The 228,896-nt window shown below is 44.6% G+C and overlaps 2 protein-coding genes and 1 non-coding gene across 5 annotated transcripts; 1 reads left to right on the top strand and 2 right to left on the bottom strand.

Moving 5' to 3' along the window:
- Nucleotides 1–36,519: 36,519 nt before the first annotated feature.
- On the bottom strand, nt 36,520–44,433 carry PNMA2 (PNMA family member 2). Its single transcript, XM_019966385.2, has 3 exons — nt 44,297–44,433; nt 40,946–41,072; nt 36,520–40,653 (listed from the first exon to the last, which is right to left on the bottom strand). The coding sequence occupies exon 3, from the start codon at nt 40,238–40,240 to the stop codon at nt 39,146–39,148; it is 1,095 nt and encodes a 364-aa protein (XP_019821944.2). The 5' UTR covers nt 40,241–40,653; nt 40,946–41,072; nt 44,297–44,433; the 3' UTR covers nt 36,520–39,145.
- A 215-nt stretch (nt 44,434–44,648) lies between these two features.
- DPYSL2 (dihydropyrimidinase like 2) lies at nt 44,649–163,235 on the top strand. 3 transcript variants are annotated; one of them, XM_019966387.2, is made up of 15 exons: nt 83,934–84,247; nt 84,399–84,440; nt 87,550–87,638; nt 89,400–89,584; nt 127,297–127,461; nt 129,639–129,700; nt 130,667–130,747; nt 131,693–131,761; nt 137,767–137,887; nt 148,083–148,239; nt 148,704–148,845; nt 151,247–151,417; nt 156,668–156,847; nt 157,972–158,137; nt 160,493–163,235. In XM_019966387.2, the coding sequence occupies exons 3-15, from the start codon at nt 87,619–87,621 to the stop codon at nt 160,582–160,584; spliced, it is 1,611 nt and encodes a 536-aa protein (XP_019821946.1). In that variant the 5' UTR covers nt 83,934–84,247; nt 84,399–84,440; nt 87,550–87,618; the 3' UTR covers nt 160,585–163,235. The 3 variants fall into 3 exon arrangements, with proteins under 3 accessions (XP_070651051.1, XP_019821945.1, XP_019821946.1); XM_070794950.1 differs by lacking the exons at nt 83,934–84,247; nt 84,399–84,440 and adding an exon at nt 44,649–45,126; XM_019966386.2 differs by lacking the exon at nt 84,399–84,440 and having other exon boundaries at nt 83,933–84,247.
- On the bottom strand, nt 103,271–103,389 carry LOC139184682 (5S ribosomal RNA). Its single transcript, XR_011568255.1, has one exon. It is a non-coding gene; the product is annotated as a 5S ribosomal RNA (ribosomal RNA).
- Nucleotides 163,236–228,896: the final 65,661 nt, after the last annotated feature.

Consider the following 228,896-nt stretch of genomic DNA (forward strand, 5'->3'; position numbering starts at 1 on the left):
TGGGGCATGAGGAGGAGAAGATGTTCTAGAATGGAGGGAAGAACAAGTGGGAATTAACTACAGCATCGCTGAAGCTGGAATAACTGTGCAGAATGCCTGAGTGGTGGTGTGAGATGCAGAGAGAGGCACATTGATAGATTTTTAGCTCTGTGTATAGCAACTTAGAGAATGGAGCGGGTGGGAGGGAGACCAATAGGGTGGGCCCTGTTGATTTGATGGTGAGAGCCTGCTCACCAGGCATCTGCTTCTTCTGGTTACCATGGAAACATTAGACCGCAGACCCAGAAGCCTCTAGTCAGCCTGCTTATTAAAGATGATGAGACTGAGTTCAAGGTGGGGAAGAGGTTTGTTTGCTAGCTTTCCTACTGGCAGTGTGGAAACTTTTTTAAAAAAATGTATGTTTTGTGATAAAATATACATAACATAAATGTATCATTTTAGTCATTTTAAGTATATGGTTCAGTGGTAGTACATACATCCACAATATGTTGCAACCATCACCATTTATCTTCAGAAATTTTTCATCATCCCCAACTGAAGCTCTGTACCCATTCTTTTCTTTTTTAATTAAAAAAAAAATTTATTTATTTGGCCACACTGGGTCTTAGTTGCCGCATGCAGGATCTGGTTTCCTGACCAGGGATCAGACTTGCGACCCTTGCGTTGGGAGAGTGGAGTCTTAGCCTCTGGACCACCAGTTAAGTTCCTGTATCCATTCTTATAACTCTCATTTTCCCTTCCCACAGCTCCTGGTAACTAGTATTCTACTTTCTGTCTTTCTGAATTCTAGGTACCTCATGTAAGTGGAATCGTGCAATATTTGTCTTTTTGTGACTGGCTTATTTTACTTAGCGTAATGTCTTTAAAGTTTATCCTTATTGTAGCGTGTATCAGCTTTTCCTTCCTTTGTAAGGGTGAAGAGTATTTCATCCTGTGTCTACATCACACTTTGTTTATCCATCCATTTGTTGATGGATATTTGCATTGCTCCATCTTTTGACTATTATAATTAAGACTGCTATGAATGCAGGTATGCTGGAAACCTCCTTTGTAGACATAGATTATTGGTATTGAGTGAAGAAGACAGACTTTTGCTGATGAGTTCTGAGTAAAAGAAGAGGAGAATAGGGGCTTCCCTGATGGTTCAGTGGCTAAGATGCCATGCTGTCAATGCAGGCGGCCTGGGTTCTATCCCTGGTCTGGGAACTAGATCCCACAAGCCGCAACTAAGAGTTCACATGCCACAGCTGAAGATCCCACGTGCCACACTAAACAAAGTGGTGTATAAACACAATGGAATAATATTCAGCCTTAAGAGGAAATCTTGTCATGTGTTATAACATGGATGAAACTTGAGGATACAGTTAAGTGAAATAAGCCTTTTGCTATATGATTCCACTTAAATGAGGTACCTAGAGTGGTCAGATATAGATAGACAATAGAATGGGAGTTAACTGGAGTGGGGAGAGGGGAGCAAAGGGGAGTTGTTTAATGGCTACAGAGTTTCAGATTCACAGGCTGAAAAAATTCTGGAGACCCTTGTATCACAACAATGTGAATGTACTTCCCACTACCAAACCTTGTCCTTAAAGGTGGTTAAGATGATACATTTTATGTGCTTTTCACCACAATTAAAAAAAAATACCTGCTGGGTCAGTTGACTAGATCTGTCCTCTCCACCCTGGCTTTCAAGGCCCTCTCACCCGCTCTCTCTGTTGACCTCACCTGGGCATTCCCTGAGAATTCTTGTCTCCCGGCCTCTGCTCCCTCTGGCCAGAAGACAGATGCTCTCTTCTGCTTGCTCTGTTGATATCCTTCCTATGCTTTAAAACCCACGTCAAGTAATCCATTATGCTCTTTCTGTGCACAGCACATGCTGCTGGTACTCTCCCTACAGCCCCAGTAGGGAGGTGTTTGCATGCATTCCTGCCTTAGCTCCCCTTGTGGTTGGTGTTCAGTCACTCAGTGTCCGACTCTTTGCAACCCCATGGACTGAAGCACGCCAGCCTCCCCTGTCCTTCACCATCTCTTAGAATTTGCTCAAACTCATGTTCACTGAGTCGGTGATGCCAACCAAACATCTCATCCTCTGACTAGGCTCAGTTCCTGAGGGTGGAGAGGGTGTTTATTCCTGCTCCCAGCACAGTGTGGTTCCACCAGCAGTAGATGGCTGCTGGTTTGGGGTGGGGGTCTCCTTGTTTCCCCATGAGGCTGTTTGTTTGTTTCTTTTTTTTTTTTAACATTTCTTTTCTTTTAAAAAAAAATTATTTTATTTTTGGCTGTGGTGGGTCTTCACTGGTGCTTGGGCTTTTCTGCAGGTGCCGCGGGCAGGGGCTGCTCTCCAGTGGTGTGCGGTGGCTTCTCTTGTGGAGCACAGACTCTAGGGCATGCGGGCTTCAGAAGTTGCGGCTCCCAGGCTCTAGAGTACAGGCTCAATAGTTGTGGCTCACACGGTTTGGTTGCTCTGCAGCATGTGGCATCTTCCACCAGGAACTGAATCTGTGTCTCCTGCCTTGACAGGTGGATTCTTTACCACTGAGCCACCAGGGAAGCCCTGTGAGGCCATTTCTGACTCTATTTCTCTGTCTGTTCCAGCCTTGGGTGCTAATCTAATCCCTTTTCTGGTCCATGAGTTTTCGAAGAACAGAGCTTGGAGTTTATTCTTTGCAAGGCCCACAGTGCCTTGCCCAGTGCCTGGCTTGGAGGGGCTGTGTGAATGTTTGATGGTTACAAACATAGGCGAGGATGCCTAGCTGCTGGCTTTGTTGCCTCTGTCCCTGATGGGAAGCAGAGAAGGACCTCACTGAGCTCTTCTTTCTCCTGCCCTGTATGAATTACGAACTCTGGGTCTTCGCTGTCCTGCTGCTCCAGCATTTCTTTGTTCTGGAACAAGTACAGCTGCCAAGACTGCAGAGAGAAGGGATGAGGGACTTTCTCAGCCATTGCAGATGATTGTCCTTGTTTCCCCTAGCACCACCAGCCAAAGTGCTTTTCATTAGACCAGACAGGTTGGCTCTAGGCTGGCTGGGCTTCCTGTCACCCATGGTCTCTGTGTAAAGTCTCAGCTGGATTTGGCAGAGTTGGCAATCCCAGGGGATGTGGCCAGCCCACTCTAGTTGATTTGTATGTTGGCATCCTGTCTGTGTGCCTGTCTGGAAGCCTGGCAGCTTCCCGTCCTGTCTGCCTTGTCCTTGGTTCATTGGCAGTGGAGGTGGTTCCGTCTACGACCTCACAGAAACCAGACTGCTTTGTACACCAAGCAGCAGTCTGAGTTAGGTCTGGGTTTATCTGGAGTAGTTAAGATGATCATTGTTTTGTTCATTGGAATGGAGATGAAGTGCTAAATGTAACAGTAAAAGGTCACATAAAGGTTGTATCCTTGTAAAAATCTTTCCTGTAAATTCACTAATTTACAAAATCCTGTGGACAGTCACTTGCTCTTATTTTTGTGTTGTGTGAGCCAAGGGGAAAGTGAGACGTAAGATGTTCCAGCTGGGACATAATTTTCTGTCTCTAGGTGACGTCAGGAATTTCCTTTGAAAGGTTAGAGGTTGGACAGAATGCTGTGCATGCGTGCTCGGTTGCTTCAGTGTATCTGACTCTTTGCATCCCCAGGGATTGTAGCCCACCAGCCTCCTGTTTCTATGGGATTGTCCAGGCAAGGATACTGGAATGGGTTTCCATGCCCTCCTCCAGGAGATCTTCCCAATCCAGAAATAGAACCCGAGTCTCCTGCATTTCGGGTGGGTTCTTTAACCACTGAGCCACCAAGGAAGCCCCCATACAGGCTAGAGTTACCCTATTAATAAGCAGCCTTTTGAAAGCATCCCTAAGGTCCTCCTCTTTATTATTTTTTCTGTTTCCTCTGGTTCATTTACCATCATTTTTTTTTAACTTTTTCTTTTATACTGGAGTATGGCCAATTAACAATGTTGTGATAGTTTCAGATGGACAGCAAAGGGACTCAGCCACACATACAACATGTATCCATTCTCCCCCAAACTCCCTCCCATCCAGGCTGCCACATAACATTGAGCAGAGTTCCCTGTGCTGTACAGTAAGACCTAAGGTCCTCTTTAGAGAGGACACGCAACCGTTTCTTATTGTCCAATTTGTCAGCACCTTGATCTTGGTACTGAATCCTGATTCTCAGTTCCCACTTTGAGCTGAGACTTTTGTATTCATCACGTCTTTTTATTTCCTGTGTTTTCTGATGCTTTGACATCAATGCCTTTGCTGATCTTGGAGATACTGTCCCTTCCAAGTCTAGGCAATTCCTGCTGCTGCTGCTAAGTTGCTTCAATCATGTCCAGCTCTGTTCAACCCCATGGACTGTAGCCTGCTAGGCTCCTCTGTCCATGGGATTTTCCAGGCAAGAATACAGGAGTGGGTTGCCATTTCCTACTCCAGGGGATCTTCTCCACCCAGGGATGAAACCTGCATCTCGTAAAGTCTTGCCTGCAAATGCTCCTTTCATAAGCAATCCAACCAACCCAGAGTCCATACCCCAACCACCTCCTTTATCTGTTTACACATTGTGGGCCACTGTCTGCCTGCCCTAATCACCCCAGGACCAGGTACTTGATAATGATAATTAATTGTAGTAGGAGATTTAAAAATTCACCTCTTTCAGATATTGAAAGTATCTGAAATAAACAAAAATCAAGTGGTGAGGACACAGAGGATTTGAATAAATGAAGACATTTCACAAATAACTATATGTAGAATTTTATACTCAATAAAGAAAAATTATTCTTTTTAAACATTATTTTTACACACTTAAAGTGAAAGTCACCCAATCGTGTCTCTTTGCGACCCCATGGACTATACACTCCATGGAATTCTCCAGGCCAGAATACTGGAGTGGGTAGCTGTTCCCTTCTTCAGGTCATCTTCCCAACCCAAGGATAGAACTCTGGTCTCCCTCATTGCAGTCAGATTCTTTACCAGCTGAGCCACCAGGGAACCCAAGGATACTGGAGTAGGTAGCCTATCTTTTCTCCAGGGGATCTTCCTGACCTAGGAATCAAATTGGGATCTACTGCATTGCAGGCGGATTCTGCCAGCTGAGCTACTAGGGAAGTGCTTACGTACATGAATAAAAATTAGCTACCAAGTCTCACACACACACAAAATCTCTATTTCAAAAATGTGGGGTGGCCACTATAATAAAAATGACTGCAAAAGAAACTATAAAATGAAATTCATAAGGTAATTTAGGAAAGAATCAAAAGCTTCTGTTGGTGATTACCTCTGGGGAAGAGTTAGAACTAGGTCTGGGAATTTTTACATATAGCCTCATGTAGGAAATATTTGCTTGAATTTTTTACTATTCTGTGTAATTTTGAAGTGTCTAAAGTAACAATATGGAAAATAACAAATGAATAAGATATACAAGGAGTAAGATCTTCCTTCTTTCAATTTAAAAAACACTGAAAAAAATAAGTTATTTAGAAATGCAGTCACCAAGATCATCATATACTAAAATCCATGGATGAATGCAAAGCTGTAGCCAGAGTACATGTATAGACTCAAATGCACATATTAGAAAATAGTAAACAGAACATAAGTGAACTAAATATTTAACTGAAAAGGACTTTTGAAAAGTCCCCCAAAACCAAAAGAAAGGCTAATCTAAATAAAAGTTTCAAATGTTAAAGAGAAAATTCTCTGCAGTTACTAAAAATATCTCCTATAAACATCTTAGAGAATCCGTTGAAACCTCATAATCCAATAGATAAAAATATACAAGCAACTCCTGCAGCTCAATTCCAGAAAAATAAACGACCCAATCAAAAAATGGGCCAAAGAACTAAATAGACTTTTCTCCAAAGAAGACATACAGATGGCTAACAAACACATGAAAAGATGCTTAACATCATTCATTATCAGAGAAATGCAAATCAAAACCACAATGAGGTACCATTTCACGCCAGTCAGAATGGCTGCTATCCAAAACTCTACAAGCAATAAATGCTGCAGAGGGTGTGGAGAAAAGGGAACCCTCTTACACTGTTGGTGGGAATGCAAACTAGTACAGCCACTATGGAGAACAGTGTGAGATTCCTTAAAAAAACTGTAAATAGAACTGCCTTATGACCCAGCAATCCCACTGCTGGGCATACACACCGAGGAAACCAGAATTAAAAGAGACACGTGTACCCCAGTGTTCATCGCAGCACTGTTTATAACAGCCAGGACATGGAAGCAACCTAGATGTCCATCAGCAGATGAATGGATAAGAAAGCTGTGGCACATATACACAATGGAGTGTTACTCAGCCGTTAAAAAGAATACATTTGAATCGGTTCTAATGAGGTGGATGAAACTGGAGCCTATTATATGGAGTGAAGTAAGCCAGAAAGAAAAACACCAATACAGTATACTAACGCATATATATGGAATTTAGAAAGATGGTAACGAATGTATGCGAGACAGCAAAAGAGACACAGATGTATAGAACAGTCTTTTGGACTCTGTGGGAGAGGGAGAGGGTGGGATGATTTGGGAGAATGGCATTGAAACATGTATAATATCATATATGAAATGAATCGCCAGTCCAAGTTCGATGCATGATACAGGATGCTCGGGGCTGGTGCACTGGGATGACCCAGAGGGATGGTACGAGGAGGGAGGAGGGAGGGGGGTTCGGGATGGGGAACATGGGTATACCTGTGGCAGATTCATGTTGATATATGGCAAAACCAATACAATATTGTAAAGTAACTAACCTCCAATTAAAATAAATAAATTTATATTAAAAAAAAAAACTGATATTTTTGTTCCTTATTTGGATAATATTTAGAATTTCCAGTGTTTGTAGGGATGTGGGAAATAGACACTCATATCCAGGGCTGGTAGGGATATAAGTTGTCCCATTTTGAGGACAATTCAGCAGAATCTGTCAGTTTCAAAAGGACTTACTTTTGGACTTCCTTGGTGGCTCAGTGGTAAAGAATCCACCTGCCAATGCATAAGACCTGGGTTTGATCCCTGATCCAGGAAAAGCCCAGATGCTGCCGAGCAGCTAAGCTCATGTGCCACAACTATTCAGCCTGTGCTCTAGACGCTGGGGCCCACAACTTCTGAGCCCATGTGCCACAACCACTGAAGCCCAAGTGCTTAAAGCCTGAGCTCCACAACAAAAGAAACCACTGCAATGAGAAGCCCGTGCACCTCAGCTAGATAATGGCCCCCATTTGCTGCAACTAGAGGAATAAAACCCTCATAGAAACCAAGACCCAGCACAGACAAAAATAAATAAATAAATAAAATTAAAAGACGCTTGTTCCTTGGAAGTAAAACTGTGACAAACCTAGACAGTGTTTTAAAAAGCAGAGAAATCATTTTGCCTACAAAGGTCCATCTAGTCAAAGCTACGGTTTTTCCAGTAGTCATGTATGCATGTAAGAGTTGGGACATAAAGAAGGCTGAGTGCTGAAGAACTGATGCTTTCAAATTGTGGTATTAAAGAAGGCTCTTGAGAGCTCTTAAGAGTCCCTTGGACTACTAGGAGATCAAATCAATCAATTCTAAAGGAAATCAATCCTGAATATTCATTGGAAGGACTGATGCTGAAGCTCCAATACTTTGGCCACCTGATGCGAAGAACTGACTCATCAGAAAAGACCCTGATGCTGGGAAAGATGGAAGACTGGAGGAGAAGGGGATGACAGAGGATGAGATGGTTGGATGGCATCACTGACTTGATGGGTATGAGTTTGAGCAAGCTCAGGGAGATGAAGGACAGGGAGGCCTGGTGTGCTACAGTTCATGGGGTCACAAAGAGTCGGACACAACAGAGCGACTGAACTAAACTGAAAATTATTTTTTAAAAGCACTTATCCTTTGACAAACAATTGCACTTGTTACTATCCTAGAACAATATTTTTGCATGTGCTCAAAGAAACTTGTACAAGGAGTTTGCTGCAGCATTATTTTGAAATCAGGGGAAATTTAAGAACAATCTAAATGTTCACCAGTGTGAAACCATAAAATATCATCTATTTATACTATGAGATATCACACACAATTTTTAAATATGATATGAAATGATTGACAGACAGTCTCTAAGACATACAATATTGTTCACTGAAAACATATACAGGGACTTCCCTGGTGGTCCAAGGCTGCCTTTCCAGTGTAAGGGCCACAGGTTCAATCCCTGGTCAGGGAACTACATCCCATATGCTGCGTGAAGCGGCCAAAGGAAAAAAAAAAATCCACAAATGAGTTAAAAACACAAAACATACACAAACTTAAAAATTAGGTATTTTTTCAGAAATGCTGTTGATAAACCCCAAAGCAACTAACTGTCCAACTACCTCCTTGGTGCCATCTCCTTGCGTGGTTGGAACAGTTAAATATTTGCCTTTCTGTCTTCCGTTGCATCTACAGGTGGCATGGGACCCATTTGACAAGTGAAACATACATGGAAGTCTGTTGGTAGATTTCTGGAAATCTTTGCTTTCCTGATAAAAAGGTCGGATACAGCACTCCTCTCCTCTTCTTCCCATCTTGAACACGGCGGTGTGGCAGGTGGACTACTAGAAGGGTACAGGCACGTTGCAGCCATGAGGTCAAAAGCATGAATGAAAGCTCCAGAGAATCACCGACAGTAGTGCTGCCTAATGTCACCGGGCTTCTGGGAAGCTGACTATGGCTGACTGTGTCCAGAATTCTTGGTGGTTTAGTCGCTAAGTCGTGTCCAACTCTTGCGACCCTGAAGGCTGCAGCCCGCCAGGCTTCTCTGTCCATGGGGTTTCCCAGGCAAGAATACTGGAGTGGGTTGCCATTTCCTACTCCAGGGGATCTTCCCAACTAAGGGATTGAATTCGAGTCTCCTGCATTGTAGGCAGATTCTTTACCGACTGGGCCACCAGGGACTGTGAGTCAGATCAAACCCTTATTTGTTTAAGTCACTTTTAGCAAAGGTTTCTAGATGGATACATTTCCAGCTACCACAACTGCGTGTTGACGCATATACATCCAGAGAAGGTGCAGAAACTACCCAGGAGGAGTCTCACCAAATTGTCTATGGTTACCACTCCAGTATTCTTGCCTGGAGAATCCCATGGATGGAGAAGCCTGGCTGGCTACAGTCCATAGGGTCACAAAGAGTCAAACACAACCGAAGCAACTTAGGTCACACGCACGCACCACTTTAGATAGAATGGGATTCACAATGAATATTTTTGTAGTGTTTCAAATATTTTCGGTAAGGAAGTATTTATGTATCAGTTGTGTAATTAACAATTTAAAAATATATAATAAAGCCTTATATTGAAATTATGGGATTGTAGTCAGATAGAAAAGATGTCACTTATAGTTTCATCACAGAAATAAACATTGTCTACATATATTTGCTCTCTTTTTTTTCAACTAACATGTTTTATGTTTTAGCAATTTTAGAGTCACAGAAAAATTGAGCAGCTAGTACAGAAAGTTCTCATTTAATACTCCTCTCTCCTACAGTTTCTTCTGTTACTAATGTCTTTGTTGGTATTGTATATTTATAACAATTAATTAAACAATGCTGATAGACTACGATTAACTAAAGTTCCTTGTTTATATCAAGTTCCACTGTTAGTGTTGTGCAAGAAATTCTGTGGGTTTGGACAAAAATATAATGGTCTGTATCCACCACCGCAGTATTAAACAGACTAGTTTCAGTGCCTGAAAAATTGCCTGTGCTCCACATGTTCATCACTGTTTTCTCTCCTCCCATTTCCCCCACCCCCTACCACTGATGGCTCAATCCCTAGCAACTAGACATTTTACTGTCTTAATTATGCCTTTTCTAGAATGTCATATAGTTGGAATCATATGATATGAAATCTTTCAGGTTGGCTTCTGTCACTTAGTAATATGCACTTGAGTTTCCTCCAGGTCTTTTCATGGCTGAATAACTCATCTCTTTTTAGCACCAAATAACTTTCCATTGCCTGGATGTACTACAGTTTATTTATCCATTCACCCACTGCACAACATCTTGGTAGTTTCCAAGATCTGGCAATTGTGAATAAAGCTGCTATATATATATATATATATATATATATATATATATATCCGTGTGCAGGTTTTTGTGTGTACATAAGTTTTAAATTCACTTGGGTATAAATACCAAGGAGCACCATTGCTGGACAGTACGGTAAGAGAATGTTTAATTTTGTAAGAAACTGCCAAACTGTCTCTCAAGTTGGCTGTACCATTCTGTATTCCCACCAGCAGTGAAAGAGAGTTCCTGCTGCTCTGTCAACATTTGCTATTGTCAGGTGTTTGGATGTTTGCCGTTCTAATAGGTGTGTCCTGGTATGTCATTGTGGATTTAATTGACTAATGACATACGATGTTTTGCATCTGCTCACATGCTTATTTGCCATCTGTTGCTCTCTTTTCATAAAATATGTAACCCAGCTGACAGCTAGGTACTGCTGATCCCTCAAAGTCAAATAAGATTGATTAACCCCTTTATTCAATGCTCTGTGCAAATGCTAATCCCTCTTTGAGATAAATCTAGCCTAGATTAGACAAAGAAAGACTTATAGAAGTGGAGGAATTTATATGCTTAACACCAAATCCTGGTCCTCTTCCAGCAGTCCCCATCTCGGTCTCATCCTTCTGGGCAAGCCAGAGCTCTCATGGTTAGCTTTCATCACTCCTCTGCCTTATCCTCTTAGCCAAAATATTTTTCAAGTCCATCCAGTTCTCTCCACTGCCACCATCACCACCACCAAATACAATAAGAGCTTAGTTCAGGCTACCTTTAAAATTTTTATTTATTTATTTATATATTTACTTACTTATTTTTGGCTGTGATATGTCTTTGTTGCTGCTTGGGCTTTTCCTAGTTGCAGCAAGCGGGGGCCACTCTCTGGTTGCGGTGGTGGCTTCTCATTGTGGTGGCTTCTTCTCATTGTGGTGGCTTCTCTTGTGGGACACAGGCTCTTGGCCCAGGAGCTTCAGTAGTTGTGGCTCCCAGGCTTTAGAGCACAGGCTTAATAGTTGTGGTACACAGGCTAGTTGCTCTGCCACGTGTGGGATCCTCCCAGACCAGGGATCAAACCATGTCTCTTGCATTGGCAGGTGGATTCTTTACCACTACGCTACCAGGGAAGCCCCAGGCTACCTTTTTCCTCACCTAAATGACTGCAAATGGGACAAGAGCTAGAGGGACCTCTTCAACATATAGATCTCCTCACATTACCTTCCTGCTTCCAGAACAGATAAAACTCTAACTGGTTCCCTGCCACCACAGCCTTCCCTCCCCACTCCACTCACTGGCCATGCACTTTCCTCCACTTAGAATCCTTCTTCCTCACCTCGATTTCTGGGAACATCTACTCGGGATTCATCACTCTGCTCAAGCATCACTTGGCACAGAAACTGACTCCCTGAGCGGGACAGACCTCCCTCTTCTAACACAGGTTTTCTGTTGCATGGAACACCCGTCACAGGTGCAATGAGACAAAACGTGTGTGGTTTTCACACTGCCTGTTTCACCACCAGATGTAGACTCTGTGAGACTGGAGATTTTGCCTGCTGTTGCGCATCATTTTATCCAGTGCTTGATACACCGTCACCCTCCTAACAGGCACTTGATAAATATTTGTCAAGTGAATGAATGACTACATGAATGACTCCCCTATAGGATTCTGAATATAAGACTGACTGATCCTCCTGACTGCCTTTAAAAAAATTTTATTTATTTCTTTTAAATGAAACAAAGATGAATATTTTTAATGATAAAAGGGACAATTCACAAAGAAGATAGACATCATAAACCATTACACACCTAACAACAAAGAAACAAAGATACATAAAGCAAAAAAAAAAAATCAGAGGAAATATAAGGGAAAAGAAAAACAACATTTCTCTGAGAATATTTTATCAAGTACAGAAAAAAATAAGAATAGGAGCATTTGAGTGATGTCATTAATAATTTAAATATAATAGATTTATATCTGACTGCCTTCTGAGGCTGGCATAATAACACAGACAGAAAATCGCCCGAAGGGCTTCCCTGGTGGCTCAGTGGTAGAGTCTGCGTGTCAATGCAGAAGACATAGGTTCAATCCCTGATCCAGGAAGATCCCACATGCCGAGGAGCAACTAAGCCCATGTGCCACAATATTGAGCCTGTGCTCCAGGGTGCGGGAATTGCAACTACTGAGTCTATGTGCCGCAACTACAGAAGCCCACGTGCCCTGGAGCCCGTGCTCTGCAACGAAGACCTAGCACAGCCATAAATGAATAAATAAAATTATTTTAAAACAATTGCCTGAAAATGCAAGTGACTCTAAAAAAAATGAATCTTATTAAGCTCAGCAATGGAGAATGGTTTTTAACTTTCTGGGAAAAGATCCAGTATAATAAAATAATGTTTCTTTCTCCCAGCATATGACTCTGTCTGAAATACTTGATGTCAGATTGTATTTTACATCATCACCGTTTCCTTAGAGTGTCAGGGAAGTTCTCAGTATTCCAGATGCTAAAATCTGGACGCATTTGTAAGATCTGGATTTCTGTACCCAACGTTAGACTAGCAGGAAGGAAGTTCCCGAGTTCGGCTTTGTCTGCCTCTTTTTGCATATGGATGATGTGGCCACGTGATAGGCGCAGATGGGGCCCCTCTGTTTCTCCCAGGATCTTGCAGCCTGTCTTATCAAGGCCAGGGTATTTATTAGGAGAAAGTCTGGACCGCAACCTCCTGTTGAGTCATCTGCCCAAAGATTTTGGGAGAATTCCACTGAGGGAGCCTTGAAAAATACTTCAGGTACCTTCAGTGCTTCCTTGTCTGAGATTCCACCCGCCCCCTGTCCTGCTGCCAAAAGGAGAGGGGTGACCCTAGGCCTTTGACTGTAGGGGAGACCTCTGATGAGTGTGGGTGAATGAGACCATCTTCCTGGAACAGGGGACTGGTGCAGAGACTCTTCTAGTTCCTTTTGAGCTTACCAGTTGGAAGCCTACGTGGAGTTGATGCTGGCATGACTATTTCTTTCCTGCACACAGAGAGGTAGGGCAAGCTGATGAGCAGAGAGAGGATCAAATGCAAGAGACAAGAGGCCATTTGGTCCCAGTTCTGGATCCAGGCCCTTAAGGGACCTGGGTGTGTTTCCCTCCTGATGTCCTATGAGACAGCCCTGCATCCTGCCAATAGATTCTAATTTATGCTTGAGCATGTGCTGTATAAACAGACAGAGGTATGGTGAGGACCACCCATATATCAGGCTTCCCAGGAGGCACTGGTGGTAAAGAATCTGCCTGCCATGCAGGAGATGTAAGAGATGAGGGTTCGATCCCTGGGTCAGGAAGATCTGGAGGAGGGCATGGCAACCTACTCCAGTATTCTTGCCTAGAGAATCCCATGGACAGAGGAGCCTGGCAGGCTACAGTCCATAGGGCCACAAAGAGTCAGACACGACTGAAGAGACTTAGCACACGTACACATGTGCCCACATATCACCACATTTCTAAATTTCAAGTACCTTATGCAGCAGATGTTATAGAAGGAAACAGAGACTTAGATCGGGCAGTATCCCTAGGTCTCACACCTAGTAGGTGGCATGGAAGCGGATAAGGAGATAGCATTAAAAGCAAAGGTGTCGCTGCTACATTTAAAATGGATAACCAACAAGGTCTACTGTGTAGCACAGGGAACTCTGCTCAATGTTATGCAGCAGCCTGGATTGGGGGGTGGGGTTGGGAGAGAATGGACACATGTATATGTGTGTCTGAGTCCATTTACTGTCCACCCGAAACTATCACAACATTGTTAATTGACTATACTCCAGTATAAAAGAAAAAGTTAAAAAAAATAAACAAAAAGGGGTCAACTCCAGTGGCTCCTGCCTTAACGACCCAACCAGAAGTGTCGGGGATGGCTGGGGTGGACATCGTCTCCCTGTCCAGAGAAGCAGCAGCATTTCTTTCTTGTCCTGGTTACACCCGATCACCATCCATCCACATGGCACAGTGCATCAAAGTCATTGCTCTGTGCAAAATACCTTCTCAGCCCCTCCACCTTGTCTCATTTCCTCTGCTGACATGACAGGGTGCAATTAACATTACAGCCTTTCAAGGCAAATGCCTGTTAAATCCATCACTCAGGCCAGGGGAGGTCTGTGCTTCATGTCGTTAAATGGCTGGCACGTTTCCCACAGGGATGCCTGGGGAAGCAGGGGCAAGAGGAGGAAAGAGGAAGATGTATGCTCTAGTTGTAGGGAAGCAGTCTTTCTGCTTCTTCTTTCTGATGACTTGTCTGCAGGTTCCTACCTCTGGCACTACATTCTTTCAGGAGCCAAGGCTGATTGTGCTAGAAGTTGCCCTTCTGTAAGCATAGCCCAAGCATGGTTTCCATGGCAACATCTCCAAAGGAGGATGCTAGGATTCCAGGCTTTGTGGCCTTGGGTAAACAATGGGCTGGTTGCTTCTGAGAAGCCCAGAACCTTCTCTCCACCTTCTCTAAAGCCGTGTACAGCCCCGCCCACCAGATATACAGAAAGCAAGTGAAATGAAAAACTGAGTCAATTCAGCCTTCTGTTTGTAGGAAAAAATAAACCATGTGTGTGAGTTTAAAAAAATTGAGTGGTCAAACTCAGAAGTATAAGAAGTCCTAGGAGAGAATTCTAACAAGGAGATGCTGAAGTTCCTGCAGGGGGTTGGGGGGACTCTAGCTTCCCCTTGATACCTCGTCTATTCAGTCACTGTGTGAATAAGTAGTCTCTGCAATGCTGCCCTTTAATTAAGGACTCATCCATTCATTCATACATCCCACCATTTGTGATGCGCCTACCCCTGGTGGAGCCAGGTACTGCACCACCAGCTGGGGACACAAAGAATGCTAAAGGAACTTACAGCTTGTATGTTGTTGTTTAGTCGCTAAGTCGTGTCCAACTCTTTTGCGACCCCTTGGACCGTAGCCTGTCAGGCCTTTCTGTCCATAGGATTTCCCAGGCAGGAATAATGGAGTGAGTTGCTGTTGCCTTCTCCAGGGCATCTTCCCAACCCAGGGATTGAACCCGAGTCTCCTGCATTGCAGGTGGATTCTTTACCATCTGAGCAACCTGGGAAGACCATATTCATATTCTTTCCCATTATGGTTTATCAGAGGATACCGAATTTAGTTCTCTGTGCTATGGAGCAGGACCTTGTTTATCCATCCTGTATGTAATAGCTTGCATCTGCTAACCCTAAACCAGTGATCCATCCCTCTCCCTCCTGCTCTCCCCCTTGGCAACTATGCGTCTTCTCTATGTCTGTGAGTCTGTTTCTATTTTGTAGATAAGTTCATTTGTATCATATTTTAGATTCAACCTAAAAGTTGTATCATACGGCATTTGTCTTTCTCATTCTGACTTACTTCACTTAGTATGATAATCTCTAGGTCCATTCATGTTGCTGCAAATGACATTATTTCATTCTTTTTTATGGCTAAGCAATGTTCCATTATATATGTGCCATTCACATCTGGTAGAGATTGCCATAAGGTTAAATGAAATAATATTGCAAAGTTCTTGGCATAGTGTTTGTTATATGGAAAGAGTTAAATAAATATCAGTCTCTTCCTTTCTACTTTTTAGAATTCCACCCTCAACCCCCACCCTGCACCACTTACTGCCAACTGTTTGCCTGGCCTGCCACTGGAAACAGGTGCTATCTAAGAGCTAACATGGCTTGCCAAACTGTACTTTCTTTTTGACATTGACATTTTGACATTGAAGTCGCTCAGTCGTGTCCAACTCTGTGACCCCATGGACTGTAGCCTACCAGGCTCCTTCGTCCATGGAATTTTCCAGGCAAGAGTACTGGAATGGGTTGCCATGGACCCTAAGGCAGAGTGGTTCCCCCCCGCCTCTGGCTGGTCCCATGGGTAGACTGCTTTCTGCAGCTTAGAACTCACCACTTCCCACCCCCATTCCTCTCTGCTCCGTTTTGTTGTAAGAGGATAAGAAAGGCATGGAGTCCCTGTGAGGAAACTTGAAGAAATTAAGTAAGTGGGGAAAAGTTATGTTAAGAAGACAGGTCCAGGGTTTCTCTGGTGGCTCAGTGGTAAAAAAAATAGACCTGCAATGCAGGATATGCAGGTTTGATCTCTGATCTGGCAAGATCCCACATACTGTGGGGCAGCTGAGTCCATGCACCACAACTACTGAGCCTCTGAGCTACAACCCAGGAGCTGCAACTACTGAACCCATGTGATTCAACTACCGAAGCCTGTGAGCCCTAGCATCCATGCTTCACAACAAGAGCAGCCACTGCGATGAGATGCCCAGGCACTGCAACTAGAGAGCAGCCCCCACTTGCCACAACTAGAGAAAAGCCTGCCCAGTAACAAAACCTCAGCACAGCCACAAAATAAATCAATAACATTTAAAAAAAGAAGAGAGGTCCACCCAGCAGAAGTCAGTTGAAGTTCTCCTCTCTCTCTTTTTAAAATTAATTTTATTTATTTCTTTATTTTTGGCTGCGCTGGGTCTTCCTTGCTGTGGGTGGGCTTTCTCTAGTTGCGGTGCGTGGGCTTCCCGTTGCCGTGGCTTTTTTTGTTGAAAAGCATGGGCTCCAGGGCACTTGGGCTCAGTTGTTGCAGTGCACAGACTTAGTTGCCCCGAGGTGTGTGGAATCTTCCTGGACCAGGGAGCAAATCCATGTCCCCTGCACTGGCAGGCAACTGCTTAATACCTGGACCACCAGGGAAGTCCAGCGTTCTCTTCTCTTGCAAGTTAATTGCAGTGATCATTTATGTTCACTTCGCTTTGTATTGTATCTCCATGTATTATAAGGCCTTCAAGTCAACATTTATAAAGTCATTACTTTATGTGAAAGCACAGGCTATGTTGAGCATCGCTCCTGGTGTCTAAAAGGACACGGTGTTTGGATGGAGCTGGCTGTCTGAGGAGGCAGTGCAAGCAGCCTCCTGGGATGTGTGATCTGAGCTACTTCTTCTGACCCCAAATATCTCCCCTCACCAGCTGTCGGAGCGCCTGAAGTTCCAAAATTAGATGATTGCTTTTTTTGCTCCCCTTATTAAAATCTCCCAGTTCCTGGTAAATTCAAGTAGATGAAGTTGTCAGTGGGACCTGCAATGAGCATGGGGCCCCTGGAGACATACAGGAGCTGGGACTGGTTTGTAGACTTGTCCTTTTCTCTGATACCACATTACTGGCCTGAAATAGCCAGCTGAGGGCGTGTGCCTGAGGAGACAGCTGACTTGATGGGAAGGCAGGAGGATGCTGAAACAGAGCAAGACTGCTTCCGATGTGGAAACCATTTAAAGGGACTGGCTTCCCAAGGAGGGGAAGTAGGAGGGGGAGGAATCAGGAGACTGGGATTGACATATATACACTATTGATACTCAGCATAAAATAGATAACTAATGAGAACCGACTGTATAGCACAGAGAACTCTACTCAATGCTCTGTGGTAACCTAAATGGGAAGGAAATCCAAAAAAAAAGCGGGGATATATGTATACGTAATGAACTTCTCTGGTGGCTCAGCGGTAAATAATCCACCTGCAATGCAGGGGACTCAGATTCGACCCCTGGGTCAGGAAGGTCCCCTGGAGGAGGAAATGGCAACCCACTCCAGTATTCTTGCCTGGAGAATCCCATGGACAGAGCAGCCTGGCAGGTTACAGTCCGTGGTGTCACAAAAGAGTTGTATACAATTTAGCGACTAAACAACAGCAACAAATACGTGTACGAATAGCCGATTCACTTTGCTGTAAATAGAAGCCAACACACGTTGTAAAGCAACTGTACTCTAAGAAAAAGTAATTAAAAACAAAAGCAAACAAAAGAACAAGCACGAAGAGACTAGCTTCATATTTGACCATTCAAGGGCAGAGGCCAGGGGAGGGAGTCTGAACTTCACAGAGGTGGCTTATGAGTGTTCCAAGACCAGAAAGTCACAAAGTCAGTGTGAGAGCCCTGAGCCACAACAGAGGGGACAAATTCACATTTTGCACTGAGGGTCTCCGTGCCTAGGGGAGGCAGCAGGTCGGAAGGCTGAGCAGAGCAGGAGATTGGATGGGGATCAGCTGAGACCAGATTAGGTTTGAGGGGTTTCAGAGAAGCACCATCTTGGGATGTGGGTTGTTGTGACAACAGCTGGATGGGGTGGGCCCTAGTTCGGCTCCCACTGGGCCCTGGGAACACAGCTCAGGGACTGCATGATGGGTCCCTGGGTTTACTTGCCTTCACAGGTCCCTATGGGATACTAAAACAACAACAAGAACAAAAACCAGTAAAAAAGCCATGGTCTTTGTCTTCAGTTCCTGGCACAGAGCTTCAAAACCCTTTGGACTTCCCAGAAAATTTTCTGGCAGTCCAGTGGTTAGGACTCTATGCTTTCACTGCTGAGGGTGAGGGTCCAAGTTCAGTCCCTGGTTGGGAAACTAAGATCCCACAAGCTTCGTGGTATGACCAAAAAAAAGAAAAAAAAACAAAAAACAAAAAACAAAACCTTGAACTTTCCAGATGATGGGAACATCTATTGTTGTTGATAATGAGTCCCCTCTTATTTCTTTTTCGGGCAGGCGGCATGTGGGATCTTAAATTTCCCAACCAGGGATTGAACCTGTACTCCACGTAGTGAAGTTGGGAGTCTTAATCGCTGGACCACCAAGAAGTCCCTATAATGAATCCCTTCTAACCATACCTTAGTTTATGCTAACAAGGTGACTCATGGCAGGGCCCCTAAATAGCTTCAGGATGGAAACTGGTGGTTTTGTGTGTGTGTGTGTGTATGTGTGTGTGTGTGTGCGCACTCAGTTGTGGCTGACTCTTTGCAACCCCATGGACTGTAGTCCACCAGTCTTCTCTCTCCATGGGATTTCCCAGGCAAGAATACTGGAGTGGGTTGTCATTCCCTTCTCCAGGGGCTCTTCCCGATCCAGAGATCAAACCCACTTCTACATTGCAGGAGGATTCTTTACCACTAAGCCCTGGGGGAAGCCCAAACAAAGGGAAACAGCCCTTCAGCGGTATGGGTCACGTGTAGCCCTGCAGTTCTCAAAGTCTATAACACCCGCTCTGGGCAGCACTGCATATGGAGATGGAGCACCTTCACAGAGGCAGCATTGGTCAGTATCATGCATTGGCTTCTGTCATTTCTCTTTCTCTGTCTGGGTTCCACTTTCCCAGGGCAGCTGCAATGCTTGAAAGCTCCAGACTAATCTGACTTCCTCAGGAACCCCCAACAGAGCCCAGCTTGAGGCTGAACACAGAGTAAAAGCCTTGGGCGCATGTTCTGATCCATCTAAGGTGGCTTCCCACTGCTTCCTCATCACGTCTGCAGCATGGCCCCCAGCCCATCCCTAAGCACTGTGATTCGAAGGCTCCGTCAGAACAGGCCATACCTTAAGCCCCTGGCTCACTGTCAGTGAATTTCTGACAGACAAGTGCTTTCCTGCCCATCCCCCCTCTCCCATCATTCATTGTTCTTGTCACAAATTAAAACGAAAAGCAGGCAGTGCTGAGGGAAAGCTGTGGCCCCACTCTTGACACCTCCCGCGCAGAAAAGCATGTGACAACCGGTTCCCATGGCAACGGGCTTTCTTTGAAATAATTTCTCCTTCGGTGTACCAGTCCCCCGCCTGTCTCTTCTTGGGAGTAATGGCCAGCATCGAAAATAAGATCAGACAAGGAGAGAAGATCGCGCAGGCCAGAGCCCAGGAGGGCAGAATTCAATGCCTCTGTCCTTCGGGTGCTCACCAAAGGGTTAAGAGATGCCAAGGAGGAGGCCTGAGAAAAGCTGACAGCAGCATCGACAGGCACTATTTTGAGCCACACGATCGGGCAGAGCTCTCTAATTTTGGAAGAGGACCGTGTTCGCACATTCTGTGCAACAGTGCCTGCCCCGGAAGCTACTGGCTTCCTTTTTTTTTTTTAACTGTCTTTTTTTTGTTTGTTTTTTGGTGCCTTGTGCATGGGCAGTGCTTTCCTCTCAGAGGAAAAGTGTCCTCATCCTTGACCTTGACCTCAGTGTGCTAAGTGGTGAGACCCAGACCTGCTTCTGTTATAGGCTGACTTGTGATTCTCCCACCATGCATCAGATTTGTCTGCTGGACAGGCAGCATAGTAGCTCCTTGCAGCAGTTTTCTTACAACAGGAGGTCCTGGTAAGGAATGTGGAGCTAACAAGCTACCACCCATGGGAAAAATTCAGGAAAGGTCAAAAAGAGAGCGGAGTTTCATCTATATATCCTACCAACCTCCCAGAATCTTCCTCGCTGGAATCCACCTTGGCTGAGCGGTGCGCTTGGCACCAGGAAGGACCCTGAGTCAAAATGATTGGCCAGAGACAACCCAGAAACTAACCCCATCACCATAAAGCCCAGGACTGGGAGCCACGTGGCAGAACAGTCCTCCTGGTTCCCCTTAGTCTCCTGCTCTCTGCCCAGGCGCTCCTTCCAATGAAGTCTCATACTTTGTTAGCATGTGTGTCTCCTCAGGCAATTCATTTCCGAGTGTCAGACAAAAGCCCTCTCTTGGGCCCTGGAAGGGGTCCTCCTTCCTGCACCAACTGGAAGAATCACATAAAGAGGTGATTAAGTTAAAAGGACAACCCTTATGGATGAAAGCGAAGAAGAGCTAAAGAGCCTCTTGATGAAAGTGAAGGAGGAGAGTGAAAAAGTTGGCTTAAAACTCAACATTCAGAAAACTAAGATCATGGCATCCGGTCCCATCACTTCATGGCAAATAGATGGGGAAACAATGGAAACAGTAACAGACTTTATTTTTCTGGGCTCCAAAATCACTGCAGATGGTGACTGCAGCCATGAAATTAAAAGAGGCTTGCTCCTTGGAAGAAAAGCTATAACCAACCTAGACAACATATTAAAAAGCAGAGACATTGCTTTGCTGACAAAGGTCCATGTAGTCAAATCTATGGCTTTTCCAGTAGTCAGGTATGGATGTGAGAGTTGGACTATTAAAAAAACAGCACTGAAGAATTGATGCTTTTGAACTGTGGTGTTGGAGAAGACTCTTGAGAGTCCCTTGGACTGCAAGGAGATCAAACCGGTCAATCCTAAAGGAAATCAATCCTGAATATTCATTGGAAGGACTGATGCTGAAGCTGAAACTCCAGTCTTTTGGCCCCCTGATGAGAAGAGCCGACTCACTGGAAAAGACCCTGATGCTGGGAAAGATGGAAGGTGGGAGGAGAAGGGGACAACAGAGGATGATATGGTTGGGTGGCATCACCGACTTGATGGACATGAGTCTGAGCAAACTCTGGGAGTTGGTGATGGACAGGGAGGCCTGGCGTGCTGCAGTCCATGGGGTTGCAAAGAGTTGGACACAACTGAGTAACTGAATTGAGTGACTGACTGAAGTTAAAAGGAGCCCACTGGGGTGGGCCCTAATCCAAGCTGCCCGCTGCCTTTATAAGAAGAGGCCATTGAACACAGAAGAGACACCAGAGATGCACGGGCTCTGAGGAAAGGCGATGTGAGGACTCAGTGAGAGGGTGGCTGTCTGCAAGCCAAGGAGGGAGGCCTTGGGAGAAATCAACCCTGCCAACACTGTGATCTTGGACTTCAGCCTGCAGATGGTGTGTTTTGTTGTGGCAGCCTGAGCACACTTATACCACTTCCCTCTAGGCTACAGAAGCTCTGCTTGTCAGCCTGGGGCTCAGGAATGTCAGTCTAAAATCCTTTGCTTTACATTCCCTACAGAGGGAGGTGGGCTCCCCCAGGAGCTCCAGCAGGCTCCCTGCCCTCACCACGTGCCATGTGATACCCTTGTGCCTTCACGTGTCTGCAGGTCTCTTCTCTCACCAGATATGGCACTCTGTGAAGTGACTGATGGAGGCCCCGAGTCCACCTATTATGGAAAAAGGGGCTGTATAGGTCTGAGTGATTCAGGGTGGGGAGGCTGGGTGACCTAAGCAGATGTGTCCTTGCTTCTCCATCCACCCATGTTCACTGTATTTTAATGTTTAAGAGATCCCAGCGTGGGATGCTTTGAGGTTGGGCTGCTATCTTCACCGTATTTTAATGCATATGAGATCCTGGAATGGGATGCTTTGAAGCTGGGCTGTTATCTTCTTCCAATTGTATCCTGGCCACTGGGACTGTGCTTTGCATGAAGTCACTTAATAAGGGTCTCTGAATAAATTAAACGAATCTTATTCTGTTCAAGAGAAGCAAGCTTTAGGATTTAAATCAAAAGAGAAATTGGTGGTCTCTTTTCCCCTTCTTCCTTCCTTCCTTTTTTTTTTTTTCTCTCTCTCTCCCCCTCCTTCACTCTTCTTAATTTTTTGGCTGTGCTGTGCAGCATGAAATATCTTAGTTCCCCAACCAGAGATCAAACCTGTGCATGCCCTGCATTGGAAGCACAGAACTTTAACCACTGGACACTAGGGAAATTCACTCTTTGTTTTGCAGAGGAGGAGACAAAGGCTTAGGAAGTAAAGTGAAGCAGAACCAGGACCAAAACCAAGCTCTTCTGAATCCAAATCCAGGGGTCTTTCTGCTCTGCCATGCACTGAATTTAATACACAGCTGGCCATGTATATACCCATGTCAGGAGAACAAAGACAATACCTATATTTTCAGGTAAGTATAGTCCCTCAGGGAGACTTCCCTAGTGGCTCAGCGGTGAAGAATCCACCAGTAATGCAGGAAATACAAGAGACACAGGTTGGATCCCTGGGTCAGGAAGAGCCCCTGGAGGAGGGCATGGAAAACCACTCCAGTTTTCTTGCCTGGAGAATCCCACGGACAGAGAAGCCTGGAGGGCTACGGTCCACAGGGCCGCAAAGAGTTGGACACGACTGAAGCAACTGAGCACAGATGTATGCACAGTCCTTTAGGATCAGTATTCAAATGTGGATTTACCTACTGTGTTTCAAAGGACCTGATACTATTCTGTGTACTTCCTGGTATTTGCCTTTTTCAATTTTTGGCTCCCAATCGAGTCTCAAGACAAAAGACAGCATAGGGTGAGCATTCGAAACACTTAAAAAAATAAATTGATGAATAAATGAAACAGAGATAATCCCTAAATTCCTTTCTATGGCATTCACAGCTCTCTATAATCTGGCAGCCTAATTTTCAACCTTCGTGGACAAAATCCTTTGCTCTAGCTGATTCAGTTTCTCTGCTTCCAGAAGAATGGATCATTTGTGACTCTCCTCTGGTCCTTCCCCCAGACTCAGATTACCCTTCTCTCTTATTTGTCCATCCTCAAGTAGCTTACATATTCAAGCCTAAGTGGAGCCACCCCTTCCTTTTGGCTTAATGCACAAATAAGAGCAATAAATGTTTGGAGTATGGAAGACATGCGTGGAGAGGGAATCTACAAAGCATCCTGAAATAGGGCTGCAAGTGAGGAAAGAAACTGGGCGAGATGGAAACTGAGGGGCTGCATTTGATTCTGCCACTCACAGAAACTATGGCCTTGAGCAAGTCACAGACCCTGACGCTGACGTTTCTTCATTTATAGAATGGAACTTTAGACTAGGCAGTCCTTGAGCTAATTCCAGCTTTCACACTCTGCACATCAACCAAACAGCTGCTGTCTCTCTTTGTACGGCCCCCAACTCTTTTCTCTCCTCCTCCCCCATGACATGTGTGCATAAAGCTCTGCTCTCCAGAGACCTTGACTGTCAGCCTCCCTGTCTTCCTCCTTTTTTTTTTTTTTTTGTTTCAACGTATTCTTCTCTAATGATTCTTTCCTACGCATGTGTGGTTGCATGCATGCTCAGTTGTGACTGACTCTTAGCGACTCCATGTCCTCTCTGCATGGGATTTTCCAGGTAAGAATACTGGAGTGGGTTGCCATTTCCTTCTTTAGGGGTTCTTCCCCACCCAGGGATTGAACCCGTGTCTCTTGTGTCTGCTACATGGGCAGATGGATTTTTTTTAGCAGTGTGCCACGCTAGTACCAGACTTGCCTTTCTGCCAGAAGTTCAATGAACACGAAGAGGCACAAATAAATACCACATCAAAGCACATCATAATCTAACTGATAAAAACCAGTGCAAAAGAGGAAAATTTTAGAGAGAGGGAAAAAAAAGACACATCATATTCAAGAGAACAAAAAGGAGATTTACTCCAGAATTTTTGTCAGAAGCAGTACAAGCCAGAAGATAAAGGAATAACATTTAATGTGCTAAAATTAAAAAAAAAATTCTATCCTAGAATTCTGTACATAGTGAAAAAAAAGGTTCTTTAAAAGTAGAGTGAAATTTAAAAAAAAAAGAGTGAAATAAAGAGATTTTTCATAAAAATAAGCTGAGATCATTCATTGCCAGTATACTAGCACCACAAAAAATTGTAAAAGGAGTTTCCTCAGGCTGAAGGAAAATGATGTGAGACTCAAATGTATATAAAAAAAATGAAGAGTACTAGGAATATTAAATGAGTGAGCAAATATAAAAGACATTTGTTCTCATTTCTAAGTCATTTTTTTGGCTGAACCCGGAAGCTTGTGGGATATAGGAAGTCAGTTCCCCTACCAGTATTGAACCCGAGCCCCCAGCACCCGAAGCACAGAGTCTTGACCACTGGACTGTCAGGGAAAGTCCCTCCTTTTAAAATCTTTTAAAAGAATGCTGAACACAGAAATCAGTATGGGCTGGACTTCTCCCTCTGCTTAGGATCTCACTTTTTTAAAAAATAAATTTTGCTCCTTTTAACAAACAATTTTATTTATTGATGTGTTATTTTTGGCTGTGTTGGGTCTTCACTGCTGTGTGTGGGCTTTCTTTCATTGTGGTGCTCAGGCTTCTCATTGTGGTGACTTCTCTTGTCGTGGAGCATGGGCTTTAGGGCTCATGGGCTTCAGTGGTTGTAGTTCCTGGGCTCTAGAGCACAGGCTCAATACTTGCAGTGCACAGGCTTAGTTGCTCTGTGGCATGTGGGATCTTCCTGGATCAGGGATCAAACCCATGTCTCCTGCATTGTTAGGTGGACTCTTCATCACCAAGCGACCAGGGAAGCCCAGGATCTCACATTTTGATGTTGGCTGGGCTCTGGAAGCATGCCAAAGACTCTATTTGTGAGCTCATTCATGTTGTTGGCAGAACCTGGTTCTAGGTTGTAGGCTGAAGGTCTAAGGTCTGCATTTCCTTGCTGACTGGTACCCAGGCTCTGCCATCAGTTTCCTGAGACCCACATTTCTTCTCACATGGTCCCCTCCATATTCAGAGCAACAATGATGTGTCTTGTTCTCACATTTTGACTCTGCATGACTGCCTTTTTTTATTAATTAGAGAAAAGCCTCTTATTTTTTTCTCTTAGATTTTTTTTTAAAGCAGTTTTGGTTTCACAGCAAAATTGAGAGGAAAGTACAGAGACTTCCCATGTACCTCCTATCCCACCATGCATAGAAACTTCCCCCACCCATCAACTTCCCTTACCAGAGTATTCCCTCTCAACAATCCCTACCATTATCAACAATTTGTTACAATTGATAAATCTACTCTGACATCATCAGCACCTTAAGTTCATTGTTTACCCCTATATTCATTCTTGGTATTTTATTACATTCTATGGGTTTGGACAAATGTCTAATAATATGAATCTGTTATTATAGTATCATACAGAGTATTTTCTGGAGAAGGAAATGGCAACCCACTCCAGTATTCTTGCCTGGAGAATCCCCTGGACAGAGGAGCTTGGTGGGCTACAGTCCACGGGTCGAAAAGAGTCAGACACGACTGAGCGACTTCACTTTCACAGAGTATTTTCATGCCCTAAAAATCCTCTGTGCTCTGCCTGTTCATCCCACCCCTCACCTTAACCCTTGGCAACCACTGATCTTTTTCCTGTCTCCATAGTTTTGTCTTCCCAAGAATGTCATATAGTTGGAATCATGCAGCAAGTAGTCTTTTCAGACTGACTCCTTTCACTTAGTGATACCCATTTGAGCTTTCTCTATGTCTTTCCATGGTTTGATAGCTCATTTCTCTTTAGTGCTGAAGAATATTCCACTGTCTGGATGAACCACAGTTGATTTACTGGAGGACTGCTTAGTAGGTTCCAAATGTTGTCAATTATGAATAAAGCTACTATAAACATCCATGTTGGCTTCCCAGGTAGCGCTAGCGGTAAAGAATCCATCTGCCAGTGTAGGAGAGAGAGGCAGGTTTAATCTCTTGGTCAGGAAGATTCCCTGGAGTAGGAAATAGCACCCCACTCCAGTATTCTTGCCTGGAAAATTCCAAAGGCAGAGGAACTTGGTGGACTACAGTCCATGGGGCCTCAAAGAGTTGGACACAACTGAATACCATGACTGCAAATATCCACGTGCAGAGGTTTTGGCATGAGCACGTTTTCAGCTCCTTTGGATAAATACCAAGACTCATGACTGCTGAATGCTAGGGCAAAAGTGTGTTTAGTTTTGTAAGAAACTGCCAAACTGTCTTCCAAAGTGGCTGCACCATTTTTATTCCCACCAGCAATGAATGAGAATTCCTTTTACTTCATATCCTTATGAGCATTTGGTATGGTTCTGAATTCTGACCGTTCTGATAATTCTGTAGTGGTATATTATTGCTGTTTTAATTTGCATTTCCCTGATTGACATATGATGTGGAGCATCTTTTCATAAACTTATTTGTTGCCTGTATATCTTCCTGGGTGAAGTGTCTATTACCGTCCTTGGACCATAAGTTCTCTCATTTTAAGGGCTTACATGATTACATAAGGCGCATCCAGATAATTTCCCTCTTGCAGTCAACTGCACCATATGCGCACATGCTCAGTTGCTTTTAGTCGTGTCCAACTCTTTGCAACCCCGTGGACTGTAGCCCTCCAGGTTCCTCTATCCATGTTTTCTCCAGGCAAGAATGCTGGAGTGGGTAGCCATTTCCTTCTCCAGGGGATCTTTCCAACCTAAGGATTGTACCTGCGTCTCCTGCTTGGCAGGAGGATTCTTTCTTTATCACTGAGCCACAGGGGAAACCCCAGCTGTGGCATATAACATAATCACAGGAGCAAGATCTCAGACTCAAAGTCAGGAAAGGAGTGGGAAAAGGAAAGGCTTAACATATGCTCTTATTGAAGGTTTTTGACATGCAGACGCTAGAGGTGGGCTAATTGTAAGCAGAATATCCTATGTGATTGCTCCATGCCGTATATTTGACTTTCTCTTTTTGTTCCTAAGTTGGAAGTGGGAGCAAAAATTAGGGAACCTAGCAGTTACTGATCAAGTGTTGACTCTTGTGAGCTGGATGCTGTGGAGATTGTGAATCAGAGAGCTATTTTTTCATATATGATCTGGCCATTTGTCAGTCTTTCAAGGGAGTAGTTGGAATATTTTGGGGGAGCCATTTTAGAAATTCTGCCTATTGCAGGTATCTACAAAAAAACCTACCTACAGCTAACATCCAATATAATGGTAAAAGATTGAATGTTTTCCCTTTAAGCTCAGGAGCAAGACGATGTGTGTGCTCACCACTTCTATTCAATATGGAGCTGAGGGTTTCAGCCAGTGCCATAAATAAAGAAAAAGAAATAAATGATGTCTAGATTGGAAAGAAAGAAGTAAAACTATCTTTAATAATTCCATATAACACAATCATTTATTTTAAAAAATTCATAACATCAAAAAAAGTTACTAGAACTATAAGTGAGTTTAGCAAGGTTGCAAGATACATATCAATATATAAAAATTAATTTTATTTCTATATACTAGCACAAACAAAAGATGAAATGACTCACAACATCACTGAAAATTAAATACTTAGGACTATATTTGACAAAATGTGTGTAGGACCTTGATATTCAAACCTACAAAATTTTGCTATAAAAATTAAACATGATCTAATAAATGGAGAGAGATACCATGTTCATGGATCATATAATTGACTATTATAAAAATTTTAGTTATCCCCAAGTTGATCCATACATTAAAAGCAATTCCAACAAAATTCCAGAAGGCTTTTCTTTTTTTGGTAGAGATTGAGTAGTCTGTTGTAAAATTCACATTGAAATGCAAAGGACCACAGTTAGAACAACTCTAAGAAAGAACAAAATTGGAGGACTTACGCTACCTGATGTTAAGACTTATTATAGTGTTATAGTAAATAAGAGAGTTAGCATTGGTGCCAAGGTAGACAAATAGATCAACGGGACAGAATGGAGTCCAGAAACAGACATGCACATATGTGGTCAATAGATCTCTGACAAAGATTAAAGAAACCATTCAGTAGAGAAATGATAACAGTGTTTTCAACAAATGGTGCTAGAGCAGTTGGATATCCATATGCACAAAAGAAAAAAAAGAAGCAAAACCTGGAAGAACCAAAAGAGAGAAACAGACAAATCCACAATTATAATTGCATATTGTAACACCCTTGTCTCAGTAATTCAGAAAACAAGTAGGCAGAAAATGAGCAAGGAAAATTTAAAAAGTGTACAGCTTTTCAGCCAACTTGACTTAAACTTACAACCTACAACAGTAGAGTCCACATTATCTTCATGTGCGCATGGAACATTCACTGAGACAGACCATATGTTAGGTCACAAGACTTTGAAAGCATACAGGGTGTATTCTTTTCCCACAAAAGAATTAAGTTAGAAGTTAGTAATGAAAAGATGGTTGGAGACCCACATATGGGAAACTGGACAACATATTACCAAATAATTTATGCATCAGAAAAGAGATCATAAAAGAAATTAGGAAATATTTTGAAATGATTAACATTAAAAAATATAGAAATTTGTGGAATGCAGGTGAAGCAGTTCATAAAGGGGATTTCCAAAAGCCACCTCATTAACATAAACCCAATTCTGGTGAAAATGGGCTTGTGAATAACAAGACTCCTATTTCACCTTTATGGCTCTGAAGCCATTTCAGGAACTGAGAACAAATATTATAACAAAAGATGCTCCAATTGCTTTTATATCTCAGGAAATTACAAGAGTTTTGGGAGCTGTGAGCTATGAACTGTGGCCGGAAGAATGAAATATGTATTTATTGTCAATCACAATATCTTTAACTACTTTGCACTGTCCTCAAAATGAATTCATGGTTTATGTGAAAAATCATAATGAAAATATTTCATTCATAAGTATTATATAACAAAATTATGGGATGTAGTTAAGGTGGTGTTAGACATAAATTTCTATGCTTAAATATATTTGTGTAAAACAATCATGAAACGGAAAAGAAGGAACAATCCTCGAGAAGTTGGAAATGAAATGGTATATTAATTCTAAACATGTAAAGAAAGAAATAATAAAAAGTAAGGATAAAAATTGCTAAAATAATGATGGAGAGCTTGAACAAATCCAAAAGCTGATTCTTTGAAGAAAATCGATGGAGTAGCTAAACTTATGAGAATATTAACCCAGAAAGAAAGAGCAAAAGACAAATAATAGAATAAGGAGCCATAACTACAGAAACAAGAATAATTAAAGTCATCTGAATAGAATGCTGACAAATTTATGCCTATGCATTTAAAAAACTTAGATAAAATGGAAAAAAATTACAAATCTGAGCTACTAAAATTGACTTCAGAAGAAGACAGAAAACTCGAGTAGTTCAACAGCCATTAAATAAATCTGATCAGTAGTTCCCTCTACCTTTCTAACCACTTTCAAATATTTTTAGGTTCAGATGATTTTAAAGACAAATATGTACTAAATCTTGGCTGAACGTTTATTTATCCAGTTGATGGTCTATGAAAAAAATGATAATGAAAATATTTGGAGTATTGTATAATAAAATTATGGGAAGTAAATGTTATTTATATATTTAAAGTATTATAAACAAAATTATGGGTTTAAATGTTATTGCCCTTCTGGCTTTTGTATTTTCTTATGAAAAGTCAGGAGTACAGTTAGCTCTCCATATCCGCGAGTTCTGCATCTGTGAATTCAACCGAAGGCAAATTGGAAATATTCAGAAAGAATATCCAGACAGTTCTAAAAACAAAAACTATTATAACATTTACATTATAGTAGGTATTATAGGTAATTCAGAAATTATTTAAAGTATATGAGAGGGAGTGGGTAAGTTACATGCAATTACTCTGCATAGAAAGGGGCTTCCCTGGTGGCTCAGACAGTAAATTCACCTGCAGTGTAGGAGACCTGAGTTTGATCTCTGGGTCAGGAAGATCCCCTGGCAAAGGGGATCCCCTGGAGTGGCAACCCACTCCAGTATTCTTGCCTGAAGAATTCCATGGACAGAGGAGACTGGTGGGCTACAGTCCATGGTGTAACAAAGAGTCAGAGAAGACTGAGCAATTGAGCCCGAGCATCAGGGCCCATTCTTGTGTCCTGAGAACTTTGTCCACTTCATAAGCAGATTGCTCAGTTCAGGTTAAACTGCCCGTTCCTGGCAGCCTACCTGGTAGAGAAGGTATAAGGGCCTGGCCTTTACCCCCTGTAGCACAACTTTGATGGATTTCTAAGCCAAAACCATTCCCATTACAGGTGGAATACACTTCAGATCCATGCCACCAAGCACTCTGAAACATCAAAGAGCAGTCGACCAGGCTCTGGTCAAGGACTAGTTTCCATATACTTCTGCTGCTGATAAAATCTACCAGTCCTGGGGAGGAATAGACTAGGAATTCCATGGTTCTGCCAAATTGCCATCTTAGTCATCAATGAAAAGCCCATCTAAGGCTCTGATATGGCCTGGGTAACCTCTGACGCTGGGTCCTCATCCCACATTGCCTATTGTAGGCCATAAATCCAGACTTGTGATGGGGCTTGGGAGTCCAAAGGATCATCATCTTAGTTGTGTTTGCTTATTTATTTATTTTTGGCCATGCTTTGCTGCATGGGGGATCTTAGTTCCCTGACCAGGGATTGAACCTGCGCCCCCTGCACTGGAGTGCAGAGTCTTACCGCCGGACCTCCAGGGAAGTCCTATCTTAGTTTTAGACCCATAGATCACCTTCAAATTGGAAACAACCCTGGTAATTCTGGATTGGTTGCTACTTGTTTTTCCCAAGATGGCAACACATCCAGACCTAGACATTTACAGTTGCCTCAGGCCTGTATAACAGCTTTCTATTTAGAAACTTTAGAATGTTCACTAGCCACCATTTGGTTAATTTTTAAAAACTGGAGTATATCTGATGATGGGAAAGATTGAAGGCAGGAGGAGAAAGTGGTGGCAGAGGTTGAGATGGTTGGATAGCATCACTGACTCAGTGGACATGAGTTTGAGCAAACTCTGGGAGACAGCGAAGGACAAGCCTGCTTGCTGCAGTCCATGGTGTGGCAGAGTTGGACTGAACAACAGTAACAACAAGTTCAGGAAGCGTCATCAGAAGCTCAGATCCTTGTATGGGATATTACTAGGGAATGCATTATGATGGCCTGTCAGCAGAACTCAGCGTCTTTTCTTCACCAACCTGGTTTCCACTGTCTTACACATGTTCATTTGAAATACAAAGTTTGCTCTTGTGGAAGAGAATCCTGCCATTTGTGGCAACATGGATGCACCTTGAGGACATAATCCTAAATGAAATAAGCCAGACACAGAAAGACAAATACTGTATGGTGTCACTTATATGTAGAATCCAAAGCAGACAGTAGAATGGTGGTGATCAGGAGTTGGGGAGTGGGAATGGGAGCATACTGGTCAAAAGGTACAAACTTTCACTTACTCAGGATGAATAAACACAATAAACTGTGGAAAATTCTGAAAGAGATGGGAATACCAGACCACCTGACCTGCCTCTTGAGAAATTTGTATGCAGGTCAGGAAGCAACAGTTAGAACTGGACATGGAACAACAGACTGGTTCCAAATAGGAAAAGGAGTATGTCAAGGCTGTATATTGTCACCCTGCTTATTTAACTTATATGCAGAGTACATCATGAGAAATGCTGGGCTGGAAGAAGCACAAGCTGGAATCAAGACTGCTGGGAGAAATGTCAATAACCTCAGATATGCAGATGACCCCACCCTTATGGCAGAAAGTGAAGAGGAACTAAAAAGCCTCTTGATGAAGGTGAAAGAGGAGAGTGAAAAAGTTGGCTTAAAACTCAACATTCAGAAAACTAAGATCATGGCATCTGGTCCCATCACTTCATGGGAAATAGATGGGGAAACAGTGGAAACAGTGTCAGACTTTATTTTTTAGGGCTCCAAAATCACTGCAGATGGTGACTGCAGTCATGAAATTAAAAGACGCTTACTCCTTGGAAGAAAAGTTATGACCAACCTAGATAGCATATTGAAAAGCAGAGACATTACTTTTCCAACAAAGGTCCGTCTAGTCAAGGCTATGGTTTTTCCAGTGGTCATATATGGATGTGAGAGTTGGACTGTGAAGAAAGCTGAGGGCCGAAGAATTGATGCTTTTGAACTGTGGTGTTGGAGAAGACTCTTGAGAGTCCCTTGGACTGCAAGGAGATCCAACCAGTCCATTCTGAAGGAGATCAGCCCTGGGATTTCTTTGGAAGGAATGATGCTAAAGCTGAAAGTCCAGTACTTTGGCCACCTCATGCGAAGAGTTGACTCATTGGAAAAGACTCTGATGCTGGGAGGGATTGGGGGCAGGAGGAGAAGGGGACGACAGAGGATGAGATGGTTGGATGGCATCACTGACTCGATGGACATGAGTCTGAGTGAACTCCGGGAGTTGGTGATGGACAGGGAGGCCTGGCATGCTGCGATTCATGGGGTCGCAAAGAGTCGGAAACGACTGAGCGACTGAACTGAACTGAAGATATAACATGGGACTATAGTTAATAATACTGCAGTGTGCACTTGAAATTTAATGATGAGTAGACAGCTTAAGTGTTCTTACCACAGACACAATGGTACCTGTGTGAGATGATGGATGTGTTAATTATCTTGACTGTGGAGATCATTTCACCATGTATTGTCTGTCCTAAGTGGCTTCTGTCTCGTCTAACTCTTTACAACGCTTATGGGCCATAACCCACCAGGATCCATTGGGAATTCCCAGGCAAGAATACTGGAGTGGGTTGCCATTTCCTCCCCAGGGGATCTTCCTGACCTAGGGATGGAACCCGAGTTTCTTACATTTCCTGCACATGGCAGGTGGGTTCTTTACCACTAGTGCCACCTGAGAAGCCCAACCTGGGTTTGATCTCTGGTTCTGGAAGATTCCACACACCTTGGGGCAACTGAGCCGTGAGCAGCAACTACTGAGCCCGGGTGCCCTAGAGCCCGCGCTCTGCAACAAGAGAAGCCACCGAAATGAGAGGCTCACACACTGCAACTAAAGAGCAGCCCCTTCTCGACACAACCAGAGAAAGTCCGTGTGAAGCAACGAAGACCCGGTGCAACCAGAAATAAAGAAATAACAAATTTTTAAATTACACTGTACTTTAAAAATATATACAATTTGTTTTTGTTAATTATACCTCAGAAAAGCTGGAAAAACATAAAGTTTCCTTTTCTGACCATTATTATTTCAAGAATAGTAATATTCTTTAATAGTAATAATAGTAATTGAGTTTGTTGGCAAAACTGTTGTGCCAAGAAGCCAGGAAAGGCCCTCAGTGGGGTTCTGCCTTTAGTCCGTGCAGAGCAGGGGCAGGTCTGGGATGGGATGGGAGGTGGAGGTGAGCATCCCCGACCTTCCCTGGGGACTTCTTGCAATGGCTCCCAGCAGTGGCACCCCCTCAAAGTCTGGGTAACTCCCTCTGGGAACATTTCCCTTCATGGGTGGGTGGGGGTGGGGAAGATGGGGAAAGGTCTCAGCTGTCTCTTAGACTAATGGACAGCTCCAGTTGGTGGCCTGAAAGAGAGACTGAAACCCTACACGGTGCTTTTCTCCTGTGATAGAATTGATTCTGGCATGCACTTCTGGAGTTACTCTGGTTTTTAAGAAAATGTCCATTTGGGATGTCAAGGGCCACTTGGGCAGGGAGAGCTGTATAATGTAGATCCTGAATGGGGACAACTCCAGGGCCTGTTCAGTGGGAAGGCTAGCTTTTGAGATAGCCACCTATGGACACTGTCTTCCATTCTGAGAGACTGTCTGAATGAGTGTTAAGTCTTCCCTGGGCAAACTCAGAAGTTCCTGGTCCCCTCAAACAGGTGGGGGATGGGAGAGATGTCTGCTTTAATCCTGGGCCTTTAGACCATCCAAAGATTATGCTGATGGTCAAACAACAGCAACAACAACAACAGCAGCAAAACAAATCCTGAATGAGTTTGACAATACTTGTCTCAGATCCTCTTATACTTCACTTGTATATTTCATCTCAGGCTCCACTCCCTCAAAACTCCACCTTCAGCCATCTAGCTTCAAAACTCTGCTTTGGAATTGAGAGAGTAGCATTGACATATAAATACTGCTGCTACTGCTAAGTCGCTTCAGTTGTGTCCAACTCTGTGCGACCCCATAGACAGCAGCCCACCAGGCTCCCCCATCCCTGGGATTCTCCAGGCAAGAACACAAGTGGGTTGCCATTTACTTCTCCAATGCATGAAAGTGAAAAGTGAAAGTGAAGTCGCTCAGTCGTGTCTGACCCTTAGCGACCCCATGGACTGCAGCCTTCCAGGCTCCTCCATCCATGGGATTTTCCAGGCAAGAGTACTGGAATGGGGTGCCATTGCCTTCTCCGATATATACACTACCATGTGTAAAATAGACAGCTAGTGGGAAGCTGCCATATTGCACAGGGAGCTCGGAAGCTGCCATATCGCACAGGGAGCTCAGCTTCGCGGTCTGTGATGACCTAGAGGGGTGGCATGGGGGTGGAGGTTCAAGAGGGAGGGGATATGTGTATACATATAGCTGGCTCTCTTCATAGTAGAGCAGAAACCAAGACAACATTGTAAAGCAATTATCCTCCAATTAAAGGTAAAGTGAAAGAAAGTGAAAGTCACTCAGTCATGTCCAACTCTTTGCAACCCCATGGACTATAGAGTTCATGGAATTTTCTAGGCCAGAATACCAGAGTGGGTAGCCTTTCCTTTCTCCAGGGGTTCCTCCCAACTCAGGGATCGAACCCAGGTGTCCTGCATTGTAGGCAGATTCTTCACCAGCTGAGCCACAAGGGAAGCCCAAATTAAAAGTAAAACAAACAACTCCCCCCACCCCCCCTGCTTTCTCAGTCTTGCTTGTAGGTCTCCCTTGGATATGGCTTGTGCTCATTAATTTTTTCTTCCTATTTCTTTAGATAACACCAAGCCAGATTTGGTCCTAAACTCCACCCACCCACACCAACTTTAGTTTCTTTGCCAATGCTCTGTCTAGGCTTGTCACAACAGATCCACAGTGGCTGGTGGGGCAGAGTGAGTTATCATATGCCAGGAGGGAGCAAGGGGAGATGTGATGATGGTGAGAGAAAGAGATGTTATTACCCTTCTCCAATCTCTCTGGATGTGGGAGAGAACGAGCAGCTTCTCCTCAAGGGGCTTGAGGGCAATAGAGTCTCAGGAGGACCAGAGTTCAATCAAGGAATACGGTCATAGAGTATCCAGCAAGGACTCTGGTCATATAGGCTAGTCGTTCAGGACGCTGTGGAAATACAGTAGGCATGTGGGAGGGTCTTAAAGATCAGCACTGGGGAGGAGGCACAGTGTAGTGTAGACATGAAAGTCAAGTTGGGAACTGATGACCAGAGATCTTGTGTTTAGCATGGACAAAAAGAGAAGCTTGGCAGGACTGGCTGGTACAGGGGGAGATGTCAGGTGACACCTACAGTCTGACAGGCCCCTAATGAAAAGTTAACTTCAGCAGTGGACTATGTCATCTTGGAAGCCTTGGACTCCAAGGCAGATTAAGTAAGAGGTGAGACCAATCTCCAGGAAGGTTTGGCTCAAGTGATTGGGAGAGAGTGTTGAGCATCCCTCCTGACACTTATCGTGGGTCGATCTGCACTATGTACAGCCCTTGAGGAATGCTCCCCCACTGTGCTGTAGAAAAGAGGAAGTGCTCTTCCTCTTTTCAAAAGGGCTGAAGACAAGAGAAATTTTAACCCCTCTATACATCTATATAGGGCTTCTCAGGTGGCTCAGCGGTAAAACATCTGCTTGCCGACATAGGGGACTCAGGTTCAATTCTTGGGTCGAGAAGATCCCCTGGAGAAGGAAAAGCAATCCACTCCAGTATTCTTACCTGGAAAATCCCATGGACAGAGAAGCCCGGTGGGCTAGCCCATGAGGTTGCAAAAAGTCAGACATGACTGGAGCACCAGGACAATATATCTATATAGCAAAAAATGACTTCATCCAAGAAATGCAGTATTTCACCTTTGGGTCACTTCCTCTTTGGCAGAATAGAGGCTGGTGAATGTCAAGGTACAGTTACTTGTCTAAGCAAATGGGCTGGAGGTCTCCAAGGGACCCGGCCTCCATCTGTCATTTCTTGTAGGTTAAAAGGGAAATCAGTGATGGGTGAACTAAGCTCCCTCTCATCTTTGGAGACCAAGTCCAAGTATTTCCATCCCAGCATTTTGCTCTCGGTTTTTTTTTTTTCCTAGAAGAATTCAAGATCTTTTGTGGTTTTAGCTTGATTTTCTAATCTCTATCTCTCAAAAAAAATTTTTTTTTAGTAATTAAATCCCTTTGTTAAGCAAAAGTTTATACAGAACCATAATACACAAAGCACAAAAAATTCAGAATCTTACCAGAATGGATTTATTTTATAACTTCACATTTATAACACTTTACTACTGAGAATACATGAGAACAATGAGGCCATTTTTACAAATACAAAAAAACACATGAAATCCGGGTGTATCACTTTGTTTGACAGTATTGAAAAATTGAACTATTATTTGTAAAGGTAAGTACTCACAAGTGGTACATTTTTTTTTTTAAATAAAAGCCTTTTCTTACAATCTCAAGATATTCCTTCAGTTAAAATTATTTACCATCAGAAAGAATAATTTATTTCTTATAATCACTAACAATAGTCAACAATAGCTGGAAAACTGATCACAAAGATAATGCAATAAGCGCGCCAACTTACCACAAGTACTTAATGGTTTCTAATGCAATGTTGTCGCAACCGGACAGATTACCTATTTACTCATTATTGCAGGACTTAGAAAAAGAAGAGAACATGCACTGATCAGACAATAAGCATGGGAAAGATAAGAGAAAGAGCCTCCACGTATTGAGGGCTTTCTGTGTTCCGGACACCACGTTAAGTGCTTAAAAGGCATTATGTCATTTGATCCTAACAACAACCCTATTCTATAGGCCTCCCATTTTTCTGATGAGGAAAACTGATACTTAGAGAAGCTAGCCCAATTGTTTGTTGTATATACAAAGCTGCCAGGATGTGAGACATCGATTGTGTTGGAGCCTTGGGTAGTGCTTAACTGAATGATGCTCATTTATGCTTGAAGCACACTTGGCATCACAGAACATGCATAAGCCTGAATGAAACACCTCTGAAGTGCTATGACTTCCTTAATCTACGAAGAATGAGTAGAAGTTTAGCTGTGTGCTTGGATCTCACCAGGGAATCTTTTTCCAAGGTCTGCACAAAATGAGTCAATCTGGAAACAACAGTGAGCCTGCTGGCAAATGCCAGTATGTTAAAATCTGGATATCAGCACACTTGTGTCTGTCTACCTGTTATCTAATAGAGATTTAAAGAGTGTAAAATACAATTTCAACATGGAATTGCTGAAATGTCCCTGCAGAACTACAAAGCACGATTTGAAAACTGCGATCACGGTGGAGAGCGGATTAGGGAGAGTCACAGAGGTCCCGACTTCCGTTGTGCTCTGCCACCTGTTAGCGTTTTGATGTTGAGCAGACCATGTAACCCATGAGGACTTTTTTTTCTTTCTCACTTATCTAGTTATTTTTATTTGGGAGATATTTTTAAAAATTATAATTTGTTTAGTTTTGGCTGTGCCATTTGGCAATGTGGGATCTTAGCTCTCCAACCAGGGATCAAATCTTCAACCCCTGCTTTTTTATTTTTGGAACTGTGGAGTCCTAACCACTGGAACATCAGGGAAGTCCCCCCTCTCTTTTAAAATGAGCATAATTATCCCACACTGGGGATGCTGTACACATGAAAGGAAATACATGTAAGATGCCTGGCGCAGAGCATTTTCTCAGTAACTATCAGCTCACTTCCTCTCTTCTTTGTCTTTTGTCGTCACTAAAAATCTTCTTCTCTAACCACTGGCCTGAATCAAAACATGGTCAGTGCGTCCCTGCTCCTCCAGGCCCTCCTGTGATGTCTACCCTTTCTTGAGAATGTCCCTCACACCATGGACTTCTGTGGCCTTGGGGGTAACACGCTGCCTGGAACCATCTATCTGACACCCAGCAGAGACGTGGAGAGTACTTCCCAAGAAAGGAAAGAGAGGAATCCAGGATGGAGGAGTCATACTCATTCAGCAACGACACTTCTCTTGGCTTCTACTGGCTTCCAGTGTGTGCTTCCTTCTTTACACACAAGGTTATTTATTTAGCTTTTCATATTCAGAGGCCATGAGCAGGGCCAGGCTGGTAGGTTTATGATGGTTAGCTCTCTGAACACTGTCTTATATGGTACTCAGAGACACAGCTTGCTGATTTGAGAAAGGAAAACAAATTAATTCAAACAGCTGGGATTTTTTAAATAGATGACAAAAGAGATTTTTTTTTTCTCACATCATTTCTTTCTTTTGGTCTATTGGGAGGGATTTAAAGGACACCTGGTTCAGATTCCTTTAGGCTTCTGACCTCCTATTTGGAATTTAAGTTTTTGTTTATTAATAATCATCTGTGAATCGCAGGGTTGGTCCCTGGATCGGGAAGATCCCATGAAGGAGGGCATGGCAACCCACTCCAGTATTCTTACCTGGAGAATCCCATGGACAGAGGAGCCCGGTAGGCTATAGTCCATTAGGTCAGGGTTGCACAGAATCAAACACGACTGAAGAGACTTAGCAATTATCTATGTAGAGTCCAAGAAGCTCTCATATTTTTTTTTTTTTCCTTATGAAGAAGAATCAAGATCTTCCTTGCTTGAGGGACTTCCCTGGCCACTCAGAGGTTAAGGCTCCACTTTCAATGCAGGGCACATGAATTCAATCCCTGGTTGGGGGACTAAGATCCCACATACCCCACGATGCAGCCAAAAAGATGAAAGAAAAACAAAATAAAACCTGGCTTGAATGCTTTGATTTCAACTGTGCAAATTATAGAGAAAAAAAGACTGAAAAGGTCTTAGCCTAATAACGTGGCTGTCCCTCCAACCACCATCTGTGGGTCGCCCTCGGAGTTGGGTTTTAGTCATTGGCCTCGTTACCCCAGTGGCCATAGCCATCCCCTCCCTCCGGCTCTTCAGTATTCTCATTTTCGAAAGTGGCCTCTTCCTCCTCTTCTTCCCGGATGACCTTCATTAACTGCAGGAAGCTGGGAGGTCGGCCCTGGTCTTTCAGCTCCCTAAGTCGACACCAGAGTACCTCACTGAGGCTTGCCCCGGCCATGACCTGCTCCAGGCGGATTTGATCAGCGATGTTCCTGGGGATCGCCCGCTTCTCCACCGCTCTCCGCAGCAGGGTTTCTAACCGTAACACGTAGGCTGAGACTTTCTCTCCTTCCTCCTGATAGGTTTTCAGGTACTTCACCTGGGAGGTCCGGCGGCTCTCCAGGTTCCCAAACACTTGCTTAAATGCTTCCAAACACTCCTCCACGCTGATGGATGGATTGTCTGCCTGGACTATGTGCATGAGGTCCAGGGCTGGCCCGCGAAGGCTTTCCATCAACCATCTCTTCTTTTCTGCCTCTGCTACCCGCCACTCTTTGACTATCTCAGTGGCCTGTTCCAACCAGACTTCAAAGGGCTCTTCCTCCGGGGCAGGCACTGCGCTCCCTGAGAACACTCTCAGCTTCCGGTACCTCATGGGGAGCAGAGGCTGAGGGGGATGTGCTATCACCTGTCCCAACACGTGGGCCAGTAACTCTGGTGAGATGCAGGGCATGGCTGCTGGAGACAACCCCTGGTGCCCAAGTGCCCGGAACATTCCCGAGACCGTCTGTCCCTCTTTTTCTAGAAAGAGGTTCAGTCTTTCCAGAAATTCTGTGTCCTGGTTAGGGGTCTTGAAGATGACTTTCCAGATGCCCCCCTTGCCCTGAACCTTGCTGGGGATCACAGAGACCTCAGGGTCCTCCAGCAACTCTAACAGCACCGCGTTGGCATTCTCCTGCTTCCGGAATATTTTGCCAAGGAGTTTATACCTGCCCAAAGGCTTTAAAGTCTCCTGCAGGACCTCCTGAATCTCATCCTCACTGCAGTCCACTGGGATCCCCATAACCATCAGTGATTTCTGATCATCCACACTCAGAATCCTACACCAGTCCTCCAACAGGGCCAGCGCCATTGCTGGATACTGACTGGCTGGAACTCTATGGCTACTGATTAGCTTATGGGACAGACTGGCGCTGAGTTCAAATTGAGAATATCCCAGATGAGCTTCTAGACTTCTAACTCACCAGTTAACAGGTCCTGGACCAATCACCCTTGCTGCTCAGTGGCAAGAACTTGGCCCTTTCCGTGAGGTCTCCAGACCTGCCCCAGGTTAGTATCTCAGTTATGACAGGACCATGGCCAGAGGCTCTGCAGTCTCGTTGAGGAGGCCGGGTGGGGACCTGCCCCACCGGAAACACGTGGTAGTTCCTTTCACCCCTCTCTGGGTCTCTTCCTCCTCACCTCTCTCTAGCCAGTGGGGAGATGCCTCCACTCTGGCAGCCAGAACTCTTGGAGGGAAGTTTCCCAGCAGAGTGGCTTGGGCTCCTAGGGAAACAAGGCTCAGTTTTACCACACAGCTCTCTCATTTCTGGGAAGCATGGGTACCTGGTGAGGGATGGAAGCGGAAGGGGGGAACAGGGAGACTGCCTTATATTATAGTTGAATCATCGCTCTTCTTTGCTTACAGTGACTTTTTATTCTCTTGGGGACCCTCCTGCAATTGGGCTTCCCCACCATATACTCATCAGGCATGCCAGTTAATGGAGCTCCAGTGATGGACAGGACTCAAGATCTTTCTCACATGAAAAGTGAAATCGGGAGGCTGTTTGTTAGGTACCTGTTTGTTCCAGAATGTTCTGTGACAGCCAAGGCGCTTATGTATTCAGCTTCTAGTACAAGAAGATGTCACCCACTCAGCACAATGGTGTGTCTGGGTGTCTCTGCTCCAGCCAAGCCAAGCTGCCCTGTATAAATATAGTAAATAGTGTATTTTTATGACGATAATATCCAATGTCCCTGGAGGAGGAAATGGCAACTCACTCCAGTATTCTTGCCTGGGAAATCCTGTGGACAAAGGACCCTGGCAGGTTACAGTCCATGGGGAAGCAGACATGACTTATAGACTCAACAATGACAATACCCAGGGTGAACACTGTTAATACACTTATTGAAAAATACAGGAATTCTTGGAAATTTTCTTGCGGTCCAGTGGTTGAGACTTGGTGCTTTCACTGCCAGGCCCACAAGCATTGCCATGAAGCCAAAAAAAAAAAAATCCCCCCAAATCCTTCATAATCTAATTAATGCTACTAGACAATATTGAGTTAGTTCATTCCTTTGATTAAAAATCCAATTAGAATCATTCAAACATTTAAAATCAACTTAATATGGGTTTAGCAATATAACTTGCATAATATGCTTTAATATACTAACATAAATACAACTTAATATAGGCTTTACTATCTACTAAAAACTCAGAGCCAAATAAATTAAACTTGAAGTTATGAATTAATTCTCTTTGGTTATGCCTGGTTATGCTTTGCAAATGTACAACTAGGGGTTTTCTTTTGCTATAAATGTTAAGATAGTAACACAATGCTTTCTTCCTAGCATCTGAACTTGAATGGGTCATTTGAAAAGCAAAGAAAAAGACAGGAGGCACATCTGTGAAGAAGCGGTGGAGACCGGCTGATTTAAAAAGGGAAGAGCTTCTATCTTGAGTTATTGTCATGGAGTATTAAGTGGATACGATCATTCTTGCCCTAAAATTTTCCATCAGTCCAAATGGGGTCCATATGCCACAGACACCAACTTGCAGCTAAAGCGGGGGAGCTGCTCCTGCTGTAGGCACATATCCTGAGTTCTAGAAGGTGCTGAAAGGAGGTGCGTGTGCCAGAGGGCAGGGAGGGCAAAATGCTGGATTGAGTCCTTGCCCAGCAGCCCCAGGGATCTGAGTACATTGACTCCTCCCTCATGCCTCATGACCCTCTTCTAAGATATAGGGGTGACCTTCCCGGTTATAATATTTAGAGGAAACAAGAGACGTTGAAGACATTGCATACCCAGGAAGAAACACCTCTTAAAGTCTTACATAACTGTCCTGCTCAGGTTAGGCTACCTTTGAGTGGCTTCTTCCTCCAAAGGCTATCTCAATCTGTAATGCAACCTTCCAAATAGAAATATGGCAAATGAAACATCCCTGGTACACCGTAAGGCCAGTGAAAGTGTTAGTCACTGGTCATGTCCCACTCTTTGTGACCTCATGGACTACAGCCCTCCAGGCTCCTCTGTCCATGGGATTTCTGAGGCAAGAATACTGGAATGGGTTGCAATTTCCTTCTCCAGGGTATCTTCCCCACCCAGGGATGGAACCTGGGTCTCTTGCATTGCAGGCTGATTCTTTATGGTCTGAGCCACCTGGGTGCTTCAGGATAAGACCAAGACTGGAAATATTTGGATAGGGGAAAAAATGTGAAAATCTCACATAAAGATAGGATAAAGTGGAAAAAGAACTAGACTTTCAGGTGGAAGACCCCACTGGATTTGTTGGATCATTTAACCATATAGTCACCTTGGGCAAAGCATCTAACTCTGTTTCCTACCCTGGAAAGTGGTGATAAGGAAGCACTCATCCCAGGGGTCTGCTAGGAGTAGGAAATGGAATTCGTGTGGAGGCACTTTATTCAAATGCAAAGCACATCTGGTGCTGGGTCCAAACGTCCGTCTCTGCTCTCTCATCTGCACAGGTACGTTCCTCTGTCCTTCCTCCTCATCCTATCATGGTGGGCTTATCTTCCAACTGGGATTGGTTGTCCTCTAAGTTTAACTCCATTCACCTTTCCCTGGCATTTGTGGAGGAGGGCTGGGTATCCGCATTTAGTCCTTCCAAGGGCAAGGGCTGACAATGGGACCGAATCTTTGGTTGCTCAGCCTGGCACGACGCTCCTGTGGTTAACAGTTTCCCAGTCTAAACCCACCCTGATCACTGAGCATGCCCAGAGCTCCTTCTCGAGCTGCCAAAGGATGGGCATCGTTTCTGCAGGGTTTTGCCACTGTGGAGAGAGGGGCGGGGCTGTAATCAACCCTGGGCAGGGACTGAGACGTGGAAAAGACACGGGGAATAGAAGTAAGCAATGAAGGGTCCTTGGAGGCCGTGTTACTGGCCTGATGTACTGGCGTTACATCAAAATGCCCCCTGGATGTCCACTAATTCCATGGCTGAGGCTGATCTACTCGTGCATACACACCACGTCCCCATACACCTTTCCGCTGCTTGGCCTCACACAATTCAAGGCAACCATCACAGCCGCGCCCCACATGCTGATCCTGTACTGGACTCGCGCGCACTAGCGCCCAGGCACGCGGCTTCTGGCAGCCTAGGAAACCCCGCGGATCTGGCGCAGTGCGCTACATGGGCTGTAGAATGAGGCGGGGCGCCAGTGGCCCCGGGTAGGGCTGGGGATTTGGCCGGGTGGGCTTCCATGTGTATCTTTCCCCCTTTGGCAGGAGGGAGGGGCGGAAGATATCAGATGAAGACCTTCTGCCGGACCCTTCTTGGCGCAGTGGCACAGCGACGGTACACGGCGCCCTCGGCCAATACCGCGCACCGGTGTCCCCTCTCACTATATCCTTAAGTTGCCGCGCTGGGCTGTACCTGCCAACTCCTCGCCTTGCTACACTTGCACAGACTGTAGATCTATTTTCTGTCTCTACACCCACCCACTTCGTATTTGCTACGCCCCTCTGTGTCTCTCCCGGCCATAATGCGCCCCACCATCACTACTGTGGGAGCAGTAAGTGAGAATCTCGTTCAATCTCTGCTCCCAGTATTCCACCACGGCCGGTGGTTAGACCGAAGCTCTAGTGTCCCCGCGCCTCTTATGGTCCCCCCTTTTCCGCGCGGCCTGCGCCATCTCTTCCCCATCCCCAGTGCCGCCCCTCCTTCTCTCCCCCGCCCCTCCACCATGGGTATCCTGGAGCCCGCCAGAGTGTGCCACTTTCCCCACCCATCAGCTCACACCCGGGGCAGGGGGAGGGAGCCCTCCCCACGGTGGGCACTCGTCGTGGGCCCACCTCCGCAATGCGGTGAGGAAGAGGCGCCTGGGACGGGCAGGTCCGGGAGAGGGGCGCGGGGACCAGGGACTGCGCCCTACGATCTTCGCCCCCGCGTGCCCTGCCGGGTACTCACCGTGGCGCCTAGAGCGGTCAGCGGGCCCTCCGCTGCGCTCCATTAGCCGGTGGTCTGGCAGCTTCACTTCCGGAGCGAGGCCCTCCCTAGCCTCCCCGGCTCCTCGCTCCCCTCCCCGGCGTGCCGCGCCCCGCCTCCGCCCCGCCCGCGCCTCGCTCCTCCCGCAGCTGCCGGGAACTGGCAGCCTCTCCGCTCTCGCTGCCGCAGCGGCCACCCGCCCAGACCCAACTTTGCTGCTCGCGGGAGCTGGCGGGGGGCGTGGGCAGGGAGGGGAGAAAGCGGGGTCAGGGGGAGGGACCGAGAGGGGTGGGTCGCTCGTTCGCCAGCCCTCCTTCCTTTCTGTACACCTTGCGGTAGGCAGAGAGCGGCAGCCGCGGCTGCAGCCGGGGCAGGGGGTTTGTGCCTAGAGACAGGCAGACGTAGGGACCAGCAGACGGACGGACGAACGGCAAGGACCCTCCCCGAGCCCCCACGCCATGGCTGAGAGGAAGCAATCCGGGAAGGCGGCAGAGGACGAAGAGGTCCCTGCCTTTTTTAAAAACCTGGGCTCAGGCAGCCCCAAGCCTCGGCAGAAATTCTGTGGCATGTTCTGCCCGGTGGAGGGGTCCTCGGAGAACAAGACCATCGACTTCGACTCGCTGACGGTGGGCCGGGGCTCGGGGCAGGTGGTGGCCCAGCAGCGGGACGTCGCGCACTTGGGCCCCGACCCGCAGACGCCCTACTCCCGGCAGGGCCGGCGCGCCGGCGGGGAGCCATCTGTTGAATCGAGCAGGAAGGTGGAGATCCGGCGGGCCTCGGGCAAGGAAGCTCTGCAGAACATCAACGACCAGGTTGGTATGGGGGTGGGGGGCGCGGTGTTGGAGACCGAGAATAGGGCGTGGGGATCGCCCCTCCCTCGCCCCCTTCCAGCTCGGCAGAGAACCGAGGATCCCAGCGTACCCACGCCTCAAATATCGCTTCTCGCAGGTGCACACACACCCCACCCTGCCCGACCCCTCTCTTTGCTCGGGCTCGGTGGTGGGCGGCCGTGCGTCCACAAAGGCTGCCCGCGCCTCCCTGGGCCTGGGAGGTGGAGGGTGGGGGGTAAAGGATCGGCCTATCCCCGACTGGGGAGGGGGTCGTATGGTTGGAGGGGGAGGGGACGGGACGGGTTTCCATTCTTCTTCAGTCCTCCCGGGTGGCTTCCGATTGCAGCTGTGGCTGGATGCCCCACCCTTTTTGATGCAGCTCCGAGCATGCAGTGGAGGGTTCGCGCGGAGGCCGGCGGGCTCCCCCGGGGTCGGGAAGGGCGGGGGCCTCGACGGCCGCTCCCCGCCGCGCCCTGCGCGCTCTCCCAGCGCGGCTCCTGGGCGCCCTCGGCGCTCGAGTCCTGAGCTCGAGGTCAGGACCATGGCCAGCGCCTCCCCGGACCACAAGGGAGACTGTCTCATCACCCTGACTCCTGTTCGCAGCGAGAGAAGAACCCAGGAAGCAATGGAGTCACGCGAGGAGACCGCGACTCTCCTAAATAGCCCATGTGGAGAACAGAGTTCCGCTAAGTATCTGAGCAAGGGCGTCTCAGAGCGCTCCCCCACACCTCGCCACTATTTGGGAGGGCTTTGGGGATGGGGACTAAGTGGATTATAGTCAAAGGGTAAAAGAAAAGGGAAAAGCCCTCACATTTTGAATAGATTGTCATAGATGAATTATACGCTCCCCACCCCATACTGTGTTAAATGAGGGAACAAAGAAGACCAATTTGGTAAACCGAATTTCAGAAAATGTCATCTCCGGGAAATAAGTACAGTGTGCATTTTGTCTTCGCATACCACATGTGCTTTCCTTTATCAGGGTGACCTTCATACTTGTACAATTTTTTTCTCTCAGCCTTAATGTCTCAAGTGATAAATTATAGTGTGAAAGGTTTCAACTCTTGTTTGCTATTTGTCTCCCATGCCAATTGGTGAAGATGAGAAGTCGGTCAATAATCGATTATTTATTAACAACCTATTGTATGTGGGTAGGGTGGAGATTAGCTATAAAAAGTTCAAGGTGAGTTCTTCTTAAAAATCTTCGAGAGTCATTGGGAGTGCTCCAGACAAACCCACTGAGTGATAAGCATTTATCTGGCACTTAGGTTGTAGGCTGACAGTGAACTCATCAGAGAACAACTAAAGGTTGATGGCAATAATCTGAACATGTTCCGGCTTCCTGATGTGGCATAAAGTTTTGCAGCTTTTGACTTATACGGGACAAGTTCTAGGAGAGAGAAACCTTTTGCTGTCACTTTTTAAATGATAATTAGTTACTTAACTGATTCCTCCTTGCCCAGCTCGGTTCTCTGATTTATGATTTTATGGCAGGGGATACCTGCCACCCCTATATCACTATGGGTCAGTCGGAAGAACTTAATCCAAGAACTCGTGTTATTCCACTGGATCAGACAATTGAAGTACATGTTTCTAATAATGTGACTTACACTGAAAGCTGAGGAATGTGAAATGCACTGGGTGAGGACTAGACCCTGATTATATGGCATAATGGTTGTGTAATCACCTCATCTTCAACTAGTTGTGATGGAGATTCTTGTATCCTAAAGGGAGCAGAAAAAATGCTTTGAGATAAGGAAGAGATCATTTAAAAAATGGCAGATCAGAGGGCAAAGGTTGAAAGTGGCCATCTTCATAAATATGGCAGTGAATTAAAACTCAAATTTGAAAGGCAAAGTTTCGCTGGGTTGAATAACACATCTCTTTTCCTGCCCATTTAGAAGCTTGGATATTTGATCATCACAGCTACTTATTTGAACACTCTCTGAATTTCATAGAAATTCTAAATTGTAAACCTAGGGCACATGGAGGGGGAGATTCGAAGAGGAAATTCTTAACCAATACCCCAGGCAGTTTTAGCTTCTGCAAACCACATTTGCTGTAGGTATTCAGTTACTAGTAACAGGGTGATTCTGGCTTGATCTTTCAGCAGCCTTCCCTGAATTTTCATTTTCGATGTTGCCGTATCACATAACAGCCGTTCCTGTGGGAATTTTTTCATTCATGACTAAGAGCATTTACCAGGATCAATGTTTGATGATTTCTTATCTATACAAGAGAGAAAAAGGGATTGAGACACATACACACACACATATAGCAGTAATGCTTATTTCCAAAAGTATGGTTGGACCCACCACTTTGATGGAATTGAGTAGCCATTACTCAGTTTTCTGCTAATGAGCAGGGTAACTGCCAGCATCCCAGGGCATTCTTATCTCATGCCCTGGAAGAGGGGTAGCAGAGAACTAGAATGAGTGGATCCTGGGGCTCCTCTGAACCTGTATCCTCCTCTGAACCTGTATTTTTACGTATGCTTATTGTATGATCCAAAGTGACTTTGTCCACATTTTGCTCTAGCGGGTTCTGCTGTTTTTCTAGTAAGGCTTTGGGAAAGGAGGGTACAGGCTTCCTTAGCCCAGATGCCATGTGGTTTGTGGGAGATGAGGGGAGGTTGAGTGTTTGCAATTGCATTTGCAGGCGTGAGCAGGTTGGCAGCAGAAAGCAATGGGTGTGGCTCAGTTTGGCTTGGTAGATTGTGGAAAAAGAAAATGCTGGTGTAATGAATGTGAATGAGGAAGGCTATCTCATTACCCTCTTTTTCCTTGGTGTCCTTGGGGACATTCACCTTGGGCTGCAGTGGGTTAAATAGATCACCACCCATGAAGGACTCCGAGCCTCTTGGAACAGAGCATAATTCTCCCTGCCGGTACCCAGCCTCTTCCTTTCCTCTTAGGAATCCCTTTCTTTCCACTCAGACACAATTTAGCCAGAACCAACTGTTCAGCCAGGGCTTTCAGGGTCTTTTCCCAGCAGCAAACAACCTACATAAACTAGAGTACTAGAGTGTTAGGGAGTGATTCTCCACTTCCGTGGGCAGGTGCCAGTGAGTGGACTAAACAGTAGCGTCCTGAACTTGACAAAATCCCCAAGTCTGTATAATGATTTCTGATATTACCTTCCATTCTGTGTCCCCATCCCTTCTCCCCGTGTTAATTATCTTGCCAGCCCTGAGTGCCCAGTAATTCTGCTGCCCTCTACCTGTTCAACACCATCCCTTGATGGTGCTTTTTCTAGATCTTTCTCCAAAAGCAACGAGTTCTGAAATCACTCTCTCCTCCTTTGCCCCCCTCCTTCTCCCATTCAAAATCTCTTCCTTAAAAAAAAAAAAAAAAAACACACAAAATCTCTTCCTTGTATTAATCTTAACTAGAAAGAAATCCCAAAGATTGAAGGCATCCATCTCTTATGTAACCGATACACAAGTTGTCCCCAGAGATACTTGTTTGATAATAGACTAGCCTGTTCAACAGAATAGATGTCTAGTTAGCGGGTTGTGTGGTAGAGATTTGTCTGGGAGCCTAGAAAAAGGGCATTAACTTGATATTTTAGAAGCCACATCATTTCAAAAGGAGAGACTCAAAAATGGACATTCGTGTGTTCAGGGTGCCCAAAACCCTAAGATCCATCTGGGTTTGAAGGAGGTAGGGTACTTGGGGAGATGAAGGAAATCATTATGATCTATAATTATTGGTTACTCTTGATTTCCCAAATGATCATATAATTAGTTAAATTTTAAAAAGTCATTGTGGTGTAATACACATAACATACCGTTTACTTTCTCATTTTAAAGGGTACAGTTAAGTCATGTTAGATATATTCATACTGTCATGCAGTCATCCAGAATTTTTTCATTTTGCAAAGCTGAAACTCTCTGCCCATTAAACTTTGAATTCCCCATTCCCCTGACAACCACCCTCCTACTGTCTGTCTCCAGGAATTTGACTCCTCTAGGTACTTCACGTAAGGGGATTCATATAGTTTTGTCCTTTTGTGACTGGCTGATTTCACTTAGCATCCTGCCCTCAAGTTTCATCCATGTGGTAACCTGCGATGAGATTTCTTTCTTTTTTAAGGCTGAATGATATTCCTAGAGTTAGTTCAATTTTCACAAGTTATTGATGATTGAAAAATTTGTTACTCAATGAATGGGTCTATACTGAATTCGTTGTGAGAGGAAGTAGGAATAATAGTTGGGATAAAGTAGACTCACCCAGCCTGGGGCCCAAGGCCTGAGCGGATGGAAATTCCTACCAACTAAACAGCCTCTTCCATCTTCCTTGCCCTGTAGCTTGAAGGTGGAGAGGACAATTGCTGTTCTTGAACTTCCAGTGACAATGTCTGGGCCATGACCTCTTGAATGTTACATGGTTCACCAACTTGGGGGCCATGGAAATCAGGCAGGGAAGAGGCATTTCCTACCCTTGGTAAAGACAAAGTCTTATGGGTTCTTTGGTGACACTCTCTGCTTCTTTAGGAATGAAAGGAGAGTCAGGTGATGGATTCACATGTGTACTACCACTGAATGTCCAAGCTTGAAAGAGACCTAATGATTGTCTGATCATCTCATTTTAGAGGTGGAGAATTGGATGCCCAGAAAGACAACTCTTCACCCTGTGGAACTCATGTGACAGTCCCACAGTGGGGGTGAAGACCTCTTACTGCCCAGTCCCGCTGCAGTCCTACACCAGTAAAACCTTGTTATTTAGGGCTTCCCTGATGGCTCAGATGGTAAAGAATATGCCTGCAATGCAGGATCAAACTTGGGTTTGATCCCTGGGTTGGGAAGATCCCCTGGAGAAGGGAATGGCAAAAACCTTGTTACTTACATAGCACTAAGTAACTTTAGAATGTATTTGTGGGAAGAGGTGAACTTCATGTCCTATGAATCTGTCAACTTGATTGCTCCCTAGAATGTACATTTACAGTCTAGATCCTGTATTTTTAAAAATTTTTAATTAAATTAATTAAAAGATTTTTAAATTAATTTTTTATTTTTATTTTTTGGCTATGCTGCATGGCTTGTAGGATCTTATTCCCTGACCAGGGATTGAACCTGTGCTCCCTGACTTTCACTATGTGATTAAAGAACATCTTAATCATTATGGTATATTGAGTTGTTTTCTATATTAATTATTATTTTCTCATTTTATCTCCAAAGAATTAACTATTGAACTCCTGCAAAAATAGTTCTGAGTAGTTCTGTTTTTTTGGTTTCTGTTTTGCCATGTACTCTGGAGCCATTTATGAAAAAGACCATTGATCTGTTTTTATGAATGTGTCCTACACTTATGATATTCTTAAACAAGAGACATGGCTTCAGATATCACTGGACAGAGGCCAATTCTGACCCTATGAATGACATGCTTTTCTAAGATTGGAGTAATGTGATGACAATGTGATTTTCCCACTTGATGTAAATCATGAACTACAAACAAATAATGAGGAAGTCAATAGAAGCCTTGGCAGGTGTGTTGATGGGCACTTGGGTTGGTTGCATCCTGTGGTCAAGGCTGGTAGCAGAGGCCAAGAGCTGCACACAGATAGTGCCTTGAAGGGGAAGCACCTGGTCTTGAAGATGGCTTGAGGTTTGCATTTGAGACATACAAACAGCTTGCCTGGGCTCTGATTTTGATGACAGACCCAGATAAATGCTCTTGCAAGTAGAAAGCCTGTGAAGACAAAGAGAAGACTATAAGCTTGGCTTCCTAACCCCTAGCCCAGAACTCTTTCCATTGGAGAACTGCCTCAAAATCAGAGCCCGGATAGCATTTCCTATACTATTTTTCTGTCTTTATACTCCTATCAAAAGTGAAAGAGAAACATTGTTTATCAGCATCCCTGACATCACTGGGCATTATAGCTCCTATAGATATTTCCAAAATTTATAGATGACAAGCGGTATACTGCTTTTTGCAGATTTTCCTACTAATATATTCATATTTTAAACACTGATTTGTAAAAAATTATATATTAAAATTGATACATTTTAGAATCGCTTATTACACATTATTTCCTAGTTTGCATCTAGTTTTTTTTTACTGCCTTTATTTTTTGACATCCAAATTTAACCTTTACATGGTTAAGTCAGTTCATCTGTTTTAACATGCGTTTTGCCTTTCATTATTGCTTTTAACTTGGATGTCTTTTAAAATCATTTTGGGTTTCATGTTTATTTATATTTAAATCTGGCAGTTAATTTTTGTCTCTAACTTGAAGTAAGGTATAACTTAATTTTCCAAATAGTTAGTCAGTTGTCCAAAAGGCATTTTTGCGAATAACTGATATTTCTCCACTTATTTTTTATATACTCAACTTTTCATATATCTCTGCATGTGTTTTTGACTTCCTGCTCTGTTTCACTGATTTGTGTTTCTAATTTCATAAGATTCAAAACCACTTTAGTTACTATAACTTTTTAAAAATTGAGGTATAGTTGATTTACAATGTTATATTAGTTTCAGGTATACAACATAGCGATTCAAAATTTTTATAGTTATTATAAAATACTGGCTTCATTCCCTGTGTTATACTGGAACTTTTTAATATCCTTGCTTTTCTTCATTTTTTCCATGAAAGATAGTTTCAGTATAGAAACCCGATATGATTTTACCAGAAGTATATTAAATTTAAATATCGAATTATAATTTATAATGAATATAAATAAATCATATTTATTTTTAAGATAGTAAGACTTTCTACCTCAGTTTACAGTATGTATTGCCGTTTTTCAGGCAATTTTTCAGGTATTTCGTTCTATTCCTCTGAAATTTTTTCTTACATTTATTCCCAGTTGTTTTGTTGCTATTGTGAGTGGGAAATTTCCCCACTATATATTGTGGTTTACTTTCTGGGGACTCTTGAGTTCATAACACATAAAACATGTATTCATTTGGCTGCATCGGGCCTTAGTTGTGGCACACAGGGTCTTCAGGCAGCACGTGGGCTTCTCTAGTTGAGGCACATGGGCTCTAGAGGGAGCGCTTAGTACGCTGGGACTTAGTCGCCCTGTGGCATGTGGGATCTTCCTGGACCATGGATCAAACCCACATCCCCTGCATTGGAAGGCAGATTCTTAACCACTGGACTACCAGGGAAGTCCTGAGTTTTATGTTAATTCATAATAGATTGCTTTATTGAGCTCACTCTGGTTTCTGATAGTTTTCAATTGATTCTCTTGGGACTGTTTAATTATTTAATATTGCTTTTATGTCTTTTTTCCCCAATGCCTTTATTTATTATTTCTCTTCCTGGTCTGATTACGTTGCTTGAACAAGAGGTATGTTGAGTAGAGGTGGTTTTATTAGGGTTTCCTGTTTGATTTCTGACTTTAATGAGAGGTTGAGTGAGTTGGGTTTATTACTTGTTGCAGTTAGAAAAACCACATACCATAGGGAGCTATAGGGTGTCTGTAGGAGGTGAGAGATTTGGGCTGTGGTGGGATGATTTTGGGGAGAGCCCAAGGAAGTAAGCATCCCTTTGGACTGGGTGCTGTCATAAAGTGATGACAGTTCTTTGACTAGATATCTCAATACCCCTTATCTGTATAAGGGCAGATTAGACTGAGGACTGTGAAGAAAGCTGAGCGCCGAAGAATGGATGCTTTTGAACTGTGGTATTGGAGAAGTCTCTTGAGAGTCCCTTGGACTACAAGGAGATCCAACCAGTCCATTCTAAAGGAAATCAGTCCTGGGTGTTCATTGGAAGGACTGATGCTAAGGCTGAAACTCCAATACTTTGGCCACCTCATGTGAAGAGTTGACTCATTGGAAAAGACTCTGATGCTGAGAGGGATTGGGGCCAGGAGGAGAAGGGGACGACAGAGGATGAGATGGCTGGATGGCATCACCGACTCGATGGACATGAGTTTGGGTGAACTCTGGGAGTTGGTGATGGACAGGGAGGCCTGGCGTGCTGCGATTCATGGGGTCGCAAAGAGTCGGACATGACTGAGAGACTGAGCTGAACTGACTGAAAGCTGTGGTTGGTAAGGAAGCAGCAGGCACTCATATTAATTAGAATGGGGTGATTTTGTTTGGTATTTTGTGACTTTGGACAATGTTCTTATTTATTTATTTAAAAATTTTGTTGGAATACAGTTGGTTTACCATGTTGTGTTAGTTTCAGGTGTAGAGCAAAATGAATTGGTTATACATATGCACACATCCAGTCCTTTTTAGATTCTTTTCCTGTATAGACCATTACAGAGTATTGAGAAGTGTTCCCTGTGCTGTATAGTAGGTCCTTATTAGTAATCTACTTTACGTATAGTAGTGTGTATGCATCAATCCTAATCTCCCAATTTATCCCTCCCCTCCCCTTTCCTCCCTGGTAGCCATAAGTTTGTTTTCCACATCTGTGACTGTATTTCTGTTGTGTAAGTTCATTTGTATCATTTTTTTTTAGATTCCACATGTACCTGACATCATGATATTTATCTCTCTCTGTCGGACTTACTTCACTAACTATGATAGTCTCTAGGTCCATCTATGTTGTTGCAAATGACATTTCATTCTTTTTATTTCTTTATTTTTTAACTGAAGGATAATTGCTTTACAGAACTTTGTGGTTTTCCATCATACATCAACAAGAATTAGCCATAGGTATTTCATTCTTTTTTTATGGCTAATATTCCATTGTATGTAACTACCACGTCTTCTTTACCTGTCGATGGACATTTAAGTTGCCTCCATGTCTAGGCTATTGTAAATAGTGCTGCAGTGAACATCATGATGAATGTATCTTTTCAAATTATGTTTTTCTCCAGATATATGCCCAGGAGTCAGATTGCTGGGTCATGTGGTAACTCTATTTTTAGTTTTCTAAGGAACCTTCCTATTGCTCTCTGGGCTTCGCTGATAAAGAAGTAAATAATCCACCTGCAATGCAGGAGACCCCGGTTCGATGCCTGGGTCAGGAAGATCCGCTGGAGAAGGGATAGGCTACCCACTCCAGTATTCTGGCCTGGAGAAGTCCATGGACTGTATAGTTCATGGGGTCACAAAGAGTCGGACACTACTGAGCAGGTTGTATTTCACTTCACTTCATACTGCTCTCCACGGTGGCTGTACCAATTTACATTCTCACCAACAGTGTAGGAGGGTTCTCTTTTCTCCACACTCTCTCCAGCATTTATTACTTATTAGTAGACTTTTTGATAATGGCTATCCTGACCATTGTGAGGTGATACTTCATTGTGGTATTGATTTGCATTTCTCTGATAATGATGAAGAAAACAATAGCAAAGATCAATGAAACTAAAAGCTGGTTCTTTGAGATGAACAAAATAAATAAACCTTTAGCCAGACTCATCAAGAAAAAAAGGGAGAGTGCTCAAATCAATAAAATTAGAAATGAAAAGGGAGAAGTTACAATGGACACCATAGAAATACAAAGGATCATAAGAGACTACTACAAACAACTATATGCCAATAAAACAGACAGCATAGAAGACATATTCATATTTTGTTACCTGTGATTTTCTGGAGGAGTCTTGTCTTTGTTTTTGATCCGCCATGGTCACTGAGTGGCTTTCTCTGATACTGATGCTCTGTGAAATTTACATTCGACAAGAGAATGCTCAGGCCTTTCTGTGAGTGCCAGGCCAGCTCTTGGCAACTATTTTCTGTTTCTCAACATACTGTTAAAATCAGGACTTGGTGTGATAGAGTCTATTTCTTAGTGTTTTATGTCTGTTTCTATTTTAGAGATATCTTTCTGTCCTCCACTGAAGAAGCCAAATCATTTCTTGAACTCTTCCTTCCTCTCTCCCAGGAAGTGGGATCTCTTATTCCTTGTCCCGTAGTAATTTTTCATAAGCTTGACATTTTTCCTTTGTATTTACCTTCAGTTCAGGTGAAGTCCCTTCAGAATCCATGTTTTCACTGGAGGAGGGTGTGAACAGTCTTTGGCCTCATTCCCTGACTACATGTACTAGTGGAATCTTCTTTATTAGGCTTAGAGTTTGTGGATTGATTCAAACACCAAATCCTTGTCCAACTCCCATTTCTGGTGCCAAAGTTGCAGATTTTGGCTTTCACTGTGCAGTTAAATTTCAAAAACAAATTTGGGGAACAACTTAAGGGTTGCCAAATTTTTATGTTGCTAAAATAAGGATGCTAAAATAAACAAATAAGCAAACAAAAGTAATCCTCCAAATAACCCCAACATGACTCTGTAGTATCATCTAACAAAATGAAGATTGTTTTAGCACCAAAACTATTAAAAGGAAAAAATAACTCTAGACTTTAAACATGTGCATAATTTGAGCTTTATTAAAAATTAAATGTATTGTTCTTGTTTTTCTCATTTTAACCTAGATTTGTGAACACTTTGTCTCCCAGGCACCGTGGCCGCCAGGCTGGTATTGGTTGAGGTGGCATATCTCTTAAAATTTTTGTATTTTATATAATTATATTTTATATATTATTTTTATATTTATATTAGTATTTATATACTAACAATGGTTGTATTAGTTTTCAGTGTACAGTGAGGTGATTCAGTTATACATATACATGTATCCATTGTTTTTCAAACACTTTTCCCAGGTAGGTTATTACAGTTTATCGAGCAGAGTTCCCTGTGCTATACAGTAGGTCCTTGTTGGTTATCTATCTTAAATACAGCAATGTTTACATGTCCATCCCAAACTCCCTAACTATCCTCCCTGGCACCCTTCCCCCTGGAGAGGTGGCATATCTCTTACCTCTCCTCGTCTGGCCTTTCCCATACAGCATCTTTCCAGAAGTGTTTCTCTCCATTGGATAAAGAGACATGACCTCTCCCAGGCCAGCATGGGCAATTGTTTTAAAATGCACCTGGAAAATAAAATAAAATAAAATGCACCTGGGATTTGTTTCAATCAAGTATGGAAAGACACACAGGTGTGGAAGTTACTGTCATGAAGCAAAGACGTGAGGTTTTATACTCTTAGATTCCTAGAAGGTGGAGACAGAACGTGAATGCAAGGCTACATGGGAGGCACGGGAGCAAGTCAGGAGGCAGTGAGAGTGAGGGGAGGACGTGGATATGAGCCGTTATTCTGGTTTCTGGGAAGGAACAGGCAAGGCATCGTTAACAGGATTGGCTGGTTTGGATAATTATAGTCAGCCCTGACTGGAAAAGGCGATGGCACCCCACTCCAGTACTCTTGCCTGGAAAATCCCATGGACCGAGGAGCCTGGTAGGCTGCAGTCCATGGGGTCGCGAAGAGTCGGACACGACTGAACGACTTCACTTTCACTTTTCACTGTCCTGCATTGAAGAAGGAAATGGCAACCCACTCCAGTGTTCTTGCCTGGAGAATCCCAGGGACGGGGGAGCCTGGTGGGCTGCCGTCTATGGGGTCGCACAGAGTCGGACACGACTGAAGCGATTTAGCAGCAGCAGCAGCAGTAGTCAGCCCTGATACATAGGAGCCGTCTCTAGTTGTCCGATATTTGCTTAAGGGATGGTGGGGTGGCCCTGAGTTTAAGAGCTTCAAAAAGGAGGCATATGGGAGACTTCCCTGAAGTCTAGTGGTTAAGACAGCATGCTTCCAATGCAGGGGATGTAGGTTTGATCCCTGGTCAGGGAACTAAGATCCTGCCTGACATAAAGCTATAGCAAAAAATGTTTAAAAAGAAGGCAGATAGGATTATGACTTCTGGATTAACTGGCTTGCATATTAAAGTTACACTCCCAGGAGAGTCTAGAAATCTAGAAACTGGCTCGCCCTGGGAGGGACAGTCTCTCCAGGGTCCACCAGGCCCCAGATGTCCAAGAACTAGCAATACAGAGCCTAAAAAAGCATGATTGATATAACAATACTAGCTGGTAATAGTAGACCTAAGATTATTACAAGATTCTGGCCCTATGTGTCAGTTCAGTTCAGTTCAGCTGCTCAGTCGTGTCTGGCTCTTTGTGACCCCGTGGACTGCAGTACTCCAGGCTTCCCTGTCCATCACCAACTCCTGGAGCTTGCTCAAACTCACATCCATCGAGTCAGTGATGCAATCCAACCATCTTATCCTCTGTTGTCCCCTTTTCCTCCTTATGTGTCTGTTGGTCTTAAATGTACAGAACTATTGGGTGCTTTTGAAGGCAATGGCATCCCACTCCAGTACTCTTGCCTAGAAAATCCCATGGATGGAGGAGCCTGGTAGGCTGCAGTCCATGGGGTTGCAAAGAGTCGGACACGACTGAGCGACTTCACTTTCACTTTCACTTTGTAAGGGCGTCTCTGATAGCTCAGATGTTAAAGAATCTGCCTACATTGCAGGAGACCCAGGTTCGATCCTTAGGTTGGGAAGATCCCCTGGAGAAGGGATGGCTACCCATGCCAGTGTTCTTGCCCAGAAAATTCTATGGACAGAGGAGCTTGGTGGGCTACAGTCAATAGGGTCACAAAGAGTTGGACACAATTGAGTCGACTTAGCTCGCTCACTTGGAATCATCTTAGCTTAACAATAGTACACCAAAAGCAATATATCTTTATAATGTTATTCTTGAAATAATCCCTAACTGCTCTGTGGCATGTCTGGTCATATCCTAATTAGGTGTGGCCTCTGAAATGATCATGCAGGATTCAGGAATTAAGTCCTCCAAGGTGTTATCCCAGTTTGGAGCCAGATAAAGCAATGCAGAGATGTGCTACAAACTATTTGATATTATCACCAGCTGTTTTTTTTTTTCCTTCCTTTTGGCCATTTAGTTATGTAAGAAGATGTACTGACGTTAGGTGTGTTTTGCATTCAATTATTGAGGTTTTCTTCAGTATCAGTGGAGAATGTATTGTATGCAAAAGGTTGAGAGAATTTTCCCTGTTACGGAAAGCTTTTTGGTTATATCAGATGGTGGCTTTGAACAAACCACCTATTCCTTTAGACCTGAACATTGAAATAGTGACCTCCTGGAGTTATTGGGATGACTGAATGGAGTATTGTATGTAAAATGCTTGGCCTGTGTAGGGGCTCAGCAATCTTAGCTGTTATTGTAAAATGAGTAGGAGATGGACGTGCATATAAATTTTGTTGTTCAGTCGTGTCCAACTCTTTGCAACCCCATGGACCACAGCACACCAGGGTTCCCTGTCACTTCACCATCTCCCAGAGTTTACTCAAACTCATGTCCACTGAGTCGGTGATGCCATCCAATCATCCCATCCTCTGTCATCCCCTTCTCCTCCTGCCTTCAATCTTTCCCAGCATCAGAGTCTTTTCCAGTGAGTCAGCTCTTTGCATCAAGTGGCCAAAGTATTGGAGCTTCAGCTTCAGCATCAGTCCTTCCAATGAATATTCAGAGTTGGTTTCCTTTAGGATTTATTGGTTTGATCTCCTTGCTGTCCAAGAGACTCTCAAGAGTCTTCTCTAGCACCACAGTTTGAAAGCATCAATTCTTCAGCATTTAGCCTTCTTTATTGTCACATCCATAAATGACTACTGGAAAAACCATAGCTTTGACTATATGGACCTTTGTAGGCAAAGTAATGTCTCTGCTTTTTAATACGCTGTCTAGGTTTGTCATTGCTTTTCTTCCAAGGAGCAAGCATCTTTTAATTTTGTGGCTGAATCACCATCCACAGTGGTTTTGGAGCCCAAGAAAATAAAAAGTCTGTCACACTGTCCATTGTCTTCCCATCTAACGGTGTGTAAAAATAAAGCACCATTTGATGAGGTCCACAGCAAAGGTGTGAAATTACTTGGAGTGTCAAAGTGGGAAGAGTTTATTTTCATTTAATTGATGGCCACAAATTGCAAATGGACATTCACCCCTTTCAAAGACAAATGCTCTACATCTTTTCTCCACTCAAACCATATATACTCTTTACTTCTGCCTTCTCTCAGTGGATGACTCCACTTTCTTCCCTGGGAAGTAGCTCGGGGAGCAGATCTTCAGGGAGGAACCCTCTTATTTTGTTGCCTGTCGTCACTGGAACAGTCCTCCCTTCCCTTAAGCTCACAGCAGAAGGAAAGTCCCTAGTCTGCCACGACCATCTGCTCACGTTCGCCCTGAATACCATCACCTCTGGAAACTGTCCATCTCCATGGTCATCTACTGGATCATTTCCATCAGCATAAACAGCCTTTAACACCTCCATTATAAAACAACAGAGGTAAACCTCACAAAGTCCTCTCTTGACCCCACAGTCCTCTCTGGATCCTGAAACTTTTCTACTCCTTCGTTAGGATACTTTTCTAAAGTCTAATCTATATTTGCTATTTCCACTTGTCCCATTCACTGTTTAAAAAAAAATAAACTTTCTGTACGTCACAGAGGAATGTATTTGTAAACACAGAAGTACGGCTAAAGCCCACTTTAATGATCCTCCCCATCCTTGTCCCCTCCCCTGACCAGAGATAACCAAGGTTTATCGATTCCTTTGTATCCTTCCAGCCCCTTCCCTGCATATTTACCTGCTCATATATCCTTGGAGAAAATGCATAGGATTATTTGTGTGCACGCATGCGTGTGTTTGTTTTACCTAAGTGATATCACTATATTGGCAACCTGTTCCTTTTCTCTCTGTGTGTTTCAGAGGTCTATGTTAGTGTGTGTGAATTATGTTAATTCTTTTATTTTAAACATTTAAAATTTTAAAATATTATTTATTTGGCTGTACTGTCTTTAGTTTTTTTAGTTGCAGCATTCGAGATCTTTAGTTGTGGTACGTGGAGTCTAGTTTCCTGACCAGAAATTGAACCTGGGGCCTTTGCATTGGAAGCACAGAGTCTTAGCCACTGGCTCACCAGGGAAGACCCTTGTTAGTTCCTTTAAACTCACATTCTTTTAACTGCTGATACTACCAATATTTATTGTGTGCTGCCATGACCTGTTCTCTATTTCCAGTTGTTTTACTGAGGATACCTATTTAGGACTTTTAATGGCCCCTGAGGAGTAGATATTATTGTCTTCATTTTAACAAGGAAACTGAAGCAGAAAAAGAGGACTTTGCTTAAGGTTAGATGCTCAGGAAGTGATGACATCAGGATATAAAATCAGGCATTTGGCTCCAGTCTGTGCTCCTAATTATGACATTGTTCTTCAGTATGAATAGTGTTGTTTTTTTGTTGTTTAGTCACTAAGTTATGTCCGAAGCTTTGTGACTCTGTGGATTGTAACCTGCCATGCTCATCTGTCTGTGGGATTTCCCAGGCAAGAATACTGGAGTGGGTTGCCATGTCCTCCTCCAGGGGATCTTCCCGATCCAGGGATCAGACGGGAGTCTCCTGCTTGGCAGATGGGTTCTTTACCACTGAGCCGCCTGGGAAGCATAGTGTGAATGTACCATGTCGTATTTTAGCCATGTTTCTTGTTGTTTCCGGTTTTTCTTGACAATAAACTACGCTTGGGTGGCATCCTGTACATGCTTGCTTGTTTGTGGGGGCCTGTGCGTTTCGGTGTGGTACACACTGAATAGTGAAACTTCTGAGGCCCAAGGTAAGCACATCTGACATTATTATAGATACTGTCAAGTCACCCTTGAAAAGGACTGTCCTTTTCACACTCCCATCGGCCCTATGGGAGCAATCTTATTTCCCCATGATCTCACCAGCACTTATGAAGTCATAAAACATTGTACGACTTCCCTGGTGGTCCAGTGGTTAAGACTCCATGCTTCCAATGCGAGGGACACGGGTTTGATCCCTGGTCAGGGAACTAAGATCCCACATGCCCTGCAATGTGGCCAAGAAAAAAAAAAAAACTTCAGCCACATAGGTTAAAAATCGTAGCTCATAATTTCCACTTGGCTTTGTCTGAGTGCTAGCAGATGGAGCGTATTTTCAAAAAGTTTCTAGTCGTCTATAGTATTTCTTTTGCAAACTGCCTGTTTATAATCTTACTTTTCCCTGGGAATGTGTGTCTTATTCTTTTTGGTTTCTAAGAGTTGTTTATGTATTTGAGATACCACAACTCACTCTTCAACCGACTTTAATATGACTTCTATATCTACTGAAACTCGTAAGATGATAGTATTTTCCACTGAATTGGAGTGAATTCAATGGGACCTTTTACTGTCATTTTACTCTGTAGCCCAGTGATTTATGACAGCGCCTATTGTAGTGGGTTTGAAGACAGTTCAGGGCTTCCCTCATAACTCAGTCGGTAGAAAATCTGCCTGCAGTGCAGGAGACCCGGGTTCAATCCCTGGGTCGGGAAGATCCCCTGGAGAAGGAAATGGCAACCCACTCCGTTATCCTTGCCTGGAAAATCCCATGGATAGAGGAGCCTGGTGGGCTACAGTCCATGGGGTTGCAGAGTCAGGGACGACTGAGCGACTAACACGCAAGTTGGTAAAGCACAAACGTGACCACTAGATGGCAGTAGCACACAATCAGCTTTTTGGGGCGGAGCTTATACAGGTTGGGCTTCCCTGCCATCTCATGGACTGTAGCCCGCCAGGCTGCTCTGTGCATGGGATTTTCCAGGCAAAGAATTCTGGAGTGGGTTGCCATTTCCCCTTCCAGGGGGCCTTCCCCAACCAGGAATCGAACCCACTTCTCTTGCATCTTCTGAATTGGCAGGGGGGTTCTTTACCGCTGAGTCACCTGGGAGACCTTAAAGAATCTGCCTGCAGTGAAGACTCACTTCACTTCACTTTGACAAGTTGCTAGAGATTGGAAGTCTCTCCCAGCAGGAACCCTACCCAGGACAGAGGTGTGGGCTGCCACCAAAAAGGGAAAGAGGGCAAGGGGCCTCGATGGGGAGAAGGGCGTCCTACAGGGTGGATGATGTTATTCAGTAGTACAGTTGTGTGTTTGGGTCAAAGGCAGCTATCCTTTAATGCCTTTTATAGAGGATGAGATGGTTAGGTAGCATCATTAACTCAATGGATATGAGTTTGAGCAAACTCTGGGAGATAGGGGAGGACAGGGGAGCCTGGTGTGATCCAGTCCATGGGGTCGAAAAGAATGGGACGTGACTTAGCGAATACACAACAACAATAGACACAAGAATTTTAAAATCTATGGCTAGCAGATGTTGGGTGCAGTTTTTCAGGATGTGCAAAGCAGGCAGGCTTTATTTATTTATTTATGAAATCTCTCCTTAATGTTGAGAGCATTCATTTATAGCTTTGTACATTGTTTTAAATTAGGCTTAAATTTATAATTCTATGTTTTAACTGGCAGCAGACAGGGAAAAAAAAAACCAACTTAATGTAAACCAAGTGCTATCTTGTCAAAATGAGATGGCCCTTGTTTTTGTCTTGTAGTGACTTTTAAAAATATTAGATATTATCTGGAAAAATTTTAAAGTTATTTGTAAAATATTTATCTTTTTTTTTTGTCTGCACAATTACTTTAAATTAGAGTTAGTAAAAACAACTACTGATTGTTGTTTGTTAACTACTGATTGTTAAGAGATGTAAAAGCCATCTCTTCTTTCTCAGGCCCCTGATCTTTCTCACTCTTCCTTCAAAATGCAACAAACTGTTGTTGGTCAGTCAAATAATGATAAGAAATTACTCAGGCAATCCATTTAAGTCACCAGCAGGCAAATGACAGCTGAATTTTTTTTCTCTGTCTCCCCAAAAATTTGCTAGCACTTTCATGTTTTGATTGAAGGGAAACCTCCAACCCCGACCTACTCTATGGAAACATCCAAACTGAGTATTTATTTCTCTCAGATAATAGTGTAAACATCCTTGTATAAATAATGGCTATTATTTGATACTGAAAAGCTATCATTTTATTTGTCCCCATTCTAAACCAGGAGGATAATTTTTAACTTTATTGCTTTTGTTTTGAGACCGCTTGTGAGTCTGGCTGTTTTCAGTTTTCTTGATTTAAGTGTTGTCCTTCATTTCAATGACATAAACATACACAGCCCTAAGAAAAACAAGCGGTTTTCCCCTCCCCCATTCATATTAAAGATATGTCAACCTAAGTAAGAAACAAAAAGAGTACTGTTTAAAGTGCATTATCGTATACAAATGGAAAAAATACAGTATATATTTAACATGCAGTGATGTGACATCTAGATTTTTAGAACAAACTCCAAACCAAATCTAGTAAATCCTAAGTAAAACCATCCCTAGTGCTTATGCGTTTAAGTACCAGGTCTCTACACGCTGGGCCCCTCATTCAGTCTGAAATTTTTCAATCAAATCCTCCTGAGCGATTCATATTTTAAGTAGACTTTATATTTTATAGCAGTTGTAGATTCATAGCAAAGTTGAAAAGAAAGTACAGAGTAGCCACATACCTCTTTCAGCTACACAGGCAAAACCTCTCCACACTACTGAGAGCTCACCACAATGGAACATGTGTTAAAACCCGTGAACCTTCATTGACGTGTCATTATCACTTAAAGTCCATAGTTTGCACTGAAGTTCACTCTTGCTGAAATTTTATGGGGTTTGACAAATGTATAAACAGTGTATCCACCACTGTTTGATACATAATCATTTCACTACCCCCAAATTCTTCTATACTCTGCCTATTCATTCTTCCCCTCAACCCCTGTGACCTCTGATCTTTTTACTGTATCCATAGTTTTCCCTTTTCCAGAATGACATATAGCAGGAGTCATCCAGTATGTAGTCTTTCAGATTCACTTCTTTCATAGTAACACGCATCTAAGTTCCCTGCGTGTCTTTTCATGACTCCATAGCATTTCTTTTCAGTGCTGAATAATGACACTCCAGTGTGTGGGTGTTCTCCAGCTGAATAATATTGCTCCATTGTCTAGATGTTCTACGTCCATTCAACTACTAAAGGACATATTAGACGCTTCCAACTTTTGGCCATTATGAATAAAAACAGCAGAGAAAGATTACTTTTTAAGAACCTCCAAAATATGTCAGACCTTAGCATGGATATTGCTGCACATGAGTAGTAAGTAAGTAAGTCCGTGTAAGTTTTAGTCTCTCAGTCGTGTCCGACTCTGTGATCCCATGGACTGTAGCCCACCAGGCTCCTCTGTCCATGGACTTCTCCAGGCAAGAATACTCGAGTGGGTTGCCATTTCCTTCTCTGGCAGGCGGGCTTTAAATGGCTAAAAATATGTTTATTGGGGGCTATATTTAAAGCAATCGGATGTGTGAAAATTTGAGTTTGGTGTGGGCGGGCTTTGAGCCAAAAGTCCCAGTGTAGTGTGAAGACGTGAATAACATAAGGGCCAAGACACAGGAGCCACCTTGAGCCCATTTATTTAATACTGTCTTCTTTGAAGCACTCTTCTGATTTCTGTGATGCTGTATGCCTCTAGTTTTCCTCCTAATCACCAGCCTCCTTCTCAGTCCTCTTTGCTGACTCATACTCTAGTGTTAAGTGTTGGTTGCTTAACGTGTCTGACTCTTTGCGACACTATGGACTGTAGCCCTCCAGGCTCCTCTGTCCATGGAATTCTCCAGGCTAGAATACTGGAGTGGGTAGTCATTCCCTTTTCCAGGGTTTCTTCCCAACCCAGAGATCAAACTTGGGTCTCCTGCATTGCAGGCAGATTCTTTACCATCTGAACCACCAGAGAAGCCCAGACCCACACTATATTTGTCGTCTAAATCAGTGCTCCTCAAACTTTTGGAACTCAGGATGCCCTTACATTCTTAAAAATGTATTGATGACCCCAAGGAGCCTTTCTTTTTGTAGGTTATAGCTTTCTATATTTACCATATTAGACATTAAAGCTTGGAATTTTAAAATATTGATTAATTCATTTAAAAATAGCAATAATAGACTCATTACCAGTTAGCATAAATAACATGCTTTGCATGAAACAGGTGACTCAAAGAACCTTCTGATATTTCAATTTCATTTTCTTCATGATCTTTAATTGTGGACAATATGGCTATGTGGTTAGAAATTGTCTTATCTTTTTTTAAAGCTAACAATCCATCTGTAATTATAATAAAAGTATTATAAATAAATTTTATTTTATTTTAGAATAAAATGTTTTTCAAAATTATAACCGTCTGAGATAAAATTTAGAAAATAGTTTGGAAATTTTTAAACATGATTGAAAAATAAGCAACAAAGTATATTTAGTTTTAGTTATGTTGCTACATAGCCTCAAGAAAACTTTGAGATTTCCGAATAGCTGTTTGTACTATGACCATGAGACTACAGAGATTACAGCAGGTCTAAGTGATGGTGGCTTCAGAGTAGAAGTCCTGAGAAAAGAATTAATCTCTGAAAACACACATATTTATAATTTAAGCCTAGTATTTTAGAAAATTCTGCATGTGATTATCCAGTTTTTCCCAGCACTGTTTGTTGAAGAAATTATTCTAAACTTATTGAGTATTCTTGTTCCCTTGCAAGTATTAGGTGATCACATATGAGAAGATTTATTTTCCGGTGTTAAGTTCCTTTCCACTGGTCTATTTTTAATGCCAGTACCTACTGCTTAGAGGACTAAACTTTGTGATATAGTTTGAACTCAGGACATGTGATGCCTCCAGCTTTGTTCTTTCTCAGGGTTGTCTTACCTCTTGGGGAGGTTTGTCATTCCATATGAATTTTAGGATTTTTTTTCTATTTATGTGAGTAATTCCATTGGAACTTTCATAGGTATTGTATTGATTCTGTAGATGACTTTGGGTTGTACGGACATTTAATTTTTTTTGATTAAAAACTTTTTTTTTATTGTGGACATTTTAGCAATATTAATGCTTCCAATCTGTGAATATGGATATCATTCCATTTGTGTCTTCTCCAATTCCTTTAATCAAAGTCATATAGTTATTAGTGTACAGTTTTTTAACCTCCTTGGTTAAATTTATTCCTAAGTATTTTATTATTTTTTGACACTGTTATGAATGTGACTGTTTTATTTCTCTTTCAGATAGTTTTTTGTTAGTGTATAGAAATACAAATAATTTTTGTATGTTGATTTTGTATCCTGCAACTTTACTGAATTCCTTCATAAGTTATCATAATTTTTTGGTGGAGTCTTTAGGATTTCCTATATATAAAGTTGTATCATCTACAAACTGAGACAAATTTCCTTTTTCTTTTCCAGTTTAGATGCTTTTTTTCTTGCCTAATTGCTGTGTATAGGTCTTTCAGTGCTGGGAGGTATTGCATATGATGTCAGTTGTGACTTTGTCATAAAAGGCTTTTATTATGTTCTGTATGTGTCCGTTAGGTCTATTTGGTCCAGGGTGTAGTTCCAGTGCAACACTTTATTGTTGATTTTGAGTGGGTAATCTATCCATTGTTGAAAGTGGAGGTATTGAAGTTTCCTACTATTATTGTATTGTTGTCTATTTTTCCCTTCAGATTTGTTATATTTGCTTAATATATTTAGGTGCTCCAATGTTGGCTGGATATATTAACAATTATACCACTTTGATGAATTGATCCATTATTCATTCTATAGTGACTTAGCAGGAGGATGAAGAATTTATTAGGGGTGTGATAATTCTGGTTGCAAAGAGTCTAAAAGAGTTTAAGGATCAACAGCCATAGGAATAGGATAAATTGTAGACAAAAATGGCAGCATGGTAGATAAAGCATTGATTTGGAGCTCGAGATGAGTCAGTTATTTAATTCTAGGCCTCAGTGTAGCAAATCTACTGGCTCTGGAGCTAATAAGAAAAACAGAGACAAATTCCTATTACATAGCACAGCTGATTAACCGTAAGGGTTGTAGAGATACAGTGACTGGTATTAGCAGGTGCTTAAGCAATGGCCATATTACGTTAATTAATATTTAAAAACTTAAGATAGGGAAGGAAGGGAAGGAAATTTCAGAAGATTGCAGGATAGTCAATAGTGTCAAAGGCAGAATAAACCGAAGTGATGGTGGTTTAGTCACTAAGTCCTGTTTGACTCTGCAACCTCATGGACTGTAGCCCGCCCTGCTCCTCTCTCCATGGGATTTTTCAGGTAAGAATACTGGAGTGGATTGCCATTTCCTTCTCCAGGGTGTCTTCCCGACCCAAGGATTGAACCCGGGTCTCCTGCATTGTAGACAGACACTTTAAGTACAATGAAGCCTGAAAGGGAGGGACCACTAGTGTCTATTAGGTTCTGGGATCTTTGTGGGAGCAGTCTTGGTGGAGGGCAGGTAGCACCGGCTGTGTGCTATAAGGTTGGGGATATTGGGAATGAAGTGGTGGGGGTAGGTGGGGGAATCACAATTTGGTGCCCATGGGAAAGACAGAAGTTTGCTAGGGGGACAGGCACAAGGAGGGCTTCTTGAGTGTTTGTAAGTTCATTTGCTTTTTTGTAAGATGGGCAACCCTGATCTTAGTGAGATGAAGGCACCAGGAGGTAGACAGGACTGATAGAGACTGGGAGTGTTTCCCTCATGAGGAGGGGGTTGGCTTCCAGCGCAAAGATGAATATGGTTGCCTGGGGGATGATCAGGGCTTTTCCTTGACTGGTTTGAACCCAGGGATGGAGTTGAAGGGGAAGAGAGGCACTTAATGGAGTTTGTCTCTGGTGGGTTCAATTTTTAGGTAAAAGAAGAGGGGAGGATATCTTCCAAGGACAAGAGGTCAGAGTGGACTTCAGGAGAGGAGCGAGCTTTGGTAAAAAGCAGTTTTTGAATTGAGATATAATTCACATACCATAAAAATTTACCCCTGTAAAGTATACAATTCAGTGGCTTAAGTTTATTCACAAATTGTGCAACTATCACAAAGTCTACTTTCAAAACATTTTTAGGGCTTTCCTGGTGGCTCAGTGGTAAAGAATCCACTTGCCAATGCAGGAGACATGGGTTTGATCCCTGGTGTGGGAAGTTCCCATATGTTGTGGAGCAACTAAGCCCATGTGCCACAACTACTGAGCCTGTGCTCTAGAGCCTGGGAACTCCAACTACTGAAGCCTGTGTGGGCCCAGAGCCTGTGCTCCACAAGAGAATCCACCGCAATGAGAAGCCCGTGCATTGCAACTGGAGAGTAGCTACCCCTCATTGCCACTAGGGGAAAAGCCTGCACAGCAGTGAAGACCTAGCACTGCCAAAAATTGCAAAAATAAACAAAAACATTAAAAAAAAAAAACACATTTTCTATCATTTCCCCCAGAGAAGCCCATTAAGTAGTTATTCTCTATTTCTTCCACCTCCAGACCCTGGAAACCATAAATCTGCTTTTTATTTTTATGGATTTGCCTACTCTGGACCTTCTATATAAAGGAAATCATACAATGTATGGCCCTTGGTGATTGGCTTCCTTCCCTTAGATTTATGGACTGTGTGCATGTTTGTGTCCCCTCAAAATTCATGTGTTGAATTCCTAACCCCTATTGGGATGGTATTAGGAGGTGGAGAGTTTGAGAAGTGATGAGGTCATGAGAGTGGGGGTTCCTTGGTGGCTCAGATCGTAAAGAATCCGCCTGCAATGCAGGAGACCCTGGTTGGATTCCTGGGTAGGGAAGATCCCCCGGAGAAGGAAATGGCAATCCCCTCCACTATTCTTGCCTGGGAAATCCCATGGACAATGGAGTCTGGCGGGCTACAGTCTGTGGAGTTGCAAAGAGTTGGACACGACTGAGCGACTAACACTAATACACTAGGTCATGAGGATGGGACTTCCATGATGGAATTAGTGCTCTTCTAAAAAGACAAAGAGGTCTCCTCCTCTCTCTCTCTTTCTCTCTCTGTCATGTGAGGATACAATGAGTAGAGGGCTCTCTATAAACCAGGAGGGGAACTCTCACCAAAATCCAACCATGTTGACATCCTGATCTTGGACTTCTGGCCTCCCGAACTATGAGAAATGAATATTGCTTAAGCCACTCAGTCGGTGGCATTTTGGTACCGCAGCCTGAACTTGCATAATGTTTCCAAAGTTCATCCAAGTGTAATATGTATTAGTTACTTCATTCCTTTTATTTTTTCTTTGGCTGAATGATAGTTCGTTGTATGGTTGTACTACTTTTTCATCAGTTGACAGGCATTTGGATTGTTTTAATTTTTTGGCTATTATGAAAAATGCTGCTATGAATATTCATGTGCAAGTTTTTATATGGACATATGTTTTCAGTTCTCTTAAATATATGTCTAGGAGTTGAATTGCTGGTTCATATGGTAGCTCTATGTTTAACTTTTTAAGGCCCTGCCAAATTGTTTTCCACAGCGGCTGTCCCACTTTACAATCCCATCAGCAGTATATGAGGGGTTCCAATTTTTACCCGTCCTCAATAGCACACTTTTTTTAGTGGTTTCTTTTTTTTTGGCTGTGCATGAGCTTGTCTAGTTGCCTCAGGGCATGTGAGATCTTAGTTCCCCTACCAGGGATCAAAGGCACATCCCCTGCATTGAAAGATGGATTCTTAAAGGAACACCAAGGAAGTCCCCCTTCCCCCCTACCTTTTTTTAAATAGTATTTTAGATTATAGCTAGCCTACTGGATGTGGTTTTGATTTGCATTTCCCTAACAACTAATGATGGGAGATAGTGATGGACAGAGAAGCCTGGCATGCTGCAGTTCACGGGGTCTCAAAGAGTCGGAGATGACTTAGCAACTGAAAAACAGCAGCAACAATGACTAATGATGTTGAGCATTTTTCTGTATGCTTGTTGGTCATTTGTATATCTTCTTGGAGAAGATCTATTGGAGAAAGATCATTTAAGTCCTTTGTCCATTTTTAAACCAGATTGTCTTTTTGTTGTTGAGTTTAGGAGTTCTTTATATATTCTGGATTCTAAACACTTATCACTTATAGGATTTGCAAATATTTTTTCTCATCCTGTGAAGTGTGTTTCCACTTTCCGGATAGTGTCCTTTGATGCGCAAACATTTCAAATTTTGATGAAGTCTGATTTATCTATCTTTCTTTTGTTGCTTGAGTTTTTGGTATCGTATTCAAGAAACCAGTGTCCTAATCTGAGGGCATAAAGGTCTACCCCTATGTTTTCTTCTTAGAGTTTTATAGTTTTATCTTTTATATTTAGGTTTTTGATTCATTTCGAGTTAATTTTTGTATATATAAAGTACATGTGGACCTTAGAGTGATCCATCTAAGTATAATTGACAGAAGTTTAGGAGTTCAGAACAATTTGCTGGTCCCACTTACTTCTCACCAGAAAGGGAAAAAAAAAAACACCATTAATTATACGATGAGTGTTCATGGGGCCTCCAGGTCTAAAGAGGAATTTGAATTTGAACTAGAACCTTTCAGAAGAGGGGACAGAGCACTTGTCCATGGTTATTTAATTTAATGGTACCTGATATAATCCCGATTCCTGGCTCAGCCACTTACTAGTTTTGTGTCCTGGAGAAAGTTTCCTAATCTCTTTCTGTTTCCACCTACCTCACAGGGGTTTTGTGAGTATCAAATACAAGTAATATGAGGATTAACTGGAGCTAATACATGTAAAGTACTTAGAACAATGCCTGGCTCAGTGTGTGTGTGTGTTAGTCACTCAGTCATGTCCGACTCTTTTGTGACCTCATGGACTGTAGCCTGCCAAGCTCCTCTGTCCATGGAATTCTGCAGGCAAGAATACTGGAGTGGGTTGCCATTTCCTTTTCCACCAATGTAGAGACTTTCCTGTCAGTCCAGTGGTTAAGAATCCCCTTCCAAGGCAGGAGGTGGGGAACATGCCTCAGGGCCAAAGAAACAAACATAAAATAGAAGCAATATTGTAACAAATTCAATAAAGGCTTCAAAAATGGTCCACATCAAAAAAATCTTAAAAAAAAAAAAATTACCTCCAATGTAAATGGTACATCTGTCTATTTGTCTCAGTACTACCTGCCCCGACCCCAGTCTTAGCCATGATCAACTCTCCCCTTCAATTCTTTCATTCTGCAGCCAGAATGATAAAGTATGAATCAGATTTTGTTGGTTTCTTGATTAAAACCTTTATATGGTTTCTTTGTAAACATGGAGTAAAATCCAAATGTATTTCCATGGCCTAGAAAGTTCTCCATACGTGGCCTTTACCTATTGCTTTAACTTCAGCTGTACAAGGTGGATATTTCTATGTAACAAATGACCCCAAAATTTAGTGGCAAAAATGAGGGATGGTATTATTATGCTCATGGATTCTGTGGATCAAGAATTTGAATACAATGGAGCAAGACTATATTGTCTTTGCTCCACAATGTCTGGGGATTCATTTGGGGAAACTTGAAGGGCTTTGGTGACTTCCCTGGTGGCTCAGATGGTAAAGAGTCTGTCTGCAATGTGGGAGACCCGGGTTCAATCCTGGGTCAGGAAGATCCCCTCGAAAATGGAATGGCTACCCACTCCAATATTCTTGCCTGGGAAATCCCATGGACAGGCGAGCCTGGTGGGCTACAGTCCATGGAGTCACAAAGAGTCGGGCACAACTTAGCGACTGAACAGTGACAACAACATCAGGATAGAAGTGGCATGAAAGGCGATGTCATGTCAGAAGTGGTTCCCTTTCTTAGACATAGACACACAGCTGTTGATTTATTAGCTATTGTCATACAGCCAAGGTGGAGGTCAGAAGGACAATTCATGCAGAGTTCCATATTGTCTCAGGCTTCTCAGGGCTGTAACTTTGTGAGTCATGGGGACTTGACAGTGGATGGAGAATCTCACCTCTCTGCCCTGTTTCCATCCACTCTACCCCTCTGTGTGAGGAGTAGGGAGGCTTCCCTGGTGACTCAGACGGTGAATAGTCTATTTGTGATGCTGGAGACCCAGGTTCGATCCCTGGGAGGAGTAGGAGTTTTATGCTAACACCTTGAGGCAGAACTCTTGGTTCCTGCAGTGGGAAGGGGCTGTGGTCTGTCCTAGGTCCTCCTGCAACAGGATGGATATGGAAGGGGATTGACTCATGTGGAGATTGACTCTGGTGCTTAGTTGGGCAGGTACCATCCATCAAAGAGTTCAGCTCTTTTTTGGGTCACTTTTCAGGCAAAATGGTGGCAATGGGTGGCATTTGTGGGGGCATCTCTAGGGTGCAAAATGGGCTTTCTTAGTGGCTCAGATGGTAAAGAATCTGGCTGCAATGCAGGAGACTTAAGAGATGCGGGTTCAACTCCTGGGTGGGGAAGATCCCCAGGAGAAGGAAATGACTACCCACTCCATTATTCTTGCTTGGAGAATCCCATGGACAGAGGAGCCTGGTGGGCTACAGTCCATGGGGTTGCCAAGAGTCAGGCATAACCAAGTGACTAACACATTGTAGGGTGCAAAGGCCAATGTTTCATCAGTTAAGCCTAACCCTGGGATAGGATCTGAGAGTAGGATTCTGAGGAGCACCGGTTGGTAGACCAACCGGTGCTCCTCAGAATCCTACTCTCAGAGTAGGTTGGCAGCTATTCCAGGGGAGGGCTGCCATTTTTCAAGAGGTCCTCCTACCAGTAATCCACCCACCTGGAGTGCAGCCTGAAATCATCTGGGGCCACTGTCTTCTTTATGCTTTGATGAAAGCCATAGCCTGTCATATTCCAAATGGCACTGTCTCTCTCAGCCATGTATTAGCTGATTGGGCTCAGACTGCTATGAGCAGGCATGGTTGTCATAGGAGAGCAACTCAAGGTTGTAATTTAGACAGACCTGGAGGAAGGTATCAGAAGGACCTGCCATGGTTGGGGAAGGGAGAATCAAGCATTTGGTCACGTGTCCCTGTCTGAGTTGTAAAAGCTCTGAAAGCACAGAGATGCTGAGTCACTTCTCTATTGTTCATGGCGATGCAGAAGACAGGTTGGATCATGGCCAGCTGTCCTGCTTCTCGCTGTCATCTTGAGAACCAAATCAACCTTCACAAGCAAGTAGGGGACACTTCCTGAGTTGTTGCAGTAGGAATTGCTGCTGAGTATTAGCCTGCATGTGTCGCTTCAGTTGTGTCCAACTCTTTGCGACACTATGGACTATAGCCCTTCAGGGTCCCCTGTCAATGGGATTCTCCAGTCAAGAATACTGGAGTGGGTTACCATGCCAGTGCAGGAGTATTAGCCTTGGTAGGCTGAAATAGAGATGTAAGCCAGCTGCATTTTGGCCAATGAGATATAGATATGCATAGCTGGAGAGAGTGGCTTAAGCTGGCAATGGCTGTGGGTCCCAATGCTGCATGCTGTGTTTTCTTTTAAAAATATTATTTATTTATTTTATTTATTTGGCTGTGTTGCATCCTAGTTGTGGAATGTGAGATCTTTCCTTGTGGTACACGGACTCTCTAATTGTGGTGCTTGGGCTCAGAAGTTTTGGCCTGCGGGGCTTTGTTGCTGTGAGGCGTGTGGGATCTTAGTTCCTAGACCAGGGATCAAACCTGTGTCTCCTGTATTGCAAGATAGATTTTTAAGCACTGGACCACCAGGGGGAGTCCTCTGCATGCTATGATTTTTATTATGACTTTGCAGCCTGACAGCATTTTGCTGCATCTTTGTAGGAGAAATGACAGTGGCTTGGATGAACTCTTTCTCACTGCTCTTCTCCATCACTCTGATATGGAGGTCATTGTATGAATGCCCAGATTTGGTCTCCCCAGCAAATGATGACTCAGGAGATGATCTGCGTGAGGCTTGCACTATGTCTCTCAGCTCTGGCCTTGACCCCAAAGGAGGCTGAAAGGAAGGGGCTCAAACCAGTGGCTTTCCAGGGGTCATGAGTTTAGAATTCACACTACTTCTGTTCTGATCATAACCTTGATCACCTACCAAATCGTGAACACTTCTGGTATTCTGTAGGCAAAATGGCCAAATGACTTGATAGGGCATAACGAGAGGAAAGATAGCGAATGGGAGTGGGCAGGATAAGGAATTTACGTCCCAGTGCTGGATTGAAAGGACATTTCACTAGGTGACCTTGATTGTCCTGCCTTTGCCTACCTAAACTTCCCACATACCAACCTAGAAGGGTTTTTGTCACACTGGAGGATGCCAGTGCTATCAAAGTGTTCTTTGTTCAAGCTCTCCTATCCCATTCCCATGAAGGAGAAGTGTCTGGAGATACATCCACTGATTCTAGAGGTTTCTGCAAGGTGGAGAGTGTCTCTCCCAGAGAGGACATAATCCATCTATGAATACAGGGTGGTACTGGTAGCAGGTTAAGTTGCCCAAGCCTTAGTGACAGTTCCACAGCCTCCTTTACTGGGAGAAAATGCTTGTCTTGAGTGCCCATTCGTCCTCCTGGCAGTTTTCACTAAATAGATTGGACCTAAGACAGAGCCTGGTTGTAAACTGTGTGCAGTAGAAGGTCATTTTAGACTCAAGTTCCAGTGTAACTGTATGTGATTACTGGGACATTTGCTCAAGGAGCTTATTTAGTCATTCATGTATCCATCATTTCCCCTCCTGTCAATCCATCCGTCCACTCACCAATCCATCTCTCCATCCATCCATCCTTTCATCCATTCATGTGTCCACTCACCCATCCATAATCCACCTATCTACCCACCCATCTGTTCTTTCAAAACTTGCTGTGTGTTTATTGTCTACAAGATACTATGATGGGTGCTGAAAAAACAGTGTCATCTCTGTCCTCCAGAAGCTTATTGTCTAGGAGAAGAAGACAATGTGTAAAGAAATAGGCAGAGGAAACTGTTTCAGGTGCTTTGTGAGACGTCTGTGCTGTATAACAGAAGGAGTGGTCAGTTCTACTCAGGAATGGGGTCAGCAAGGGATGGGTGTATTTGGAGAGACACAGATGTGAGTACAGACACTGAGGCTATATGCAAGGGAAGTGAAGGGTTTTAGTGTGGAGCATGGGGTGAGCACTAGGGCCGCAGAGCGGGCTGAGGAAGGCAAGGGCAGAAGCAGAGGCTGGGCTAGTCACAGGCCGGGGATGTGATGCTAAGGGTTAGGGGTCTTAGCCCACAGGGACTGTGAGCAATTCCAACGTGATAAGCAGAAGCGTAAATGATACGGCCAGCTTTGCACTTTTGTAAAAGTACTCTGACTGCAGGACCGAATAGACTCAGGAGCAGGGTCCCAGTGAATTAGGCCTGTGAGAGATGGTGACAACTCAGATGAGCGCCGTGGCCTGAGATGGAGAGGAGACAGGAGGCGAGAGAAAAGACACCACCTTCTCTCAGCCCTCCAGGATTACCTTCTTCCTCTCTCAGCTCACTTACTTTGAAGTGGCCGTTTTACCAATTTCACTCCATTTTTCAATTCTGGAGGAACAGAGGGGAACTGCTGAGCTGGATAGACAACAGTGCAAGCTCTCCAGTTCCTCCCCCAGTGGGACTGCAGCACCCACACGAAGTCAGCCTTGCCCGTGATTATAGCATCTGGTCTAAAGGCCCATGTCCTCCATGGGGCGTCTGCTAGCAGCACGGCGCCTGTTGGCTGTTCCTCCTTTGCTGACTTTCTTCTCCGCTTCTGTCTCGTGAGGGCCTACTCTGTTTCTGGAGGGAGGCCAGCCGTGCTCACAAGGATTTGGATGGGTCTCTGGGGACCCATAAGTCTCTGGGAACACAGAGCCCCCAGCCCAGGCCTGGGGCACACTTTTCTGGAGCTGGTCAAGCACACATGCCTCACCCGATGGCCTAGCCAAGCACAGCACCTTGTAGCATAAGGAGGGGCTGTGTGTGTGGAGTTTGTGATCTTCTTGGGCTGCCCACGGTGGATAATAAACTCTGGCCCATATGTGCGTGCTCAGCTGCTCAGTCGTGTCCGACTCTTCGTGACCCCATGGACTGTAACCTGCCAGGCTCCTCTGTCCATGGAATTCTCCAGGCAAGAGTACTGGAGTGGGTTGCTATTTCCTCCTCTATGGGATATTCCCATCCCAGGGATCAAACTCACATCTCCTGCACTGGCAGGTGGATTCTTTATCACTGTGTCGCCTGGGAAGCCCAACCTCTGGCCCACTTGAAAACAAACAGTGGGTGGGTCGAGGAGAGGAGGGAGGAAGAGGGGAAGGCAGAGCAATCTGATTAAGGGGAAATTCTGCATTTCTTGAAATCTTTACAATATCCAACTGGACTACTTCCAAGAATTCACAGACTAAAGCCAACAAATCACCCCAAAGAGGTCTCTTGGGAACCCATTTGAGCAAATAGGCAAGAGGCATGGAGTGTTTTTGAATCAGCGAGTAGATCTCAGTCTGTGAACATGGCTGGGTTCTTTTAAGGGACTTAAACTCCTGAAACTGACACTCTCTGGGCACAGAGTTCTCCGTTTTTCTTGGTCCTTTTTTGAAACTGACACAGCTTCTGATTCAAGGAGGGCCCAGGTTGATGAGGATCTGCTGTTATTTTCTGGATGTGGGGGAGCATGAGTGGGCTTGGGAAGGGAAGCAGACTGCAGTGCCCACAACTGGCCTGCAGGTAGACCTGAGCGGCAGAATGCCTTTGGAGGGAAGATGCCCGTGGGAAAGGGCTCTGCCTGCTCTGCAGTGGATAACTGGAGCCCAGACACACGACCAACCCAGTGAGATGAATTCTCACCACCTGGCATTTTGTTTTATGTATGTATATATGTGTGTATATATATATATAATTTATTTTTTTTTAGAAAAGATAGTACCTATATCTTAATGAACAGTCATTCTAAAATGCTGCTGACATAACTGAATTTCTTATAAGTTTTGCAAGGATTTGGAGAAGGGAATGGCAACCCCCTCCAGTATTCTTGCCTGGAGAATTCCACAGACAGAGGAGCCTGGCGGGCTTACAGTCCATGGAATTGCAAAGAGTCTGACACAACTGAGTGACTAACACACACTTTGCAAGGATTATATCATTTTTTTAATTAATAAAATATTTGCCTTTATTTTTTACCCTCTTTTTTGTTAGCTAATCTTTTTTAAAAATTTATTTTTAATTGGAGGATAATTGCTTTACAATATCGTGTTGGTTTCTGCCATACATCAACATGAATCAGCCATAGGTGTACATATGTCCCCTCCCTCTTGAGCCTCCTTCCTATTTCTTACCCCATCCCACCCCTCTAGGTTGTCACAGAGCACTGGGTTTGAGTTCCCTGCATCATACGGTATATTATTATAATTATTATTATTATTTTCTGTGACAAACCCAAAGCATGTGGGTGAGATCTTAGTTCCCAGACCAGGGATCAAACTTGTGCCCCCTGCATTGGAAGCATACAGTCTTAATCACTGGGCTACCAGGGGAGTCCCTCCCCATCTGGCATTTTAAAAACCTGGGGTTCACATCAGGGTAGGAGAGGTTGTCACTCAGGCTGCAGGCTGGCTCAGCGGGACAGCGTGGCCCGGGGACACCTGCACAAGGCCGTTGCTGGGAAGGGCGTGCCATTGGTTTGCTCATTCAATGTATGTGTTACTGAGTATTATGAGGTCTGTGCTGGTTGGGGTGGAGAATAAGGCCCCTTAGACAGTTTGCAGGTGAGAGGGAAGTACACGAATACACAAAATACTTCCAACTTTGTGGTCACTGGTGCTGAGGAGACGATACTAAGACAGGGAAGAGTGGTGACTGTGGGCTGACTTCAGACAGGGTGGGCAGGAAGGAGCTTCCTGCAGAGGGAGTTAAAAAAATTTTTTTTTTAATTGGAGGATAGTTGCTTTACAATGTTGTGTTAGTCTCTGCAGTATAACGAAGTGAACCAGCTATATGTACATACATATATCCTCTCCTTCTTGAGCTTCCCTCCTGCCCCCACCCCCATCCCACCCCTCTAGGTCCTCACAGAGCCCCGAGCTGAGCTCCCTGGGCTCTACAGCAGCTTCCCACCAGCCATCCATCTTACACATAGTAGTGTATATATGTCAACGCTACTCTCTCTATTCGTCCCACGCTCTCCTTCTCCCGGTGTGCCCACAAGTCTGTTCTCTGCCTCCTGCAGAGAGTATTGGAGGGTCAGGAGGAGCCAGCCCCGCTGTAAATGGAAGAAGAGGAGGAAACAGGCAGAAACCATGGGCTGCCCGTGGGGGTGGGGCGGCGGAACCCAGGAAGAGTCTGTAGAGAAGAGACAGTTTGCATTTTATTTATGGAAGCAGCCAATCAGGCTCTTCCCCTTTCAGCCCAGGGGCAGTGCATTGTGGATTCTTTGTTCACTTAAACTCTGGTGTTGATCTATCATGTTTCCAATGAGAGGAAAGCTGGGTCGCTGAGAGAAACTGAATCTCACTGGGGGATGAAGAAAGAAAGAGATGGAGAATTAATTTGGGGATAAGGGCAAGTGTCTAACACATACAGGTCCTGACTGACTGATGGACGTTCTTGGTGCCTCAAGTGGCAGCCAGAGACTGAAAGGGGTGAAGAAAGAGACTGCAGACCACCTATGCTCATTTCTTTCATGGTGGGCCCTGGTTGCTGCTAAGCAAATACTTTAATCATTCAGATAACTAGCACCTTGGGCTTGGGGTCTCCACACAGGCCTAGATTGTGTGCAACAATCCAGTTACACACAATCCAACAACAATTGCAACAATCCTCCTGTTGCTCTCGTGTGAACCCGGGCCTTGAACAAGAGGTTTCTTTGAGCTTTACACTCCTGTCCAGAAAATAAGGATATGGAGACTTACCAAGTAAGATTTGGGGGAGGATTGAATAAGATGTATTTAAAGCACCCAGTCCTTGTATCTAGACTCTGGTAGGTGCTCGGTGAATGTCGTTTCCCTCCACGCTGACTGCACTGCTAAGTTGCTCCAGTCGTGTCCGACTCTTGCGAGACTATAAACTGTAGCCCACCAGGCTCCTCTGTCCATGGAATTCTACAGGCAAGAATACTGGAGTGGATTGCCATTCCCTTCTCCAGGGGATCTTCCGAACCTAGGGATCAAACCGGCATGGCTTACGTCTAACCTGCATTGGCAGGTGGGTTCTTTACCACTAGTTCCACCTGGTAAACCCATAACAGTGTTTTACTAGAAAACAAACAGAAAGATCGTGATGATGACATTAATGACTCTTTCATAAGATGTTCCTGCTGGAGAAAGAGCAGGACCATCAATGTACTTTGGGGAGGGGAAAGTCCTGGGGAGGGATTGCATTTCGGTTCATATTCTCCAAGCTTCCTTTCCTGTAAAAGGAGGGTAGGAGTGGTCTAGACCAGCTGTCTCCAACCTTTTTTGGCAACAGGGATTGGTTTTGTGGAAGACAACTTTTCTGTGGACAGTGGAGGTGGGCGTGGACGGTGGAGGTGGGGGTGGTTTGGGGATGATTCAAGTGCATTATATTTACAGTGCGTTTTCTTTTTATTATTATGACATCAGCTCCACCTCAGATCATCAGGCATTAGATCCCAGAGATTGGGGATCCCTGGGTCTAGAGGCCAGAGGTAGACTAGTTTAAAAACATTCCTGGGTTTTACCTCTGGAGTTTCTAATCAGATGATCTGAGCTGGAGCCCCGGATGGTTCAAATGCAGAGGCAAAATCACTTTAGGTGATTAAGACCCAGATATGCTGGAATAAGCATCTCCAAGGCCCTTTTCAAGTCCTGAGTCATCATCATCCATCACGCTAGACAAGGACCAAGGGGACCAGATCACTCTCCTCATTCACCACCAGATGGCGAGCTTGAGGCACAATGGTCAGAGAGAGACGTGTCTGTCTTGGCTCTGACTGAGGGACCCCAGGGAAAATCTGTAGTCCCACAGAGGGTGCTGTGCCAGGCAGATAAAGGTGCGGGGCGGGGGGGAGGGGGGTCATTTGGGAGGATTGTGAGCCAACTGGAGATAAGAAGAGAAGGCCAACGTAGACAAGCTACTAGATTCTGTGAAGTGCATAATTTCCTCTGTGCCCTGATGTCGGCAGGATTTGGACGATGAAACTTGCTTCTTCTGCATACAGTAAGGACTTCCTCAGGACCCTTCGCAGCCCCAACTTCCAGTTCCAGCAAAGTCAGCATCTGGCTCAGAGGACCAGTCCCTCTGATCCTCGTCAGCCCCCACCCTGTCCCCCGTGGTAAAGCATGTCCCCACTGGGAAAGGCAGTAGGCAGGCTGGGACCCATTGGAGACTGCCCCTGCAGACTGCCCCTGTGGGGTTACACCCATCATGGCTCAATTCCAGCTGCAGAGAAGCAGGCAACACTTCCCTCTCAGTGTCCTAGCCGATGCCCTTAGTTTTTGGCAAGGCAGAATTCCAGTCCTTCCTCTTACCACCGCATTCATTTAACCTTAGCAGCAGGCTGCATCCGAGGCCACTGCCCTTGGCGTCTGTACTGCAGCAAAGTGAGCACTTGAAATCTTCTCTTCTTTGCCAACTATTTATATTTGGACTCTCCCTGCTCAGTGACATCCTGAAGGTTTCACTTCTGCAGAGGCGCAGGGGTGGGGGTCACAGAAGCAGAAATGGTTACCCTTGCTCCCCAGAGGGGGAAGAAGAAACCGAGAGCAGAGGTGGGGCTGGTCCAGGAGGGGACACTGCTGCCGAGGAAGTGAAAGCAGCCGTCACGCTGGAGTGCTTGAGTGACTGGGACTCACCTCCCACCCCCGGTTCCCGGCAGGTTGTAGGACCGGAACATCTCAAACACACTGGATGTCATCACTCCATGTACCCCATCCTTCTTGTACCCTTTCTCCTTCAGGCTCTTTATTAGGATAAAAGATGAGTAAGACTTGAAAGAGCTCCTAGACTGTGTGACCTCAAACTTCATTTGGTGCTCACTTGGATATGGTTCAATGGTAAAGAATTTGCCTGTAATGCGAGAGATGAAGGAGATGTGGGTTCGATCCCTGGATCAGGGAGATCCCCTGGAGGAGGAAACAGCAACCCACTCCAGTATTCTTGCCTGGGAAATCCCATGGATAGAGGAGCCTGGCGGGCTACAGTCCATGGGGTCACAAAGAGCTGGACACGACTGAAGTGACTGAGCACACACGTACCACCTGGATATAGGTTATCACTGGATTTAGGATACCGCTCCTGCTGCTCTTGGATCATGAGGCAGGGTCTCCCTTCCTCCAGATCACCAGGATGTCTGCAGCAGAACCATTTCATTAACCCATTGTCCATCACTTCTCGGGCTTCCTTGGTGGCAAGGCAGTATAGAATCTGCCTGCTGATGCAGGAGACAGAGTTTTGATCCCTGGGTTGGGGAGATCCCCTGGAGTAGGAAATGGCAACCCACTCCAGTATTCTTGCCTAGGACATCCCATGGACAGAGGAGCCTGGTGGATTACAGTCCATGGGGTCACAAAGAGTCGGACACAACAACTAAACAACGACATCACTTCTGGCTCTTTCTAGATGCTGGGGGAGGCCTATGGGAATTGGGAAGGCAAGGACTGTGAAGGGATCGTGAATGTGGACTAGGCCAGCTTATAATGCTTTAAGTTTTAACAAAATTCAGAAAAATCATGCCTGAGAATTGGTTCAACTATTTGGTTCAGGGACAATGATTTGTAACTTTACAGGCAATTTTCACTCGGTGTTCATCCAAAGACAGTGTAAAAATACTGTATATTAACAAGTCAATCAATGCAGAGTGGGTGGAAAATTCTCCCCCACATCGATTCCTTCTCTGCATTGTATTGAGCGGTAAGTATGGTAAGAAATGCAGATTGCTGACAGTTCTTGTCCTTGGTCAATTAAATCTATTTGGCACCTTCTATGTGCCAAATACTCTTAGGCTCCACTCAGAGCAGACAAATGAATTTAAACATCACATCTCTGGATATTTATGAGCTGTAATGTCAGTTACCGCTGACATTAGGTTTAGGAACCTTGTATCAGTGGATATAGAAATAAGACTGATATAAATAAGATGGATATAAAAGCTCTTGGGAGCAAAATATTTAAGGGCAAACTCATAAATAACAAGGTATAGTTAAAGCCTTTACGATCAAGCAATTCGGGAGCAGGAACATAGAACAAGAATATAAATAAACAATGTCATTAGTGGTTATTTTGCTTTAATTTGACCCACATTTACTTGTTTGTCAAGTAGTATTTTCCTTATGATTTAATAGGATACTCATTCCCCTGCTGCCCCTCACCCACTCCTGGTTGGAAATGACAGTGGGTTTTCTGGGTAGGAAGGTACATTCTATGTGTGACTTTGACCCTTTCAGGCTGACACCAATACTTGCTGACTTCAACTCACTTGGCTCTTAGCACATCGCAGAGTTGGAAGGGGAAGTGCTCCTTTTTTCAATTTTTAAGATGCAGAGCTAATTGGAACTGCAATGAATTAACCAGCTGGGAAGCTTGCTGGGTGCCCCAGAGCCTCTTTCTGCGACTTTAGAATTTACAGAAAGAGGAGTGAAAGGGTGCATCTTACACCTTCTGGAGAGACAAATAACCATCCAAAGTGGCCAGATGCAGAGAGACTTTGAAACGTGAGCCCATTCTAGCCTCAGGATTATTTTGCGTTTATCTGGCTAATCTTTGCTGAGCAGGTGTGAGCCAATTAAATAGATTTTTTTCCTCCTCTCCATGGTTGCCGGAAGGCATAGATTACGTGGGGATTCTATCTATTGTTTCATCTCTAGTAGAGAAGTTCAAGGCCAACCCAGATGTTTTAGTCATTGTACTTGACTGGGCAACCTTTGATAGACCGCTCGCGATCAAGTGGTTCAGCTTCTTCTTTCTACAGGGATTCTGAAGTAAGAGCATCAGAGAAGGACTTGGACAGAGCCAAGGGGTCCCAACCTGTTCAATTTCTAGCCCTAGGAGAGAGGCCTGTGTGGTAGCATCTCTGGCTGGGGAGTTAGGACTACCTCTGTTTTAAACGGATTCTGGGTGGTTCTCTCCATGACTCAGGATATGTTTCTTTTTGAGATCGCCTTTACTTCATTCCTCCAGCTTCTCCAGTTCATCTCCTGGCTTTTGACTTCATTATGTGAACTGGGGGGCCAGTCTATAGCAATGCACATCCTTTGAGCTCCTTGAGCGCTGTTAATCCTAAATTTCTCAACAGAATTGCAGGCAGCATAGAAATGTATTCCCCTGCCCTCCCCACACCCCTTGCCTCCTGCTTCATTCCCCTAAATCGTGTAGGTGAGAGTGACTATTAAAGAGACCCGGGCCCTAGACCGAGGCTTTTTTGGCCCCAACAGGCGCTTGATGCTCCTCCCTTGCTCCCAAGTTCCTGGCGACCCCAAGGCACAAAAGGATGTTTCAGGGCGGGGTTTCCATCCCCAGCAGCGAACTACGTCTTCCCTGGCTGCTTTCCTTCCCTGCTTAGAGCAGTGAGGGCTTCAGACTTTCTTTTCCAGCTGCCAGGCCAAGGATGCCCGAAGCCTGGCTTCCGGCTCCACTTCTCCGCAGCCTCACCACCGGCCCGCGCCTCTTCGCCCCCGGGGAGCCCAGCCGGGCGCCGGCCGCCCACAGGCCCGCGTCCAGCCGCCCCTCTCCAGGGCCGGGCGTGGCCGGCGCGGCGCCTCGCGGAGCCTTCCCGCCCCGCTCCCCTTCCCTCCGCTCGCTGCCATCTGAATTCCCCCGTCGACTCCTGGGCGGAGGCCGAGCGAGCCTTCGCGAAAGGCGAGGGCGGCGGGAGGAGGGTTCGGGCGCCCCTCCCGGGCGGCGCGGCGCCGGCCGGCCGTGCAGTCGCGCGCTCGCCGCCAGCAAAGCCATTGGCTCGGCGCAGTCACCCCACGCGGGGCTGCAGCGGCGGCCTCCGCGGATTGGCGCGCGGGCGGGCATCCACCGGGGCGCGCGCGAGCGGGTGCGTGCCGCCGGGGCCCCATCTAAGCCCACCGTCTAGGGGCTGGACTCCCCCGTCCATAACGATCACCCCTCCGCTATCCCTGCATAGCTGATGCTGCATTTGGGGCCTCTGCCAGCCCCGGTGGCCGATGCCCTGGTCCAAAGAAAGGGCGCGAAAGGCGCGCTCCCAGATCGGGCGCACGCACCGACCGCCGCCCTCGGCTGCACTGCAGCAATTCGCGCACTCGCGCCGCTCCCCTCCCCGCCCGCACTTATTTGCATATCCCACGATTGTGACCAATCAGGACTCGTCTCTCTCGAAGCGGATGGCTTTGGCCCGAGAGGAAAGGGAGTGGCTGGCGGCGCATGCGCCGCGGTGGCAGACTTGAACCGAGGCTTTTATTGCTGTAGTTTATTTCCACCCCCTTCCCTCCTGTTCTCTCTCTCTCTCTCTCTTTCTTTTTTTCCGCCCTAGCTGGGGCAGTGCTGGAGGAGAGGAAGAAAAAGAGACAGAGGATTGCATTTATCTCTTACGTTCCTGATATTTGCTATCAGAAAGACCAGCTATTCGACTGCACATTTTTCAATCCTGCAAAAAAATAACCAAGTGTCTTTCCTGGCAATTTTTGTTTTAAAGCTGCTTTTTTGAAATTAATTTTTTCCCAGGAGAGAGATGTCTTATCAGGGGAAGAAAAATATTCCACGCATCACGGTGAGTTGGGTACTTGGGCGATATGAGATCGGCCAGCAACATTTTTTTTTGTAGCACAAATGGTCTAAAGAATATTTATTTTTTTTTTAAAGCAGGGGGAGGAAGAGGAACCCAACTTTTTTTTTTCTCTCTCTCTTTTCCCTCTTGTTAGTGAAGAAGGCGATCGTGATGGGAGACGCAATCCTATGGAATTGTAAGCCGCATAGTTTCTAAGGCATTAAAATAGGAGCGTGAGTGCATTAAGGTCGTTTTAGGTAGCGCGCCAGATCCGCTGTATCCTTTTATTGTCAGAGCGAGATGCTGCGGTGCCGGCCTGCGGGGTGTGAGCAAATGGATCCCAGATTGAATATGCATGGTTGAAGCTCGGATATTGTTCTCCCAGCTGCGTGCTGCGGGGCTGGACTCCTGGAGCCTGATGGGGGAGACGGGGAAATGGATTCTTCCTCATTTCCCGCCCCCACCATAAGGGGCTTTCTGGAGCCTTCCTCCGGTTCTTCGGAAAAAGGAGCGATTTCAGCCCGGAGGCGTAATGACAGCGGAGGGATGCTGAAAAGGGCTGGGTGTACCGGGATCCTGGGGAAACGGGAAGGAAAAACAGGGACGTGGTGATGAGCAGAGGAGGAGGTGCGGGGGGTGGGGGGTGGTAAGGACGGACAGGCGTGGGCTTTTTGTTGACCAGGACCGGTTTTTGATGGCCCTATTGGCTTTCTCGCCCCAGGGTTTGGGGCTGGGATCCTGGCGGGGCTCTGGGCTCGCTTTCTTGTGTCTGCAGCCGGGGAGGCGTCTGTGTTGGCTTATACAAAGCGGGCTAGGAGGGTGGGCGTTGGGGACAGCACGGAGCCGGGCTTGGGGAGGGTAATGGCGCTGCGCGACGCGCCGAGCAGATGGCCCGGCCCGGCCTCGGCCAGACAATGATTGCAGCAGCCGGAGATGAGGGCGCAGTCCTGGGCCCTGGGGTCCTTAGTCTGTAAATCAGGAGCTCCAAGCGATGACTCTGCGATGCTTGGGAGATGAACACAGGTTCCTGTTCCCGCTGCTCCCCCGCCCCCATCTCTTCTCGCCAGTCTTAGCTCTCTGCATCCCCGAATGATATCCCGCGGAGGGAGGAACGCGAGGGAAATTCATTGTTATATAATGATAACGCGATTGCAACTGGTAGAACCCAGGGCTGAGGCGGTGACGGAAAGAAAGAATCTTTGAAAAGTCACGATGTGTTTAGGGCTGGGTCTGAGGGCGCGCTTTCACTGTGGTTTCCTCCTTAGCCACCGGCACCCCGGCTTCCACTGGATGCACAAGGGCACACCCATCCGCAGGAGAGGGATGTGGGAGCGGACGCATGGGGGAGGGGGCGTGTGCCCCGGAGGGTTTTAGCGGATGAGCTGCTAGAGCAGAGGCGGTGGCTGCTAGCTTTTTCTTGAGGGCGAGAGACCCAAAATCCCAAAGGGCCGAGCGCGGGGGCACACCACATTATGTGTTCATTGCGCCCGAGAAAGGAATCTGGGGCGTGGGGTGGGGGGCGGGTGGAGAGCAGATTTGCTGCAAGCCTGAAGTAATCCGCTGTCTTCGTAAATGAAAAAGGCAGTTCCGGTTTGACAGTGTGGGGAGAAAAAAATTTAAAAAGCAAACAATCAACAAGACTGATTTTTTTCCCCCCTCAAAAGAGCGCCCCCTTTATCCTTTAACAAAATCTGGTTGCAGGATAGTGGGACCTATAGCATGGTTTCCCTCCCTCCATCAACACGGCCAACCTCTTATGTAAGAAGCCACACGAGTGAGCTGGGCTGTGATGTTTCTCTCTCTCTCTTTTTCTTAACATGATGTTGGCTCCGGGATTCGCATGATGGCTGAGACAGGTACCGCAGTGACAAAGCGAGCAGGTGGTGAAGGGCAGGGCTTCTCCTTGCCTCCCCAAGGATATTTATCCTGTCAAAGCTGGGTACTGGGGAAGTGGGGGAGGTCATTGTAGACAGTTCATGCACTGGATCAGGTGACTTTGGGCCAGTGGTTTAACCTCTCTGAGTCTTAGTTTCTATCTGTGTCCTGGGAACAATAATCTGGCTCCATCCACCTCACAGGTTTGATTGGCAGCTGGGGTGACATGGTTTGCAGGGCAGGATTTTGTAAAGGTTTTTACATTTATTTTATGTAAATGCAGGAATTGTTGCTGCCTCTTTATTCTGTCTCTCCAAAGTCTACAGCAGAACGAAGGCCCCCACAGTGTACACAATTAAAATAATCTTAATGTTTTTCATTATGTTAGAGAAACAATAAATACTTTTTAAACCCAAGTGTGTGTGCATTTATGTGTAAAAGTCTTTTCCCCTATGTCTCAAGCAGCATGTATTTTTTTCTAAAGAGTTGCTTTAATTTTCTCTTTTTGTTAAGTGCTAAACATAAATTGCACTTGATGAAAATATTTTTAATTGAATTTTGGGTTAATTATTGTTAAAATGGATTATATTAAAACCATATTAAAAGGTCATTTAACCCTTGTGTGGAATAATACAGGTGTGTATCCGTTGAACACAGGATTTTAGCATGAGATTCCGTCAACAGCATTTGCTATAGAGATGAATCATTACATTCTTGTGACTTATGGGCTGCTTGTCATATATTTTTTTTGCACCAATTAAAATATAAGTACATGTACAGTCAATAATGTTGTGAGAGTTTTAGAACTTGTCTTCTTATCTACTTTATCTGAAAACTTTACCTTTTGCTTAACAGCTGAACAGTTAAAATGATGCATCTTTGAAGTATTTTCTCCCCACCTACAGTTGCTGTGATTTACCACAAAGATAAAGAACATACTGAATTGAAACCTTGCTATGGTTGAACCAAATGTGTTTGTGTAGAGTATCCCATGACAACAGACTTTGGTTAATTTTTCCCCCACACAAACCTCGCCAAGAATTGACTTCCCCTACTTGTAGGTGTATTTTGTTTTAAAATGAAGTTTAGCCTAAAGCTATTTAAAGTAATTGTCTTCTTTATCTGAAATGTTTTTAAATAGCTCTTTAAAGAGAGATTGTTGGGCTTTTTTTTTTTTTTTTTAATTCTTTTTTGCTTTTGGGTCTAATGGAAAGAGATTTTTTCCTCTAGGATAAGCTTTGAATTCTGCCAGAATGTTCTGACTCATCAAGTGATGAACAGGTTGCCACATACAGGTTCACCTTTGTCAGTGAGTCTTTCCCAAATTGGCTCATTTTGAGCATCCCTTTGGAACAGTGAAAGTGTTTTTAGCTCATTTGTCTTATCTTGGGTCAGGAATGCATTATGACCTTACTACTTCTTTGTTTCAGAGTGATCGTCTTCTGATCAAAGGAGGTAAAATTGTTAATGATGACCAGTCTTTCTATGCAGACATATACATGGAAGATGGGTTGATCAAGTAAGTGTAACTCATCATCTTGACAAATTTGGGTACCTTGCAGTGTTCCTAAGCATTATCTCCAATTCAGATGCTTAGTATCAGCTCTAGTGACTTCAAAGAGAGACTAACTTAATATCTGTTTAAACACAGCTTGATTGCTGGTAATTAGTGAATTTGAAAGCTCAGATTTAGGGAATTCAAAGCTACAATCAGATGCACACCCATTTCCTTAGGTGTTATGTAATTGACTATTTTTAACCAATGTGACACAACGTCTTTTTGTTGCCAAATACTTGGGTTATGATCCATTGACTATATTAAAGGTGTTCCTAGAACATAGTTGTTGTGTGGGGAGGGTAGGACAGTCAAAGGACACAGATACAAAATACAGCCTCATCTGTTACGATGGCACATCTGCTTTCTTAATCAAGAATCCAAGTTGTTGGGGCCAAAGGGTACCCAATTAATTACTAGGCCACAGAGACAAATTACTGCCTCATTCAAGGCAATTTTAGGTTTCGTTCTTTAAGTGTCAATGAACACAAATAGGACTGCCCTTGTGTTTACTGTGTATTGTGTTTCAAAGGAGAAAACAACAGAACAGTGATTGATTTAGGGTATTTTTGGACCCTAGAGGGTTAAGTGCATTGAGAACATCCCAGTATCCTCATGCCCTTCCAACTGGGACAGCTCACAGGGCTCTGGAGAAATAGCACATCTGTTTAAAGACAAACACTGTAGCAAATGACATCTTTTAAATAAGCAACATTTATCAAGGGCCAGCAGCAAGCCAGTCCAGAGGAGTGGAAAAGTGTAGTGAACGGGTCTGTTGCCTGGAAACTCACACCCTGATTTATGATCCTAAAAGAGGTTTTAACATTTCAACATTTAATGTTTTCTCCATGTGTGTTTGCTTGTGACAGTCTCAGCTCCAGGCTCTCAAATACCATGACTTTCATGTTCCATTTTCCCCCAACTGGAAAGCAGCATGATCTGGTCTGTAAGACTCTGGCGGAAGAGTGAATAAGCCCATGTGCTATTTTTAGTCATCACTAATTTGTTTTAGAACTTGACCAACTCCTTGGTGATTAGTTTTGCCTTTTCAAAAAACTGACAGAAAGATGTAGCAGAGGTATTTTTTTTAAAAAATGGGAAATGAATTCATGTCACGCATGAATGAATATTAATTAATGCATATTAATGAATTTGATTTATATTCATTATTCACAAATGAATAATTTTCTACCTCTGTTATCTAGAGTTGCTAATCATATTTTTAAGTAGTTTCTTTCATAGTGTTTACTTTTTATAATAATAATGTTATTATTTTTGCTTTGTTTTGTTTTACTCCATACCCTTTTAATACTCATTTCTCTTTGTTGAAAAGGATATGGTGAAAATAAATGTAAAGTGAAGTCAGGTCTGGAGAAAACTGTTATAGGATAAGCAACTCAACTGGGTGTGTTATGAAGTATGGTAGTATTTTATGTAAATACCTTGGTGCTTTGTTATCATTTGTTCATATGGGTTTTCTGGTAACTAAACCTTGAATTGGCCTCTGATGCCTTATTTAAATTTTGTCTTGTAGTATGCTCTACATTGCTTCTTGTGGGTAGGGAGTAGGGTACAGACATTATGAATAATAACAATACCAATAATCTGAAAAGTCTTTAGAATATAGAGAAGGAATGTTTATGGGCTTGGTGAAAGTGTCTGTCAGATGCTGTTTGATTTAGGACATTTCATTTATGATCATTATTGCCCACCCTGTTCATTTAGGCAAATAGGAGAAAACCTGATTGTGCCGGGAGGGGTGAAGACCATTGAAGCCCATTCCAGAATGGTGATCCCTGGAGGGATTGACGTCCATACCCGCTTCCAGATGCCTGATCAGGGGATGACCTCTGCTGATGACTTCTTTCAAGGCACCAAGGCAGCCCTGGCTGGAGGAACCACCATGATCAGTAAGACAGCTTACAAAGAATATTCTTAGTGCCTGAGAATCATTATCATGTGAACATGAGTCTGTGTTGTTGAGTCTTTCCTTCTTAAGGTTGCCAAACTGAACAGTGGATGGGTCTTCCAAGTAAGGGGAGTGATGGGGACAGGCCAGCCTTAGGCTCATTTTCTGTCCAGCTCTAAGGTTCTTCAGTTGAACTTGAGAATTTCAGTAGGATTAAAAAAAAAAAAGAGTGGCTTCTTGCTTTCTCTACTCTAGAGCTTTTGTCTTTCTTAGATTGAAAATGTGATTTGATCGTGATCACTTTGAAAACAACAGTCCTTGGAGTAATCTTCAGGGCTATCAATTTTGAGCCTTTGCTCCTAAGTATTTGATTTTGACTTTTAAAGAATTCCCAAAGGGTGTATCTTTTTGGAATGAGGCCAGGGTACAGCAGATGAATTGTTGAACCAGGAACTTAATTCTACTGATAAGAACATCAAATGGAAGGATTACTTCCTGCTTGGGGTTTGACATAAATGGATTTGGGCAGTCCTGCTCAGAGAAGCACCTGAAGATATCAGTTGTTGTTAAGATATGAAGATTGTTCTGCCATGGACACATTGATGCCTCATGAATATTGCTCCGTAAGATGTATGCTTTTCAGTCAGCCAAATCTAAAGTATGTTTCCTAACAAATGTGAAGTGTTTGTTTGTGAATGGTCAGTTTCCAGCATGCCTGTTTATCGTCCTTTTGACAAATATCATTTTGGTTTTGAGAAGGTAGGCAAGTTGTACAGTGACCCACTAGACACATAATTTTTAAATTTTTATTTGTTTATTGAAGTGTAGTTGATTTACAAAGTTGTGTTAGTTTCAGATGTACAGCAAAATGATTCAGTTATATATCAGTGCATGTCTATTCTTTTTCAGATTCTTTTCTATTATAGTTGTTACACGATAGTAAATATAGTTTCTTATGTTATACAGTCAGTCCTTGTTTATCTGTTTATTAATATATATATAGTAGTGTGTATCTCTGGAGAAGGAAATGGCAACCCACTCCAGTGTTCTTACCTGGAGAATCCCAGGGACGGGGGAGCCTGGTGGGCTGCCGTCTATGGGGTCGCACAGAGTCGGACACGACTGAAGCGACTTAGCAGCAGCAGCAGTGTGTATCTCTGAATGTCAAACTAGTAATTGTTCCCTCCCCCTGCTCCTTTCCTCTTTGGTAACCATAAGTTTGTTTTCTATGTCTGTAAGTCTGTTGTATTTTACAAATAAGTTCATTTGTATCAGTTGTTAGATTCCACATATAAGCAGTATCATATGATATTTATCTTCTTCCATCTGACTTTCTTCACTTAGTATGGTCATCTCTAGGGCCATCCATGTTGCTGTAGTTGGCATTCTTTTATTTCTTTTTTTTTTTTTTTTAAGATTTTATCCAAGGATGAAAGCCAATATACAGTCTGTCTTAAAACCTTATAGTTCAGTTTAAAAGAGGGTCAACGTGGAAAGAACTTAGTGCTTTATGTTCTAGAAAAACCTATCTTACTGGTTACTTTCTGAATTGATGCTCTTTTTAATGTGTAATTGCAGGGTCTGTTTCTGAGCTTCCTCTTGTCCTCCCTACCACCTGTCAGAACACTGCCAGCCCCTTCTAGTCTGAGCTCTTTGACTTTTTAAATCAAACATTCACCTTCTTGTGTCCTTTCTGGTTTTCTGGGTGTCATCACTGAGCAGAAAAAGCTTTTTTTTTTTTAAGCCTTACTTCTTTCTTACTGCACATGTTACCTCTTAACCTAGAGGGTACCATTCCTGTGGTTGCGGGTGCTGTCCACACACACTTTGGGACACTGGCCTAGTGTGGATGCCTGCTGCCTTGTCAGTGGTGTCTGTTAGGACTTACCGGCACCAGTGGGAATTTCCACACCTCCTCCAGGGCAGGCCGCAGAGCCACACTGGACCTTAGAGAAACAGACTCCTCGGGTGTCAGCCTGGAAGACCAAGTCAAGGTTTTAATCTGCCTCAGTTTGGAGTCCCTGTCGGGGCCCTGTAGGCCCCTGCCTTGGTCACAGATTGTTAGTAAGTCACAAATAATGCTTCCCCAGTGGCTCAGACGGTAAAGAATCTGCTTGCAATGCAGAAGACCCAGGTTCAGTCCCTAGGTTGCAAAGATCCCTTGGAGGAGGGCATGACAACCCACTCCAGTATTCTGGAGAATCCCATGGACAGAGGAGCCTGGTGGGCCACAGTCCATGGGATCACAAAGAGTCAGACACGACTGAGTGACTTTCATTTCACTTCAAGGGAGTAATAGGTGATATCTATCATTGGGCCAAAGGACAACCCTAAGAGGTATAAATATATCCAACGAGGATTTTGGAGATCTGGTCTACCTGCCACACCAACCTGCTGTGTGACCTTTGGGTGAATCACCTCAGTTCTTGTGGCTGCTTGTCTGCACAGTAAAGATTTGCACTAGAGGATCCTGGATGTCCTTTCCAGCTCCCACATTTGGCAACTCACTGAGCTCAGAGACGGAGTTTGCCTCTAATCACTTGTACTTTGCTCCACAGGTCCGTAAATACTCTGCTTTTTCTCCAACTTACTTGAAAGACTCCATCCTGCTTTCTTGATTCTGCCTCTTCACTCCTCACACTTGATCCATTCTTTGGTTACTTTCCTGCTTCTTGTCCTTTTCTTTCTTTGGCCATGCTATGTGGCCATGCTATGTGGTCAGGGATCTTAGTTGCCTGACCAGGGCTGAACCCGTGCCCCCTGCAGTAGAAGCGCAGAGTCTTAATCACTGGACCACCAGGGAAGTCCTCTTGTCTCTTTCTGCCTTCCCTACCCCACCCACCTTCACTCATGAGCACATCTCTTCCTGCTGACACCCTGACCTTCCCTTTGGCCTTCTTTCTCAGCAGCTATGAGCATCTTTCCCTGACTTTCAGGTGGGTTCCTTCTGTAGAGGGGTGTGGGATGTCTCCAGAGGCTTGCTTCCTGGACCACAGGCCCAGAATAAGCAGCAGATGACCTTATTGTGTGTGGGAGCAAAGAAGGGGGAAAAAATCTGACTGCCTGCCCCACTCAGTTGGGCAGAATGCAAGCATCTTTTAAGGCAGAATTGCTGGCGCAGTTAAAAAGTGGGGAGATTTAATGAGCAAATCTCAAAGAATGAAAGTAAGCAGAGGTGGTGGGAATGTGGTCCCAAGTTGTCACACTCTGACCTCCACTGCTTGTATATCCTTGGAGAAATATTAACTGCTCCTGCAAGTGCCCACCCATGGTGACCTGTATAGAATTACCACTGCCTGCCCTTCCCTTAGGAGACACGTGGTAATAATACAGATGAGGAAATCAGAATTTTTTTTTTGCTTGCCGATTATGCATTCTGTATTGCTTCAGGTGAGTGAGTGGCTGGAGTGTGCTTTAGAGAGGAGCCTTGCAAAGAGGAATAATAGCTAGCTTAGTGAGACTTCGTTGGTACCCATGACCTGCTCTTTCAATGAGATTGTAGCTTCTTTAATGAATATTGAGGCCAGCACTAAATACTTCGGACACTTTGAAGAGTTTCAAGTGAAAACATAGAAATAAGCCATTGAAGGAAGTTGGTACCATGCTCCCCGTAACCGCTCTCTCCCATCTTTCTGCGTTGCTCCAAGTCCTGTTACTTGATGTGTCTTCACCTGCTACCTGCTGTGCATTTCTCAGGTCATGGGGCCTGGAGGCTCCATTTCTGTCTGTAAGGCACAGCCTGCAGTGCACAATGCAGCCAAATAGTGCCAGTTTGGAAAGGGAGGTGACACGTCAGTGGCAGACAATAATATTATTGCCATGAAACAGAGGCTGTCATTGAGAAATGTACAATGAGATCTTTGTAAGGGGCCCTCCATGCGGGGCAGAGGGAACGTCCTTTGCCCTTTTGGTCTGGTGATTGGTGGGCAAAGGCTCTAGACACACACCCTGTAGGCGGCATCCAGACCAGCTGAGGGGTCATGGAGGTGGCAAGGGTGCTGCTTGTTGAAAGTGCTGCTGGCGTCCTGGGGGCTCTGTGACCATCAGAGTTGTTCAGAACCCAGAGTCTTTAGGAAGCAGGCGAGAACAGTTATTTCCATTTTATAGAGGGGAAGACCGAGGCCAGAGGGCAGGGCACTCACCCAATTCACCAGTGCAGGTTACAGGTATGGGAGTGCATACCTGCAACTGTGGCTCCACCACCCACCACCTGTGCGACCTCTGCTTTAAGCCTCATCTGCAAAATGGGGATAGTTGTCACAGAGATCGACAGTGAGGCATCAGAATAGGACCCGGCCCTCAGTTAGCACTCAGCTGTGGTGGTTATTATTGTTCCATCTCACATCAGGTACCAGAAACCTCACATCTCCACAGAGACGCCCTCTGGATCTCTACTCTCTTCAGAGCCAGAGGAAAGAGGCTCCAACTGCAGGAGGACCGACCTGACCATTTGGTGGGAGCGGGGGTTCTCTAAGTGTGGTCAGCAGACTGGGTTCCCTGATGTGACTTGGGGTGCCTCTTAAAACATTCAGCTTCCTGAGCCCTACCCAGCCTCTTGACCTGGAGGGTCTGAGGGGACCCTTGAACCTGTATTTGAATCTGGTGATTGTCACGTGAACTTGGGGAGCTGTTGGAAAGTTGGGCTCTTGGAGGTCCATGCCAGACCTGCAGACTCTAGATGGCTAAGGATCTTGCCTTAGTCCTCGGGACATTTGTCCTGTGTTATGGTTTGATCATGGCTCCTCTGCCTCTTTTGTCTTTATAAAAATTAATAAATTAATTTATTTTTGGCTGCTCTGGGTCTTTGTTGCTGCACACAGGCTTCTCATTGTGGTTGCTTCTCTTGTTGCATGTCTCGGGCTCTAGAGCACAGGCTCAGTAGTTGTGGCACATCGGCTTAGCTGTTCTGCGACACGTAGGATCTTCCTGGACCAGAGATGGAATCTGTTACCCCTGTATTGGCAAGTGGAGTCCTAACCACTGGACCACCAGGGAAGCCCTGTCTCTTTCTTCTTCATCCCCCTCCCCCCGCCACCCGCCGCCCCCAGCAGTGTCTTACTCCTGAGACACTTGCTTCACTGATGCGTGGCTGAATGAATGAATGAATGATGGGATGAGCTTATTTGCTCATGGGACTTGGTTTCCTGCTTCATCTGAGTGTCATGCCAGTGGACCAAGAATCCTGGGGGTGGGGAGCAGGGTTTACACGTCTGATGTTAACAGCGTTCACTGGTTGTGTTCATTTCCACCGAAGCAGCTGTCTCTTTAGCACTGCCCTCTTTTCTGTCGCCTGCCCCTGGCCACTGCGGTCCAATCAACTGTTGGAATGGTTGGGGGAGGGAAGCTGGAGGGGAAAACCCAGAGCCTGAGCATCACTCTGAGGTTGTGAATGGGGACTGCTCCTTCCATCTTTTGGAAGGAAGTGGGGATGCTGGTCGTCTCATGAGGGAGCTTGCTCTCTGAGTGCACAGGGTGGTCCCTGAGCACCACGGAGGACTCAGCAGTCATCTCTGAAGCCCCTTGGCTTATCTAGCTCTTCCTAGAGAGCTGTGCTGGTGGAGGCAGAAGGCCTACATCAAGGTGAAGGGCCTTCCTGGACAGGTGTGGCTCGGAGCGTCTCTGGGGCACATCCGCTGCTTGTCATTTCTTCATCCACGTGGCGCTTGGGTTTACTCCCTGCCTCTGACGGGTCCATGTGTGAACACACACATGCACTGGAATATGAATGCGTCTGTAATCCATACTTTGATTATTCCCTTTGCATCATTTCATTTGACTTGGGTTAGAAAGTGCTTACAGGAAAACCCAACCACATCAGACGAAAGTCTCTGAGTCCAGGACCTGAGTTGTCCCCACAACATCTGCCTGTGGGCTGGCAGTTAGAAAGCCACATTATCTGATGGGCTGTGGGCGTGGGTTCTTTTTGTCCACTCCGCCTCTCATCCCCCCTCAAGCGTCACGTGGGTGAAAGTGTACATTTCATCTATGGACATGAGTGCCTTCTGCAAGCCGACACCACGGAATGGGGCCAGCTCAGGTGTCACTGTGCAAATCTTGGCCATGAATGGCTGGAACTGGAAGAACCCATGCACTCCCTGGGATATTTTTGCTTGACCACCTAATACCTGGTGCCAAGCAGAGCAGAGGAAGAGAGTGAAAAAGATGAAGCCTTCTGGAATGTAGCCCCCACTTCCTGAAGGGCTAGCACACACATCCATAGATGCTGTTCTCGTGAAGGAGGCCATTCATGAGTTGAGCTCATAGCCCAGTGCGATTTAGAGTCTGTTAGCCCCTTCTGGGAGTTTCCCAGAAGGCTCAGTGGTAAAGAATCTGCCTACCAGTGCAGGAGATACAGGAGATGCGAGTTTGACCCCTGGGTTGGGAAGATCCCCTGGAGGAGGAAATGGCAACCCACTCTAGTATTCTTGCCTGGGAAATCCCATGGACAGAGGAGCCTGGTGGGCTACAGTCTTCAAGGTTGCAAAGAGTTGGACACGACTGTTCGACTGAACAACAATTGTGTATCCAAAATAATTGCACTTTAACATACAAGCATTCCCTGGTGGCTCAGACGGTAAAGAATCTGCCTATAATGCAGGAGGCCTGGGTTCGATCCCTGGGTCAGGAAGATCCCCTAGAGAAGGAAATGGCAACACACTCCAGTGTTTTTGCCTGGAAAATCCCATGGACAGACGAGCCTGGTGCGCTGCAGTCCATGGGGTCACAAAGAGCTGGATACAACTGAGCACACACACATGGAGGCCCTTGTGGAAGCAGAGACGGTTCTGTTTGGGTCCCTAGACCCTATTTCATGGACACTGTGGCATTTACCCTAATCTATGCAGGGTGTGTTGTGTGGCCTCTGGCCCTGAGAGCTGGCAGTTACAGCTTTAGGAGTCACCCCAGGCCATGGAAGGGTGATATTCATCTCTTAAGAAGGCATCTCCATCCTATGTGATCAAGTCTAACTCCTGTACACAGAGGGTGGAGAGTCCCATTACTGGTTGCTCCTAGAGCCTATTCTCTGACTTTTCATGAAGCAGGATATCCTGATGGTTGGGAATGTCCTGTTAGTCTTGTTGCCCAGAGTGACAGCTAGAACTAGGGGGTGTGGTTGGGAATATGCCCATGATCGACTTCAGCAAGGTCTTCCTGATCGTTGATGAAAGGGACAGGCTTCCGACAGTCAGCATTGCATGGGCTCAGGCTAGATAAGAGCCTGCCTGATACATATGTGTCCAAGGAGACCCTTGTTCCCTGTGCTGGCTGAGTGAGCTTGACAGAGATTTCCAGAGTGCATGGATCTGGCGCTATCCATTACTATATGACCCACAGCATCCATGGGAGCTGCCCATGCTGGCTGCCTGATAAACAGCAGCATGAGTCTGGACCAAAGCCTTGACCCCATGGCTCCTTTTCTCTTGGGGTCTTTAGCATTGTTCTCCTCTTCTCATGTGAAATCTGACTTGGGAGCCCCTATGTGGCAAATGAGACTGATGAAAGAGGGCAGCTGTTGCTCACTGGTGGGCCATGGGAGAGCCCAGATCCTCTTCCACTCCTTCTTTCCCCTCCGTCTTGGCAGCTCCTCTGCCTCTGGGAAATCCTAGGGCTTGGGGAAGCACAGTTGGAAACCACCCCCCTGCATTCCATCACTCCCCCCACCCTGCCTGCTTACCTTCTCTCCAAAGCCTGGCAATGTGACTGGTCCCTGGAAAGGCTCAGTGCTGAGTTGTAGGGGAGAAGTCAGAAGTGATTAGTAAGACGGGACATACCCACTTAGTCACTTAGGAAAACTACCATGAGGTATGTTTCCAGTGGTTTTCTTGAAGGCACCTCCTGTTCAAGACAGGAACTAGGACGGAGCAGCTGTTTCATCTCCCTGCCCAGATTGGCCCCGGACTGCTGTGCTTTTCATCAGAGTGCCTTTTCATAATAGGTGAACATTCTGTCCTTCTTTAAACGATTAATGGTACACGGTGTCTTAAAGGGATAAATGACTGTCATAGGCAGAAGGGTCTGCCTTTTTCTACCTGCTGTCCATTGCTCTGGTCCCTGATCACTCCACTGGGGGCCCTTTTCCCAGCTTTCCCCTTTCTCCTGTTTGAAAGGACTTGCCTGTTTTTTCTTGGGAAATGATTATTTTCCCGGGGCTTTGAGGACTCTGCCTCCAACTGGCTGCTGTTGTTGGGTGAAGCCATTTACCCAAATTCCTTGCTTTTAGTCTGTCTGAACTGCCATGGTAATGACCCAGGGGAATGACAGTGAGTAGAAATTAGAGTTCTTTCTGGTTAACCCCTATGGGAGCCAGCGCTCTTTGAATGTGACTAAATGTTCCCCTAATGATAGGGAGGATGCTGCGGGGGTGGGGTCCCTGTGGCTGAGGCTATTCTCTGAAGGGAAATTCTGCGATGAGCCAGTTGCAAACCTCGGCTGCACACTGGAATCCCCTGGGGAGTTTTCCCCAAGCCCCAGGACCAGAACTTCTGATTTGACTGTGCTAGGTAGGTGGTGGTGGTGGTTTAGTTGCTGAGTCATGTCCAACTCTTTGCGACCCTGTGGACTGCAGCCCACCAGGCTCCTCTTCCCATGGATTTTTCCAGGCAAGAATACTGTTGTGGGTTGCCATTTCCTTCTCCAGGGGATCTTCCTGACCCAGGGATCGAACATGAGTCTCCTGCATTGCAGGTGGATTCTTTACCACTGAGCCATCAGGAAAGCCCTCTAAGTAGGTAGGTTGGTAGTTTTAAAGCTTCCAGTGGTGGCCAGGCTTACGAGTCAAATCTAGGTGCCTAGTCCAGCAGTTGGATTTCTGTTGAAACTTAATGAAGATCTGCCAAGGTTTCCTAAAAGCTAGAGGTGCCTTCTGCCCTCAGTTCTCTGCTGTATCCTGGCCTCTTTGCCAAAGGAGGGGGATTCCAGTGGTGTGACCTGGAGTGGGTGGATCCTGTAGCTGGATGCCCTTCAGAAACTTCGGAAATGGGATGGGGCTAAGCTCAGGTCACTGAAAAGGGTCTCCTCCTTCGGGAAGGTTTTGTTTAGCTGGTGCCTAGTAGGGCGCTGGTAGGACTTTGCAGAATCCCATGGACAGAGAATCCTGGCAATCTGCAATTCCTAGGATTGCACAGAGTCGGACACGACTGAAGTGACTTAACACTCATGCACATGACTTGGAGTCAGGGTGGGTGAGAGATGATAGATGGTACAGCGTGGGATGAGAGGGGATGCTGAAGGCAGAGTGTAGCTGGGATATGGACCGCCAGGCCCAGCCCTGTGGACCACCTGCTGTGCTGGTTTTCCCGAGGAAACCCTACTGTCTTTAGGTTGAGTCAATAGTGTTTATGACCTAATCTCCCTCTAATGATAGGTCAGACCTGGAATCCTTCCCTGTGGAGAGCCTGTGAGAGAAAAATCAAAGGGGCCTGGTAATAACATAGAATCAGAGATTTTTAAGGCAAGCATTCATATGGTCTGTCTCAGCTCCTCTCTCTCTTTCTCTCAGCTGGGAGAAACTAGAGCATGTTCCAGAGGGTGAAACTGCAAAGAACAAGGCAGGCAGGGCAGGGAGAGGTCCAGCAATCAGAAGCCCAAAGTTTAATTTTCCCTTTCTAGTACTTTCTGGTTGAGTGTGAGTGCCTATATTTCTATGGCTTCCCTGGTGGCTCAGAAGGTAAAGAATCTGCGTGCAGTGCAGGAGACCCGAGTTCCATCTCTGAGTCAGGAAGATCTCCTGGAGAAAGGAATAGCTATCCATTCCGGTATTCTTGCCTGGAGAATTCCATGGACAGAGGAGCCTGGTGGGCTACAGTCCATAGTGTTGGGAAGAGTCAGACGCAGACGCAACTGAGTGACTTTCACTCACTCAGTATATTTCTAGATGGCAGTTTCCATGTCTATAAGATGGAGCTAATAAATTCCTATTTCTTAGGGTTATATGCAAGGTAAGTGAGACTGTGCGTAAATGATAATTGTGACACTTTTGGTACTCGTGTGAATCCGTGGATCAATGGTCAATGGATCTGTCTACCTATCTAATCTATGATTTAGCCAGCATCTCTATTCTCTATCTAAATATCAATACCAATTGGGGCTTCCCAGGTGGTTCAGTGGTAATAAATCTGCCTGCCAATGCAGGAGACATGGGTTTGGTCCCTGGGTCGGAAAGATCCTCTGGAGAAGGAAATGGCAACCCATGCTAGTATTCTTGCCTGGAGAATCCCTTGGACAGAGGAGCCTGGTGGCCTACAGTCCATTGGGTTGCAAAGAGCCAGACGTGACCGAGAGACAGATGGCATGGCATCTAAGCTATCATCATCTGTCGTTTTTCGTATATATCTAGTTCATATTTCTAGCTGTTTCTTCTCTATATAAACCAATATCATCTGTTTAATCCATCTATCTAATCTGATATCTCAACATTCAAAAAGCAAGATCATGACATCCAGTCCCATCACATGTCAAATAGATGGGGAAAAAGTGGAAACAGTGGCAGATTTTTGTCTTCTTGGGCTCCAAAATCACTGCAGAGGGTGACTGCAACCATGAAATTCAAAGACATTTGCTCTTTAGAAGAAAAGCTATGACAAAACTAGACAGAGTTTTAAAAAGCAGAGGCGTTACTTTGCCAACAAAGCTCCAGAAGGTGAAAGCTGTGGTTTTTCTAGTAGTCATGTATGGATGTGAGAGTTGGACCATAAAGAAAGCTGAGCACCAAAGAAGTGATGCTTCAAACTGTGGTGCTGGAGAAGACTCTTGAGAGTCCCTTGGACAAGGATATCAAATCAGTCAATCCTAAAGGAAGTCAATCCTGAATATTCATTGGAAGGACTGATGCTGAAGCTGAAGCTCCAATACTTTGGCCACCTGATGTGAAGAGCCAACTCAATGGAAAAGACCCTGATGCTGGGAAAGATTGAGGGCAGGAGGAGAAGGGGACGATGTGGGGCAGGAGAAGATGGTTGGATGGCATCACTGATTGAAAAGACATGAGTTTGAGCAAACTCTGGGAGATAGTGAAGGGCAGGGAAGCCTGGTGTGCTGCAGTCCATGGGGTTGCAAAGAGTCAGACACGACAACTATTGAACAACAGTCTCTCTACTATGTTCATCTCTCTTGATCCAAGGATTCAGTCATGTACCAGCTGATTCCAGATGGGTTATTTCCCTTTCCTGCCACTCGAGGGGATCAGAAAGAAATTCAAGATTAATCTTCACCCCATGTTAATGGAATTCATATTTCCAACACAGCAGGAGAAACCGTCATCTATAAAAAGCCCTTTAAAATGACTTCTTATACAAAAAAATTTTTTTTCACTTTCTTCTTTTTTTTTTTGCCCTCTGAATAATCGCTGAAAGAATTTGGGGCTTAATTTTCTTGACAATTCATTTGACCCCACAGATGCAAAGCAGTGTCATCAACAAGTGGCTCATCCAGTGAATAACTCTTGCTAGATTTGACTTTTTAGCCAAAAAAGGAATCCAAATGGGGCCAGTTTTATAATGGGTTGTTATCGTGCTGTTGAGCGCCTGGACCCCTTGTTTTTTGTGGTGGATTCATGCAAGGAGGTCTGCATTCCCTTGCACAAGCATCACCCTTCCCACAGCCTCGAGGCTTGCCGTGCTTCCAGTGCATGGCCTCGGGTCAGTCCTCTGGCAGTGCTGGTGACAAATTCTTCTCTAGGGGCTGTTTTGGCAAAGGAGCTTTTAGCCTTAGAGGGCCTCACACTCAGAGACGCGTGGCATAAGAGTCCTGTGGGACTCAGAGCTTGCTCCTCTCTGGCAGACTGGCCAGGGACCCGTTCCTCTCGTGTGGGATCAAATAAAGGGACTGTGTCAGACCTCTCAGAGGCGACAGCATTGGGCCCTGATGGATGGTGCCTGGTATTTTTTTTTTTAATGTATTAAAATGTATTTAAGAAACACAAAATGTGTTTTTTTTTTTTTTTAATGTATTTTATTGAAATATACTTGATTCACAAACCTGTTAGTTTCAGGTGTACAGCACAGTGACTCAGCTATAAACACACACACACATTCTTTTCCAGATTTCTTTCCCTTATAGGCCACTATAAAATATTGAGTATCATTCTTTGTGCCATAGAATAAGTCCTTGGTTTATCTATTTGATATTTGTGCTTTCATGCTCAGTCGCTTGAGTTGTTCCTAACTGTTGCCTGCCAGGCTGCTCTATCCATGGGATTTCCCAGGCAGGAATACTGGAGTGGGTTGCCATTTCCTTCTCTAGGGGATCTTCCCAACCCAGGGATCGAACGCTTGTCTCCTGCGTCTAATGCATTGGCAGGCAAATTCTTTACCCACTGAGCCACTGGGAAAGCCCCATTTTATATATCTCAGTGTGTATATATTAACCGAACCTCCTAATTTATCTCTACCCACGCTTTCCCCTTTGGTAACCACGAATTGGTTTTCCATGTCTGTGGCTCTATTTCTGTTTTAGAAATTAGTTAATTTGTATCTTTTTTTAAAAAAAGATTCCACATATAAGTGAAATCATATGATATTTGTCTTTCTCTATCTGGCTTACTTCACTTCGTATGATAATCTCTAGGTCCATCCATGTTGTCCGTCCAGGCAGACAACGCTTTTTCTTTGACATTCACTTCTGCTTCTTTCATTTAGCTGGGAATCTTTATTATTGTCATTTATTAATTTTTTTGCTTTGGCTCATTAGCTCCACAAATCATGGAGGTAGGAAAAAATGGCAGAACAGATCCCTAGTTAAAGCAAAAAAACGGGTTTAGTTAGAAAACTATGTCCTGAGGGATTGGCAGATAATTTGGGGGTCTCTCTGAGCCCGGTTCCCTCGTGGCTTCCCTGGTGGCTTCCGTGGTGGCTCAGTCAGTAAGAATATGCCTACAGGAGACCCAGATTCGATTCCTTGGTCAGGAAGATCCCCTGGAGAAGGGAATGGCAACCCACTCCATTCTTGCCTGGAAAATCCCATGGACTGAGGAGCCTGGCGGGTTATGGTTCACGGGGTTGCAAAGAGTCAGACATAACTGAGCGACTTTCACTTCACTTCACTTCACTGAGCCCTGTGGACGGGGGTGGACTTTGAGTTTTGGAGACAGTGTAATTTTTGCTTCAGAGTTAAATACAAGCTCCACAGAGTGTCCCAACAACAGGCTCAGAATTGGTGGTGTGTTTTAGCGTCTTTTAACATAATTAGATGGGGGCTTCAAGCCCTGTGTGTAGAATGGGCATCTAAGTTATTGTCCAAATTGGATGCGCATTTGAGAGTGAAAAGGCTGCTACTAATTGTTATGCCTGGTGAGCTACAGTCCATGAGGTCACATAGTCCACACGTCCATGAGGACATGACTAAACGACAGAACAGCAATTGTTATGCCAGGACAACAGCGTAAAGCAGACTGCCCAGGTACACCCCAGTATGTGTCACTCTTTGTCCAAGGGGCTTGCATGGAGTTCTCTTGTCCTCTGAATGCCTCTGAAGGGGAATGACCCACTGACTGCTCTCTGGACCCAGGCACCAACCTGCAAGGAATCGTAGCAGGGAGCTGCATGGTTCCATCCTTAGCACAAGATACAGTAGAAGAAGGTGAAATGATTTGGAAGGAACAGAAAAGGGATACTGTTTATTGGAGTCTGTGCCCCAGTGCGAACCCTGTACATAGCATTTCTTTCTTTCTTTTTTTTTTTTTTTTTAATTAAGCCTACAGCACCTGGTATTCCCAGGTGGTCTCCCATCCAAGTCCTAACCAAGCCCAACCCTGCTTAGCTTCCAAGATCAGACGAGATTGGGTGCGTTCAGGGTGGTATGGCCGTAGACTATACACAGCATTTCTAGTCCTTACATCGACCCTGAAGGTAGCTGGGCTTGTCTTCATGCTGTGGGGCTTCCCAGGTGGCTCAGTGGTAAGGATTTCGAATGCCAGTGCAGGACATGCAGGATATGCAGGTTCAATCCCTGGGTTGGGAAGATCCTCTGGAAGATGAAAGGGCAACCCACTCCAGTATTCCTGCCTGGGAAATCCCGTGGACAAAGGAGCCTGGTGGGCTACAGCCCATGGGGTCACAAAGAGTTGGATGCGACTGAGCATGCACATACACATCCTCATGCTGTAAATGAGGAATGGGAAGTCCAGAGAAGCCAGGTGACTTGCCTAAAGCCACGGAGCTTGCACGTGTTAGGGCTGGGCTCTTGGCACTCTCGGACCACAGAATAAAGAGCATTGCTTGCTTTTGAACAGTCAAAGAGCGTGCTGACGGGAATTCTCTGGAGGTCCAGTGGTTAGTGCATGTCACTTCAGTTGTGTCTGACTCTTTTTTGACCCCATGGACTGTAGCCTGCCAGTCAGGCTCCTCTGTCCACGGGATTCTCAAGGCAAGAATACTGGAGTGGGTTGCCATACCTTCCTCCAGGGGATCTTCCCAACTCAGGGATTGAACTGCATCTGTTATGTCTCCTGCGTTGGCACGTGGGTTCTTTACCACTAGCACCGCCTGGGAAGCTCCCAGTGGTTAGTACACTGCGCTTTCATTGTGGAGGGTGTGGGTTCAATCCCTAGTCAGTAAACTAAGATCCTGCAAGCTACACTGCATGGCTAAACCAGCAAATGAAAACAAACCAAAAATCTAGCCCCTCCCCCAAAGAGTGTGCTCACCAGTGCTGCTCTGTGCCCAGGATGCTTCACAAACATCCCGGATGCAGTGCCCACCTGCAGTTTGTGATGGGACCTTGGGCTGTCCAGTCCCTAAGAAACAGATCCTTCGACCCAGCTTTTATGTAGAAGTCATTTTTCTGTGATATGAAGGGGGAACTAGTGATCATCTAGGGACCGTCTGTCACTGAGCTGGAGGCTGCGTCCAGCAGGGGAAGATGCTCACCAAGATGGTGGTGTGCCGAGCATCTCTGGTCTCCCAACAGAAGCACAGGATGGATGCCTTAGATGTCCCCCTGCATCCCAGGAGGGATTTGGAGAGCAACCAGGAGGAGTGAGTCATGCTGTGCATTCATCAACTGAACTTAATCCCTCTTCTGGAGCCCAGGAACCCTTCTCTGTGCATAGCCAGATGGCGGCACGCAAGCCGCTTCAAAGGTCTCCTCACCCTTGCCTGGGCCCCATCTCTCCCCATTTCTCTGAATCATGTTGGCTCGGCCCCCACTTGCAAGGGTCATAAGGCTCAGCCCTTCACAAGTCTGGCTGGGGAACACCTCGGGCACATGGCATTTTTTGAGGAGGAGCAGGAACAGGGAAGATCAAACAGTTTCTCAGACTTGGGGTTGCTGCTCTCTGTATTATTTTTCCCTTATGGAGATCCTCTAAAGAGAAGCATGAGGTCTAATGGAAAGAATTTGAGGCCTCAACTTCTTGATGACACGTCTTCACAGAGCCAGGAATCAAGAGACCTTAATTCGGGTCTTGACCCTCTGCTTATTAGCTCAGGCAAGTTGCCCCATGTTTCTGTCTTGGTTTTGTCAGTTGTCAAAAGGGCCAGGATCAGCCTGTCTTGCCTAATAGGGTTGCTGTAAGGATTTTGTGAGATGGCGGGTGTGACACGGCTTAGGCAGGTTCTGTAGGAGGGGAGTAGGCCCTGCAGTCTAATTTTTAAGAATTTAATTTTATTTTGGCTACGCCAGATCTTCCTTGATGCATGTGGGATCTTTAATTGCAGTGTGCGTGATCTCGTTTCCTGACCAGGGATCGAACCTGTGCCCTCTGCGTTGAGAACTCAGAGTCTTAACCATTGGACCACCAAGGAAGTCCCTGCAGCCCAGTTTTGCTCCTGAGAGTCAAAACTTTTTTTAAGAACATTTATTTGGCTGCACTGGGTCTTTGCTGTAACATGCAGCATCTTTGTTGATCCATGTAAGATCTAGTATCCTGACCAGGGATTGAACCTAGGCCCCCTGTAATGGAAGCCCAGAGTCTTAGTCACTGGGCCACCAGGAAAGTCCAGTCAAAACCCTTTATCATGACACCTGGATCCTGAGATGTTTGAAGGGCTAACTTTGCTTTCTGGTGGCAATTGGCTTTAGCAGTTATTTCTCATTTCATTATACACCTCTCCTCTTACTCTTCTTTCACTGAGACTCAATTAAAATGGGCAGTGTAGCTCTGACATGACACTTCCTTGGGCATTACAGAGGTACCTCTTTACTGTCACCCAAATTTCTTTCCTGCCTGAAAGCATTCAGTTCTGTTTATTGGCAAGTTCTGCCACCCACTGCCATCTTCGTCAGGAGATGGAAGGCTCTCTCATCTGTATTTTCTGGGTCCTTCGTCTTGTGCAGACGGGCTTTTGTTCTGATAGAGTCAGGGGATCCAGAAGTCACATGCTATGAGACATTTCTGCCTTTCTGACATAAATCCTCTCTTTCCGCTGTCTCCTTGCCAGTTGAAGATGTCCTCTAGCGACTGATAGCTTTTCCATCCATGATTCTGCCAGAAAATGTTATTTTCCTGATTACCTTCCCTCTTCGTGGATTGGCTTGGCCCTGTCTTTTCCTCATTCTCTTTGTCTTTAAGGCAATTTGCAAAAAGACAGTCTATTTTTCTTGTTTCTTCTTAGGAATTGCATCAAGAGGAGATGTTCAGTAACTGGAGTCTCATCAGTTTAGGCTTCATTCACTTATTCTGTCCTTATTTATGTATAAATAAATGTATTGGCTTACACACACTATATTGGCTCTTTAAAAATATATAGAATTTATCATAAAATTCACTCTTTTAAAGTGTACAATTTTTTTTTTAGGGTATTCACAGAATTGTGCAAACATCACTCCTGTCTAATTTCAAAACATTCTTTATTGGTTGTTCTTTAGTTGCTCAGTCATGTCTGACTCTTTGTGACCCCACAGACTGTAACCCACCAGGCTCCTCTGTCAGTGGGATTTCCCAGGCAAGAATACTGGAGCGGGTTGCTATTTCCTTCTCCAGAGGATCTCCCTGACCCAGGGATTGAACCTGAGTCTCCTGAGTTGCAAGCAGATTCTTTACTACTGAGCCACCAGGGAAGCCCTTAGAACATTCTTACTATTCCCCAAAGAAGCTCCATATCAATTAGCAGTTACTTGTAATTTCCCAGACCATGGCAAAAACTAAAACAGAAAGTTCTCTGCTGATTTGCCTACTCTGGACATTTCATAGAAATGGAATCACACAATGTGTGGTCTTTTGTGTCTGGCTTCTTTCCCTTAGCATGATGTCTTCAAGACTGATGCGTGTTGTCGAATGCATTAGTACTTTATTCCTTCTTATGGACAAATAATATGTCGTAGAATATACTACATTTTGCTTATCCATTGATTAGTTGAAGGATTTAAGGCTGTTTCCACTTTTTGGCTTTTCTGTGAATACTATCGCTTGTAAGCAAGTTTTTATGTGGACATACATTTTCCTTTCCCTTGAGTATATATTCAGGAGCAGAATTGCTGGGTCACATGGTAATTCTGTCTTTAACTTTTTGAGGAACTGTCAAACTGTTTTCCCAAAGTGACATTTTGCATTTTGACCAACAGCGTCCCAGGGCCCCAATTTCTCCGTATCTTCACCAACACCTATTGCTTTCTTTTTAGGATTACAGCCATTCCTAGGGATGTGAGGTGGTATTTCATCATGGTTTTGACTCTAGGCTTTATTATAAAACCAGTCCACTTGTTCATGGACCTTTAGTCACACTTTTCTTGACCCATGATGTGAGAACTTGGTTTTGAGTATGTTTTCCTAATTCCGCATGGGGACATCAGATGTGAAAAGTATAAGGATGTTCCTAGAGATGAGAATGGAGAAGGCAATGACACCCCACTCCAGTACTCTTGCCTGGAAAATTCCATGGACGGAGGAGCCTGGTAGGCTGCAGTCCATGGGGTCGATAGAGTCGGACATGACTGAGTGACTTCACTTTCACTTTTCACTTTCATGCATTGGAGAAGAAAATGGCAACCCACTCCAGTGTTCTTGCCTGGAGAATCCCAGGGATGGGGGAGCCTGGTGGTCTGCCATCTATGGGGTCACCCAGAGTCGGACACAACTGAAGCGACTTAGCTGCAGCAGCAGCAGAAGAGATGAGAAAGAATAATTGAAATTAGGGATGTCCCAGATAAACAGGCTTCCCTGATGGCTCAGCAGGAGACGTGGATTGGATCCCTCGGTTGGGCAGATCTCCTGGAGGAGGCCATGGCAACCCACTCCAGTATTCTTGCCTGGTGAATCTCATGTACTGAAGAGCCTGGTGGGCTACAGTTCATGAGGTCGCAGAGTCGAACATGACTGAGCAGCTAAGCATGCATGCATGCAGAAAAACAGGGCTGTCTGTCCTCACCCCTGACAGTCCCAGAAATCCTCACTCTGGGGTTCACTGTCTCTGGCTGGCTGGACACTTTCTTTCCTTTCAGACCCCTCTCTGCCCCTCCAGATGCACTGCTGTGTCACCATGGGTCCCAGAGTGGGTCCTGTTTTGTTGTCTTTTATGAGTACCCTTTATTCTGCTTGGGCTTCCCTGATAGCTCAGTCAGTGAAGAATCTCACTGCAGTACATGAGATCCGGATTTGATCACTGGTTCGGGAAGATTCTCTGGAGAAGAAAATGGCAAACCACTCCAGTGTCCTTGCCTGGAAAATCCCTTGGACAGAGGATCCTGGTGGGTTGCAGTCCCTGGGTTGCAAAGAGTCGGACACGACTGAATGATTTCACAGTGTTTATTCTGCTTTATGGTGGGGTGGGCAGGTAAGAGGTCTTGTGCCAGGGAGGTAACTTGGCTGAGGCCTTGTGGCCTCTTTGTTCCAGTGTCCTTTTCTCTGATACCTTCTGTAGACTGCCAGGCCAGGGCAGTCTCTGCTGAGGACCGGAGATCTCCCAGGCTAGTCTGTGCCTGCCTCAGATGGACATCTCCCCTTTCCATAGGCCAGGATAATAAAACTAATCACATCCTGTATCTGTTGCTTACAGTCTTTACTCAGGGTTGCTTTCTGCCTCTGTAAGATCAATTGTTGTTATTCAGTCACTTGGTCATGTCTGACTCTTTGCAACCCCACGGACCGCAGCGTGCAAGACTTCCCTGTCCTTCACTATCTCCTGGAGTTTGCTCAAACTTATGTCCATTGAGTCGGTAATGACATCCAACTATCTCATCCTCTGTTGTCCCCTTCTACTGCCTTCTATCCTTCCCAGCATCAGGATTTTTTCTAATGAGTCAGCTCTTCACATCAGGTGGCCAAATTATTGGAGCTTCAGCTTCAGCATCAGTCCTTCCAATGAATGTTCAGGACTGATTTCCTTTAGGATTGACTGGTTTGATCAAGAGGGTGGGAAATAACCCCCACTTCTTCTGAGGAAATTGCAGAATAGAGAGGTTAAGTGACTTGCCCAAATTCACCCAACTAATATGAGGCTAAATGACAATTCAGACCCTGGTCATCTGGATCTCTGGTCAGTGCCTGTCCTGCTTGGCATGTTGCTGTGGTCATCAGGTGTGATGCATGGTTTCAGTGCATGCACTGGATCTCAGATGACTCCATCATCGCTTTCTGGATGCTTCTGATGTCATAGTGATAAACATCTCATAAAACTGTGAACTGAGGACGGTGCTGGGTGGCTGGGGCTGCATTGATGTGGGTGGAGGGAGAGATAACAGCCCGGAAGGATGTGGTCCTTCCCAGTGCCATTTCAGTATTACTCTGTATAATCTCTGTGGTTTCCTCCACTATGAAACCCTGTTCATTCATCCATCAAGTCATTCACACAGTCATGGTCTTTATTAGGCCACTTGGTAGGTTCTGGTCTCGCCATTAAGACTGCAGATATGGGCTCTATTCTGTTCTCTTGCTGCTTACTGGGGAGACCCACAAAGAAAGGATTACAATAAAATGTGATCATTTTAATTTTTAAAATAAAAAAAATTTTTTTTTGGCTGTACTACATGGCTTATGGGATCTTAACTCCCTAACCAGGGATCAAACCTGTGACCTCAGCAATGAAAGTGTGGAGTCTTAACCACTGGACTTCCGGGGAATTCCCAAAATGTGATCATTTTTAGACGAAGGTTCAGGGGCAACAGAGAAGAAGAAATCTTTAAAATGGGCCAGAGATGGTTATGAAAAGACTTCCCCAGATAGGTCCAAGACTTGGATGAAGGCTCTGAAGGCTGGCCAGGATTCTGTCCTGGAGTCTGATTGTAGGGTGGGCATTAGGAGGAGGTGTCCAATTAAAAGAGAGACATGGGTGAGTGGATTGAGGCATGTGGAGTTTGGTAAATAATAGTGTGGAATGCTTTAGAATTTACAAGTGTATCAGTTTTGTTGGGTATATATATATTACCCTGTTGAGTAAGTACCCCCTTACTCAACAGGGTAATATATATCACTGTTATTTAACATTGTCCTGGAAGTCTTAGTCAATATAATGTGACAGGAAAAATAAGAAGTAACACTGTTGGAAAGCAAAAACCAAATGATTGGTATTTGTTAGGTGGTTTGCCTTAAATACTCAAAGGAATTAACTGAAGAAGATAATTGTCTCTAAGAAAAAGGTTTATTAATAAATGACTGAGGATAGAAATATACTATTAAAAATGAATAGCTTTGCCATATGCCAGAAAGAACCAATTGGAAAATATAATTTAAAAATCCCATTCATAATAGCAACACAAAATATAAAGTAACCAAGAATTACGAGAATACATTTGTATGTTTTGGACCCAAGAAAAGACTTTAATCAATTAAAAAAGTGCTACGTTAATGAATAGAAAGACCTAATAATCTGAAGAAGCAGATTATTTAGAGATTAATTATAAATTCAATGTGATTCCAACCAAAACTTTAAAAAGTGTTGTTTTTTTTCTGTTTTTGGACACCTGACAGAATCTGAAGTTCTGGTGGAAGAATCAATAGGTAATAAGAACTAAGAGAAATTTGTAAAAAGCATAATGAAGAAAAGGATGAGACTGCTAGATATTTTAAAAATATAATAATTTAGGTGGCATGGTACTAGCTCCAGAAGAGGCACATACATCAATAGGAAAAAATAGAAAATCCGTACGTGCCAACTGTATTTAAGTATTTGGTGTATGAAAAAAACAACACTTGTAACTCATAGTGGAATCATAACATAGATACAGTATTATGCTGAGATAGTTAACTATTTGAAAAACAAAGAAAAGTAAACTCCTTACCTCAAATCATATGCCAAAATATCTTCCAAATGGGTTAAGGTTAAATTTCAACAACAAAGTCAAAAGAGAACCAGAAAAAAAATATAATCAAAGGGTCATAGAAGGTAGTTCATCAAAGGTGGAAATCAGAAAAGATGGTGACAGTGGACTGCATAGAAATTAAAACCCCCGTCACAGTAAAATAATTGAAAGAAAAACAAGGAGTAGGAAATTTTATTTGCAATATACGACATAGAGTTGATAATATTTAAAATATGAAGTCATAACACTGTAATGAAAGATGCTTTAATAGTGAAGGTAAAGGGTACGAACAAGGTATTCACAAAACAAAAATAAGTCTACTATTAAACTTAAGCAGAAATATTCATCTGTATGAGTAATGAAAGAAATACAAGTTACCTTAGCAACGAGCTAAGTTTTTGTCTACTGAATTTTCAGATGTGTCACCCAGTGTTTCTGTGAAATGGGCCTCATAGACGGCTGATAGGTGTTTCCATTGGGATGACCTTTGTGGGGGGCAGTAAGACACTAGTTAGCAGGAACTTTAAAACTATAGTAGCATCGACACATACACTCTACCATGCATAAAGTAAACAGCTAATGAGAAGCTGCTGTATAGCACAGGGAACTCAGCTTGGTGATCTGTGATGACCTAGATGGGAGGCATCAGAGAAGGCAATGGCACCCCACTCCAGTACTCTTGCCTGGAAAATCCCATGGACGGAGGGGCCTGGTGGGCTGCAGTCCATGGGGTCGCAAGGAGTCGGACACAACTGAGCGACTTTACTTTCACTTTTCACTTTCATGCATTGGAGAAGGTAATGGCAACCCACTCCAGTGTTCTTGCCTGGAGAATCCCAGGGACGGGGGAGCCTGGTGGTCTGCCGTCTATGGGGTTGCACAGAGTCAGACACGACTGAAGCGACTTAGCATGCAGCAGCAGATGGGAGGCATGGGGGTGGGTGGGGAAGAGGCTCAAGAGGGAGGGAATATTTGTATATATATAGCTGATTCACATGGTTATAAAACAGTTATGCTCAATTAAAAAATAAGTTTAAAAAAGAAAAAGTTTATGAAGAAAAAATATTCTTACCTCTTGATCCAGGATAATCTATGTGCAAATATTTAGTTGTAAGGATGTTCACTGCAATTGTGAGAAAAAGTTAGAAACAACCTAAGTGGCCAAAATAAGTGATTGATTAAGTAAATTATGGCCACTTCTAGAAGAAAATGGTATGGAGTCATAAAAAAGCATTGTAGAAAATATTTATTAATATGAATATGTTCACAGTGTATTGATGGAAAAAAGCAGGGCTTGATCACGTGTCCAATTTGATTTTACATTTTTTTAGAGAAAAGCTTTATTGAAGTGTAATTTAAACTATAACACTATACTATTTTCATAAAGAATATATATGTATGTATAGTGGGTAGGAAAAAAGATTGCACAGGCATACATCAGCATATTAATAGTGATTTTCTTTGAATGATGGAATAATAAAATTTTTCCTTCAATTTTTTGGCGTGTAAGTGCTTTCACACTTAAAGGAATTTTATAACAAGCAAATTCCTTTGAAGTTATCATTTTCATCTGGGTTGCTGTCTCTTACCCTTGTCATTCCTGGGAAGGAAGAAAATATAATGTGAGGAAGGGCTTAAATTTATGTATAGTCATGTAGGGGTGTTTGTGTAGTGCGTAAACTCTCCGCCATCCACACAGTTATAAAGTGTCCTGGAAGCTCCCTGAACAGCTGGGTCCCTTATCCAGCTTAGATCTTGTTGTCCAGATAAACTGGCTGCTAGTCAGAGTCTTCTTAATCAACAAGAGGAAAAAAGACCCATTGAACTGCCAGCCCTCAGCCTGAGATGGGCAGCACATCATGGTACAAGGGCCGTGGTTCAGGCTGCAGAGATGTTATGCTATGTTTTTGAATCCAGTCCAGATTCCTAGGAGGAAAACACCCGTCAATTATGCTGGCTCTAGATAGATCCCAGTCAACACATGACATCACCAACTCTTCCTTCTCTGGCCGCCTTTATTTGGAGGGGATGCAAAGGGAATTGTGCAACTTTGGAATAAACAGAATAGAGCACGGATCCCCTGTGCTTTTGTTTCTGGGTTGAACTCCAGCCTGGTTGCCACTGTTTTCTTTATTATACACAGCGAGTCTGTCACAGCAGCTTTGTACAAGTGTGTTAGTTGCTTAGTCGTGTCTGACTCTCTGCGACCCCATGGACTGTAGCTCACCACGCTCCTCTGTCCATGGGATTCTCCGGGGAAGAATACTGGAGTGGGTTGCCATGCCCTTCTTTGTACAAGCTTTGTACAAGGGAGGAATTGTTCGGTTGCTAATTACAGCCCTGTGTTTACAACAGTTCTTGTTTGAACTAGGTGCTCTTGTCCTTATTATGGTATTTGGTGGGTGTCCACATGTGATGTCCTGAATTACAGTAAGTGTGACCCTCACTCTACTGTGGCCTGTATTTTCAGAGAAAGATGACTGTCACTAGATCCTAGGGTGTGTTTAATTATCTCCTTTGATACTGTAAATGTGACCCTGTTTGATGAAGGGGCTTGCTATCCTTTCCTGTTATTGACAGTGACCTTGGGCCAGAGCGTTTCAATATAGCTCTTCACATTACGTATGTCAGTCTGTGTGTTTCATTAGGAAGCTGTAAATCCTTGAGTTTCTGGTCAGGTTCCCTTCCCCACAAGGATCCAGCAGGAAGGAAAACAGACAGATGCAATCTTTGCACGTGAAAGCCTTGTGGTGTGACTTTTATTTTTTCGTGATGTTCCGCACAGCCCTGTAATCTCTTATTTTTGGCAGGCCGGTCCCGAATCTGTGGTCGCGTAGTCCCAGGCAACCAAAGGCTGAGACAAACAGAGGAAGTGTCATTACTCACATGTTTCCCCCGCCACCTCATCTTGTCCCGACACGGCCAGTGGCTGCCCCCTCTTTGAGGTGGAGCTCCTCAGAGCTGAGTCTGACCCAGCCCCACACGGGGTCCCTTTCAGTTGTCTCCCCGCAAGCCCCTAGGGTCCCCGTCCCTCATTAGTTTCCTGCATGCTTTTCATCATTTGTTTGTAGTCTGGAATTTATTTATGGCAGACTTTGTGGTGAAAACTGGGAAGTCTCTTCGCAGGGCAAGAATAGAGAACACAGATGTAGAGAACAGACTTTTGGACACAGCAGGGGATGGAGAGGGTGGGACGAATTGAGAGAGAAGCGTTGAAATATAGACACTGCTCTATGTAAAATAGCTAGCTAGTGGGAAGCTGCTGTATAACACAGGGAGCTCAGCCCGGTGCTCTGTGATGACCTAGACGGGTGGAGGATGGTGATGGGAGGTAGGATCAAGAGGAAGTGGACGTACGTATACTTAATGGCTGATTCACTTTGATGTATGGCAGAAACCAAACAACATTGTAAAGCAATTATCCTCCAATTAAAAGTAAAAAAAAAGCAACTGGGAAGTCTCTTCCATTTTCTTAAAGCAGCCTGGAGGCCACAGGAAGTAGAATAGGGAGCTCACCTCCTACCCTTCTCCCTCCATCACAGGCCTGTAGGCACACACACACATATGTGCACACACACACACAAGCAGGCACACATGCATAGGTGCACACATGCACATACACAAGCAGGCATACACACATGTGTGCACACACACGCACATGCATACGCGAATATACACACACTCATGCACACACATACCTTCTGGTCGTCATCCTGGTACCCGGGGCCTTGTGTCTGGTAAAGGATGCTGATGGAAGGGGAGGGTCTGCTCAGGAAATCTGCAGATCCTGGGGCTGCCAGTGCTTCCAGCATTTAGGAAACTCACCTCCTTCTCCTCCCTGCCTGGAGAGCGAAAGGGGAAAACCAGGTCATCCATTGCAGCCTGGAGTTACCGTATCCCTGGGTGGGCGGGTGAGAGCTTGAAAATGTAAACAGTCTCAATATTCTGAAAGCCTGCTGGAGATTCACACTGCAGTGATGTTTCCACGGTAAGGTCAGGTTTCCTTGCTTGTGATTGGAATTACGTGGACTTTTTTCATGATGATTAGTTTGTGTTCTCTGCTCTGCTTGGCCAATTCTTCATAATCCAAATAGATGCATTTCCTCAGGCTTAAGACATTCCATTGGACAGGAAGATTGTTTCCATCATGGTATCCTGAGGTCAGAAAGAGGGTGGGGAGGGTGGTTCCCTGGTTGGGGGTGGGGTTGGTGAAAAGTCTATATTTATGCCTGTTGACAGAGGGTCTCTATGAGCCTTCCTGCTTTAGCATTCACTGTCTTTTATTTTATGACCCGTGCCTACTTGCTGTGTAAACAGGACAGATTTGTTTTGCTTGTTTTTGTCTTACTCAGTTTTATGCTGGAGACTGTTTGGCTGGATGAATACCTCAAAGTCCTAGGTCTCTCTCCTGGCACTGGGAGCCTCTGGCCTTCTCCTCTCAATAATGTCTTTATCTGCTCCCTTCCTACATTGTTACCCCTCATGGGTCCTCCACCTGAGCCTGTAACCACCCCCTGCACCCCCGCCCTGAGCCCTGTCCCTGCCACCCAGCCCGCAGCAGCGCTGGAGGGTTCTGTGCCTCCAGTGCCCAAGCCCCGACCCCTTCATATTCTGTGTCAAAGCCCAATTGAACACGTGGGGAAGACTGACTTCATGTTAGGTCAAGCAGTCTTAGAGGCTCAAGACATTCCTATTTTACTTTCAATTTATTTTGCAAATGGTTGTGTAAGACCTACTCTGCCAGACATTGGGATAAGCCCTTTATAAACACCAGTTCCTAACAACCCTGCAAGGGGATGCTGTTACCCCCATTTAACAGATAGGAAAACTGAGGCCTAGAGAAGGTGAAGGATTCAGAGTTGTATAGCTAGTGGATGGCAGAGCTGGGTGCAAGCTCAGGCTGCCAACTGGTGCTCTAACTTAAAAAATATATTATTTTAGATTAATTTTTAATCTAAAATTAATTTTTGGCTGTAAAATTAATTTTTACTGGAATTTCTCTAGTTGCAGTGCGTGGGCTTCTCATCACGGTGGCTTTTTTTGTTGCGGAGCATGGGCTTTAGAGCACAGGCTCAGTAGTTGTGGTGTGAGCGCTTAGTTGCCCTGCAGCATGTGGGATCTTCCCGGACCAGGGATCGAACCCATGTCCCTTGCATTGACAGGCAGACTCCCAACCACTGGAGTTCCGGCGAGTCCCTACTCTAACATTCACAAACACTAGCATATTTGATGGGTGGAGTTGAAGCCCCGTTGTCTGATCAGGGCATTTGAGAGTCAGCCAGCTCGCAGGCCTGTGCAGTCCCTGTACGTGAGGATCCTCAGGACTTCAGATGGCTTAGAGGAATTCCAGGATCCAAACATGAGCCTGAGGCACACTCTGTGTTTCTCCCACCACCGATGCATGGATGTGAGGGGCCGTAAAGTTGGCTTTTCTCCAGACGGAGACTCAGCATGCCTGTCTAATTACAGGAAACAGGGCCCTCTCCACAGTTAGTCAATGATTTCAACATCTCTTGGAGAAATTCTGCATGAACCTGGAGTTGGAGGCTTTGCTTTCTAACGAGTTTGGCTGGAATGCTCACCTCTGGCTTCCCTTGCCTGCTCCCCCCGGGCCATGGTTTCATCATGCTGCTTTGCAGCGGGCACTTCCTATTCAGCGTCTTATCTATCTTTAAGCGTTCATGGAGCTGAGAGAAAGCACAGCTGTGCTCTGTGCACTTGGGGCCCAAGTGCCTGGGCTGCTGCCTTGGCTTGTTGGCCTCACAAGGCGGCCTTGAGGGGATCAGCTTATGACTCAGATGGACAAAGCTAAGAGAAGGTATGAGGGGACTGGAGAACTAAGATGGCGGCTGTCACCATTTCATCATATTCTGGCTAAATTGTCAGTAACCTCTTTGTCCAGCTGGTTGATTTGCTCTCTTATGTATTGCTTCGTCCCCTACTTGGGTCTTGGAAGGTGGCCATTGATCTAAAACAGAGACGGCTTAGAATAGTGAAAAGAGCTTTGTTTTTATTCCCTTAAATAGCAGGCAAATAAAGTGAAAATAGCAGCGCTGGCTGGGGTGACATCCTGATGCGTAGCTAGAGGCGGTATGGAGTGATGATGCTCTGGAATGCAGCGTATTCATCTGCATTAAGAACTGTAACTCACCCAGTAAGCTCACTCGATGCTAGATCCCTCTCCAGAGAAAACCATTTAAAGTAAGGGGAAAATGGGAATTCCCTGGCTGTCCAGGGGTTGAACTTAGGGCTTTCACTGCTGGTGTCTGAGTTTGATTCCTTGTAGGGGAACCAAGATCCCACAAGCTATGTGGAGTGGCTGAAAAAAAAAAAGGAAGGGGGAGTTATTTGCATGAACATGTCCATAGGAACCTTGTGTATAATAGAGGAAAAGTGGAAACAGTCTCTAGGTTCAACACAGGGGAATGGTGAAGAAAGTCACAATAGATTCTTCAAAGAATAATTCTCATAAAAAATGGAATTGTGAAGACTCTAAGACAACGTGGTATTAAGAAAAAAGCCACAGTTAAGTGAATGCGCCCTGTGATTATACCTACGTAAAACAGATACACATGAAAATTGTATAAATATTAAATTACGTTGAATTTGTTCATAGTGCTTTTTAGGTCTACTGTATCCTTCTACTTTTCTGTATATTCATTCTATTAATTTTTGAGAGTTTGATATTGAAACTCCAATTAAAAAATCTTAATTTATCTACTTAAAAAATAATTGTAATATAGAGTGGAACTATATGTAGTTTTGTTCTGTATTTTCCAAGTGTCCTGTAAAAGTGTTGCATAATTTAAAAAATAAAAAAGAAAGAGAAAAAAACAAAAAAGAAACCATATATACGTGCCAGATCTGGAAGATGATCTAGAAACTGGAAGATGATCTAGAAAAAAGATGAATAGTTATGATTAGGATGGTGGGATTATAGGTAATATTTTCTCCTGTTAATAAGAAAAGTAAAGGAAACAGTACAGATTTTGGATTCAGACCTGGGATTAGTTCTGGTTTTGCTATATTTCGTTATGTGTCTCTAGTGACTCTTGAAACTTCCTGGGACTCAGATTCCTTATCAGTAAAAAGCTAGAACCATTTCCAAGGGTCTCTGGATCTGAGCCTGATTGTAGCCACTAATGGTCTCTTCAAGTGGAGTCTGCAGGACTGCTTATGTCAATAAACAATTTGTGAAAAAAAGCAAACAACAACTTGTGGGCAGTTAGTGCCATCATTGTGCACAAACTATGAAGTCCCTTAAGCACTCTTGGTGGCTCCGGATCTGCTGTCACCATTCACGGCTTGATGACGCTTTTCCTGAAGGTGCGACTATGCACATCTACCTCAAGTGAGCAGAGAGCAAACTCTTAAATCCATGGAGGCTGGTTTTGAAGCTCTTTCTGGTGAAGCAGGTGATTTCCTTCCCTCCCCATGCCGACCAGTTGCCTCTGGTGGGCCCCTTCCTGGAAGGTTGACCCCATGTTGCCTGCAGATGGGCTCTCAGACTCTCCATGTCTGCTTTTGATGAGTTAAGGAGAGGATTTCTGTGCATCATTTGGTTTGTAAATCCTCTTCAAGGATTTACACATTATAAATGGCCCTTCATTGCCACACAAAGATTGCGTTAGCTCTGCCTTTGATCATGCATGCAAGGAGGCCGTGTGCAAAGTATACCCAGGCCTCAAAGAGAAAGGTTTTATGAGGTGCTGACATATTGACAAGCTCTTACCTGGTGCCCCAAATTGAATTTCAGTGACTCAGGTTGGCAGTATCCCCTCTGTCCGCTAGGTTAAGCTCATAGCTGCCTGCTTAAGTGAACCTGCATATGTTTTCGATGATGGAAGGGGGTTTAGGTTTGAAAAGTTGAGGTGTGTGTTATTGATAGATATGCCAAAAAGGTGGTGGTTTGTTGTGGCTGTTGAACAAGGCAGGTTGGGAGTTGAACTCTGAGACAGTGTCTGCAGAATTGCAGACTGTAGCCTCCAGTTGCCTTGTCTGTGATGTGAGCATGGTGAAACTGCCCTGTCCGCCTGATTTGAGCATCACCTGATAAGGCACACCATAGCACTTTGTGGACTACTTGCTATAGAGCTGTACCAAGGTGAGGTTGATATTGTTGCTGTGAAACAAACATTGGCATGACATTATAAAATGATTTAATGGTCCTATTCCTATTTTTAAAAATTTCTGTAGGTAAGAGTAGATATGTTTTCATCAAGTGGGGAGCTTTGGTTATGCCTTGTGCTAAATTGTGAAAATGGATTGAAAAGCCAAGAGGCCTTTCCAGGATCATCGTTAAAATAAGAACTAATGCTGGGTTTGGAATCTGGGTCTTCTCTCTGCCCTGCTCCCCACCTCTCCTTTCCCACCCTCTGTCTCTAACTCTGATTCCTGGGCTCTCCAGGTTGCCTTCCAGCAGCCTGGAAGGAATGGGCAACCTCCTTCCAGCAGGCCCAGGCCACAGGAAGGGAAGTCTGGGGGGCAGAGGGCATGGGCTGCAGGTGTGGGGAGCTCCAGGTGCCCACCTGCAGCTTCTGGATGCACAGATGCCTGTGGGCAGCAGGATCTACCCTTGATAGGTCCTGTAGCCTTGGGGTCCCACCTGCTTCCAGCTGCTTGGCATAGGGATTTGCCTGAGACTGAAGAGGGCACATGTCCCCAGATCCATCCCCCAGTGAGTACTGAGTCTGAGGTCAAGGATGAGTCAAGACACAGGAGACTACTCTGTCTGGGAGATGGGGTATTGGTGCTTTGGGGAGTCACACCAAGATGGTATGGGCAGCGCTGGGATGAACCTGGGGTGAGTTCAAGCAGGGGGGAGGCAATGATGCAGTGGGCCGAGAGTGAAGGGGGCCGGAAACATGGGGTGTTGACAGCGCTCACCCCTTTCCAGCTTGGCAGGAAAGGCAGGGCAGGAAGTGAGCAGCAGCCTGAGGATGGAGCAGTGTCATTCTTATGCGTGCCTTTTAGTATATTGGGTTGGCCCAAAAGTTCATTTGAGTTTTTCCATACATCTGTGGAAAAACTTGAACAAAGCTTTTGGCCAACCCAGTATTTTTTTCCCCAAATAATACTAAAATAGTATTTTAGGAGCAGAGTTTGTTTGCTCCATAGCTGGCACTCATCAGATCAATGAAGAGGCTGTTTGTTTGTTTTATAAACGTGTTTTGCTGACTCCTGCCATGGCCTTTATTCCCACCAGGTCTCTAGCTTAATGATTGTAGCAGTGATCACTGGACACTGAATGGTTTCTTATGGTTCCACATGGCTGATATGAACATGTGTGCTCAGTTGCTCAGTTGTGTCTGACTCTGTGACCCCATGGACCCTCCCGGCTCCTCTGTCCATGGAATTTCCGAGGCAAGAATGCTGGATCGAGTTGCCATTTCCTCCTCCAGGGGATCCTTCCGACCCAGGGATCAAACCCTCATCTTCTGTGGCTCTTGCATTGCAGCAGATTCTTTACCCACTGAGCCACTGGGGAACACTCGCTTAGTTTTAAAAACAAGATAATGTTAAAGGAAGCTCGGGAAAGAGAGAAATAAGAGGATGACCCTGGTGCCTCAAGGTTTGAGCAGTTGGTATGCCTGCGATTGTTCTAGATAGTTCTAGCTTTTAGGAAAATGCTTCCTTGCATGGCAGGAGAAGCAGTATATTTGCACAAGGTGAGTAGTTAGCCCTGGAAGCATGTGGTTTAGAGGCATTTTAATATTTCACAAAGGGATTTACGAGGGAGTTTTCCTTATGAAGTATTGTATTAATAACTCTGTCTTCCCTGCTGGTCTTTTTGAGCATGCTTGTGTAGCGGGCACTCTTCAGAGCAGTTTCGGTATTGACTCATTTTCACCTCACTAGAAGCCTGTGGGTTAGGTACTAGTATCAATCCCATTTTACAGATGAGGAATGTCAAGTCCCCAGAGGTTGACCGTCTCACCCATAGTCACGTGATGAAGAGATGGCAGAACAGGCCAGGAACTCAGTCATCTGATCTCACCTCTCCTCTCCAGCATCTCCTAATTCCCCGGCCCAGGTGCTTTCTCTTCCCTTTCTGCCTCTTTTGAAGACAAAAACCATGTTATCCTAACTGGCAGCCTGGACTCCCCAAAGGCTCTTATCTCTCCAGCAACAAAAGCCACACTCTGCTGAATAGGTCACCCAGCCTTTGGCTGGGGAGATGCCGGCCCGGCAACTCCAGAGATAAGCCAGTGGTGGTTGTGCTGTCATCTCCCTGGTGGTTTGCTTTTAATTCAGGTCCATTAATGTATCTCAGATGGAAACGGGAGAGGCCAACACGCACACAGCTAAGCTCAGGGCCTGGAGAAGGAGGCCCAGTGCTGATTCTGGAATGGGGGGCTGGAGAGGGGCAATTCTGATAGGGTAAAGGCCCCAGGGAGCATGGGCGGTGTGTGTACTGACTACAGGAGATTCTAGACCTGCCGCTACAGGGGTCTGTGTTTGAGGCTCCAGAGAGGCAGGGGGAGAGCCTTTGGTGGGACCTGGCAGGACTGAATCCCCACACCCATCTTCCTCCTGTTCCATCTGCTTATCTTCCCAGCAGGCTTGGAATATGGTTCCTATTCAGCCCCCTCAATTCCAGGACAAGGACTGCGGGGGTGACTTTTTTTGGCATCTCTCTATGTTCTAAATATGAAGAACTGATTAGAAACACAAACCGCTGGCCTTTTAAAAATCTGGGGTCTTAGATTATGTCAGGGCTGACTTCCCAAGTGTGATGTTGTATGCACTTTAGCAAGATATTACCCTTGTGGAGGGGATATCAGACTGGGTGGAGGGTCTGAGGCTCTCTCTGTATCATTTCTTACAACTACATGTGAATCTTTAATTACCACGATGGTGTGCTTAGTCACTCAGTTGTGTCTGACTCTTTGTGACCCCATGGACTGTAGCCCGCCAGGCTCCTCTGTCAATGGGATTCTCCAGACAAGAATACTGGAGTGGGTTGCCATTTCCTCCAGGGGATCTTCCTGACCCAGGGATTGAACCTGTATCTCCTGTGTCTCCTGCACTGCAGGTGGATTCTTTACCTGCTGGGCCATCTAGTCTGCCACAAATATCATTGTTGTTTAGTTGCTAAGTCCTGTCCAACTCTTTGCAGCCCCATGGACTTTAGATAGGGTCTTTTAAATACTGCAAACTCCAAAAAGGCCCTAGATTTGAATTTTCCAGGAGCAGCAATATATTTATATGGCGTTAACACTTTGCTGATATCCAGAACATATAACAATAGGATACCAAAACCACTCAAGGCAGTAAAAAGCAATGAAGTGCTGATACACGCTATAATGGATGAACCATGAAAAAAACACCATGCTAATTGCAAGAAACCAGACACAAAAGACCATATGCTGTATGATTCTTTTTTTATATGAAATATCCAGAATAGGCAAATCCATAGAGACAGAAAGCAAATTAATGGTCTCTTAGGGCTGGGAGTTGCAGAGATGGGGGTGCTGGGGAGGGGCTGCTGAAGAGTATGGGGTTTCTTTTTTTGGATGATGTTCTACAATTAGATTGTGGTGATGGTTGTAGAATTCTGTGACGAGACTAAAAACCATTGAACTGAACAGTTTAAATGTGCAAATTGGCTGGTATGTGGATTATATTGCAATAAAGCTGTTAAAAAAATGTAACGTCCTTTGACAGTTTTAAGAGAAATAATAAAAGTCCTTGGGAAATTGCTGGTGTCCTCTAGATGCAAGCACTTCCAGACACTGGTTGGAACACCTCAATTCAGGCCACGGTCTTGGGGCATGTTTTGGCTCCCTCATAAACCAGATTCACAGGCCTCGCACTGAAACCACAGTGGTGTTTCTGATGCTCCTCCTGAGGGTATGAAAACCCAGTGCATGCCAGACATTTTGCCAGGTGCTTTCACGTGCTTTCTTTTTGTAAAAATTAATTTTATTTACTTATTTTTAGCTGTGCTGGGTCTTCGTTGCTGCATGGGCTTTTCTCTAGTTGCAGCGAGCAGGGGATACTCTCTAGTAACCGTGTGTGGGCTTCTGATTGTGGTGGCTTTTCTTGTTGTGGAGCACACACTCTGGGGCACATGGGCTTCAGTGTTGCAGCTCTGGGGTTCTGGAGCCCAGGCTCAATAGTTGTGGTGAACTGGGCGTAGTTGCTCCGCAGTACGGGGATCTTCCGAGACCAGAGATCGAACCTGGGTCTCTTACGTTGGCAGGCGGATTCTTTGCCACTGAGCCACTAGGGAAGCTTTCACATGCTTTCTTGAACTCGAAGCCCTGCATGCATGGATGCTTGATGGCCATGTTTCATATGTGAAGAGATGGTGATTCCAAGGAATATACAGAGCAGAAGGGTGATGCTGTGGGAGTCAGCATCAGAACTTGGGGCTCACCGACCCCAAAGGCCATCTTCTTTTCCCTGCCTGCTGCCAGACTGGGTTGATGAGATGTCCCTCTAAGACAGAAGCCAGGCCCTCACAGGGACAGATGGCTTAGGATAGTCACCAGGGAAAAGGCCTGTAGGTTCCGTGCAAGTCGTTTCCAGGCTCTGTCCTCCTCGGAGGGGCATCTCTGCTCCCTCCGGAAATGACTGTGACACTCTGCCCTGTTCTCTGGAGCAGCTCTTCCCAGGAGAGCTTCTGTGGAAAGAGAACTGTGGGAAAACATGTGGAGTCATTTCGTGGACACGATTCTGAGTGTCGTTCATTCTGGCAGGAAATGTGTTTATTCCCCAAAGTCCTCAGCTTTGCCTGTGTCCTGAGTTTTCAAGGGTTCATAACTCTAAGAGCTGTTTTTGGATAGGGAGGGAACCGGATATTTTTGGTACGTGATAAAGCTGTTGTGTAGAAAATAGGACCCTGATGGTAAAAGGCACAAGTGAATGACCTTGGCGAGGGGAGTCAGTGGGAAAAGGTTTGCACTCAGCTTCCCTGGTGGCTCTGTGGTAGAGAATCCTCCTGCCAGTGAAGGAGACAGGGTTCGACCCCTGGATCAGAAAGACCCCCTGGAGAAGGAAATGGCAACCCATTCCAGTATTCTTGCCTGGGAAATCCCATGAACAGAGGAGCCTGGTGGGCTACCTTCCATGGGGTCACAAAGAGTCGGACACGACTGAGCGACTAAACAACAATTACAGCAAGTGATACTCAGGGTGGTCCCAGGAAGACTCCTCAGCTCCCAGGGAGCTTATTAAAAGTGCAGATTCTCAGGTCCCCACTCAGGCCTACAGACTCTGAAAGTCTGGGAGTGATGTCCAGGAAACTGGGTTTTAATTATCTCTCAAGATAATTTTCTCTGAAGTTTGAGGAGCCTAGCAGCTGATGATCTGACATATGCTTGGGGTTGAACAGGAAAATCTGGTTGTGTTCCCAGGAGGGCATGCCCTTCTGAGCTTGACCTATCTTGCAGGGTGATGTATGAGCTGGAAGGGAGCATTCATTCATTTGTTGAAAATACATACTTCCTGTATCAGTGCCTCCACACCCTGCTCTGGGAGACTTTACATCCCATGGAGGAGGGTGGGGTGGGGTGGAGTGGGGGCTAGAGTCAGAGAGTAAAGTGTGCTCAGTCGTGTCTGACTCTTTGTGACCCCATGGACTGTAGCCCTCCAGTCCTCTATGCATGCCATAAAGAAGGGAAACCAGATGCAGAAACTGCTGCAAATGGGAATGTGATCCTGGGGTGCTGACATTTAACACGATCAGAAGGGAAAAAAAAGCCAAGAAGCCCAAGGAAAGAGCAAGGTGAACGGATTTCCAAAGAGAGGGCACTGCCCCTGCAAAGATCTGGGGGTGGGGGAGTTTGCAGGTCAAAGAATGAAACCTGGCCGGCCAGGGTGGCCTGAAGGTGGTGAGCAGTGGGTAGGTAGCAGAGATTACGTTGGAGAGATAAGTTGGGGCTGATTTCAGAACCAAAAAGAGGAGTTAAGAGTTTTGCTCTACAGATGATGAGCAGCTACTGGAGGCTTTGGAGGAGGGCAAGTGATGAAGCAAAGGGTGTGACTAGGGAAGATTCTGCCAAAACTATGCTACTAAGTCAAATTTTAGTCCTTTTTCTTTTTTTTTTTTGCTGAGGGCATGGGGAACCAATTTAGAAAGAAAACTTGGAATCACTTTGTCAGAGTTTCTATGTTAGCAGATGGAACAGACTTGTATTAGAAGTGTACCTCCTGCAGAAAAAAATAACACAGCATTGTAAGGCAGTTATATGCCTAAAAAAAGTATATATCCTCATTGCTTTCATTAGGTAACATTATATGTTTGTTATATGTATTACAATACCAGCTATGTATTTACCTATTAATTACATATGCTGCTACTTATAAAAAGTAAATTTTGTCAGAAGAAAATTCAGCTTTGATGTTCATATTTTCCAGGCATATAAAGCCAAGCTCAATTGATTGCACTTGAGCAGTGTCTGTGAGATTTGATCCATTTCAGAAACTCAACCTCATTAGTGTTGCCTGCACTGGCATTTTCTTAGCTGAGAACTGCTTACCTGGCTGTAGAAAATCTAATATATAGAAGAATGATTCATTGCTTTAGACATCAAGAGTCCTGGGTTTTGTCCTCTTGGTTGCATAAGTTTGAATTAACCTTGGACATGTCACTTTGGTTTGTATTTGAGTGTCTCTGGGCAGAGGATGAGTAATAATAATCATGGCAATTGGGCGAGAACTCTTCAAGACCTAAGAGAGACCACAGCCCATGCAAAGGCCCTGTGGCAGAGGGGAGCAGGCTGATAATATTATAGCAACTCAGTGGCAGCCTCTGAGCAGCTGGTGAGCAGAGTGCAAGGGGTAAATGGTCCAGGGTGATTTCTAGAGGTAGGCGAGGATCTTGTTGGGAACTTTAATTTTTATCTGGGACTTCCCTGGAGTGTGCTCAGTTGTGTCAGAATCTCTGCAACCCCATGGACTGTAGCCCACCAGGCCACTCTGTCCATGGGATTTTCCAGGGAAGAATACTTGGAGGGGGTTGCCATTTCTTCCTCTAGTGGATCTTCCCCACCCAGGGATCAAACCCACACTCCTCATTGCAGGTGGATTCTTTACCACTGAGCCATCGGGGAGGTCCAGTGGATAAGACTCTGCACTCCCGGGGCAGGGGACCTGGGTTTGATTTCTGATTAGGGAACTAGATCCCCCATGCTGCTACTAAGAGTTCGCATGCTGCAACTAAACATCCTGCCTGCTTCACTGAAGATCCTGCTGCTGTACTGAAACCTGGTACAGCCAAATAAATAGACAAATAAATATAAAAAAAATTTTTTTATCTGAAGAGTAAAGGGAAACCATTGGAGGATTTAAATTGGGGAGGAACTTAAGGTTGGACTTCCCTAGTGGCTCAGTTGGTAAAGAATCTGCCTGTGATGCAGGAGACCCAGGTTCAATCCCTGAGTGGAGAAGATCTCCTGGAGAAGGAAATGGCAACACAATCCAATATTCTTGCCTGGGAAATCCCATGGACAGAGAGCCTGGCGGGTTACAGTTCATGGGGTTGCAAAGAATTGGACATGATTTAGTGACTAAATCACATAATGTTGATAGATATGCTGTCTCATTGAATCCTCATGACCAATGTGTGTGGTACGTAATATCCCTGTTTTTTTTTTTAAATACTTTTCTTGATGTGGACCACTTTTTAAAGTCTTTATTGAATTTGTTAAAATATTGTTTCTGTTTTATATTTCATTTTTTTGGCCCCGAGGCATATGAGATCTTAGCTCCCCAACCAGGGATCAAACCCGTGCCCCCTTCATTGGAAGGCAAAGTCTTAACTACTGGACCACCAGGGAAGTGCCCGTATCTCTATTTTAAACCAATCCAGAAACTTAGTGTAGTGGAGATGAAGTAGCTCACCTTGCTGGTGGGGAGTGGAGCCAGGAAACGAAGCCACGTAAGCCTGACTAGTCCTCTGTACTCCCTATCAGACTACTTCAATAATAATATAACAATAACTGCAGTTTTAAAATGCTTTGAACTCTTAGGATGAACGATCGCCCTTGAATTACAAAGTGGTATTATGCCGCAGAAATCCGAGTGGTGATGAGATAGTGGATATGCTGGGGAACCTTTACATTTGATCTTAGCCGAAAGATGGAGAAGCAGTTGCCGGGGACCTTTTAAAAGGCCCCGTCTGCATGGCTCTGGTCCAGCATCTTCAAGTTCCCTGTCGTCCAGTGGAGGGTGTCACCGAAATAGCTATCAACATGTAAAAGGACTCGGTGGCTCCGGCTTGCCATTTGACACTGCCATTGTCCAAAAGGACTCATTGTCCGTGAAAAGTGCCCAAGGTCTTTACTTTCAGGGGTTTTGTGCCGGGAAATCAGATCTGGGCAGGTCATGCATGGTTTCACTGGAGCAGTCATGCCATGCCAAGTTTCTGCTTTCTCCTTTTTGGGTAGTCTGCTGGTTAAGTGGATGCTTAAAACCTGGTGGTAGAGTTCCATCTTAATTTTGAGCCCTTGTTCAGGGTTGAAATGGGGAAACAGCTTCTGGCTTGCACACCTGGAAGCTCCTATTGGTGACGACGACACTTCTGTTCCTTTCTAGTTGACCACGTGGTTCCTGAGCCTGGGACAAGCCTGCTGGCCGCCTTTGACCAGTGGCGGGAATGGGCTGACAGCAAGTCCTGCTGTGACTACTCTCTGCACGTGGACATCACTGAATGGCACAAGGGCGTCCAGGAGGAGATGGAGGCCCTGGTGAAGGACCATGGTAGGTTGTGCCCACCCAACACTTCCTGGAGGTGTTTCCTTCTCAGACCCTGAGCTGCCCCAGCTCTGAAGAAAAGCTGTGTGAATAGTGCTCCTAGGGGCCTTCTGCACCTGCCTTGTGTGCCAGGAGGGAGGGCGTGGCCTGCAGCTTGTGCTGGGCATGGCCATGGTCAGACAACTGGTCACAGCTTACTGGTGTAAGCACACTGTGTGCGTGCCAGCCAGGCTGGGGAGTTGAGGATGAGAGAGGGATTTGCTCTTAAAGGAGAAGAATGCACCCCCCAGGGAGGATTCTGGGTAATCTTAGAGGAGAGCCCGGGACCCTGAGTACAGGACTTCGGCAGCCTCTGTTTGCAAACCCAGGAGAACCAGGGTAGATTTGAGGGTGATGAGGCTCTGGAACCACATGAGGTGTCTTTTTTTTGTTCCATAGTGGGAGCCAGATTCTAAGGACTGGGTTCTGAAAGAATCCCAGGGATATTGGGATATTCCAGGGATATTGCGGGAATCTTAACCACCTCCGGGTGCCTCTGGGTCCCTCTTATCCACAGGAACCTTAGGGATTTGGGTGATGTTATCAGACAACATCATCTTTGGGGGTCTTCTTGACCTTGGCTATAGACAGGAGATCACATGGGGTCACATGTTGACCTCTTTGGATCCAAACCATCAAGGAAATGTCTATGCTCTATGGTTCTGAACTTCTAGGCTAAGAAATACCATGAGCTGAGAGTAAAATCTAGGCATAGATACGGTAGATACCTACAGATACAGTGGAAAAAGCTTAGAATGATAATCTGTAGTCTGGGGCTTATTTCTCTGCTCTTCCATAAACTGGCTGTGTGACCTTGGCCAAATCACTTAAATTTTATGAGTCTCAATTTAACAAAAAGTCTCACATGAGGATATTGGATTAGATACCCTAAGATTCATTCCCACATGAAAGAAACTAGGTAATCCTTGACCTTTCTCACTTTGGCAAATACTGAGACTCAAATGGATTAAATGCTAATAATGAATTTACTCCACATCAGCCTGGAGGGTTCCCATAGCAACTGTTGCCTAGCAGGAGAGAAGGGCCGAAGTGTCCCAAGGCATTGAACACAGGCAGCTTCCAGCACCTCCCGTGGCTTGAATTAAGCTCCAGGGCTAGCAGGTTGTCAGTACAGTTGTTTACCCTTGTGATGGATGTTGATCAGGGATGTTTGGTCTGGTGCTTTTGGAAGCAAGAAATCTAAAATGCCAGGGTGAGAGCTGTGACATCTGCTGTTGCACCCACAGACCTTGTCTGTCTTAAAACATTTCTGAAAAATCAGCATAGAAGGCAGTCAGTTTACCGGAGAAAAGACATTTATTATAGATCTTTGAATTCACTTTCTTGTTAAGGCACAACAGTTAGGAGCAAATTTCTTTCTAATGTTTAACTTTTAATTATGGTAGAATACAGCATAATGTGAAATTTGTCGTCTTAGTCATTTTAAATGTACAGCTCAGTGACACTAAGGACATTCCCACTGTTGTGCAGGGATCACCACCATCCATCTCCAGACCTTTCTTTCATCTTTCCAAACTAGAACTCTGTCTCCGTTAAACCATACCTTTCCCTTCCCCCAACCCCCATTCTACTTGTCCTTGTGAACTTGGCATATAGGTGGAATCCCACAGCGTTTGTCCTTTTGTGACTGGCTTATTTCACTTAGCAGAATGTCCTCAAGGCTCATCCACGTTGTAGCCTGTGTTAGAATTCCCTTCATTTTAAGGCTGAATAATATTCCATTGTATGGATGGACATTTTGTTTAGCCCTTCATCCATGGACACTTATTTTGCTTTTACCTTTTGGCTCTTTTGAACAATGCTGCTTTGAAAATGGGTGTACAAATACTGGCAATTTAAAATTTTGATATAGTTTTAAATTAAGAGAAACCATAAAAATATTAAAAAGAACCCTTATGCAGCCTAGTACCAGATTTGCCAGTTGCTGGTATTTTATCACCTTTATTTGCTTTATCTTTTGGTCTCTGCCTTTATCTCTGCCTCTCTTTATCTCTTCCTTTCTTCCTCTTTCTGAGTTTTTCTCTCCACACACATATACATATTATAACTTCCTTATTCCCATCCAGATTATTTGGTTTATCTGTGAGTCATATCTCCACCTCTCTATTTTGTCTGTCCTCTAGGGGTGAATTCCTTCCTTGTGTACATGGCTTTCAAAGATCGCTTCCAGCTCACGGATTCCCAGGTAAGAAAAGCCGGCTTTTCTTACTGGCATTTGGTACATTTGGGCCAATGCTGTTGTCTTTTTTTTTTTTTTTTTGGCATATAGTTGCTTTATAATGTTGCATTAGTTTCTGCTATATAACCAAATGAATCAGCTATATGAACACATATATCCCCTCTCTCTTGGACCTCTCCATCCCACCCCTCTAGGTCATCATAGAGCACTGAACTGAACTTCCTGTGCTATAATGCAGCTTCCCACTAGCTATCTGTTTAACACCTGGCAGTATGGTACTGGTACAAAAACAGAAATATAGATCAATGGAGCAAGATAGAAAGCCCAGAAATAAACCCATGCACTTATGATCAGCTAATCTATGGCAAAGGAGGCAAGAATATACAGTGGAGAAAAGACAGTCTATTCAATAAGTGGTGCTGGGAAAACTGGACAGCTACATGTAAAAGAATGCAATGGGAGCACTCCCTGACACCACACACAAAAATAAACTCAGCGTGGACTGCTGCTGTCTTCACAGCCGCCTCCAGTGTATGCTCACGGGAAATGGTTGGTGAATGAAGTCCCTGATGTCACTCCCTTCAGGGGATGGTATGAAGCCCGTGCCCTGGCCCCCCAGGACTGGTGTTCCCAGGCTCTGGAATCAGCCACCTGCCTGGGGCAGTATAACTGAGAGGGGTTCTCAGACCCCTCTCAGCAAACCTGGTGCAGAGCTGGTGTCACCCACCAGCTTCTCCTCATCTAAGCCCTGTAGGTTACCCTGCCTCTGTTGATTATCTGTTAATTACTGAGAGGTCCTTCTCTGCTACATGTGACCAGAAACACTGCCCTCAGGCATGTCAGAAAAGCTGGCCTTCATAGAAGCATCGAGGCGTCCTGGTGCTAGTCCTGGTGGTTGTCAGGGAGGTGGTGGTACTTATGACCAGGAACACTGAGTTCCCTGTCTCTGATCCCACGCCCTCCCTTTCTCAGATCTATGAAGTCCTGAGCGTGATCCGGGATATTGGAGCGATTGCCCAGGTCCACGCGGAAAACGGCGACATCATCGCAGAGGTGCGTGCTTCCGCGTTGTCACTGCCACATGACCCCCTGGGTGAGAGGCAGGCTCGAAGGAGTGGAGTGGCTGCCGTAGCTCACCTCTAGGGGGGACAAGCAGAGTGACCTGGGGGGACTGTGGGAACAGTCTTACGACAGCATGAAGGTCGGAGATGCACGTGCCCCTTGATGTGTTCTTAGGACGAACAGCCTTTCCATAGAGAAGTCCTTTCTCTCAGCGCTGTGATGTGGCTGCCTGCGGGGAGGCGGGTGTGGACACCCACATATAGATATGTCACCCTGTAGCCCAGGACTGGGGATACGTTGGCTTTTAGTATCCTAGGGGATAGCTGTACTGTTGGCGAGGCTGTAACTGACCTGTCATAACTCGGGCAGGACCGGGGATGGGATACCAAGCCCTCTCTTCGTGGGGTCTTGGGATGAGGGTCAAAAGTGCCACTTTAGTTTAATTTTGGTCATGCTGCATGGCATGGGGGATCTTAGTTCCCTGATCAGGGATCAAACCTGTACCCCTTGAATTGGAAGTGTGGAGTTGTAACCACTGAACCGGCAGGAAAGTCCCAGCAGTTCCATTTTGATGTCTCATCGGAGTGATTTTTACCCAGATCTTGGCAATCAGGCTCATGTGGGATCCAGTTCCCCCTGATAGCCTTGTTGTTGTCCAGTTTGTGTCCAACTGTTTGTGACCCCACGGGCTGCAGCATGCCAGGCTTCCCTGTCCTTCACCATCTCTCAGAGTTTGCTGTCCATTGAGTTGGTGATGACATCCAACCATCTCATCATCTGTCATCCTCTTCTCCTCCTGCCTTCTATCTTTCCCAGCATCAGCGTCTTTTTTAATGAAGTTGACTCTTCATATCAGGTCCTTCCAATGAATATTCAGAGTTGATTTCCTTTCAGATTGACTGGGTTGACAGCCTGGTTTTCTTTTAAACATTGCAGGAGCAGCAGAGGATCCTGGATCTGGGCATCACGGGCCCTGAGGGACATGTGCTGAGCCGGCCTGAGGAGGTGAGTGCCTGCTGAATGGAGGGGATGAATCTGTGTTCTGGGGTGGGCGCCGCCGGAGCCACAAAGCGCCCACTTCCTGCCTGTTGAGAATGTTGGTTTTTTCCCTTGAATGCTGATTTTGGTCCCTGGGGACGTCCCAGTCCGCCACTGAGAAGTGTCTACACAGGCAAAGTGAAGTATTAGAATGTGCTGTGGGGTAAAGCAGTGTGGCTTGTTTAACCTAACGACTCCTCTTTCTGTCTCTAATTCTCCAAGCCCTTCCTTAGGTAGACAAACACAAACAGCTTTTATTAGCATCCAGCAATAGGGGTTTTGTGGTTCATAACCCAGGGCCTCCAACATCTTGCCATAAAAGCTCTTGTAAGTATCTAGAAGGCAGAAGGGAGATTGTAAGTGTTTCCATGGTAAGTCTATATGCGGTATAGCACAATCAGCAGAGCGTGGTAGACCAAATCTTTCACAGTTGAGGGAGAAGAATTCAGAGCAGGGTTCTTGCTGGCCCAGTGGTTGAGAGTCACTGCTTTGGATGGCGAAGCTTGTGAGTGAGAAGGAGGGCTTACGTCTTACGTGACAGAAGAGTCTGTTTTTCTAAATGAGAATCTGTGGCCTCAATACTTTTCAGGAGCTAGCTCTTTAAGGAAAGGCTCAAGGTCAGGTTTTGGAGTTCCTGGTGGCTCTGAGCAAAGATGATGCTGGGAGTCTGATGGAAGTGAAGAGACTCTGTCCTGGGAAAAGGGATGGGCAGAGGAGGCAGATAAAATTGCCATGTGGATGATGACTTAAAATTATGATTTTTCCTCCCAGAAACAGGTGGTGGAAGATGCTGGGTCCGAGGGGTACGGATGGGACCAGGGCCCCCAGATCACAGCATTTCAGGCCTAGGACATCTGCACTGAGTCTGGGGAGGGGTCACTTGGGTTAGGACCCGTGGGTGCAGGGGCTCTGCTCCCCCTAGAAGAAAATGGGTTCTGAGCATGTGGCATTGAAGGTGCCATCAACAGGCTGCCTGGGGTGAGGAGAAGTGCCTCGTCTCATCAGGCTTTTCCCCAGGCTTTGTGGGGAGACATGAGGCTGAAAAAGGAGAAAGATTGTAGGAAAGAGGCAGAAAAAAGCAAAAGCGGAAATCACTTGGAGTGTTTTGCACGCACTGAGGGCTTAATTTCCTTGTTCTGCCATTCTTACCACATATGTGCACTCATACAGAGATACACACACACACACACGCATACATACACAGAGCATCACAGACACAGACATATACACAGAGACTCATAGAGTCACAGACACTCACAGTTACATCCATATACATACACAGACATATACACATACAGAGTCACAGAAACAAGAGTCGCAGACACAGAGACACACATATTACAGATACACACACATATACACAGATACACACAGAGTCACAGACACACATAATTACACACATTTACATACATAGACACGTGCACACCAGGGCACCTTCGTTACCATCTGAGACTCAGGACATTTCCTTCAGTTGAAAGGACAGCTGTGTCCAGGGGACCCGTTCCATTCTGCTTGCCTGTGTGTGGTGCTGCCTGGAGGCATTGCCTTTGTCACCTGGGTCTTTTGTGAAAAAAATCACAGGGGTGTGAAGTTCAGCATCAGAGAGCTAGCAAGTGCAGTTCCTGCCTGCCCCCCGCCCACTACTCTCAGTGTACACACACACACACACACACACACACACACACACACACACACACAGCCGGGAGCTCAAGCTCCGTGGGAAGCCAGTGGCCTGTGTAACCAGGTGGTGACGCCTGGGGCTGGGCTTCATTAGAATGTTTACTCTTAACCTTCATCCTGGAGCCTGGCTGGGAGCCCCTCCCCTCCAGTTCCAACCGTCCAGCAGAGAAGGGGAAAAGGATATTGTCTTCTGAGAGTAAACGTCTCTCCTCCTGCGGCCCAGGGCTCCTAGTGAGAGCTGCCTGCTGGTTTCCATCTCAGAGCCTTCCTGGGGGCTTGCTTCTCGTCTTATCTTTCCCACCATCTGCACTGCCTCCCCAGGTCCCGGCACACCCCGATCAGAAAGCGAGTTCCCCCTGGGTTTACTGAACAGGCCAAAGCTATCAGAGAAGAGGGGGCCTGGTTGCCATTATGACCACAAACGTCACCTGTTTTTCCACCTTGAGGCATGGGACATTTCTTTTGCAGCCGCTGCTGTGTTGGGACCCCTAGAATCCTCCTTTGGGAGCTGGCAGCCCCGGCAGCACTCCAATACGGGGAGGTCCTGGCTCCTTGAGGGGGTGGTCCTGTGGTCCCACGAGAGGCTGCTTTGGGACTGTCTGCTTTCCAGGGGCACGTGCTGCTGAGCTGGTTCAGAGGCACTGACTCGAGGCCAGGCACGGTGTGCGGTGCTTCTCCTGAGCAGATGCATCCTTAGGACAGCCGTGTGAGCCGCCAGGTGCCAGCTGGCACCTTCTCCTCGGCTCCCGGGGATGGTTTTTCAATTCATTGGTAGGGATCTGTTAACAACAGCGTGTTATATTCTGGGTAGGGCCTCCCAGGTGACTCAGATGGTAAAGGAGACCCAGGTTCCATTGTTGGGCCTGCAGTTCAGGAGACAAAGTTTCGATCTCTGGGTCGGGAAGATCCCCTGGAGAAGGGAATGGCTACTCTCTCCAGTATTCTTGCCTGGAGAATTCTATGGACAGAAGAGCCTGGCAGGCTATATAGTCCATGGGGTCATAAAGAGTTGGACACAACTGAGCGACTAACACTAAGTATTTTTCACATACTGTACATAAGCAATAAAGAGAATAAAACACGGCTGTATATTGAGGGAACTGAGCTTTAGTATGAAGTTAGGGAGATGCTGCCAGTGCAAAAAACACAGTTAATAACAGAATTCCTTCCTGGTTTCATGATCCATTGACAGCGTCCTGATGGTTAACTTGACTTGAACCACAGAAAACATACTCTTCTTTCTGCTGCTCTTTCCAACTCACCGAGTGAGATGGCTGGTAGGATTTCCCCCAGTTTTCAGCAGAGAAGATTGAAAGGGAGACAAACAGGGATGCAGAAATCTATTAATAGAAACCTCCTGTCCATCAGTGGTACCCAAGAGCATATTATGATGGAGGCAGTGCTCAGCCTGTAGGGGATGTCGAGGTGGATGAGAAAGTGGTCCTTTGTGAAGGGAATTTTGGGTGAGCTGGGGGGTGGGGGATGGAGAAAGAGGGAGATGCAGAGTAAGTAGATGGGGCGACATGTGATGGGGTTCTGAGCCAGTAAGAGAAGTAAGACTGGTGTCGGGGGAGTTCCCTGTTGGCCTAGTGGTTAGAATTCTGGGCTTTCACTGCTGTGGCCCAGGTTCAGTCACTGGTTGGGGAACTGAGATCCTACAAGCCACGCTGTATGGCCAAAAGTAAAAACAAAGCGTGCGCGTGCACACACACACACACACACACACACACACACACAGCCTGTTGTCTGGGTGGAGAGTGGGGTCCCGGAGGTGAAGGTGACAGAATTTTTGATGGAGTAGGAAAACTCCTAACTGGCATGGGATGACCGGGGTACAGTCATTACTTGGGGTGGCTCATCTTTAAAAGCAGAAAACGTGGCTCAGGTGACCACTTAAATCCCTGACAGCTCTATAAAGAGACAAAGACAAAGTTTTATTTTTAAACATAACACTGTTGTCATAATACTGAAGCCAGATTTCAGTGTGCATGAGACAATTTATGTTTTCTAGCGGAGGCATACACATGTACCAGGCTTCCCTCGTAGCTCAGTTGGTAAAAAATCTGCCTGCAATGCAGGAGAGCCAGGTTTTATCCCTGGGTCTGGAAGATCCCCTGGAGAAGGAAATGGCAACCCACTCCAGTATTCTTGCCTGAAGAATCCCATGGACAGAGGAGCCTGGTGGGTACAGTCCACGGGGTCACAGTATGTACATGCAGAAGGGTATGCATGAATCCTTCCATGGTTCTGGGTAAAACTTGGAGAGGTGGGGTTTATATGACCTTTTCTCTCCACATGACCATACTGCCCAGCTGGAGAAGGGGAGGGGTCAGAACTCACCTGACAGTAGATAAGCCAATCCAGACAGGGCTTTGGGACCCAGATTCTCCCACCAAACCAGTCTTAACAGAAACCACTCCTCTTGGGTAGGGGCCCCCTGGAACTGGCACTTCTGCTCCATTTATTCCCTAATGAGCCTGACTGTGAGTTCTGGTTCACCCCAGGCAGTCCTGGTCCACACCCGTTGCCCCGGGCAGTTATGAATAGCGCCTCTGTTCGCTTTCAGAAGAGTCTTGGGTAGAGACCGTGAATTCAGGCAGTCACCTGCACCCCTGGAAAGCACGCAGATTCTAGTGGAGTCCTGTTTGCACATCCCCTGTGTACTTTTTGAGGTGACTGCAGAGACGCAAGACGTCCCTCCTTTATGCTGCCGGGGCCAGAGGCCCTTCTGTTGTAACTGGAGCCACAGAGAGGGGAGGGTGATCATTCAGCTATGCCAGGAATTAAAAACACTTGGATGTTTAATGAGCTTTTTCAAGGGCTGTTTGGTTTGCCTGTGGGTCTCTAGACATCTCTCTTCACATAGTTGAGGCCCAAGAGACCAAGTATGAAGGATAGTGTCCTCTTATATTAAATTAGATCACCCGTTAGCGCAGTTTACAGAACTTCAGTTCTTGGCTGAACTCCCATAGAGACTGGTTAGCTAAGATGATTCAGTCTGGAGCTGGTCATGTCTTATGAAAAGTGGCAGCTCTTTATGGAACCAGCCTAGCTTTAACCATTAACCTGAAATGAAGTCACTTACTTGCTCAGTGAACATTTTTGAGCACCTGCTGGGTACCAGGAGCTACCCTGGGAACTGCCTGGAGGAAGCAAAAAATTCAAGAAAGACCCAGCCCCTCGCCTAGAAGAGTTAGTGGAAGTCAGCCTTTTGCCAGAATTTGGGAGGGAGCAAGAAGCTTCCTGAGGTCCTCTGTCTCATCATTGCATTTGTTCCTTCAGCTGCCCATGCTCAGCACACACTGCTGATTCCTCTGTATGATACAGTGACCTAAGAACTCGTCTTTCCTGATCAGGTGTTTAGCAGTAATCTCTTGGGGTCTTTGGAATATCATTCACTGAAAGTGAACAAGTGAAAGTGAAAGTCATGTCTGACTCTTTGTGATCCCATGGACTGTATAGCCTGCAAGGCTCTTCTGTCCATGGAATTCTCCAGGCCAGAATATTGGAGTGGGTAGCCTATCCCTTGTCCAGGGGATCAAACCCAGGTCTCCCACATTGCAGGCGGATTCTTTATCATCGGAGCCACCAGGGAAGCCCCATCCCTTGGGGTCTTTGGAATATCGTTCACTGAAGCATCAGGTTTAAAGAATCAGGTTATTGGTTAGAGCAGCCCTCCCATCTCATGTGGAAGGGCGTACCAGTCTATGGCTGGTGATGATGGGTTTGCCCATACAGAGGGGCCTTTGGTTTACACAGATCTGCCTGCCCCTGTTCCCAGAGCACTGTGAGATCGCATTGTTCCTTGGGTGAGGTTGGCTTCATTTGTGAGCATGGGACTGAAGCCCAGCACAAAAATTCCACATTGGATGTCTTGACTGGAGAGACCACACGCTTGGGGTGAATGCGCCAAGCTAGGAGCCATCAGTTTCTAGGCATGGTGGCTCTCAAACATTAGCAAGCATAAAAATCACCTAGAGTTGGTAAGACCCACCCTTCTGGGTCCCACCCCCAGAGCTACTGACCCTTTGGGTATGGGGGAAGGGCCTGAGACTCATGAGAAACTGCATTCCTTTACAGACTCCAGGTGGCTGCTTATCACACCTAGATCCATCCACAAGGGTCAGCTGGGCAAGTCACTGCCCTTGCCCTCCGTGCCACTGGGGGTAGAACCCTGAGCACGCATTAGTTTCTGATTCACTGTAGCCCCTCCCCTTGGGTGGAGGGTAGAGATGAGCTCGGAACTGACAGAACAGTGGACACAGTTCTCACACTGGGATGCTCTTCTGCAGGTCGAGGCTGAAGCCGTGAACCGTTCCATCACCATCGCCAACCAGACCAACTGCCCTCTGTACATCACCAAGGTGATGAGCAAGAGCGCAGCGGAAGTTATCGCCCAGGCCCGGAAAAAGGGTAAGTGTTGCTCGCGGTCTCACTGTGTAAGCGCAGGTTCTGGAGGGGTTGTAGGTCGGGGAAAGGACTGCTTTTCCAGCTCCTCCTGCCAAGTGGGTTGCTGTGCTCTCATCACTTTGCAGCGGTAACCTAATTACATCTTGGTGCGGCGGGCCGCTCCTGTTTCTCGCTCTGTTCCGGGGCTGCAGCCGTGTTGGTATCTAGTTAAAGCTGTGCACAGTGCAGGGTGGGTGGGCCACACGCTTTGCCTCCTGCCCTCACTTCTGTAGAAGAGTTGGATTTAATCTGATGCAGTCTAAATAAACCAGGCACATACACAGATGACGTCAGTTTCTCTCTGCCGCAGAATCCTGGGGAAGCTTCCATTGCAAAATGTGGTTCCCCTCTGTGGCAGGGAGTGATTTCCGCTGGCGTGTGTAAGAGAGGCTTGTGGGGGCATGGTTCTGCCCCGACCCCTGGCTTCCCTTCCTCCACCCCATCATCATATCCTGTTCTGGTGCCCCAGTGGCGCCCTGTAGATGGTGGCGATATATTCTGGGCTGAGGCTGGCTCTTATTTCCAGCGGCAAGGTTCTTGGAAACTAATCTACTAAGTACCGGTCCAGGGGATGTGCCCCGATCACCTTATCCATTATGAATGCAACACGGCCCTACTGTAGCTACCTTGACTATGAGTTCGGGTAATCACACCACCGTGGTCTCTGCTTGGGAGTGTAGCTCAGTACACAGAAAGGGAGACTGATTCTGTTTAGTGGACTTGAGGTGGATCTTGGCTGGATCTGGACAAGAGTATCATAGAAGGATCTTCCCTTTCTTCCTTCTCTCCCTCCATTATATTTCCCAACCCTATTGTCTGCATTTCTCCATCTCTGTCTCCATTTCTCTCTCTCTCTTGACTTTCTTCTGGCTTTCTCCTGGTCTCTGTATTACTTTCTTGGTCTTTCTCTCTCATTCTTTTTTGATTTCTTTATCTCTCTCCATGTATCTTTTTTTTCTCCATTAACAAGGGAGCCGTTTGACCTCTCTGGTTCATTCTCTGGTTCTCAGTGGGATGTGATCCATATGGATCAGGAGGATTTTTTTTTCACTGGTGGGTGAGTTGGTGCAAGACTTAGAACAGATTGCTCAATGACCACTGAGTCAGCTTGTCCCAAGAGCTGATGGCTTCTAGATGGCCCCAGCAATGAATTCCTGGTCCCTGTCCTCTGGAGCTCCCTTGGGGTCTCTGTCCTCAGGCGCTGCATGAAATGGTTGCTGCATTTACTAGTGTTTCAGAAACCTGCCCTCTCCTGGCAGCTAGAAGGAACTGCCTTTTTGCAATGGAACATTCTCTGGTGGCTGAGTTGGTAAAGTATCTGCCTGCAATGCAGGAGACCACCTGCAATACAGGAGACCCAGTTTTGATCCCTGGGTGGGGAAGATTCCCTGGAGAAGGAAATGGCAACCCACTCCAGTATTCTTGCCTGAGAAATCCCATGGACAGAGGAACCTGGTGGGCTACAGTCCCTGGGGTTAGAAAGAATCAGACACGACTTAGTGATTAAACCATCATCACCACTATTCACTTACTTAGAATCGGCTTTGAATTGTGTTTCTAGAAGACGTGGATGATTACTGCTGGTGACCCTCCCTCATCTGGGCCCTTTGTCACCCAGGCACACATCTGCAATGTGGGATTCAGCCTCAGCACCTAGCGCTAATCGTAGTATTGCTGCTTCCATGTAGAGGGGAGACAGCTGGCACTGTGTCTGAAAAGGGGAAGCTGGGCACAGCTTGTTAGTAACCATACCATACCCAAATGAAAAGAAGAAACAGAAAGTTAAGCAAAAATTTTAATATAGTTTCAATATAATTAAGCATTCAATTTAGCAGAATTAAACACTACAGCCGTGTTTTCCAATTCCAACTTTCACTTATCAGAATTGTAAGATGGAAGAGTCTCAGTCTGGGGCAGGTGGCCCTGGTCCTGCTGTGGGGCTGCAGAGCTCTGGGCTCGGGGCCCGCCCTACCAGCAGTGCTGCGGCTCCTCCTTTCTGTGTCTCAGCTCTTCTATTTGAAGCTGGAGTGTGTTATTAGAGTCCAGGCCCCCTCTGATACTCTGCGACTCAGCGCCCCAGGATATCCCCGTGTTTTCCTTATGATCTAGAACCTGCTTGGGTGTTGGGGTCTGAGCACCAAGAAGGGACTTCAGTCTCTTCATTCAGAACCTTCAGGGTGAGTCCAACTGTGCTTGCTTGTGGTTCCCAGAGTGGCTCTTGCATTCAACAGCTCTTGCCCTGTAGACCTTGAAAGCCTTTGCTTTAGATGAACTTGAGCTGCCAGAAAGGAATTTCTGGTGCATCCTGGTGTTAATTAGCAAGAAGGAGAAATCCTAGCCTGCTTGTAGGCTCTTTCCATCTTGTGGGAACTTCATAATTACTTTGGGAGGCGCTGGGGCAAGAATTTTTATACTTGCTTTACTCTGCAGCTGAGTAAACTGGAGCTCAGAGCTGCTGAAATGTGGAATTGGGCTTTGATCATCTGCATCTGACCTCAGGCCATGAAGGTCCCCACTAATGTCTGACTCACCTTCATGTTTTGAGATTATTTTAATATGGGATATGCTGTGGCTATCTCCTCGGTATCTGTTGGTGTTTGGTTCCTTAACAGACTGGGTAGAAACTGGAGTCTGACACTCGGCAAAGTCATGGAGAATGTGGAAGCCAGGATTCCCCAGTGACCAAGAAGAAAATCAATATAAAGCTGTATTGAATGCTAGTGCTCTGGGATCAGCATCCTGTCCTGAAACAACTCCCAGCCCCACTAGGCATTAGCTTGTGATGCTGGGCAGATAACTTACCATCTTTTGGTCCCATTTTCCGATCTAAATGGGGAGGATGATGCTTAAATGAGATGGTGCACACAAGGATTATATAATAACTGTACCTAATACTATGATGATTGAAGAGTGAGCATGTGTTAGTTGCTCAGTCGTGTCTGACTCTTTGCAACCCCATGGAGTGTAGCTCGCCAGGCTCCTCTGTCCTTGGGATTCTCCAGGCAAGAATATTGGAGTGGGTTGCCATGCCCTCCTTCAGGGGGTCTTCCCAACCCAGGGATTGATCCTGGGTCTCCTGCATTGCAAGTGGGTTCTTTACCGTCTGAGCCACCAGGGAAGCCCAAGATGGAGCCCAACTGAGGACTGTTTTCAGGGGCTGCTTGACTGGCCACAGAGCCAGTGTCACCCATGTTGCCTCCTTCATCCTGTGTCATTCAGCAGGACAGCATCTCACCGACCTCAGTCTGCAAACAAGGAAATGAAGGAAGACACAGCCAGCACCAGAATACCTGGGGCAGTTTTCACCCTTCCAAAGAACTTAGACCCTGGTCAGTTTCAAAGGCTGACGTCACAGAAGGGACACTGAAATGTGAAAATGGACTGTTTTGCCCCAGATCATCCAGCCTCTAGGAAATAGAACCCTTAGATCTAGACTCTGGACCTGTTCTCTTTTCATGAAGAATCCATTGTAGGGATTTCTCTTGAATAGGCTCCCTCCGACTGCATTTTATCCACGTGTGGACTTGAGCATGGTGCCGATGCCTTCTGTGTGTGAGTGGTGGCACATGGGCAGTGCCCACTGACCTCATCTGAGCCACATCCCTCCCCTACCCCCAAACCCAGATGTAGAAATGTTCACAACCCAAACTTGAGACAAGACTTCCTGTGCCCTGAGGTTCAGTAGGAATGGAGGGGGTGTAATGAGAAGCACATGGTCAAGGGCTCTGCGAGTTCCACCCCAACTTGGGGATGAATCCTTTGTGTTAAGTTAATGTACAGCCTAGTAATCTTGAGCCCAGAGAGTGCCCCATTGGTTGGGCTGTGAATGAATCTCACCAAAATTGGTGTTAGGCAGGGCTCTGGAGAAACAGAACCAATCTTTCCCTCTCTCTGTCTCTCCCTCTCCCTGTCTCTCTCTCTCTCACACACACACATACACAGATTTTAAAGAATTGGTTCATGCATTGTGGGCACTGGCAAGCAAGTGTGCAGGTAGGCTGGTTGGTTGGAGATTCAGGAAAGCATTGATGTTGCAATGGGAAGTCATCTGGAGGCAGAATTCCTCCCCCATCAATCCCCTCATCTCAGTAGCAGATGCTTACAAATTGGGAATTCAGTTCAGCCACTTGCAGGGTGAGACCCTGGGTTCAGTTTTCAGTCGGTTTGGCTTTGAGGCTGCTGAACATGAGGATCTCTTTTGGGGTAGATGTAGAAACTTTTGGTTCATTTATGGGACCCTTGAGCTGGGAATTTGAATCCCTTAGTCATCCTTGTCTTTCCTCACTTTGTCCAGTATAATTAGGAACAACCAGCTAATACTGTTATACTCAGGTTGACAAAAACATTCTAAGGTATCAAATACAGTCACCCAGAACTTTGCCTCTTTTAAGCACTTGATGTGGTATTTTGTGCATTTCTTTTGCCTCCTCATCCCGTGCACTGCCAGCGCTCTCTTATAACTGCTGAGTCATTAGTACCTTAAATCAGATCAGAGAACCAATTCCAGAAACCCCAGGACCCATCCAGAAAACTTCTAAGATTCTGTTCCTTTAGAATTATTCTCGGTACCAAAATCTGACAGGGTTATCCATGGACAGGGGCTGGGGTGTTGAGTTCTGGCCTGGGGTCTCTGAGAAGAGAGAGAGGGTGTGTGTGTATATGTTTCACTTCAGTTCAGCCGCACAGTCGTGTCCAACTCTTTGCGACCCCATGGAGTGGAGCATGCCAGGCTTCCCTGTCCATCACCAATTCCCGGAGCTTGTATATGTTTGGGTAGGGTTTTTTTTTTTTGTATTTTGGGTTTTTTTGTTTGGTTTTGGCCGTGCTGCGTGGCTTGAGGGGTCTTAGTTATCTGACCAGTGATGGAACCTGTGTCTCCTGCAGTGGAACAGCGGAGCCCTCATCACTGGACCGCTAGGGAATTCCCAGTGTTTATACAGTTTTTCACTGTGCTTTTAAGGCTGTGTTTTGAAATACACACACATATACGTTTTCCCATTGTTTCTTTCTGGATTTGTCCTCCTGCTTCTTGTTCATGGGAAATGACTAACTCTCCGGGCGGGAGCTGTCAAACATCTCTGACCCCCAGCCTGCCTTTATTCTCCATGAATGCGCTCAGGCGGTTGTGAATAAACAGCACCCCAGCCCTCCTGTTCCCGGCTATCCTAGGGAGCCTGCCAAAGGCTGGCCCGGGGTCATCTCTTTCAGTTTAGATTTTCCCCGGAGAAGGAAAGCATGAAGGTCTAACTTGCCGCCAAGAAAACATCAGCAGTGTGTTTGGAGGCATGTAGAAAGGCCAGTGAAGCCTAGTTTGTGGTTTATTATTATTAGTGGTAATTATTTCCAGCATGCATTGCAGTGGTGTCTGTGGCCTGGCTGGGGTCCGGAAGTCCATCTGTGGTTGTCTCAGGTACAGTGTTCATAAAATGGGCAGAGGTAGAGGCCTCCTCTGGGGTGATGTAACTCCTGCCCTGTCTTTGGGGGCTAAAGAGGAGAAAACCCAAAAGCAACAAGGACTTCTGAATCCCTCAACAGGGCAAAGCAGGAATGAGCTGCAAAGATGCCTTCCTCTTTCTCTAAGTCCCCCATCTTCATTTGGCCCTGGCCCAAGAGTCCTGGCTCAGCCTCGGGCTAAGGAGGCAGATCTGGTCAGCCATGGCCTTGAAACTCTGACCCAGTTCTGGGTTTTGTAGAAGCTGAAGGCCGAGTTCCTTCCCTTGTGTCGAGCTGTGTGGCCTGTGCATAGACAGGACGGGCCTCAGCTCCTTCCCCAGCTCCCCCATCCACACCTGAGTTGTGTTTTGTGGAGTGAGATGAAGGCTGAGATCAAGGGCGCTCACACTTGCAAGGATGCATCCCGGGAACCGGCCCCTCCTGGTCCTCAGGTTTCCAAAGACAGGACTGAAGTGCAGATCAAGGAGAGGACGAACAATAGTGAGTTACGGGAAGATCAGGAAACCGCTGACGCTCGGCCAAGGATTTCCAAAGACCGGCAGCTCTCTTTTTCTCCAGGCATTTCTGTCTCTTGATTAGTTTCAGATTGACGAAGCCAGGAAACCTTTTTTTCTTTTTAAAATTAATTAAAAAATTTAATTTTAATTTAATTTTAAATTAGTCAAACATTTAAATTTTAAAATTAATTAAAAATTTTTAATCTTAACTGAATTTTTAAAATTAATTAAAATTGTGGCATGTGGGATTTTTTTAGTTGGGGCATGCAAGCTCTTAGTTGCAGCATGAGGGATCTAATTCCCTGACCAGGGATTGAACCCAGGCCCCCTGCATGGGAAGCACAGAGTCTTAGCCACTGGACTGCCAGGGAAGTCCTCAGAAACCTGTAAGGTTACAGATCTTCTGTTTTCCTAGGGTCTCACCCAGACCTCACCTTTATGCTCAGATAAGAGAAGTGGGTAACAGAGGAAGAGATGGTTAGATAGCATCACCAACTCAATGGACATGAATTTGAGCAAACTCTGGGAGATAGTGAAGGACAGAGGAGCCTGGTGTGCTTCAGTTCATGGGATCACAAGGGATCAGACAGGACTGACCAACTGAACAGCAACAAGAGCCAGTGGAATCTCTAGACCTGTGTGGGTCGGAAGGGCCACCCTCAGCTCAGCCACTTCTGCTAATCCTTGAGCCACAAACCGTGGCCTGTGGGGCCGTGGGGGCCTGCCTGGCACTTGCATTTCACACATGTGCCTTAGGGCAGCCAGGGCCTTCTCGAGATGCAGGTTTTTCTGCTCTGGGATGAGCTGAAACAGGCTGTGCACCTGCCCAGCAGCTCCTTGGACTTCATCCTGCCTGCCTGCGAAGCTCTGAGTAGGTCAGGAATGCTGGGGACCTTCCAGGTGATTTTGAGCATTGGCCCCCCTCTTCCTGGGGGCTTCCTTTAGGGTGAGGCTGTCCCCACGTTCTGGGGCCCTCCTTCCTGCTTGGGGATTGTCACTGACTTCCTCAAGTGAGCTGCCTGCCAGGCCTCTAACACTCCCCAGAGGAACAGAGTGTTCTTTGTGAGATTCCTGAATCTGGGGTAGGGGGTGGGAGGGATGGGGGCAGCTCCCAGAGCCAGCTCGCAAGGCAGCCACTGTCCCGGAGTGGGTGTTGTGCTGCGTTATCAAGAGATAAGGCCTTGGAAAAGGCTGAGCAGAGGAAAGGAGACACATTCCAGACTGAGAAGTGTTTGGCCTTGAGGGCCCTGGGTTTGGAGAAAAGGGCCGAGTTGGCAGGACCGCTGTGGGGGTGCAGGAGCCCTACGGTGGGAGGAGATGGAAGAGGTGAATTCCTGGTGGTGGTGGGGCTGGTCTGAGATCAAATTCCAGCTTGGATCCCTTGACTTAATAAAATATCACACCCTTCAATCAGTTCAGCACACAGTTATTGAGTGCAGAGTCATTTTCTTCAGGGTATCTCCTTCAAGTAGAAAAGTAAAAAAATCTATTATTTAAAAAAATGTATTGGTGTACTGTGTTGGGTTAGTTTCAGGTGTACAGCAGAGTGATTCAGATAAACATACACATTCATTCATTTTCAGATTCTTTTCCCATTTAGGTTATTATAGAATATTGAGTAGAGTTCCCTATGATATATAGTAGGTTCTTGGTGGTTATCTATTTTATATGTAGTAGAGTGTGCATGTTAGTCCCAATCTCCCAATTTATCCCTCTCCCCTCTACATGTTTCCGCTTTGGTAACCATAGGCTTGTTTTTGAGATCTGTGAGTCTGTTTTGTAAACAGCTTCATTTGTGTCATTTTTAAAACATTAGATTCCACATATGAGTGATATTGTATGATATTTGTGTGAAAAATAAAAAAAAAATTTTAACTGAGTGCTTATTGGATTATTGAAGTGGAGGATGGGATTGGGTTTTCGGAGTGTTAAAATAGTGTTAAAAGAGAGACCAGCTTTGGTGTAAGGCTGGGTAAGGAAGGCATGAGATGCTTCAGTGAGAAGTTCATTTCTATCCTTGAAGGCAGAAGGATCCCTTCAGAGGTCTTTATGTAAGAGAATGGCCCATGAAGATTGGAAGTGCCATGGAGAATGGATGTAGAGGCAGGGAAAGAGGTGGGGAAAGCAGAAATCAATCTGAACTCTGACTGGGAGGTTCTATTGGAAGGTCCGTGCTGCATGCTAAATCGCTTCAGTCATGTCTGACTCTGTGACCCCATGGACTGTAGCCCACCAGGCTCTTCTGTCCATGGGATTCTCCAGGCAGATACTGGAGTGGGTTGCCATGTCCTCCTCCAGGGGATCTTCCCGACCCAAGGATCGAACCTGCATCTTTTTTGTCTCCTGCATTGACAGCAGTTTCTTTACTGCTAGTGCCACCTGGGAAGCCCTCTACTGGAGTGAGCCAGGGAGAAATGATGAAGGCCTGATTTAAGGGAAGGTATGCAGAGTAGCTTCCCTTGTAGCTTAGTCGGTAAATAATCTGCCTGCAATGCAGGAGACACGGGTTTGATCACTGGGTCAAGAAGATCCCCTGGAGAAGGAAATGGCAACCCACTCCAGTATTCTTGCCTGGAGAAGCCCATGGACAGAGGAGCCTGGCGGGCTACAGTCCATGGGGTCGTAAGAGTTGACACGACTTAGCAACTAAACCACCACCGTGCAGAGTGGAAAGGAAAGGATGCATGTAAGGCATTACAGTATTGGCTTTCGATGGCCATAAATGAGTCCAGCTTCCTGGCTTGGCCATGAGTGGATAGGGAAGAGGACATGAGTTGAGTGCCAGGAAATCAGCATTCTTTCCTGACAGTATGTTGAGTTGGGCTAGACTTCTGCAAACCTTGAAATCTCAGTAATATAACTGTGCAAAGTCCTTTACTTCTCCTTCTGACAAAGTCTGCTATGAATCTGGGGGCCCTCAGAATGGTGACTCAGCGATCTGGGCAGATGTGGAGGGCTGTATACTTGCTCTCAAATACTTCATCCAACTGATGTCACATCTATTTCCTGTCTCAGCCTATTAATCATAGCTGGACACTGAGAAAAAGACTGGGAGGTGTTGGGAGAGCAGGCCAGGGGGTGTGTTTGGTGAGCAGTGAGGTCAAATGTGAGGTACCCTGGATCACCCCAAAATAAGAGTGTAGGTGGTGCTTGGGATTGGGAGCTTGAATGCAGTCTGAGCTGGAGATTGTTAACAGATTTGGGAATCAACAGAATAGGAGGTAGAATGTTTGGGTCCTCCGAGGGAGAGTGGGTTGAATTAGTAGAGCAGTGGTCTGGGGAAGCAATCACTTAGGAGGCTGGGATTAACATATAAAGTGAAATGAAAGTGTTATTCACTCAGTCATGTCCTACTACTCTGCGACCTCATGGACTGTGGCCCACCAGTCTCCTCTGTCCATGGAATTCTCTAGGCAAGAATACTGGAGTGGGTTGCGATTTCCTTCTCCAGTGGATTTTCTCAAGCTAAGGATCGAACCTGAGTCTCTTGCATTGCAAGCAGATTCTTTACTATCTGAGCCACAAGGGAAGCCAGGGATTAACACATGCACATTACTATATATAAAATAGATAATCAGCAAGGACCTACTGTGCAGCACAGGGAGCTGTATCTGTAGTGACCTATATGGGAACAGGACTTGAAAAAGAATGTGTGTGTGTGTGCGCGCCCAGTCTCTTTAGTCGTGTCCGACCCTTTGTGACCTTTTGGACTGTAGCCCGCAGGGATCCTCTGTCCATGGGATTTTCCAGGCAAGAATACTGGAGTGGGTTGCTGTGTCCTCCTCCAGGAGATCTTCCCGACCCAGGGATCGAACCTGTGTCTCTTATGTCTCCTTCATTGGCAGGCGGGTTTTTTACCGCTAGTGCCATCAAAAAAATAGATACGTGTATACGTATAACTGAATCAGTTTGCTGTACACCTGAAAGTAACACATTGTAAATCAATTATATTCCAATATAAAATAAAAATTTTTTAAAAAGAAAAGAGCAGGGGTCAAAGGTGAAATCTTAAGGAGCACTTATTGGTGACTGGATGGCTGGGGTATTTGACTTGCACAGACACCAGTTTCCTCAGCTCGGAGACAGGCTGGCTCCTCCTAAGGGGTGCTGAACCTGTGGTGTGCTGCCATGGATGCGGTGACTCCCGGCAGTGGTGGCTCCCTCCCTCCCTCTCTGTGTCGGGCTCAGCTCTGCCTTCTCTTTGTCAGGAACCGTGGTGTACGGCGAGCCCATCACCGCCAGCTTGGGGACCGACGGCTCTCACTACTGGAGCAAGAACTGGGCCAAGGCTGCTGCTTTCGTCACCTCCCCGCCCCTGAGCCCCGACCCAACCACTCCAGACTTTCTGAACTCCTTGCTGTCGTGGTGAGTGTCAGCGACTTGTTCCCATCTCCTGTTCTTGGTCTTTCCTTGGACCAGGCTGACCCGGTGGGTTCCAATATGGCTGGCAGAAGCCAGCTTGCCAACAGAAACCTTGTCCTCCAAACTCGGATTGCTGGGTGGGAGCAGGAGGTTAGCATCTTGATACTTTGAGGGGGGTTCTGGGTTAAAAACCAGGGCCGTTTTGAAAGTGAACCAAAGGGGATAAGTGAGGTAGCAAAGGGTTTCACGGTGTGTAGTGTCACTCATAAGACACCTCATGAAAGAGACTTAGAGACACAGCATTTAATGAAGCTTTAGTGTCAGGCCATATCTTCCTGAATTTCCTGTCTCCTGGCGGGAGGATGACTGTTTTAAAAACCTTCAGTGGCCAGACACATAAAAAAAGTACATTCAAGGATGATCTGAGGTAAAGATCAGTAAAAGCCAGTGCTGTGTGTTCCTTGTAGTGGAGATCTCCAGGTGACCGGCAGTGCTCACTGTACCTTCAACACGGCCCAGAAGGCCGTTGGAAAAGACAACTTCACCCTGATCCCTGAGGGCACCAACGGCACGGAGGAGCGGATGTCTGTCATCTGGGATAAGGCTGTGGTAAGGGGCGGTGGTCTCGTGGTGGTGGTCTCTGAGCGGTAGGATAAGGCTGTGGTAAGGGGCGGTGGTCTCGTGGTGGTGGTCTCTGAGCGGTAGGATAAGGCTGTGGTAAGGGGCGGTGGTCTCGTGGTGGTGGTCTCTGAGCGGTAGGATAAGGCTGTGGTAAGGGGCGGTGGTCTCGTGGTGGTGGTCTCTGAGCGGTAGGATAACGCTGTGGTAAGGAGTGGTGGTCTCACTGCGTGGTCTCTGAGCAGTGGGCAGGGCTCGGCTTTCTCCTGCCTCCCCATCCGAGGGCCCTGGGTCTCATGCGAGCCTTGAAATGGCAGTTGAGAAAATTCTAGAAACCAGTATTTCTGTGATAACATTAGGTTTGGAAGTCTAAGACCACTCCCCATAGGTTACTTCTTTTTAAATACCCATATGTATTTGTCACTGTTATTATCTGTGGACCAGGAGAGACTGGGGGGGAAAAAAAAACACGACAGTCTTTAAAATATGACTCTTGTCATCAATCAAGAGAAAGCTTTCTTCACACCCTGGTGATGTAATCTCCTGCTCTTGGAAATAGACTCAGTTTCCTTAAAATGGTCTTTTGGACTCTCTGGATTTAACATTTGTCCTCACTACAGGATTTGACAGGTCTGCTTTGAACATACGCTGACTTTGAGGAATCTTTGGGGCTTTTTATTTTTAATGTCTTAAAATGTAACAACTTTAGGTTTTCTGTTTCTTATGGAATTTTTTCAGTTATATAAACTATATATACCCTTATTGCAAAAAGAATAAAGAAGTAAGTAAAACTCACTCATGACATCATGTTTCAGATCCAACTACACTGAACATTTTGATGAATGCCTTTGATTTTTTGCTAGTGAGAGAGTGCACATGTGCGTAAATGATGTGTGTATGACTGAATGTGTTAACACAGGCATCATATAAACTATTTTGTAGCCTATCTTTTACAATTAACATAGTATAAAAATTTTGAAAACTTGGTTTTCAATAGCTAACTCTTCCATCTTGATGCTGAATTATAATTCATTTATAATTCTTTGGTTGACCATTTAGGTTATTTCTGATTTTACTTCTGGGTTGAACACCCTTGTAGATACATCCTTGGACACATCTTTAGTGATGCTTATAGGAGAAGCTTCTACAAGTGGTATTTTTGAGTCAAAGGGTGTGCATATTTTTAAGGCTTTTGATATCTCTTGTCAGAGTTCCTTCCAGAAAGATCACACCAAATTTGTGTGCTGCCAGCAGTAGATGGCGTCACCTAGTTCCTCCTACCAGGTCCAGATCAGGGTTATCATCAAAAAACCCAAAGCATCACCAATTTTATTGTGAATTTCATCTCATTGTTTTACATTGAATCTCTTCAGTTACTGATTAAAATGTATATTTCTTTCATATGCTTTCAGCCATTTTTATTTTTTTCTCCCTTACAACCTGCTCATTTCCTTTGCCCATGTTGCTATTGATTTAGAGTGGATTTTCTAACAGAGAGTGCATTCATCTCTTCAAATCCCACATTTAAAGGGACACGAAGTACACATGTATAGATGAGAAAGTGGGGGGAAGGACGTGTGGGGAGTGTGATGGACATCCAGAGTTTGCTGCAAGGATGGGGCGCTGAGACTTCTAGGTTGGCTGGACTAGGAGCTGAGGTCTGGGCCTGTATCTTTGGAAAAGAACAACCATTCACATCAAATCGTGTTTCCTAAAGAGGCCTTGAGGCCCCTTCAGCTTTTAAAAAAAAAATACTTCTTACTTTGAAATAATTATACTTTCAGAGGGTTATGCAAAGACAGGATGGACAGAAAGGTCCTGTGTAGCCTTCACCTGCTAATAGTTACGTCTCATGTATATTTGGAGTGTGGTTTCCAGACCTGGGGAACGACAGTGGTGTGGTGCATGCGTCTAGTTCTGGGTCATGTTGTCATATGTAGATTCATGTAACCATCAGTGCAATCAAATAGAGGTGTCCTCCGTCATCACAGAGACCCCCATGCTACTGCCCCTTTATAGTTGCACCCACCCCTAACCTGCGAGGAATCTCCGTCTCACCCCTGGTGTGTCCATCTCTTAACCTGGTTATTTTGAGAATACTCTGTAAATGAAGTCATACAGTATGTGACCTTTGGAGACTGTTTTTTTTTTGGCCATGTCAGGGCATGTAGGATCTTAGTTCTCTGACCAGGGATCGAACCCATGCCCTCTACAGTGAAAGTGCAACGTTCCAACCACTAGACGACCATGGAAGTCCCTGGAGATTGTTTTTTTCCCACTCAGCGTAATGCCCTTAATATCCAAAGTGTCTCTTTTTATTGCTAAGTAGTGTACCACCCTTAAACTCTTTAACTTGTTTTTCTTACACGCGTGTGTGTGTTGTCCTCCTCAGGTCACTGGGAAGATGGACGAGAACCAGTTTGTGGCCGTGACCAGCACCAATGCTGCCAAAGTCTTCAACCTGTACCCCCGGAAGGGCCGCATTGCTGTGGGGTCTGATGCTGACTTGGTCATCTGGGACCCCGACAGCGTGAAGACCATCTCTGCCAAGACCCACAACAGCGTAAGCCCGGTTCACGGCGTGGACCCCATCCAGACCAGTAACAGTCTCAGAGAAGGACAGAGGCAGGGACAGTCCCCGGGATTTATGAAAAGAACTCGCTGTGATCGGAAGGAACTTTTCCCCAGGATATGTTATAACTTGCAATTTGCTGAGAAAAAAATAGCTCTTCCCTTCTCTTTAGTGAGGTCAACATGACCGTTAATCTTATCATCACTTTGGAGTACAGTGGCCTGTCTATGGCTAGAAAGTCTATATCTCTGGACCTTCAGAGCCTCTAGCATCATGCCTGGACCTCAGAAACTGCTAGAAGTCAGGGAGCATTCCATTTTAATAGTTCAGTGCAGCATCTCTCCTGACATCCCCTGGTGCAAGGGATTCGAATAAAACATTCAAATGTCCACTCCTGAGATGCCCACTGGGCACTTTCAATTTTTGAGGCCACTGCTTTCTCATTGTCAGTGTGGCCATACAGAAGCCTAAAAGGCAGATGCTCTTATGTCCTAAAGGCATGAATTGATTTGGAAGAAATAGAAGAAATACCCTGGAAGGTGCTCTGATCAGGATTTTAGGATCTGTAGTTTTGGGGTATCTCTTGTCTCTTGGTCTAGATGGCAGAGCTTGGGGGTGCCCTGCCTTGGTAATAGGATCCTGGGGAGGTGACTTCATGTCATGTCTTGGGCTTGTTGGCTTAGAAGAGGGGTTTTGATGAGGCCCCTGAGTGTCCTGGATACTGTGAAGTCAGCAGGCATTAGATGGAGATGTAGATACCATTGGTTCTTCATAAAAAAAATTGTGTGTGTGTCTGTATAATATAGAAATGGCAAAAGGGAAAACTTCGGAAAAGAAACAGGTATAGGACAGAGTTTTTCATGTCAGAAACCTCCATGATTTTCTTTGGCCGAGCATCACAGCTTATAGGATCTTCATTCCCTGATTAAATGCCAGATCCTCAGCAGTGAGTCCTAACCAGCAGTGAGTCCTGGACCACCAGGGAATTCCCCTGTTTGACTCTTGAAGTGAATTCTTGGTGAATGAAGAGGCTTTTTGAGATAAACTTCTAAACTGAAAGCTGGCTCAGTGAGGAATCTGACTCTAGGTTGCTCACTCCAGGTGTCCTGGTCCAGCAAGTATGGGCGCCTCCTCCAAGGGCCAGCTTGGTGGGCTTCTGTCATTTCTCCAGGACACCACTGGACTCTTAGCTAAATCCTAATCCTCTTTCCTATGTGTGCAGAGGGGCTTGGGCTGCACAGGCACCCGTGGATGCTGGGTGGATGGGTGCCTTTAAGGAAGTCTGCTCAGCTCTCAGTATTAATGGTGGATTTTCCCTTCTTCCGCACTGGCTGGCTTAGCTCCACAGCAGAGCCTGACAGCGCCCCCTACTGGTGACTTAGGCCACGACCTCCCGGGGGCCCATCATTGGCTTTTTTATGGGCAGGGGTCCTAGGGTCCAAAAGGAGAAGCGGGCAGCAGAGGATGAGACAGATAGCATCACTGACTCACTGGACATGATTTTGAGCAAACTCTGGGAGATAGTGAAGGACAGGAAAGCCTGGCGTGCTGCAGCCCATGAGGTCGCAAAGAGTCGGACACGACTGAGCCACTGAACAACAGCGACAGCCACCACCTAGGGTCCTGCCTTGTGAACCTACCTCCTCTTATGCCTTCAGCATCACAGCTCCGTTTACCCTTTCATTTGGCCTTCTCAATAAAGGGATGGTATTATTATCTCAATCGGGAAGATAAATAAAACGGAGGCTTAGAGAGCTTAAGTGACCAGTCTAACGTTACATAGCTATTTTGCGGTGGAGCTAGAATTAGAACCCAAAATTGTCCAGGGCTTCTCCCTGCCAGACTGTGTGCGCAGCCTCTTGGTCAGGGTCAGAGGGAGAAAAATGTTTCTCCCTTACAGAGTCCCCTTCCCAGAGGTAATGGAAAGAGCAGACTGGACTCACCGTGTAAGCTGCAGATGACCTAACTAGAGCGCCTGCATGGGAAGCTCTTAACCCGGCAGAAGAGAGGATGTAGAAGAGTGATGATTCAAGAAGACAGATTCTGCCCTCCAGACATTCAACAGCAGTGCCCTCCCTGCCTTTACCTCCAGGCAGTCCTGGAGATCATGACTTCTAACAGTGCCTCTCGCCCATCCAAACCTCTTTGAAAGAGCATGTTTGTGCAACACTAATTATCTAGGAGAACACTAGCAGGAGGCTTTCCCCGTGTAATACAGTATTTCCTACCACGGGGCTAATTAGCTTTAATTGAAGTATTTAGCTAACTCTTGTTGACAGCCCTGTTGCTACTAAGCCTCTGCTTGGATCTGCCCAGCATCCAGCCAGATGAGTCATTTTAGGAAGCACATGTGGGTGGAAGTTATAAGGGTCTATACCTGGTAAGTGATGAGGTCTCAGTGCCTCACTGTTTGACAGAGTATGTGTGTGTGTTAGTCGCTCAAGTCGTGGCCTACTCTTTGCAACGCATGGACTGTAGCCCACAAGGTTCCTCTGTCCATCGGATTCTCCAGTCAAGAATACTGGAGTGGGCAGCCATTCCCTTCTCCAGGGGACCTTTCTGACCCACGGATTGAACCTGGGTCTCCAGCATTGCAGGCAAATTTTTACCAACTGAGCCACCAGGGAAGCCCTTGACAGAGTATAGGCTCTGAACACCCCAAGTTGTGACTGACCATTGAACTTGTTAATTTTAAGTCACGTAGAGCCATAGGACTTCTTCTTCCACATTTTTTAAAAATGGGAGGTGACCCATAGATCTCCTTGGTGGTGAGATCCATCTCAACCATTTTTAAAGTCTTTATTGAATGTTACAATATCATTTCTGTTTCATGTTTTGTTTTTTGGCCACGAGGCATATGGGATCTTAGCTTTCCAATCCAGGGATTGAACCCTCACCCCCGCTGCATTGGAAGGCGAAGTCCCAACCGCTGGACCACCAGTGAAGTCCCCTGATACCAGTCATTGTTAGGCAACTAAACTCAACATATGCATCTCAGGATGTCTTTGCCGCTTGCAGTCTTGTTGGGAAAGTGCAATAAAGAACCAGACGGTGAATGAGGGGTTTTCTAAATGCCCACATAATGCTGAGCAGTGGGATAGATGCTTTTGTTTTATTTCTTGTGATCCTAGCATCATTCCTGTAAAGTGGGCTGTGTCCCCTTAGAGATGAGGCAGCTGAGTCTCAGAGAGGTGTGAGGGATTTGTCCAAAGTCCTACAGCTGGCAAATGGCAGACCTGGGATGTGGACCCCGGGGCTGATGGCACCATGGCCAGGGTTGTCTCTGTGACTACAGGAGGGCATGAGAGGAGCTTGTCAGAGTGTAGACAGTTAACGGGGTGGGGGCGGGACATGAAAGAGCTGGGACTTGATTCAGCCCTTCAAGGATAACCCTCTGGAAGGTCCTTTCAGAGCAGACAGAATTCTTTCCCATATGATGCTTCTCTACATGAACCTTGCGAAGGAGGCAGGTGAAGAAACTGAAGGTCTAAGGCAAGATTAAAGCTTGGAGTTGTATAACTCCTAGATTTCAAACAGATTTAAGGTGCCACCAATTTTAAGATACTCTGTTTAGGTACTGCTATGAAAGAAAACATGTCCAGAAGGAGGAGTCTAATAGGATACTGCTCTAAAATTAAATGCTATGTTGCCAAGGGCCAGCTTGTACTGAGCACGGGATACATGAGAGCTGGATCTGCCAGGTACAGAAGGGATGGCAAAGAATCTTTCCTTTCTTGATACTGGCTTTTGGTTCAGAGAGGGCAAAACTGGCTTCTTGGAGAATCTGAACTGAAAGCTGGAGCTTATGCAAGCTGTGTCGAGCAGTGGTCCAGAAAAAAGCTGAGGGTGAGATTTTCCTGTTACATTTTACAGGTTTGGGAACCCCCCAGGCCAGTGGGAAAAGCTGACTCCAGTCCCCTGGAAGGGCTCAGCTTCGCCTAGGCTGACATTGACTGGGCAGCTCCATGTGCTGTGAGAGACAGGCTCATTTCAGGGACCAGTGTCTTAGAACCGATGAAGGGCTGGGGGGCACACACTGTGGTCCTGGGAATCCATGTGCAGAGTCGCCTTCCTTCCCCCAGGTGCCTCTTCCTCTTATTCCTCCAGGAGCTTTCACGTTACTCCTTTGAGTCTCAGAGCAGGGCTGTTTTGTTGCTGTTTTCAGTCAACCCCACGGGTCCAGTGTGAGCTGATGAGCCAACCTGGGGCTTCTCCATGCTCACCAGCCCCTGCACTAAGCAGGCGATGTTGCCCTGAATGGCAGTGCATCAGCTCTATTCACAGACTAACTCTTCAGTGCTGTTAACCTGGTCCGAATCTCCCCAGAAGCCCAGCTGCTTGTTACAGATGGAAACTGTTGTTAGTTGCTCAGTCGTGTCCTACTCTTTGCAACCCCATAGATTGTAGCCTGCCAGGCTCCTCTGTCCATCGGATTTCCCAGGCAAGAGTACTCGAGTGGGTTGCCCTGGAGCTGCCTGTTAATTCTCCAGGTCCAGGCAGCTGTACCTGTGAGCAGGACAGGCGTCTGGAATCTGGAGAAGGAGCAGTGGGTGAGCTGAGGCTGTGGGGTAGGGCTGTGACACGTGAAACTTTTACTGTTATCGCAGCAACGAACTCACTCAGACAGAGACCCCAGATATTTTTCAAGAGGGCACACACATACATCTCCCTTTCACCATGAAAGGCTTGGAACCAAAAGGATGGCTGCATTGTTGGGAAATTAAACCTCAAGCATTTTATCGATGGCATGTCTCTGGAGTTACCACAGTCCTTTCATTTAGCAACTTCAGTTTAACCACATCGCTAACTGATTGGAAAACCAAGTGAACCAGTGGGAAAACCGACTCGTGGATGGCTCATTTCAAGATTAAATTTAGAACTTGGTCAGAGAAGGCTTCTTGGGGTTTTAACCTGATTGGAGCCTGAGTTAGTGAGAGCAAAGTCACCGCTTATATGAGGAATCATTTTCTTATATTCGTGTGGCATTTACAAACCCCTCTGCTTTTCTATATAAATTTTCTCTTCCGTGACTTTTGCCCCTCAAAAATGTGTGTGCTGAAACTCAGACAGAATTTAGATCTAGTGATGAAGTCCTGGTGAGTGGTCAGTCAGGAGAGGGACCCCATCTCTGGGCTTTTCTTTCTTCCGAGTGATGGCTGAGCAGTGGGTACTGCCAGATTGATGAGATTTTGCCAGGATGGAGGGCGAATTCTGACGTTTACTATGTTCCCTCCCTTTTAGTCTCTTGAGTACAACATCTTCGAAGGCATGGAGTGCCGTGGCTCCCCACTGGTGGTCATCAGCCAGGGGAAGATTGTCCTGGAGGATGGTACCCTTCATGTCACGGAAGGCTCTGGGCGCTACATCCCCCGGAAGCCCTTCCCTGACTTTGTTTACAAGCGTATCAAGGCAAGGAGCAGGGTGAGTACCTCTGATCTTAAGAGGGGTTTCTCTCGTGGATAAAGTTCAATTCCATTAACACGGAGCACTCTGAGTCAAACTAATGAGGTGAGTATGGAAGATTTAGGGAGAAGGGAAACATGGTCTTTTTATTCCTGGAATTCAGAATGCCAGTGGAGGAGTCAGGCATGTCTGCAGCCAGCCAGAGTGATGTGAGACTGCAGCGTGTGCTGTGATGAGGCTCAGAGGAGGGAACTGCTGCTGCAGTTATAAGAGAAAGTGACATGGGGAGAGGGCATTTTGTGTTGGGTCTTGAAGGTTAAGTAGAAGTTGAATAAGTCAAAGAAGGGAAACAAGGGAATTAGGTAGAGACAAAGTTATGAGCATAGAAAATGTAGAGTGTATTTAGGACGTGGTGAATACTCTCTAGCACTGGTGCTTGAGGACCGTGAGGCAGGGAATGGAATTAAATTAATTAAATGGAATTAATTCCAACAGGGAACTGTTGGAATTAAAGTAAGATTGGAAGCTCTGGGGCCAGATGTTGAACATGTGACCAGACCCTCTTCACAACATGTTTGGGAATTCCTATGAAGTTTAGGCTCAAGTGCCTTGGGAGAAAATGGGAAGACCTGTTCATCAGTTTTTTAAAAAAAATATTTATGTATTTATTTGGCTTCATTTGGTCTTAGTTGTGGGATCTAGTTCCCTGTGTGTGTGTGTGTTAAATTGCTCAGTCATGTCCGACTCTTTGCGACCACATGAACTGTAGCCTGCCAGGGTACATGGAATTGTCCAGGCAAGAATACTGGAGTGGGCAGCCCTTCCTTTCTCTAGGGGATCTTCCCGACCCAGAGACTGAACCCGAGTCTCCTGCATTGTAGGCAGATTCTTTACCAACCGAGCCACCAGGGAAGCCGCTCATCAGTTTTTGTGGGACGCATGTTAAGGAAGCTTTGCACTGGAGCTGGGGTGCTGGCTGCGTGCTGGTATCTGTCCCTGCCACACTCCTCCGTAGAGAGCCCTCCACCCCCAAATCCCTCAGGGCCATCCTGGCACCTGTTACTTCCCCATCAGGCAGGTAGTTGCCGGGTAGGTATCCTCTGTGAATGTGGCCTGCATTGAGGGGTTCTTTTGTTTTGCAGCTGGCGGAGCTGAGAGGGGTTCCCCGTGGTCTGTACGACGGACCTGTGTGCGAGGTGTCCGTGACACCCAAGACGGTCACTCCGGCCTCCTCGGCTAAGACGTCTCCGGCCAAGCAGCAGGCCCCACCTGTCCGGAACCTGCACCAGTCTGGATTCAGCTTGTCCGGTATGGCTATGGCTGGGTCAGAGCCTGCTTCTGCAGGGCCTTGCTCCATGTTGCTGGTGGGGCGGGCACCACTCTTGTAGAAGAAGAAGAAGTGGAAATGAATGATAGACCCATTCTCCCAAAGATGTAATTCACTAGAGATGTAATTCACAGCAGATGGTGGGTTGGCTTTCAGAATCTTGACATGAGTCTATATCACATATAATGTTCTGATGGCTACACTATATCCAGGACACTGTTTTTCTTGTTTTGTCACTAAGTCATGTCCCACTCTTTGTGACACCGTGGACTGTAGTCCACCAGGCTCCTCTGTCCGTGGGGTTTTTTAAGCAAGAATACTGAAATGGGTTATCATTTCCTTCTCTGGGGGATCTTCCCGACCCAGGGATCGAACCCATGTCTCTTGCATTGTCAAGCGGGTTCTTTACCACTGAGCAGGATATCAGAGGACATTTTTTTCAATGTATTATGTCCATCGTGAAAAAGGATATTGTGGTGTTTTAAGACTCTCCTCTCCCTCACAAATGCAGTAAATTGGAGTGGTTCAGCTTGTGGAGTCTAGAGTTTAAACGGCTTAACTTCACAGCCCAGATGCAAGCTGTGCTTTGGTCTTCTCATGCATAGAATGGGTATAACGGTAGTAATTATCTCTTGGGGTTGTTGTGAAGATTAGGTGATTTAATATACATATAAAATGCTTAGACTCGAGTCCTTTGATAATTGTTAGCTATTAATCTGGATAAAATATGTGATGTCAGGAAAGGTGAGATGAAAAGAGTCCAGATTTAGAGCTTCCCTTCTTGAACTTCTTTCCAATCCTTCATTTGGCCAGTGATTAGAAATCTTCTATTTTTCTAGCTCCATGAGTCACAGATATGTACCCGGATCTCTATGATGGGTTAAGGAAACAGTGAATCAGAAACACATTTTTTTTTGTCAGATATACTGGGTTTTAGAAAGGTGCCATATAGACATTACCCATTTGCAAAGAATTTAAAAATCATGAGCATTAGTTTTTCCATAAAGTAATCCATGTTCCTCATGTTACATGATCCTATCTGTGCTGTCTTTTACCAGGCCATTCAAACATAAAGACCAGGTGGGGTGGGGAAAGAGGTGGGAGGGAGGCTCAAGAGGAAGGGGACATGAGTGTACCTATGGCTGATTCGTGTTGATGTTTGGCAGAAACCAGTACAATACTGTAGAGCAATTATCCTTCAATGGAACATAAATAAATTTAATTATTACAAAAACAAACAAAAAAATTCCCAAAATATAAAGACCATCATGACTCCTTTTTCTGAAAATATATATTGAAGTATAGTCAATTTACAAGTTTCTGTTTAATTTCTGTGGTACAGTAAGATGACTCAGTTATACATATACACATTCTTTTATGTATTCTTTTCCATTATGATTTATCATAGGCTATTGAATGTATTCCCTGTGCTATATGTATGAAACTTAAACAGACTCACAGACGTAGAGGACAGACTGGCAGTTGCCAAGCAGGAGGGAAGGACTGGGAGTGTGGGATTAGCAGATGTAAAGCATTACACATAGGATGGATAAGCAACAAGGTCCTACTGCGTAGCACAGCACGCTATATTAACTATATATTAACTGTATGTTAACTATATTCTATATTAAGTATGATGAGTCCTATCTTTGACTACACAGAAGATGAATAGTGTTAGGGGGACAGGGTGTATCTTTGGAAAAGCCACACTTAATTGACCTACTGAGCATAGGGACAGGATGTAGTCTGAGTCGCTCAAAAGCCTGAAATGTGTTGTTTATATATTGTTTTACCTTTTAGGCAATGGATCCAACTAGCTTCTACAAGGACAACTTTATACCATCTGTGATTCTTAGGCCACTTGAGGCCCATCCTTTTTTTGTGGCTTATCCCTTTGGTGAAGTTTTAGAAGGACAATGAATGGGCCTGACAGGTTTTCTCCTAAGCTATGTTGTTTCGTTACAAAACAGAAAAGAGAGTCACAGATGTGGAAAACAAGCTTATGGTTACCAAGGGGGAAAGGTGGGGTGGGATAAGTTGTAAAATTGGGATTAACATATACACAATACTGTATATAAATTAGATGACTAATAAGGACCTACTGTATAGCACAGGGAACGCTACTTAATACTCTGTAGTGACTTAATAGGAAAAGAATCTTAAAAAGAATGGATATATGTATATATGTTAACTGAATCACTGTGCTGTACACTTGAAACACAGCATTGTAAATCAACTCTATTTCAACAAAAATTAATTTTTTAAAAAAAGCTATGTTATTTCGGTTTAAAGCAGGGGTCTGGGTAACTGTCTCTGACCCTCTCTCTCCTCTCCAGGTGCCCAGATTGATGACAACATCCCTCGCCGCACCACCCAGCGCATCGTGGCGCCCCCTGGTGGCCGTGCTAACATCACCAGCCTGGGCTAGAGTTCAGGGCTGCCGTCAGCGGGGGATGGGACACCTGAGGACTTTCTGAGACTTTCTTCCTTCCTTCTTTCCTTCCTTTTTTTTTTTTTAGGAGCCTGAGATAGTTACTGTGGGGCAGCCAGTTCCTGGGGTTCCCTCTCGAGCCCCCACACTCCGTCCCTCACCCGGAGTCACCTATTTTGCTCACCCACCTCCCCACACATCTAGGAATATCACACCCTTGAGTCCACCAAGCCTGTACACAGAACCGCATCCAACGCTCAGACATGCGAAACAAAGCAAACCACAGTGAGGGTGTTTCTCATCTCCAACCCGTGTTGTATTTGTCATCATCTTCCTGGTCATCGGGGGAGGGGAAGATAAAGTGAATTGCCCAGAGCTGCCGTTTTTCTTTTTAAAATTTTAGCAGAGTTTTCTTTCTGGGGCTTAGGGTGGGGGTGGGCAGGGGAGGGGGGAGATTTTTTTTTTTTTAATACAAAATTGGAAAGCCTAATTCATTATTACTACAAGGGGTTTGAACTGGACATCCTAATGATGCAATTGTGTAACCATCAAGCTGATTCAGGGTGGTGGGCAGACTCACCATGTCCCTCCTAAGAGGCTGCACAGCATCCACACCGCCATTCCATCGTCTTCTGGGTCAACTGTTAATAAAGGAAAGGTTTTCTTTCTGGCCTGGATTTTTGCTGCAGATGAAATCTTTTGAGGATTCCCGTTTCCTCTCTTTACCTCTCTTTCGCTCGCACTCTCTCCCTCTCGCTTTGTCATTCATGGATACGTTCACATGTCTGCTCTTTCTTTGTGTTTCCTCCAGCGCTTGTCTCTGACATGCTCTTTTTGTTTTTGTTTTCCTCCCATGATCTTTGCCAATGACCAGGTCTGCCATTGTACTGTGGTCCTAAGAACCTGCCTGGAAAGATGTGAGCTTTGTCACTGCAACCATTGTAAGATGCTGTCCTAGTCTGTATAAGACCAGTGCTACCCACTCACATCCCCAGGATGTGCCTTTGAGTTTGAGACGCTCCCCATATGCAGGGAAGGGCCGAGTTACCTACGCTGTCACACGCGGGCCCAGAATAGACCTCAAATGGTGCCGAGATGTTGAAGAAGTCTGAGACTCTAGGACCTGTGAGATTTTCCCCTGTGCAGTGCTAACTGGGCTAAAGACACAATCAGATCTGTCAGTCGAGCCCCCGTAACTCGTGAACTAACCAGTCTCCAGCCAGCCACCAGCTAAGAGGTGCTGAGCTGATGGAGGCTGGCCCTAAGGGCTGCTGTTTCCCATCTAAGTATCTTTGGGGGCACCAGAGTTCACTGGGCTTCTCACTTTGGAGAAAAAAAAATTTTTTTCTTGTCCAGTTATTTAGAAAGATACCATGCAATATACGGAGGTCTCCTAAACTCTAGAAAGTCCATGGGAAGTTTGGCTTAAAGACCATTTTAGGAAACTTACTTGGTGGTCCAGTTTTGGGGACTTTGCCTTTCAACGTGGGTGGTGTGGGTTCGATCCCTGGTCAAGGAGCTGGAATCCCACATGCCTTGGGGCCATAGAAGCAAAACATAAACAGAGGCAATATTGTGGCAAATTCAATGAAGAGTTTAAAAAAAAAAAAAAGACCATTTTAATTTGCAAGAGGGAAAATCTGTTTTGTGAGTCAGAGTTGTGGTGGGGAAAAAAGCTTGTAAATTTGATGTGTGGCCTCTTAAAGACCACAGGCGACCTTGTGTCCACACCCTACCCTCTCCTGGTCTCAGACACCCTTTCCACTAGCTGCCTTGTGCCTGTTCCTGTCTTTGTTGAGCTGTGTTGCATCTTCTTCCAAACGTGTTTACAGGTCCTCCTAAGCCATGTTACGTTTGCAGGCTTTTATAAAACCAAATCTGCTTTCATAAAGCGTAACATCAAAAAATAGCTAATCCCATCACGACACTTGTCTCTCCACACACGTTTTGCCTTTGGGGTTATGGTTGGGGTTTATTTCTTTTTGTTGGTGTTGTTGTTTATTTGTTATTTTAAAAGGAAATTGCACTTTTAAAGAATCATTGGTTAACTTAATATATTTGCTTTTTTATTTTTTTCTCACCTGCACTGCGAGGGAAATTGAACCAGTCAGGAAAAAAAAAAAGAAAGATTTTTGTTTCAATTCTAAGAAACACTTGCAGCTCTCTTCTCTTCACTTGAGTCTTCCTGTTTTTCCATGATGCTCATCTTGGTTCTTTCGATTGTTTCCTTGAGACAACTTAAAACCTGAAGATTTCTGCAGGCTGTGTAAGCATGTTTTCCTGTTGGCTTGCTTTGTGTGTCTGTTAAATGAATGTCATGTGTAAATGCTAAAATAAATCGACAGTGTCTCAGAACTGAGTAACTGCAGTGACTTGATGCTCTCAACCATGTAGGATTTAATCATAGATGGTTTTTAATCCTTGGAATTGTGATTGTGACCCACGAGTGGAGGAACTCACTTTCAGTGCTAAAGCTCATTACATGTGTAGCCAGAAGAGTACCTTTTTTTTTTTGTTAACCACTGTCTCAATGGCAAAATAATTATGGTAAAAAAAACCAACAAAACAAGTCTCGTGTTTATTATTCCTTAAGAACTCTGTGTTATATTACCATGGAACGCCTAATAAAGCAAAATGTGGTTGTTTCAGGGTGTGTCTTGTGTTGAGATGTTCAAGGAGGCAGGCTGCTTGACCCGGGCCTCCTTTAAAACTTCCCTCCCTGAAACTTTCTGGATGTCTTCAGCCTTGTTTTGATGACTGTGCTAATTCAGGAGTTTTCACTGCGTGTTTCTGGTAATCTTGTCCAGGCCACTGAGGTTTAATTCTGAAAAGAGCCCTGAGTCTCAGAAATTCATGGACTCCACCCTAAGACAGGCCAAGGGAGCCTCCCGGATCTAGCTGCAAGCATAAGTTGGGAAGTGGAAATTGGTGGGACCACATGGGTTAGTGTGGTGACCCCCTTGGGCTCTCTGCATCCGTAGAGCTTGTTCACCCTTGAAAATGCTTAAGCCAAAAAGGGTATAGAACATAAGAGACTGAGATAATGTGGGCCTGCATTAAAAGCTCAGTCAAGGAGCTCATAGGAGGGACTTCTTGGCAGTCCAGTGGTTAAGACACTGCTCTCACTGGGGAGGGCCTGGATTCATGTTCGGGGAACTAAGATTCCACAAGGCAGGGATGTGAAACAGGCATTCCTTTATCCCTGGCAGGCAGTGCTAAGAATACACATCTGGAGGGGATGGTGAGCCATGCCCACTCCCACTTACCGGATGCTTAGTCCTCACAGTTACCTTATTAACTAGCACCAGTATTACTGATTCATTGGTTTGCAAAACACTGAAGCGGGTATGTGAGTGGGGCTCCCCAGTGCCCATTGTATGGTTGATGAACTCCTTTTCTCTTCTATCCAGCCCTGTCCAAACAGGATAGGAGGTGATTTACAAAAATACGCACACTCTGCCAGGCTTGTATAAACAGGGTGTTTGAGTAAAGGGAAATTAAGAGCAGGAAACATTAGATAAGGTCTGAGTTTGGTTGGTACAGCACAATGCCATGAGCTTGTAAATTTGTGAGGGAATGCTGAATGTTCTAGCAACAAATAGAAAAAAGAAACATGGCCAGAAGACCATATAACATAGTGACCCAAAGAGAAATAAGACCTTCCAAAGGAATACAGATTCCTGGTGCTCAGCCCCAAGGGCAAGTCCTAGGTCCAAGAACCTCGATGTTGCGTGTCTGGGCTGGCTGTCATCCTGCCATCAACGCTGGCTGATGGCAGAGCACCAAGATTAGGGAAACTGAACCGGTGCTGGAGAGAAGGGCAATGTTCACCTGACATGTACGGGACTCCAGGCCCGCAGCCCACCCTCCCTCTAACCCCACCTTGGCTCCACCCCACATAAAGTGCTCAGGCCTGCTTGCCCACGTGTTCAAGTTCCACCCAGGGAATTGAAAAGTGTTGGCCAGAGAGTGGGTCCTTAAAAGAGGGGCATCCCATGGGTGCCATGTGGCTGAACAACGGGACCAGGTGCATAACTCTGGTGGTGTCATTTAATCCAAAGACAGATGTTAGAGCATCTAGAAAAAGCACATAGAATGCATGTCCTTTGGGAAATGTTTTTGTGTTGAGTTGATATGAGTTGAAGGTTATATTGTCTGATAAGGTTCTGTAGTACCCATGTCCTGTAAGAAAAGGCAGATCCCCCAAACTGTTGTAAATCCAGTATTGAACAAACAAACAAATGAGACGGAAATGGCCTGACCTCCTTGAGTGATGACGTTAAGCTTCATCTCAGGATCTGGGGACACCAGGGACCCTGGATAGCACCCAAGGATGGATGCCCCAGGGAAGAAGGGGGCAGGATGGGAGAATTGCCTGTCTGGCTGTTCACAGGTCTCTAGGGTCCATCCCTCCTCAGGGGAGATCGGATGAGTGGTGGACTTCACCCTGACCTTACCTTGTTCTCCAGTCCCTCAGTTGTGTCCGACTCTTTGTGGCCCCATGGACTGTAGCACGCCAGGCTTCCCTGTCCTTCATTATCTCCCAGAGTTTGCTCAGACTCCTGTCCATCAATTCAGTGATGCCATCCAGCCGTCTCATCCTCTGTCATTTCCTTCTCCTCTTGCCTTCAATCTTTCCCAGCATCAGCGTCTTCTCCAATGAGTTGGGTCTTCACATCAGGAGGCCAAAGTATTGGAGCTTCAGCTTCAGCATCAGTCTTTTCAGTGAACATTCAGGATTGATTTCCTTTAGGATTGACTGGTTGAGCTTGCATGTCTAATGGTTGTTCCTGTCACTCCAGAGGTTTGCTGTTTCCATCCCTTAGTGATTCAGGAGGCCTCTGGGGACCCAGTAAGCCTGGTAAATGAGCTCAGTTCACTGTGATGCAGCGCTCCATCAGCTGGAGACACACACCCTTTATCTTTTCCTGTACATTTAGGTGTGAGGTGAGAAAGCACGGAATGTAGTCAAAGACCACTTTGTCTCTCAAGAGAACAGGGAGGAGATGGGCTGGCCACCTGCTGGGATGCTCTGGGGAGGGGGCGGTCCTGCTTAAATGTAGGGAGACGGGCTCCCGGCTTTATATTCCACGCTCTCTTTTTAAAGTTTATTTATTTATTTATTGGTTGTGCTGAGTCTTCGTTGCAAGCTTTCTCCTCTCGCAGCACACGGGCTCAGTTGCCCTGTGGCATGTGGAATCTTCCCAGACCAGGAAGATTCATGTCCCCTGCGTTGGCAGGTGGATTGTTAACCACTGAACCACCAAGGACGTACCCACTCTCTTTTTGAACACACTCTTTTTGATGTCATACACCTTCAGCCTCGTGGCTTGGTTGTCCTTCAGCTGTTAGCCTCCCCCTAGCACCCTATTCTGGAGAAGGCAATGGCACCCCACTCCAGTACTCTTGCCTGGAAAACCCCATGGACGGAGGAGCCTGGTAGGCTGCAGTCCACGGGGTCGCTAAGAGTCGGACATGACTGAGCGGCTTCACTTTCACGCATTGGAGAAGGAAATGGCAACCCACTCCAGTGTTCTTGCCTGGAGAATCCCAGGGATGGGGGAGCCTGGTGGGCTGCCGTCTATGGGGTTGCACAGAGTTGGACACGACTGAAGTGACTTAGCAGCAACAGCAGCAGCAGTACCCTGCTCGTGCTCCATGGTGGGTGTTTTAACTCTCCCACTAGTTCCCTCAATGTTTTATTAAAAAAATATTTATTTGTGTCTTAGTTGCAGCCTGTGGGATCTAGTTCTCTGACCAGGGATCGAACCCAAGCTCCCTGCAAAGTCTTAGCTACTGGGCCACCAGGGAAGTCCATCCCTCAACATCCTTGAGTGCATGTCCTCCAATTGTTCTGGTTGAACCAATCCCACCTCTGGATCTCCAGCTTCAGCAGCCTTGCCTGCCAGCAGCTCCCTACACTACTAACTTGATCCAGAGTAACAACTCTGAAGAACAGACACAACCCCATCAAGATGAAGGATTTCCTGCCTATTGCTTAGTTCTTTCCTGGCAATCCACACCATGTGACAGATCAAGAGAAATGCAAATTCATGACCCATTCCTAACTGCTTGGCTTCCCTCCTGGCTTGAGTTCTGGGAAACCTATGTGCTACTGCGCAACACAGGGCTGTTGACCTGAAACAGACTGCCTGATATTTCTCTAGCAAACAGATTTATTCGGGATCAATTGAGAATTATCATTCAGGGTTTGCAACTAACTTCATTCTTTTTTTGGTGGAAATCCACTGTCCCAGCACAATGTTAATTATGCTCATCTGGTATCATGAGAGGTGTCAGAGGCCAGAGGGTTATAACTTCGTAATGACTTGAGTGTCTGACTCTTTGTGACCCCATTAACTGTAGCTCACCAGGCTCCTCTGTCCATGGGATTCTCTAGGCAAGAGTACTGGAGTGGGTTGTCATTTCCTCTCCAGGGGCTCTTCCTGACTGAGGAATGGGACCCAGGTCTCCTGCGTTGCAGGCAGATCAAACATTAGCAGTACTCTTATTGGAGAATAGTTGCTTTACAATGGTGCGTTAGTGTCTGCCATACAACGAAGTGAATCAGCCACGTATATACATATATCCCCTCCCTCCTGAGCCTCTCTTCACCCTCCGCCTCCCCATCTCAGCCCTCTAGGTCATCACAGGGTCTGCAACCAGGGCAAGCCATGTGCAAGTTCCTGCAGGGCAAGGAAGGAGAACAATTCTTTTTTTTTTTTTTAAGGAAAAGGAAATTGGGAGGCTCTAGTAAACAAAGAGTCCATGGCTTTCATTGGCTGAGCCTTTGCCAGGAAAGAAGTCTTTTTTTTCTTCCTGTTGGCTCTGTGATTATCTCAGGGCATGAGAGCTCCCCCTTCTGGTGGCTTAACTGTGTATAACTGAGGTTTCTGTTAATTTCACTTTCCTGCATTGGAGAAGGACATGGCAACCCACTCCAGTGTTCTTGCCTGGAGAATCCCAGGGACGGGTGAGCCTGGTGGGCTGCCGTCTATGGGATCACACAGAGTCTGACACGACTGAAGTGACTTAGCAGTAGCAGTATGGAAAGCTAGCTCACTGCACCTCATCTTCCTACATGTTGTCCTTCTGAACTTCTATCCTTGACCAAGCCTCCCAAACTCTCTGTCTCTATATATGCTTCATGATCAACAAACTTACGTGATTCCATAAACTCCCATCTTCACTAAACATTGTCCCCTACATCTTTGCCTTAAAAGAAAACCTGATCCCCCTTTCTGCTCCTTTGCTTGTATCTCAGCTGCCATTATTACTCTCCTAGATAACTGTTTTGTTGCATCCGTTTTTCTTAGTTTTAACTTTTCTTGATGGCGGAATAGAGACAAACAACGGTGCAGGTTTTAGGTGTACATTTAACTGAGCTGTATGGGTGTCTAGACGGCTGTAATGTTCATAAAGGGTTACAGTAAACCCCTACACACGAACCTTCATGTTGCTGACTTTCAAAGATGCAAACGTGTGTTCCATCAACATCAGGCTCGAAGCTTGCCCTCTATTTCCTATTGCTGACGACCCTTCAGCTCTCCCGTCTCCCACCTCCTCTCCCTCCTCCAGTCAGTAACTCTTCTTTCCTGTTCACTCCATGCCAGCCCCTGTATGCCAGCTGTTGTACTGGACTACCGTACTTTTCAAGGAACTGTACTGTAAGATTAAAAATGTTCTCTTTATTTTTATGTTTTTTTTTTGTGTGTGTAAAAAGTGTTGTAAACCCATACCAGTACAGTACTATATAGCCAATTGTGTTAGGTGGGTACCGAGGCTAACCTTGTTGGACTGGCAAATGAGTTGCACTAATGAACGAGCTCTCAGAATGGAACTCATAGGTATGTAAAAGTCTTACTGTACTTCTTTGGAATTATCACTGCTCTTCTTCATTCCCACTTCTCCATCTTCTCCACACCCTGCTCGGCCACTCTGTTTTCCGCCCATTCGAGTGGGCATTGTCTATCACGTTTTTACTTAAAATGGTCCTTCACTCGATTGCCTTTAAATGCTTACCTCCACTTCAATAAGTGCCCTATCTGCTCTTGCTGTTCTCTTTCCCTCCTGGATGGCAGGCCTATGACAAGATGATAATCTCGGCTGACAAAATATTGGTTGAGGAATTTGGAAGGAAGCCTATTTAAAACTTAGCTCTGGCTGGTTGCACAGATTTTTCAATAGATGGCAGCAGTGCATGAGCTGTGCTAATACGAGTTCCCCCACCCTTGAAACAGCTCGCACAGAGAATGGAATACAACACTGATTCAGTGAATAATCCTTTTCTAAACAAGCACTCCACCAGCGCCCCAGTGCATGGGTTGCATTCTGTCCATGAAAGATCAATGGATGACTCCGAGTTAGCAGAGTTTTACGTGTTAAAGCAGAGTGGGTGTGTAGATTGTTTTGTCACTACAGCAGTTCACTGCCGGCTTCCCAGGTGGCTCAGTGGTAAAGAATTTGTCTGCCAGTGCAGGAGACTCAGGAGACAAAGATTCCATCCCTGGGTTGCCCCCATGTTAGCTGAGAACATTTTGACCTAAAAATTTAGGACAACATTAGAGTGGAATCAGTAACACTATTATTTTGCTTTCCGTATTATGGGGGAAGACCATTACTACAACATTTTCCAAAGTGACTTCCTATAAAATGCTAGTCTGGAGAGATGCTCTGTCAACACAGTGTCCTACAGGGTCGAAGGGCTATGGAACATGTGGACAGTTACAACACACATAAACACATAAGAGCCTGTTTTATTTGGTTAGTCATTTGACACTGTACCATTTCTACACTTATTTACTCATACAATCCCTCAGGGCTAAAATTATTTAGAACACATTTTAAGCGTACCAAATATGGCTGTTGTTCACACAGATATTCTGTTCACACAGATATTCTTTATCACGTTAGGAACGTATTTTTTAAATCCTATTTTAGAAAGTATTCTCTTTTTTTTGTAAAGAATGGTTGCCAGACTGTAAGAAATTCTATTGGCATGATTATGTGATTTTTCCTTTTTGATCTATGATCCAATTAATTCAGGCATATTGTTATTACTATTATTATTATTTTTACCAGAGGGCTGGTATCAATTTGTAAGAATTTTATTGAAACTTTTGGGATAAAGTTTTGTAATTGAAATTGGTTTATTTTTTATGCACATGCAGAGTTAGGAAAACTAGGAATGTTCAGGCCTGCTCACTATTCTCTTTATTGTCTTTGTTCTCAGGAAAGGGAAAGGAAAAAAAAAAAAAAAAACTCATTCCTTTTTTTCTCCCTTTTCACTGCAACAATATCTAGTTCCCTGATCAGGGATTGAACCCAGGCCCCCTGCATTGGAACATGGAGTCTTAGCCACTGGACTGCCAGGGTCTTCCCAAGAAATCCTGACTTCTCAGCATGTTTCAAGATCAAAAATAAGCATTTATTTAGTGTTAGGCACTGTTCTAAGTACTTTGAATGTATTTATCCATTTAATTATTACAACATGGTATGAGATATTTTGGAGAGTAGCATACTGAAGCATAAAGACTTAAAATAACTTGCCTAAGCTATACAGGTAGAAAGCAGCTTTGCTGAGAATCAAACCCAAGCTGTCTGCCTTTCAATCCTGCACTCCTATCACTGGTTTGGTGGTTTAGTCGCTAAGTCATGTCCGACTCTTGAGATCTCATGGACTGTAGCCTGTCAGGCTCCTCTGTCCATGGGATTCTCCAGGCAAGAATACTGGAGTGGGTTGCCATTTCCTTCTCCAGGGGATCTTCCCAACCCAGGAATCGAATCCAGGTCTCCTGCATTGCAGGCAGATGATTTACCAACTGAGCTATGAGGGAAGCCCTCATTATACAGATAATGAGTTTTATAAATGTATATACCTATACGTGTGTGCTAAGTCGTTTCACTCGTGTCCGACTCTGTGCAACACTGTGGATTATAAACCAGCCAGGCTCCTCTGTCCATGTGATTCTCCAGAGAAAAATTATCAATAACACTAAATAACATTTCCAGTTAATTTTGGAAAGCAAGAAAATATTCTTGACTCTATTAACGTTATCAAATGGGTTTAACACGGTTTAACACAATTTTTGGGGGTTTCCCAGGTGTCTCACTGCTAAAGAAATCAGGAGAAATGGGTTGCCTCGGTTGGGACAACCCTATGGAAAAGGAAATAGCAACCCACTCCAGTATTCTTGCCTAGGAAGTCCCATGGACAGAGGAACCTTGTGGGTTACAGTCCATGGGGTGGTAAAGGAGTCGGACACTGCTTAGCCGCTAAACACCACCACCACTACAATTTTTAGTAGTTTTACAAAGACCAAAGAGTCGGACACGACTGAGCGACTGAACTGAACTGAACTGGAGACCAAGAGGCAGCATTCTCTTTGTCCACCAGAGGGCGCTGCCAGCACAATGCCCGAGTTCAAGATTCTCTGTCTCGTGGTTTTAACACACTGGGTCCATGCCATCATCAGTAGCCAGCCTCACATAGTTGTCTATCTTTGACAAAGCACACACAAAGGAATTGTTACTTCCAAATGCTAAAACAGAAGGAGCTCTGCTCACTGTCGTGTCCTGTGGCTTTTCTCAAGGAGAGGAAACCACTGAGAAGGGCATAGGTCTCTGAGTCATGGTGATTCTTACGTCCTGTGAGGGATATCCCAGGACCAGAAGACCAGTCTTTATGTTCCACAGGCACACACCAGGCTGGGGTGATGGGGCATGTGCATGCCAGGCAGGGGTCTCCCTGCAGGGGAAAATGTTGGGACATATTTGGAGCCAAATGTGGGTCCCTTGACTGAGACCCTGGAGTTGCTAATTAATAAAATCAGCTCTTTATGCCCATGCAGGCTTCCCTTGTGGCTCAGCAGTAAAGAACCCAACTGCCAATTCAGGAGACCGGGATTCGATCCCTGGGTTGGGAAGATCCCCTGGAAAAGGGCATGGCTACCCACTCCAGTATTCTTGCCTGGAGAATCCCATGAACAGAGGAGCCTGGCGGGCTGCAGTCCATGCGGTCACAAACAGCTGGTCACGACTGAGTGACTAAGCAACAACAACAACGCCCATGCACTGACTCCTGCGGTGAAAACATTTCCTTGATAAGCCAGACAGGGAGGGATTTGCTAGGGCTGGCCTGCTGTGTCTCACACAGTTGAGGAAGCCACAGACAACTTTTGTTTTGTTGGCTTTTTCCCTCCTGATGTGTGCGTATATGATTTTACTGTCATCGGGCAGTTGGTTTGTGAAAAATCTGCTACACTGATGTTAGAGAAGCATAAGAGCAGGAATTTTCAGTCTGATAATGTTTTACAGCATTGACTGTCACTTTATAGGTTTGTTAATGCATCATCCAGAGAAAATGAATACTAAGGCATTTTGGAAGGACTTTAAAATCCCAGGGCAAAATTTCCAAAGCTCTTGTGACTGAAAAGGAGTTGAAAAGGCATGTTCTCCAACTTCTTAAAAGATAATGTCTTCTTATTTTTAAAATTTTTATTGGAGTGTAGTTGACTTAAAATGTTGCGTTAGTTTCAGATGTACAGCTAAGTGAATCAGTTATTTATATATTTATATATATATATATCCATTTTTTCAGATCCTCTTCCCATATAAGTTATTATAGAATATTGAGTAGAATTCCCTGTGCTGTACAGTAGTCATTATTAGTCATATATTCTATACATCTTCTTCTTTAAGTCGCTTCAGTTGTGTCCGACTCTGTGCGACCCCATAGACGGCAGCCCACCAGGCTCCACCGTCCCTGGGATTCTATTCATAGTAGTGTGTGTATTTAATCCCAATCTCCCAATTTGTCACTTTCCCCTACTTTTCCCTTTTGGTAACTAGAAATTTGATTTTGAAATTATGAGTCAGTTTCTGTTTTTAAATAAGTTCATTTGTATCATTTTTATTAGATATCACATATAAGTGAAATACGATATTTGTCTTTCTCTGTGTGACTTACTTCACCTAAGTATGGTAATCTCTAGGTCCCTCCATGCTCCTGCAAATGGAATTATTTCATTCTTTTTTATGGCTGAGTAGTGTTCCATTGTATATATGAACCACATTGTCTTTATCCACTCCCTGTCTAACCATTTTTTGATGCTTGAATTATCTCTGTGACAATACTCCCCAAAGGTTCTCTGACTCATGCTTGAATTTCCTCATGGTGGCCATCATACCTGCCAACGCATCCCCCTCCATTTTGGGTGCTCACCGTTAATTTCTATCCACTGGTTTCAGATTTTTAGCAATCACTACCCGTATTTATTGAAACCTGGGAGCTGGTTAGATGTTCTTTTATTGTATCCCCTAAAGCAGATGTCCTCAACCTTCGGGTCCTAATGGCTCATGATCTGAGGTGGAGCAGGTGTAATAATAATAGAAATGAAGTGCACGATAGATGCAGTGTGCTCGAATCACTTGAAACCATCCCTCTACCCACCAAGTCCACGGGAAAATTGTTTTCCATGAAACCAGTCTCTGGCGCCAAGAAGGTTGGGGACCACTGCCCTGAAGCTTCTCTATGGGTGTATTAGGTAACTTGGCTGCCATTATAAAGGGTCTTAGACTGGATGGTTTAAAAACAAATTAATTTTCTCACAGTTTGAGAGGCTAGAAGTCCAAGGTAAAGGTCTTGCTTTGTTCAGTTTCTGCTGAGAGTTCTCGCCCAGCTTTTAGATGGCCGCCATCCTGTTATGCGGTCACATGGCTCTTTTTCAGCGTGTGTGAAAAGGGAGGGAGAGTGTTCTCTGGTGTCTCTTCAAAGAAGAACAGTAATCTGGTGGATCAGGGCCCCGCCTTTATGTCCTCATTTAACCTTAATTAACAGCAGCAGATTTTATTTTGGGGGGCTCCAAAATCATTTCAGACGGTGACTGCCGCCATGAAATTAAAAGACATTGCCTCTAGGAAGGAAATCTGTGACAAACCTAGACAGCATATTAAAAAGCAGAGACATCATTTTGCTGACAAAGGTCCATCTAGAAAAAGCTATGGTTTTTCCAGTAGTCATGTACAGATGTGAGAGATGGTTCATAAAGAAGACTGAGTACTGAAGACTTGATGCTTTCGAATTGTGGTGCTGGAGAAGACTCCTGAGTGTCCCTTACACAGCAAGGAGATCAAACCAGTCAATCCGAAAGGAAATCAGTCCTGACTGTTCATTGGAAGGACTGATACTGAAGCTGAAGTTCCAATACTTTGACCACCTGATGCAATCAGCGGATTCATTGGAAAAGACCCTGATGCTGGGAAAGATTGAGGGCAGGAGGAGAAGGGGGTGACAGAGGGTGAGATGGTTGGATGGCATCACCAACTCAATGGACATGAGTTTGAGCAAACTCCAGAGACAGTGAAGGACGGGGAAGCCTGGTGTGCTGCAGTCCTTTGGGTCCCAAAGAGTTGGACACCACTTAGTGACTGACCAACAACAAACCTTAATTACTTCCTTAGTGGTTCCATATCCAAATACAGACACCCTGGAGGTTATGGCTCCAACACATGACTTTGAGATACAGAAACATTCAGTCCAGAACAATGGGATGATTATCCTAATTTTACAGAGAAAGAAACTGTAAGGATTTTGATTTGGTTTCTCATGCAATGAGTGCTGTGATTGGGATTGGAACCAGACCTGCCTGACTCTAGAGCTGGTGTTCTTCCCACGATGCCACATGGCCTTCTGTGCCTTATTCTTCAGAAGGCCGGTGCGCATCGGCCGTGAGACAGCCCAGGAATGGACGAGCTCTTGCAGGTCATCGCCCAGCCCAGTTCGCCAGTGAAGGAGACACGATGGAGGTGTGGGACCGCAGGCCTATGTAGTAACGAGACACGCACTTTCCTGGAGTGGAGCCAAAGCTGGGGTGGGGGTGTGTGTGCCGTGACCAAGGTCGTCGAGGACCCGGTGTATTCGTTTTGACGGCGCTGCCGTAACAATGCACACAGGTTGAGGGTCTTACACAGCAGATGTCTATTTCCTCATGGTTCTGGAGACCAGAAATCCAAGGTCGAGGTGTCGAGGTTTCTCCTGAGGATGCTCTCCTTGGCTTGCAGACAGCCGTCTTCTCCCTGTATCCTCACATGGTCTTCCTGCTGTGTGTGTCTGTGTTCTAATCTCCTTTTCTTAAAAAAAATTTTTTTCTTCACATTATTTTTATTTATTTAGCTGAGCCAGGTCTTTGTTGTGGCATGAGGGATATATATACATATGTGTGTATATATATATATATATATATATATATATATATATATATATATATATTTTTTTTTTTAGTTGTGGCATGTGGGATCTATTTCCCTGACCGGGGATCGATCCCGGGGCACCCTGCCTTGAGAGCACACTCTTAGTCACTGGACCACGAGGGAAACCCCTAATCTCATCTTCTTTTAAGAACAGAAGCCTTGCTGGATTAGGGTCTACCCTAATGACCTCATTTAACCTTAATTACTTCTTTAAAGGCCCTATCAACAAATAAAATCATGTTCAGATGTACTGGGGTGGGAACTTCAGCACATGAATTTCGGGAGGGGGCACAATTCAGTCGCTAACACGCAGGGTGCTGGCCACCCATCTGCAGAGTCCTGTCCAGCAGAGGGCGATAATGCTTGCAGACCAGCTCCCAGGACAGTGATGACCAGATCTGCAGCCTCCCTAGGAGAACGCTTCCAGAAACACAGTTTGTTTCTCCTGAACGTACCCCGGTTCACTTGTTACCCCAACTACTTCCAAATAGCAAGGAAAGAAAAAAAGCAACAACTTTTAATGTAATAAAACAATGTTCTCTTTCTGAACTGTGGGATTGTTTTCCTGTAATCAGAAAACATTTTTCTCCTCTCTGTTAGATAGCATCTCTTTCAGTGTTCTGTTTGCTTTTTCTCCCAGCCCTTGTCTTCTGTCCCCTCCCATCTGGCAAATACTTGTAAGTTACATAAATTGGTTTCCTTACCTATCATTACAGCATAGGAGTGGCTGGCCCTCGTACGTAGGGTACATGCTGTCCTCCGGGAAGGGCACAGTTACGAAACCAAATCATACCAGGACTTTAGAAATATTTGGAGAAAGATACAGAAGCACCCATGAGCCTGGCACATCGACACAACTCTCTTCACCTTGCCTTGTGCTTTCGTAGCCACATGCTTATGTATTTTGTATCTGTGAGGATCCAGGCAGGAAAGCAGGAACTAAATCCAATTGTTTTAACAGAGAAAATTTAACATAGAGAATTGTCTAAACAGGAGTTGGAGGATTCAAAAAAGCCAAAAGGCAACACAGAGAAAGATGTTGTAGGGAGCAGCTACCTACCTCTCCTTAGGGGATTTCCCTGGTGGCTCAGCGGTAAACAATCTGCCTGCCAGTGCGGGAGATGTGGGTTCGATCTCTGGGTTGGGAAGATCCCCTGGAGAAGGAAAGGACAACCCACTGAAGTATTCATGCCCAGAGAATCCCATGTACAGAGGAGCCTGGTGGGCTGCAGTCCATGGACTTGGACACGACTGAGTGACTAAGCAACAACAACAGCAACAAGAGGTCAGAGAGACAGCTCTTTCTCTCTACCATGTGAGAACATGGCAAGAAGGTGGCCATCTGCAGCTTGCAAGAGGTCCCTCACGAGACAGCAAATCAGCCAGCATCTTGATCTTGGAACGTCCACCCTCCAGAACTGTGTAAAATAAATGTCTGTTGTTTAAGCCACCCCATGTATGGTGCTTTGTTGTAGCAGCTTGAACTGGGAGAGCTCCTCTTCCTAGTACCAGAGACTCTTGCTCAAGTACATGCCTGTGTGCTCAGTCACTAAGTCATGTCCAACTCTTTGCAACCCCATGGGCCATAGCCCACCATTCTCCTCTGTCCATGGGATTCTCCAGGCAAGGATACTGGAGTGGGTTGCCAATTCCTCCTCCAGGGCATCTTCCCGACCCAGGGATCAAACCCAGGTGGATTCTGTACCAACTGGGAAGCCCACGCATAGGTACATACACAGAGAGAAATGGGTCCATGGGAAAGAGGCTGGGTCACTTACACCTACTTATTAAGAGCTTCCACTGTGGTGAGTCTTATGGTTAACATGCATACCAGGCACATGTATCTCCACACCCCATGCTTATTCTCAGAGATCTATCCACATACCTCATTATCACCAGACCACTCTAATCACCAGTTTTCCAATCCTGTTCTCTCTAAGTCCCTGCGTGCACATGTGCTGAGTCACTTCAGTTGTGTCCGACTCTATGCTACCCTATGGACTGTAGCCCCACCAGGCTCCTCTGTCCATGGGATTTCCCAGGGAAAAATACTGGAGTGGGTTGCCATGCTCTCCTCCAGGGGATCTTTCCAACCCAGGATCGAACTCACGTCTCTTATGTCTCCTGCATTGGCAGACAGTTTCTTTACCACTAGTGCCATCTGGGAAGGCCCTAAGTCTCCGACCACTTGCCAAACCATCAGCCCCTCCCCAGGAATCAGTGTAGACCTGTGCCTCTGATTCCCTCTCTGAAGAGAACAACAGATGTTCTGATTAGAGTTCTTCCTGCTGTCCTTCGGGGGCACTTCTGATTGGGTTAGTAAGTAGCATGCCATTTCTGCTTTGTGTGTAACGAAGAATACATCATCATCTGTGACAAGGGGGAGGCCTTTTCTCTCCATCATCAGCGAGTCCCAGACAACCCTATGAGGCCATGCAATGGGCTGAACAGGAAGAGATGTCAGAGAGTCTGAGAAACCTGCTCATGCAAATTACCTGTGCCTTCTGAGCCTGCTTGAGCCCTATTGTATAATACCATTTCCACCTGGAAATGTGCGTCTCTGAGCTCAAGCATCCCTGCCATTATGACACAGGGCATCAGGTAACGTCAGTTCATGATAGAACACTGGGGTCCCATGGCCCTAGGATATCCCATGGCGAAGTATTCAGTGTCTGTCAGGCCCAGTAAAAGGCTAGGACTTATTCTCAAAAGGAGAATAATCTGTGGATGAGGGCAAGGCTTTGCTCTTAAACCTTAAGGTTCTGCTCTGTGATTCCCCTATTGAAGCTTGTCAGAGGCTTCATACCACATCGTCAGTTTCCATAGAAACCTCACGCATCACGGATCTTCTGGGTCACAAGGCCTAAATGACACAGCATCTAACTCTGGAGCCTGCTGCAGGTACCCTACGGGCCTCTGAGCCTCCCTCAAAACTGGAAACCTGATGTGTCAGAGTAGAATATTCAGTATAATATGTTCCGTTTAAAATAAAAAAGACCCACCAAGCATTATCATGTCTTTTTCAGTGGTAAGAGATGGGAGGAGCAGCATCTTGTTCTCATTTTGGAGAGGACATCCCAGCCTGTTCTGTTGAGACCATAGGGCTTGTCTCTCAGCTCTGGCTGGCATCTGTTTTCTTACTAAGGCATCGAATTTTATATCAGATACATTAGTACGTGTGCTCTTTGCAACCCTACGGACTGTAGCCCACCAGGCTCCTCTGTCCATGGGATTTCCCAGGCAAGAATACTGGAGTGGGGTGCCATTTGTCCTCCACGGGAAATGAATCTCCTCCTAACCCAGGGATTGAACACTTGTCTCCTGCGTCTCCTGCATTGGCAGTGGAATGCTTTACCATTGAGACACCTGGGAAGCCGCAGGTACTTTTGTTTTGATATTTAAATGGACAAATAGCTAACACTGAATTGTTTGCTCCTGTAGATTCCTAGAGCTTACAAGTAGAACTTAAATTCTAGTTCTAGACATCCAGACCAATGTTGGGAACTTCCATGAGTACTAACACAAGTCAGCAGTGAGTTCAGGTTAGAATGTATGAACAAATTCTTCCTTCTCATCAGCTATGAGTCTCTGCTTAGCTCTTAGGGAGTGCATTCACATGGGATATCTGAGACGAAATCCTTATAACTTAAGAAAGATTTGAGAAATCAGTGTTTGGAAGTTTTTATCCTTGATGAATATGGTTGTAGCTGAAATGCAATGAAATTTTTACTAAAATATTAAAGTACATTATAATATTATATTTATAGTATTACAGTCTGCCACATTATATATTATAGTATAATTATAATATATATAATATAGCTATACTATAATATATAAGCTGTGTATTGTAGTATGGCATACTACAATATGGGCTTCCCAGGCAGTGCTAGTGGTAAAGAACCCACCTGTCAATGCAGTAGACTTAAGAGACACGGGTTCGATCCCTTGATCGGAAAGCTCCCCTGGAGGAGGGCATAGCTACCCACTCCAGTACTCTTGCCAGGAGAATCCCATGGACAGAGGAGCCTGGTGGGCTACAGTCCGTAGGGTTGAAAACTGCAGCAACTTAGCATGCATGCATGCATACTGTAATATGTAATATTAGACTGCTGCATAGACATATGCCTCCGGTAGCACTTGTCTTGTAGGACTTGGACTTGGGGGTCATTTCCAAATGTTAATATTTGGGGAATAGATTCTGTCTGTGCCCTTTCCACCTTGATAAGGGTTGGTCAGAGTCAAGGATATAGACAGCCACACTTTCTCTTAGGCGGATTCCCTGTGTGTTAAAGGAGTGTCTGGTGTGAATTCCATGACCTTCCTGTGAGAACTCTGTTAAAAACACAAGGATTCTGATTATTGACACTGATAGCAGTGTCAGCCAAGTTCTCAATCAATGCTGTATGGCCCAGGGTTGAAATGCAGCCAAGTTTTATGCTTATGCCTTCATGCCCCTAAGTATTGATATTTCTTAAAGAATATGACAGCTACTACTATATTCTCCTTAGCAGTTATTACAAGGGCGGGGTGACTCACGAATTGCGTTCCTTCTGGCCTCAGGTAGCCTTAAGCCTCTGAAAAGTGCCTTTTGCTTTCCAAGATTAGAATCAAGACCCTGGAGACTGTGCCTTTCAATTCTTCTTTCTGAGAACTCGTTCTAATTGCTACAAGTCCACTTCCTATAAACAGATTAGTATCCTGATTGCGATGTTTACACCAACTTAATGAAGTTTTCATCGTTGTATTGAAAGTGGTTTAACAACAGCTATACTGAGCACTGGCAGAAACCTCCAGAATGTCCAGTCCTGAACTGCAAATCCAAGACTTTGCGACAGTTCTCTATAAAATGTCCAAGAAGCACACCAGCTACTGCTTCAAGTTCTATTTTTGAAAGCAAAATAGAGCAGCTTTATAAATTCCTAAAAAGGGGGAAAAAGGAATTGAAAGAGCCAATAGAATGACATTTTCTGGCTTCCCTCAAAAATAATGGGCTTTGATAGAAATGTCCAGCCATCATTTTCGATGGCTAGGACGCAGACAGAAAACAATTTAAAATGGGAACAAGGTTGGTTTACAATATTATGTTAGTTTTAGATATGCAACATACTGCCTGACTTATATTTTGTAACTGGAGCTTGTGCCTCTTAATCACCTGTTTTGTCTGTGGCTCCATGGCAACCGCTAGGTTGTTTTCTGTACCTATTACTCTGCTCTGTTTTGTTGTGTTTGTATATTTATATTGGGTCTTTTTTTTTTTAAACTTAATTCCACATATAAGTGAAATCATATGGTATTTGTTTTCCTCTGATTTATTTCATTTAGCATAATACACTCTAGGTTCATCCATGTTGTGGAAAATGGCAAGATTTTTTTAGCTAAGTATAGTTCACTAAAAAATATATATTTATATCATATCTTTATCCATTCATCTATTGACGGACACAGGTTGCTTCCTTATCTTGGCTGTTGTAAATAACGCAGCAATAAACTTTGGAGTGCATATATATACCTTTTTTGAATTGGTGGTTTTGTTTTCTTTGGATAAATATTCAGAGATGGAATTGCTAAATCATACAGTAGTTCAATTTTTATTTTTACTTTTTATTATTTTCCACCAATTTATGTACCCGTCAGCAGTGTACTAGAGTTCCCCTTTCTCCACAACCTTGTTAATTTTGTTACTTACAGACATTTTGCTGATAGCCATTTTAACAGGTATGATGCTATCTCATTTTGGTTTTGATTTGCATGTCTCTGATGATTAGTACTGAGGAGCATTTTTTTTGTGTGTGCCTGTTGCCCATCTATATATCTTCTTTGGAAAAATGTCTACTGAGGCCTTCTATGCATATTTAATTGGGTTGTCTGCTTTTATGATATACTGAGTTGTGAGAAGTGTTCATAGAGTTTGGATATTAACTCCTTATCAGTCATACTACTTGCAAATATTTTCTCCCATTCAGTAGGTTGTCTAGGTTGTCTTTTTGTTTTGTCAATGATTTCCTTTGCTGTGCAAAAGCTTTTAAGTTTAATTAGATCCCACTTGTTTATTTTTGCTTTTTAAAAAAAAAATCATTTTTAATTGGATTATAATTGCTTTTCAATGTTGTGTTGGTTTCTGCCATACAACAACATGAACCAACCACAAGTATGCGTATGTCCCCTCCCTCTTGAACCTTGCTCCCACCCCCCCACTATTTTTGAATTTATTTATTTTGCCTTAGAAGACCAATTCAAAAAAGATTATTTCAACAAGTAATGCCAAAGAGTGGTCTGCCTGTGTTCTCTTCTAGGAGTTCTGATGTGCGTTGAGGTGCCTGCCTGGGACATGAATTTAATTATGGGAGTGTGGTGGCTTAATTCTCCCTGAACCTTGAAGGATTACACATCAGCATCTCATGTTTACTTCCTGTAATTAAAATGGTGGCAGCGTGTGAGCCTTAAGGCAAGGGAAATGAAGCTTTGTTAGACATCTCCTCCTCCAATGAGAGTTAAGTATCAACACAGGTATATCCAAACCACTTTTGTTTTCTATTAACAAGTTCTGAATAATAGTGTTTAGTTTTCTCCCAAACTTCAGAGTATGAACAGCAGCTAGCAACTGAATGTGAGTCCAGTACTTCCAAACATTTCACAAGTACCACGCTGACTCCATAGTGGACGAAATGAATGTTAAGGTATGTAGTGAACTACCATGCTCTCCAGTTGTAGTAGTCACAGATATTAGTGCTGGCTTAGTCGCTAAGTCACACCTGGCTCTTACAACCCCATGGACTGTATCCCACCAGGCTGCTCTGTCCATGGGGATTCTCCAGGAAAGAATACTAGAGTGGGTTGCCATGCCCTCCTCCGGGGGAGCTTCCAGACCCAGGGGTCAAAGCTGCGTCTCCGGCATTGCAAGTGGATTTTTACTGATTGTGCCAGCAGGGAAACCCCACAGATATTAGTAGAAAACTCTAATCGGTTGACATGGTGTATTATCAGGCTTCATATACAGTAACTGTCAATCTTTTTTTTTCTTTTTGGCTGAACCATTCAGTATTTGGGATCTTAGATTCCTGACCAGGGATCAAACTGGCAGCCCCTGCATTGGAAGCGAGGAGTCTTAACCACTGAATCACCAGGAAAGACCCCCAGAAACTGTCAATCTTGGCTTTCTGTGTATCTTTAGAAATGCAACACCAGCAGTTTATCTGAAATTTGCAAACAAACTTGTAGTTTTGCTCATGGTTCATAGCAGGTGTGATAAAAGGAAGCTAGTCCCATGACATCTTGCCATTAGTACATTTATCTTTGTCTGTCTCTCTTTTTCGTGTTGTAGGTTTTCCTTGAACACCTGGTAAACCCTGACTGCTTGTTTACATCTAAACGAGGCAATAAAATGACTGATTTGGAGGTGACCTGCTAACTAGAGAGAGGGTAAGTTGTGAGTCGTACATAAGTGCCCTTCAAATGAGGTCTTTATTCTTAGTTGACTGAGAAGCAGCCAGCTTGTGTGTGTGTGTGTGTGTGTGTGTGTTTTGATGTTTTTCGTCACACCCTGCGGCATGCCAACTTTTAGTTGTGGCATGCAGGATCTTGGTTCTTTGATCAGGGATCGAACCCGTACACCTACAGTGGAATTGCAGAGTCCTAACCTCTGGGCGTCAGAAGTCCCTCATTTTTAAAAAGAGCGTCTCTAGTTTATGTTTTGTTCTTTCTTCTGTCTTTTCTGGTGGTGTGTTAGGGAGGAGACTGTGGACACCTACTTATACTTTGTCTGGTTGCTTTGTGTCGGTTGTCAGGGTGGATGGGTGGAGAACTTTTATGTCCACGAACCTTCCATAAAGCCTCTGTTTCTGGTCACATCCTGCTTGTCTGCAGAGCAAGCCTGAGGCTTTTAGGGCTGGGTTCCAAGTCATCCACGCTCAGCTTGGCCTCCCTGGCAACCCACTTCTGTTTACTCCCCATCTTTCAGAGATGTATTAGCAATCTCTTATGTACGGCTGAACTTCCATTCCCTTCAAAACTTTACAGATTTGGCAGTCAGCCTACTAGTAGCAGGATGGTGGGCTTCAAAGTAAGTAAATGAAAGATTTATCATTCTGCTGCATTCCAAGTGATGGTTTTCAGACTTTAAGGAATCCAGGCCAGCTTTTCACAGCAAACATACTTGATTCAAATCAATTAGCACAACCTCACCATGGTACAGGGGAATGAAAATGGTGGGATTTTAGAAGTAGGCTTCATGCTTTTGGGCATTCACTTTATTCTATTGTCTTCCTGCATATTGATTCTTTACAACCAGATGTAGGCTTCCTAGGTGACTCAGTGGTAAATAATCTTCTTGTCAAGGCAGGAGACACAGGAGATGTAGGTTTGATTCCTGGGTCAGGAAGATCCCTTGGAGGAGGAAATGGAAACGCACTCCAGTATTCTTGCCTGGGAAATCCCATGGACAGAGGAGCCTAGCGGGCTACAGTCCATAGTGTTGCAAAGAGTCAGACCTAGGGACTGAGCACACATGCATGTGCTGTATAACAAAATCTTATTTTAAAAATTTCCATCTGATACCAAAAAAATTTTTTAAATTCCAGTAGTAATTTTAATTGTTGATAGATACAATTGCCTATACTTTCATTAGTCAACTTGTATTACTTTCAAGTTTATAGCCCAAACCAGCACTATCGAAGAGAAATTTGATGTGAGCCACAAATATAATTAAAATTTTTCTAGTAACCATGTTAGAATAGTAAAGAAATGGGAAATTAACCACTTCTAGTTAGTGGCCATATATATGTGTGTGTGTACATATATATATATATGTATATATATATGTATTAGAGAGAACAGGTTTAAATCCATAATTGGCATTCTGAAGAGAAAATTCATTAAAATTATATAAAACATATTGCATTGCATTGTATTAAAATGTTCATAAGCATCATATGGGCTTCCCTGGTGAGTCAGTGGTAAAGAATCTGCCTGCAGTGCTAGAGACCCGGGTTCGATCTGTGGGTCAGGAAGATTCCCTGGAGGAGGGCATGGCAACCCACTCCGGTTTCTTGCCTAGAGAACTGCATGGACAGAGGAGCCTGGCAGGTGGCAGTCCATGGGGTCACGCAGAGTCGGACAGGACTGACGTGACTAAGCTGCAGCAGGTATCATATTGATTATTGTTTCTAGTCATTCCTAAATTAGACAGACAAGTTTTGCAAGTGCTATGCTTTGTTTTTCAGTCGGTAGATAGATACTCGGAGAAGCCAATGACACCCCACTCCAGTACTCTTGCCTGGAAAACCCCATGGACAGAGGAGCCTGGTAGGCTGCAGTCCATGGTGTCGCTAAGAGTTGGACACGACTGAGCGACTTGACTTTCACTTTTCACTTTCATGCATTGGAGAAGGAAATGGCAACCCACTCCAGTGTTCTTGCCTGGAGAATCCCAGGGACAGGGGAGCCTGGTGGGCTGCCGTCTATGGGGTCGCACAGAGTCGGACACGACTGAGGCGACGCAGCAGCAGCAGCAGCAGCAGCAGATAGATACTAACAAAATTTTGGAAATTATAAAAGCTTTTTTAAAGAAAATTAATATCACCTGTTTTCTTCCACTTAAAAACACCTTTAATTGCCAATATTAAATATGTGGCCTCTAGATTTAGAGATTTAGTTTTTTTTCTTTTTTAATAAAACTGGGTCCCTAGCCTTCATTTCCTTTAATACATTGACTAAACAATTTTGTTGTTGTTTAATCGCTAGGACATGTCTGATTCTTTGCACCCCATTGACTGTAGCCTGTCAGGCTACTCTGTCCATGGAATTTCCCAGTCAAGAATACTGGAGTGGGCTGCCATTTCCTCCTCCAGGGGATCTTCCCGACCTAGGGATTGGACCTGCATCCCCTACTTGGCAAGTGGATTCTTTACCATGGACCTTTCTATAAAATCATAAGGACTTCTAAATGGCCAAAGACATATTAAAATATATTTATACTCATTAGTAGTAAAATATAAATTAAAATGAATAATAATTCGGTATGTTTACCTCATTTACATTAATTGATTTTACATAATGATAGTATTCAATCTGGCAAGACAACAATCTGATGGAAGTGAAAACTGTGACCTTTTGGAGGGAAATTTGACAATAAATATAAAAAACCTTAACTCTGTGTATGAGTTTTTCAAATAATTTTGCTTTTAGGAGCTTATCCCAACTAAAGAATCACTCATGTTTGAAAGAATGTAACTGAAAGAATATAATCCCAGTGTTACTCTTTTTTTTTTTTTTTTACCATCTGTTGGCACCAATGTAAATATCTAAAATAGGAAATTTGTTTAATCACTTATCGCAGTTATAAATGGAAATCAATATAGCTTAAATAATGTTGTAGAATTTTATTAGCTTGGAAAAGTCCTCATAATAAACAGTTACAAAAAAGAGAAACTTTACAAAAGAATGTTGATGACATGAATCTTTGTTGCTCACTTAATTTTTCATTTATGAAAAAAAAAATCTGAAAGGGTGTGCAGGCACAGTTCACTGTGAGAAAGAAAACAAACTTAAAAATAAATTAATAGACTACTTTTTGTTTTATTTAAAAAAATTTTAGCTTATATTTTGTCATGCCATGCAGCTTGTGGGATCTTAGTTCCCTGACCAGGGATTGAACCCAGGCCACAGCAGTGAAAGTATTGAATTTTAACCACTGGATCACCAGGGAATACCCTAGACTATTTTTTAGAGTACTTTTAATTCATAGAAAATGAACAGAAATCACAGAGAGTTCTCATATGCCCATTCACCTGAATGCCCCAATTTACCTTATTATTAACAATTTCCATTAGTGTGGTACATTTGTTACAACTGATTAGCCAATATTAATATTTTATTATGAAATAAAATCCATAGCTTACAACAGAGTTCACTTTTTGTGCTTAGAGTCTTTGAGTTTGTAATTATGATACCATAATTACAAACATAACATTGTGTGTTTGTAATTATGGTATCATACAGAATAGCTTCATAGCCCTCAGATCTCCTGTCCTCCACTTAGTCCTCCTTTGCTCCTTCTCCCTGAGCCCCTTGGCAATTACTCATCTTTTTGCTGTCTCGATAGTTTTGCCTTTTCCAGAATGCCATATAGTTGTAATCATACAACAATGTAGCTCTTCTGGCTGCTTTCACTTAGCAATAGGCATCGAAGTTTCCTCGTCTTTTTGTGGCTTGATAGCTCATTTCTTTTAATTGCTGAATAATGATCCATTGTCTGGATATACCACAGTTTGTTTATTCATTCATTTATTGGAGGGCATTTTGGTTGACTCCAAGTTTCGGCAGGTTTTTGGGTAGACATATTTTCAGCTCATTTGGATAAGTACCAAGGAGTGTGATTACTACATTGTGTGGTAAGGATATGTTTAGTTTTGTAAGAAACCACTAAACTGTCTTCCAAAGTGTATGTACCATTTTTATTCTCACCAACAATGAATGAAATTTCCTGTTGCTCCACATCTTTGCCAGCATTTGGTGTTTTAGTGTTTTGGATTTTGGCCACTTTGATAGGTATGTTAGTGGGTATCTTATTGATCCAACTGATTTACAGTTCATTAATGACATATGATATTGAGCATCTCTTCATATGCTTATTTACCATCTGTATATTTTCTTTGATGAGATGTCTGTTGCCCATTTCTTAATTTGGTGCTTGTTTTTTTACTGTTGAGTTTTAAGATTTCTTTATATATTTTGGATCACATCCCTTATCAAATATTTTTTTGCAAATATTTTCTCCCAGTCTGTGACTTATTTTAGTCTCTGAACAATACCTTTCACAGAGCAGAATTTTTTAATTTTAATGACATTGAATCATCAGTGTTTTTCTTCCATGGATTGTGTTTTTTGTGTTGTATTTCAGAAGTCATCACCAAACCCAAGGTCACCTAGACTTTGTCCTATGTTATTTCCTGGGAGCTTTATAGCTTTGTGTTTCACATGTAGGTGAAATTGAGCTAATTTTTATGAAAGATGTCTGTCTAGATGTTGTTTTCGTGTTTTTTTTGGTTTGTTTTTGCATCTGCAAGTCCATTAGTTTTATCTCCATTTGTTGAAAAGACCATCTTACTTCACTGAATTACCTTTGCTTTTTGTCAAAGATCAGTTGACCATAATTATGTGAGTCTATTTCTGGGCTCTCTATTCTGTTCCATTCATCTGTTTGTTCTTTCACCAACACCCCACAGTTTGGATTACTGTAGCTTTTAGTAAATCATCAAGTCAAGTAGTGTCAGCCCTCCAACTTTGTTCTTCTCCTTCAACACTGTGTTGGTTATGTTATGTTTGTTGCCTCACCATATAAAATTGAGAATCAATTCATCAATATTCACAAAGTAGCTTTCTGAGATTTTGCTTGGTATTGCATTAAATCTATAGATAAAGTTAGGAAGAACTGACCTCTTGACAATAGTGAATCTATTCACCAACATGAAATATCTCTCCAATTGTTAATATTTAGTTTCTTTGAGATTTCTTTCATCAGAATTTTACAGTTTTTTCTATAGGTCTTGTATTAATATATATATATTTTAGAATTATACCTAAGTATTTCACATTTTTTAGTGCTAATGTAAATACTATTGCATTTTTAATTCCAAATTCCAGTTGTTCATTGCTGTTAACAAGCATATTTCCAACAGATCACAAGCATACAGGACGATGAGACCAGACACTATTTCTCTTACTTACCAAGTTGCTTTAAGTAAATATATTTTTCTGACAACTTATTTAAGATCTTGAATCAGAGTTTTATTTTAATCTTGCTGAAAGGAAAAGGTTAATTAAGATATTCTAAGATTTCATTTTTGGGAGGCACATTTAAAGGAAAAAAGAATGGTTAGCTAATCATTGTTAAACTATACACAACATGTTATACTAGATAAAAAGAAAGGAATACTTGTCCAAAGGGCTTATTGTCCCAGCTGGCATAGTTTGAGGGAACATGGGCACACTATTAATGATTACACTGAGATAACCGGGACTTTACCCTGCGCCCGGGGATGCGTGACCTCTAGACTCTTGACTGACAGTGCAAAGCATGGTTTCCCAGAACAAGTCTTAATCCCCTTAAGATCTACCAGAAAATCGCTCAAGCTTTTGATCAGACATTTCTTTTCAGAATGAGTTTGAATTACATCATATCAAAAAGTCCTGCTCCAGGCTGGACTTAGGACAATTTTTCTTTTACACTGCTTTTTAGTCTTTGTGGAGTCAGGTGGCTGCCTTGCAGCACACCCACCCCCCACCCCCGACCCCAGTATCTCTTCCTCTTTTCTCTTCTGCTCGTATTCTTCTTTGTCTCTCTGACCTCCTCAAGTTTTAGCCTCATGCTGGTGGTGCTCCATCCAATAACCCCATTGTAGTTAAGAAGAATAGTGGCCATGAATTGTTGTAGAGTGATTGCCATATAACAGATGTTCTGAATACTATACGCATATTTACTAATATGTGGCAGAGGATGAGATGGTTGTGTGGCATTGCCAATTCAATGGACACGAATTTGGGCAAACTCGGGGAGACGATGAGGGACAGGGAGGCCTGGCGTGCTGCAGTCCATGGGGTTGCAAAGAGTTGGACATGACTGAGCAACTGAACAACAACAAATTTACTAATTTAATCCCTACAAGAACCCTTTGAAGTAGGCACAGTTGTTCAGTGGCTAAATCATATCAGACTCTTTGCAACCCCATGGACTGCAGGACACCAGGCTCCCATGTACTTCACTATCTCCCAGAGTTTGCTCAAATTCATATTCATTGAGTCTTTAATGCTATCTAATCATCTAATCCTCTGCCACCCCCTTCTCCTTTTGCCTTCAATCTTTCCTAGCATCAGGGTCTTTTCCAATGAGTTGGCTCTTCTCATCAGGTGGCCAAAGTATGAACAGTATAAAAAGGCACAGTTCGCATTGTATTTTAGTTGAGGAAATTGAGGCACAGAGAGGTTAAGTAGCTTGCATAATGTCATAGAGCTAGTGAATGTTAGATTTGAATGCAGACAGACTAGAGCTTTTCTTTTAACCACTCTGCTATAGAGAGGGGCATCTATCAGACATATCTTTCTCTCTTTACAGATCACTTCACATCTGGGCAAAGCCAACAAAGAAAGAAAGCTGGGACTAACACGGATGGAAAAATTTTGGTCCACATTAAAAAAATATATACCTGTTTTAGTCTGCTCAGACTGCTATAACAACATTCCATAGACTGGGTGGTTTAAACAACAGAAATGTATTTCTTACAGTTCTGGTGTCCGAAAGTCCAAGATCAAGGTTCTGGCTGATTTGGCCCCTGGTGAAACCTGGGTCCTGGCCTATAGACAGCTGCCTTCTTGCTGTGTCTTCACCTGCTTTTGTGTGCAACACGAGGAGAGAGGAAAAGAGAGCTATGATCTGCTCCTTTTCTTGTGAGGATGCTAATCTCATTGTGGGGGCCCCACACCCTAATTCCCCTCCCAGAGGGCCCACCTCCTAATACCCTCACATTGGGAATGACGACTTCAACACATGAATTTTGGAAGAACACACATTCAGTGCATAATACACCCTCATCTACAATGCATTGGAATAACACTTGCGCACCGGTTAACAGTGGCTATCTCTGTGTCACAGGAGAAGAGGGGATGCATTTTTATTTGGTTGCAATTTTTTTCATAAGAAATTTAACTTTTACGTAAGGGGACACACGCTACTACAACACCTCAGAGTTGAATTTGTGTGTGTGCTCGGCTTCCCTGGTGGCTCAGATGGTAAAGAGTCTGCCTGCAATGCAGGAGACCTGGGTTTGATCCCTGGGTTGGAAAGATCCCCTGGAGAAGGAAATGGCAACCCACTCCAGTATTCTTGCCTGGAGAATCCCATGGACAGAGGAACCTGGTGGGCTACAGTCCATGGGGTCACTCAGTGTGTGTTCAGTCGTGTCCGACTCTTCACGACCCTGTGGACTGTAGCCTGCCAAGCTCCTCTGTCCATGGGATTTCCCTGGCAAGAATATTGGAATGGTTTGTCATTTCCTCCTCTAGGAATCTTCCCGACCCAGAAATCGAACCACTGTCTCCTACACTGGCAGGTGGATTCTTTACCACTGAGCCACCTGGGAAGCCCCCAGAGTTGAATGATGACCTCCAAATATGTTTCTCCCTTGGTTTTGCATTGAAATGGGAAACATTTTCAATGAATTTTAGGACAAAGAATTTACAACAAACGTTGTCCTTGAAAATAGGTAAAGTGACACGTGACATTTAAATACACATGGAGCATGGGCTCCGGCTTTTATGGAAGTTACACACTGACTGAGCTAAGTTTTCAGCCCAGGCAGGAGTCAGTTCCTTCACGTACACACAGAACATCGTTGTTGAATGCCTGCACCATCCATTATTTCAAGTTCACCCTGGGTCTAAGCATAGATCATCCCCTCTCCTATTTAAGAACAAGCAGAAGAGGCTCCTGGGAACTGGCAATTAAGAGCAACATAAATCAAGCTGGAAAATTGCCCATGATTTCAACCATTTGTTCAGACACTTTTCTTATTTCTCATCTTCTCTGCTTTTTCCTAATTCCATGTCTTTTTTTTTGTTGTTGTTAATGCAGGATTCAATTATGGAGGGCTGCTTTATCTTTCTTTTATGAATGTAATAAATGAAAAGAAAAAAGCTATAGAGTTAAGAAAGCTTCATCAAGAGTCCATGGGTATCTAAAGAGACAAAAAGTAATGAGAAAGTTTTCAGAGAGAACAATGGCACAGAGATGACCAAAATTATGGGTCAGCATATCCCTCAGAGGTTGGCGTCTCTCTGTGGTGTTACTGGCATTAGCATAATAGCTTAAAGTTATTAGTTTTTCTAGACACTGAATGCATTAACTCAAGAGTGCAGAAGGTCTAAACTATTAATGCTTAAGTCTACTTGATGTCCAAATAACCACTTAAATAACTGAAAAATATTACCTGGTTCTGTGAACAAAGCTCAATCTCACCAATTCTGAAGTTTTAACTTTTTTCGGGGGTGGGGGGTGCTGCACGATGCCGTGTGTGGTATCTTAGTTCTCTGACCAGGGATTGAACCCTTGCATTGGTAGCATGGAGTCTTAGCCACTGGACCACCAGGGAAGTCTCTGGAGGTTTTAACCTTTTGAGTCTTGGGTCCAATAATTTAATGTAAGAACTTGGGTCCTGTGCTTACATGACAGAACCAAAGTTTGTACTTCTAAGATGATCATTTCTGTATTTTAAAGTACTCTGCTGATGCCTTAGTACCAGTTACATTTCTCCTTGGCTGAACCTCTCCCTGCGCCCCCCTCCCCTCCTCCCCCACCTCCAACCCCAGGCAAAAGAGCAAATCTAAGTGTCTGAGTAGCTTTTATCAGTTTTGGAACTGGGCTAACATACCATTTAGATCTTTTAGTAAGGAAGAATTCCCACTGCATGGAGAACTAGAATTTGCAGGTTCTCCTTTTTAAAACTGGGATCTTCACGTGAATTAAAAACAATAAGAAAATAACAACTGGTTCTTATGTCCTCAAGAATCAAGTCTTCCTGCCTGGCTTTATGTGTTTGACCAGCTTTGTTCTTCCTTTCAGTTCATAAGCTCTGCCCACTCCTACAGATATCCAGCAAGTATCCTGTGCTCAACAGAGGATGCAAAAGTGAAAGCGATATAAATCTTTTTATTAAAGAGCTTACTGTCTAATGAGGAGACATGAAAACATAGGAAGAGGTATCAAGTATGGCGGGGGTTCAACAGAAGGAGGCTTGAGACTTCAGAGAATGAGAGGCATCAAAGATAAGTCCCTGGAAGAAAACATGACATGGAGACATCTAGATATTTTATCATGACTCCCCAGCCATCCATCTATGTCCTTTGATGCCAGACACAATGTTTTCCATTTACTTGTGAATTTCTCAATGCTAGCTAGAAAGCAATAAATACTTTTTAAAAAATGGTAAAATATGATACATATATAGAATATTGTGCACATTTTAGAGTGTTTACTTAGGAGTGGAATTTTGGGGTCATAGGGTGTGTGCAGCTTAAACTTATTAGATAATGGCAAACCATCTTCCAAAGAGATTAAATCAGCTTCCTCTTTTACCAGTAGGATGTGAAGATTCCTTCCTCTCCTCCTCCTCTCTCCTTCTATCTGTTGTTGAGTCTATGGTGAATCAGGCTCTGTACTCCCTTCCTTATATGTCTTACTTTATCTCATTGAATAGTGATATTTTTATAATAAATAACCAGTAAACACATCACAAAACTGATTGGGAGACTGAATTAGTGGCTGAAATAGTTTCCATATCTACTGGAGACTCTCGAAGAAATAAAATATCATAGTGCACTGTTCTAGTTTTCAGAAACGTGAACTTCTTCTGGCAGACTTTATTCTGCTTGGGGGCCATCTAGAAAGTTGGATTATATGTATGAGAGAGAGAGAGAATGTGTGAGAGAGAGAGGGAGAGAAGGAGAGAGAGAGAGTGTGTGGCAGTGGCCCAGGTGCTGGGCCAGGGCCACCCCCATCCCATTTACAGAAGGATAACTCGGCATCTCTGGCCTCAGTGTCCTTTGGTCCACTTCCTTCCCTTTCCTGGGGGTGGAGGGGTGATGGGTGCGTCACTCCTTCCTAATTTCACGGTCATCTTCTGCCGTAAAACCAAGCTCCCCTCCTTCCTCACAGGTGCCTGAATGTTTCTAGTCTCTGAATCACCATTGATTCCACATGTATCCATTTATCTTTAGTTCATCCTATATTCTACTTTTTATGGGTCTTGACTGTACTAATTGACCTGATAGCCCATTTGAGTTGCCGTAGTTTAGTGTACTTTGTTTGAATCTTAAAACTCTTCAGCTACAATGACAAAAATGAATATTTAATTCTTATTCACAGACATGAATATTTAATTATTGTTTTTTTAAGTTGAAGTATAGTTGATTTACAATAGTGTGTTAGTTTCAGGTGTACAGCAAAGTGATTCAGTCTTTTTATATGTGTATGGGCTTCCCTGGGGGCTCAAATGGTAAAGAATCTGTCTGCAATGCCGGAGACCCAGGTTCGATCCCTGGATTGGGAAGATCCCTGGATTGGGAAGATCCCTGGAGAAGGGAATGACAACCCAGTATTCTTGGAGAATTCCATGGATAGAGGAGCCTGGTAGGCTACAGTCCATGGGGGTCACAAAGAGTCAAATATGATTGAGCGAACAAAACTTTCACTTCCTTTTCATATGTTTATATGTATATATGTGTGCATATTATTTTTCAAATTCCTTTCCATTTTAGTTTACTGCAAGATATTAAACACAGTTCCCTGTGCTATACAGTAAGTCCTTGTTGTTTAGCTATTTTATTATTATTATTATTGGCCACATTGTGTGACATACGTGACATATCTTAGTTCCCTCACCAGGAATTGTAGCCAGGCCCCTTCCATTGGGAGTGCTTAGTCTTAACCACTGGACCACCAGGGAAATCCAAGCTTTATATATAGTACTGTGTATCTTTTAATTCCGTACTCCTGATGGTCACAGATAAAAATTTTTGTGTAATGGGAATTTTTAATTTCTTATTTCCTTAGTATTTATTATGCTATTTACTATTGATTAAACTATTGCAACTTCCATAGAAAGTGGCTTGTCTTTTTCAAAACAATTGAAATTGGCTTTTTATAGCCAATATCATTATGCTAAGATTCATCCATATTGCGGGTCAACTGTAATTCTTTCATTTTATCTGCTGTATTCTATTCTGTTGTGTGAATACATCACTGTTTATCCCTTCTCCAGCTGGTGGGCATTCGGATGGTCTCTAGGATTTTACATTTGTGAATGATGTGGCCTTGAACATTTGTGTGTGTGTCTCCTGTTGTATATGGGGCAATCTTTCTCTCATATGTGTTATTAGGAGTGGGATTTCTGAGTCATAGAGTATACAAATGTCCAGCTATAGAATATCGAGGTTAACTGTGTTTCAATATATTTGCACCAATTTTTGTGTCTGTGGGTAATCTATAAGAAATACAGTAGTGGGGACTTCCCACCCCATGGATGGAGGAGCCTGGTAGGCTACAGTCCATGGGGTCGCAAAGAGCTGGACATGACTGAGTGACTTCACTTTCACTTTCCCTGGTGGTCCAGTGGCTGCAGCTCTGGGCTCCCAATGCAGGGGGCCCAGGTTTGATCTCTGATCAGGGAAGTAGATCCCATATCCCACACTAAGAGTTTGCAGGCTGCAACTAAAGCTCCCACATTGTGCAATGAAGATGAAAGATCCTGCATGCCACAACTAAGACCCAGGGAAGCCAAACAAATAAATATTTAAAAAAAGAAGTGCAGTGGTTTCCCATGCTCTCTTATGTTTGGTATGGTCAGACTTTTATATTTATTTCTTGCCAAACTGATGCAAAACAGCCTCTCACTGTAATCTTGATTTGCATTACCCCGAGCAAGATGATGGTGACGATTTTCACATGTTTTTTGATTATGCATGTGTACATGCTGAGTTGCTTCAGGAATGTCCGACTCTTTGTGACCCCATGGACTGTAGCCCACCAGGCTCCTTGACTATATATTTCCTCCTGCATGAAATGTCTCTTGATTCCCATTTTACAGATGAGAAAGCTTACGATCAAAGACATTAATATCTCTCTTGTGGTGACATAAGTATCATCGGCAGACCTGGGCTTCAAACTCAGGTATGTCTGAAACACACAGCATGTGTTTTCCCCACTTAACACTATTTCCTTGAGCAATGGGACTAGTTTTTAATGGGCTTTCCCAGTGGCTCAGCATTAAAGAATCTGCCCGCAATGCGGGAGACTTGAGTTTGGTCCCTGGGTTGGGAAGATCCCTTGGAGGAGGAAATGGCAACCCACTCCAGTCTTCTTGCCTAGAATATCCCATGGACAGAGGAGCCTGGTGTGCTACAGTCCATGGGGTCGCAAAAGAATCAGATACGACTGAGTGACTAAACAACAACAACAAATCAGAGGTTATTCACTTAAATAAGTGCTTTCTCTCAAAGGATTCACTTTAGAAGTCTATCCTTTTATTCCAACAATGAAGCCATGATTTGCACAATTTGAAGTTTTCTTTGCACAATTGCCATCATTTGAAAGTCAGTTTATAAGTCTTATATGAAAAAAGTTCTTATCAAATTAAAATTTTCTCACTTTTGGGGAACCAAATGATAGTCCCCAGATTTTTTCATTCACTTTAGGAATTAAGTCCATTCTGAATGGCTATTGATTATTTCAAAAATCAAAAATAACACCAAAATATTAAAAGTGTGGGCATACCTTGGAGATCCAGGGCTGGCCAAGAGGAAGCTGAGTAGTCCATATTAACTAGATGTTTTGTATTTTTGGATTGCATATAATATTGTTACTGGGGTTCTATATAATATTTATTTTGGAGGAAAAAATTGACAAAAATAAATCTATAAAATGTCTTCCATAAATCCTTGAGCCCTTCATCCCTTTCTACCCTCTCACCCTGCTGATGCTCTTCCTAGCACAGACCCATCTGATAAATTTCTTTGGCGCTCACCCACTCTACACCCACTAGAATGTACACTCCATGAAAGGGGAACTCTTCTTTTTTTCTATTGCAGCCTTTTCATCCACATGAGTGCCAAACTCAGAGTGGATGTTTATGATCTAGTACAGCGATCCACAACCTTTTTGGCACCAGGGATCGGTTCTGTGGAAGACATTTTTTCCACAGACTGGGGCTGGGGGGATGGTTTTCGGATGATTCAAGTGCAGTAGGATTCTTATTCCTATGAGAATCTAATGCTGCCACTGATCTGACAGCAAGTGGAGCTCAGGCAGTAATGTGAGCAATGGGGGATAGCCGTAAATACAGGTGAAGCTTTGCTTGCTCACCCACCGCTCACCTCCTGCTGTGTATCCTAGTTCCTAACAGGGATTGGTACCAGTCTATGGCCTGAGGTTGGGGACCCCTGATCTAGTTGATTGAAGAAAAAATGAAAAAACATACTGAGTGGCTACTGTTTTTTGAGGCACCCTCTTCCTCCCTTTACCTGTTATTTTACCTCCACGCACAGCCTGTGCAAAGATGAGGGAAGGACATGGCAAGGTCACACTGCATCATGAGATATTTAATGCTTGCCTCTCCTGCTCCCCACAATTCAGCACCCTACATGGGAGCCAGAGACTAAAAGAACCCCATAGTAGTACATTCTGGGAGAAGGCAATGGCACCCCACTCCAGTACTCTTGCCTGGGTAATCCCATGGACGGAGGAGCCTGGTGGGCTGTAGTCCATGGGGTTGATAAGAGTCGGACCGACTGAGCGACTTCACTTTCACTTTTCACTTTTCACTTTCATGCATTGGAGAAGGAAATGGTGACCCACTCCAGTATTCTTGCCTGGAGAATCCCAGGGACAGAGGAGCCTGGTGGGCTTCCGTCTATGGGGTCACACAGAGTCAGACACGACTGAAGTGACTTAGCAGCAGCAGCAGCAGCAGCAGTACATTCCGGGGATTGTAGTTTTATATGGGCTTCATCTATTCACAGCATCAGAGAGTTAGGTACTGGAAGTAAAATTTGATTACATTTTAGCTTAACAAAATTGTATCAGGATAAAAGCTTCTGGACATGAAAACTGATCCAGAAGCTGAATATATCAACTTGCCTCTCCAGCTGTATATTTGAAAATAAAATTCAGTCATCCCTCTAGTGGAGAGATTTCAGGGCCAAGGACAGTCCACACATGTTGAATTTTTGTAAATATTGAGTCCAGATGGCTATTTTCTCTTTATTGGTTAAGTCAACAGAAAACATGTCCTCACAGGGCTTATGAAATCCTGCAAAAGAAAGGAGAGGGCATTCTGATGCTAATTTCTCATTTAAATGCTTTCTTCTCTGCAGTCACCCTCTGTGGTGTTTTTTTTTTTTTTTTTCCAGCCTAACTCTATTGACACTTTCAGTTGTTAAGTCTAAGATGTGTCTTGGTAAATGTCACTTAGCATTTGAAAATATGTGGGTTATTTTCAAATATCTTTTGATATTGATTTCTAACATAATTCCACAGTGATAAGAGAACAGACTCTGTATGATTTCAGTACCTTTAGACCATCAGAATTTTGCACCTTGTTTTATGTCCCTAGATATGTTCCAGTGTCTCCTAGTTTATAGTTTATGGAACTTGAACAAAATTTGTATCCTACTATTAGATGGGGAAACAATGGAAACAGTGACAGTCTTTATTTCCTTGGGCTCCAAAATCACTTCAGATGGTGACTGCAGCCATGAAATTAAGAAATACTTGTTCCTTGGAAGAAAAGCTATGATCAACCTAGACAGCATATTAAAAAGCAGAGATATTACTTTGCTGACAAAAGTCCATCTAGGCAAAGCTATGGTTTATCCAGTAGTCATGTATGGATGTGAGAGTTGGACCATAAAGAGAGCTGAGCACCAAAGAATTGATGCTTTTGAACTGTGGTGTTGGAGAAGACTCTTAAGAGTCCCTTGGACTGCAAGGAGATCAAACCAGTCAATCCTAAAGAAATCAGTCCTGAATATTCATTGGAAGGACTGATGCTGAAGCTGAAATTCCAATACGTTGGCCACCTGATGGGAAGAACTGACTCATTGGAAAAGACCCTGATGCTGGAAAAGATTGAAGGCAGGAGGAGAAGGGGACAACAGAGGATGAGATGGTTGGATGGCATCACTGACTCAATGAACATGAGTTTGAGCAAGCACTGGGAGTTGGTGATGGATTGGGAAGCCCGGCATGGTGCAGTCCCTGGGGTCACAAAGAGTTGGACATGACTGAGTGACTGAACTGAACTGATTGTGTGAAAATTGTATAAATCTTAATTATGTTGAATTGGTTCACAGTGTTTTTCAGGTCTACTATATCTTTCTACTTGTCTGTATGTTCATTCTATTAATTTTTGAGGGTCTGGTATTGAAACTCCAACTAAAAATATTAATTTTTCTACTTAAAAATAATTTTAATGTTTCATAATATAGTGAAATTATATGTAACCTTGTTATGTATTTGCCAAGTCTCTCCTATAAGTGTGTTATCATGCTTTCATAATTAAAAAAATAAAAATTAAAATAATCCAGAAAAAGAAAGGAAAGGGTACATCTTCTGAATATGTAGAGGGAAAATAAAGTCTGAAATAACCTAGTGCAGGAAGTAGAAGAAATTTTAGGGTAGCAGTACCCAACCCTTTTGGCACCAGGGACCGGTTTCATTAAAAACAATTTTTTCATGGACTGGGGGGTGAGGGAGATGGTTTCGGGATGATTCAAGCACATTACAATTTATTGTGTACTTTATTTATGTTATTATTACTTTGGCTTCACCTCAGGCATTAGATCCTAGAGGTTGAGAATACCCCTGTTTTAGGGTATCATTTGCATAACAAGATGCAGGAAGACATAGCTTCGGTGATGAAAGGATAGAAATTTATAAAAGGAGAACATGTTGCATGAAAATATAAGAGGATAAGACAAGAAGGGTGTTGGATGAATTAAGGAACCATTGTAAGGCAATTAAAAATGCAACAGCTGAATTGCTATCCACACTGAAGGCAGTAAACTGTGGGATGGATAGAAAACAATGGAAGCACTGAAATGGAGAACAAATGTCATAGTCTCTTTCCAGGATGCAAAGGAAAAGTACAGGGACTTTTAACCCAGATGATCTGGGAGTGGATAATAGCTACTGGAGATACAACAAGGAGTGCCAACCTCAGAATTTCAGATATTCCCAAGGAAGAAACAGTGGAAATGGAAGCATAATCAAAGATATGCTTGAGCCAGCCTGCTTGACTTTGTTTCAAAAAGAATCTGTTCACCATGGTCTAGGAAGAGGCTGTGAAAAGCCTTCCTTCCTCTTCTTGGTGCTCTCCTTTCTGGGGCAGTGGTCTGTAAGGCAGTACAAGGGAGTGGGGTCCATATTCTAGGGGCCAGAGGTGGTGCCTTGGAAGAGAAGTGCATAACAGACAAGGAATAAAAAATTTCTGTAGCTTTTCTGGAAAGGTCCAGGTTAGTGGTTTCTTGTTACCTTTAAACTGGTGTAGCTTAGGCTTATCTGGCCAGTGGTTGTGAATTTTAAGCAATCTGTATGAGTCATGAGACTTCCCTCATAGCTCAGAATGGTAAAGAATCCTCCTGCAATGCAGGAGACCTGCATTTGATCCCTGGGTCAGAAAGATCCCCTGGAAAAGGGAATGGCAACCCAACTCCAGTATTCTTGCCATGGACAGAGGAGCTTGATGGGTTACAGTCTATGGGGTCACAAAGAGTTAGACACTACTGAGCGGCTAACACTAACTGAAGAGTCAGGGTTCTCCAGGGAAGCAGAACCAATAGAATGGGATATGAACATATGTACACACAGATACGACAGAGGATGAGATGGCTGGATGGCATCACTGACTCGATGGACATGAGTCTGAGTGAACTCCAGGAGTTGGTGATGGACAGGGAGGCCTGGTGTGCTGCGATTCATGGGGTCGCAAAGAGTCGGATACGACTGAGCAACTGAACTGAACTGAACTGACACACAGATATACATACACATAAACACATACACACGTACATATACATAGACACATGTATGCTTACATACATTTACATATACACATATACATTGTTATTGTTTTAGTTACTAGGTTGTGTTGCTAAGACTTTTTTGCAACTCCATGGACTGTAGTCTTCTAGGCTCCTTTGTTCGTGGGATTTTTCAGACAAGAATACTAGAGTTGGTTGACATGTCCTCCTCCAGGGTATCTTTCCAACCCAGGGATCAAACCTATATCTCATGCATTGGCAGGCAGGTTCTTTACTGCTGAGCCACCAGGGAAGCCCACACATGTACGTATATAGACATACTTGGTTCATGCAGTTATGAAAGCTGACAAGTCCCAATATCTGCAGGCTAAGTCAGCAGATGGAGACCCAGGAGGGGTAACAGTATAATCCCAATCCAAGTCTGAAGACTTGAGGACCAGGGTTTCTATTGGTGTGGTTCTAGAACGACAGGCTGACACGTCATCAGACTTGAGATCCAGGAAGAGCTGATGCTTTGCTTTGAGTGTGAAGGCAGGAGAAAGCCAGTGTCGCAATTTGACGACAGACAGGCAGGAGGAATTCTTACTTGGGGGAGGGTTGGCCTTTGTGTTCTATTCAGGCCTTCAACTGATTGGACCCACGTTAGGGAGTTGTTGTTCAGTCCCTTTGTCGTGTCTGACTCTTTGTGACACCATGGACTGCAGCATGCCAGGCTTCCCTGTCCTTCACTATCTCCTGGAATTTGCTCAAACTCACATTAGGGAGGGAAATTTGCTGAATGCAGGCTACCAATTTAAATGTTTATCTCAGCCAAAGACACACAGAAAAACCCAAAGTAATGTCTGGGTGCTCTGTGGCCCAGTCAAGTTGACACAAAATGAATCATCACAGAATCCTTTCAGATCACATATGCCAGTTTTTAATGTTGTTTATGTCCTGTGGTTGGGGAATGGGCCACAGTGAATTTGGAATAGCCCAGGAACTCAGGACCCTGCTCCCACCTTTGTCCTGTAGGATGACTTCTGAGCATTGAGAAGGGACCCCAGAGACAGAAATTTACACTATCCAGGAGGAAAAGCATCTCTTTGAGAATACAAACCTGCCTCCTACCCAAACCTGAGGCAGGCAGGTCCTGTGAGAGAGTCAATTCCTAGTCAGGTTGATAAGAAGTCTGGGGCCCCTGAGGAGGAGAAAGGAGTCTGGGGCTCTCAAGGAGGAGATAGGGGTCTGGAATTCTCAAGAAGGAGGAAAGGACAAGCGTCTTTCTTTTTTCCTCTACATTCCTTAGTCTTGGTCACATAATATATTTTTTTCTTTAAGCCCAGAACTGATAATTACACAACAAACAACTCAGTTTAAACTCTGTACTAAGAGTTATATGACAAAAATGTATCCTGCTTGAGGATAGTTTTTCCTTCTTGAAAACCTTCTGACTAATCCTGTTATCTTAGAATGTATATTATGGGAGTGGGTCTGGTAAGATCTTTCTATTGTTAAGTTCTAATCCTGTTACCTTAAAATGGAAATTGTGGGAGTGAGTCTGGTAAAATTTTTACAACTTTGAGACATTCTTTTGACTTATTGTAATAACTAATTAAAAAAGCATATAACCCCCTTGCTTAGACTAGTGAGGGGGGCACTCTCTGTCCCCCTTTTCATGTCTGTGTCAGAAACTTTCTCTGTCCCTTTCATACTTTAATAAAACTCTGCTACACAAAAGCTCTTGAGTGATCAAGCCTGGTCCCTGGTCCCAAAGCTAAAGCTTCTTCTTCAGAGATCACGAATCCAACAACATTCACCATAAGCTATCACCTGACTGACGGAATTTGCCTCTTCAAGGTGGGGAATCAGCTACTGATAAAGCAGAAACTGTCCATGTCAATCAAATGTTACTCACATAGACTAGTGTCTCTTAATTTCGACTATGCATAGGAACTCAACATTCAAAAAACGAAGATCATGGCATCCAGTCCCTTCACTTTGTGGCAAACAGATGGGGAAACAATGGCAACAGTGACAGACTTCATTTTCTTGAGCTCCAAAATCACTGCAGAAAGTGACTGCAGCCATGAAATTGAAAGACACTTGCTCCTGGGAAGTAAAGCTATGAAAAACCTAGATAGTATATTAAAAAGCAGAGACATTGCTTTATTGACAAAGGTCTGTCTATTCAAAGCTATGTTTTTCCAGTAGTCATGTATGGATGTGAGAGTTGGACCATAAAGAAAGCTGAGCACCAAAGAATTGATGCTTTTGAACTGTGGTGCTGGAGAAGACTCTTGAGAGTCCCTTGGACTGCAAAGAGATCAAACCAGCAATTCCAAGGGAAATCAGGCCTGAATATTCATTGGAAGGAGTGATGCTGAAGCTGAAATTCCAATGCTTTTGCCACCTGATGGGAAGAACTGACTCACTGGGAAAGACCTTAATGCTTGGAAAGACTGAAGGCAGGAGGAGGAGGGGACAACAGAGGATGAGATGGTTGGATGGCATCACTGACTCAACGGATATGAGTTTGGGCACCTCCTGGAGTTGGTGATGGACAGGGAAGCCTGGCGTGCTGCAGTCCCTGGGGTTGCAAAGAGTTGGACACAAATGCCTGTCTGACCTGCCTGACTGATGCACAGGAAAACCCTGAAGAGCTTTTAAAAGATATGAATGCCTGGATCCTGTCCAGACATCCTGAGTTAATTAGTCTTGATACGACCTGGGCACTGGGATTTAAAATAAAACATGTGTAGCGGTATTCACTTTTTTTGGCCATCCCTTTCTCCTGTTGTATTCAAACACATGCTTACACTCTTCTTTTTGGAGTATTACTTTGACTTTATTTTTTGAATTAATTTTTTTCTACTTTTAATTTTTTTAAACTTTAAATTTATTTATTTTTAATAAATGAAAGGGTAACTGCTTTACAGAATTGTGTTGGTTAATTTTTGCTGGAGTGTAGTTGTGTTAGCTTCTACTGTACAGTGGAGTATACTTATAGCCCCTCTTTTTTAGATTTCCTTCCCACATTGAGTCGCTTCCTGTGCTATACAGTAGATTCTCATTAATTATCTATTTTATACACAGTATCAATGGTGTATACATGTCAATTCCAATCTCCCGATTCATCCCCCCTCTTCCTCCTTGGTATCCGTACACGTGTTGTCTACATCTGTGTCTCTATTTCTGCTTTGTAAATAAGTGCATCTATCCACTACAGTCAGGATAAAGAGCAGTTCTATCACCCTCCCAATTTTTCTGGCTTGACTTTTGAGATCAGACCCTCACCTCCATCCCCAGCCCCAGACTCTGGCCACCATCGATCTGTTCTCTGTCCCTACAGTTGCCTCAGCCCCCTTTCTAGAATGTCATTTAAGTGAAATTATACACACCTCATCATTGCAGTTTTGGGAGTTAAATGCTTCTTAGGTGATTTTAACGTGCTGCCAAGTTTGAGAATCACTGACATTCTTTGTAACTTGTTCCTTCCATAAGGGCGAGAGCTGCTTCCTTCTTAACTGAACGAGGAGTAACATTGGATGGAGACCCAAGAACATTCCACCAGGAGATCCAGAAAGGCAACCCATGGGGAAAGAAGATAAATCATTTTTTTTTTTAAAGGAAAACAGGTGATGCAAATTATTGAAAAGCAAGTCCAGATAAAAATATCCTAAAATGGGCTTGTTCTTACAGCTTAAAAATAGGGAACAAGACCTTCTTGGCAAAGAGCAGCCTCAGATGACATGTGAGAACTCAGCCTCCTCTAATGGCCATACTTGAGGATTTGCACACAGGGCAGGAAATAAGACACCATTCATTCAGCCCAAAACGAGTAAATGATGATTGCTGCCAGATGTCCTTAGGCAAAAAAAGCACAATTTCAAGCCAACGAAGTCTGTCTCTTCTTGTGACACTTCTTTGTCAGATCATCACTGAACCAGGACTATTACAACAGCTCAATTCTAATTCAGGCACCAACCACCACGGCGCCAACTCACCATGGAGAGAAGCTCAGAAAGCTTTGAGGATAAAATGTACGCGTCTTTGCTGCATTCCTGCGTGTCAGGCATGAGTTCCCCTGGAGGAATGGCGGCCTCCAGCATCTTTTCTTCCTTTTGAACTTGTGATTTTGTAGTGCCGTGTAGCTGATGAGCAATGCTGTGATGTTTCAGGTGCACAGCGAAGGGACTCAGTCATAAACATACATGTATCCCTTCTCCCCAGTCCCCCTCCCAGCCCGGCTGCCACATAACATGGAGCAGAGTTCCCTGTGCTGTACAGTGGGTCTTTGTTGGTTATCCATTTTCAACATGGCTCCATCTCCTTTTCTGGGCTGGCTGTGAGGACAGGATGGCCTTCCTTCCCTGGACCATGTTCCCTTCCTCCCACCCCTTCTGTGGATAGTCCTCTCAAGCTGCATCCTTAGACAGCAGAAGGAAGAGCACTGGGATAGAGACAAGACTGGAGGGTAATTTTGAGGAAGCCCTTGGGGCCCATCAGTGTCTACAGAGCCCCATGTAAATGCATTTTGGGGCGAGATTTATGGTTGAGTATTCTCTAATGGAAGTAGAAGCTTCTCTGGGTAATGCTAGGAGGCCAGGAAGAAGAAAATGAAGCTTCATAATTTCATTTAACTGCTTCTTTCGGGTCTGTGGAATGCCTCCGGGGAGTCAGAGATGTTGCAGTGGTGCACCTAAAAATAGCCAGACTACAGACCTGAGATGGTGGAGGGCATCTTTTTGCCAAAAGAGATACTGTGTGTGTGTATTCAGTTGCTCAGTCATGTCCTGGCAAGAACACTGGAGTGGGTTGCCATTTCCTTCTTCATGGGATCTTCCTGACCCAGGGATCAAACCTGTGTTTCTTCAGTCTCTTGGATTGGCAGGCAGACTCTTTACCACTGCATCACCAGGGAAGCCCCCAAGTAGACACTAGTTTAGCGATTACAGAATAAGTTGTGCCTGCAAATTGTATTAAAACAAGTTGTGGTTTTCCCCAAGAGGTTTCCGGGTTTGGAGCCTATTCATTCTGTTCAAGGTCTCGATTTCCCTTCCTGAAACTCTATTTAAGGTCAAAGGACTATTATTGTCTTATTGCTGCTTCATTAGGAAGCAAAATTCCTTCTTTTTAGTGCATGAGTCTCCCACTGGACTGAAGTTCAGGCTGAATGATTTTTAATTCATTTACTTTGAAATTATCATCATGAGCAAGTGCTGGGCAATGAATTAATAAGTGAAATGGTTGCATCAATTGGATTGCTTCAATAAAACCAATCATATGCACAGACATGCCAGCAATCTTCTTGGCTGTGTGGTCATCCACATTGTCAATGGTAGGCCTGGGCAGACACAGGTTTGGTTCAGTAACCTGGATCTTTAGTGTCTTTCCCGTTCTCTGAGGACTATACCCTTGTGTGTCAAGGAGCGAGTATTGCTGCAGCCCTGTATGTCCATGCTGACTGTGGTAAAGGACTGATACCAAAAGCTGGAGCAGGAAGAAATGGGTCTGCTGTTCTAAAGCAGGGTTTGGAATTTAACAAACCCAGGTCCTCCTGGAGTTTTGGGCAGAAATCTCTCATCAGATTGCAAGATGTTAGCATATCTACCCATGAAACACCAGTAGAAGCCCCTTCCTCAAACCTCACAAGCCAAACAATGATCGAACCAGTCAACAAACCAGCCAGACAAGCCCTGCTGTCACTCATGTCCAAATGCCTTGATTGACAGGTTTAAATAGTAGAGAATATTTCTGGGGGGAAAGATTTACAGGGAATGACTCTAGTGATCAAAGGATTTATACCGTATCTTCTTTTAAAGAGGTTTTAATTTTTTAAAAAAGATTTTTTTATTTATTTGCTTTTGACTACACTGGGTCTTCGTTGCTGCCTGCTGGTTTTCTCCAGTTATGGTAAGCAGGGGCTATGCTCCAAATGCGGTGCACAGGCTTCTCATTGAGGTGGTTTCTCTTGTGGAGCACAGGTTCTAGGTGCACGGGCTTAGTTGTCACACAGCATGTAGGATCTTCCCAGATCAGGAATGGAACCCATGTCCCCTTCATTGACAGGTGGATTCTTAACCACTGGACTGCCAGGAAAGTCCTAAAGATGTCTCATCTATTATAAAAATTGTATGTTCTTTACAAAGATATAAGCAATACAGGTGTACATAAAATAAAAAGAAAATATCCATAATATCCCTATAAACACTATTTTTAAAAACATATTTAACACATTTTTAGCAGTAAACAGTTAAAGATTGATCTACATTTAGAGTCAGCAGTATCACTTCAAGAATCCATTTTTTAGAAATAATACCACTATTATGTAAAGACATATGTATAGAAGATGATTTGTTATCTAGTATGTAATAGCAAAACAGTGGGAAAAACCTAGATGCCCATTTATGGGAGAATGTTGAAAAAGGTGTGGTGTGTTCCACTGAAAGTGACCAAAGTAGGTCTACATGTTTTGATTCATCCCAGATACATTATTAAACAATATAAAAGTGAGATGCAATCATTTCGAATAGTAGGATTCCTTTTTCTTTTAAAGTGTGTGTAGATATGTATATATGTGTGTGTGTGTTTGTGTGTATCCATGTAGACTGTGGAGTCCGGAAAGAGATGTAGTGAATGGAACTTCTGAGGACTGAGATCATTGGATGGGAGGGGGAAACATGGGAGAAAAAGACTTCTGCCTGGGCATTCAATATATATATATTATATATAAGTAGGTCTTATATAAATATATTTGATATATATATTAAATGGAGAGAGGAAAAGAGAGAGAGACAGGCAGAGACAGAGAGAGACAAACAGAAAAAAAGAGAGGGAAAGAAAGATTTTTTTTTATCAGAATATAGTAGCTTTGCAAAGTTGTGTTGGTTTCTGCCTTACAACATCATGCATCAGCCATATGTATACATATATTCTCTCCCTCTTGAGCCTCCCTCCCACCCCATCTGACCCCTCTAGGTCATGAGAGAGCACTGAGCTGAGCTCCCTGTGCTATACACAGCTTCGCACTAGCTATCTGTTTCACATATGATAGTGTATATATGTCAATGCTATTCTCTCACTTGTCCTTCCCTCCCATTCCCACACTGTGTCTACAAGTCTGTTCTCTACATCTGCACCTCTACTTCTGCCCTACAAATAGGTTCATCAGTATCATTTTTCTAGATTCCATATATATGCATTAATACATGATATTTGTTTTTCTCTTCTGACTTACCTAACTCTGTATGACCAATTCTAGGTTCATCCATATCACTTCTACTGACTTCATTTCATTCCTTTTTATGGCTGAGTAATATATATGTATCATATACACATCTTATATATATGTACCGCATCCTCTTTATCCATTCATCTATCAGTGGACATCTAGGCTGCTTCCATGTCCTGGCTATTATAAACAGTGCTTCAATGGACATTGGGGTGCATGTGTCTTTCTGAGATATGGTTTCTCAGGGTAGATTTGACGTGAAGAATTGGCTCATGTGACTATGAGGTGAGAGACCCATAGTCTGCTGTCTGTAAGCTGGAGGCCCAAGAGAGGTGCTGGTGTACTGCAGTGTGATTCCGAGGGCCCAAGAACCAAGGGAGCCTTTGGTGTGAGTCCCAGCCAGAGAACAGGAAGAGATGGCTGTCCAGCTTAAGCAGTCTGACAGTGAAAGTGACTTCTCCTTTCTTCTGCCTTTCTGTGTTATTCAGGTTGTCAGTGGATGAGGTCCACCCAGATAGGGGAGGGCAATCTGCTTTACTCTGTCTATGGATTCATGTGCCAATCTTTTCCGGTGACACCCTACCCCTAGCCCCCCACCCTCCTTCCTCCCACTGGCTCTCTAAGCCCTGCCTCTGTGGGCTGGCAGTGTCTAAGGTATTTCTCTTCAGTTTGGATGGATTGTCCTAATTTTCCTCTCCAACTTACTGGACTGGGGTCTTTGGCCAGATTTCTGTTATGCAGTTCATCTGACTTTGCAATCCACCTAGAGTCTTTGAGGAGAGACCTACTTCAGCATACAATTAAGCATGCTGGTTAAGGGTGTGGATTTTGCTGTTAGCCTTTTCGGAGTTTGCTGCTGCTGCCGCTGCTGCTAAGTCACTTCAGTCGTGTCTGACTCTGTGCGACCCCATAGACGGCAGCCCACCAGGCTCCGCCGTCCCTGGGGTTCTCCAGGCAAGAACACTGGAGTGGGTTGCCATTTCCTTCTCCAATGTATGAAAGTGAAAAGTGAAAGTGAAGTCGCTCAGTTGTGTCCGACTCTTTGTGACCACATGAGCTGCAGCCTGCCAGGCTCCTCCGTCCATGGGATTTTCTAGGCAAGAGTACTGGAGAGGGGTGCCATTGCCTTCTCATCCGAGTTTAGGTCCCAACTATTCCCTCTAGCAGTTCTGTGACCTGGTGCAAGCTATTTAGCATCTTTTTTTTTTTTTTTTTGAAAGATATTTTTGGATGTGGACTATTTTAAAAGTCATTATTGAATTTGTTGCAATATCATTTCTGTTTTGATTTTTTGGCCATGAGACATATGGGATCTTAGTTCTCTGACCAGTGATAAAACTGCTTCCCTTGCATTGGAGGATGAAGTCTTAACCACTGGACTGCCAAGGGAAGGCCCTATTTAGCATCTTTAAGCTTCCGCGTCCTCAGCTGTAAAATGAGAAGAGCGATGCTGGATCACAGTGCTGTTGTAGGGATCAGATAGGACAGAGCGTATTAAATGCTTGGGACAAAGGCTGGCTCTAACACCTTCCTGCACTCAGCTTGCTGAGCCCATAAAATGGGATTATATAAACTGTTCATACACTGACTGACTTACTGGAAACATAATTCCCTGAAAGTGTCAAACCCTGTCTTCCCTGAGCAATTTCTGAGGGTTTCCCAGGGCACTGGTTTGGGCATGTCTAGGATCAGTGCCTTGGCCCCTCTGGGTTCTCATATCCCACTTCCACACTGCTGCCTTTTAGGCCCATCTTTTGCTGGGAAGCCCTGTTTCTGTTTGTGACTATCTCGGACACCACACACTCCAGTCTTTTACAAAAGAAATGCGTTTCCTGTTTCCTTGCAGTGTAACTATGGCCAAGCTGTGCCTTCACTCACAGCTTGATGCAAAATTCAGGGCTAATGGAAGTGCTGAGAATCACCTGTAATAGCGGCCAGAGGCAGCTGCTGTTGGACAAGCCCACACTGCCCTGCTTGATCCTGGAATGCCTGCTCCTGGTGGGTCTACATCTGGGTCACCTCTCTGGCCCAGAGCTCCCATAACTGCCCCAGGATGACTGACTAGTGGAGACCCAGTCCCTCAGAAGGAACCTCGATGTCACCCTACTCTCAAGGTCATTGTAATAGAGATTTCTCAAAGTGTGGAGTATTTTCTTCTAAGTAATCACTTGTGCGGGGCTTGCCAGGTGGTTCAGTGGTAAAGAATACACCTGCAGGAGATGTGGGTTCGATCCCTGAGCGCGGAAGATCCCCTGAAGAAGGAACTGGCAACTCTCTCCAGTATTCTTGCCTGGAAAATCCCATGGATAGAGGAGCCTGGCAGGCTACAGTCCATGGGCTCATAAAGAGTCAAACATGACTTAGTGACTAAACAACAAAGTCTTTCTGAAGCACCGTTTTCTTTAGTGTAAAATTTCTTTAAATACCAAATGCATTTGCCTCTCCATTGCCTCCTGCATCAAGCCCCAAGTCTCTCCTAGACCTTTCCCTGCCTGATTTCTAAGAGAAATCCTCTCTTCCAGCCAGGCCAGGCATCCCACTATCCCCACACAGACTCTGTTCATCCTCACTTTTATATATTTGCTCATTTATTTACCCCACATGAAGTGCCTTCCTTTCACCTTCTCTATCTGGAAGAATCTTCCAGTTTTTCTAATACTGAATGACTGAATTTCTCCATGAGACTCTCCTGGATACTCCATCTGACAGTAACCTCTCCTTTTTCTCATAGGTCTTTCTATATAGTTCTCTAGGGGTAAGGTTGTAATTATTTTATTATTTACAATTTAAAATATTAAAAAATATTTTTAATTGGAGGATAACTGCTTTAGAATGTTGTTTTAGTTTCTGTTGTACCACAACATAAATTAGCCATGAGTATGCATATGTCCCCTCCCTCCTAAACCTCCCTGCCATCCCCCACATCTCACCCTTCTAGGTCATCGCAGAGCACTGGGGTGAGCTCCCTGTGTTATCCTAGCTAGCTGTTTTACATATATTTCAATGCTTCTCTTTCAATTTGTCTCACCCTCTTCTTCCCACACTGTGTCCACAAATCTGTTGTCTATATTTGAGTATCTATTCCTGCCCTGAGAACAGGTTGTAATTATTCTATTTTTTGTTTCCTTCTGTTATGGGCAGAAGAACTAAATTACTTTAGGGCAAGATCCATGTCTTACTTTTTTGATATCCCTCCAAAGAGATCGTTTGTCCTGTTTGCCTATCTGGGAATTGATTCAGTTCCTTTTTTTTACTATGGGGAAACACAAGTTATGTGACTCTTGCTGGAGGATAGGGTCCCTCCAATGGAGTCTGAAGAGATCAGAAACTCTGTTACTCTTTCTTTTCATGTCTTGTGGATGGTGGGGACTCACAGTCTAAGCTTAGGCAGCCTGGAATTTTGAATTTGCAGAGTACTTCAAAGATGCATGTTAAAAAAAAAAGCAGAGGTGGGGGGCAGACAAATCATTTGGGGTAATGATTGGCAGCATTGCCAGTCTAGCCCCCAGAAAGTTATCCACTGAAAACCGTTGGTGGCAACTGAGGAATTAAAGTCAGGAATGTTGTCCTCACCTCATTGATTCTGTCTGTTATTTCATCTATGTTCCTCCCTGAGCTCTCCCTGGATCCTGCTCATTTTCTTAGGTGGTTCTCCTGCCTTCTTGTCAATTTTCTGAGCTTGTTTTTTGCTATATGATCTCTTTCATACGTAGATCTTAAACAAACAAACAGCCCTGCCCCCCAACAGACAAACATGCTCATAGATACAGGGAACTGATTGGTGGCTGCCAGAGATGGGAGGTGGGTAAGGGTGGGAGAAAGAGGTGAATTGCTTTTGCTTGTTTTAGTTTAAACAAACTGAATAAAAAATAAATTAAATAAGGTTAAACAATGTTCCCATTTTACACTTTTTATGAGTGAGTGAAGTCGCTCAGTCGTGTCCAACTCTTTGCAACCCCATGGATTGTAGCCTACAAGTCTCCTCTGTCCATGGAATTTTCCAGGCAAGAGTACTGGAGTGGGTTGCCATTTCCTTCTCCAGGTGATCTTCCCAGACCGGGGATTGAACCCGGGTCACACTTTTTATAGTGAATGGCAACTCAGTTCAGAAATCTTTGAAAGTTTGTCCAATACAGCTTACCTGGTGGCTCAGACAGTAAAGATTCTTCCTGCAATGCAAGAGACCTTAGTTTGATCCCTGGGTAGGGAAGACCTCCTGGAGAAGGGAATGGCAACCCACTCCAGTATTCTTGCCTGGAGAATTCCATGGACAGAGGAGCATGACAGGCCATATAGTCCATTGGGGTGGCAAAGAGTCAGACCCGACTGAGAGATTGATACTTTCACTTTCTTGGATTCAAGAAGCATCTAACTGTATTATGAATTTTACTAATATAGCAGTTCCCAAATGTGTTCAATAGCATGCTAATTTTACTGGCTGCTGTTCTGTTGCATTACAGAATGATTGGGAAATATGGATTCTACAAAGTTGAACAGGTGTGTTTATTATAGAATCTTTGTTCATATAGAGTTTAAAGCTTCAACAGAATAAAATATACACTAGCACTTCTCAAGTTTATTTGTGAAACCCTAATTTTATTCAGTAAATCTCCTGAAACTGTTATTTTGGAAAAAACAAATTGGTATACTCCCGGTTATCCTCTGCAGCTTGCTGATAGCCTTTAATAAATTTGAAGTTCATGACAGCTGGCTTCTGTTGCTTGCAGTCAAGAATTCTGGCTGCTACATTCGATATTGTCTAGCACATGCAGAACTCAATTAAGATGTACTGACTGTACTTGGACTTGAGTCAAATGATCTAGCCCTCTATTGGAAGCTTGAGGTCAGATTATGGAGAGCACTGAAATCAGGCTAAAGAGTAAGCCAACTAAAGCAGAAATAGAGACAAAGACATAGAGAATGCATAGGTTGATACCAGGGTGGAGGAGAGCAGAGGGGTAGGGTGAATTGGGAGGTTGAAACTGACATATATACATAATGTACAAAACAGATACCTAATGAGAAACTAATGAACAGTATGAAAAGGCAAAAGATATGACACTGAAAGATGAACTCCCCAGGTTGGTAGGTGCCAAATATGCTACTGGAGAAGAGTGGAGAAATAGCTCCAAAAAGAATGAAGAGATGGAGCCAAAGCAAAAGCAACGCCCAATTGTGGCTGTGACGTGACTGGTAATGGAAGTAAAGTCCTATGCTAGAAAGAACAATACTGCATAGGAACTTGGAATGTTAGGTCCATGAATCAAGGCAAATAGTAAGTGGTCAAACAAGAGATGGCAAGAGTGAGTATCGACATTTTAGGAATCAGTGAACCAAAATGGACCAGAATGGGTGAATTTAATCCAGATGACCATTACATTTACTACTGTGGGCAAGAATCCTTTAGAAAAAATGGAGTAGCTCTCATAGTCAACAAAAGAATCTGAAATGCAGTATTTGGGTGCAGTCTCAAAAATGACAAAATGATCTCTGTTGTTTCCAAGGCAAACCATTCAATATCACAGTCATCCAATTTTATGCCCCAACCACTAATGCCGAAGAAGCTGAAGCTGAATGGTTCTATGATGACCTACAAGACCTTCTAGAACCAACATCAAAAAAAGATGTTCTTTTCATTATAGGGGACTGGAATGCAAAAGTAGGAAGTCAAGAGATACCTGGAGTAATAGGCAAATTTGGCCTTGGAGTACAAAATGAAGCAGGACAAAGGCTGACAGAGTTTTGTCAAGAGAACCCACTGGTCATAGCAAACACTCTCTTTCAACAACACAAGAGATGACTCTACACATGGACATCACCAGATGGTTAATACCCAAATCAGATGGATTATATTCTTTGCAGCCGAAGATGGAGAACTGCTATACAGTCAGCAAAAACAAGACTGGGAGCTGACTGTGGATCAGATCATGAGCTCCTTGTTGCTAGATTCAGACTTAAATTGAAGAAAGTAGGGAAAACCACTAGACCATTCAGGTATGACCTAAATCAAATCCTTTATGATTTTGCAGTGGAAGGGACAAATAGATTCAAGGAATTACATCTGTAAGATAGAGTACCTGAAGAAGTATGGATGAAGGTTCATAACATTGTACAGGAGGTGATCCTCAAAACCATCTCCAAGAAGAAGAAATGCAAAAAGGCAAAATGGTTGTCTGAGGAGGCCTTACAAATAGCTGTGAAGGGAAGAGATGCGAAAGGCAAAGGAGAAAAGGAAAGGTATATTCATCTGAATGCGGAGTTCCAAATAATAGCAAAGAGAGATAAGAAAGTCTTCCTCAGTGATTAATGCAAAGAAATAGAGGAAAACAACAGAATGGGAAAGACTAGAGATCTCTTCCAGAAAATTAGAGATACCAAGGAAGTATTTCAGGCAAAGATGGGCACAATAAAGGACAGAAATGGCATAAACTTAACAGAAGCAGAAGATATTAAGAAGAGGTGGCAAGAATACACAGAAGAACTACACAATAAAGCTCTTAATGACCCAGATAACTACGATGGTGTGATCATTCACCCAGAGCTAGACATCCTGGAGTGCAAAGTCAAGTGGGCCTTAGGAAGCATCACTATGAACAAAGCTAGTGGAGGTGATGAAATTCCAGTTGAGCTATTTCAAATCCTAAAAGATGACACTGTAAAAGTGCTGCACTCAATAGGCCAGCAAATTTGGGAAACTCAGCAGTGGCCACAGGACTGGAAAAGGTCAGTTTTCATTTCAATCTCAAAGAAAGGCAATGCCAAAGAATGCTCAAACTACCACACAATTGCACTCATCTCACACGCTAGTAAAGTAATGCTCAAAATTCTCCAAGCCAGGCTTCAACAGTATGTGAACCATGAACTTCCAGATGTTCAAGCTGGATTTATAAAAGGTAGAGGAACCAAAGATCAAATTGCCAACATCCACTGGATCATTGGATGAAATGATCCAAAAATGAAAAAGCAAGAGAGTTCCAGAAAAGCATCTACTTTTGCTTCATTGACTACACTAAAGCCTTTGACTGTGTGGATCACAACAAACTGTAGAAAATTCCTAAAGAGAAGGGGACACCAGACCACCTGACCTGCCTCCTGAGAAATCTGTATGCAGGTTATGAAGCAACAGTTGGAATCGAACATGGAACAGTGGACTGGTTCTAAATTGGGAAAGGAGTGTATCAAGGCTGTATGTTGTTACGTTGCTTATTTAACTTATATACAGAGTACATCATGCTAAAGGCTGTACTGGATGAAGCACAAGCTGGAATCAAGACTGCCAGGAGAAATATCAATAACCTCAGATATGCAGATGATAACACCTTATGGCACAAAGTGAAGAGGAACTAAAGAGCCTCTTGATGAAAGTTAAAGAGGAAAGTGAAAAAGCTGGCTTAAAACTCAACATTCAAAAAACTAATATCATGGAATCCAGTCCCATCACTTCATGGCAAATAGATGGGGAAACAATGGAAACAGTGACAGATTTTATTTTCTTGGGCTCTAAAACCACTGCCGATGGTAACTGCAGCCTTGAAATGAAAAGACACTTACTCTTAGGAAGAAAAGCTATGACAAACCTAGACAGCATATTAAAAAGCAGAGACATTGATTTACTGACAAAGGTCTGTCTATTCAAAGCTATGGTTTTTCCAGTAGTCATCTATGAACATGAGATTTGGACTATAAGGAAAGCTGAGCACCAAAAAATGATGCTTTTGAACTGCAGTGTTGGAGAAGACTCTTGAGAATCCTTTGGACTGCAAGGAGATCAAGCCAGTCAATCTGACAGGAAATCAGTCCTGAACATTCATTGGAAGGACTGATGTTGAAGCTGAAGCTCCAATACTTTGGCCACCTGATGTGACTCATTGGGAAAGACCCTGATACTTGGAAAGATTGAAGACAGGAGGAGAAGGGGACAACAGAGGATGAGATGGTTGGATGGCATCACCAACTCAATGGACATGAGTTTGAGCAAGCTCTGGGAATTGGTGATGGACAGGGAAGCCTGGTGTGCTGCAGTCCATGGGGTCACAAAGATTTGGATATGACTGAGCAACTGATCTGAATTGAATGAGAACCAGGGTTCCCCTCGTAGTTCAGTTGGTAAAGAATTCACCTGCAGTGCAGGAGTACGCCGTAATGCAGCAGACCTGGATTCAATTCCTGGGTTTGGAAGATTGCCTGGATAAGAAAATGGCAACCCATTCCAGTATTCTTGCCTGGAAATCCCATGGACAGAGGAGCCTGGTGGACTACAATCCACGGGGTCGCAAGTGTTGGACGCAACTTAGCAACTAAGCCACTGAGAACCTACTGTATAGCACAGGCAACTTTACTCAGTGCTCTGTGGCGAACTAATTGGGAAGGAAATAGAAACAAAGGGGAGATTTATGTATACGTATGGCTGATTCACTTTGCTGTACAGCAGAAACTAACAATACTGTAAAGCAACTGTACTCCAATAAAAATTAATTAAAAAAAAGAATCTGCCAACTAAGGTTGTTTGAACCATGGACTAGCAGTCATTTGAGAAATGAGAGACTGAGCCAACTAATTCCTTCATGTTTCCAATTTGTGTGAAGTAGTGTCTTTCTAGAGTAGACAGCCTCTCTGGGAATATACAGACACATGCTGCACACATTAGCCTTTGTACTGGATTCTCCTACAAGAGAACTGGGCCATTGGTAAGAAGAGCGTGTTAATGGCTTAACTTCTGAAATTTATACTGCATCTTTGAATATGAAGATCAGACTTGGAGATCTGGAGGGCCCTAGGGCTCCAGGCCTCCCAAGGTCAAGTCTGGGATTTGATTTTTACCCTCTTTCCAAGCTAAGAAGTAAGTCTGTCCCTGTTTCATGGAACCTGGCAGAAGATACAAGTCTCCTGAGTCTGAGACAAAGGACTTTATTACTCTGGTCCCATCGTCGTGTTGTGCTTCATGCTTAGTCACATCTGATTCTTTGTGACTCCATGGACTGTAGCTTGCCAGGCTCCTCTGTCCATGGGGTTCTCCTGGAAAGAATATTGGAGTGGGTTGCCATTTCCTTTTTTAGAGGATCTTCCCAACGCAGGAATTGAACCAGCATCTCCTGCATTGCAGGTGGATTCTTTACCACTGAGCCATTGGGGAAGCCCCACTCTGGCCCCATACTTATACTAAAAAATTATTTGTTGTTGATCTGAAATTAAAATTTAACTGGGGGAACTTACTTGGTAGTTCAGTGGTTAAGACTGTGCTTCCACTGCAAGGAGTGCAGGTTTGATCCCTGATCAAGGAACTAACATCCTGGGTACTCAGTGGCATGGTCAAATTAAATTAAAAAAAATAAAAACCTTGTCTTCAAAAAATTAAAAATAAGCCTCCCTTTTAAAAAATAAAATATGACTGGGCATCCTGTATTTTTATTTGCTATATCTGGCCCATCCAGACACAACATATTGCATGGACATCAGCATATTTGTGTTGGTTGGTGCTCAAAGCCTTGCCTCCTTGGCACACCCAGCAAGGCACTCAGGAACATGATAGCTCCCTGGGGACAGGGGTAGCAGCACTGGCAGGTGGCTAAGGGACTGCAGGCTATTGGGGACTCCCACCCAGAGGTGTCTTCAGCAGTGGCAGGGGGAGAATGGCCCAAGCCTGCAGCATTTTCCCCAGCAGCAGTGGCCATGCCTCCCGTGGTTCAGCCCCTAGCATGGACTTGGGGTTTCCAGGCCAGCTCTCTTACATTTGAGTGATGGTTCTCTATTTCTCTAGTTCTCCTAGCCTCCTTTACACACCCTATTCCTTTTGCCATCCTGGCCTTTATAATATATTTTAAACCTCTTCCCTGCATTTTATTCCTCATTGAATTGTTTAGGGTGATGCTCATTTTTCTGGCTGGACAGTGACAGCTGGACAGATATAGCTCTGGTGGTATATTTTTGATTAATAAGCCTGTGAGTGTAGTCTAGTGCTTACCACGTAATGCATGAATAAGAAATGCTTATTAAAATGAATTAGATTATCTCTGGAGATTCATAGACACAGACACAGGATACTATTATTAAAATAGATGGAAATCAAAGACACTGCTCAGGGGGGACTTCCCTGGTGGCTCAGTGGTAAAGAATCCACCTGCCAATCCAGGAGACATGGGTTCGATTTCTGATTAGTGAAGATCCCACATGCCACAGAGCACCTAAAGCCCATGCACCACAATTTCTGAAGCCTGAGTGCCTAGAGCCTGTGCTCTTCAACAACAGAGGCCACCTCAATGAGAAGCCCACATGGCACAATGAGAAGTAGCCCCTATTCATTGTAACTAGATAGAGAAAGCCTGAGCAGCAACGAAGACCCAGCACAGCCATATATTTTTTTTTTAATTTGCACTGTTAAAAAAAATAGTAGGGGATGTTGCAGGAAAACTTTTTCATGCTGAGTATAAAAGTCAAGTGTTAGGTAAGGCATTATGTCCTATAGCTAGGAAGTGGAGGCAGTGGAAGACAGATTTTGAATGGCAAGAGTTTATTTTTCAGTACATTTTCATTCATAGTATTAATCATGGTATCAAAGTGTTATTCTCTTCTATAAATCTCCCCAAATGATGAAATGAAATACAATATCATATTCCTGGGCTTCCCTTGTGGCTCAGCTGGTAAAGAATCCACCTGCAACGAGGGAGATCTGGATTCGATCCCTGGGCTGGGAAGATCCCCTGGAGAAGGGAAAGACTACCCACGCCAGCATTCTGGCCTGGAGAACTTCGTGGACTGTATGGGAATTGTATGGACTGTATAGGAATCAAATTTATAGGAGAAAACTAGTTTAGCACTTTGAGCATAAATGTAAACATGAATATTTGGCAGTCATTGATTTAACAACATTTATTATCTTTTAGGTTCTAAGTAGACTAAAGTGACCTTTCAGATATAATGTTGAGTCGCTTCAGTTGTGTCCAACTCTTTGTGACCTATGGACTGTAGCCCTCCAGGCTCCTCTGTCTATGGGATTCTCCAGGCAAGAATACTGGAATGGGTTGCCATGCCTTTCTCCAGGGGATCTTCCTGACCCAGAGATCTAACCTACATCTCCTGCAGCTCCTGCGTTTCAGGCTCTTTACCACTGAGCCACCGGGGAAGCCCTTCATATATAATACATCAGCATAAATGCAATGATTCTCAAGGGACTCTTATAATACTCCTCTTGGAACCCATGCACTCCATTTGTTTCTGTCTCAAGCATAAATCATCAGAACTAATTGCATGTGGGGTAGGGGTTGGGAAGATAAGAGGCCAACTGATATTTACATTATGTGGTTTGTTAATAAACATTGCTCTATTTCATTAGCCCTGTTTCAGGAGCCACTAGAGGAAGAGCTGCTGCTGCTGCTAAGTCACTTCAGTCATGTCCGACTCTGTGTGACCCCGCAGACGGCAGCCCACGAGGATCCTCTGTCCCTGGGATTCTCCAGGCAAGAACACTGGAGTGGGTTGCCATTTCCTTCTGCAATGCATGAAAGTGAAAAGTGAAAGTGAAGTTGCTCAGTCATGTCCGACTCTTCTCGACCCCATGGACTGCAGTCTTCCAGGCTCCTCCGTCAGTGGGATTTTCCAGGCAAGAGTACTGGAGCAGGGTGCCATCACCTTCTCTGGAGGAAGAGCAACTGTCTCTAATTACAGGGAGGAGGTTCTGGAGGAACATCTCACTCAAACTGGAGTGGACCTGCAGGAAGATGTAGTGGTTCCAAGTTGCTGAGTCTGATTTCAGAGATCAGTGGTGCATCATTTTATGTGATCTAGTTTATCAAAGACCTTGCAGTGTCCCTGTGTTGATTTCTCATAAACTCTGTCTGCACAGGTGCTAAGTTACTTTAGTCGTGTCCAACTCTTTGCAACCCCATGGACTGCAGCCTGCCAGGCTCCTCTGTCCATGGGATTCTCCAGGCAAGAATACTGGAGTGGGTTGCCATGCCCTCCTCCAGGGGATCTTCCTGACCCAGGGATTGAAACTGCATCTCCTACGTCTGCTGCATTGGCAGGCGGCTTCTTTACCACTAGCACCACCTGGGAAGCCCCTCAGGATGGTGATGAGACTGGTGACATCTTAAAACAAATAACTTTTTGAGGACTAGGAACTGTTCTAAACATTTGCAGACAGTATTTCATTTTACTTCTCCAATGATCTTGTGAGGCATATTACTCACCAAAACCCCAAGGTTTGAGAGATAAAAAAAAAACTGGTCAGGTTCTCACAGCTGCTAAATGCCTGTCAGAATGAAAATCTAAGTTTGCCCAACTCCAAAAGTGTATAAATCTCAACCCACCCCCCCGAGTGACCATATGATCATGGGCTTGCCAAGCACTAGTGCTGGAAATATTGATAGTGATCATCTAGTCTAGTGGTGAGATTTGCTTACATACACAGAGTGTTTTGCTTTGTTTTTTTTTTTTTTTCCTGATTGGAGACCAGGATTAAGGGCTTATCAATGAAGACATTGCAGCACTTTAGTTTTATAAAGGTAAAGCTGGTGTGGCATGGAGAGTGTTTAATGGCACTCACTTTTAAGAGATTTCTAGGAAAAAATATCAGCACTTGAAAGGTCAAAGCTGATGCCTGGTGGGAAGAACAGGACAGATTGATTTATGGGGGTTGGAACACAAAAGATATATTAAGAATGGCAATGAGAAATAAAATAATGAGACTTGGCTGACTGTATTCCACTGCTTCTTTGTGTGATCCTGGTTAGGGAGGACATAAGAGAATGTTCTGGAGAAGGCACTGGTGACCCACTCCAGTATTCTTGCCTGGAAAATCCCATGGGCAGAGGAGCCTGGTGGGCTGCAGTCCATGGGGTCCCAAAGAGTCGGACATGACGGAGCGACTTCACTTTCACTTTTCACTTTCATGCATTGCAGAAGGCAATGGCAACCCACTCCAGTGTTATTGCCTGGAGAATCCCAGGGACAGGAGCCTCGTGGGCTGCCGTCTATGGGGTGGCACAGAGTTGGACATGACTGAAGCGACTCAGCAGCAGCAGCAGCAACAGAATGTTCAAGTCACTTGGGGGGACTGATTTGCCAGAAGAAAAGAATATTTTAAAGCCAGAGCAGAAAGGAAGTTGGGCATTCTTTGGTCAATATTAAAACTGGAATCTCAGTTAATTTATTCATCTGATCAACAGATATTTTTGAGCTGTTACTATGTGCTAGGAACTGACCTAAGCACAGATATAGAACAAAAATTCTTTTAAAAAATTATTTATTTATTTGGCTGCACCAGGTCTTAATTGTAGCATGTGGACTCTAGTTCCCTGACCAGGGATTGAATCCAGGCCCCCTGCATTGGGGGTGCAGAGTGTTAGCCACTGGACCACCAGGGAGGTCCCAGGAATTCTGACAGACATGGTCCCCACTGCATGGACCTCAGTCTAATCAGGGAGACGGATGTTGGTCAAATAATTACAAATTAGTCATACATTTATATAATTTAATAAGTGCTACCAAGAACTGTGGGATGCTATGAGAATGTATACAAAGAAGATCTGAGCTAGTCTCAGGGTCAGGGTAGGGGCTGGTGCTGTGTACTGTGTGTGGGCTCAGTCATGTCTGACTTTTTGTGACCCTGTGGACTGTAGCCCTCCATATTCCTCTGCCCATGGGATTTCCTAGGCAAGAATGCTGGAATGGGTTGCCATTTCTTCCTCCAGGAGTTCTTCCCGACCCAGGGATTGAGACTGAATCTCCTTCATCTCCTTGCATTGGCAGATGGAACCTTTACCACTGAGCCACCTGGGAAGCCCCAGTGCTGCCTAAGATGACCTCTGAAGGGTGGGCAGAAAGAGGCTGAGTGGAGAGGCGAGGACATTTCTTCACAGAGGCGGGAGAGAGCTGACAAGTCCAAGGAGCTGTGAGGCAGAGGGTTTGGAGAGCAGAGAGGAAGGGGAGGGGAGGCCTGTTAGCCAGGAACTTGCTAAGGATTTTGATTTTATCCTAGAGGAATGAGAAGTCTTTGGAGGGTTTTAAGCAGGGAGTGACCTGGTTGATTTAGCATGAGATCAGAGAGGAATTTGGGCCAAATCCTTATTAGTAATGATTAGTTGTCACCTGCTGAGTTTGCCACCCCTTTCCCCACTTTTTAAAAAAAAATCAAAGTATCTTTGAAACTAGCAAGAATAGCTGTAAATAAATAGCTGCTAGTTTTCTGGATCCTGGCCGCCCTCTCATCAGAATCATAACCTCAACCCACACTGCTGGGTGACCAGAGCCTTTGCCTGGGGACCTGTAATGCGCTCAGTACTGTCCTTCCAGTGTTGGACTGGATGGAGCTGAGACCGGACACTCCTCTCTTTGGTGAATTCCTGTTGGTAGAGAGTTGTCTTCCCTAATGCTTCAGCAGTAAAGAATCTGCCTGCAGTGCAGGAGACACAGGAGACGCGGGTTCGATCCCTGGGTTGGGAAGATCCCGTGGAGGAGGGCATGGCAACTCACTCCAATATTCTTGCCTGGAGAATCCCATGGACAGAGGAGCCTGGTGGGCTGCAGTCCATGGGGTCACAAAGAGTCAGACACGACTGAGAACACAGGAACACAAAGAGCAGGCCCTTGTGGTAGAGGAAGTTCTCGAGGAAGGCATGGGTGTTACTGGAGACAAGGAAACAGTTTGAGGGCCGGAGCAGAGTCAGTCTGGGCCATAATTTCCTACAGGACATTTTTCCTAAGCAGCAGTGAGATCTGGCCCCAGGCAAAATGGAGATGAATTTAAAGGGGACATGACCTCAGTGGGTGTAGGCTTTTCAGATTGGAGATAGTTTGGCATTTATCATCTTTTTTTTTTAAGAATCAAGATAAAATTTATTTTAAAACTATATTTACAGGATTACCAGAATGTTGCATATGCAGTGATTGTGGAGTGGGGATGAATACAAAAGTTTCTTCAATATGGAAATGTCAAATTGATCAATTATAACTGTTTCTTGATACTCTTATTTTATTTTATTTATTTTTAAAAATTTCTGTTGGAGTACAGTTGATTTACAGTGTTGTGCTACTTTCTGCCATACAGCAAAGTGAATCAGTTTTACATATACATATACCTATCTTTTTTTCTTTTTTTAGGAATCCCAGGTGGCGCTAGTGGGAAAGAGTCCACCTGCCAATGCAGGAGACCCAGGAGACACACGAGAGCAGGTTCAATCCCTGGGTTGGGAAGATCCCTGAAGTAGGAAATGGCAACCCACTCCAGTATTCTTGCTTGGAAGATTCCATGGACAGAGGAGTCTTGAGGGCTACAGTCCATGAGATCACAAAGAGTCAGATGCAACTGAACATGAGCATACACAGACTCTCTTTTTTTAGATTCTTTCCCCAATAGCTCTTTACAGAGTATTGACTAGAGTTTCCTGTGCTATACAGTACGTCCTTATTCAGTTCAGTCGCTCAGTCGTGTCTGACTCTTTGCGACCCCATGAATTGCAGCACGCCAGGCCTCCCCGTCCATCGCCAACTCCCGGAGTTCACCCAGACTCATGTCCATGGAGTCAGTGATGCCATCCAGCCATCTCATCCTCTGTCGTCCCCTTCTCCTCCTGCCCCCAATCCCTCCCAGCATCAGAGTCTTTTCCAATGAGTCAACTCTTCGCATGAGGTGGCCAAAGTATTGGAGTTTCAGCTTTAGCATCATTCCTTCCAAAGAAATCCCAGGGTTGATCTTCTTCAGAATGGACTGGTTGGATCTTCTTGCAGTCCAAGGGCCTCTCAAGAGTCTCCTCCAACACCACAGTTCAACAGCATCAATTCTTCGGCGCTCAGCCTTCTTCACAGTCCAACTCTCACACCCATACATGACCACAGGAAAAACCATAGCCTTGACTAGACGAACCTTTGTTGGCAAAGTAATGTCTCTGCTTTTGAATATGCTATCTAGGTTGGTCATAACTTTCCTTCCAAGGAGTAAGCATCTTTTAATTTCATGTTAGCTATTTCTTTTACAATAGTATATATATATATATTATATATATATAATATATATATGATCTGGTATTTATCATATTTGTCTCTTTATTAAAAAATATTTATTTTTAACTTGATTTTTATTGGAGGGCAGTTGCTTTACAAAGTTGTGTCAGTTCTCCTGTGCAGCAAAGTGAATCAGTTATACATACATATATATATCGCCATTCTTTTTTAGATTTCCTTCCCATTTAGATCACAGATCATGGAGTAGGGTTCTCTGTGCTATATAGTCAGTTCTCATTAGCTATTTATTTTATATACAATAGTTTATATATGTCCAATATATGGGAGATTGGAGCCCCAAATCTCCCAATTAGTCCCACTCTGCTTTCCCCTCTTGGTAAGTTTGTTCTCTGCATCTGTGACTCTGTTTCTGCTTTGCCAATGAGTTAATCTCTATGATTTTTCTAGGTTCCACATATAAGCCATACTATACGATGTTTGTTTTTCTCTTTCTGATTACTTCACTTTGTATGACACACTCTAGATCCATCTGCATCTCTGCAAATGGTCTTTATTCTTTCTTATCTCATCCTTTAAACTGGCTGACAGTTCCTTAATGTGGCACCCCGGAAGGAAGAGATTTGCTGTTGTTGAGTCACTCAGTCGTGTCTGACTCTTTGCGACCCCATGGACTGCAGCATGCCAGGCTCCTCTGTCCTCCACTATCAGTTGGGTATTATTTAGTAAAGACATTCAAAGAAATAGATGTTTATGTTTCCAATAAGTTAATGATGTCTCTCCTAGGATTTGAATCCATAGAGCAGCCTGGCTATCTACACAGGCATGAAATAGATGATAGACCCGAGACCAGGCTTGAACGCAGTGGGGACAAAAACAGCATATAACTTAGACAATCTTAAGATGTGCTGTTTACTTAGGAATGTAACTGAAATGGCAGCAAACACAGACTGCCTCCTAATGTGTCAGGGTGCCTATGTGTCTAAGCCCTCTACATATATTAGCTCATTAATTCACTTAACCACCCTACTGTGTAGGTGCAGTTCTGTTACATGGTTGAAGAAACTAAGGCACACAGTGGACACTTCACAGCTGGTAGGTAGCAGAGCTGGGATTTGAAATTTAATTAAAAAGGCAGGCACCACAGTGGAAAAAGAGCCAAAGGATATAAAAAGAAATGAAGATAAATGGATGGTTGATACATTTATGAAGTAAGATTGCACGTTCCTAGGAATCAAATGTACTTACAAAGCAAGATGTCATTTTGGTCTGTCAGATTGAAAAAGAATCAGAGGGAAGGATAATACTAGAATGAGTGGTATGAGAGGATGAGGGCATCTGTGCTTTTGAACACTCCTGGCAGAGAGTTAAACTGACACATTTATCTGGAGAGCAATGCAGTTCAAAAGTGGGCAGAAGACCTGAGTAGACATTTTCCCAAGGATAACATACAGGTGGTCAACAGATACCTGAAAAGAGGCTCAACATTACTAATCATCAGGAAATGCAAATCAAAACCACAGCTTTCAGAATGGCGATTAGCAAGAGAAAGAAATAACAATGTTGGCAAGGATGTGGAAACAGGAGATGATTATGCACTGTTAGCGCTAGTGCAAATTGATGCAGCCACTGTGGAGAACAGTGTGGAGTTTCCTGGAGAAATTAAGAATAGAACCACCATATGATCCAGCCATCCCACTTCTTGGTATATGTCTGAAGGAAATGAAATCACTGTCACAAAGAGATATCTGCACACCCAGGTTTATCTTGGCATTTTTCGCAATGGTCAATATATGGAAACAATCTAAATGTCTGCTGATAAATGAATAGATACATAGAATGTGATGTATAGAGACACTTATAAATCAATTTATATGTGAATTGATTTGTGATGGACTACTATTCAGCAATAAAAAAGTTGTTGTTTAGTTGCTAAGTTGTGTCTGACTCTTTGCAAACCCACAGACTGTTGCCCACCAGGCTCCTCTGTCCATCGGATTTCCCAGGCAAGAATACTGGAGTGGGTTACATTCCCTTCTCAGGGGGTCTTCCTGACCTAGGAATTGCATCTGAGTTTCCTGCATTGCAAGTGAATTCTTTACCCCTGAGTCACCAAGAAAGCCCTTCATGTAGGGTAGCAGGCAGTGATTAAGACAGCAACTCTCCAATTACCCGCGAACTGGGGGCAAGGGTATTAACTCTGCTGCTGTTTTTGCAAGTAATTAAAAAGAGTGTTACTGAGTTGAATTCTAGGAGGAAATTTTTCTGTAAGCAATATTTACTCTCTGGAGAATTTCATGATCTGAGTCCTCAGGGAAGCTTCCAGCTGAAGGCCGGATGTGGCTGCAAGAGGGATAATAATTTTTAGGGCCTTAATGCTGGTGTCCACATTTTATTGGTGCCGGGTCTCTCCTTGACTTCCTCATCAGAGAGTCAGGAAGTCAAATTGTATCAGCTCACTCATGGGATTATGAAATTAGTTTAAGGGCTGCCTAATATAGCTGTACATAGGAGAGTGTAAAACTGATGATGCTTGCTCAGGGAACTGGGGATCACTGTAGTTAAGTAACCATATGTCCAGGGATGTGTGCGTGTGTGTGCTCAGTTGCTCAGTCATGTCCAACTCTCTGCGGCCCCATGGACTGTCCAGTATGCCCCGCCTCTAAATATTCTGCCTGAGTTTGAAAATCACATGTCCTAATGTGATGGAATGGGAGAATCTTGTCAACCTTGGGTAGAGAATGTATTTTTGTAGCAAAGTCATGGTCAACATTTTATCAAAAGCTTTACTATATGCAGTGGAGAATTTTAAAAGCAATGTTCTAATTTAGGGAAGCATTTGAATATTTTGCATTACAGCAAGTTTCTCTTACTTTTTGCGAAAAAGTGGGTTTTTTTTTTCAGAGGCAGAGAAAACACAGTTCTGGCACACAGCAACTGGGAAACTGTGAGCTGTTCTAGTCCTTGCCCTGCCTTGGTTTCCTCATCTGTACTGTCGTCGCTCAGTCGTGTCTGACTCTTTGTGACCCCATGGACTGTAGCCTACCAGGCTTCTCTGTCCATGGGATTTTCCAGGCAAGAGTACTGGAGTGGGGTGCCATTGCCTTCTCCAGGGGATCTTCCTGACCCAGGGATCAAACCTGGGTCTTCCACATTGCAGGCAGACACTTTACTGTCTAAGCTGTAAAGGGAGCTTAATATTTGCTCTAAGAGCTGGCTGTAAGGAGCAGGTTGCGCTGTGTTAAGGGTTAAGTGTGTTAAGCACCTGTCACATAAGGATGTCTGAAGCCACATCATGACCCTCAAAGTTGTGGACTTTTTGCCTGGCCCAGGGCTCTATCCTAGGCACCATTTGTAGGGAGTCAGTCCTCTGCTTTGCTTTGTTTCAGGTTTTCCTACTGCTCTGAATTGTCTTCTTCCTGGAATTGAGGGTGCATTGCTTCCCTGACCTTTTCATGATTGGACCATTTGGAAAAAGCGAACAGGGCAGCCCCTCAGAAAGCTCATTTGCCCAAAGGTATAAGTTTTACTTTCCAGCTTGTAGCTTTTTTAAAAATTACTTTTTATTGGAGTATAGTTGCTTTACAATGATGTGTTAGCTTCTACTGTATCAACCACACATGTATATATGTCCCTTCCTTTTTGGGCTTCCTTCCCATTTAGGTCACCACGGAGCATCAGGTAGAGTTTCCTGTGCTAAAGGGTAGGTTCAGGCTCTCTGTTTCCTTACCTATTTCATACATAGTATCAGTGGTGCACTGTGTCGATCCCAACCCCCTAATTCCTCTGACCCCTCCTCCTTTCCTCCTTGGTACAATATATTTGTTCTCTAGTCTCAACAGAGGAATGGATAAAGAAGATGTGGTACATATTAAAATATACAATGGAATATTAGTCAACTTATAGCTTTATTAGCAATAGAACTGACAATCCAGTTTCCAGAGGCATCGGAAATGGCAACCCACTCCAGTGTTCTTGCCTGGAGAATCCCAGGGACAGAGGAGCCTAGTGGGCTGCCGTCTATGGGGTCGCACAGAGTCGGACACGACTGAAGTAACTTAGCAGCAGCGGCAGCAGCAGCATAGCATATTGGTTAAGAGACTCGTCTCTGGAGTCAGAGTTGTTTTTTGTTGCTCAGTAGTGTCTGACTCTTTCGTGATCCATGGGCTGTAACTCTCAGAGTTCAGTTCAGTCGCTCAGTCGTGTCCGACTCTTTGCAACCCCATGAATTGCAGCACGCCAGGCCTCCCTGTCCATCACCAACTCCGGGAGTTCACTCAAACTCACGTGCATCGAGTCAGTGATGCCATCCAGCCATCTCATCCTCTGTCGTGCCCTTCTCCTCCTGCCCCCAATCCCTCCCAGCATCAGAGTCTTTTCCAATAAGTCAACTCTTCGCATGAGGTGGCCAAAGTACTGGAGTTTCAGCTTTAGCATCATTCCTTCCAAAGAACACCCAGGGCTGATCTCCTTCAGAATGGACTGGTTGGATCTCCTTGCAGTCCAAGGGACTCTCAAGAGTCTTCTCCAACACCACAGTTCAAAAGCATCAATTCTTCAGCGCTCAGCCTTCTTCACAGTCCAACTCTCACATCCATACATGACCACTGGAAAAACCATAGCCTTGACTAGACAGACCCTTGTTGGCCAAGAAATGTCTCTGCTTTTCAATATGCTATCTAGGTTGGTCATAACTTTCCTTCCAAGGAGTAAGCGTCTTTTAATTTCATGGCTGCAGTCACCATCTGCAGTGCTTTTGGAGCCCAAAAAATTAAAGTCTGACACTGTTTCCACTGTTTCCCCATCTATTTCCCATCAAATTTTAACTCTGCCACTTACTGGTATGTACATTGTGCAAATCCTTAAACCCTATTGCTGATGACCTTGATGCTGGGAAAGATTGAGGGCAGGAAGAGAAGGGGAAGACAGAGGATGAGATGGTTGGATGGCATCACCAACTCAATGGACATGAGTTTGAGTAAACTCCAGGAATTAGGGAAGGACGGGGAAGCCTGGTGTGCTGCAGTGCATGGGATACGACCTTGTGACTGAACAACAACAACAAACCCTGTTGGGCCTCAGTTTCTCTTCTATAAGAGGGGGAAAATAATAGGACCTACTTTATAGGTTTATTGAGAGCATCAGATGTGTTAGTATATGAAAAACATTTATAACAGTACCTTCCCCTAGTAAATAATAAACAAATGTTACCTAATGGCCAGTCCCCAGTCACAGTCAGCTGTTTAACCAGAATTTTCACAGGGAAGGCAGATGGTGGACCCTGGGCTTGTCAGAGACCCCATTCCTGCTCTTCTACCAGTCCCCCACACCATCGCCATTGTCCTTGAGCCCTAGCCTCTCCTGGCCACCCACCTGCCCTGCCTGTGAGTCCTAGGTATCCTGCTTTAATACCCATGTGCCACTTTTCTAGTTTTTAAATAGATTATTCTCTCTTCCGGAAAAGAAGGGAACAAACTGAAATTTGAGTGTCTATCTTGTCAGTCATTAGTTATCACTACACCATCCTCCCAGAATGTGGATTCAAAGAGCGTTAGCATACCCATCTCCTCCCCTACCCTCCTACCCCAGCCCCACCAACCTGGCTGTCCTCATAAACTTCTGCTTGCTCTGGATTTCAACCTTCAGGAAATTGTTCTTGCAGATATGAGCCCCTGCTTGGCAATTATCCTTGGTTAACTGGCCCTCTGTTGTTGATCTTTAGTAGGCTTTCTTAAAAACTAAATTCTTGGGACTTCCCTGGCTAGTCCAGTGGTTAAGACTCTATGCTTCCAAGGCAGGGAGCACAGGTTTGAATTCCTGGTCAGGGAACTAAGATCCCACATGTCTGGAGGCGTGGCCAAAAAACCAACCAACCAACCAAACAAAAAAACCCCCAAAAAACCCCCTAAGTTCTTCACTGAGACACTTTGCTCCCCAAAGCTTTTTATTAGTTGATTCCCTCACTCCCTTGGGAAACCTTTATTAAGGCTGACTGCTCTGTGCCAAGTCTATGGAAAGTTAAGATACCCACTGACCCAGAAGAATGTGTTGTTCAGTGGTGTTAAACTCTGCTCCTGGGGAATCTAAGGATCCTATAGGGGCTTCTCAGGGGCCATCAGGGAGAGACTGTGTGTGTGCAGTGGGGTTGTCTAAGTGGTTGGGGTTTTACCCCACTCTCCAGGTGCCCCTTGTGGTGAGGACCACAGGGCCATTGTAGGAGATGTAAGAGACATGGGGTCAATCCCTGAGTCAGGAAGATACCCTGGAGGAGGGCTTGGCAACCCACTCCAGTATCCTTGCCTGAGAA

Source organism: Bos indicus, chromosome 8 (assembly GCF_029378745.1).
Source record: "Bos indicus isolate NIAB-ARS_2022 breed Sahiwal x Tharparkar chromosome 8, NIAB-ARS_B.indTharparkar_mat_pri_1.0, whole genome shotgun sequence".
NCBI classification, from domain to species: Eukaryota; Metazoa; Chordata; class Mammalia; order Artiodactyla; family Bovidae; genus Bos; species Bos indicus.

Coding starts and splice junctions, on each gene's coding strand:
- DPYSL2 (XM_070794950.1), top strand. CDS start 44,773: ATGGCTGAGAGGAAGCAATCCGGGAAGGCGGCAGAGGACGAAGAGGTC. Junction 87,639..89,399: donor ATGGAAGATGGGTTGATCAA/GTAAGTGTAACT, acceptor CTGTTCATTTAG/GCAAATAGGAGAAAACCTGA. Junction 131,762..137,766: donor TGCTGAGCCGGCCTGAGGAG/GTGAGTGCCTGC, acceptor GCTCTTCTGCAG/GTCGAGGCTGAAGCCGTGAA.
- PNMA2 (XM_019966385.2), bottom strand. CDS start 40,240: ATGGCGCTGGCCCTGTTGGAGGACTGGTGTAGGATTCTGAGTGTGGAT.